Source organism: Oncorhynchus mykiss, chromosome 1 (genome assembly GCF_057628025.1).
Source record: "Oncorhynchus mykiss isolate SJ-2025 chromosome 1, ASM5762802v1, whole genome shotgun sequence".
NCBI lineage: Eukaryota > Metazoa > Chordata > Actinopteri > Salmoniformes > Salmonidae > Oncorhynchus > Oncorhynchus mykiss.
Window position 1 is genome coordinate 35,486,185 of NC_143022.1, and position 280,488 is coordinate 35,766,672.

The 280,488-nt window shown below is 44.3% G+C and overlaps 7 protein-coding genes and 2 pseudogenes across 16 annotated transcripts; 6 read left to right on the plus strand and 3 right to left on the minus strand.

The window, feature by feature from the left end:
- Positions 1-5,691: 5,691 nt before the first annotated feature.
- Positions 5,692-19,244, minus strand: LOC110521650 (zinc finger homeobox protein 3). The gene is made up of 6 exons (XM_021599348.3): positions 18,956-19,244; positions 15,922-16,475; positions 15,520-15,748; positions 11,794-12,044; positions 7,718-10,993; positions 5,692-7,615 (listed from the first exon to the last, which is right to left on the minus strand). Exons 2-6 carry the CDS (start codon positions 16,453-16,455, stop codon positions 7,370-7,372), a joined length of 4,536 nt encoding a protein of 1,511 aa, XP_021455023.3. The 5' UTR covers positions 16,456-16,475; positions 18,956-19,244; the 3' UTR covers positions 5,692-7,369.
- Positions 16,510-18,345, minus strand: LOC149985481 (uncharacterized; annotated as a pseudogene).
- Positions 19,245-23,733: 4,489 nt separating the features above from the next.
- Positions 23,734-35,493, plus strand: LOC110521655 (protein NLRC3). 9 transcript variants are annotated; one of them, XM_090229576.1, is made up of 14 exons: positions 23,998-24,217; positions 24,688-24,951; positions 25,068-25,166; positions 26,492-26,590; positions 29,309-29,389; positions 29,525-29,626; positions 29,762-31,555; positions 31,650-31,823; positions 31,941-32,114; positions 32,524-32,697; positions 32,951-33,124; positions 33,279-33,452; positions 33,604-33,777; positions 33,976-35,493. In XM_090229576.1, the coding sequence occupies exons 2-14, from the start codon at positions 24,773-24,775 to the stop codon at positions 34,154-34,156; spliced, it is 3,579 nt and encodes a 1,192-aa protein (XP_090085702.1). In that variant the 5' UTR covers positions 23,998-24,217; positions 24,688-24,772; the 3' UTR covers positions 34,157-35,493. The 9 variants fall into 9 exon arrangements, with proteins under 9 accessions (XP_090085717.1, XP_090085720.1, XP_090085702.1 ...); XM_090229571.1 differs by having other exon boundaries at positions 24,145-24,217; positions 24,708-24,951; XM_090229591.1 differs by lacking the exon at positions 24,688-24,951 and having other exon boundaries at positions 23,734-24,217.
- A 6,529-nt stretch (positions 35,494-42,022) lies between these two features.
- On the plus strand, positions 42,023-45,664 carry calub (calumenin b). Its single transcript, XM_021599564.3, has 7 exons — positions 42,023-42,078; positions 42,618-42,844; positions 42,939-43,132; positions 43,244-43,410; positions 43,495-43,555; positions 43,747-43,946; positions 44,046-45,664. The coding sequence occupies exons 2-7, from the start codon at positions 42,621-42,623 to the stop codon at positions 44,148-44,150; spliced, it is 951 nt and encodes a 316-aa protein (XP_021455239.3). The 5' UTR covers positions 42,023-42,078; positions 42,618-42,620; the 3' UTR covers positions 44,151-45,664.
- Positions 45,665-46,206: 542 nt separating this feature from the next.
- On the plus strand, positions 46,207-49,203 carry LOC118966672 (synaptotagmin-1-like; annotated as a pseudogene).
- Positions 49,204-51,228: 2,025 nt separating this feature from the next.
- LOC110532237 (otogelin-like protein) lies at positions 51,229-121,984 on the plus strand. Its single transcript, XM_090229993.1, has 55 exons — positions 51,229-51,394; positions 51,948-51,990; positions 52,246-52,291; positions 52,494-52,572; positions 60,468-60,560; positions 62,387-62,663; positions 63,393-63,598; positions 64,100-64,224; positions 64,367-64,473; positions 64,683-64,789; positions 67,949-68,074; positions 68,162-68,270; positions 68,346-68,392; positions 68,526-68,671; positions 68,805-68,937; positions 69,100-69,277; positions 69,394-69,518; positions 69,643-69,852; positions 73,093-73,261; positions 73,781-73,855; positions 73,992-74,035; positions 74,328-74,511; positions 75,311-75,418; positions 76,100-76,238; positions 82,425-82,556; positions 82,828-82,974; positions 83,331-83,450; positions 83,900-84,016; positions 106,790-106,946; positions 107,306-107,332; positions 107,521-107,700; positions 107,788-108,066; positions 108,166-108,283; positions 108,416-108,495; positions 108,577-109,430; positions 109,573-109,750; positions 109,877-110,019; positions 110,158-110,181; positions 110,273-110,365; positions 110,468-110,657; positions 111,029-111,388; positions 112,840-113,025; positions 113,302-113,514; positions 115,383-115,487; positions 115,582-115,689; positions 115,842-115,943; positions 116,059-116,163; positions 116,338-116,378; positions 116,488-116,551; positions 116,626-116,804; positions 117,763-117,867; positions 118,001-118,120; positions 118,211-118,256; positions 120,310-120,389; positions 120,465-121,984. The coding sequence occupies exons 1-55, from the start codon at positions 51,310-51,312 to the stop codon at positions 120,663-120,665; spliced, it is 7,815 nt and encodes a 2,604-aa protein (XP_090086119.1). The 5' UTR covers positions 51,229-51,309; the 3' UTR covers positions 120,666-121,984.
- Positions 121,985-123,627: 1,643 nt separating this feature from the next.
- LOC110521642 (phosphatidylinositol phosphatase PTPRQ) lies at positions 123,628-181,787 on the plus strand. Its single transcript, XM_090184325.1, is given in 51 exon segments — positions 123,628-123,672; positions 123,874-123,975; positions 124,092-124,236; positions 131,684-131,837; positions 132,402-132,501; positions 133,150-133,315; positions 133,634-133,775; positions 133,777-133,859; positions 134,172-134,332; positions 138,576-138,687; positions 139,782-139,890; positions 140,568-140,682; positions 145,270-145,339; positions 145,423-145,622; positions 146,113-146,341; positions 146,504-146,632; positions 146,750-146,896; positions 147,072-147,235; positions 152,019-152,550; positions 163,327-163,488; positions 163,578-163,757; positions 164,460-164,567; positions 164,681-164,962; positions 165,176-165,284; positions 165,370-165,542; positions 168,523-168,873; positions 168,964-169,239; positions 169,364-169,515; positions 169,638-169,779; positions 169,909-170,190; positions 170,269-170,486; positions 170,596-170,758; positions 172,113-172,231; positions 172,314-172,500; positions 172,619-172,860; positions 173,141-173,210; positions 173,372-173,530; positions 173,652-173,970; positions 174,078-174,151; positions 175,807-175,906; positions 177,280-177,408; positions 177,775-177,819; positions 178,342-178,368; positions 178,599-178,680; positions 178,767-178,857; positions 178,942-179,018; positions 179,167-179,301; positions 179,392-179,517; positions 180,504-180,785; positions 180,931-181,054; positions 181,145-181,787. Coding segments are annotated over 51 exon segments (7,929 nt in total). The 3' UTR covers positions 181,183-181,787.
- Positions 181,788-182,310: 523 nt separating this feature from the next.
- On the minus strand, positions 182,311-229,342 carry iqsec3b (IQ motif and Sec7 domain ArfGEF 3b). 2 transcript variants are annotated; one of them, XM_036976378.2, is made up of 15 exons: positions 228,414-229,342; positions 216,115-216,180; positions 213,665-213,794; positions 212,629-212,973; positions 211,760-212,508; positions 210,415-210,576; positions 207,300-207,422; positions 199,294-199,460; positions 196,356-196,495; positions 194,478-194,609; positions 187,905-188,004; positions 185,974-186,132; positions 185,499-185,594; positions 185,375-185,418; positions 182,311-184,603 (listed from the first exon to the last, which is right to left on the minus strand). In XM_036976378.2, exons 1-15 carry the CDS (start codon positions 228,944-228,946, stop codon positions 184,565-184,567), a joined length of 2,985 nt encoding a protein of 994 aa, XP_036832273.2. In that variant the 5' UTR covers positions 228,947-229,342; the 3' UTR covers positions 182,311-184,564. The 2 variants fall into 2 exon arrangements, with proteins under 2 accessions (XP_036832273.2, XP_036832264.2); XM_036976369.2 differs by having other exon boundaries at positions 182,311-184,620.
- Positions 229,343-249,519: 20,177 nt separating this feature from the next.
- Positions 249,520-279,067, plus strand: LOC110521723 (WASH complex subunit 1). The gene is made up of 11 exons (XM_021599530.3): positions 249,520-249,606; positions 260,840-260,980; positions 268,097-268,208; positions 268,308-268,454; positions 274,630-274,766; positions 274,858-274,993; positions 275,163-275,355; positions 275,471-275,629; positions 277,319-277,474; positions 278,135-278,203; positions 278,331-279,067. Exons 1-11 carry the CDS (start codon positions 249,524-249,526, stop codon positions 278,477-278,479), a joined length of 1,482 nt encoding a protein of 493 aa, XP_021455205.1. The 5' UTR covers positions 249,520-249,523; the 3' UTR covers positions 278,480-279,067.
- Positions 279,068-280,488: the final 1,421 nt, after the last annotated feature.

Sequence of the window (280,488 nt, forward strand, 5' to 3'; positions counted from 1 at the left end):
AAGTAAGTAAGCTATATACAGGGTCAGTTCCAGGGTCAGTGCCAATAACATATTTACAATGTGCAGGGATACTGGAGTGGTAGGGGTGTGTGTCTGTGTATGTGTGTGTGTAATCTGGGATTCCTTTCCTGGATTCCTGGTGCGTGTGTTAATTGTGTGATATGAGTTATGTATACCCCAGAGAAAGGGAACTAATCAAACTAACTTCAGGGCTTCAGCTGAACTCAACACACAGGGCGCTTTGGAGAGAGAGACAGAGAGTGAGAGAGTGAGAGATAGAGAGACGGAGACAGAGAGAGAGTAAGAGACACAGACAGAGAGAGATATATAGAGGGAGGGAGGGAGTGAGGGAGGGGGTGAGGGAGAAGGAAGGAGAGAGGAGAGGGGGAGAGAGAGGGAGAAGGAAGGAGAGAGGAGAGGGGGAGAGATAGGGAGGGAAAGAGATGGAGGAAAGAAGGCAGTGAAGAGAGGAGCTGTGAATGAGGTTGGCATGGTGCCATCCACTCAGAGCTAGTTCCCACACACTGGGATGGGGAGGGTGGTGGAGAGCGAGAGGGGGAAAGGAACAGGAACAGAGTCTTCCACACTGATACACCAGTGCCCACAGACAGACTAGATACTCAGATGCCAGGTCATTGCAAATAAGATTTATTTTTGCAATTGACTTATCTGGGAAAATAATAAATAAAAGAGGAGATGAAGAGAGAAGGAAGAGCCCTTAAGACCCCTGGAGGGGAGCCGAAACAGGACGACTAGATTTATGAGGATGAGGAGAGGATGGAGAAAAATAAGGGTGATGATGGAGGGATGAAAAGGAGGACAATGAAGAGCATGGGCGGTTTGAGAGGTACATCAATGGCAGCTGGCTTTCAGAAGACAGGCATCATACCAACAATGAAGGGTCCACTCCCTCCATCCTCCTCTCTTCCTCTGCTCCCATCTCTCCCTTCTCCCTTAGCCAGAAAGTGGACACCATGCCAGCCAGCTGCCGTGGCACACACACAAACAACAGAGCTAGCAGCAGAGAAACGCTTCGTTAAGAGATTAATTAGTGATGAATCTTCTCTAAACAATGTTGTTGTTTTTTTGGATTGTTTGGACAAGGGTAACGGTTGCCAGCGACTCCGCTTTCCAGCGATGGCATCTTTCAGAGGAGAGACAAACAGATAGTTGGCAGTAAACCAGGGGAGAGTTGGCACTGCACCAAACACAATATAACATAACGGTGCAAAACAAGCTGATGAAACAAGAAAGAGTTTACACATGCTTATGAGACCGATGCAGTTCAAACCTGGGTATCGAAAAGTATTAGCCCGTTAAGTCAATGCAACTCTTCAGACAGGATTGAAATGACAAGAGGAGCTGGATACAGTCTGCAATGGAGGGAGAGGTGGGGAAGGAAGAGTGGTTGTAAATCTGGTTACCATAAGTGTTTTATTTTACCTTTATTTAACTAGTCAAGTAAGTTAAGAACAAACTCTTATTTACAATGACGGCCTACTGGGGAACAGTGGGTTCACTGCCTTGTTCAGGGGCAGAACTACAGATTTCAGCTCAGGGATTTGTCTAAAAACAAATTCTGAGGTCTTGGCTGATTTCTTTTGATTTTCCCATAATGTCAAGCAAAGAGGTACTGAGTTTGAAGGTAGGCCTTGAAATACATCCACAGGTACACCTCCAATTGACTAGAATGATGTCAATTAGCCCAACAGAAGCTTCTAAAGCCATGGCATCATTTTCTGGAATTTTCCAAGCTGTTTAAAGGCACAGTCAACTTAGTGTATGTAAACGTCTGACCCACTGGAATTGTGATACAGTGAGATATAAGTGAAATAATATGTCTGTAAACAACTGTTGGAAAAATGACTTGTGTCATGCACAAAGTAGATATCCTAACCAACTTGCCAAAACCATAGTTTGTTAACAAGAAATTTGTGGAGTGGTTGAAAAACAAGTTTTAATGACTTCAACATAAGTGTATGTAAACTTCCGACTTCAACTGTAGGTAGGTAGATAGAATTACACATATGTATGTGAACTACGCCTTTAAGATGCTCCTGTAAAGCAGACATTTCTGGCACTCTTACAATATATAGCCTTCAGATGTTGTGAAGAGAAGAGGTTTTGTTTCAGAACATTCACATTGTAAATAGACTGTTACCAGGCAATCTCTCTCGCCTAGCGACCATTATGAAATCCTTCAGAAGATGGATATAGAGCACATCTTCTAATAAACACCACTCTATACCTGTTGAAGTTCTGAGCAAACTCTCCCTCAATGACATTCACTGTGTGTGTGTGTGTGTGTGTGTACTATTAATACTGTACACCATTAGGGAAATGGCTATTGCAGTGTAGTATTCCATCAATCAGCTCACCATCAGGACAGTGACTGTACTGGGATCCCTAGAGATGAATAAAAACCTGATACCTTGACAATGTGAAACACACATACAAAAACACACACACATACAGATAAATCATGAAAAATAATCTGCTAGTGCAGGGGTTGAGGCTGGAGTGGGGGTGTTATCAGTGAAAACAGAGTCCTGTGTCTTTAACTGGTGGCTGAGCCAAGAGACTCATGAATAAACATGAACTGGCTTTTCTCCTCTGCTCACACAGAACCAATTTAAATCTAAATGAGCCTACATACACAACAATACCAATGACATTATAACCCTTCTGGTCTCTCCCCCCCTCTCTATTCTCTCTCCCTGACCCCTCCCCCAGGATCGCTGATATTCCAGTGCATGACATTACATCCTACTATCCCCCCTCCTTAAACCTCCTTCCTGTAACCCCACAGCATCAAATATGCATACACAGGTAGGTAATAAACATTATATACACCCTACACACACACATATACCCTCCCCATACTTCAACCCCCCTCCACCATACCCATCCCAGCATTAGCAGCAGTTTAATTCATGCGAGGTCATTAATATTCATCATATAATTTATTCACAAAGGAAAGTCAACTGGCTGGATGTCACTGATGTACTTACACAGTTTGTTTTACTATCATTGTGGGGACCAAACAAAATGGATTCCCTTTCAAAGCCCTATTTTTTCCTAACCCCTAATTATAACCCTTAACCCCAATTTATAACTCTAATTCTAATCCTAAAATAGCCTTTTTCCTTGTGGGGACAGGCAAATGAAACACAAGCACGCTCCTCGCCCCAAACTGGGCTCGAACCAGGGATCCTCTGCACACATCAACAGTCACCCTCGAAGCATCGTTAACCATCGCTCCACAAAAGCCGCGGCCCTACTTCTAGGTCTCAGAGCGAGTGACGTCACCGACTGAAACACTATTAGCGCGCACCCACCGCTAACGAGCTAGCCATTTCACATCGGCCACACACGCACAAGGAAAATATGTACACCAAACCAGACTTTATTTACCTCAGTGGCTATTGAGTGGGGAGGGGGAGAAAACATCTGTAGGAGAACTGGGGAGAACGAACAAACAACCACTGGTGAAAGAGACTGGGACAGGTGCACAAAACAGGTATATTTTGGTTATCACTATGGCAACAGCCTCCGGGAACAATAAAAAACAATATTTACATCTTACAGTTAAATTATAAAATGAGGAAAAGGAACAAAACAACAATATGTACATAACTGCCATGTAGTACATTATTTGGAATTTCAGTACAGAAAAAGATCATTGGTATTGTGGTTGGTTTTAGAGCTAGAACTGGGTTAGTTAGCATTCTTTGGAAGATTAGCCTGGTTTCTGTGTCCAGTTCCGCTGCATGGCTACATTGTTACAATCTATGTGGCTACATGACTATGTGGCTACTCAGCTACATGGCTGCATGGATACGTGTCTATGTCACTACATGGCTACATTGTTGCCTGGCCTAAAGCAGAGACAAACATGGCTAGCTACATGACTAAACAAGCCAGTGACACAAGAGCAGAAACAGACTGGTACACAGACCTGTGGAAGGTTTAGGGCTAGATACAATCCAACCTGCAAAGCATAGCTATGCAGGATCTTTAGTATAGAAGTATTTTCTTTGTAGCTTTGTTTAGAAACCACTGTCACATAGTAATTCATTAATGAGTAAATACTGGAGCCCCAAGTATCTCTTTGATAACATCAGAATTAAAGGTCAGGTTATAAACTGCATCATGGATGTTATAACAGTTATTGCAATATTTCAAAATACGTTAGCAGCAAACTGGACGTCCTCGAAGACTGAGCAGCAAACTGGACGTCCTCAAAGACTGAGCAGCAAACTGGACGTCCTCGAAGACTGAGCAGCAAACTGGACGTCCTCGAAGACTGAGCAGCAAACTGGACGTCCTCGAAGACTGAGCAGCAAACTGGACGTCCTCGAAGACTGAGCAGCAAACTGGACGTCCTCAAAGACTGAGCAGCAAACTGGACGTCCTCGAAGACTGAGCAGCAAACTGGACGTCCTCAAAGACTGAGCAGCAAACTGGACGTCCTCGAAGACTGAGCAGCAAACTGGACGTCCTCAAAGACTGAGCAGCAAACTGGACGTCCTCGAAGACTGAGCAGCAAACTGGACGTCCTCGAAGACTGAGCAGCAAACTGGACGTCCTCAAAGACTGAGCAGCAAACTGGATGTCCTCAAAGACTTAGCAGCAAACTGGACGTCCTCAAAGACTGAGCAGCAAACTGGACGTCCTCAAAGACTGAGCTGAAACAATCTATCTGGTTGGTTACATCGAGGAGGAAAGAATTTCAACCACTCTACTGCAATGGCTCTGAAGTAGTTCCCTACTGATTACACTAGGAGCTGGGGTTTGGTTCCCTACTGAGTAGAGTACCTTTACTAAGTACACTAGGGACTGGGGTTTGGTTCCCTACTGAGTACTCTTCTACTAAGTACACTAGGGGCTGGGGTTTGGTTCCCTACTGAGTACTCTTCTACTAAGTACACTAGGGGCTGGGTTTGGTTCCCTACTGAGTACTATTCTACTAAGTACACTAGGGGCTGGGGTTTGGTTCCCTACTGAGTACTCTTCTACTAAGTACACTAGGAGCTGGGGTTTGGTTCCCTACTGAGTAGAGTACTTTTACTAAGTACACTAGGGGCTGGGGTTTGGTTCCCTACTGAGTAGAGTACTTTTACTAAGTACACTAGGGGCTGGGGTTTGGTTCCCTACTGAGTACTATTCTACTAAGTACACTAGGGTCTGGGGTTTGGTTCCCTACTGAGTACTCTTCTACTAAGTACACTAGGGGCTGGGTTTGGTTCCCTACTGAGTACTATTCTACTAAGTACACTAGGGGCTGGGGTTTGGTTCCCTACTGAGTACTCTTCTACTAAGTACACTAGGGGCTGGGGTTTGGTTCCCTACTGAGTACTCTTCTACTAAGTACACTAGGGGCTGGGGGTTGGTTCCTAACTGAGTACTCTTCTACCCAGTGCACTAGGGGCTGGGGGTTGGTTCCGTACTGAGTACTCTTCTACCCAGTGCACTAGGGGCTGGGGGTTGGTTCCGTACTGAGTACTCTTCTACCCAGTGCACTAGGGCCTGGGGAGTTTGGCTTTGAGAAGTGCTACTCCATCCTAGTACAGCAGTAGGTTGCATGGAGATTTCAGTATACAGTCACCAGTGGCCTGGTGAAGAGGCAGATACAGCAGTTCGTATACAGTCTCTCTTCTTTCCATCATTCAATGATACATTATCAAGTTGTTTTTGTGGGCTTTATGCACCAATGATTACAGTGCTATTATGTCTTTGGGTTGTGTTTTAAAGCATGATATATTAGCATAGTTATTACTGTTGTTATTATCATAATTACTACAGTAATATTAATGCAGAGAGAGTAAGAAGACGTCATACACAGAGAGAGAGATGGTTAGAGTGCGTGGTAACATCTTCCCTAAACTCCACATCATAACACCTACATTATGTTCTCATAAACCACAAAACAGCACTTGTCTTATCAAAGCATAACAACAACCGTCAATCCAGAATATTCATATTCATTAACATTTACTAAACAATGTTGTGTAGTGTTTGGTTGGAGTGGTTGTGACATATATTGGTTGGACATGATCAAAATAGCTTCTTATATGACGTCTCTCTTAAAGGACAAAGTGGACTTCTCTCAGTGCTATTTGGCCTATTATCCACCTACGGAACATGTACATGTGCAATAGAGTCACCATTGGCTTGAGAAGGTTGAGGTCTGCTTCGGCACCACATAGGCCAGTCAGTCTTTTGCCGCACACCTAGTACTACACCGGTCTCAGATCTACCCTTCACTGTATGGTCTGTACTGCAGTTCAGGAAATGAAAACCACCATGCTGACAACACAATCCAAGGACATGTAAGGTTTTGGTTACAAGCTTTGGAATCCAAGCCGGTCTTTGCAGAAGCTCTTTGTGAAGAATATTCTTTATTTTTGTTTTCCGTAGCGGCTTTTGTTTCTTTCTTTCTATACACCAAACGTCTTGGACTATCTTGATAGAATCTGTTCGTACTTGCAACAGAACTACAACACTAGTAAAGTCTTTAAACAGAAGTGGGAAGATTACATACCATTTCCTGATTCTCCAGATGATATGGTCTCGACAGGGACATCTGTTGGCATGGAGGGGTTAACTCCTGAGGTATCGGTTGGAAGAAAGGACAGGAGAGGAGAGAGGGAGGAACAGAGGAGTTGTGACTTAAAGCTCTAGGAGGTATGCCCTGTGATGTTTTGGGGCTGAGGAGGGGATGAGGTACACTGGTAGAATGCTCTTTGGCTTCTTGGGCATGTGGTTGGTTCATGGCTCTTTGTGAGGTTGGTTCATGGCTGTGTCTGTGGTTGGTTCATTGTTGTGACTGACGTGCACTTGGTTCATGGCTGTGTGTTCTCTCCCCTGTCCTCTGCAGTCTCTCTCTATCCTGTGGTTGGGTCGACTCTAAGGCTCCTGGCCCTCTTCTCTTTGGCCCGGTTATTCTGAAACCACACCTGCACTACCCTGCATGCCAGGCCCTCACACCGCAGGGGGCTGGATTGCTCCCTGTAGCAGACGGAGTTAGGCAACCTGCTGGTGGGTCATCTGGGTACGCGGCCTCTGCTGCTGTCTCGGTACATGCCTATCCACACTCAGACAGACTTGGACTGGTGTTCTGGTCACAGTCTTGAACATTGAAGCTCGCCATTCCATAATTGTATCCCAGAGACAACAGATTGCTACAGTTCAATTTGGGTTTGTTCAGGTCAAAAGACAAATCGGTTTTCCCAGAAATGTATTTTCTCTCAGTGGGGACGCCCCATGGGCTTGGGGAGGGATGGAGGGAGGGAGAGAGAGGAGGATGCTGGGAGAGAGAGGGAAAAGGCTGGATGGAGAGAGAGTGACCCTCTCTGTCTCTGTAGGATCAATGGTTGTGAGAGAAGCTGGAGTCATCTGCAGGACCCATCTGATTAAATGAGCCATAGGCAGCTCTGTCAGTCTGTGAACAGTGGTGGGCCCTGACATGGGCATCCAGGGCGTTCTGAGCATTGAAGAGAGCCCTGCAGAACGGACAGCGCCTGTTGTTCTCACCCAGACACAGACCTCCTCCTCTCCCCAGGGTCTGGAGCTGGCCCTTCCTCTGACGAGCCCTGGTGTTCTGGAACCATACCTGATGAAGTACAGACAAACACAGCAGTATTACATGTTATTACACAAAACATGATCACCATTACATAATTATAGAAATGTTACTATGAGAATGATAGAGTACCTGCACTACACGTTTCTTCAGGCCTGTGTCCCTGGTGATGCCCTCCAGTACAGAGCGGGTTGGGTTGGAGTTCAGACTGTAGCGCTGGTACAGAACCTCTAGCTGCTCCGAACTGATGGTGGTCCTCTGGCGCCTAGCCCTCCTCTGCTCATCACCCTCTCTAACTCCCTCTTCCTCTCTCTCACCGTCCATCACATCCCTCATAGGCGTTACCGCTGTCCCTTCCTCCAGCCTACGCTTCAGAAAGGGCAGGGATGGGCTAGGAGCACAGTGTGTGTTCGTGTATGAGGTTAGAGATGGACTAGGAGCACAGTGTGTGTTCGTGTATGAGGTTAGAGATGGACTAGGAGCACAGTGTGTGTTCGTGTATGAGGTTAGAGATGGACTAGGAGCACAGTGTGTGTTAGTGTATGAGGGTAGAGATGGACTAGGATCACAGTGTGTGTTAGTGTATGAGGGTAGAGATGGACTAGGATCACAGTGTGTGTTAGTGTATGAGGGTAGAGATGCTTTGTGGATGGAGTGAGCGTTGGTGAATAGGGATAGGGGTGGTTGGTGGCCAGATGATAACAGGGACTGGTACTGAAGCATAGACTGGAGTATTATGGGCTGCATTAGACCAAGGGGGAGGAGAGAGAGGTCTATGGGGAAGGGAAGAGTGGGGAGGCTTGGTAAATGAAGAGGGGGCAGGGGGAGTTGGGATAAGGGGAAATGCATGGAGAGATTGGACTGGGGTATGATAGTTGGAGAGGGGGCAGGGGTGGTTGTCGATGTCGTAGTGTCCTGCTGCTGCTCTGGAAGTGGTTGTGTTTGGGAAGAGGGTGGAGGAGAGGGTGTTGGTGAGGCTTGGGCTGGGCAGAAGGAATTAACTGGGGCTTGGTCTGTGGACAAGGTTACAGGTACAGATGCCGGTGTGGTGGGTACAGCTTGATCTGGAACTATGGAGGCTTGGGAGAGGGATTGGGCTTGGTCAAAGATTGAATCTGAGACTGGTGCTGGGGGTAAGGGTGCAAGTACAAGTGCTGTGGTTGGGGTTAGATGTGCAACAACAGTATTATCGTTGTCCCCCACTGGGAAGGGTGTGAGGGGGTAGAGGCAGTCATACTGTCTGGAGAACGTCTCCAACACTACCGGAGTGATCATTTGCTGGTGAACAAACTCCTGATGGCTCTTCAGGATCAGAGAGTCAGAGAACAGCTTCCCACATTCTCCACACTGCTTCTCCTCCTCCAGGCATCCCTCCATCTCTCTGTTCTGCTGTCTCTGTCTGCTCTGATTGGATTGCAGGGCCAGCTCCCAGCCATATCTCTCCAGCAGAACTCTGAGGGCCTTCTCTGCTCCATCCCTCTTCTCACTCTCCTGCATCTCTCCACCTCCCTCAGGAGATGAGGATGGATTTGACTCTTTCTCCATCTGGTGAAGGGGGGAGTCACTGTCAGCTGTCTCAGCCTGGGTCTCACATTTCGGGGGCTGGGCTGGAGACTGGATGCTAGTTGTCACCAGCTTTGGAGAGGGATGTTTAAGCCCATTTGTCTGAGAGGAGAGGGCAGCGATGGTCTGGAGGGAGAGGGCTGAGGTGATCCGACTAATGTTCATGTTAGGGTTGAGCTGCAGATCTCCAGAGAGGTAGAAGGACTGGAGCATCTGCTGCTGTAGAGAAAACAGGCTGTCTGGGGAGAACTGGAGTGGAGAGAGGAGGTTCCTCTGTTGGAGACTCTCTGCTGCTGAAGGGAGGAACTGCTTTAAGAGGTTCTGCTGCAGTAAGGGGAGGTGCGGGAGCAGTGTTGGACTAAAAAGCTGGGGCTGGAGGAGGACTGTGTGTTCCTGTATATGGGCCTGGGCTAACTTATGTTGCTGTTGTAGCATCTGGGCCTGGGCTAACTGCTGTTGGAGTAACGTTAGGTCCTGCTGTCCTCCAGATGCTGTCAGGTCCTCTACTCTCCGCCTCTTAGCCTGGTGGCCCTCAACCTTCCCAGAGACACCCACACTCAGCTGGGCTTCACTGAGGGAGGAACAGGGACTTGGGGAGGAAGGGGCTGATCTGGTGGCTGTTGGGGGGCTGCCCCTGGTAGATACCTCTCCTCCCCCTGGTGAACGGCTGGAGGCAGTGGTCTGAACCAAGGCTGGAACTAGGGTTTGGAGGGTGTGGGGTTTCAGTGATAGCTGGGTCCGAGCTCCACGGGCTCGTGTCTGGTGCAGTACAGAGCGGAGGTGAATGTCCAGGGCGGAACTCTGGCTGTAAGCCACCCGACACATTCTGCAGCGGTAGGAACTTGGGTCCGGGCTGCAGCGGGTGTCAGGGGAACTGGGGCTGGAGTCCTGCAGGACCCATCTGGCTCTGGCACGGTGGGACAGAGAGTTATAGAGGACCGGCAGGATGGATCTCTGAGTGAAGGACTCACAGCAGAAGGAACACTTGTAGGGCTGAGCCGGGTCCAAAAAACGCTCCAGAGTGGGGTTGGAGCCCTTGCTGAAGGGGTTGGGTTCTGACCCTGCCTCCTCCTCCTCCTGCTGCCTTGAACCCTGGTCACTGTCACCAACCCCTGAACTGGGCCTCTCCTCCTCCTCATCTGGGTCATCCTTTTCATCCTCTCCCTTTCCCCGCTCTCCCTCCCCCTCCTCATCATCTTCCTCTTTCTTACCTGTCTCTTCTTCACTCCTACTTTCCCCCTCCTCTTCCTCCCCCTCCAGGCTGATTGGTTGTTGGATGTGTGCTCCACTCTGGTCAGGGTATGTACCCTGTAGGTGTAGGCCCTGTAGGTGTGTGTTGAGCAGGTGTCTCTGCAGGGCCTCTTGGCTGCGGCACCGTCTGGGGCAGAGGTGGCACTCTGTCGCCGCCCTCATGGCGTGGTTCTGCCTTCGAACCGCTAGACTGCACCTGCCGCAGCGAAACCTGTAACCATGACAATCAGAAGGGGGAGGGGCATCACTGGGAGGAGACAGGGGTAAGGTGGATGAAGGGAGGATGCTGGGGGAGAGAGAGGAAAGAGTGGGTGGGGAAGGGGGAGAGCTGGGGGACTCAAGGAGGTGAGAGGTGTTGTCCTCTGCTGGGTGCTGGTCCTCACAGGGAGGAGTCAGAAGAGCAGGGACATCTTTGGCGGTGATTACTTTTTCTTTTTTTGTATGGTAGTCGTTTGTTTGAGACTCGTTTGTGAGGGATTCCTTCGTGTAAGAGCTGTTTGTGTTGCAATCGTTTGTTTGAGATTCCTTTATATTTGAGTGGGACTCCATCTGCAGTGTCTCTTTCTGCAGAATATCTGGCAGCTCCACTGCCACCTGGAAAAGAAACCAACAACAACGTCAGTCTGAATCTATCCAAATGACTGATTGCCTTTATAGTCAGTCAAAACAGTGTCTTTCCTGTTTGATAGTGCAGATGGAATAATAATTGTGATGCTCCTGTATTGTCTACATCACCTCACTCTCCCATTACACACTAATAATAGATGGAGGAAAACCAAATCAAGAGTGTTTTTAAAATCAACCACACACACACGCACACACACACACAATACATATATGCCCCAGTGAGAGAGTGAAGGTCAGGCTTAATCTAGACAGAGACATTGGAAAGCCCGGAACATAATGGCCATCATAATCCAAGTCTGAATTAATGAACCTATGCTATTATCAGAGAGAAAGGGGGGAGGGGGAATGGGGGGTGGGGTACAGAGAGAAAACAGGGGGGGCTGGGAAGGGGGAGACAGAGACAGAACAAGGGGTGGAGATATGGGAATAGAGAAAGAACAAGGGGTCGCAGAAAGAAAGAAGGAGAGATAGAGTGGAAAGAGAGGGATAGAGAAAGTGAGAGAAGATGGAGAGATAAGAAAAGGCAGTAAAGAAAAAGGGAGTAGGGAGAGGGTGAGAGAGATGAGAGAGGGGTGAGAGAGGGATGAAGGGGGGAATAGGAAGAGGGAGACAAAGAGCACTGATCATGCTGGGCAAAGTAATGGAGGTTGGTGATGTGGATAAAAATGAGCACTCTGTTTGCTGGAGACACTAAAAGCTCCATCAGCTTGACTGCCCTTCTGCTAAGAAAAGGTAGCTAGAACACACACAGAAACACACACACTTACCACACTCATGAGCTTGTCCACACAGTCCTGGACCACACTGTGTGTGAGTATGAGGTGGCGTCTCAGGTGTGTGTATTCCAGTGTGTCCTGGCACAGTGGGCACTTGCCAGTAGCCAGTTGGTGAGTAGAGCGCTGGTCTGTTCTGGGGCGTTTGGGAGAGAGGGGGCTCTGTGTCTCCTCCAACCCAGAGAACGATCGCTTGGCTGGAGAAAGGGAATCTCTCCTCTCCCCCTCCTCCTCAATGCATCCACCTAGAAAGGTAACACATACAGTACCAGTCAAAAGTTTGGACACACTTACTCATTCAAGGTTTTTTCTTTTTTTTTTCTCTACATTGTAGAATAATAGTGAAGACATCAAAACTATGAAATTACACATATGGAATCATGTAGTAACCAACAAAAAAAAAGTGTTAAACAAATCAAAATCTATTTTAGATTCTTCAAAGTAGCCACCCTTTGCCTTAATGACAGCTTTGCACATTCTTGGAATTCTCTCAAACAGCTTCACGAAGAGTGCTTTTCCAACTGTCTTGAACAACTTCCCACATATGCTGAGCAGCACTTGTTGGCTGCTTTTCCTTCACTCTGTGGTCCAACTTATTCCAAACCATCTCAATTGGGTTGAGGTCGGGTGATTGTGGAGGCCAGGTCATCTGATGAGGCACTTCATCTCTCTCCTTGGTCAAATAGCCCTTACACAGCCTGGAAGTGTGTTTTATGTCATTGTCCTATTGAAAAATAAAATGATAGTCCCACTAAGCGCAAACCAGATGGATTGGCGTATTGCTGGAGAATTCTGGGGTAGCCATGCTGGGTAAGTGTGCCTTGAATTCTAAATAAATCACAGATAGTGTCACCAGCAAAGCACCCCCACACCATCACATCTCCTCCTCCATGCTTCCCGGTGGGAGCCACACATGCAGAGATCATCCGTTCACCTTCTCTGCATCTCACAAAGACATGGCGGTTGGAACACAAAATCTCAAATTTGGATTCATCAGACCAAAGGACAGATTTCCACCTGTCTAATGCTTGTGTTTCTTGGATCAAAGAAAGTCTCTTCTTATTGGTGCCCTTTAGTAGTGGTTTCTTTGCAGCAATTCAACCATGAATGCCTGATTCACAGTCTCCTCTGAACAGTTGATGTTGAGATGTGTCTGTTACTTGAACTGTAATCTGAGGCTGGTAACTCTAATGAACTTATCCTCTGCAGCAGAGGTATCTCTTGGTATTCCTTTCCTGTGGCAGTCCTCATGAGAGCCAGTTTCATCATAACGCTTGATGGTTTTTGTGACTTTACTTGAAGAAAAGTTCAAAGTTCTTCAAATTTTCCGGAATGACTGACATTCATGTCTTAAAGTATTGATGGACTGTAGTTTCTCTTGCTTCATCAAATATCAAACACCTCCAATCCAAAGTTAAATCTAGAATTGGCTTCCTATTTCGCAACAAAGCATCCTTCACTCATGCTGCCAAACATACCCTCGTAAAACTGACCATCCTACCGATCCTCGACTTCGGCGATGTCATTTACAAAATAGCCTCCAATACCCTACTCAATAAATTGGATGCAGTCTATCACAGGGCCATCCCGAACTACAAAAATCTCTGAAACTGGAAACACTTATCTCCCTCAATAGCTTTAAGCACCAGCTGTCAGAGCAGCTCACAGATTACTGCACCTTTACATAGCCCATCTATAACTTAGCCCAAACAACTACCTCTTCCCCTACTGTATTTATTTATTTATTTTGCTCCTTTGCACCCAATTATTTATATTTCTACTTTGCACATTCTTCCACTGCAAATCCACCATTCCAGTGTTTTACTTGCGATATTGTATTTACTTCGCCACCATGGCCTTTTTTTGCCTTTACCTCCCTTATCTCACCTTATTTTCTCACATCGTATATAGACTTGTTTATACTGTATTATTGACTGTATGTTTGTTTTACTCCATGTGTAACTCTGTGTTGTTGTATGTGTCGAACTGCTTTGCTTTATCTTGGTCAGGTCGCAATTGTATATGAGAACGTGTTCTCAACTTGCCTACCTGGTTAAATAAAGGTGGAAAAAATATATATATAATTTGAGCTGTTCTTGCCATAATATGGACTTGGTCTTTTACCAAATAGGTCTATCTTCTGTATACCACCCCTACCTTGTCACAACACAACTGATTGGCTCAAAAGGCATTAAGAAGGAAATAAATTTCACAAATTAACTTTTAACAAGGCACACCTGTTAATTGAAATGCATTCCAGGTGACATCCTCATGAAGCTGGTTGAGAGAATGCCAAGAGTGTGCAAAGCTGTCATCAAGGCAAAGGGTGGCTACTTCGAAGAATCTCAAATATAAAATATATTTATTTAATACTTAGTTACTAGATGATTCCATATGTGTTATTTCATCGTTTTGAGGTCTTCACTACTATTCTACAATGTAGAAAATAGTACAAATAAAGCGTGTCCAAACTGGTACTGTATGTTAATACACAGCAACACACACACATACTGAATACGAATTGATCCAGTATACATTTTCTATTAGGAAACCTTCTGGGGTTCAGACCAGTTCATTCAGACTGAATACCTGGTATTGACTGTTTAATTAATAGAGTCGCAGACTGAGTTAGACCAGATTTAAATCCTGACAGTTAGACCAGATTTAATCCTGACAGTTAGACTACAGGAAATTAGAGTCATTAGAGTCATCAGAAAGGTACTCTCCCTCTATCTCTCTGTGTATCTCTCTCCATCTATCTCTGTCTTCCGCACCTGCTCTCTCCATCTATCTCTCTCTCTCTCTACTGCACCTGCTCTCTCTACCTCTGAATGCTTGGCTATGAAAAGAAACTGACATTTACTCCTGAGGTGCTGACCTGTTGCACACTCTATAACCACTGTTATTTGACCCCGCTGATCATCTATGAACGTTTGAACATCTTGAAGAACGATATGGCCTTAATGGCCATGTACTCTTATAATCTCCACAGGGCACAGCCAGAAGTGGAGTTGCCACCCCTCAGAGCCTGGTTCCTCTCTAGGTTTCTGTCTCTCTAGGGAGTTTTTCCTATCCACAGTGCGTAGACATCTGCATTGCTTGCTCTCTGGGGTTTTAGGCTGGGTTTCTGTATAAGCACTTTGTGACATCTGATGATGTAAAAAGGGCTTTATAAATGTATTTGATTGATACACTGAGGGAAGATTTCCCGGGTTCTGATTAAGCCTAGTGCTGCTAGACTAAAAAACATGCCGGAGAAGCTCTATTGACAGTGCTTTTTAGTCCAGGATTAGGCTCGGAGTCTGGGTAACTGACCCTTTAAATCTCCATTCTAGAACATTAAAGTTCAATAGCAGTGTCTCAGTGGTGATGTCTCAAATTAGCATTGTCAGGGGCAATATGGGATGTAACGAGCTTGTTTCGACAAACCAATTAACCCAATAGATCCCTGACCATAATCAATCATTCCTTCTCTCTCTATCACTCTCTCTTCACCCTGCTCCATCTCTCCAGGTTTCTTCTCTCCGTTGACATTATAGGCCTGCAGATCATTTTCTCCATTCTATTCGTCAACTTGTTCTGGACTGGTTCTCAAATATGGTTGAAACTCCCTCTTGCCAATGCCTTAATTAATCATAAACTTTTAAATTCATCAGGTGGACTGAACAAGTGCACACTTCAGATAGCTGGTCATTTCCAAATCCCTCCTAAGTCTCTTACCTGTCTCAGGACTGGGACACTTCCTAATGGTGAAAGTAGCCGCTAGCCCCTCCCCTTCCTCCAGGCTCCTCCCTCTCACTAACTGCAAGTAGTGAAGCTCCCTCTTCTGATGACCAGGGGAGTGGGTATGTCTCAATAGGTGGAGTTTAGAACAGGAAGAGTAGTTACACAGGACACAGTGGAACAACCAGGACCCTCCATCTACTGCACTGTCATACTGCTGTAAGAACTAGAGAGAGAGGGTGATAGGTTGGGGTTAGACTGTGACGGAGAGAAAGATGCACTAAATAAATCTGGTCCCTGTGCTTTATTTGCTGTCTATATGCCAGATATTTAGAAATAATCTTATAGTCCAAGTACAGCAATGACACAGGCCTCCAAATTGTGTGTGTGTGTACTGACCCTGTAGACTCTGAGGCTGGCCTGGTGTTGGGTGTTGATACTGTGTATTTTCAGTTTCTCCAAGCTGGTGGTCTGGAAGTCACACAAGTTACACTTCAGCTGAACTGGGTTGCCTGTAGCAACCAACTTCCCAAATTCCTCCCTGTCCCCGGCCTCCCCCTTCTCCCAGAGGTGGGAAGCCAGCTGGTACTGGGCCCTGTGTCTGTCTGTCTGGCAGTGCAGGGTGAAGTTAGCCCTGAGGGGGGTGCTGTAGCCACACAGCCTGCAGTAGCAGCCTCCAGCCACCAGAGAGCGCCACTCAGACTGGGGCAGGGAGCAGGGGGCACTCAGGTGAGACATAAGAGACTCCAGACTGTCAGAGGAGAAACTGGAACACACCAGGCACTGGAACACACCACAGGAAAGAGGAGAAGAGGGGGAGAGAGACAGTGGAGGAGGGGGAGAAGGGGATGGTGAGGAGGAGGGAGGATGAGAGGGGGAGGGGTTCAGGGTTGAATCCGGGGCGACTGGCTCCTCTGCTGATAGTTGATGCATATCCAAAGACTGTTCCCCACCTAGAATACACAGCACACAAACAGGCCGTGAGAAAACATACTGTACATATAAGCATGGATATAATCAACTATCAACCTAACTTGATGTGCCAGTGAACAGAGCCCAACAGAACAGTTATTGAGTATGTGTGTGTGGTCTCTCCCCTATGCTGTGTGTGAGTTGAGGAGGCAGACACCTGCAGTGGGCCAGGTAGTAGCTTCTCTGCAACACGTTGTGTGTTTGTTTCAGGCGCAGCACGTTAGGCATGTGTTTCTCGCTGGTGATGTGTATGCAAAGATTCCGGGCAATGCTGGTCTCATAATCACACACCTCACACCGCCACCTCTTACCCTGGGAAGGGGGCTGGCTGGGGTAGGGTGTGTTGTGTGTGCAGGGGGCTGTGTGACTGTGGGGTGTGTGCGTCCGTAGCCCTGTTCGCCTGCCGTGTCTCTGACAGTGTAGCCCCCATTGTGTGCGGAGTGTGTGTGTGTGTGCCGTGCGCAGGGTCCTGCTACCTGTACGTTGCTGAGGTGTTTGTCTGACTGCATGTGTATGCTGAGGTTTCCTTTAGAGGAGGTTGTGTAATCCCACACACCACAGAGGTAGGGCTTGTACTCACAGACATAACTCTCTCCCCGGGACAGACGAGGGTGGGCCTTCCCCGTGCTACAGTACACACACACACACACACCCCTTGACCCTCCACACACACACTTCTCCCCCGAGCCCCCCCACACACACACACAAGCCCCCAGATGCAGGGTGTTTTTCTCTGAGGTGGGCATGCAGTGTCTGCTGGGACTTGTAGTGCCAGTTACATTTGGGGCATTTGAGTATCTTGCAGGAGTTCCAGGAGTATATCAAGGCCATGTGACTGTTCAGTGAGCCAGGAGAGGACGGAGAGGGGTGGAGGTGATTAGAAACGGTCTTTAAGTTATCATCTCCCTCTCTATCATTATCTCCTTCTATCTCTCCATATCCCTCTCTTTTTCCATCTGTCTCTTTCGGGTTGTTGTTTGGTTTTGGAACTTTGGCGGTGTCTCCATTGGCAATAAGGGAAGTGTGAGTGGTGTCTGCCCTCCTATCATCTGTAACAGGTGTGCTGGTGGACTCAGGCAGGGCTGACTTCTGGGGTTTAATAAAGCTCAGAGGAAAACTAGGACTACTGCACTGCACTCTTCCTGTATCTCTCATCTCTGTCTCGCTCTGAGGAAGGAGACGAGGAAAAAAAGGTAGAGCATTTTGGAGAAGAGGAAGAAGTGATGAGGGTGTTATTGTTCAGAGTGCCACTGGCCATAACTGTGCAGGAGGCAGAGCTGTGCTGGCTCCGTTGAGGTAATAGACTGCATTTGGCTTTGGTTTGAGGTGGCCTCTTCCCTCTGTTTCTCCTCCTTTCCTCCTCTGTCTTTGCTACTAAAGGCTGGTGCAAGGTTCTCTCTCCCCACCGTTTCCTCTCTGTCATCCACCAGCAACAATCTTTCTTTCTCCTTTAGCTTCTCTTCCTCTTCCTCCAGTCTGCCTCCATGTGAGTGTCCAACCCTCTCCCCTCCCTCCCCTCCCGGGGTCTCCTCTCTGCCTGCGGTCCCCTCTGCACTGCTCTGTCTCTGTCTGGATCAGGGTGGGGGGCTCTTTGGCTGGGGTCAGGGCTAAGGTTTGAGAGGACAACCCCTCACAGGGAATCAATCACTTCCAGGGTCAGGGGTGGATGGGATAACAGTTTGGGGCTTTTCAGGTTCTCTCTCCTGTCCTCACCGCTGTTCATAACGGTGCTTACAAAAGCCACACATTGCTACCCCACCTGACAGAAGCAGATTGTTTTTTTGTTGTATTCACATAAATACTGTGAATAAATTAAGAAATGCATATACACTACCAAGAACGTTGTTACTGCAACACAATAACCAACAGACTTGTAGGCATTGGCAAGACTCTACTAACTTATAGCTGCTCCCCTGGCCCTAAAGGTTTTCATTTCCACACAGATAGAACAATAACCTAGGGCTATGTCCAAATAATGGCCCCCAAAAAATACTAAAAAACGTGGAACTACTGTATCTCTGACAGTAGCCTGCAACTGCTGCTGGTAACCAACATACACCGGCTGACACAGACATACATTATTTAACTGGAATGGTGACTTTGGCGATGTTAATTTTATTGTAGCCTACTTCTGTCTTCGTTTAGCCTACTCTAGAGAGAACAAGTACAAACAGCCCGCACCAGTTTACAAAGGCACAGCGCTCTTCTTTCCAGTCAACAACCACAGCCAAACAAAGGTGACACTCAAAACTCGCACTGACGAAACAAACACATTTGCGTTAAGATAAACAGTCCGCTGGTCTGTAGAATAATTATGTCTAGGTTAGGCTATAATAAAGTAATACAAATGTCGATATAACAGGCACCAGTAGCCGTCAACAACGAACCCATGCAGCTTTCATTACCTGGGTTACATGGGCTGTGCGAAATCCCCGACAGTTAGAAAAATACGCAGACTCACATCTGTACGGCAGTGTCTGTCGTCTGCGGACTCCTTGGAGCTGTAGTAATCCAGTCACATAGAGGGTCTACTGAACATCCACATATTACCTTTGAACCAGAGAGAGCAGCATAACAGTCTATGATCCTAAAATCTTCTTCTTAAAGTTATATATACTGTAAACATTGGGACGGAAGGGGAAAGGTACAGTTAGGTCTGATCATATAGGAGAGAAAAACACTTAGCTATTTATTATTCCTGCTAGTTGGTTTCCTGCAAATGGCTAAAACATCCCATTGCGCATGTGCGTAATTGCGCAGACAGCATCAATTGGATGCTGCGGAGCGGAGGAGAGGAAGGGGAAAGAGTGGGAGCAGTAGACTACGGAGGAGAGGATGAAGGATGGAGGGAGAAAATAGGGAAGTAATGGATTATCATTGTAATGATGATATTGGATGTTATAGAAAATAAGAAAGGGATGGAATAATTGATACATTTTGACACAAAAATTCTTAAGTGAAATGTAGGCCAAATACAGTTGATTTGTGGATATACAGTATATCGAACTCATACACCTTGTATCATCTGTACCATCAGACGCATGCTTGAAATAGAACACCAGGGTTGGGGAGTAATCAATGGATACAGTGGGGCAAAAAAGTATTTAGTCAGCCACCAATTGTGCAAGTTCTCCCACATAAAAAGATGAGAGGCCTGTAATTTTCATCATAGGTACACTTCAACTATGACAGACAAAATTAGAAAAAAAATCCAGAAAATCACATTGTAGGATTTTTAATGAATTTATTTGCAAATTATGGTGGAAAATAAGTATTTGGTCAATAACAAAAGTGTATCTCAATACTTTGTTATATACCCTTTGTTGCAATGACAGAGGTCAAACGTTTTCTGTAAGTCTTCACAAGGTTTTCACACACTGTTGCTGGTATTTTGACCCATTCCTCCATGCAGATCTCATCGAAAGCAGTGATGTTTTGGGGCTGTTGCTGGGCAACACAGACTTTCAACTCCCTCCAAAGATTTTCTATGGGGTTGAGATCTGGAGACTGGCTAGGCCACTCCAGGACTTTGAAATGCTTCTTACGAAGCCACTCCTTCGTTGCCCGGACAGTGTGTTTGGGATCATTGTCATTCTGAAAGACCCAGCCACGTTTCATCTTCAATGCCCTTGCTGGCTCCATTCTTTCTTTCCTTAACATGGATCAGTCGTCCTGGTCCCTTTGCAGAAAAACAGCCCCAAAGCATGATGTTTCCACCCCCATGCTTCACACTTTATGGTGTTCTTTGGATGCAACTCAGCATTCTTTGTCCTCCAAACACGACGAGTTGAGTTTTTACCAAAAAGTTATATTTTGGTTTCATCTGACCATATGACATTCTCCCAATCTTCTTCTGGATCATCCAAATGCTCTCTAGCAAACTTCAGACGGGCCAGGACATGTACTGGCTTAAGCAGGGGGACACGTCTGGCACTGCAGGATTTGAGTCTCTGGCGGCGTAGTGTGTTACTGATGGTAGGCTTTGTTACTTTGGTCCCAGCTCTCTGCAGGTCATTCACTAGGTCCCCCCGTGTGGTTCTGGGATTTTTGCTCACCGTTCTTGTGATCATTTTGAACCCACGGGGTGAGATCTTGCGTGGAGCCCCAGATCGAGGGAGATTATCAGTGGTCTTGTATGTCTTCCATTTCCTAATAATTGCTCCCACAGTTGATTTCTTCAAACCAAGCTGCTTACCTATTGCAGATTCAGTCTTCCCAGCCTGGTGCAGTTCTACAATTTTGTTTCTGGTGTCCTTTGACAGCTCTTTGGTCTTGGCCATAGTGGAGTTTGGAGTGTGACTGTTTGAGGTTGTGGACAGGTGTCTTTTATACTCTTAAAGAAGAAGTTACAGGTCTGTGAGAGCCAGAAATCTTGCTTGTAATGTAGGTGACCAAATACTTATTTTCCACCATAATTTGCAAATAAATAAATTAAAAATCCTACAATGTGATTTTCTGGATTTTTTTTTCTCATTTTGTCTGTCATAGTTGAAGTGTACCTATGATGAAAATTACAGGCCTCTCATCTTTTTAAGTGGGAGAACTTGCACAATTGGTGGCTGACTAAATACTTTTTTGCCCCACTGTATATGTAATGGATTACAAAAAACGGTAACTGTAATCCGTTATGTTACCTGCAAAAAAAATATTGTAATCAGATCACAGATACTTTTTAAAAAATTGAGTATTACTTAAATTCAGAAAGGATGACACTTCTCTGTTTTCTCAATGACTTTCAAATCAGAATTGAAAAAAAAGGCGCAGATTTAAATTTGTTCCACCAGAGCGAGTCTGACCACAAGTCAGAGACCACTATTATGACACACCAAATGTGTTTGATGGATCGAGGGAAACGAGCAGGAATAGGTTTTTGTGGGCTACAGTCCAAGCTGTCTTCCAATGGTGCAACTGCTGTCGGCATCAAAAGATTATCCAACTTGAATAAACGCTTAGAGGTACAGTAAGGAAGACAGCAGTGGTGTAGTCTACAGCGATACGGATAACACTTATTATTGATATCTACATAGCGCATTGATGTGAATCACACTGCTGCTCTCTCATTTACCTATTTACGCTTTACGGATTGTGGTTGTTGTGGATGGCTGTTCACAAATCTAAATGTGTATTTGAACCCAATAATGGTTGAATTCAAGAATTGAATCTGCCTATCAATCATTGTTTTTGAAACCAGTGGACAGCCAGTGAAAAATGCGCTCTTGCAACAGCTGCATAGAGCGGATCCCAGCCTATGGAATAAAAAAATCTAATTCGTGCTGGAAATAAAAACTTGCTCACTTTTGATAGACTTAAATTGGCAATCTGTAGTTGCTACATCCATTTTTCAACGTATAAATTATATATAAAAATATATATCCATTGATTCTTGAAGAATATAACATAAATGCTTCATGAGTTTAGCTCAACTGTCACACTCCATGAGAACCCAAAATATAAGCTTGTTTTTCTCCAATGTTTGTAAACAATGTAAATGTAAACAACCACTTTATAGTCTCATAACATGGTTAAAACAATCATTTTTATATCATGGGATGGTCAGTCCATAGCTCTGTCTATTAATCTGAGAGCGGTTACATGTCTCCAGGCCCAAGTACTTGGTGAACCAGATGAGGCAGTCATTTGAGAAACCAATGCTGTTGAGTCTGCCGATAAGAATTAGGTGATTGACAGAGTTGAAAGCCTTGGCCAGGTCGATGAATATGGCTACACAGTAATGTCTTTTATCGATGGCGGTTATGATATCATTTAGGACCTTGACCGTGGCTGAGGTGGACCCATGACCAGCTCTGAAACCAGATTGCATAGTGGAGAAGGTACGGTGGGATTCTAAATGGTCGGTAATCTGTTTGTTAACTTGGCTTTCGAAGACCTTCGAAAGGCAGGGTAGGATAGATATAGGTCTGTAGCAGTTTGGGTCTAGAGTATCTCCTTCTTTGAAGAGAGGGATGATCGCGGCAGCTTTCTTATCTTTGGGAATCTCAGACGATACGAAAGAGAAACAGGCTAGTAATAGGGGTTGCAACAATTTCAGCAGGTAATTTTAGACAGAGAGGGTCCAGATTGTCTAGCCCGGCTGATAAATCTCTACCCCATGGGAAGATTTGCAGAATTGCAGGAAATTAGCTTTAAAACTGCAAAAATGACTCTCTGCCCCATGGCAAAATGAGTAGATTAGCATGAAATGTGTTATAAAATTACTACATTTTCTCTCCGTCCAATGGCAAAATGTGTAAAATTGCACAGATCACTGGAAAGCCATTCTGGTCTTATTAAAGTCTACTGTAAATGTAATATTGTTCATGGAGGATAAATATTTTTTAAACAATGTACAATTGTGTTATTATATGTTCTTGTGACAGGAGCAGCACGTGGAGAGATCTCTCAGGGCAATATGTGCGTGTCAGAGGCATGCATAGGCTGTATATTTAGAGACAATCTAGTAAACAGCAACTAAACACACACATGTGACTGCGAAGAGAGAGAGAGAGAAAGAGCATGAGAGAGAGAGAGAGAGAGAGAAAGAAAGAAAGAGATTCATCTGTGTGGGAATCTTGGTGGGAATGCAGACTGGATCAATAAAACAAACATCATGCAACCAACCCAAATGTAATAAGACACACATACACCTGATGCCAGGCTCCCCTCCCACTGCCCCCAGGCGTGTGCCAGGAGGTGTTGCTATCACTGTAATACAGTTTGATCCACCACAGATTCACCCTGTTCCTGATAATGTGGCAATTAACCACTGATAACGAGACCCCTAACACCCCTAAACCCTTCCCAGAAACCCCAACCTCAACCCCCCACCCTCCCAGACCCTACATTTATATGTCTTTGGTTACAGTATGGTATCCGATGGTATCCCACCTAAATGAGCGATTGCTATGGTAACATCCATTCCAACCCCATTGAAGTCCAGCATTGTGGAGATGATGCACAGAGACAGAGAGAGTTGGAAAAATAGAGAGAGAGAAAGAGAGAGAGAAGGAGAGAAATAGATCAATATAAAAATAGAACCATAGAGATAAGTAAAAAGCTATATTGAAAAAGACAAACGTAGGGGAAGTAAAAGGTATATTGGCAGTATGATTTGGAAGAGAGGAGGAGCAGGTGACAAACCTCACCATTCATTAAACAACAGTGCTCTCTGGTGGAGAGGAACACTGTTACAGTGGGCGTAAAGTACCTACATTTATCAGCAAAGATATTTTCTTTCTCATCAAATGTACAACTGTTGGATCACAGTGGAGGCTTTGTTTGTTTGTACGCCACACCGAGTCACTTGTTTATCCACCTTTAATACATTTTTTTCCCAGGTTTTAAAACAGGCTGTTTCACAAGGTTTCATATGCAGACAGCTGGTGTAAATTACTTCCTGTTATTTTATTAAATCACTTCGGACAACTTTGGTGATGCACATTGCCCTTTACCCTATGTCAGTCTGAAGATAGTGGCTCAGAAGATTACTCTGTTTCCATGCACCACACAGCGTAAAAGCACCCATAAAGATCACAGAGAGAGGAAAGAGGCATAGCAACAACCTACCAAGCAAATGTAGCTCATCTAGCTACCAAATTCCCATAAGGCGGAAGTCAAATACTGTGCCTGCCCTGGCTTGCCCTCCCTACATTCTGCCCTTTAAGCAGTCAAACAAAGAAGCTACAGCCTACAGCAGCATTCTCAAACCGAGCAACCCATCTCAGTGGTAAGCATTACAGACTGTTTTTGTTTCTTGCTACAAGAAAATAGAAAGTTATTGAAAGAGAAGAGTAGAGCAGAGATGAGGAAAAGGGGAGATTAAAGGAGTAGCATATTTAATGTCTATTCAATTATTGATCCTGTTTGCGAACTGTGTAATCTAGCCAGCTAAATTCATAAAAAATACACTGTTTGCAGAAAGGACCACCTCATTCATTTAAATTCTACTAATCTTTGTCACTGCTATGGCTTGTACATGTGCCAGCTAGGTATACATGCTAGCAAAGTTGCTAACAAGTTAAAGTAGTCCAGTTGACTATAGTTGGCAAATGCGTAACAGTCGAAAGTGATACACTTCCTGGATAGCCAACACATGTTACAGAAATCAGCCACTTAAATTTGGTAGTGTGTGTAGTAGCTATTTGACAGCATTGTGTATGATTGATACTCTCTCTCTTCCTCTCTGTATGGGTGGAGGTGTGTGTGTGTGTTCACAGGGCTGATCTAGGTCAGAGGACAGTAGTATTTGTCTTCCCGTGAGAAGGGAATTACAACCTCTAAAATGAGTCTCTCTGCAGAGAGAGAGGAGGGGGACAGTTTTTCGAAAAATATTCTCTCAGGCGAGAAAGAGGAGCAGGAGAGACCAGTGTCTCCTGTACCCAGCTGTGTGTCCATGAAGAGTGACATGTCAATCGATCCTCCGTATAACTTCAGTAAAGAACCATTGTCCAGTGAACAGTGGTAATAAGACTTAGTTTTACCACACACCTACATAATCCTGATACGGATATCTGAGCGCCGTCAAAAACAATTTCTTCCCTAGTCAGACTAACAATAATTTCCATGGTTTTTGTCAGGGTCCATCAGGAGAGACCAGCATCTCCTGTAACCAGCTGTGTGTCTATGAAGAGTGACCAGTCTATGGGACCACCAATCAACTTTTCCAGTGAACAGGGGTAATGAGACTTATCGTTTTAACCACAAATATACGGTGCATTTGGAAAGTATTCAGACCCCTTGACTTTTTCCACATTTTGTTACATTACAGCCTTATTTCTAAAATTAATTCAATTATTTTCACCCCCCTCATCAATCTACACACAACACCCCATAATGACAAAGCAAAAAAGTTTATTCATTTTTGCAAATGTATAACAAAAACACTGAAATATTACATTTCCATAAGTATTCAGACCCTTTACTCAGTACTTTGTTGAAGCACCTTTGGCAGCGATTACAGCCACAAGTCTTCTTGGGAATGATGCTACAAGGTTGGCACACCTGTATTTGGGGAGTTTCTCCCATTCTTCTCTGCAGATCCTCTCAAGCTCTGTCAGGTTTTTTGTTTCTTTTATTTAACCTTTATTTAACTAGGCAAGTCAGTCAAAAACAAATTCTGATTTACAATGACTGCTTAACCTGGCCAAACCCTAACGACGCTGGGCCAATTGTGCGTTGCCCTATGGAACTCCCAATCACGGCCAGCAGTGATACAGCCTGGAATCAAACCAGGGTCTGTAGTGATGCCTCTAGCGCTGAGATGCAGTGCCTTAGACCGATGTGCCACTTGGGAGTCCAGGTTGGATGGGGAGCGTAGTTGCACAGCTATGTTCAGGTCTCTCCAGAGCTGTTAGATCAGGTTCAAGTCCGGGCTCTGGCTGGGCCATGCAAGGACATTCAGACACTTGTCCCAATGCCGCTCCTGCGTTGTCTTGGCTGTGTGCTTAGGGTCGTTGTCCTGTTGGAATGTGAACCTTTGCCAGAGTCGGAGGTCCTGAGCGCTCTGGAACAGGTTTTCATCAAGGATCTCTCTGTACTTTGCTCTGTTCATCTTTTCCTCAATCCTGCCACCACCATGCCTCACCGTTGGGATGGTGCTAGGTTTCCTCCAGACGTGACGCCTGGCATTCAGGCCAAAGAGTTCAGTCTTGGTTTCATCAGACCAGAGAATCTTGTTTCTCATGGTCTGAGAGTACTTTAGGTGCCTTTTGGCAAACTCCAAGTGGGCTGTCATGTGCCTTTAACTGAGGAGTGGCTTCCGTCTGGCCACTCTACCATAATGGTCTGATTGGTGGTGTGCTGCAGAGATGGTTGTCCTTCTGGAAGGTTCTCCCATTTCCACAGAATAACCCCGATTGCTCAGTTTGGCTGGGTGGGCAGTTCTAGGAAGAGTCTTAGTAGTTCCAAAGTTCTTCCATTTAAGAATGATTGCCATACAGATATCTGAGCACCCTCACCCTTCCCCATTCAGACTAAAACTAATCTCCATGGTTTTTGACAGGGTCCATCAGGAGAGACCAGTGTCTCCTGTAACCAGCTGTGTGTCTATGAAGAGTGACCAGTCTATGGGACCACCAATCAACTTTTCCAGTGAACAAGGGTTATAAGAATTATTGTTTTAACCACACACATATAGTACCAGTAAAACATTTGGACACACCTACACATTCAAGGGTTTTTCTTTATTTTTACTATTTTTGTAGAATAATAGTGAAGACATCAAAACTATGAAATAACACATATGTAATCACGTAGTAACAAAAAGTGTTCAACAAATCAAAATATATTTTAGACTTTAGATTCTTAAAAAGTAGCCACCCATTGCCTTGATGACAGCTTTGCACACTCTTGGCATTCTCTCAACCAGCTTAATGAGGAATGTTTTTCCAACAGTCTTGAAGGAGTTCCCACATATGCTGAGCACTTGTTGGTTGCTTTTCCCTAACTCTGCGATCCAACTTATCCCAAACCATCTCAACTGGGTTGAGGTCGGGTGATTGTGGAGGCCAGGTCATCTGATGCAGCACTCCATCTCTCCTCTCCACAACCTGGAGTTGTGTTTTGGGTCTTTGTAATGTTGAAAAATCTAATCAAATCAAATGCATTTATATAGCCCTTCTTACATCAGCTGATATATCAAAGTGCTGTACAGAAACCCAGCCCAAAACCCCAAACAGCAAGCAATGCAGGTGTAGAAGCACAGTGGCTAGGAAAAACTCCCTAGAAAGGCCAAAACGTAGGAAGAAACATAGAAAGGAACCAGGCTATGAGGGGTGGCCAGTCCTCTTCTGGCTGTGCCATGTGGAGATTATAACAGAACATGGCCAAGATGTTCAAATGTTCATAAATGACCAGCATGGTCAAATAGTAGTAATCACAGTGAACAGGTCAGGGTTCCATAGCCGCAGGCAGAACAGTTGAAATTGGAGCAGCAGAACGGCCAGATGGACTGGGGACAACAAGGAGTCATCATGCCAGGTAGTCCTGAGGCATGGTCCTAGGGCACAGGTCCTCCGAGAGAGATAAAGAAAGAAAGAGAGAAATAATTAGAGCGAGCATACTTAGATTCACACAGGACACCGGATAAGACAGGAGAAATACTCCAGATATAACAGACTGACCCTAGCCCCCCCACACATAAACTACTGCAGCATAAATACTGGAGGCTGAGACAGGAGGGGTCAGGAAAGTGTGCCTTAAATTCTAAAGAAATCACAGACAGTGTCACCAGCAAAGCACCCCCACATCATCACACTTCCTCCATGCTTCATGGTGGGCACCACACATTGCTGGTGTTTCTTGGCCCAAGCAAGTCACTTCTTGTTATTGTTGTCCTTTAGTAGTGGTTTCTTTGCAGAAATTCCACCATGAACGCCTGATTCATGCACTCTCCTCTGAACAGTTGATTTTGAGATGTGTTTGTTACTTGAACTCTGAAGCATTTATTTGGGCTGCAATCTTAGGTGCAGTTAACTCTAATGAACTTGTCCTCTGCAGCAGAAGTAACTCTGGGTCTTCCTTTCCTGTGGCGGTCCTCATGAGAGCCAGTTTCATCATAGCGCTTTATGGTTTTTGCGACTAAACTTTTGAAGTTCTTGAACTTTTCAGGATTGACTGACATTCATGTCTTAAAGTAATGACGGACTGTCGTTTCTCTTTGCTTATTTGAGCTGTTCTTGTCATAATATGGACTTGGTCTTTTACCAAATAGGGCTATCTTCAATATGCCACCCCTACCTTGTCACAACAACTGATTGGCTCAAATGCATTAAACTTCAGGGTTGGTGGGTCCCCTGTGAGACGTTTGAACTAACTTAGGCTAATGCGATCAGCATGAGGTTGTAAGTAACAAGAACATTTCCCAGGACATAGACATATCTGATAACGGCAGAAAGCTTAAATTCTTGTTAATCTAACTGCACTGTCCAATTAACAGTAGCTATGACAGTGAAATAATACCATGCTATTGTTTGAGGAGAGTGCACAATTTTGAACATGAAAAGTTATTTATAAACTAATTAAGCACATTTGGGCAGTCTTGATACAACATTTTGAACAGAAATGCAATTGTTCATTGGATCAGTCTAAGACTTTCACATACACTGTTGCCGTCTAGTGGCCAAATTTTAAATTGCACCTGGGCTGGAATAATACATTATGGCCTTTCTCTTGCATTTCAAGAGATGATGCTAACAGAACGGTTGGTTTTTTCTTCGTATTATCTTTTACCAGATCTAATGTGTTATATTCACCTACATTCCTTCACATTTCTACAAACTTCAAAGTGTTTCCTTTCAAATCGTACCAATAAAATGCATATCCTTGCTTCAGGGCCTTAGCTACAGGCCGTTAGATTTGGGTGTCATTTTAGGTTAAAACATTTTTTTAAAGGGGCCTATCCTTTTAAGAAGTAAATAAATTCCGCAAATTAACTTTTAATAAGGCACACCTGTTAATTGAAATGTATTCCAGGTGACTGACTACCTCATGAACCTGGTTGAGAGAATGCCAAGAGTGTGCAAAGCTGTCAAGGCAAAGGGTCATTACTTTGAAAAATCTCAAATATAAAATATATTTCGATTTGTTTAACACTGGTTTTTTTACTACATGATTCCATATGTGTTATTTCATAGTTTTGAGGTATTCAGTATTATTCTACAATGTAGAAAATAGTAAAAATAAAGAAAAACCCTGGAACGAGTACTCTTGGTGTGTCAAAACTTTTGACTGGTACTGTACATTATAATTACTCCTCAACAACAATTTTGACTATTTCTTCCTTAGCCCAACTAAATATAATTTCCTTGTTTTTTGTCAGGATCCAACAAGAGAGACCAGTGTCTCCTGTACCCAGCTGTTTGTCTATGAAGAGTGACAAGTCTATGGACCTGCCAAAGAGGTTCAGTAATGAACCACTTATGTCAAATAAAATGTTATTACAATATTTAGAGTTCATGGTTTCTTTAAAACAAAACTCAAACACGCACCCAGGACTTCTTGTTCTTTGTAAAGATGTAAAAGTTTGTTTTGACAGGGTCCCTCCACTCCCTCAGCAGAGACAGGACTGTCCTCCTTCCTGCACTGTGTCCATGGAGCCATATGAAGGAGCGAATGTCTTTCCCGTAGATCAGAAAATGTGAGTGTCTGCTGTTTCTACGACTTCATATCACTTGGAGACCACATTGTCTCAGGTCTTCATAACTGTTGATTCAGTTTCCATTTGTTCCTCATTTGATACAAAATGTTTAAACATTTTATGTAATTTTCCCAGGCACCAAAATGTCAGTGCTGAGGCAGAAATCCAAGAGAAGCTCAAATCAACTCTGAAGAAGAGATTTCAGTGTGTTTTTGAGGGACTAGCACAGCAAGGAAACCCTACACTTCTCAATGACATCTACACAGAGATTTTCATCACTGAAGGTGGAAGTGGAAAGGTCAATAATGACCATGAGATAAGACAGATTGAGGCAGCATCCAAGAGACCAGCAACACAAGATACACCAATCAAATGTAATGACATCTTTAAACCCTTACCTGGACAAGACAGGCGTATAAAAGCTGCGTTGACAAAGGGAGTCGCTGGCATTGGAAAGACCATTTCTGTGCAGAAGTTTATTCTGGACTGGGCCGAAGGAAAAGCCAATAAGGATATTCAGTTCATATTTCCACTTCCTTTTCGTGAGCTGAATTTGATGAGGACGAAGAGATGCAGTTTGATGGAACTTTTACAATATTTTTTCATGGAAATGAAAGAATCCAAAATGATTAACTATGATGAGTGCAAAGTCCTGTTTGTATTTGATGGTCTGGATGAGTGTCGACTCCCTCTTGACTTCCAGAACAATAAGACCTGTTTTGATGTCTCAGAGTCAACCTCAGTTGATGTGCTGCTGACAAACCTTATTAAAGGGAATCTGTTACCCTCTGCGCTTCTCTGGACAACCTCCCGACCTGCAGCAGCCAATCAGATCCCTCCTGAGTGTGTTGACCAGGTGACAGAGGTACGAGGGTTCAATGACCCACAGAAGGAGGAGTACTTCAGGAAGAGATTCAGTGATGAGAACCTGGCCAGCAGAATCATCTCACACATTAAATCCTCAAAGAGTCTCTACATCATGTGCCACATACCAGTTTTCTGTTGGGTTTCAGCCACTGTTCTAGAGAGAATGTTGGGTGAAGCAGAGAGTGGAGAGATCCCGAAGACTCTGACTCAAATGTGCACACACTTCCTGATCTTTCAGACCAAGCAGAGTAGTAAAAAGTATCTTGGAGAAGATTACATTGATCACCACTGGAATACAGTAATGATAATGAAACTGGGGAAACTGGCTTATCAACAGCTGGAAAAAGGTAATCTGATCTTCTACGAGGAAGACCTAAGAGAATGTGGCATTGATGTCACAGAAGCATCCGTGTACTCAGGAGTGTGCACACAGATCTTTAGAGAGGAGAAAGGGCTGTGCCAGGAGAAGTTATTCTGCTTTGTACATCTAAGCATTCAGGAGTTTTTAGCTGCTCTGTATGTGTTTCTCACATTCAAAAACAGCAATGTAAATCTTCTCTCTCAAGGTGTAAATATTAAGACAATGTCAGGAGAAACACCTGCATTGTTTCTACACAAAAGTGCAGTGGACAAGGCCTTACAAAGTATGAATGGACACCTGGACCTGTTCCTCCGTTTCCTTCTGGGCCTATCACTGGAGTCCAATCAAACTCTCTTACAAGGCTTACTGTCACAGACAGAAAGCAAGTCCCAAAGCAGTGAGGAAACAGCCAAGTACATAAAGATGAAGATCAAGAAGAATCCCTCTCCAGAGAGGTGCATCAACCTGTTCCACTGTCTGAATGAACTGAATGACATTTCTCTAGTGGAGGAGATCCAAAGCTATCTGAGCTCAGGAAGTCTCTCAAAAGCTGAACTGTCACCTGCACAGTGGTCTGCTCTGGTCTTTGTTTTGCTGACTTCAGTGGAGAAGCAGGATGTTTTCGAACTGAGAAAGTATTTCAGATCAGAGGAGGGTCTTCTTAGGCTGCTACCAGTGGTCAAAGCCACCAGAACAGCAATGTGAGTATTTATGGACACATTTTCATAATTTCCTCATGGTCTTTGTAGTCTTTACCCTGTTTGTGGACCAAATGTGTTTTATTATTTATTCCAGCCTGAAAGATTGTAACTTGACTGAAAGATGCTGTAAGTCTTTAGCTTCAGCTCTCAGATCGAACTCTTCTTCACTGAGAGAGCTGGACCTGAGTGACAATAAACTGCAGGATTCAGGAGTGAAGCTGCTCTCTGATGGATTGAAGAATCCAGGTTGTAAATTGAAGACACTGAGGTAAGGGCATCTCTCAGAGTGGGAATATATAATTACTTTAGTTTTTGGAAATGTGAAATGATTCAACTATTTTAAATGTCCAGTTGTGTATAGAGCGGAGTATTTTCCCCATTGCAGGCTGAAGAGCTGTGGTACCACAAAGATTGGCTGTGCTTCTCTGGCTTCAGCTCTAAGGTCAAACTCCTCCCACCTGAGAGAGCTGGATCTGAGCAGGAATATCCTTGGAGACTCTGGGCTAAAGCTGCTCTCTACTGTACTGGAGGATCCACACTGTAAACTGGACATACTGAGGTTAGTTTCATACAGATGTCGGATCCTAATTCGAGCCAGTTTGCTACAGCAGGAAAAGAATCCTGCAGCAACAGGAAATTTGAATTATTATGTGGATTATAATTCATGGACATTTTTTTTATGGGAAAATTGAAATTATATACTTCTGAAGCTTTTTAAAAACTCAAATATATTACAAGTTTTACATTTCCTGCATTGAGGAAAGTTATCCTGTAATAAGGTGATCAAATGAAGTTGGCTGTCTTCTTGGAAAGAAGATTGGGTCATTCATCTGTCATTCACTAAGCAATATGTGGATCTCTAATAGCTGTTTACATGAGGATAGTTATAATCTAACTCTTAAGTCGCTCTGGATAAGATTGTCTGCTAACTGGCTAAAATGTAAATGTAATACTCTCTCCCTCTGTAGCCTTTCTGGTTGTGGAGTCACAGAGGAGGGTTGTACTTCTCTGGCTTCAGCTCTGAGGTCAAACCCCTCACACCTGAGAGAACTCGACCTGAACAACAACCAACCAGGAGACTCAGGAGTGAAGCTGCTCTCTGCTGTCCTGGAAAATCCACAGTGTAAATTGCAAAAACTGAAGTGAGTACTAGAGCATCTCAAGAACGGTCTGTAATTTCAGGATTTAGGTCAAATGATTGTGATTTGTGATCTGATTTTGTTGAGGATATCTGGGCATGGGCATTTAATTCTGAGATCAGAAACCTAAGGGAGAATGAGGAAGTACAGCTCTCCAGTTGCTCTTAGAAACTCGAAGTTACTTCTCAATGAGTAATGAAGTGTACTACAATGCCGATGACAGTAGGACATTCAATTATGTTGAATCCCTCTGCAGGCTGTATAACTCTAAAACCACAGAGGAAGGATGTTATTATCTGGCTTCAGCTCTGATGACAAACCCCTCACACCTGAGAGAGCTTGACCTAGGTGGAAATAAGTTAAGAGACTCAGGAATTAACCATCTCTCTGCTGCACTGAAGGAACCACAATGTCAACTGGAAACACTGAGGTGATGTGTAATTAAAATACATGTTCTTTGTTTATTTCATTAATGTTCACAAAGGATAAAGGGAAACTAAATTGGGTAGTTATGTTTGAACATAAATAATGTCATCATGTCCTATGAAAATGCATATTATACAAACAAACCACTCTGTCTGCAGGATGGTAGGCTGTGGAGTCACAGAGGAGAGCTGTGCTTCTCTGGCTTCAGCTCTGAGGTCAAACCCCTCACATCTGAGAGAGCTGGACCTGACCAACAACCAACCAGGAGACTCAGGTGTGAAGATGCTCTCTGCTGTCCTGGAGGATCCACTCTGTAAACTGGAAAGACTTTCGTAAGTATTACAGCATATTCCATAATGTCAGAATAGGGGCGCTAGAACTGATCCACCTGGAGGCTTGCAGGCAGTGTGCAGGCAGCTTGCTGATGGACATTAACATTGTGACTGTGCAATCTATAAATATTACCTTCATATTTATTCCCAGGCTGAAATGCTGTAACCTCACTGAGAAATGCTGTGGGTCTCTGGCCTCAGCTCTCAGCTCAAACTCCTCTAGTCTGAGAGAGCTGCACCTGAGTCACAATAACCTACAGGATTCAGGAGTGAAGCTGCTCTCTGCTGGACTGGGGAATACACACTGTAAAGTGGAAAAACTGGGGTAAGGCCATCTTTCTTGGAGACCATGAAGTTGCATGAAAACAAATGATAAACTAAATGTAGTAATCAAAAATGGCATGTTTATACCTAAGTTGTTGCCACCCATCAGGCAAATAATGTGCTGTTCAGGAAAGCAATCAGAAATTGTTTTTCAGTGTGTCCAGAACTGACAGAATGACAGGTGTTTCTCTCTCTGCAGGCTGTTATATTGTTGGGTCACATGGGAAGGCTGTGCCTCTTTGGCTTCAGCTCTGAGGTCAAACCCCTCACACCTGAAAGAGCTAGATCTACAAATGAATAAACCAGGAGACTCAGGGGAGAAGATGCTCTCTGATGTCTTGGAGGATCCACTCTGTAAACTGGAGAAACTTACTGTATAATGTACTCTGTACAACGTTTTTGTCTGATAAAACTATTATGGTACATTTCCACCTTTTTTAATGCATTTTCATACATTTCAAGAAGAGTTTTCTGTGAAGAAACCTTTTCTGTCTGCAGACATTTTCACTGCATGCATGGGGAAATGTCACACAAACATTGTTATAACAAGAAACAAGGATGTTTGTTGCATCCTTGTGAATGCTGGGTTGTTAGCTAATAATTCAGAGACAGCGGGAAGATATAGTTTAAAAAATATACACTACCATTCAAAAGTTTGGGGTCACTTAGAAATGTCCTAACCGGAATAGAAAGAGTGGGAGGCCCCGGTGCACAACTGAGCAAGAGGACAAGTACATTAGTGTCTAGTTTAAGAAACAGACGCCTCACAAGTCCTCAACTGGCAGCTTCACTAAATAGTACCCGCAAAACACCAGTCTCAACGTCAACAGTGAAGAGGCAACTCCGGGATGTTGGCCTTCTAGGCAGAGTTCCTCTGTCCAGTGTCTGTGTTCTTTTGCCCATCTTAATATTTTATTTTAATTGGCCAGTCTGAGACATTCAACTCTGGTTTTGTTGGTTGCTTTTCCTTCACTCTGCAGTCCAACTCATCCCAAAACATCTCAATTGGGTTGAGGTTGGATGATTGTGGAGAACAGGTCATCTGATGCAGCACCCCATCGCTCTCCTTGGTCAAATAGCCCTTACACCGCCTGGAGGTGAGTTTTGGGGTCATTGTTCTGTTAAAAACAAATGATAGTCCCTCTAAGCTCAAACCAGATGGGATGGCATATAGCTGGAGAATGCTGTGATAGCCATGCTGGTTAAGTATACCTTGAATTCTTAATAAATTAACCAACACTGTCACCAGCAAAGCACCTCCACACCATCACACCTCCTCATCCATGCTTCATGGTGGGAACCACACATGCGGAGATTATCCGTTCAGCTACTCTGCGTCTCACAAAGACAGTGGTTGGAACCAAAAATCTCACATTTGGATTCATCAGACCAAAGGACAGATTTCCACCAGTCTAATGTTGTTACGCCATGACCTTAGAGATCCTTTTTATGTCTCTATTTGGTTTGGTCAGGGTGTGATTTGGGGTGGGTATTCTATGTTCAATTATTTGTATTTCTATGTTTTGGCCGGGTAGGTTTCTCAATCAGGGACTGCTGTCTATCGTTGTCTCCGATTGAGAACCATACTTAGGTAACCCTTTTCCCACCTGTCTTTGTGGGAAGTTGACTTTTGTTTATGGCACATAGCGTCACGGTTGTTTTCTCGTTTGTTGGCTTCATTTGTTATAATAAAAGAAAATGTACGCACACCACGCTACACCATGGTCCACTTCCTTCAACAGCCGTGACAAATGTCAATTTCTTGTGTTTCTTGGCCCAAGCAAGTCTCTTCTTCTTATTGGTGTCTTTTTGTAGTGGTTTCTTTGCAGCAATTTGACCAAGAAGGCCTGATTCAGGCAGTCTCCTCTAAACAGTTGATGTTGATGTGTCTGTTACTTGAACTCTGTGAAGCATTTATGTGGGCTGCAATCGGAGGTGAAGTTAACTCTAATGAACTTATCCTCTACAGCAGAAATAACTCTGGGTCTTCCGTTCCTGTGGCGGTCCTCATGAGAGCCAATTTCATCATAGAGCAAGATTGTTTTTCCGACTGCACAAAGTTCTTGACACTTTCAGGATCGACTGACTTTCATGTCTTAAAGTGATGATGGACTAATGTCTCTTTGCTTATTTGAGCTGTTCTTGCCATAATATGGACTTGGTGTTTTACCAAATAGGGCTATCTTCTGTATACCACCACTACCTTGTCACAACTGAACTGATTGGCTCAAACGCATTAAGGAAAGAAATTCCACAAATTAACTTAACAAGGCACACCTGTTAATTGAAATGCATTCCAGGTGACTATCTGCAAAGCTGACATTAAGGCAAATGGTATCTACTTTGAAGAATCTCAAATATAAAATATTTAGATTTGTTTAACACTTATTTGGTTACTACATGTTTCCATATGTGTTATGTCATAGTATCGATGTCTTCACTATGATTCTACAATGTAGAAAATAATACAAATTAAGAAAAACCCTTGAATGAGTGGATGTGTACAAACTTTTACTGGTACTATATATAGAGAGAGAGAGTGTACAAAACATTAATAAGACCTTCCTACTATTGAGTTGCACACCAGCCTTTCGCCCTCCAGAACAGCCTTAATTTGTCCGGGCATGGACTACAAGGTGCCGAAAGTCTTCCACAGGGATGCTGGCCCATGTTGACTCCGATGCTTCCAACAGTTGTGTCATGTTGGGTGGTGGACCATTCTTGATACACATGGGAAACTGTTAAGCATGAAAAACCCAACAGCGTTGCAGTTCTTGACACAAACCGGTGCACCTGGCACATACTACCCCTACCCTGCTTTTGTCTTGCTTATTCACCCTCTGAATGGCACTTATACATAGTCACAATCCTTATTTAACCTGTCTCCCCTTCATCTACACTGATTGAAGTGGATTTAAGTGATATCATTAAGGGATCATAGCTTTCACCTGGATTCATCTGGTCAGTCTGTCATGGAAAGAGCAGACGTCCATAATGTTTTGTACACTCAGTGTATATATCGGACACTGAAATTGCTTGTTCTGAATGTTAAAAAAAAAATCTCTCTCTCACACACTGCTGTGCTCTCTATCTTGGATCGATCGATAACTGCGGTAGGGTTGGACCTTTTCTTCTAGTGACTCCATTCAATGCCAAATGTACTGCACAGAGTTTTACCTTTTGTAGCCAAATACAAACATTGAGATGCTTTAATTCAGCTCAGTTTTTTATGCCATATCAATAAGCTAAAATTCAGCTGTTTCTGGTGTTTGTTGCTGTTTCTGTTGCAGGAGATTACAGTTTCGGCCACTGAGTGACTGAACGTTCCCAGCCAGACACGACTCTTACTTCATCCAGAACACAAAGAGGACCTCCAAAACAACAGGGGAGGGGGGAGCACACACAATGGGGTACAAGAATTAGCATTTTCCTCTTATTTGTATTTAAAGTTTTTTTTTGTGTGTCTTATTTACAGTACCGATTTTAGCATGTCAATCTTGGTGGGGCGAAAAGAAAAGTGGAATACATGCCAGCAAAGCCACTACACAACACTAAACAATACAGTAATTGCACTATAACGGTGCCCACAAACTGTTAGGGCCTACATAAAGCTGTCCCAACTGCAGTTCCGACATCTTACCACTACTCCAGCTGGCTATCAGCGGAACCTTGTCTGGCAGTGAAACAGTTAATTCAGCTTCATTTACTGCCTTTAAAAAAACATAGCTTATATGACTGATTTGCTTAAACAAATGTGGTTTCTAATGACAACTGAGATGTACAAACTATGGCATAAGGGGACGACATGCTGTCACACCCTGACCGTAGTTATCTTTGTTTTCTTATTTGGTTAGGTCAGGGTGACAAGGGTGGTGTGTTTAGTTGTTGTATTGTCTAGGGGTTTTGTATGTCTAGGGGTTTATATGTCTATGGTTGCCTAGATTGGTTCTCAATCAGAGGCAGCTGTTTATCGTTGTCTCTGATTGGGAACCATATTTAGGTAGCCATATTCCTTGGTTTATCTGTGGGTTATTGTCTATGTATTAGTTGCCTGTGTCAGCGCCAGTGTTTATAGTGGCACATTAGTTTGTGTAAGTGGTTCTTTAATAAAGAGGAATGTAATTCTCATCAAGCTGCGCCTTGGTCTCCTTGTGACACATGCAGATAAGAGGCAATCCGTAATTTCGATTAAGATATTAATGAGAGCGCTAGGACGGACGTAATTTTAGAGGCAAAATGAAGAGGAGCAAATAGACCAAATTATTAGGGTGAGACACATGGCCTACTAACATTTTACTACACAACATACACTTAGTATTACTTTCTTAGCTACAGTATACATATTTCCCTGGCATATTACAATTTATGCAGCAGCATACAATACATTTTTGGACTCACATTGTTCATGCTGTGCTCACTTGAACAGGAAGGTGGTGCCGCGGCCTCCCGAGTTAACAGTTGTTTTGAGCGCAGCACAAATCATGCTTAATTGACAGCATGGCCAATGTTGAATGTTTATCATTTTAAACTTGGAAGTGAGACCCTTAATCCCCGATATGGGACCACCACACAGCCACTGTCACTGATTCGTTCCACTCATTGTTGAATTTGAGATTTCCAACTTGTTGTGTAATGTTTATGTCCAATGGTCGATGAGTACCGATACGTTTTACCTATAATTTATCTTTATTTCTCTTCATATGACAAGGATTAAAAGGAATTTGCCAGTATATTGTCGACTTGATTCATGTGATGATTGCTAATTAAGATTGTGAAAGTATGATGTTGACATGATCAGTCCAATCAAAGCTACTGCACATATAACACGATTTTATCTGTGGCCAATGACCTTGAGCCTTCTTGGATGTGCACTTCTACCGCAGTAGCCAAAGGACAAACATTTTCACTGTCTGCGGTCCAAACACTTAGACTCACCCTCGTCCACTTTCCATTGCCTTATGCCCTTGGGGGAATCCCCGTTGCCATCTTGGTGGGCGGTCCAAATGATTAGCCAAGCAAGGGAAGTTTGCAACGCAAGCCCCTCAGCCCTCGTTTTTAGTCGGCTTTGCGAGTGTACAATTATGTTCACTCCTGGCCCCGAAACTCCCCATAATTCAATTTGCGACGATTGTACATCCGCTAACAAAAGTCTGCGAACACTTAAAAACAACCTTAATGGCGAAGTCAACATACAAGTGTAAGTAAAAACGAATGCAAATAAGTTAGAAATTGTGCAACTAATGCACATGACGGCACAAACACGTCTCGTAAAAAGTAAATATGTTTTTGTTTGGTTATCATTTGGAAATTGTAAAAATAAAACATTTTCCATTTTGGCAGGCTAACGTCAGTTAGCTAATTAATTTCCTTGCTATCATACAGTAGGCGTATATTAATTATTATGTATTTGATATTAGTAGACATGCACTCATAATTGACTGTAGCGCATATAAAGCACCCACAAGCTACCGGTGGCTGAAAATACAATCATCTCGGGATGAATTTCCGGCCAAGGGTGGTTCATTTAAAAATCATTCTTTCCACCCTTGCCCTGCAAGTATATACTCGTCAGACATCATGATACGTCATCAGAGTGTTTGAACCGCAACAAAGTATCCTCTTACACTTTGCAGTTACGTAAAGTCACCATGAGTGACAGAACACTGAGCCAATCACGGCGCAACGCTCCATATTTTCTGCTGGCTTTCCCCACCATCACAGAAAGCACTGAGCTAGGCTGAAACAGCTGCATTTTGGAGCTGCCTTACTCAAGAAAACAAAATATACCATGTTTGTATGAGGCTTTATTAACTTAATGTATATTATTTTTTACATTGTTTGCAAACTGATATACGACACGTATTAATGCCAAAATAACATGCAAAACAGGCATGCCCCATTTTTGCTATAAATATGGGGTTCAAACCTTGAATGAGGGATATGTCTTCCTAGACATGTTGTGCTTGATTACCGTATTCTAGTACTAATATTTCCTGATTAACCTGGAATTGAGAAGCCTGGCATTGCTTACATCTCTATCCTACAGTATATATTTTTATTATGGTGACCTCTGAAATGGGCTTCTTTAATTTCTGAACATCCCCACTCAGTCAAAATGTCAGTGATTGATGATGAGATGGGTATGCAGTTTGAGAGGGGATGCACTAATGTAGGACTTACTATTAAACTTGGTTGTGTGGTGCAGTTTTAAAAAACAAATTCACGTTTGTGTTGTGAAAATAAATACATAATACCTATAAATGTTGTGTTTGATAATTCATCGCTCACTGCCTGAAGTGCTGCTGATTTGCATGAATGGGGAAGGTGACGCTCATTGTGGAACGCGTTTGGGTCTTTGCGTGTCAAAATATACACTTCAAATAACACTATTTGACGCGTTAAATTAGCTTTTACTTTGACACGTAAAATAACACTTATATTATAGAATGTTGTGTTCTGAATTTGTACGTACAAGGCAAGCGCCACCACTACTATCAGTAGAACTGTCAAAGTTGTACAAAATGTCTGCAAATAAGCAAACGTAATAAGGCATTATTTGTTCGACCGCAACTTCTGGGGTACCAAGCACCAATACAATCAGCCTGAAAACAATGACCACTAGAAACTGCAGTCATTTTCATTATTCTTAGGAATGATTTAGGAATCCTTGTGAGTAAGTATTGCCACTTGTTCGACTATTGAAATTGAAGTAGATAGCCAGCTACTTAACCCTGTTGCCCAAAGCTAACCTTATAAGGTGATTTCACACAGTCACAGTCCCGCGATAAGATCTACAATGCTAATATTTGCGTAAACTCTTCACAGTTGTGTTCTGTCGGTGTCACTGAGTAGACTGGTACTTCATTCCATTGTTTCACATTCCAACCTTGTTTAACATTATCTAATCTAAATATGGCATGATTCCAGCCAATTGTAACCTTCAGCATCACTTTCAAAGAGGTACCTTTATTTTGAAGGCAAACCGCAAATTCCACTATTATGCCTAATCCATATTGTGGCTAGCTTCACAACCCATAACCAGGTCCGGTCGAGCGTCATTAGCCACGTGAAGCAAACCCCAGTCAGCCTAGTGTAGACATTCATATTGCACTGTACAGCTTTACCTAAGGATTGGGGATCAATGAAATGGGCTATCAGTCTACTCAAAACCCAATATATTTTTTCCCAATATCCTCTGAGTTATTAGACTCAAAAAAAAACAACCCAGTATTGTTTTTCCATTGGAATAGTGTTCAATACACATAGGTTGACAAAAAATGTGTCTCAATTCACAGTTGTTTCAGAGTCCCGCAATTAGAGCTTCGACGCTAATGTTCTCTGCGTGTCACTGAGTAGACTGATACCCCATGTCATTGATCCACAATCCATAGGTAAGGCTGTACAGTGAAATACGTATGCCCCCTATGCAATTCTAAAGTATAATACTCCAGTGTGATTTCAAACAGATTTTTGTCAAATTAGCAAATTATTGTCCTTTGTTTATTTTCTATAACATTCTAACCTCGTTTAGCATGATCTATTCAATTATGGCATAATTCTACTATTTGTATTCATTTGCATCACTGTCAATGACATACGTTTATTTTGAAGGCTAACCACAAAATACACGATTGTAGCTATTTCTTATTGTGGCTAGCGACCACCATTAAATAAATAAGAACTATCTTATAAATTAGGGTTATTTTAGATGATGACACCTAGCTATATAGTTAGCTAGCTAACTATATAGCTACTGAAACAGATGTCGTTTTCTATGTTTTGGGGAAGAACATTGTTTGCATCCATGAACTAGCTAGCTTTCTTTTAAATGACCAGCACCGTAGGAGCGCGAAACAACTTTACCAGTGTCATTAGCATACGTATTGATGAATTGTTGTGACATGAAATGTGAATGTGTAATCAATGTACAATATCTACGTAAAAAACAACATTTTAAAACATGTATGAAGGCGTTAAATTATTATGTGACGTGCAGTCATATTCGTGTCCTGATTGATTGGTCAACAATCTTATTTGACATGTCAAATAGTGTTATTTGACGTGTATCGTTTTTGACAGCAAAGACCCAAACCGCGTTCCATTGCTCATAGCTTGAGGACGTGGCGGTTATTGACCAATCACAAGGCCGAAGCTGTCCTGAAGTGGACCAATGGACAAGAGGCATGGCACAAACGCATATGTAACGCTGTTGGCTGGTTGAGTTTTTAGGACCGGAAACGATGGGTGTGTATCCGGAGTAGCTAGATATTCAAAATCGAAAGACTTTTCAGAAAGACCGGTGGTGAGTAAAGTATCTATTTCAGGCTTACGTAAATGCACAGTTCATCTATGTTTTTTCCCCCTGTTTAGTTATTGTAACATTAACGTTACACACACACTGAAGTAGGCAGTGCAAATGACATCTCGCATTTAGTACAACAACTGATGTCTGGTTAGCTTGCAAACTGCACCGGTACCAAGGGTGTATTCATTACGCCGATTCTGTTGCAAAACGCTTCTTAAACGGAAACAAACGGAACGGAACGAAACGTGGCGTGACGTACCTGAATTTGTTCCATAGAAATTCTCGTTTTACTCTGTTAGGTTCTTAAACGGTTTCCGTAATGAATACGTCCTAGCACTCACAAATTAGCTAGCTACCCTGTTTATTTTAGCCAAAAACGGTGAACCCACAGATGAGTAGGGGAAACCCCGAATTAGTTAAACTCAGGAAAGTCATGACGAATTCCTGTCAACTAAACGCACTGTCACAAACGATATTGTTGTGTAGTAAACCAAGTTAGTTAACTCTGCTCTCGCTCCTGTGTGTATGTGTGTCAGATTATGGAGCTGCGGCCGTTGGTCATGTGCTTTGCGCTGTGCGTGGTCTATGCCTTTAGTAAACCCACCATCGAGAAAAAGGACCGCGTCCACCATGACGACCCGCTTAGCAACCGCGACCATGAAGATGCAGAGAACTTTGATTACGACCACGAGGCGTTTCTAGGACAGGACGAGGCCAAGACCTTCGATCAGCTCACACCAGAGGAGAGCAAGGAGAGACTTGGGTAACACACTCTAGCAGCTACATTTGTATAGAAGTGAGAAATGGATTTGTATAGAAAAGATGGTTTAACAAGCCATCTCTCTCTCTCCCTACAGTATGTTGGTAGAGCATATAGATGAGGACAAGGATGGGTATGTGTCAGTAGAGGAGATGAAAAAGTGGATCAAACACAGTCAGAAGAGGTGGATCTATGACGATGTGGACCGCCAGTGGAAAGGTCATGACCATAATGGAGATGGACTTGTGTCCTGGGAGGAGTACAAGAATGCTACATATGGATACATACTGGGTATGGGGGACACTCTGAAAGGAGTATAAGAATGTAATCTATGACACCTGACCAGTGCCCTTTTTATTGGAAGGTCTGATTTTTCTAATTGGTGTGTGTGTGACCTTTTAGATGATCCAGACCCAGAGGATGGCTTCAGCTACAGACAGATGATTTCACGTGATGAGAGGAGATTCAAAATGTCTGACCTGGATGCTGACCTGAAGGCCAATAAAGAGGAGTTTACAGCTTTCCTCCATCCTGAGGAGTACGACCATATGAAGGATATAGTTGTACTGGTAGGTCATAGACAATAAATAAAACATTTAAGTTGTTTGAAGGTAGCCCGGCAGTAACATCTTTGTGCCATTACCCTCCTGTAGGAGACCATGGAGGACATTGATAAGAACGGAGATGGCTTTATAGACCTGGAGGAGTACATAGGTAAGTTATAACATCTGGAGAAGTACATGGGTTATTTAATGCCTGCTATAATTATTACATGGCGTTATTACACCTGGAGGAGGACATAGGTGCGATTTATAGCATCAGCAGAGCCCGAGTGGGTGAGAACAGAGAGCGGTTCATTAACATTTCTCTCTCTCCCTTCCTTTCCCTTCTCTCCCATCCTCAAGGTGACATGTATAACCAAGAGGGGGATCCGTCAGAGCCAGAGTGGGTGAGGACAGAGAGAGAACAGTTTACTGAGTTCAGAGACACAAACAAAGATGGCCGCATGGACAAGGAGGAGACCAAAGACTGGATCCTGCCTTCAGACTATGACCACGCAGAGGCAGAAGCCAAACACTTGGTCTACGAGTCAGATAATGACAAGGTACACACACATGTTGATGTTTGAGCTAGTTGCCTGCATTGTGTGTGTGTGCATTTAAGCAAATACTGAAAGACTTATTTATTTATTCTCCCTTTGTAGGATGGCAAACTGACTAAGGCAGAGATCGTTGAGAAGTATGACCTCTTCGTTGGTAGCCAGGCTACTGACTTTGGAGAAGCCTTGGCAAGACACGATGAATTCTAACCCTTCCACTTCCCATGCTGGGTTGGGCTCAATTCCAATTCAACTCAGTCATGGAATTTAAAATCCCAATTTAAAAGTAGCGCACTATATGGAGTGACATTTGAGATGGAGTTTTTCACTCTGATGCCAAGGACAATTTATTTGATTTCCTGGCCTATTATACACACTAGTGAATGCATTACTTTGTACTAAGTAGTACACAATCAGGACACCTTGTTCCAGCTCTGCCTCCACCACCCTCTCGGACAATGGAAAGGATATTTCCTTTGGCTTGTCTTTTTGTTTGCAGAGCAACTTTGTTATAAAAAAAAAAAAAGATTTATAGAAGACAGTAGTAAGTGTTTGTTCAAACAAGGTTACAAAAACACTATCGTGCATGCAATTATGTGCCGAACTGCGTGTTGGGGTCAATTCAGTGTTCAATTTAGGAAGTGAAATAAAATGTAATCGGAAACTAACTGAATTGATTTAAGCCCTGTTGTGTATAGGGGCGGCAGGGTAGCCTAATGGTTAGGCTACGCGTTGGACTTGTAACCGGAAGGTTACAAGTTCAAATCCCCGAGCTGGCAAGGTACAAATCTGTCGTTCTGCCCCTGAACAGGCAGTTAACCCACTGTTCCTAGGCCGTCATTGAAAATAAGAATTTGTTCTTAACTGACTTGCCTAGTTAAATAAAGGTAAAATAAAAATAGCTGTGTGTGTATTCTGCTATGCACTGGAAGGGGAGCTATAACACGGGGGCCACTCTATGGGCTACCACCACAAACTGCTCTTTGAGTTGATATGCAGACCAGCAATGTGGCCAATCGTAATCCAAGGAGTGTGCCTGAAAATCTTCATGCATCTGCCAATAGCGGTCCTGTGTGCAGGTCCCTTGGTGATGCTTAATTAGGGATCAGTGTTTCTCAACTTTAGTCCGAGAACCTCCTACATTTCTGATCTAGTCCCTGTATTAGCACAACATATTCATAGCCCTGTGCAGTACAGGGCTGGAACATCCTGTTTTATTTTGGAATCTGCTGAATTCTATGCTGTGCCACACTACACAAACATACTACACTAAGTTTGGAGGATTATTAAAGTCACATTTCCCCTCAGGCTTCTTTAGTTATCGTTGTCATAAATGTATAATGCCCCTCACTGTATGACCATCTATAACCACTGTTATTGGTCTGGTTCAACTTCACTTAAACCCTCTGTTATAAGGGCTATTTAACACTGCCATAACAATGTCATAAACAGTCATGACTGTTGGTGTAAAATCAGTTGTGATAAATTGACACAGTATGATTGTTTGTGACATGTTATGTAGCCCTTATGACAGAGGGTTCTAGTAAAGTGTTTGCGTTGTCTTATATAATGTATATGATATAGCTGTTTTTTTACACACAATGCAGTGCCATGCCTGTCACTGGTGACTGCCCTGTACATTGTCACCTGTTTGTCGACAGTGTGTGTGCTGTTACCAATCATATGGAGAAGTGTTTTTCTGATTAAAAGGATTTTGTGGAGTACCGATGTGTGGGGTTGCTTTAATAGAAATATAATGAACCATTGGGTGCTATGTCTTATATAGGGTGAAAAGTTTTAGACCAATCTAAATAAAATATCTGTTTCCACATATTTTAGAACCAACGGCTCAACCAAGACGTTATATTAAATTATTATTCAGTTTCTTCTAAAAATGAAACTGGAATAGAATGCTGTGGGTGTATCTAAATGAATGACCCTCTAATAGTGCCTCCAATCACAGAGTACATTTAAGCAATAAGGCACGAGGGTGTGTGGTATATGGCCAATATACCACAGCTAAGGGCTGTTCTTATGCACAATGCATCGCGGAGTGCCTGGACACAGCTCTTAGCCGTGGTATATTGGCCAAATATCACAAACTCCTGAGGTGCCTAATTGCTATTATAAACTGGTTAGCAACGTAATTAGAGCAGTAAAAAAAAAATGTTTTGCCATACCCGTGGTATACGGTCTGATAAACCACGGCTGTCAGCCAATCAGCATTCGGGGCTCAAACCACCCAGTTTATAATTCCCTATAAGACATGAATCAATACAACGTCCCTGTCCACCGAATCATCAGCAAGGTGAACAACAGAGTTGAAGTCACAATGCTCCACAGAGGTCTAAGCTCTATGTGTGTGTGTGTACAGTATGTGTGTGAATCTGCATCTCTATCTTTGGGTGGGGCTGGAACTTGATACCGGCGTTGCTGCAGAAACCGCATCCTACAGTTCTAATTCAGGCAGCAGCATCTATACATAGAGTCAATAGAGACAAAACGGTATCAACCACCGGAAACATAATGCATACCGGTTTTCAGTATATGCACGCACAATCACACATACAGTAATGCCGATGTCATAAATGCATGCGCAGTTACACAGGGACATGTATACATTAATACCAGTCATCCAGTTGGAATGTAGATGTCTCCTGCTGAAGTCTCAGTATGCTAACATAGGAGAAGAAGGGAAAGAACGGCTTGAACACGGACACTGAGCTGGAGAGAGACAACTCTGAGGTATACACACACACACACACACACACACACACACACACACACACACACACACACACACACACACACACACACACACACACACACACACACACACACACACACACACACATTGTGTAATATCAACTCTCTGTGGAGGGCTACACACAAACTTTTAATAAATAGTGTGGAGTAAAGCAACAACCTCTTGAGGATCACACCCTTTTTTTTTTTTTTTTCCTAAAATGACATACCCAAATCTAACTGCCAGTAGCTCAGGCCCTGAAGCAAGGATATGCATATTCTTGGTACCATTTGAAAGGAAACACTTTGAACTTTGTGGAAATGTGAAAGGAATGTAGGAGAATATAACACAATAGATCTGGTAAAAGATAATACAAAGAAAAAACCAACCGTTCTTTTGTATTTTTTTTCTACCATCGTCTTTGAAATGCAAGAGAAAGGGCATAATGTATTATTCCAGCCCAGGTGGAATTTAGATTTTGGCCACTAGATGACAGCAGTGTATGTACAAAGATTTAGACTGATTCAATGAACCATTGCATTTCTGTTCAAAATTGTGTATCAAGACTGCCCAAATGTGCCTAATTTGCTTATCAATAACTTTTCATGTTCAAAACTGTGCACTCTCCTCAAACAATAGCATGGTATTATTTCACTGTAATAGCTACTGTAAATTGGACACTGCAGCTAGATTAAGAAGAATTTAAGCTTTCTGCCAATATCAGATATGTCTATGTCCTGGGAAATGTTCTTGTTACTTACAACCTCATGCTAATCGCATTAGCCTACGTTAGGTCAACCGTCCCGTAGGGGTCCCACCGATCCTGAATACGATTTATTAACCTGTGTAGGTCTGCTGCTTGGTATGTATCAGGTTTTTCTGTGTGTTTGTGTGTGTGTCCTGTAGCCCCTAAAGGATGAGGGTGACACAGAGACTGGATTGACTGGCAGGGAGGAGGAGCCTACAGAGGAAGTGAAGTTGGGCAGACTGGAGTTCTCATTGGACTACAACTTCACAGAGAACACCGTGAGAACTCCTTGTTCGATCCCTGCTCTAACACATCTGATTCTGCTAACCAATGTCCTGCGGAGCAGGAACAAAGAGTTCTCACCGTGTTCACCGAGTACCAAATATTATTCCATCAGACACATGCTATAGCTGTGGGTCTTCTCCATACCCTCTGCCCCCCTTTCCCGTTTATAGATGGTAGTAGGTATCCTGCAGGCTTGTGATCTCCCAGCCATGGATGTGGGGGGAAGTTCAGACCCGTATGTTAAACTCTACCAGACAAGAAGAGGAAGTTTGAGACTAAAGTCCACAGGAAGACACACAGCCCAACCTTCAATAAGACTTTCACCTTCAATTCAACAACATTTGTGTGTGTGTGTGTGTCTGTGTGCATGCGTGAGTGTGTGTGTGTGTATATATTGTATGTGTATGTAGGTACTGTACAGTGAGCTGGGAGGCAGGACTCTGGTGATGACAGTGTATGACTTTGACTGTTTCTCTAAACATGACGCGATTGGAGCACTATAAGTACCAATGTGCAGCCTGGACTTCAGTCAGATGATACAGGAGTGGCGGGAGCTGAAGAAGGCAGAGAAAGAGGAGGTGAGAATGGAGAGACCAGGAGGATAGACAGAGTAAAAAAGAGAGAAGGAAGAAATATATAGGAAAGAAAGTCACAAAGCACTTACCTCTGGCACTCTCTCTCTCCAGTCAGAGCAGCTGGGTGATATCTGTCTGTCTCTGAGATATGTTCCTACAGCAGGGAAATTAAGCATCGTTGTCCTCGATGCAAAAAAGCAAAAGAAGATGGACGTAGGAGGACTGTCGGGTGAGCTGGGTGTGTGTGTGTGTGAGAGAGAAACAGAGAGAGAGAGAGAGAGAGAGAGAGAGAAAGAGACAGCGAGAGACAGAGAGAGACAGAAAGTGAGAGCGTTTTTGTGTTAGGTTGATCTCTGTCTCCTCTGTTAGACCCCTATGCAAAGATCCACCTACTGCAGAATGGAAAAAGACTGAAGAAGAAGAAAAACAGCATCAAAAAGAACACTCTCAACCCTTACTACAATGAGTCCTTCAGCTTTGAGGTGTCCTTCGAACAGATAAAGGTACACCCCCCCCCCACACACACACACACACACTCTCTCTCTCTCTCTCTCTCCCTCTCTCTCTCTCTCTCTCTCTCTCTCTCTCTCTCTCTCTCTCTCTCTCTCTCACTTATCCCTTACAATGAATTCCTTTATAATTGATCAACCCTTCGAGCAGAGGTCTGTGTTTCTCTGTGTGTAGAAGGTGCAGGTAGAAGTGACAGTGTTGGACTATGATAAGATTGGGAAGAATGATGCCATCGGGAAGGTGTTTCTGGGTGGAGCCAGCAGCGGCACCGAGCTTCGTCATTGGTCAGACATGCTGGCCAACCCCCGCAGGCCCATCGCCCAATGGCACGACCTCAAAACTGAGGATCAAGTCAACGCTGAACTGGCTGCCAGGAAGTGATGTCACATTACTAGGCAGCTCTCTGTAGCAGACTGACTTTGCCCTCCTACCCACCACAGGAGGTTGGTGGCACCCAATTGGGGAGGGTGGGCTCGTGCTAACGGCTAATGCGGAATCAGTGGAATGGTATCAAACGCATCAAACACATGGTTTCCAGGTGTTAGATGCCATTCCATTCGCTCCCTTCCGACCATTATTATGAGCTGTCCTCCCCTCAGCAGCCTCTACTGCTGCCCACTTACCCACTCCAAAATACCTGATACCCATCCACCACTCATGAACCCTCATCAGCAATCCCACTCCTTAACCCCCCAATACTTCACTGGTATGCAACCCTATCAAACCTTACTCAACCCCCATTAACTTGCTAACAATACCACCACTCGTGCCACCCCAAACCCCCTCCTCTACTGTTTAAAGAATTTAAGACGCATTATGTATCCAGGACATTAACATGTATATCATGATAATACTATTAAACATGTACATTATACTATGTTATTAAACATTCAGAGATTTTTGCTCATGTCCATTTTCACTCATATCAGATAGGCATACATCAATGGCCAGCAGAGGGAGTCCAAGTCTTACACACACACACACACACACACACACACACACACACACACACACACACACACACTTACACACACACACACACACACGCACGCACGCACGCACGCACACACACACACACACACACACACACATATACACATATACAATCTAATTTATAATTTTATTAAAGTTAAATTACTGTCTCTAAAGTAAGACTATATTTGTAATCATAAGTAGGCCCTACAGTCAATTAATTTGTTGCATTTGTGTCCTAAACTCAGAGAATCTCTCTAACTTGCAGGTAGCCCACTATTCTCCTGTCGATTCTGCAATCAGGGATCCTTGGAACATCCATACCCATACTCTAACCTTAACCCCTACCATACCCTTAACCTTAACCATAACCCTTACCTAACCATAACCCTTACCTATCCCTAACCTTACTTTAACCATTTTAAATGTCAACTTCAATGGGGTAGGGACAGTGGTTGAAAAAGTACCCAATTGTCATACTTGAGTTAAAGTAAAGTTACCTTCATAGAAAATGACTTAAAAGTCAGTCACCCAATGCAATACTACTTGAGCAAAAGTTTAAAAATATTTGGTTTTAAATATACAGTACCAGTCAAAAGTTTTGACACACCTACTCATTCCAGGGGTTTTCTTTATTTTTTAAAACTTTTTCTACATTGTTGAATAATAGTGAAGACGTCAAAACTATGAAATAACACATACGGAATCATGTAGTACCCCAAAAAAGTGTTAAACAAATCAAAATATATTTTATATTTGAGATTCTTCAAAGTAGTGACCCTTTACCTTGATGACAGCTTTGCACACTCTTGGCATTCTCTCAACCAGCTTCACCTGGCTTTTCCAACAATCTTGAAGGATGCAATGTTGTTCCCTATTAAAATAGATTTTGATTTGTTTAACACTTTTTTGGTTACTACATGATTCCATATGTGTTATTTCATAGTGTTGATGTCTTCACTATTATTCTTCAATGTAGAAAATAGTAAAAATAAATAAAAACCTTTGAATGAGTAGGTGTGTCCAAAGTTTTGACTGGTACTGTATATGTACTGTTGAGTGACTTAAGTATCAACAGTAGATGCAATTAAGAAAAATATACTTACCTATCAGAAGTAAAAGTATAGCAGATAGCCAGCGGCATACTCCAACACTCAGACATCATTTAGAAATGAAGTACTTGTGTTTAGTGAGTCTGCCAGGTCAGATGCAATAAGGATGACCATGGCAATACTTAAGCAATACTTTAAAGTATTTTTACTTAAGTACTTTACACCACTTTCAGTCGGTTTGATGTCACCAGTTTTACTTACACCACTTTCAGTCGGTTTGATGTCACCAGTTTTACACAACCCCCCCCCCCCCCCCCCCCCCTCACCTGCGCGAAGGTGAACTCGTGACCTCGTCATCCATCCGAGTTGCACGCTCAACTATGTGCGCGTGGACGTGAACCGCGGGAAGTCCGGTAACGAACAGAGACCCTCTTCTACTCTCCGGTCTGTCCTGTGAAATGTTCCGTTAACCTCCGGGTGGATGAGCTCTGAGATGAACGGTCCACGTAGAGTAATACTGGTCCTTCTTTCGTGGTGTTCAGTTCTCCAGCTGCTGACAGCACACGGTGAGTCTCCCAGCGACACACGCGCATCATATCAAAATGCATAACTTAGATGAGTACTATAACCTTTACTGTTTCAACATAAACGTTTGACGTTCTAAGAGTGATTCCAAAAATGTCAAAGAGAGAGCAGAAAACTAGCACCAGTGTTGTATGCGCGAGACATTTTTGAAAAGTTCATATTTTGCTGTTTTAACCTTAGGAAATATCGGATGATAGGCTAATTGTACTGTTCACGTTTGAAATGTGGGTTTCAGCCCCCCGCAGTGACATCGTTATGGCCTTAGGGAATTATGATTGACAAATGTTTTCCTTTGGATAGGAATACATTAGAGCTGATACTGTCTTTTAAATCATTCAGAGGTGTAGCCTAAATTGTTGCTGTTCAATAATGTGCTCCAGCGACCCTAAATTCGAACGTTTAAATTAATACATTTGATATGTTTTGTCGACTTGTGGTATATATGTGATGATATTTTATGTGTTGTGATAGTGCAATGAAGTAATACTTTTGATGGTGTGTGAGGTTTTACTGATGTTTTTTTGTTGTGTTCAGCAGCTCAGAGCCAACTGACAGAGACAGACAGTAGACTACAGAGGTAAGAGAGGAGAGGAAGCGAGAAACATTCATAATCTCAGGGGATTCATTAATTCAATGTCATGGCTAAACTGATGCATGTGTGTGTTTGGTTTGGATGTATTCAAGTGGTCAAAAGTGCACTTAACTTCAGTTTGCATGTTTCTCCTCATAATGAATGTATATCTCCCTGTGCTGTGTGTGTGTCTGTGTGTGTGTGTGTCTGTGTGTATGTGTGTGTGTGTCTGTGTGTGTGTGCATGTGTACGTGCGTGCAGGAGGGCTAATGCACTGCGGAGGAAACGGGATCTCCTAGGGGAGGAGGTAGGCACACTACACCTAAGAGAAGCAGATGAGGTCAGGGCATACACACACACACAACACCCTGACTAGCACAAAGACACCTTTGTAGGACGCACACACATACACATACATACACTGGTGCAACTACACACAGGGGTAGAGATACACATTTACTACACATGTTTGTGCATGTGTGTGATCATCAGTGTTCTCTTCTCACCAGACATTCAGTCCACTTCTCTCTGAAGCAACTCTCCCTCGCAGTGTTCTACACAATTACACCGCCCGCGATGCCTCCTCAGGTACACACACACACACACACACACACACACACACACACACTCACATACAAACACACACACACTCACTCACACACACACACACACACACACACACACACACACACACACATACACACAGGGCCTAAAGTGCCTTGCCTTCAGAAAGTATTCACACCCCTTGAATTTAAAATTGATAACATTTTTATTTTGTGTCACTTGCTAGACACAATACCTCATTATGACACCTCATAAGGTCGAAGTGTAATTACTGTATGCTTTTAAACATTTTTACAAATTAATTCAAAATTAAAAGCTGAAATGTCTTGAGTCAATAAGTATTCTATCCCTTTATTATGACAAGCTTAAATAAGTTCAGGAGTAAAAATGTGCTTATTTGGGATTGTTGAGCTAACGTATGCTAATGCTATTAGCATGAGGTTGTAAGTAACAAGGACATTTCCCAGGATGACCTAGACATATTTGATATTGGCAGAAATCTTAAATTCTTGTTAATTTAACTGCACTGTCCAATTTACAGTAGCTATTACAGTGAAAGAATACCATGCTATTGCTTGAGGAGAGTGCACCGTTTTGAACATGAAAAGTTGTTATTAATAAACAAATTAGGCACATTTGGGCAGTCTTGATATAACATTTTAAACAGAAAAGCAATGGTTCACTGGATCAGTCTAAATCTTTGCACATACACTGCTGTCATCTAGTGGCCAAAATCTAAATTGCACCTGGGCTGGAATAGTACATTATGGCCTTTCTCTTGCATTTCAAAGACAATGGTACAAAAAAATGCAAAAGAACGGTTGGTTCTTTCTTTGTATTATCTTTTACCAGATCTATTGTGTAATATTCTCCTACATTCCTTCACATTTGCACAATGTTCAAAGTGTTTCCTTTCAAATGGTACCAAGAATATGCATATCCTTGCATCAGGGCCTGAGCTACAGGCAATTAGATTAGGGTATGTCATATTAGGCGATTTAAAAAAAAAAAGTGCGGATATTTAAGAAGTTCAAGTCATATAATAATTTGCATGTATTGAAGGCTCCTCAAAGGAGGAAGGGGAGGACCATCCGCCTCAGTGAATTTCATAAAAATAAAAATAGTGAAACATAAAAAAGTTATCCTTTTTAGATAAAACCATGCTAAATATATTCACAGCACCAAATAATTTATTAAAACACACTGTTTTGGAATCAATGTCTACATTACCCTCAACATCACTCTCTGTGGTAGCGCCATGATGTAGCCGGAGGACAGTTCGTTTCCTTCCTCCTCTGGGTACATTGACTTTAATACAAAACCCAGGAGGCTCATGTTTTTCACCCCCTTCCATCGACTTGCACAGTAATTATGATATCTTCTGGAGGATGTCCTCCAACTTGCAGCATCAACTGACATGTTACCCACCCAATCAACGAATCATAGAATTAATCTAGTACTGAAATCATAAGCTATAGATAGCTAGCACTGCAGTGCATAACATGAGGTGAGTAGTTAACACAAATAGAGAGAAAGTCAATCGTTGAACAGTTTTGAGAGAGATATTTTTTTCACTTTCATTACTTAGCTATAACATGCAGCTAGCTAGTTTAGCCTACTCAAACACCCAGTGGTGGAAAAAAGTACCCAATTTTCATACTTAAGTAAAAGTAAAGTTACTGTGGTAAACCGTGGGTGTAAAAAAAGTACCCAGTGTAAAATATTACTTGAGTAAAATTCTGAAAGTATTTGGTTTTAAATATACTTCAGTATCAAAAGTAAATATAATTTCTAAAATTTACTTAAGTATCAAAAGTACAAGTATAATCCATATAATAAGCAAAGCAGAGCCAGAGGCACACTCCAACACTATAATTTACAAACAAAGCATGTGTTTAGTGATCCGCCAGATAAGAGGCAGTAGGATGACCAGGGATGTTCTCTTGATTAAGTGTGTGAATTAGACAATTTTCCTGTCCTGCTAAGCATTCAAAATGTAACAAATAGTTTTATGCGTCAGGGAAATATATGGAGTAAAAAGTACATACTTTTCTTTAGGAATGTAGTGATGTAAAAGTATAAAAAAATAGAAATAGTAAAGTAAAGTACGGATACCCCAAAAAACGGCTTAAGTAATACTTTAAAGTATTCAAACAGAGAGGGATGCTATGTTAGCTAGCTGGCTATAGTTATCCAACACTGGAACTCTTCCAAGTCAAGGTAAGCTTTTGGTTTTATTATTTTATTGCCACTGGGGCCCGGCGAGGTAACTGCTTAACTGCTTGCTGTACACTGTACTGCATGATTGTAGCGGGTTTACTAACACGTCAGGTCTAGAAGCTAGAAGCTATCTTGACTAGGCTGTGTGTAGCGGTTATCACTTATGGCATGAAGGTTTTGCTTGGAAAGTGTTTTTTACCTGGTCACAGACAGTTGTTGTGTTGTGCACTGAAGTCCACAAGCGAAGGGAAAAGATTATACAAAGATCAATGTTATCATGCTGTTTGTATGTGGCTGCTATGAAAGTGAACTATATTTGTGGGTGATCAGGGATGTGTTGATTCATTCTGCCGATTCTGTTGAAAAACTTTTCTTATACGGAAGCAAATAGAACAAAACAGGAATAAACATATCTGAATTTGTCCAAGAGAAACTCTATTTTGCAACTGCTTGGAGTTATGATTACACCCTAGATCAGCTAGATGCAGGCAAGAGTGGGCAAGGTGTTATTGAATGTGTTTGTCTGTCACCTAGATTACTATAATTTTTCTTTCGCCCTGTGTACCCTAATAATGGCGCCGGAGGGGATAGATGCCGTTTTACAGGCTCCTAACCAACTGTGGTCTTTATTTTTTTTTTTCACGTTGTTTGTAACTTATTTTGTACATGATGTTGCTGCTACCGTCTCTTATGAAAAGAGCTTCTGGACATCAGTACAGCGATTACTCACTTCGAACTGGACAAAGATTTTTTCTTTAATGAGTCCAACACAAAGGACATGCTGCTTTCTCGAGACCATGCCCAAATCCCCATCATTCACGTGAAAAAAAGACAGAGAAAAATGGGGCGGAGGTCATGGTGCCTGCCTTGTGAGAATTCGTAAGCGAGTGAGTAAACCTCTAGGGGCTACAAGAATGATCAGATTAATATTGCCATTGAGAAAATTCAAAACAAAATGAGACATGACCTTTTTCAAGGTCAGTCTCACAAATAATATTGCCATTGAGAAAATTCAAAACAAAACGAGACATGACCTTTTTCAAGGTCAGTCTCGCAAAAAGACGCATTCTTGTGTTCTAACTACCCTTGTGGTAAAAATTATGTAGGTAAAACAAAGCGCAAATTAAAAGTACGTATCTCGGGGCATTGTAGCACCATTAGGTGTAAAAACTTTACTTACCCAGTTGCGGCCCACTTCTTGGAGGCAGGCCACTCGATTTCGTCTCTGCGTTATATTGGCATCGAACATGTCACCCTCCCTAGGAGAGGGGGTGACCTTGATAATTTATTGTTAAAACAAGAGGCTGCCTGGATCTTTAACTTAAAGACCCGTGCGCCCTTCGGTCTCAACGTAGACTTTGATCTGAAGCCATTCTTGTGATTATTGTGACTTTACCATTGTAATTGTTTGTAAGCTTGGGTAGTCAAATGAATTTATGATCGTATGCTATCCATTTGTTGTTTGTATGCTGTTCTTTGTATGACATTTTAATATTTGATAATTAACCAATGATATTAGGCCACTCTTGGCCATGTTTACAGACACCTGTTTCTTTTGACACTACATAAACGAGTCATCCCGCAGTGTTTGTGATTATACCCTGATGAAGACAGCTTGGCTGTCGAAACATTGGTAATTACATTTTTACATCTGAGCTCCTAGAGTGTGCGGCTCTCTTTTTTTTCAAGTTTTCTACTCCGCTAGCCAGCACCTCGCCTAAATAGGTGTGCGTTTCTTTTTCTTCTAGATTGAGGAGTACACCACCTCAGTCACTGGCTTCATCAATAAGTGCATCAATGACGTCATCCCCACAGTGACTGGTCGTACATATCCCAACCAGAAGCCATGGATAACAGGCAACATCCGCAATGAGCTAAAGGGTAGAGCTGCCGCTTTTAAGGAGCGGAAGACTAGTCTGGACGCTTATAAGAAATCCTGCTACGCTCTCAGACAAACTATCAAACAGGCGTCAATACAGAACTAATATTGCATTTTACTACACTGGCTCTGATGCTTGTCGTATGAGGCAGGGCTTGCAAACTATTACGGACTACAAAGGGAAACCCAACCGCGAGCTGCCCAGTGACGCGAGCCTACCAGACGAGCTTAATGCCTTTTATGCTCGCTTCTAAACAAGCAACACTGAAGCATGCATGAGAACACCAGCTGTCCCGGACGACTGTGTGATCACGCTCTCCGTAGCCGATGTGAGCAAGACCTTTTAACAGGTCAACATTCACAAAGCCTCGGGGCCAGACGGATTACCAGGACCTGTACTCAAAGCACACGCGGACCAACTGGCAAGTGTCTTCACTGACATTTTCAACCTCTCCCTGACAGAGTCTGTAAAACCTACATGTTTCAAGCAGACCACCATAGTCCATGTGCCCAAGAAAGTGAAGGTAACCTGTCACAATAGTGGTCGGCCTGATCACCGACAACGATGAGACAGCCTATAGGGAGGAGGTCAGAGACCTGACAGTGTGATGCCAGGACAAAGACCTCTCCCTCAATGTGAGCAAGACAAAGGAGCTGATCGTGCACTACAGGAAAAGGTGGGCCTAACCGGCCCCCGTTAACATCAACAGGGCTGTAGTGGAGCGGATCAAGAGTTTCAAGTTCCTTGGTAACCACATCACCAACGAACTATCATGGTCCAAACACACCAAGACAGTCGTGAAGAGGGCACGACAACACCTTTTCCCTCTTCGGAGACTGAAAATATTTGACACGGGGTCCCCAGATCCTCAAAAAGATTTATACAGCTGCACCATCGAGAGCATCCTGACCGGTTGCATCACCACCTGGTGTGGCAACTGCTCGTGTGGCAACTGCTTGTCACCTTAAGGTGCTCCAGAGGGTAGTGTGCACGGCCCAGTACGTCACTGGGGCTAAGCTTCCTGCCATCCAGGACATATATACTAGGTGGTGTCAAAGGAAGGGACAAAAATTTGCCTAAGACTCCATCCACCCTAGTCATAGACTGTTCTCTCTGCTACCGCACGGAAAGCGGTACCGGAGCGCCAAGTCTAGGACCAAAATGCCCCTTAACAGCTTCTACCCCCAAGCCATAAGACTGCTGAACAATTAATCAAATGGCCACCTGGACTATTTACATTGACACCCCCTTATTTTTATACTGCTGCTACTCGCAGTTTATTATCTATGGATAGTCACTTTACCACTACCTACATGTACAAATGACCTCGACTAACCTGTACCCCCGCACATTGACTAGGTACTGGTACCCCCTGTTTGTAGCCTCGTTATTGTTATTTTATTGTGCTACTTTATTTGTTTGTTTTTTTTACTTTAGTTTATTTAGTTTTATATTTTCTGAACTTTATTTCTTGAACTGCGTTGTTCAGAATGGGAAATGTCAGAATAATAGTACAGAGAATTATTTATTTCAGCTTTTATTTATTTCATCACATTCCCAGTGGGTCAGACGTTTACATACACTCAATAAGTATTTGGTAGCATTGCCTTGAAATTGTTTAACTTGGGTCAAACGTTTGGTGTAGCCTTCCACAAGCTTCCCACAATAAGTTGGGTGAATTTTGGCCCATTCCTCCTGACAGAGCTGGTGTAACTGAGTCAGGTTTGTCGGCCTTCTTGCTCGTACACACTTTTTCAGTTGTGCCCACAAATGTTCTATAGGATTGAGGTCAAGGCTTTGTGATAGCCACTCCAATACCTTGACTTTGGTGTCCTTAAGTGATTTTGCCACAACTTTGGAAGTATGCTTGGGGTCATTGTCCATTTGGAAGACCAATTTGCAACCAAGCTTTAACTTCCTGACTGATGTCTTGAGATGTTGTTTCAATATATCCACATACTTTTCCTTACTCATGATGCCATCTATTTTGTGAAGTGCACCAGTCTGTCCTGCAGCAAAGCACCCCCACAACATGATGCTTCCACCCCCGTCCTTCACGGTTGGGATGGTGTTCTTTGGCCTGCAAGCCTCTTCCCTTTCCTGCAAACATAACGATGGTCATTATGGCCAAACAGTTCTATTTTTGTTTCATCAGACCAGAGAACATTTCTCCAAAAAGTACAATCTTGGTCCACATGTGCAGTTGCAAACCGTAGTCTGGCTTTTTTATGACGGTTTTGGAGCAGTGGCTTCTTCCTTGCTGAGTGGCCTTTCAGGTTAGGTTGATATAGGACTTGTTTTACTGTGGATATAGAAACATTTGTACCTGTTTCCTCCAGCATCTTCACAAGGTCCTTTGCTGTTGTTCTGGGATTGATTTGCACTTTTCGCACAAAAGTACGTTCATCTCTAAGAGACAGAACGCGTCTCCTTCCTGATCAGTATGATGGCTGCGTGGTCCAATGGTGTTTATACTTGCGTACTATTGTTTGTACAGATGAACGTGGTACCTTCAGGCGTTTGGAAATTGCTCCCAAGGATGAACCAGACTTGTGGAGGTCTATAATTTTTTTCCTGATGTCTTGGCTGATTTCTTTTGATTTTCCCATGATGTCAAGCAAAGAGGCACTGAGTTTGAAGGTAGACCTTGAAATACATCCACAGGTACGCCTCCAGTTGACTCAGTTGATGTCAATTAGCCTATCAGAAGTTTGTTAAGCCATGACATCATTTTCTGGAATTTTCCAAGCTGTTTAAAGGCACAGTCAACTTAGTGTATGTTAACTTCTGACCCACTGGAATTGTGATACAGTGAATTATAAGTGAAATAATCTGTCTGTAAACAATTGTTGGAAAAATGACTTGTGTCATGCACAAAGTAGATGTCCTAACCGAATTGCTAAAACTATAGTTTGTTAACAAGACATTTGTGGAGTTGTTGAAAAACGAGTTTTAATTACTCCAACCTAAGTGTTGTTGTAAACTTCCGACTTCAACTGTATAAATGTACTCATGACTCCATTCTATGAGCACCACAATTACTATCTGTTTCTCCTTGTGAAAGCCAAACACTGTAAGACCGTATTTTATAACTTAGCTAGTCATGTTGGCAATTTGAATAAGCTTTCAAATTATGCCTACCTGACCCATTTCATGGTTCATAATGGACCGTTTTTGGATTCCGTAAAAACAACAGTAATTGTGCGATGGGGGGATGCAGGGATGTGTTCCAAACAAAAAACAACACGTTTGCTTGCTTCAGTTCCTCAACAACACAGCTAAGAGAGCTCAAAAAAGCACCTAATACTTGAAGGCTCTTTCCTTGAGAATTGAAATTACTTAGGAACTGTGCACACTTTGGAGAGGTGTGTGGACCCTTGTCATTTTTAAAAATGTTGCACTGACCCCAAAACTTCCAGGAATATTCTTATTATGTTACTAAATATCCCGAGTATTTTCTGATTTCGATGTTGACAAATAATATGAAAAGTTCAGTTAATGTAAAATCAACAGTGTAATGTTTTGATTCAGTCTTGTGTCAGGTGAACTGTTTGGTCCTTATCTTTGGTCTGATCATTTCACCATAATCTCCAAAGTGTTCCCTTTCAATTGCTACCATGGTTATGCATATGCTACTCATATTTCTTCTGTTAGAAACATTTGAATCTGTCTCTATCCATATAGGCCAATTCTCACGAGTGTAAAGGGTTAAAGCAATTTCTCTCGTAAAGAATAAGTTATTCATCAATTGGTGAATCTCAAAGTATTTCCAGAGGAGTTCTAAGGAATTGAGGAAATATTGTGTCTGTGTTTCACCAGAGTACTGTGGCTGTCTGAATGGGGGCTGGTGTCAGGAGGGAGGTGTGTGTGACTGTGCACAGTTCCAGGCCCTCGGAGACCGCTGCCAGATCAGTGAGTAACACACACACATCTTGAACCTAGAACCACAATGTATGTTTCATTTTGGTGTGTGTGTGCCTGCATGAGAGTCAGACTGACACATCCATCAGCAACCATTAATAAGCTGTCCACACTGTCATAAATAACCACACACACACACACACACACACACACACACACACACACACACACACGCACACACGCACACACACACACCAGTCCATAGTGTGTATGATTAAGTCTGGAGGATTAGGGTTGAGTTTCTGTAGACTACACAGGGTCTCTATACATCAGAGATGCGTCTCTAGTAGAGCCTCTATAGCAGTGGTCACCAACCTTTTTTGAGTCAAGATCACTTTCGCAGTCAAAAAGCAAGTTGAGATCTACGCTCAGATTTTTTTTTTTACATTAATCTCACACAAACAGTTTTGTAGGAATGAGGTTTGGACAGTAGGCCTAATAGATTATCACAACATATTGGCTATATGATTGGCCTGCCAATATTGTTAAACAGACCATATTATATTTCAAAACTGAAGCTTCGATAACAAAATAGATCAGTTGGTTTAGCACTTTTTTATTTTTACTGGACTGATGGTACCTGCATCTGATGGTCAACGAGGTCAAATCATGACGTCAGTGGTCTTCAGGTCGAAAAATCGGAGCTCTAGAAAGATGCCTGAGTTTCCGACTTGGAATTCCCGAGTTGGATGACCTTTCAAAACTGCCTCTCACGGTCCCTGCTCTCTCTTTCCTTTCCTCCGGTGAGACTGACCAGAGAGTGGGGACATCGTCTTCCACCTGATGACGAAACTTGAGCGCACCGCATCTGCCTCATGCACAAATTAATGTTGTTCCTATGACCAGAGAAAGTTTAATATTATTTAATATTAAAATCGACACGATGAGCTGATAATAATAATAAAATGCAGGGCTATCGATACTTGGCTACTCATTCATTACAGCTGTACGGAATATGGAGAAGCGCGTTTTGTAATAGTGTTGAATAAAAACAGTGACAGTGCTGAATTTAAACTTAAACATAAACTCACTCATAAAAACAGCAGCTCTTTGCTGTATTCTTTGACAGTCTCTCTGTGGTCATGATTTTAAAAGTTATTTAATCTTACGTAGGCTAGTAGTAGCCTACTAGTAGCCTATTCAACTTGGCTGTGGCCAGGGTCCCGGAAGCTCTGCAGCCACGGCGATTTAAGCCATCCAATTGGGCAGCGCAGTAGGTGCACTCGATTTAGTCACAGATTTGCCGGTCCGCCGGGTAGGCAGAGTTTTTTCTCATGAATCAAGTGCACCTACCGGCAACAGCACAACATGATTTTAAAAAAGGAGTGCAAGCCTTCATCGTTCGTTGGCTTTTCTACAGAAATATTTGGTGATCGACTAGGAATCACGATCGACCGGTTGGCAACCATTGCTCTATAGTGATACCTTGCCTGAGACCTAAAGTAGTGTTTCCCTCACCCAACCACCATGGTTTTGTTGGCGCAATGGTAAGCACCCTAGCGTCAGGAATATGAAGTGTTGCTGTTCGTTTATCATGCTGGGTGTGGCAGATGAACTCTGATACACACTGTTCCTGTCAACCAAGTACCTACCTGGCTAAAGTACCACCAGAGCACCAACACTGTTAGACAGTGGGTGTAGTTGTCTGGGTATGGCACAGAGACGGGTTTTCCTGTAACTGAGCGGCTTTTAGTGAGCTAGCATTGTGGGCACACCTCCCCATGCCCCCCACACACAAACAAACACACCAGGGCACTATCATGCCAATTCAGAGTTGAGATAAGCGTGCACAACTCAGAGTTTGTGTGTGCATGTAGTTCCTAACCAGGGCCAAGACAGAGATGGGATCTGCAGGTCTTGGGGTCAGCACCACTATGAGACGTTCGATGGCAGCTACTTCTACTACCCTGGAACCTGCTCCTACATACTGGCCCAGGACTGCCGCTCAGCCACACCACAGTACACAGTGTGGGTCCATAACAGCCGTGTGTGTGAGGGCAGTGTGTACTCCTGTCCCAGGGCTCTCAGTCTCTTCTTCCCCAACGAGGAGGAGATCCACATCTCTGGATACCAAGTCCACCAGGGGGGCCGCAGGTTGGTGGGATATGGAGGAATGTGTATGTTTTCTGTTTGTGTGTGTGTGTGTGTGTGTGTGTGTGTGTGTGTGTGTGTGTTTGTGTGTGTTTGTGTGTGTGTGCCTGTGTGCGCCTGTGTGCACCTGTGTGCGTGTGTGCAGAGATGGGCAGTTTTTGAAATATATATTTTAATTACTTCTGAGTATTTTGTCATTTGAATTACACTCCAGTGCATTTTGTATTTTCAAAATACAAAATAATTCTATACCATTTCTTAAATAGAAGTTCATATTTTGTGTCCACCCTTTCACCCTGCACTGGTATCAGAAGTCTGATAGCACTATGGTGTGATAAAAGCGTGTGCTAAATCAACTAAATATAACTGTATATGTAAAAATGAACAATTGCAAAGCATGCTGAGTATTATTCCGGCCGAAACATTACACAGTGTGCTTTGCAGTTCTTTTTGATATGTTCATTTTCACATATAAATGTACATATTGGTCATTGAGCAGACACGTATCCAGAGTGACTTGCTCAACTAAGGTAGTTAAGCAACAACATAACACAGTCATAGCCAGTACAAATATATTGTTCCTGTTCGGCCGGCTAAATGCAAATGTATACATTTAAAAAAATAAAATTAAAAAAAAAACATGTATTTTGTTGTTTATTTTGATACATTGATCTTTATGGTATTTTGTAATTGTATTTTGAAATGTTTGCCTATCCCTGCATATGTGCATAGGCTGAGCCTGCCCCAAACAATAGGAGGTGTGTTTATAGAGCGTCTGGCTGACTACCTTCTGGTGAAGAGTGTGTTTGGCTTCTCTCTGGCGTGGGACGGAGAGAGCGGAGTATATCTGAAGATGTCTGAACAGCACCACGGCACCCCCTGTGGCCTCTGTGGGAACTATAACAACCTGCCCAACGATGACCTCACCACTGCCCGCGGTGAGACACACACACTCACTCACTCACACCTCATCAAAGCCCACTGTAAGACTGGACAGGTGGGTCCGACCAGCCTCTTATCCTCCTTCCTCCACCCATCTCTTATCCTCTGTCTCAGCACCCAATCATCCTTCCATCACAACCTTTCTCCTCTCAGCACCACAGGGAACCATTATAGTTATTATTACTGAGGTGGAGGCCGTAGTCCTGTAACATGACCTAGACAGGAGAGGAGAGTGGGAAACGAAGAGGAGAAGAGAGGAGAGAGGGAAAAGAGTACAAAGGGGACAGGAGTGCAGAGAGGAGAAGAGAGGGAGGAAGGGAGACGAGCGGAAAGCAGAGGAGAGGAGAAGAGAGGAACGTAGAGCAGAGGAGAGAAGTTATTTTAATATGCAGTCATTATACAGTTATTATATTATATTGGATTATTTTCAGGCATCTAGAGGAAGGATCCGTAACTGTGTGTGTGCGTGTTTCGTGTGTGTGTGTGTCTGTGTGTAGGTGTGCAGACAGAGGAGCCAGCCGTGTTTGCTAACAGCTGGTCAGTAGATCTGCCCCATGAGAGAGGTTGTCCTCTGGTGGACATTGACTTCACTGGACCCTGCCACTCTGAGTCTGATATGGACGTAAGAGTTGTCTGTCTGTGTCTGTCTGTCTGTTTGGAACATATTACTTGAACCTAGGTTGTCAGTGTGCCATTAAGACTGTACAATGATATTCTGTGTTTTGTTGTATTATGTTGATGTTTGTGTATGTGTGTGTGTGTAGGATGCCATAGAGAAGTGCAGTGCTCTCCTGTTCTTCCCCTTCCTGTCCTGTCATGATAACATTGATCCAAACCCCTACGTGGCCAGCTGTGTCGCTGACCTCTGTGTGTAAGTCACACACCAGTGTGTGTGTGCGTGCGTGCGTGAGTGAGTTGCCTGTCTGTCTTCTGGCTGACTATTGTCTTAAGTTTTGTCTCACTATTTTCTGAATGTTGTGTGTGTGTTGTCTGAGTTTTGTCTGAATGTTTTCTGACTGTTATCTGAGTGTTGTCTGACTGTTGTTTGAGTATTTCTGACTGTTGTCTTCTGTGATCCAGGTCTGATGATGAGGAAACGTTTTGTCGTGCGTTGGTGGAGTACACACGAGCCTGCAGCCATGTAGGATACCCTGTACGAGAGTGGCGAGACAGCTTCCCTTCCTGCAGTCAGTAACATTATACTAACCTAACTTAAACATGCAGTCCAGGATCTTAACGGGAAATTTAAAAAATGTTCTAGTTCATATTCATCTTCTCCAGCACCACCCCAACATCAACATATGTGAAAATGGTGAGTTTCTACACTGCCATTCAAAAGTTTGGTGTCACTTAGAAATGTCCTTGTTTTGAAAGAAAAGCACGTTTTGTCTATTAAAATAGCATCAAATTGACCAGAAATACATTGTAGACATTGTTAATGTTGTAAATGACTATTGTAGCTGGAAACGGCTGCTTTTTATGGAATATCTACATAGGCGTACAGAGGCCCATTATCAGCACCATCACTCTTGTGTTCCAATGGCACATTGTGTTAGCTAATCCAAGTTTATAATTTTAAAAGGCTAATTGATCACTAGAAAACCTTTTGCAATTATGAAAACTGTTGTTCTGATTAAAGAAGCAATAAAACTAGCCTTCTTTAGACTAGTTGAGTATCTGGAGCATCAGCATTTGTGGGTTCGATTACAGGCTCAAAATGCTAGAAGAAAATACTTTCTTCTGAAACTCGTCAGTCTATTATTGTTCTGAGAAATGAAGGCTATTCCATGCGAGAAATTACCAAGAAACTGAAGATCTGGTACAACGTTGTCTACTTTCTGTATGTTTTGTGGAAAAAAATATACAGTGCCTTGCGAAAGTATTCGGCCCCCTTGAACTTTGCGACCTTTTGCCACATTTCAGGCTTCAAACATAAAGATATAAAACTGTATTTTTTTGTGAAGAATCAACAACAAGTGGGACACAATCATGAAGTGGAACGACATTTATTGGATATTTAAAACTTTTTTAACAAATCAAAAACTGAAAAATTGGCCGTGCAAAATTATTCAGCCCCTTTACTTTCAGTGCAGCAAACTCTCTCCAGAAGTTCAGTGAGGATCTCTGAATGATCCAATGTTGACCTAAATGACTAATGATGATAAATACAATCCACCTGTGTGTAATCAAGTCGCCGTATAAATGCACCTGCACTGTGATAGTCTCAGAGGTCCGTTAAAAGCGCAGAGAGCATCATGAAGAACAAGGAACACACCAGGCAGGTCCGAGATACTATATTTTTTCGTGAAGAATCAACAACAAGTGGGACACAATCATGAAGTGGAACGACATTTATTGGATATTTTAAACTTTTTTAACAAATCAAAAACTGAAAAATTGGGCGTGCAAAATTATTCAGCCCCCTTAAGTTAATACTTTGTAGCGCCACCTTTTGCTGCGATTACAGCTGTAAGTCGCTTGGGGTATGTCTCTATCAGTTTTGCACATCGAGAGACAGACATTTTTTCCCATTCCTCCTTGCAAAACAGCTCGAGCTCAGTGAGGTTGGATGGAGAGCATTTGTGAACAGCAGTTTTCAGTTCTTTCCACAGATTCTCGATTGGATTCAGGTCTGGACTTTGACTTGGCCATTCTAACACCTGGATATGTTTATTTTTGAACCATTCCATTGTAGATTTTGCTTTATGTTTTGGATCATTGTCTTGTTGGAAGACAAATCTCCGTCCCAGTCTCAGGTCTTTTGCAGACTCCATCAGGTTTTCTTCTAGAATGGTCCTGTATTTGGCTCCATCCATCTTCCCATCAATTTTAACCATCTTCCCTGTCCCTGCTGAAGAAAAGCAGGCCCAAACCATGATGCTGCCACCACCATGTTTGACAGTGGGCATGGTGTGTTCAGGGTGATGAGCTGTGTTGCTTTTACGCCAAACATAACGTTTTGCATTGTTGCCAAAAAGTTCAATTTTGGTTTCATCTGACCAGAGCACCTTCTTCCACATGTTTGGTGTGTCTCCCAGGTGGCTTGTGGCAAACTTTAAACGATACTTTTTATGGATATCTTTAAGAAATGGCTTTCTTCTTGCCACTCTTCCATAAAGGCCAGATTTGTGCAATATACGACTGATTGTTGTCCTATGGACAGAGTCTCCCACCTCAGCTGTAGATCTCTGCAGTTCATCCAGAGTGATCATGGGCCTCTTGGCTGCATCTCTGATCAGTCTTCTCCTTGTATGAGCTGAAAGTTTAGAGGGATGGCCAGGTCTTGGTAGATTTGCATTGGTCTGATACTCCTTCCATTTCAATATTATCGCTTGCACAGTGCTCCTTGGGATGTTTAAAGCTTGGGAAATCTTTTTGTATCCAAATCCGGCTTTAAACTTCTTCACAACAGTATCTCGGACCTGCCTGGTGTGTTCCTTGTTCTTCATGATGCTCTCTGCGCTTTTAACGGACCTCTGAGACTATCACAGTGCAGGTGCATTTATACGGCGACTTGATTACACACAGGTGGATTGTATTTATCATCATTAGTCATTTAGGTCAACATTGGATCATTCAGAGATCCTCACTGAACTTCTGGAGAGAGTTTGCTGCACTGAAAGTAAAGGGGCTGAATAATTTTGCACGGCCAATTTTTCAGTTTTTGATTTGTTAAAAAAGTTTTAAATATCCAATAAATGTCGTTCCACTTCATGATTGTGTCCCACTTGTTGTTGATTCTTCACAAAAAAATACAGTTTTATATCTTTATGTTTGAAGCCTGAAATGTGGCAAAAGGTCGCAAAGTTCAAGGGGGCCGAATACTTTCGCAAGGCACTGTATATGAAGATACGTGTTTCCAATGACATCATCAGTGTGCATCATGTGATTTTAACCAATTATAAGTATGCTTTGCCTACTAATCGCCTACTAATTGCCTACTAATTGGTTGATGATGTCATTGAAAACACTTATCTTCCTCTATCTTTCTTATTACAAAACATGGATACGTGCAATTTTCACATATGTTGATGTTGCGGTGGTGCTGGGGATGACTATTAAGTAGAAAAAAATCATCTATTTCCCATTCCGCACAACTAATTCGCAACATATTGTACGAATTGGATTTGTTGCATATCATACAAATTGCCCCAAAAATGATGAGAATAATCTTTTGCATGACGAAACATATCATACGAAATGGATGAGGGAGTACACAACTGGATGATGTAAACGGGGACCCGTTTTGGCTGAAATGTTCTAAAAGTTCTGGAGCATAACATTAACCCCAACCTTTAATTGACAGTTAGCTAACTTATTAAGTTCTTCATTTGACTGTTCCGTAGATGATGGTTGTGAGGAGAGTTTTGTCCATAGAGACTGTATTAGCTGCTGCCCTCCCACCTGTACCTTTGACAAGGAATGTCTAGGAACCAACTTGCACTGTCTGGACGGATGCTACTGCCCTGATGGTACACACAAACACATTTATACACACACGTCGCATGCACACACGCACACACACACTCCATCTCACCCTCTGTGTCCGACTATTTTAGGGTTGATTCTACAGAATGGGACGTGTATAGCAGTGTCTCAGTGTCCTTGTGTCTATCACGGCACCTCATACACACAGGGACACACTCTGGAGCAGGGCTGCAGCGTCTGGTGAGTGTGTGTGTGTGACTTGTGTGTGTGTTCGTGGGTGTGTTTGTGAGTTGCTAACCTGTGGTGTATTTACAGTGTGTGTATGGGGGGAGTGTGGAACTGCACAGAGAACAACTGTACAGGTGAGCTAACTTCTCAAGTCATATGATCAGAAACTCAAATGTTGAATGATCCAATGTCACACCTTTCAATGCCTGCCGGCCTGCCTGCCTGCCTACCTTCTTCTTTCTTTCTCTCTCTATCTCTCTCTCTCAGCGGAGTGTTCAGTAGTCGGTGATGTGTTTGTGACGTCGTTCGATGGGAGGATGTTCCTGCAGCCGGGGGCGTGTCAGTACGTCTTGGTTAAGAGCCGGATTGGCAACAGATTCACTGTTACTGTTCAGTACACCACCTGCACAGAGGTAACACACACAAACACATATTGCAGTATACCACCTTCACATAGGTAACGCACACAATCTGAAACAATCGTGTGTGTGTGTGTGTGTGTGTGTGTGTGTGTGTGTGTGTGTGTGTGTGTGTGTGTGTGTACAGGCCCAGCAGCAGGCGTGTATCCAGTCGGTGACAGTGGTACTGGATGAAAATGTTAGTCACCAGGTGACTCTGACCCGAGAGGGGGAGGTGCTTATAGGGGTCAACCCCGCTCCCACCTTGCCCTACACCAATGGTACGATACAATCAACTTACAATTGATACTCCTTTCATTACTTCGTATAATATGCAGTATGATAAGGATAACATCAGGTATAGAGAGAACAGTAATGGTCCCAACACAGCCTTGTGGAACACCTTATTTAGCTTCAGATTTAATATGTGTTTATGTGAGTAGATGTAGTGGAGGTGCAGAGGCTAACGTCGGTGTTCGTCCAGCTGAGGACCTTGCTTGGACTGCGTCTGCAGTATGACGGCCGTGGTGGGCGCGTCTACCTACAACTGGACAGCCAATGGCGTGGGAACACGCTAGGCCTTTGTGGAACCTTCAACGGAAATCTTCGGGACGACTTCCTGTAAGGAAACTACTTCCTCTCATATTGACCCCTAAATGTTCTTTGGAGAAAAGGTTTAGGGCATTTCTATCTGAGGCAGTTGAGTAAAAATGACATTTTGGCCTGTGTGTGTATAGTTCTCCAGCAGGGATGATAGAGGGGACTCCCCAGCTCCATGCTAACTCCTGGAGGGTCTCATCTGCTTGCTCCGCCCCCATCAACCAGCCAATCATCGACCCCTGTGAGATGAACCAGCACAACGGTAACCTCTCACCCCTGACCTCAAAACTCTAACCCTGACCTCCATTGACTGCTTGATATATCTTCATGTTTTGCTGCAGCCATATCCTCTCAAAAGCTGAGAAGTGTGTGTGTGTGTGTTACAGTGTTCTATGCCTCTCTGTGTGAGGTTTTGATGGGGAGTGTGTTTTCTCCCTGCCATGGTTACGTCAGTCCCAGTGTGTACCAGCAACAGTGTCGCTACCAGGCATGTCGCTGTGGAAACACCTGTCTGTGTACGGCCCTGGCCCACTACACTTACCTCTGCTCCAAACACCATGTTGCAGTCAACTACAGGGCCCACGTCTCAGAGTGCGGTGAGTCTGGGCAGTGGAGAGCTGGAGAATGATATGTCTGTGTGTAGCGGTGGTGTGTCTACACTGTAAAAAGTAGGTTAAGAACACATTTATATTTACATATTACTGCCTATTACTGTAACACCTGACTACAGCAGTATTTGACCCCATATGCATAGCATACAATGACTACATCAAGCTTGTGACTACAAATTTGTTGGATGCATTTGCTGTTTGTTTTGGTTGTGTTTCAGATTATTTTGTGCCTAATAGAAATGAATGGCAAATAATGTATTGTGTCATTTTGAAGTCACTTTTATTGTAAATAAGAACAGAATGTTTCTTAACACTTCTACATTAATGTGAAGGAATCCTGAATAATGATGTGTGAGAAAGTTACAGAGGTATAAATATCATACCCCCCCAAAATGCTAACCTCCCCTGTTAATGTAATTGTAATGGTGAGAGGTTAACATGTCTTGGGGGTAGGATATTTGTGCGTCTGTAACTTTCTCACTCATCATTATTCTAGAGGCCTAAACAAAGACTTCCGAACTGGCCGTGATTACAGGGCAAAACAGACCAAAAGGACTTGGCAAAACACTTAACCTTTTAAGGTTTAAGACTTCCTGCCACTCTGATCTGTTCCATATCCACATGAAATTGTTAGAGCACTACTACCATGTATTGTATCAGTTCAATTGGTACAGCATTCTCACTAATTTACAAGGCACGCTTCAAAATACAGTGCCTTGCGAAAGTATTCGGCCCCCTTGAACTTTGCGACCTTTTGCCACATTTCAGGCTTCAAACATAAAGATATACAACTGTATTTTTTTGTGAAGAATCAACAACAAGTGGGACACAATCATGAAGTGGAACGACATTTATTGGATATTTAAAACTTTTTTAACAAATCAAAAACTGAAAAATTGGGCGTGCAAAATTATTCAGCCCCTTTACTTTCAGTGCAGCAAACTCTCTCCAGAAGTTCAGTGAGGATCTCTGAATGATCCAATGTTGACCTAAATGACTAATGATGATAAATACAATCCACCTGTGTGTAATCAAGTCTCCGTATAAATGCACCTGCACTGTGATAGTCTCAGAGGTCCGTTAAAAGAGCAGAGAGCATCATGAAGAACAAGGAACACACCAGGCAGGTCCGAGATACTGTTGTGAAGAAGTTTAAAGCCGGATTTGGATACAAAAAGATTTCCCAAGCTTTAAACATCCCAAGGAGCACTGTGCAAGCGATAATATTGAAATGGAAGGAGTATCAGACCAATGCAAATCTACCAAGACCTGGCCGTCCCTCTAAACTTTCAGCTCATACAAGGAGAAGACTGATCAGAGATGCAGCCAAGAGGCCCATGATCACTCTGGATGAACTGCAGAGATCTACAGCTGAGGTGGGAGACTCTGTCCATAGGACAACAATCAGTCGTATATTGCACAAATCTGGCCTTTATGGAAGAGTGGCAAGAAGAAAGCCATTTCTTAAAGATATCCATAAAAAGTGTAATTTAAAGTTTGCCACAAGCCACCTGGGAGACACACCAAACATGTGGAAGAAGGTGCTCTGGTCAGATGAAACCAAAATTGAACTTTTTGGCAACAATGCAAAACGTTATGTTTGGCGTAAAAGCAACACAGCTGAACACACCATCCCCACTGTCAAACATGGTGGTGGCAGCACCATGGTTTGGGCCTGCTTTTCTTCAGCAGGGACAGGGAAGATGGTTAAAATTGATGGGAAGATGGATGGAGCCAAATACAGGACCATTCTGGAAGAAAACCTGATGGAGTCTGCAAAAGACCTGAGACTGGGATGGAGATTTGTCTTCCAACAAGACAATGATCCAAAACATAAAGCAAAATCTACAATGGAATGGTTCAAAAATAAACATATCCAGGTGTTAGAATGGCCAAGTCAAAGTCCAGACCTGAATCCAATCGAGAATCTGTGGAAAGAACTGAAAACTGCTGTTCACAAATGGTCTCCATCCAACCTCACTGAGCTCGAGCTGTTTTGCAAGGAGGAATGGGAAAAAATGTCAGTCTCTCGATGTGCAAAACTGATAGAGACATACCCCAAGCGACTTACAGCTGTAATCGCAGCAAAAGGTGGCGCTACAAAGTATTAACTTAAGGGGGCTGAATAATTTTGCACGCCCAATTTTTCAGTTTTTGCTTTGTTAAAAAAGTTTGAAATATCCAATAAATGTCGTTCCACTTCATGATTGTGTCCCACTTGTTGTTGATTCTTCACAAAAAAATACAGTTTTATATCTTTATGTTTGAAGCCTGAAATGTGGCAAAAGGTTGCAAAGTTCAAGGGGGCCGAACACTTTCGCAAGGCACTGTATGTTAATAATCCAGCAACTTTTTCCCCTCCCATAATGCAACATAATTTCCAGAATGATGCACTACATATACAACAAAACCGCAATAAAATCCTTTATTGTTAAATTGTATTGTAATAAAATTGAATATGTAATTATATTTTACAGCAGCATACCAATGAATATTTGGTGTTTTATATCACTTTCACTTGTAATGCCCTTAACAAAGGCGTCTAAACTGGCAATGACTGGCACGCCATGACCTTAGAGAGCCGTTTTATTTTTCTATTTGGTTAGGTCAGGGTGTGATGTGGGGTGGGCATTCTACGTTTTCTGTTTCTATGTTTTGGCCGGGTATGGTTCTCAATCAGGGACAGCTGTCTATCGTTGTTAGGAAACTACTGCCACATTTCAGTTAAATTGGTACAGCACTGACAGGTGCAACAAATATAGCCTCTTACAAGGCATGCCTCAAAATATTTTAATGAGCCAGAAACAACAATACCATGCATCCACTACTGTTCAAAAGGTTTTTGGCGGCACAAAAATACGGTATGGTTCTGTGTTCTGTGTTGTACAGCTTTCTCACTTACGAGTGCAACAAATATAGCTTCTTACAAGGCACACCTCCAAATATGTTAATGAGCCAGACATTCTTTCTCCGTCCACAACATTTTCCCACAATGCACCATCATTTACAGTATGCTACTGTAAATATACAGCAAAATATACAGCACAATTTTACAGCAGTGTAGCGAAATGACATTGAGCCCCCATAATGCATTGCTCTTTACAGTACTGCACTGTAATATAGAATTACAGTAGCTAACTGTATATTTTTGGCTGTAAAGTTACAGCAATTTGTTACAGTGTAGGTGGTGTGACGGAGGTGTTTAACTCAGGTGTGTGTGTGTAGGTGTGGTGTGTATGGGTGGGATGCTGTTCCATTCCTGTGTGTCGTCCTGTGGCCGCTCGTGCCGCTCCCTCTCCAGTGGAGAGACCTGTAACCATGATGACTGTGCTGAGGGGTGTGGCTGCTCAGAGGGCAGTTACTACGATGACGTACGACAACGCTGTGTTCAGCTGTAAGACTCCGCCCCCTTACACATTATCATCTAACATGCATCTTGCCTGGCTACCCAAACCTCTTGCTTCGGTAAAACGCTACGACACGTCCATGGACGTTAGTTTCTTGTCCGCAATGAGTCTGGATCTTAGTATCTCCACGACGATTTCTGGAACGCAAACCCATTCTAACTGTTCTGATAGGTCCCAGAAACTTATGGGTGGGGCTAGAGCCAGAACCCCCGTTTGTAAAGCAGCATTTAGAAAATTCATCATAGGCTTTGATACCCGATTGCTTAGAAATGATTAAATCGCTGTTGACTTTGTTTTGTACAACAACCCAAATTTCGACATCACCACAAACGATTTCAGTGATGGCAGTCTCAGACTGAAGTATGTAGCAAACATAGAGCAGCGGAAGAATTCTGAGTAGTCAGGCAAGTATGCACCATAATCTTGATCAAAAGCACATTATCATCATCATCATCAAACACATAGGACTTGACCCTCCCATCATCCTCTCCTCTTTTCTCTCTCAGGTCTCAGTGTCATTGCTACTCTATTGGCGGAGTGTCCCAGCCAGGGGAGGTGTCCTTCAGCGCCGCCGGCCCTTGGTAAGCAGCCACACATACACTAGCCATGGTACATAGAGAGGTTATAGAGAGTTCACTTCACAGACATAACGCCCTTCAAACAATCTCCCTGATTGAAATGTTTATTCTCTTCTCCCGCTCTGTCTCCCATCAACAGCCTTTGCAGGAATGGAAGGATGGAGTGTGTACCAGAAGAAAGAGGTAAACCCACCATCCCTCTCTTATTCAGGGTGGCAGGTAGCCTAGTGGTTAGAGCAGTGGGCCAGTAACTGAAATGTTGCTAGATCAAATCCCCGAGCTGACAAGTTAAAAATCTGTCATTCTGCCCATGAACAAGGCAGTTGACCCACTGGTCCTAGGCCATCATTTGTTCTTAACTGACTTGCCTAGTTAAATAAAGTTTTTTTATTTTCCTCTCCATCCATCCATCCATCCATCCATCCATCCATCAACAAAGCTCTGTTTCTGAATGACTTCTGTCTTTGTGTTTTAGAGCCGGAGCGAGGCCAGTGTCCGGAGGGAAAGGTGTTCCACGGCTGTTCTGAGCCCCAGGGGGTCCAGGGGGTGGTGGCTTGGCGAGGAGGTGTGGCCTGTGAGCTCACCTGTCGGAACCTGATGTTGAACCTCACCTGTCCTCCCACCACACCCTGCATACCTGGCTGTGTCTGCCCACCTGGGTAGGGTGTGTGTCTGTGTGTTAGTTTAACTATTTAAAAAACCCTGGAGTCGATTGGCACACCCTTGCGTCAAAGTAATTAACATGATAAAAAAAATCCCCATCAAAATCCATCTGTTAGAAATATCAGTTTTTTCGTATGGGCTGCGTCTCAATCCAACACATCCTCCAATGTTGGCCTTCCGCATCTGCTGTGGAAAGTGGCAGAGCTACAGTGCTGTTTGTCAGACCTGGAGACATCCTGAAAATCGGTCTTCTCATGAAAAAACATCTGTAGCGTCCGAATGGTTTGGCCTACAAACTATGGAAAGATAAGGCTCACGAAGATGATGGTGTTCTCCGTTTTGTAACATCCAAACCGTTTAGGGTACAAACTAATATCAGGGGAGGGGAGACTCATTCTATGACCCCCACAAGTGTCACAGGACTCGTCCAAAGGTAACCCAGTACCGGTTGAAAAAGTAGTTTTGGAAGTAGTATGGAAGTAGTTTTGTGCCGCAAGGAATGTGCTATTCAATGCATTTTCTATGAGCTATGGCAGTAAAGGCCAAATTCAATATTTTATCAAATAATGTTTTTAGATACTTTTTTTTATACCTGCAGGGGTCCTAAAATTCCAAATCAAATAGTTAAATGATCCATGGTATGACCATCTTAAAACAATTCCGTATGTTAGCTTAATATTACCCCCCCAGGCTTAGATTTTCAACACAGAAAAAAGTACTTTATTAGCACACACATGCTTGAGCCCTGATTGTTGTAATGGTTCTACCTGACTGTGTGTATGTGTGTGTGTGTAGGCTGGTTCTGCACCGTGGGGAGTGTTACTACCCAGAGAACTGTCCCTGTGCCTGGCTGGGCCTGGAGTATCTGCCAGGAGAGACCGTCGACACCCCCTGTTACAGATGGTAAGACCCTCCCATCCCTTAAAGGAAAACTCTACCCAAAAACAATAGTTTGGTATTTGTTTCATTAGTCCATTATTGATGAAGTCCAAAATGTTTTGCATGTCAGAAATAACGTTTTCAAGATATAACTTTCATAATACAGAAATACAGCCGGTATGATGCACATTGATTCAGTACTGGTACTCCTTCTACATTATATAGCCTCGTTATTGTTATTTTATTGTGTTACTATTTCCTTTTTTATTTAGAAAATATTTGTCATACTTTTTAACTCTGTATTGTTGGGAATGGGCTCGTAAGTAAGCATTTCACTGTAAAATCTTCACATGTTGTATTCGGTGTATGGGACCAATAAAATTTGATTTAATTTGATGCCGGCTGTATTTCTGTATTTTGAAAGATATATCTTGAAAACTTGATTGCTGACACGCAAAACATTTAGGGACTATATCAACAATGGACTAATGAAACAAATACCAAAATATTGTTTGTTGGTGTTTTTCCATTAAGGATTGTTAAATGCTGTTAACATGAAAAAAATAGAGCGCTAGTATCCTAAATATTGTTCAAATGCTCAATTGTGTTTCATTTACTGTCTTCTCTTTGTCTTTATTTTTGTCTGTATGTTTTCCTCCCCCTCTGTCTATCTATCTATCTCTCCCTGTCTCTGTCTCTCTCCAGTGTGTGTCACCGGGGGTATTTTAACTGTAATTACTCTCCGTGTCCGGCAGTATGTACGGTCTACAGCGACAGACACTACCACACCTTCGACGGCCTGGAGTATGACTATCACTCGGACTGTCAGGTCTACTTACTCAAGGTGTGTGTGTGTGTGTTTTTTTATGAACCTTTATTGAACCAGGGAAACCCACTGAGCCCAGAGTTTCATTTCCAATGGTGCCCTGAGAACAGCAGTTCAAGCAATGTGAGCATGATCACAAAACAATTACAGTTGCATAATTTCAAATCAATTACGTTACATTCAAAGGGGCAGTAAGTAGAAACAAATACATACAATCAATCAAAACAAGTGCACTTTTCATAATACATTTTTTTTTCTCCCTAAATTCACCTTTTGGGACCAAAGAATAAAGTTTTAGAGTGACCTGTAGGTCATTCCAGGACGGCGGGGCATAGTAACTGAAAGCAGCCTTCCCTAACTCAGAGGAGACCTGTGGAACCTCTTGTACCAACCAGTCTAGAAACGGAGTCTATTTGCTTACTAGATTTCCAATTTAGAAGTGAGGTGAAGTAGTATGGGAGTTTCTGGAGAAATGCTTTATACACTGCTCAAAAAAATAAAGGGAACACTAAAATAACACATCCTAGATCTGAATGAATGAAATATTCTTATTCAATACTTTTTTCTTTACATAGTTGAATGTGCTGACAACAAAATCACACAAAATGTATCAATGGAAATCAAGGAGGTCGGGATTTGGAGTGGAAAACCACACTACAGGCTGATCCAACTTTGATGTAATGTCCTTAAAACAAGTCAAAATGAGGCTCAGTAGTGTGTGTGGCCTCCACGTGCCTGTATGACCTCCCTACAATGCCTGGGCATGCTCCTGATGAGGTGGCGGATGGTCTCCTGAGGGATCTCCTCCCAGACATGGACTAAAGCATCCAATTGGATTCAGGTCTGGGGAACGGGCACGCCAGTCCATAGCATCAATGCCTTCCTCTTGCAGGAACTGCTGACACACTCCAACCACATGAGGTCTAGCATTGTCTTGCATTAGGAGGAACCCAGGGCCAACCGCACCAGCATATGGTCTCACAAGGGGTCTGAGGATCTCATCTCGGTACCTAATGGCAGTCAGGCTACCTCTGGCGAGCACATGGAGGGCAGTGTGGCCCTCCAAAGAAATGCCACCCCACACCATGACTGACCCACCGCCAAACCGGTCATGCTGGAGGATGTTGCAGGCAGCAGAACGTTCTCCACGGTGTCTCCAGACTCTGTCACGTCTGTCACATGTGCTCAGTGTGAACCTGCTTTCATCTGTGAAGAGCACAGCGAGCTAGTGGCGAATTTGCCAATCTTGGTGTTCTCTGGCAAATGCCAAACGTCCTGCACGGTGTTGGGCTGTAAGCACAACCCCCACCTGTGGACGTCGGGCCCTCATACCACCCTCATGGAGTCTGTTTCTGACCGTTTGAGCAGACACATGCACATTTGTGGCCTGCTGGAGGTCATTTTGCAGGGCTCTGGCAGTGCTCCTCCTGCTCCTCCTTGCACAAAGGCGGAGGTAGCGGTCCTGCTGCTGGGTTGTTGCCCTCCTACGGCCTCCTCCACGTCTCCTGATGTACTGGCCTGTCTCCTGGTAGCGCCACCATGCTCTGGACACTACATTGACAGACACAGCCAACCTTCTTGCCACAGCTCGCATTGATGTGCCATCCTGGATGAGCTGCACTACCTGAGCCACTTGTGTGGGTTGTAGACTCCGTCTCATGCTACCACTAGAGTGAAAGCACCGCCAGCATTCAAAAGTGACCAAAACATCAGCCAGGAAGCATAGAAACTGAGAAGTGGTCTGTGGTCACCACCTGCAGAACCACTCCTTTATTGGGGGTGTCTTGCTAATTGCCTATAATTTCCACCTGTTGTCTATTCCATTTGCACAACAGCATGTGACATTTATTGTCAATCAGTGTTGCTTCCTAAGTGGACAGTTTGATTTCACAGAAGTGTGATTGACCTGGAGTTACATTGTGTTGTTTAAGTGTTCCCTTTATTTTTTTGAGCAGTGTATATGAATAATAGCTAATGTTGGGCCCTTCTGGTAGTCAAAGCCTCCCAGCCAACAGAACTATAAGAAACAATGATGTGTACAGAAATTATCACCAGTGGTGAAACGTAAAGCTGAGTGATAGACTGAATCTAGAGGTTTTAACACAGTGTTGCTTGATCAATTTTCCTCCTATTTTCAAAAGTGAGACAAGATTTATTTATTTACATGAAACCAATCTTTACTCACAACTTTTTGTCAGCTTATCAATGTGTGTTTTAATGTACAACTTATCCAAATACCTACATACTTATAATGCAGGTCTAGCTCAATTTGGGCTCCTGTCAAAGTACAGATACAGGTCTTTAGGATCAATTTGACAAGAGCTGGAGACATAAACTTGGTTTTATCAACATTTAACACTAATTTAAGATCGGTGAGCGATTCTTGAATTGAATTAAAGCTATGCAGAAGGTGGTGAATGGCTTGCTGCACTGAGGGGGCACGGGAATAAATATATGTGTCATCCACATAGAGATGTAAGCCCCAGTTAGGGCAGCGCAGTGCTGTTTCCTACCCTGTGCATTAACTATGTCATGTATGACTAGAGAAGCAGCCAAGATGGTGCTGTGTCCTGGCCTAAAGCCTGACTGATGAGTATTCAGGATACATTTTCTATTTGAAATGGACTGCAGCTTACCAAGAGTTCAAATATTTTCACTAGACATGAAAGTTTTGAAATTGGGAAATAATTATTAAGATTGCAGGGATCACCTCCTTTATGAAGCGGGAGAACAAGGGCTGCCTTCCACGCCTTAGTAATAGTAACCAAGAGAATGGATATATAAAAAATATATGTCAAGAGCTCCATAATCAGAGGTGCAGTAAACTGTTGAAGACATGGGTCAAGCATGTCTGCCCCAGTGTAGTTTTTTAACATCAATAGCTAAGAGAGTGTCCAGAACATCCCTACTAGTGACTTGCCGAAGAGAGAACAGTGGGTCACCATTTACAGTAGCAGGCAAGTCTGATTAAACAGGGTTGCATCAGAGATTAGCTTGTATTATGTTCATGAACAGTATTTTCAGAGTTGTCCTTATTGCTGCTATTTCCCCTTTCAAAAAAATGTCCTGCTGCAATAAAATGTTGGTTAACTCATCAGTTATTTCAGTTTTGTCTGCTATAATATTGGGAGTTCAAATCAAATCAAATCTTATTTGTCACATACACATGGTTAGCAGATGTTAATGCGAGTGTAGCGAACCTTATTGGGCTGAAAGGTGTGGCTGCTTATTTTTATTGATTTAATAGCCTTCCAAAACTTAGCTGGATTGCCACGAGGGTCAGATATGGAATTCATTAAATAGTTAGATTTAGCCCTTTTTACAGAAGAAGTAAATATATTTCTAAGTTATCTGAAGGTGAGCCAGTCAGCAGAGCTACCATTGTGTCTGGCTTCAGACCAAGCTTGGTTCCTTAGCTGAATTAACTCATCAAGTTCACGCGTGAACCGTGGATTGGCTCTATCTTTCATTCTTAATCTCTTCATAGGAGCATGTTTATCAGATGAAGAGATAAACATACTAAAGAATTGTTCAAGGTCAAGTTCTGCTTCCGGAGTGTAATTAACACTAAGTAAGACTCAATGGTTAAGGTCATGTCAGAACCCTACTCATGGAAGTGTTTAAAGTTTCTCTTAGCAGTAAGGCGTGGTTGAGTTTTAGGCAACTTTGTGTTTCTGACACGGACTTTGGGACAGTGGTCACTGAGGTCCCATAGCAAAGACACCGCTAGTTAAGTATTTAGGAGGGTTATTTGTAAGTATGAAATCAATCAGAGTTGATTTAGCAGGATTCTCTACATTCAAACAAATGGGCTCTGAAATCAGTTGGACTAAGTTCGGATCAGTACATGCTGATTTAAGACAATCAGACGAGGGAGTAAGCTAATCGAGATTCAGACCTCCCGATATCACTATTTCAGAGGCTATTAATGGAGCTAGTTTCTGCCGCTGTGGTGTAGGGAGGTCGATAGATCCCAGCAACATAGAAATTAATATTCTGAGAAATAACATTTATAACTAGTAGCTCAACTAGTAGGTCACCTTAAAGTTGTTTTTCATATACATTTCGACACCACCACCCTTCTTTGTCCTATCACATCTGTAAACTTTTTAATCATGAAGTGCAATGGAATTATCATCAACAGAGCTTTTTAACCATGTTTCAGAGCACACTAAAATGTTGGGATTTGTATCCCGGACCCAAATGTCCAACATGTCCATCTTGGAGATAATACTTTGTACATTAATTTGCATTAGCCAAAGCCTCGTTTTAAAGTCTGCTGGAGAGTGTACAGTTGGAGACTAGCAGAGCTAACAGTACTAATGGGGGGAAATAGCTCAACAAGATTACTGATTTTAGCAGCCCTAGAACTGAGAGAATTTCTAACAGACCGTACACGGGACTGAATAGTAATAATGGGAATTATCTAGGGGCTTGGGCTGTCAGAGAGTCACTGGGTTAGCGACTGTGCAATGTTTGAAGAGAGCCGCTCTGCTCCTCGGCCGTTTGTGTGTGTGTGTGCGTGTGCGTGTGTGTGTGTAGGCAGATTGGGATCAGGGAAAGGGGATCCAAGGAGTTTCTTTAATCTGGGAACGATTTTTAATTAGAGCGACTGAGGTAAGCAAAGCTGTAGCAACACACACACACACACACACCTGAGTAACACAAAGAGAGGCCTGTTCGCGGCAGACTCCCAGGGATATACAATTAGAATGAGCAGGACGTTGGGACATTCCAGTTCTAATCAAGGTTCTGTGGTGGCTGGACTGGCAGCCATATTAGGTGTTCCATCTAATGCTGATCACATCACATTTCCCTGTTCTGTTGTCTATTATTTTACTCAGGGCTATGAGCTGGGGTAAGCATTAAGTCACCCGATCCTTCCGGAAACAGATATGCCTTTTAACTGACAGGTACACTAAGATACACTACATGGCCAAAAGCTTGTCGAACATCTCATTCCAAAATCATGGGCATTAATATGGAGTTGGTCCCCCCTTTTCTGCTACAACAGCCTCCACTTTTCTGGGAAAGCTTTCCACTAGATGGTAGAACATTGCTGCGGAGGCTTGCTTCCATTCAGCCACAAGAGCATTAGTGAAGTTGGACACTGATGTTGGGCGATTAGGCCTGGCTCGCAGTCGGCGTTCCAATTCATCCCAAAGGTGTTCGATGGGGTTGAAGTACTTCCACACCGATCTCGACAAAACATTTCTGTATGGACCTCGCTTTGTGCACGGTGGCATTATCATGCTGAAACAGGAAAGAGCCTTTGCCACAAAGATGGAAGCACAGAATTGTCTAGAATGTCATTGTATCCTGTAGCATTAAGATTTACCTTCACTAGAGTTAAGGGGCCTATCCATGAACGCAGGTAGCGTTCTCCTGGCATCTGCCAAACCCAGATTCTTCAGTCGGACTGCCAGATGGTGAAGCGTGATTCAGATAACTTGTTTCAACTGCTCCAGAGTCCAATGACGGCGAGCTTTACACCACTCCAGCCGATGCTTGGCATTGCACATGGTGATCGTAGGTTTGTGTGCTGATGTTGCTTCCAGAGGCAGTTTGGAACTCAGTAGTCAGTGTTGCAACTGAGGACAGACGATTACGCACTTCAGCACTCTGTCATCCCGTTCTGTGAGCTTGTGTGGCTTACCACTTCGCGGCTGAGTCGTTCTTGTTCCGAGACGTTTCCACTTCACAATAACAGTACTTGACCGGGGCAGCTCTATGATGGTGCCATGTTGAAAGTCACTGAGCTCTTCAGTACATGCCATTCTACTACCAATGTTTGTCTATGGAGATTGCATGGCGGTGTGCTCGATTTTATACACCTGTCAGCAATGGGTATGGCTTAAATAGCTGAATCCACTCATTTGAAGGGGTGTCCGCATACTTTTGTAATTATATAGTGTATGTCAGCTCTTTTCATGACTTTGCTATCTGCATCGTTCAGTACGTTCCCTACCCTGAATGTGATGTTGCTACTGTAAATGTCAGAGTCCCCCAGAGGAGGAACAGTGAGCGCCAGGAATCCACTCTATCAGCCCTGGGGACAGACCTGCACACCACAAACAGTACTCTTTCCCCAGAGTATAGATGAAGTGGAGTCCATAGTAGCTCGGGATAAGGACTGCTCTCTCTGTTGCTCGCTCTCTCTCTCTCTCTCTCTCTCTCTCTCTCTATCTCTCTCTCTCTCTCCAGAGTATAGATGGTGAGGTGTCCATCGTGGCCCAGAATAAGGATTGTTATCAGAGTGGGATCGTCTGTATGAAGATGCTGGTCATCCATGTTGGATTCACCAAGATTTACTTCAACGACAACTCAGGCCAGCCTGTGCGCATCACACACATACACGCACACCAACCTTTCCCTTCTCACTCTAAAACCTCAAAGTCCATGAGCGCTCCCTGGTGGGCAGCACTAACCCTCATTTAGGACTAGCTAGAATCTCTTACTGATCTGATAGCCGCTATAACAAACATATTATTTGAGTTTATGTGTTTGGTATGTGTGACACTCCTGATGTGTTCTAACCAAGGTCTGGTCCGGTGTGTGTGTGTGTGTGTGTGTGTGTGTGTGTGTGTGATCTCTTCTCTTCTTCCAGAGCCCCTCCAGTGTGGTAGGTAAGGGGTCAGAGTTTGAGCTGTGGTCAGCAGGCTACTACACAGCCATCCACTTCCCCAAACAGGACCTGACCGTTCTCTGGGACCGCAAGACAACCGTGCACATCAGAGCTGGACCACAGTGGAAGGTCAGGATACTTTTACCGCTCACACACTCTCACTCTCTCTCTCTCTCTCTCTCTCTCTCTCTCCCCCCCTCTCTCTCTCTCTCTCTCTCTCTCTCTCTCTCTCTCTCGCTCTCTCTCACTCACTCTCTCTCTGTCTCTCTCTCTCTCTCTCCCCCTCTCTCTCTCTCTCTCTCTCTCTCTCTCTCTCTCTCTCGCTCTCTCTCACTCACTCTCTCTCTCTCTCTCTCTCTCTCTCTCTCTCTCTCTCTCTCACCAGAACTGAGTTGGAACACTCACACACACACACACCCACCCCCACCCCTATTCCGTCTTTTTCTTTCTCGCATCTCCCTCTTTCTCCCCCTGTCTGTCTCTAGGGTCTCCTGAGTGGTCTGTGTGGGAACTTTGACAGTGTGACGGTGAATGACATGACCACGTCCAGTCACATGGAGGTCAGCAATGCTCAGGGCTTTGGAGACAGCTGGGCTCTGGGACAGGTACACACACACACGCAAAGTGGAATTGTAAACTCCGAACCATCTGCTCTAACTCCCACTTGGAACGATAACAACTGAACTAAACAGATTCACAGCGATTTTTTGATTTCTTTCTAATGATACAAATGATGCCTAGAGTAATGAATACCAGCTGGCTAAAAGGGGGAACATTTCCATTTCATGTTCTTGGTCTTTAGTTGGGAAAGTGAAAGAGGTCTATTACCCCGCCCCTACCCTTATTCCACCCCCCCCCCCGCTTCCACCCTTCAACCCAGTCTCCTGCGTCTCTAGGGCCTACCTGTGATATTTAAGAGAAATCAGACACCCACTCACTCTGTGCATGTGTGTGTGTGTGTGTGTGTGTGTGTGTGTGTGTGTGTGTGTGTGTGTGTGTGCGTGTGTGTGTGTGTCTGCGTGCGTGCGTGTGTGTGTGTGCGTGCGTGTGTCAGTGTGAGAGTGACTATGTGGTGAAGAGAGCGTGTGAAGGAGACCTGGGTAGACAGCCGTACGCCAAGAGAGAGTGTGCACTACTCTACAGTGACATCTTTATCCCCTGTCACAACGTGGTGAGTACACACACACCCACACTGGGGAGTGGGTTATGGGAACGATTCTTATCTGCTCTCAGTAAACATGCTCTACTCTCAGGAGATATACACTAATGGACACACACATACAGGGTTCAGGTTAAATGTGGGCGGCAGGTAGCCTACAGTCTTAGAAAAAAGGGTTCCAAAAGCGTTCTTCGGCTGTACACATAGGATAACTCTTTTTGGTTCCAGGGTTCTAGGGATTCTACCTGGAACCAAATGGGTTCTACCTGCAACCAAAAAAGGTTCTTCAAAGGGTTTTCCTATGGGGACAGCCAAAGAACCCTTTAAGGTTCTAGATAGCACCTTTTTTTCTAAGTGTAGCCGTTAGAGCATTAGGCCAGTAACCAAAAGGTTGCTGGTTGGAATCTCCAAACCGACAAGGTGAAAACTCTGTCGATGTGCCCTTGAGCAAGGCACTTAACCCTTATTGCTCCAGTGTCACCAATATAATGGCAGACCCTGGCCATGGCCCCACTCTCCAAGGGTGTCTCAGGGGGAGTTGGGATATGCAAAAAAACAAATATAAGCACCCACCAAATTATTATTAAATGTGTGCGGGAGGTGGATATTGGAGGTTGTGTGCTCTTATTCTCTAAGCGGCCAACAGATGGTGCTGAATGACACCATCTGCTTACAAATTGAATAATAAAACAATAACAAGAGTGACCCTTATTAAGCTGACAGTTTTAGTAAGATAATGTATGTGAAGGTTTATTTAAAAAAATATTATTGTTTATTGGGTGTAATTTGTTGTCATGACAAAGACTGCACACATGCATACCATGCATCTCTAATGTCTAATCTGTGTAGGGCCATAAGCAAACAAGAAAATGCACATGCAGAGGCAACGCTACTCATTGCCGGTGATTTTAATGCAGGGAACATGGAATCTGTTTTACCTAATTTTTACCAGAATGTCACCTGTGCAACTAGAGGCGACAAAACTCCTCACCTTTACTCCACACAAAGAAATGCATACAAGGCTTTCCCTCGCCCTCCCTGGCAAATCTGACCATAACTCTATCCTCCATATTCCTGCTTACAAGCCAAAATTCAAACAAGAAGTACAAGAGACACACTTAATACGGAAGTGGCCCAATGAATCAGATGCTAAGCTACATCACTGTTTCACTAGCAAAGACTGGAATATGTTCCAGGATTCATCCAATAACATTGAGGAGTTTACCACATCAGGCACCGGCTTCATTAGTAAGTGGATCGACGACGACGTGCCCACATTGACTGTACATAAAGTACAAATCCCAACCAGAAGCCATGGATTACAGGCAACATCCTTACTGAGCTAAAGGCTAGAACTGTTGCTTTCAAGGTGCAGGACACTAATACGGACACTTATAAGAAATCCTGCTATGACCTCTGACGACCCATCAAACAGGCAAAGCATCAATACAGGACTAAGATTGAATCCTACTAGGCCAGCTCTGACAATCGTTGGATGTGGCAGGACTTGCAAACAATCACGGATTACAAAGGGAAACCCAACCGCGAGCAGCTCGGTGACATAAGCCTACCAGATGAGCTAAATGCCTTCTATGCTCGCTTTGATGCAAGCAACACTGAATCAAGCATGAGAGCACCAGCTGTTCCGGACAACTGTGATCTCGCTCTCCGTGGCCAATGTGGATAAGACCTTTAACCCTTTGACGCGTACAAACACACAGGTGTGATCATTCTACAGTGGTCCCTGCAGCATACGCTCAAACCGGTGTGATTAGAACACTTGATTAGAACATCTAGCATTTGAGCTGGCCATACCGTTTTTTCACATAATTTTTTTTCACAAACACAGTCTTTATAACTGTCACGTTCTGACCATAGTTCTGTTATTTTATCTTTGTTTTAGTATGGTCAGGGCGTGAGTTAGGTGGGCAGTCTATGTTTGTTTTTCTATGTTGGTTTTTGAGTTCGGCCTAGTATGGTTCTCAATCAGAGGCAGCTGTCAATTGTTGTCCCTGATTGAGAATCATACTTAGGTAGCCTGGGTTTCAGTTTTGGGTTGTGGGTGTTTGTCTTCCGTGTCAGTGTTTGTCGCCACACGGGACTGTTTCGTTCATTTCACGTTTATTGTTTTGTATTTCGTAGTGTTCAGTTTATGTTTTAAAATAAACATTATGGACACTTACCACGCTGCGTTTTGGTCCTCCGATCCTTCTCGCTTCTCCTCCTCAGAAGAGGAGGACGAGATCCCTTACAGAAACACCCACCAACCAAGGACCAAGTAGCGTGGTAACGGGCAGCAGCAGCGGCTAAAAACACAGGACTCCTGGACATGGGAGGAGATTCTGGACGGCAAGGGACCATGGGCACAGCCAGGGGAATATCGCCACCCCAAAGCAGAGCTGGAGGCAGCGAAAGCAGAGAGGCACCGGTATGAGGAGGCAGCCCCAAAAATTTCTCGGGGGAGGCACACGGGGAGTGTGGCGAAGTCAGGTAGGAGACCTGCGCCAACTTCCCGTGCTTACCGGAGAGAGAGAGGGACCAGGCAGGCACCGTGTTATGCAGTGGAGCGCACGGTGTCCCCTGTGCGGGTGCATAGCTCGGTGCGGTACATTGCAGCACCTCGTATCGGCCAGGCTAGAGTGAGCATCGAGCCAGGTGCCATGAAGCCGGCTCAGCGCATCTGGTCTCCAGTGCGTCTCCTCGGGCCGGTGTACATGGCACCAGCCTTACGCATGGTGTCCCCGGTTCGCCAGCACAGCCCAGTGCGGGCTATTCCACCTCGCCTCACTGGCCTGGCTACGGGGAGCATTCAACCAGGTAAGGTTAGGCAGGCTCGGTGCTCAAGAGCTCCAGTGCGCCTTCACGGTCCGGTCTGTCCGGTGCCACCTCCACGTACCAGCCCTCCGGTGGCAGCCCCCCGCACCAGGCTGTCTCTCTGTCTTCTCCCTACAGGTGCTACCGCCTGTCCAGCGCTGCCAGAGCCTTCCTCCTCTCCAGCGCTGCCAGAGTCTCCCGTCTGTCCTGAGCTGCCAGAGACGCCAGTCTGTCCTGAGCTGCCAGAGCCTGCAGTCTGTCCTGAGCTGCCAGAGCCGCCAGTCTGTTCCGAGCTGCCAGAGCCGTCAGTCTGTCCTGAGCCGTCAGTCAGCCAGGAGCTGCCAGAGCCGTCAGTCAGCCAGGAGCTGCAAGAGCCGTCAGTCAGCCAGGAGCTGCCAGAGCCGTCAGTCAGCCAGGAGCTGCCAGAGCCGTCAGTCAGCCAGGACCTGCCAGAGCCGTCAGTCAGCCAGGAGCTGCCAGAGCCGTCAGTCAGCCAGGAACTGCCAGAGCTGCCTGTCACGCCGGCGATGCCAGAATCGCCCTTCACTCTAGCGCTGCTCCCGTCCATTCGGGACCCGTGGCGTGGGTCCCCAGTCCAAGGTCGGCGGCGAGGGTCACCGCTCTAAACAGGCCACGGAGGCGGGCTAAGAGGCACAAAAAAACTATGGTGAAGTGGGGTCCACGTCCCGCGCCAGAGCCGCCACCGCTGACAGACGCTCACCCAGACCCTCCCCTATAGGTTCAGGTTTTGCGGCCGGAGTCCGCACCTTTGGGGGGGGGGGGGTACTGTCACTCTCACGTTCTGACCATAGTTCTGTTATTTTATCTTTGTTTTAGTATGGTCAGGGCGTGAGTTGGGTGGGCAGTCTGTTTGTTTTTTTATGTTGGTTTTTGAGTTCGGCCTAGTATGGTTCTCAATCAGAGGCAGCTGTCAATTGTTGTCCCTGATTGAGAATCATACTTAGGTAGCCTGGGTTTCAGTTTTGGGTTGTGGGTGTTTGTCTTCCGTGTCAGTGTTTGTCGCCACACGGGACTGTTTCGTTCATTTCACGTTTATTGTTTTGTATTTCGTAGTGTTCAGTTTATGTTTTAAAATAAACATTATGGACACTTTCCACGCTGCGTTTTGGTCCTCTGATCCTTCTCGCTTCTGAGGAGGACGAGATCCTTTACAATAACGCTATGTCCTCAATGTGAGCAGTTTATTTTTGCATGCAATGTGCACAGAAGTAGCAACAGTGTACCACAATTCTCATTCATATCAGAGAAATGTAGGCTACGTTAGTCCTAGTGCTAACTGAATAAAGAGGGAGCTAACGCAAACTGTCATATTTAGCTAACTCTCAGCTGATAGAAACCATAATATGAATTAGCTAATAGCAGTTACTATTTACAATTAATCAAATCACGGATGAGCTCACCAGTGATTGAAGTAATTGAGTAAAACACTTTCTAAAATACTAATGTAATCCGACGGTGGGCAGAGTTTGTGCGCACCGCCATGTTTGTTTTTCTGTGTCAACCAAAGATAAGAAGAGATGACAAGATGAGTTGGGTCTGTTTGCGGTATGCATTTCGAAGGCGAAAGGGGCTGTGTCATCTACCATCATTTACTTCCCATCATTCTCTTCCTGAAGTTTACTCGAAAGACGAGTGAACCATCCCTTCACCTCATTTTCTATAATATCTTTGGTTTGACAGACATTTACGTGACAACCAGAATGTATTGAATGATGTCAACAAACATTGCTCCACACATAGCCGGCAAATAGCTTAGCATTAGCTCATCATACTCAGTACAGCCTTCAAAAAAGAATTTTACACACATCATACGTGTCCATTAAAATCTATGCAAGAATCAGAATGCATGATTTGTCACCATTACTTGAAAACATATGAATTAAACAACAAATAAAGAAATGATTACCACACAAACCATTTTCTGATAGTGATTTATGGATACAAGTGGCTCTTGCCGGTGTAATGATACTGATCGCCACAGGTAGTTTGTTTTATGTTTCTACTGTTGTGGCTAGATGGAGTAGCTAGGCCTTCAACAGCTCTATCTGGTCGTTGTGTCAGGTGCGTGAATGAGGACCCAAAAGCGAATTAACAAACAGAGTTTCTTTAATGATGAACACACGTGGGCTCAGATGGACAGGTAGATTCCGACAGGACAGGACAAGGTTGCAGCAAACACGATGATAGTCTGGTTCAGGCATGAGACACACAAACAAGAATCCGACAAGGACAGGAACAAAAACAGAGAGAGATATAGAGGACTAATCAGAGGGAAAAAGGGAACAGGTGGGAAAAGGGGTGACGAGGTAGTTAGGAGGAGACAAGGAACAGCTGGGGGAAAGCGGGGGAGAAAAGGTAACCTAATACGACCAGCAGAGGGAGACAGGGTGAAGAGAAAGAACAGGAACAGGACACAACATGACAATACATGACAGTACCCCCCCACTCACCGAGCGCCTCCTGGCGCACTCGAGGAGGAAACCTGGCGGCAACGGAGGAAATCCTCGATCAGCGCACGGTCCAGCACGTCCCGAGAGGGAACCCAACTCCTCTCCTCAGGACCGTACCCCTCCCAATCTACGAGGTACTGGTGACCACGGCCCCGAGGACGCATGTCCAAAATCCTACGGACCCTGTAGATGGGTGCGCCCTCGACAAGGATGGGGGGGGGGGGGGAAGACGAGCGGGGGCGCGAAGAACGGGCTTGATACAGGAGACATGGAAGACCGGATGGACGCGACGAAGGTATCGCGGAAGAAGAAGTCGAACTGCGACAGGATTAATGACCCGAGAAATACGGAACGGACCAATGAACCGCGGGGTCAACTTGCGAGAAGCCGTCTTAAGGGGAAGGTTCTGAGTGGAGAGCCAAACTCTCTGACCGCGACAATATCTAGGACTCTTAGTTCTACGCTTATTAGCAGCCCTCACAGTCTGCGTCCTATAACGGCAAAGTGCAGACCTGACCCTCTTCCAGGTGAGCTCGCAACGTTGGACAAAAGCCTGAGCGGAGGGGACGCTGGACTCGGCGAACTGAGATGAGAACAGCGGAGGCTGGTACCCGAGGCTACTCTGAAAAGGAGATAGCCCGGTCGCAGACGAAGGAAGCGAGTTGTGGGCGTATTCTGCCCAGGGGAGCTGTTCTGACCAAGACGCAGGGTTGCGAAAAGAAAGACTGCGTAAGATGCGACCAATAGTCTGATTGGCCCGTTCTGCTTGACCGTTAGACTGGGGGGTGAAAGCCGGAAGAGAGACTGACGGAAGCCCCAATCAAACGGCAAAACTCCCTCCAAAATTGAGACGTGAATTGCGGGCCTCTGTCCGAGACGACGTCTGACGGAAGGCCATGAATTCTGAAAACATTCTCGATGATGATTTGTGCCGTCTCTTTAGCAGAAGGAAGCTTAGCAAGGGGAATGAAATGAGCCGCCTTAGAGAACCTATCGACAACCGTAAGAATAACAGTCTTCCCCGCTGACGAAGGCAGTCCGGTGACAAAATCTAAGGCGATGTGAGACCACGGTCGAGAGGGAATGGGAAGCGGCCTGAGACGACCGGCAGGAGGGGAGTTACCGGACTTAGTCTGCGCGCAGACCGAACAAGCAGCCACGAAACGACGCGTGTCATGCTCCCGGGTGGGCCACCAAAAACGCTGGCGAATGGAAGCAAGCGTACCCCGAACGCCAGGGTGGCCGGCTAACTTGGCAGAGTGAGCCCACTGAAGAACGGCCAGACGAGTAGGAACGGGAACGAAAAGAAGGTTCCTAGGACAAGCGCGCGGCGACGGAGTGTGAGTGAGCGCTTGCTTTACCTGCCTCTCAATTCCCCAGACAGTCAACCCGACAACACGCCCCTCAGGGAGAATCCCCTCGGGGTCAGTGGAGGCTACTGAAGAACTGAAGAGACGAGATAAAGCATCAGGCTTGGTGTTCTTAGAGCCCGGGCGATAAGAAATCACGAACTCGAAACGAGCGAAAAACAGCGCCCAACGCGCCTGACGCGCATTAAGTCGTTTGGCAGAACGGATGTACTCAAGGTTCCTATGGTCAGTCCAAACGACAAAAGGAACGGTCGCCCCCTCCAACCACTGTCGCCATTCGCCTAGGGCTAACCGGATGGCGAGCAGTTCGCGGTTTCCCACATCATAGTTACGTTCCGACGGCGACAGGCGATGAGAAAAATACGCGCATGGGTGGACCTTGTCGTCAGAGAGGGAGCGCTGAGAAAGAATGGCTCCCACGCCCACCTCTGACGCGTCAACCTCGACAACGAACTGTCTAGAGACGTCAGGTGTAACAAGGATAGGAGCGGATGTAAAACGATTCTTGAGGAGATCAAAAGCTCCCTGGGCGGAAACGGACCACTTAAAGCACGTCTTGACAGAAGTAAGGGCTGTGAGAGGAGCTGCCACCTGACCGAAATTACGGATGAAACGACGATAGAAGTTCGCGAAGCCGAGAAAGCGCTGCAGCTCGACGCGTGACTTAGGGACGGGCCAATCAATGACAGCTTGGACCTTAGCGGGATCCATCTTAATGCCTTCAGCGGAAATAACAGAACCGAGAAATGTGACGGAGGAGGCATGAAAAGTGCACTTCTCAGCCTTCACAAAAAGACAATTCTCTAAAAGGCGCTGGAGGACACGTCGAACGTGCTGAACATGAATCTGGAGTGACGGTGAAAAAATCAGGATATCGTCAAGGTAAACGAAAACAAAGATGTTCAGCATGTCTCTCAGGACATCATTGACTAATGCCTGAAAGACAGCGGGAGCGTTAGCGAGGCCGAAAGGAAGAACCCGGTATTCAAAGTGCCCTAACGGAGTGTTAAACGCCGTCTTCCACTCGTCCCCCTCCCTGATGCGCACGAGATGGTAAGCGTTACGAAGGTCCAACTTAGTGAAAAACCTGGCTCCCTGCAGGATCTCGAAGGCTGAAGACATAAGAGGAAGCGGATAACGATTCTTCACTGTTATGTCATTCAGCCCTCGATAATCTATGCAGGGGCGCAGAGACCCGTCCTTCTTCTTGACAAAAAAAAACCCCGCTCCGGCGGGAGAGGAGGAGGGGACTATGGTACCGGCGTCAAGAGCTACAGACAAATAATCTTCGAGAGCCTTACGTTCGGGAGCCGACAGAGAGTATAGTCTACCCCGGGGAGGAGTGGTTCCCGGAAGGAGATCAATACTACAATCATACGACCGGTGTGGAGGAAGAGAGGTGGCCCTGGACCGACTGAACACCGTGCGCAGATCGTGATATTCCTCCGGCACCCCTGTCAAATCACCAGGCTCCTCCTGTGAAGAAGAGACAGAGGAAACAGGAGGGATAGCAGACATTAAACATTTCACATGACAAGAGACGTTCCAGGAGAGGATAGAATTACTAGACCAATTAATGGAAGGATTATGACAAACTAGCCAGGGATGGCCCAAAACAACAGGTGTAAAAGGTGAACGAAAAATTAAAAAAGAAATGGTTTCGCTATGATTACCAGAAACAGTGAGGGTTAAAGGTAGCGTCTCACGCTGAATCCTGGGGAGAGGACTACCATCCAGGGCGAACAAGGCCGTGGGCTCCCTTAACTGTCTGAGAGGAATGTCATGTTCCCGAGCCCAGGTCTCGTCCATAAAACAGCCCTCCGCCCCAGAGTCTATTAAGGCACTGCAGGAAGCTGACGAACCGGTCCAGCGTAGATGGACCGACAAGGTAGTGCAGGATCTTGAAGGAGAGACAGGAGTAGTAGCGCTCACCAGTAGCCCTCCGCTTACTGATGAGCTCTGGCTTTTACTGGACATGAAGTGACAAAATGACCAGCAGAACCGCAATAGAGACAGAGGCGGTTGGTGATTCTCCGTTCCCTCTCCTTAGTCGAGATGCGGATACCTCCCAGCTGCATAGGCTCAGCTCCCGAGCCGGCAGAGGAAGATGGTAGTGATGCGGAGAGGGGGGCAACGGAGAACGCGAGCTCCTTTCCACGAGCTCGGTGACGAAGATCAACCCGTCGCTCAATGCGAATGGCGAGTTCAATCAAGGAATCCACGCTGGAAGGAACCTCCCGGGAGAGAATCTCATCCTTTACCTCTGCGCGGAGACCCTCCAGAAAACAAGCGAGCAAAGCCGGCTCGTTCCAGCCACTGGAGGCAGCAAGAGTGCGAAACTCAATAGAGTAGTCTGTTATGGATCGATTACCTTGACATAGGGAAGACAGGGCCCTGGAAGCCTCCTCCCCAAAAACAGATCGATCAAAAACCCGTATCATCTCCTCCTTAAAGTCCTGATACTGGTTAGTACACTCAGCCCTTGCCTCCCAGATTGCCGTGCCCCACTCACGAGCCCGTCCAGTAAGGAGAGATATGACGTAGGCGACACGAGCAGTGCTCCTGGCGTAAGTGTTGGGCTGGAGAGAAAACACAATATCACACTGGGTGAGGAACGAGCGGCATTCAGTGGGCTCCCCAGAGTAACACGGCGGGTTATTGATTCTGGGCTCCGGAGATTCGAAAGCCCTGGAAGTGGCCGGTGGATCGAGGCGGAGATGGTGAACCTGTTCTGTGAGGTTGGAGACTTGGGTGGCCAGGGTCTCAACGGCATGTCGAGCAGCAGACAATTCCTGCTCGTGTCTGCCTAGCATCGCTCCCTGGATCTCGACGGCTGAGTGGAGAGGATCCGAAGTCGCTGGGTCCATTCTTGGTCGGATTCTTCTGTCAGGTGCGTGAATGAGGACCCAAAAGCGAATTAACAAACAGAGTTTCTTTAATGATGAACACACGTGGGCTCAGATGGACAGGTAGATTCCGACAGGACAGGACAAGGTTGCAGCAAACACGATGATAGTCTGGTTCAGGCATGAGACACACAAACAAGAATCCGACAAGGACAGGAACAAAAACAGAGAGAGATATAGAGGACTAATCAGAGGGAAAAAGGGAACAGGTGGGAAAAGGGGTGACGAGGTAGTTAGGAGGAGACAAGGAACAGCTGGGGGAAAGCGGGGGAGAAAAGGTAACCTAATACGACCAGCAGAGGGAGACAGGGTGAAGAGAAAGAACAGGAACAGGACACAACATGACAATACATGACACGTTGTGTCAGGGGCAATAATAGCTAATTATAAGCCTACGTTAATTCACCTAACCTGCTGTGTTAGTTCTCCTAACCTAATATAAACAAACCATCTGTGGAGACTAATCATCAGTATCAACACAACGGCAGCCAATCACATCTCCCCTGACACTCACTTGGAGCCAATTAGTGTTGTTGTTTATGTATGTAGCTAGTGGGCTAAGCTGTAGCATTAGCAATGTCTTTCAAAATGAGACAACTCACAAATGAGGAAATTCTGGAGATATTTGTAAATTCTGACAATGATTCTGAGTATGACAGTGAGGAATCAGATTCTGACAGTGACACTGAGGAGCTGCCCCCAGCCTTGTGGCCATTGAGAACTCAGAATCTGAGGAACCCTTTCCAACCGACAAAGTCCCAGGTCCCTCTGAAGATGCTGGTGGTGATGGAGGCAGACCAACAGTGGGTGAAGTACGAAGGGTCTGCGGTAGCTGGAAGGCCGCCATCCATTTCACCCCGTTTGGCCCTGCTGTTTGCTTTGACGAGTTCCAGTCTGGAGTGCAAAGTCCCTTGCCATCTCCCTCTGAGGCAGAGTGCTTCAAGCTATTTCTGAAAGAGGAAGTGGTGGAGATATAGTGGAGGAGACCAATCGCTATGCCTTGGACCTACAGGAGAAGAGAGCCACAGGGAACCTGATGGGAGAGAGAAAGATCAAACCAGACTGTGTGCTTGACTATAATCGCAAAATGGGGGCAGTGGATATGGCGGACATGATGAACAGCTTTGTGGCATGCACTAGGAAAACCACCAATTGGTATATATTTTTCCATCTGATCGGTACTGCTGTCCTCAATGGCTAACAAACTAAATGATTACTGAACAAGATTTTTGTAATTGGACATACAGTTCACATACAAATCAAATACAGTTCCATTATGCAATTAAATTGACAATATCTCACCCACCTCCCCACTCCCTCATCCTCCCTACTCCATGTCCAAACAACTTGTTGCGAGCATACAAAAGCTGTCCTCAAACTTCGGCAAGAAAGATGTCCAGTTCAAGTTATGATTTTGGCATGTTATGTTTAATACTGTGTGTGTGGTTTCTGAAAGTACAGAATGAAGAGGAATTATTGGTAATTATAATAAATTATCAGGATATAGCAATAGATCCTTGTTACAATTAAGTAACTTAATAACTGAAGAGCTCCACAAGGGCTCCACTAGGGAGCAGGGTAAGGCAGAGCTATGCAGGCAAAATGAATACACAGGCCAATGCAATGGTCATGATAAGGCCAGGGCAGCTTTAAAGGTTTAAAACTTATTTGACTCCATTAGCGTTAGCATTGTTTTACATAACTAATAGAAAAGGTAACTAAACTCAGCAAAAAAAAGAAACTTTATAAACTTTAACGTTTATTTTCAGCAAACTTAACGTGTAAATATTTGTATGAACATAACAAGATTCAACAACTGAGACATAAACTGAACAAGTTCCACAGACATGTGACTAACAGAAATTGAATAATGTGTCCCTGAACAAAGGGGGGGGTCAAAATCAAAAGTAACAGTCTGTATCTAGTGTGGCCATCAGCTGCATTAAGTACTGCAGTGCATCTCCTCCTAATGGACTGTACCAGATTTTGCTGTGAGATGTCACCCCACTCTTCCACCAAGGCACCTGCGGGTTCCCGGACATTTCTGGGGTGAATGGCCCAAGCCCTCATCCTCCGATCCAACAGGTCCCAGATGTGCTCAATGGGATTGAGATCCGGGCTCTTCGCTGGCCATGGCAGAACACTGACATTCCTGTCTTGCAGGAAATCACGCACAGTATGAGCAGTATGGCTGGTGGCATTGTCCTGCTGGAGGGTCATGTCAGGATGAGCCTGCAGGAAGGGTACCACATGAGGGAGGAAGATGTGTTCCCTGTAGCGCACAGCGTTGAGATTGCCTGCAATGAAAACAAGCTCAGTCCGATGATGCTGTGACACACCGTCCCAGACCATGACGGACCCTCCACCTCCAAATCGATCCCTCTCCAGAGTACAGGCCTCGGTGTAACGGTCATTCCTTCAACGATAAACACAAATCCGACCATCACTCCTGGTGAGACAAACCTGTGACTCGTCAGTGAAGAGCACCTTTTGCCAGTCCTGTCTGGTCCAGTGACGGTGGGTTTGTGCCCATAGGCGATGTTGTTGCCGGTGATGTCTGGTGAGGACATGCCTTACAACCGGCCTACAAGCCCTCAGTCCAGCCTCTCTCAGCCTACTGCAGACAGTCTGAGCACTGATGGAGGGATTGTGCGTTCCTGGTGTAACTCGGGCAGATGTTGTTGCCATCCTGTACCTGTCCCGCAGGTGTGATGTTTGGATGTACCGATCCTGTGCAGGTGTTGTTACACGTGGTCTGACATGGTGAGGACGATCCGCTCTCCGTCTTGTCTCCCTGTAGCGCTGTCTTAGGTGTCTCACAGTACGGACATTGCAGTTTATTGCCCTGGCCATATCTGCAGTCCTCATGGCTCCTTGCAGCATGCCTGCGGCACGTTCACGCAGATGAGCAGGGACCCTGGGCATCTTTCTTTTGGTGTTTTTCAGAGTCAGTAGAAAGGCCTCTTTAGTGTCCTAAGTCTTCATATCTGTGACCTTAATTGCCTACCGTCTGTAAGCTGTTAGTGTTTTAACGACCGTTCCAGAGGTGCATGTTCATTAATTGTTGGGAAAGCATGGGAAACAGTGTCTGTGATCTGTGAAGTTATTTGCATTTTTATGAAATATCTTTGAAAGACAAGGTTCTAAAAAAGGGATGTTTCTTTTTTTTCTGAGTTTACATAAGCACAATTCTCCTATAACACCATAAAGTTTATGAAATCAGTACCTCAAGGGTGCACGGTAAAGGAATACACACAGAATACATTATACTCCATACATAAATAAGGTGTGCTACAGTAGAAATTACATAACACAATACACAGAAACTGTATTATGATGAGGTAATAAGGAATGTACTTTGATTTTTTTTTTAAAAATTTTTATTTCACCTTTATTTAACCAGGTAGGCTAGTTGAGAACAAGTTCTCATTTGCAACTGCGACCTGGCCAAGATAAGGCATAGCAGTGTGAACAGACAACACAGAGTTACACATGGAGTAAACAATTAACAAGTCAATAACACAGTAGAAAAAAGGGGAGTCTATATATACATTGTGTGCAAAAGGCATGAGAAGGTAGGCAAATAATTACAATTATGCAGATTAACACTAGAGTGATAAATGATCAGATGGTTATGTAAAGGTAGAGATATTGGTGTGCAAAAGAGCAGAAAAATAAATAAATAAAAACAGTATGGGGATGAGGTAGGTGAAAATGGGTGGGCTATTTACCAATAGACTATGTACAGCTGCAGCGATTGGTTAGCTGCTCAGATAGCAGATGTTTGAAGTTGGTGAGGGAGATAAAAGTCTCCAACTTCAGCGATTTTTGCAATTCGTTCCAATCACAGGCAGCAGAGAACTGGAACGAAAGGCGGCCAAATGAGGTGTTGGCTTTAGGGATGATCAGTGAGATACACCTGCTGGAGCGCGTGCTACGGATGGGTGTTGCCATCGTAACCAGTGAACTGAGATAAGGCGGAGCTTTACCTAGCATGGACTTGTAGATGACCTGGAGCCAGTGGGTCTGGCGACGAATATGTAGCGAGGGCCAGCCGACTAGAGCATACAAGTCGCAGTGGTGGGTGGTATAAGGTGCTTTAGTGACAAAACGGATGGCACTGTGATAAACTGCATCCAGTTTGCTGAGTAGAGTGTTGGAAGCAATTTTGTAGATGACATCGCCGAAGTCGAGGATCGGTAGGATAGTCAGTTTTACTAGGGTAAGTTTGGCGGCGTGAGTGAAGGAGGCTTTGTTGAGGAATAGAAAGCCGACTCTTGATTTGATTTTCGATTGGAGATGTTTGATATGGGTCTGGAAGGAGAGTTTAGAGTCTAGCCAGACACCTAGGTACTTATAGATGTCCACATATTCAAGGTCGGAACCATCCAGGGTGGTGATGCTGGTCAGGCGTGCGGGTGCAGGCAGCGAACGGTTGAAAAGCATGCATTTGGTTTTACTAGCGTTTAAGAGCAGTTGGAGGCCACGGAAGGAGTGCTGTATGGCATTGAAGCTCATTTGGAGGTTAGATAGCACAGTGTCCAAGGACGGGCCGGAAGTATATAGAATGGTGTCGTCTGCGTAGAGGTGGATCAGGGAATCGCCCGCAGCATGAGAAACATCATTGATATATACAGAGAAAAGAGTCGGCCCGAGAATTGAACCCTGTGGCACCCCCATAGAGACTGCCAGAGGACCGGACAGCATGCCCTCCGATTTGACACACTGAACTCTGTCTGCAAAGTAATTGGTGAACCAGGCAAGGCAGTCATCCGAAAAACCGAGGCTACTGAGTCTGCCAATAAGAATACGGTGATTGACAGAGTCGAAAGCCTTGGCAAGGTCTATGAAGACGGCTGCACAGTACTGTCTTTTATCGATGGCGGTTATGATATCGTTTAGTACCTTGAGCGTGGCTGAGGTACACCCGTGACCGGCTCGGAAACCAGATTGCACAGCGGAGAAGGTACGGTGGGATTCAAGATGGTCAGTGATCTGTTTGTTGACTTGGCTTTCGAAGACCTTAGGTAGGCAGGGCAGGATGGATATTGGTCTGTAACAGTTTGGGTCCAGGGTGTCGCCCCCTTTGAAGAGGGGGATGACTGCGGCAGCTTTCCAATCCTTGGGGATCTCAGACGATATGAAAGAGAGGTTGAACAGGCTGGTAATAGGGGTTGCGACAATGGCGGCGGATAGTTTCAGGAATAGAGGGTCCAGATTGTCAAGCCCAGCTGATTTGTACGGGTCCAGGTTTTGCAGCTCTTTCAGAACATCTGCTATCTGGATTTGGGTAAAGGAGAACCTGGAGAGGCTTGGGCGAGTAGCTGCGGGTGGGGGGGGGGAGCTGTTGGACGAGGTTGGAGTAGCCAGGCGGAAGGCATGGCCAGCCGTTGAGAAATGCTTGTTGAAGTTTTCGATAATCATGGATTTATCGGTGGTGACCGTGTTACCTAGCCTCAGTGCAGTGGGCAGCTGGGAGGAGGTGCTCTTGTTCTCCATGGACTTCACAGTGTCCCAGAACTTTTTGGAGTTGGAGCTACAGGATGCAAACTTCTGCCTGAAGAAGTTGGCTTTAGCTTTCCTGACTGACTGTGTGTATTGGTTCCTGACTTCCCTGAACAGTTGCATATCGCGGGGACTGTTCGATGTTAGTGCAGTCCGCCACAGGATGTTTTTGTGCTGGTCGAGGGCAGTCAGGTCTGGAGTGAACCAGGGGCTATATCTGTTCTTAGTTCTGCATTTTTTGAACGGAGCATGCTTATCTAAAATGGTGAGGAAGTTACTTTTAAAGAAAGACCAGGCATCCTCAACTGACGGGATGAGGTCAATGTCCTTCCAGGATACCCGGGCCAGGTCGATTAGAAAGGCCTGCTCACAGAAGTGTTTTAGGGAGCGTTTGACAGTGATGAGGGGTGGTCGTTTGACTGCGGCTCCGTAGCGGATACAGGCAATGAGGCAGTGATCGCTGAGATCCTGGTTGAAGACAGCGGAGGTGTATTTGGAGGGCCAGTTGGTCAGGATGACGTCAATGAGGGTGCCCTTGTTTACAGAGTTAGGGTTGTACCTGGTGGGTTCCTTGATGATTTGAGTGAGATTGAGGGCATCTAGCTTAGATTGTAGGACTGCCGGGGTGTTAAGCATATCCCAGTTTAGGTCACCTAACAGAACAAACTCTGAAGCTAGATGGGGGGCGATCAATTCACAAATGGTGTCCAGGGCACAGCTGGGAGCTGAGGGGGGTCGGTAGCAGGCGGCAACAGTGAGAGACTTATTTCTGGAGAGAGTAATTTTCAAAATTAGTAGTTCGAACTGTTTGGGTATGGACCTGGAAAGTATGACATTACTTTGCAGGCTATCTCTGCAGTAGACTGCAACTCCTCCTCCTTTGGCAGTTCTATCTTGACGGAAGATGTTATAGTTGGGTATGGAAATCTCAGAATTTTTGGTGGCCTTCCTGAGCCAGGATTCAGACACGGCAAGGACATCAGGGTTAGCAGAGTGTGCTAGAGCAGTGAGTAAGACAAACTTAGGGAGGAGGCTTCTGATGTTGACATGCATGAAACCAAGGCTTTTTCGATCACAGAAGTCAACAAATGAGGGTGCCTGGGGACATGCAGGGCCTGGGTTTACCTCCACATCACCCGCGGAACAGAGAAGGAGTAGTATGAGGGTGCGGCTGAAGGCTATCAAAACTGGTCGCCTAGGGCGTTGGGGACAGAGAATAAGAGGAGCAGGTTTCTGGGCATGGTAGAATATATTCAGGGCATAATGCGCAAACAGGGGTATGGTGGGGTGCGGGTACAGCGGAGGTAAGCCCAGGCACTGGGTGATGATGAGAGAGGTTGTATCTCTGGACATGCTGGTTGTAATGGGTGAGGTCACCGCATGTGTGGGGGGTGGGACAAAGGAGGTAACAGGGGTATAAAGAGTGGAACTAGGGGCTCCATTGTAAACTAAAACAATGATAACTAACCTGCACAACAGTATACAAGGCATATTGACATTTGAGAGAGACATACAGCGAGGCATACAGTAATCACAGGTGTTGAATTGGGAGAGCTAGCTAAAACAGTGGGTGAGACAACAGCTAATCAGCTAGCACAACAACAGCAGGTAGAATGGCGATTGATTAGGCAGAGAGGGTCGGATTAACTACACACAGAGCCTAAGTGCGGCTGGGGCCGACAGATAAAACATAAACAAGCAGAATGGATTACCGTGATTAATGGACAGTCCAGCATGCATCAGCTATGTAGCCAAGTGATCAGTGTCCAAGGGGCAGCGGTGGATGGGGCAGGGAAGCTGGACTGGCGAGTGTTATCCAGGTTAGAAAACTAACAATGACCAAATAGCTTGTAGCCAGTTAGCTGGTTAGCTTCTGGAGGTTCTTGAGTGTGTTCTAAAAATGTAAAGATAATAGCGGTTCCATATCACATTGGGTGAGGCAGGTTACCGGAAGGTATAAACAAATTAAAAATCGAGAAGGGATAGAAAGTAAATATGGGTTCAGTGAGTGTTTGGGACGCGGCGATTCAGACGGTTAGCAGGCCTGTGCTAACAAGCTAACAGTTAGTAGACGGTGCTAAACACGGTAGCAGTTAGCGGACCGGGCTAAACAAGCTAGCAGTTAGCAGGCCGAATTTGCAAGCAAGGAGATAGCAAGGGCTAGAGAGTTAGCTTTTGGGGACGTCGCGATGGGGGTATCTGTTTATTCCTCTTCATGCAGTGACATCGATGGACCGGTCGTGGGTCTGGATATTGTAGCCCAGGAGCTCAAAATGTTCCGTTTGCGATGGGAATCCGGGGATGAAAAATAAAATAAAATAATAAATAGGTCCGTTATGCTCTGGTTAGAGTCGCGTTGTTCGAACTGGCGAGAGCTTTCCGAGCTAAAGGTTAGCTGATGACCGGTTAGCTGAAGACCGCTAGCAATGTTTTGCTGAAGCTGGTAGTTCGTTGGCTAGCTTCAGTTGAGGGGTTCCAGGTCCGAAGTAAATATAAATACTTTAGGAAAAATAGCTACGTTGGGTGAGGCGGGTTGCAGGAGAGTATTTAGAAGAAGTTGAGGTTCAGCAAAAAGTTTTAAAGATATGTGAAGAAAAAAAACGAAAAACGAAAACAAACGATATATACAAGGGACACGACACGACAATACGTCCTACTGCTACGCCATCTTGGATATAAGCACATAGTAATTATTAGTAAGGAAAACAACGATAAAGGCAATGCGGGCGCCAGCCGGAAAATGCACCAGGGGGAAAAAGTTTGGGCAGGTTCTGTTCTGACTGGAGATGCACAAATATCTGTATATGACCTGAGACAACTTTAGGGGAGTGCTTGGGCTCTCATTTAATAGAAAAATGTATCCGGCTCATCTAGCTAATCCTCGCCTTAGATTAGCATAGCATGCCTCAAATGTAAATTGTCTGACACGGTGAAATGGGCTACTTCTATATGAATTAACAAGGAGGCGGAACGCACATCATTTCAAACTTTTTGAAAATCATGTAAAATGTACAACTTGAAACATATCCTATAATTAGCAGGCAGTGAGCCTTGATTTGAGGGCAGCAAGAGTTAACTGTCCTGTTGCATAACAATTACATTTTGGAACTAATTCTGGCATCACACACATAAGACAACTCATGCTAGGGGGACCGAGATATTTGGAACTCACATGAAAAGGTTAAACAAGTTAACATTCACATTGCCCCGCATCCGGGGCCAGACTACTCAGAGCTTCTACTGACCAGCTGGCAAGTGCCTTCACGGACATTTTCAAACGTTCCCTGACCCAGTCTGTACTACCTACAGTACATGTTTCAAGCAGACCCTGTGCCCAAGAACACCAAGTTAACCTGTGTAAATGACTATCGCCCCGTAGCACTCACATCTGTACACTCTTTGAAAAAGGGTTCCAAAAGGGTTCTTTGGCTGTCCCCATAGGAAAACCTTTTTTTGGTTCCAGGTAGAACCTTTTGGGGTTCCATGTAGAACCTTCTGTGACCCACAGTGTTTGCCATTATACCCTGATGATGACAGCTTGTCTGTTGAAACGTTGGTTATTAGGTTATTCAATTATTGCATCTGAGCTCCTAGAGTGTGCGCCTGTCCTTTTCTTTTCTAAGTGTTCTACTCCGCTAGCCAGCACTTTGTCTAAACAGGTATGCGTTTCTTTCGCATCCACCCAAAATGGTTCTACCTGGAACAAAAAAGTGTTCCTCAAAGGGTTCTCCTGTGGGGACTACTGAAGAACCCTTTTAGGAACCCTTTTAGTTTTTTTTCTAGGAGTGTAGCCATGAAATGCTTTGAAAGGCTGGTCATGTTTTACATCAACATCATCATTCCAGACCCTCTCGACCCACTCCAATTCGCATACCACCCAACAGTTCCACAGATGACACAATCTCAATTGCCCTCCACACTGCCCTCTCCCACCTGGACAAGAGGAACACCTATGTGAGAATGTTGTTCATTGACTACAGCTCAGCGTTCAACACAATAGTGCCCTCCAAGCTCATTACTATGCTCAGCATGGCGTCCCATGGATGCCAAGGGAAGCCAGGCTTCCCCCCCAAAAATGACCAAGAAAAAAACATACAAATAATTTAGCTTTTGTCTTTCTGTGTTTCATAAATTTCCTTTAATTCGCAAGAGGTTAAATGTCTCACTGGAGAAAGCATCCAATTGAAAGAAACACCACCCCTCTGTCTCTGTATATGTAGCCCATCTATGGTGTCTGGTCAAAAAGCGTATGACATTGTTGCCTCCCGTAGCTTTGAATGCAAGGGAAGCCAGCGAGCATTTGGCGTCCCTTGATAAAAACATTGTAAAATAATAGCCAATCAGCATTGAGCTAAACTGAGTAAGCTCAGCTTGGTCCTGGCTCACCAAAGAAAACTGTCTCACTGGATTGGTTTCAGATCAATCACATCAGAAGACAAACGTCATTGACAGAAAACTTGAATTGTTGCATATTTAAAATCGTCCCTTTCCTTATTAGGCATGGATGGAGATAGGGATTTGGACTTGTGGTTTTACTTTATTCTCCGTACTGGCCAAGTATTATAATTGGGATTCTGATCCAAGCATACAATGCATTCGGAAAGTATTCAGACCACTTCACTTTTTCCACATTTTGTTACGTTATAACCTTATTCTAAAATTAACACAAAAAAAATGTCCTCATCAATCTACACACAATACCCCATAATGACAAAGCGAAAACAGGTTTTGGAAATGTTTGCAAATGTATAAAACATTTAAATCCGAAATACCTTATTTACATAAGTTTTCAGACCCTTCACTATGAGACTCGAAATTGAGCTCAGGCACATCCTGTTTCCATTGGTCATCCTTAAGATGTTTCAACAACTTGTTTGGAGTCCACCTATGGTTAATTCAATTGATTGGACATGATTTGGAAAGGCACACACCTGTCTATATAAGGTCGCACAGTTGACAGTGCATGTCAGAGCAAAAACCAAGCCATGAGTTCGAAGGAATTGTACGTAGAGCTCTGAGACAAGATTGTGTCATGGCACAGATCTGGGGAAGGGTACCAAAACATTTCTGCAGCATTGATGGTCCACAAGAACACAGTGGCTTCCATCATTCTTAAATGGAAGAATTGTGGAACCACCAAGACTCTTCCAAGAGCTAGCTGCCCGGCCAAACTGAGCAATCGGGGGAGAAGGGCCTTGGTCAGGGAGGTGGCCAAGAACCTGATGGTCTCCCTGACAGAGCTCCAGAGTTCCTCTGGAGAGACCTGAAAATAGATGTGCAGCGACTGTCCCCATCCAACCTGACAGAGCTTGAGAGGATCTGCAGAGAAGAATGGGAGAAACTCCCCAAATACAAGTGTGCCAAGCATGTAGCATCATACCCAAGAAGACTTGAGGCTGCAATTGGTGCCAAAGCTGCTTCAACAGAGTACTGATTAAAGTGTCTGAATACTTGTGTAAATATGTACATTTGCAAACATTGCTAAAAACCTGTTTTAGCTTTGTCCTTATGGGGTATTGTGTGTAGATTGATGAGGGGGAAAACCCCATTTAATCAATTTTATAACAAAGCTTTAACGTAACAAAATGTGGAAAAAGTCAAGAGGTCTGAATACTTTCTGAATGCACTGTAATGTAGGCTAATGTTAACTAGCTGGCCTGGCGCATCGTTGCCCGTGAAAGGAAGTTAGGGAAGCGAGCAAGCATTTTATCCAGGTAGCCAAGGACCACAAAAATAAAAGAGTGTATGACAGAGTCATACACCGTTTAGGCAACAGGAAATAGGAGAATGGCATTGGCGTTTCTCTACGAGTAAGGTGAGTTAACATGTTTTTTCTACTTGCACGTATACACACACACAGAAACACACACACACACACAAATCAGTACCATGGACAGCCACACCATATTTAGCTTACGTTGATTGGACTAAATAGTTTTTGGTACATTTTAGTTGTCACTATATTAGATGTTGAAATGGTGCTGGAATAGTGGAGGCAACGCCTGTTTTCTTTGCGACTTGCGGTAACTCTCCATGGTTCTAAATCAATAGTTGTTTAGTAGTCCGAAAATGTGGGAAACATTAATTTGCTTGGCCATGCTGTAGGTCATGTAAGGGTTTGTGACATGCCATATGTGTTGTGGACTTCATCGGACAGATGAAACAAAGATGTGGTTGAATTTATTCTGACACTGTGTCTTATTGTCTCAGCTGTAGACCTATAAATCACGGTGTCAAGGCATATGAACTAACAGGTTATAGAACAAACAATGCAATTATGACAACACATAGGTTGTAATATGGCTTTTTTTCCTGGCATTCCTTCCCCGTTGATTTTACCCACTCACCACTACTGAAGCTCATGACCCTAGGACTGAACACCTCCCTCTGCAATTGGATCCTGGACTTCCTGACAGGCCACCCCCATATGGTGAGGGTAGGCAACAACACATTCGCCATGCTGACCTTCAATATGGGGGCTTTCAGGGGTGTGTGTGTGTTTGTCCCGTACTGTACTCCCTGTTCAACCATGATTGCATCTCAACCTACGACTCCAAAACCATCAAAAGTTTTGCTGACGACACGATGATTGTAGGCCTGATCACCAACGACAATGAGACAGCCTATAGGGAGGAGGTCAGTGACAACCTCAACGGCAGCAAGACAAAGAAGCTGATCGTGGGCTACAGAAAACGGAGGGCCGTGCATGCCCACATCAACGGGTCGAGAGCTTCAAGCTCTTCGCTGTTCACGTCAGTAAAGAATTAATATGGTCCACACACACCAACACAGTCGTGAAGAAAGCACAAGATGGCCTCTTACCCCTCAGGAGACTGAAAAGATTTGGCATGGGCCCTGAGCTATACCATCGAGAGCATCTTGACCGGCTGATTCACTTCTTCATATGGTAAGTGCTTGGCATCTGACCACAAGGTGCTACAGAGTGCAGTGCATATGGCCTAGTACATTACTGGGGTCGAGCACCCTGCCATCCTGGACCTCTATACCAGGTGGTGTCAGAGGAAGGCCCTAAAAACTGTCAATGACTCCAGCCACCCATAGACTGTTCTCTCTGCTACCGCACGGCAAGTCTGGAACCAACAGGACCTTGAACAGCTTCTACCCCCAAGCCATAAGTATGCTAAATAAACACAGACCATCTCCATTGACCCTTTATGAACTAACTCTTTGACTCATCACATATGCTGCTGCAACTGTTTATTATCTATTCTGTTGCCTAGTCACTTTACTGCTACCTATGTGTACATATCTACCTCAATTACATTGTTCCCCTGCACATCAACTCAGTACTGGTACCCCGTGTATATAACGTTCCTCATTGTGTATTTCTTCCTCTTGTTATTATTTTTCTATTATTTTTCTATTTTGTCTCTGCATAGTTGGGAAGAGCCCATAAGTAAGCATTTCACTGTTAGTCTACACCTGTTTACGAAGCATGTGACAAATAAAATGTGATTTGATCCCTGTGTTCCAGAGTTTAACCCATATCTCATTGTTCTGATGTCCCATCACTCCTATTCACTCCCCTTCAACACACACAAACATGTCACTCAATCCTACCTACATTATTCACACACACTCCTAACCCACATCTAACCCCAATGACCTGTCTCCCACTCTAAACCCTCACTCACCCCCCAGGTAGATATGACCTGTGTGTGTGTGTTTTCATGTGTGTGTGTTTTTGTGTGTGTGTAGGTGGATGTATCATGGTTCTATAGGAACTGCTTGACAGACACGTGTAACTGTAACCGAGGCGGAGACTGTGAGTGTCTGTGTACGTCCATTGCTGCCTATGCACACACCTGCTGTCAAAACGGTGTCACTGTGGTCTGGAGAAACCCCTCTGTCTGCCGTGAGTACAGACACATATACACACGCAATGTGTGTCTGTTCCTCTGACTTTCTCTCTGTCTGTCAGCATAGGTGCTGGGTCAGTCAATGCTCCTACACGCCCGCATGCACACTCACACACATGCCAGTACACAGAACTATAGAGTACCCCCTCTGACCCTAAAATATTTATATCTGTTATCAAATGACCACAGATACACGTGCACACACACACACACACACACACACAATACCATGGTCTCTCTATCCCTGTTTGATCTACACAGTATGTCTTGGCTATGAATGGACACAGTACAATCACATACTGTACATATGTGATGTTGTATGTTTCTAAATGTTTGTACTTGTTTTTTCTTTCAGCCTATGATTGTGAATACTACAACCAAGGTCTGTTTGAACGCTAACCAAAATGACTGACAAAGGAACACCATTCAATCACACAAAAATACAAATACACATATACAAACTGAGCTACCTAATATAGTCACTCAACATTGAGAATATCCTCCACCCCTATCTCTCTCTCTCTCTCTCTCTCTCTCTCTCTCTCTCTCTCTCTCTTGCTCCCTCTGTAGAGTTAGGTGAAGGACCGTTTTCGGTGGTCAGTGCTGTATATAACGCTACAGTCTTCGGTGTGAACAGAACCAGTGGGTCAGTGTTTCCTCTAGTTAGGGAGTTCGTAGGCGGGCTGCCTCCCCCTGGGCTACTCTTCAACTTCATGATCACAGCAGGACTACAGAAGGACCGCACATCACGTGAGTCTCACACACACCTACACAGACAAAACACACACAAACTCAACTCACATGAGCTTCACCCATATGTTAAACTCTGTATTACAGGTCTCCCGGTGGTCTCTCTGGAGTCAGCAGAGCGTCCTAACTACTTCCTGGTTGTGTCTGAGCGTACTGGGCTGCGGTTGGAGCAGTGGACCCGAGGGGAGGAGTTTGGCCACAGGGCTTCCTTCCTGCAGCACCAGGGGGTGTTCCTGCCTGGCCACACCTCTTTTGAGCTGATTGGCCAGCCAGGAGTGTTCCTGACTCTGACACGCACGTCTGCACGAGCTCAGAAATATGACAACTCTGACAACTTCAAGACCAGCAGCTCCTTTACCCTGGAAGGTTAGATAGAAATACAAATTCATAATACGCAGCACACACACAGTTTCTTTTACTGTAGTTCTTATGTGTATGTTCACAATGTGTATGTTTGTATTACAGAGAGCAGTTTTGTGATCCCGTACCGCATGATGTGTGAGTGGCGCTACCATGCATGTGCCAGTCCGTGTGTCCGTACATGCAGCGACCCCGCTGCCACACGCTGCCACTTCCTGCCCCCGTAAGAACACGCCTAACACACAGTTAGAAATGCACACTTACAAACACACACTTACAACATGGTTATACACTGTAAGGGCATGATTAATGCGTGCTTTGAACATTTGTCCATGTCTATATGTGTGTCTGGCAGGGTGGAGGGCTGTTTCCCTCGCTGCCCCAAAAACATGGTTCTTGATGAAGTCACCAGGAGATGTGTCTACACAGAGGACTGTGAGTAGAGTGTGCATCACACCAGGATCTGTAAAGTTACATCGTTTTTAGAGTAATGTATGTCTGTGTGTCTTTCCTCAGGTGTGTCCCTACCTCCCACTCCTACACCCTACGCCTTCGTAAACCGAACGACCACCACCCCAACTACTACTACTGTTAGGTCTACTAGTACTATTACTACATCTAGGACCACGACTACTAGTACCAGAACTACAACCAGTGCTGCCTCTACAACTGTTACTGCCACCAGAGCCCCCACTACGCCCAGTACAGCCCACCTAACAGAGAGTTTCACTCCCACCCTCACCCCTCCTCACTCCCCCTCTCCTCCTCCCCCTTCTCTGCCTGCATCCTCCACCCCCACTGTGACTGAGGACACCCCTTTACCTGCAGTCTCTCCCTCCATCTCCCCCTCTCCCTCCCCCACCATTACTAGCAGCACCACTGGGGTCACGACCCCGACCTTGACCCCTGCAGTGGTCACTAGAGTAACTATGGAAATGCCATCCCCTACTTCCCCCAGCCTGGTAGTGACCGAATCCACCACTCCTCTTCTCTCTCCTGATTCTCCCTCTCGCACTCCCCCTCCTCCCCCTCCTGCTACCCCTCCCCAGCCTTCCACCCAGCCTTCCAGCTCCCCCTCAGCTCCCCCTATCTCCTCCCCCACTTCCTTTTCCCTTCCTCCCCCTCTCTCCTCCTCCACCCCCACCCTGACCACCACAGAAACACACCGTCCTGTTGCTACGCCCACGGAGACTACCTCTGTATTCCCAGTCATTTATGACACCTCCATTACCATGTCAACATCACCCCCCGAGACGACGGAGTCCATAACAACGGAAACAGCCACTAGCCCAGACTCCTCTCATACACCTGAGGCAGTCAGCATGCCGACAGTGCTGTCCCCCTTCCTCCTGCCCACCACCCCCTGCACAGTAAGAGCCTATCAGTGAGAGACAGTTTGTATGGACATGATAAGAGGGCCAAGCATGCAGCCCTGGAGAACTCCCTTTGCCAGGAGCTGAAATGTTGATCTCTCTGGTCTCCCTCTCTCTCGTCTGTCTCTGTTCTCTCCAGCCCCCGTATTCCTACCGTGTTGATGAATGTGCAGAGCTGATCTGTTTTAACGGGGAGCTGCTCCTCCATAACTCCTCCCTCCACTGTCGGTACAACACCACTCCTCCTCGCTGCTCTCTGCTGGGCATGGCTGTCCTCACCAACACCGACCCCTGCTGCCCGCTCTGGCAGTGCCCCTGTAAGAACACACACTACTGTACATACACACACACACACTACATACATACCAACACACACACACATTTTACAAACATACTGTGCTTGTGTGTGTTTGCCTATCCGTGCATGTGTGTGTATGTGTTAGGTCGCTGCTCTGTGATGTCAGACCTGCGTGTGATAACGTTTGACGGTAACAACGTAGCGCTGTATGATAACGGCTCCTACATCCTGGTCTACCTGCCCACAGAGAACATCATAGGAACAGTGAACAAATGCCCTACCAGCCAGGTACACACACACACACACACAAGCTAAAACACACACACAAACGCTCTCTGTTTTAAATACACTCGCTATTACAAACTGTCATAGGATGCTATAAGCACCTGATTCTGATTGGTTTACTTTTTCTTGTTTCATATTTAGAGCGTCAACTCCATCAGACGACCTGTGAGTTTCCTTTTAACATCTAATCATGATCATTATCATAGTAATTGTATGGTCATTATCACATTGTGTTACTTGGACATCTTTCTCTCAGAGCCCTAGTGGTGGAACGTCAGGTCTGTGTTTCAAGAACTTGAACATCACCACTCCCTCCTACAGGATCATCATCAACCGTCTTGACCGCAAGGTGACCATCACTGACCGCAACCGACTGACCACTGAACCATTACTGATCGCATACACTGTAGAACACAGCTCATGCTATATCTGTGTGTGTGTGGGTATACAGGTGTCAGTGAACCACATCAAGGCGCGGCTGCCTTTCTCCCGCCAGGCTCTGTCAGTAGAGGACACAGGCAGTATGTACCTGATCACCACTCCTGGAGGAGTCAACATACAGTGGTACCACAGCACTGGCATCATGGTGCTGCAATACACCGCCCTCTCCAACACATCTGCTCCTACTAGAGGCCTCTGTGGTAAGACATCCATGAGCTAGATTTGGCATTTACTCTAACGCTTCCATACTTCATTGTCAGATCAGGGATGTGGGTTTGTTTTGAAGACATGATTTAATGAACCTGGAGAAGAGAGAACGTTTCTCTCAGACCTTGCCCTATTTCTGGCCTATTTCTTCAGGGTGTGCACGTGTGGGCGTGCATTTGTTCATCCGTGCATGTGATGAATATAAAAGTGTATCCGTAACAGTTTTGTAAATAAAGTATCAAGTTGTTTTTAAATTGTGATCGAGAGTTGCGCCTCTTCCTTCTCAATGCTCATACTATTATTTGGTTGCACCTTGTCTCACGTTGGTTAAGCACCTTTTACTCCCTGCTGGTGTGTCTCCCAGGGTGTTGTGACGGGAACCCGGCTGATGACCTGAAGCTGCCTAACGGTACGGTAGTGAGGGAGGTGGCAGACCTGGGTCTGTTCCTGCAGGCCTGGAGGGTCCACACCTCAGAGGACACGGAACACACACGACGCATCGGAGACAACTGTACCACTGGAGACTGCTCCACCTGTCTCTCCATGCTCAGACAGAGACCTTTCACTCCCTGCCACAGCAAGGTGTCTCCAGAGCAGTTCTGTGATGTGATGTGGGCAGGGGACCTCCACTATAAGGCCCACCAGTGTGACTTCCTGGCAGCCTACGTAGCTGTCTGCTACACTTACCAAGTCTGCATCAACTGGAGACGACACAACTTCTGCCGTAAGGACCTCGTACACACACGCACCAATACACACTAATACACACACACATCAGGTCAAATCAAATCAAAATCAAATAAAATTTTATTTGTCACATACACATGGTTAGCAGATGTTAATGCGAGTGTAGCGAAATGCTTGTGCTTCTAGTTCCGACAATGCAGTAATAACCAACAAGTAATCTAGCTAACAATTCCAAAACTACTACCTTATAGACACAAGTGTAAGGGGATAAAGAATATGTACATAAAGATACAGTGCCTTGCGAAAGTATTCGGCCCCCTTGAACTTTGCGACATTTTGCCACATTTCAGGCTTCAAACATAAAGATATAAAACTGTATTTTTTTGTGAAGAATCAACAACAAGTGGGACACAATCATGAAGTGGAACGACATTTATTGGATATTTCAAACTTTTTTCAAACTTTTTTAACAAGCAAGACATCCTGGTCCGTGACGGGGCTGGTTTTCTTTTTGTAATCCGTGATTGACTGTAGACCCTGCCACATACCTCTTGTGTCTGAGCCGTTGAATTGAGATTCTACTTTGTCTCTATACTGACGCTTAGCTTGTTTGATTGCCTTGCGGAGGGAATAGTTACACTGTTTGTATTCGGTCATGTTTCCGGTCACCTTGCCCTGATTAAAAGCAGTGGTTCGGGCTTTAAGTTTCACGCGAATGCTGCCATCAATCCACGGTTTCTGGTTTGGGAATGATTTAATCGTTGCTATGGGAACGACATCTTCAACGCACGTTCTAATGAACTCGCTCACCGAATCAGCGTATTCGTCAATGTTGTTGTCTGACGCAATACGAAACATATCCCAGTCCACGTGATGGAAGCAGTCTTGGAGTGTGGAATCAGATCGGTCGGACCAGCGTTGAACAGACCTCAGCGCGGGAGCTTCTTGTTTTAGTTTCTGTCTGTAGGCAGGGATCAACAAAATGGAGTCGTGGTCAGCTTTTCCGAAAGGAGGGCGGGGCATGGCCTTATATGCGTTGCGGAAGTTAGAATAGCAGTGATCCAAGGTTTTTCCAGCCCTGGTTGCGCAATCGATATGCTGATAAAATTTAGGGAGTCTTGTTTTCAGATTAGCCTTGTTAAAATCCCCAGCTACAATGAATGCAGCCTCCGGATAAATGGATTCCAGTTTGCAAAGAATCAAATAAAGTTCGTTCAGAGCCATCGATGTGTCTGCTTGGGGGAGAATATATACGGCTGTGATTATAATCGAAGAGAATTCCCTTGGTAGATAATGTGGTCGACATTTGATTGTGAGGAATTCTAAATCAGGTGAACAGTGTCTGTATTAGCTGGTGACGTCACAACAACAGCAGTGTGTCTGTGTGTGTGTGTGTGTTTGCGTGTCTGTGCATGCTTGTGCGTACGTGTGTGTGTGTGTTTGCGTGTCTGTGCATGCTTGTGCGTACGTGTGTGTGTGTGTGTGTAGCGTTGAGGTGTCCTTCAGGTAGGGAGTACCAGGCGTGTGTGTCGACCTGTACCACCCGGACCTGTCAGAACAGAGAGTTCTATGAGGAGACCACCTGCTCCCACATCAGAGAGGAGTGTGTGTGTCGCTCTGGAACCATCCTGCACCGAGCAGACTCCACTTACTGCGTCACAGAGGAGCAGTGTGGTGAGTATGTCAGCTCTATGTCAGCTGTATGTCAGCTCTATGTCAGCTGTATGTCAGCTCTATGTCAGCTGTATGCCAGCTCTATGTCAGCTGTATGTCATCTCTATGTCAGCTGAATACCAGCTCTATGTCAGCTGTATGTCATCTCTATGTCAGTGTACGTCTTCTCTAGTATGTCAGCTCTATGAGCTTGTGCTCTGTATGACTCTTGTTATGTTTCTGCTTCTGTGTTTTTTTAGAGTGTACTGATACGTGTGTCTGTGTGTGTGTTTGTAGTGTGTACGGATAACGAGGGGTCTCCGCGGGCCCCTGGGGAGGTGTGGAACGGGTCATTGCGTGGCTGCTGTCTGTTCCGCTGCCTGGAGAACGGTTCTGTGGTGGCAGTAGAACCTGACTGCAGCTTTAGTCCCACTCCGCTGTGTGAGAGGGAGGGAGAGTACGTACTGGATGTCCTGGAAGAGGGGGCTTGCTGTCCCAAGAAGATCTGTGGTGAGGACACACACATGCATGCTTAGACACCTACATATACCATCGACTCTCTCTCTCTCTCAATTCAATTCAAGAGGCTTTATTGGCATGGGAAACATATGTTTACATTGCCAAAGCAAGTGAAATGGATTAACAAAAGTTAAATAAACAATAAAAAGTGAACAATATTACACTCACACAGGTTCCCAAAGAATGAAGACATCATATTATGATCTATATACAGTGTTATTATGTCTATATACAGTGTTGTAACGTTGTGCAAAAAGCTCAAATAAATACACTTAAATAGAGGTTGTATTTACAATGGTGTTTGTTCTTCACTGGTTGCCCTTTTCTTGTGGCAACAGGTCACACATCTTGCTACTGTGATTGCACACTGTGGTATTTCACCCAATAGATATGGGAGTTTATCAAAATTGAATTTGTTTTCAAATTCTCTGTGGGTCTGTGTAATCTGAGTGAAATATGTCTCTAATATGGTTATACATTTGGCAGGAGGTTAGGAAGTGCAGCACAGTTTCCACCTCAATTTGTGGGCAGTGTGCACATAGCCTGTCTTCTCTTGGGAGCCAGGTCTGCCTACGGCGACCTTTCTCAATAGCAAGGCTATGCTCACTGAGTCTGTACATAGTCAAAGCTTTCCTTCATTTTGGGTCAGTCACAATGGTCAGGTATTCGCCACTGTGTACTCTCTGTTTAGGGCCAAATAGCATTCTAGTTTGCTCTGTTTTTTTGTTAATTCTTTCCAATGTGTCAAGTAATTATCTTTTTGTTTTCTCATGATTTGGTTGGGTCTAAATGTGTTGCTGTCCTGGGGCTCTGTGGGGTCTGTTTGTGAACAGAGCCCCAGGACCAGCATGCTTAGGGGACTCTTCTCCAGGTTTATTTCTCTGTAGGTGATGGTTTTGTTATGGAAGGTTTGGCAATTGCTTCCTTTTAGGTGGTTGTAGAATTTAACAGCTCTTTTCTGGATTTTGATAATTAGTGGGTATCGGCCTAATTCTGCTCTGCATGCATTATTTGGTGTTTTACGTTGTACACGGAGGATATTTTTGGTATTTGTCCCATGTTGTGAATTCTTGGTTGGTGAGTGGACCCCAGAACCATAAGGGGCAATGGTTTCCATAACTGATTCAAGTATTTTTAGACAGATCCTAATTGGTATGTCAAATGTTATGTTCCTTTTGATGGCATAGAAGGCTCTTCTTTTTTTATTGAACCTTTATTTAACTAGGCAAGTCAGTTAAGAATAAATTATTATTTACAATGACGACCTACACCGGCCAAACCCGGACGATGCTGGCCAATTATGCGCCGCCCTATGGGACTCCCAATCACGGCCAGTTGTGATACAGCCTGGATTCAAACCAGGGTGTCTGTAGTGACGCCTCTAGCGCTGATATGCAGTGCCTTAGACCGCTGCGCCACTCGGGATCCCCTTGCCTTGTCTCTTAGATCATTCACAGCTTTGTGGAAGTTACCTGCGGCGCTAATGTTTAGGCAAAGGTGTGTATAGTTTTTTGTGTGCTCTCGGGCAACTGTGTCAAGATGGAATTTGTATTTGTGGTCCTGGCAACTTAACCTTTTTTGGAACACCATTATTTTTGTCTTACTGAGATTTACTGTCAGGCCCAGGTCTGACAGAATCTATGCATAAGATCTAGGTGCTGCTGTAGGCCCTTCTTGGTTGGGGACAGAAGCACCAGATCATCAGCAAACAGTAGACATTTTACTTCAGATTCTAGTAGGGTGAGGCCGGGTACTGTAGACTGTTCTAATGCCCTCGCCAATTTGTTGATATGTATGTTGAAGAGGGTGGGGCTTAAGCTGCATCTCTCTCTCTCTCTCTCTCTCTCTCTCTCTCTCAGAGTGTAATCTGACCATCTGTGAGAGTGAGGCTCCGCCCTGTGAAAATGGGAACCGGCTGGTGATTGGTTACAGTGCCTTGTCCTGCTGCCCAGAGTACCGTTGTGGTAGGTACTGAACCAAAAGATAATAGCTTTAATCATTCACTGGTATTGATAGGTGTGGTTTAATAACTGAGTCCTTGTTATTGGTCTGTCTCAGAGTGCGACCCCCATGCCTGTCCCCCCGTCACCGCCCCTGAGTGCAGAGAAGATCAGTTCCTCGTGGAGGTCCGTGAGGACAACTCCTGCTGTTACTCCTTCCTGTGTGGTAAGGTCAGACCTTCTACTGCTTCCTGGGTCGACCGTCTCCGTCCAACATTACTGTAGCTGAACTTTGGGTAGATGTTGCCCTTAAGTAGAGGACCGACGATCGGCCAAAAACAGTCAGTGACCAACGGTGTGTGTTTCTTCTCTCTGCAGTGTGTGAGTCATGTATCGAGCCCGTCCCAGCCTGTTCCGATGGCGAGATATTAGCTGTGAATCTAAACACCACTAACAGCTGCTGCCCTCAATACCACTGTGGTAACACACACACATTCTACTCTACACACTATACAAGCTGTACAGACAACACACATTCATGTACACACACACACACACAGGGTTGATGTTTACAGCAGTGTTCTCCTGTGTGCAGTGTGTGATGTGAACCTGTGTCCTGAGTCGTCTCTGACCTGCTCTCCTGGCCTGTCTTTGGTCCAAACCACCCACCCTGGACACTGCTGCCCCGACCACCGCTGTGGTACACACACACAAACACACATTTTTTCATACGCAATAGTTGCACACACACATCTAAATGCACACACATACCATCATGCCCAGAACTGTTTCTTTGAAAAATCTTGTAGTCCTAACAGAGCATGGTTCTAGGCCTCCAGTTCTGTAGTAAACAAAGTCTCTCTTCTTCTCTCAGAATGCCAGTGTGAGGACAGCTCTCTCCCAGTCTGTCAGGTGGTGAGTCAGTCAACTTCAGGAATATTCCTGTTTGTGTGTGCAATGTGCATGCGTGCATGTGTGTGTGTGTGTGTTTGTGTGTGTCATAGTAACGTCTCTGGTCTCTCAGGGGGAGGTACAGGTGGAGGTTCCAGACAGCAGAAGCATCTGTGGCTGCCCCCGCTACACCTGCAGTAAGTACACACACATACACACACACTATGCACAAACACACCCTAGGCTACTAACCCCTGACCTCTGTGTGTAGAGAAGGCAGAGGTGTGTGTGTTCCAGGGAGTCACGGTGCTGGGGCCAGGGCAGAGCCTGATTCAGTACTATGAAGGAGAGCTGTGTTACACCGTACACTGTCTGACACACCGTGACACACACACCGGATACTACGCCATGGACGTGTCCGCTGTCAACTGCTCTCAGAAGTGTGGCCCGGTATGTCTCTCTCTCTCTCACACACACTCCAAACTTCCATCCTGATCAGAGTTACGTAAACCCTTCAGACCCCTTTCTGACTCCTCTCCCCCTTCTGACTCCCCCCTTCTGACCCCCCCTTCTGACTCCCCCTCCTTCTGACTTCTCCCCTCTTTCTGACCTCTCCCCTCTTTCTGACTTCTCCCCCTTTTTCCGACTTGTCCCCTCCTCTGACTTCTCCCCCTCTTTCTGACTTGTCCCCTCTTCTGACTTCTCCCCCTCCTTCTGACTTCTCCCCTTTCTGACTTCTCCCCCTCTTTCTGACTTGTCTCCTCCTCTGACTTCTCCCTCTCCTTCTGACTTCTTCCCTCTGACTTCTCCTCCCTTCTGACTTCAACCCCTCCTCTGACTTCAACCCCTCCTTCTGACTTCAACCCCTCCTCTGACTTCAACCCCTCCTTCTGACTTCTCCCCTCTCTTCTGACTTCTCCCCCCCTTTCTGACTCCTCTCCCCCTTTTAACTCCCCCTTCTGACTCCCCTCCTTCTGACTTCTACCCTCTTTCTGACTTCTCCCCCTCTTTCTGACTTGTCCCCTCTCTTCTGATCCCCCCCTATGACTTCTCCCCCTCCTTCTGACTTCTCCCCTCCTCTGACTTCTCCCCCCTTCTGATTTCTCCCCCCCTTCTGACTTCTCCCCCCTTCTGATTTCTCCCCCTCTTCTGACTTCTCCCCCTCTTTCTGACTTCTCCCCCCTTCTGATTTCTCCCCCTCTTCTGACTTCTCCCCCTCTTTCTGACTTCTCCCCCCTTCTGATCTCCCTCCCCCCTTCTGATCTCCCCCCCTGCTGACTTCAACCCCTCCTTCTGACTTATTCCCTCCTCTGATTTCTCCCCTCCTCTGACTTCTCCCCCTCCTTCTGATTTCTCCCCCCCTCCTTCTGATTTCTCCCCCCCTTCTGACCTCCCTCCCACCTCTCAGCACCAGCTTTACGCAGCATCGTCAGATCCTCAGGTGTGCTGTGGCTCCTGTAAGAACGTCTCCTGTTCCTTCAACATCCACAACAGAACCACTGAGGTCTTCACTGTGAGAACACCCCCACACACACACACACACACACACACACACACAACCTAATACTGCCAAACAGACACAAATAATCTACCTAACACACAGGACAATCCTGGATGGATAACTTTGACGGTGTGTGTGTGAACAGGCGGGGAGCTCCTGGGTAGATAACTGTACACGGTACGACTGTGTGGAGACGGCAGGGGGAACCGTGGTGCTGGCCTCAGGGGTGGTCTGCCCCCCCTTCAACGACACAGAGTGCACTCAGGTAAACACACACACACACACACACACACACACACACACTAACATTCACACACAATGAGGTCTGTCTGTAACTTTTTTTCAATCATTGCAGAATGGGGGCGTGGTCCAGAGCTATGTGGACGGCTGTTGCAGAACGTGTAAGTGACCGATCACATTTGCTTCTCATATGCTTTCAGCTGTCAATCACAGGGGTGGGCAGGGCATTGCCTGGCAACGGTTGGGCTTATTGGCTGACTGGTTGGGGGGTGTGGCCTGTAGCAGCCTAAAGCAGAGTAAAAGCTTGTGGTTGGCTGGCAACAACCAGCATGAATCACTACACTACCCAGCAGCCTCTGCTGTAGGGGTGGTCCTAGATCTGCCTGATGGTCCTGATACACTGTCATGATAATATTGACGAAGGATTTTACTGTTGATTGGAAAATACTTTATTTGGTGGATAAATTATCATAACTCACAGTTATCTGGAGATTAACAGCATGCAAACAGTGGTCCGTCCTACCACTCCAATTTTCTTTTAAACTCAATGATGCTAATGATAAACTGTAGCTAAACAGACTCTGTAAATCCATAAAATACTTAGATGTCCATAAGAGGAAGGCAGTTTGTATTTTAAGTGAACTGCAGTGTTGGAAAAAGTATCCATTTGTCATACTTGAGTAAAATTATAGATACCTTAATAGAAAGTTACTCAAGTAAAAGTAAAAGTCACTCGAGTAAAAGTTTCGAGTAAAAGTTTAAAAGTATTTGGTTCTAAATATACTTAAATATCAAAAGTAAATGTAATTGCTCAAATATACTTAAGTATCAGAAGTATAAATCATTTCCAATTCCTTCTTTTAAGCAAAGCATATGGCACCATTTTCTTGTTTTTAAAGTGTATGGATAGCCAGAGGCATACTCCAACACTGAGACATCATTTATAAAAGATGCATTTGTGTTTAGTGAGTCTGCCAGATCAGAGGCAGAAGGGATGACCATGTGTTGTCTTGATAAGTGCTTGAATTGGACCATTTTCCTGTGAAGTACTTTTGGATGTCAGGTAAAATGTATGGAATAAAACTACATTATTACTACTTAAGTAGTACTTTAAAATATTTTTACTTAAGTACTTTACACCACTGGTGAACTGTCCCATTAAACACAAATTGTGCATGTAAAGGTGAAGAACACAGACCCAGTCTGCTCTCCCAGTAATACAGCAGCTCTGCCTCCTTGTCCGCTTGCCTGCTTTACCAGTTTGGCCAATGGGAATGCTTGTTTTTGTTACATTTTGGCCAATGGTGATGCTTGGTGTTTAGTTTGGTCAATGAGAATGAGCCTTGGTGCATCAGCGTGTAGTAATCCTGAGTGTTTGGCCATCTGGCTATCTTCCCCAGTCTCAGAGAACATTGTCTGGCTCCCATGGCTGTGCATGCCACTGCGCTGATTCCTCTGTGTGTTTTCAATGTGTTCTAAACCAACGTTAACCTGTGTGTTCTCCTATCGTTCTCCTGACGTTGTTGTTCCTGCCGCTGCTCCCAGGTTCTGGAGTCGGTGTTATACCGTTTACCGTTAACCCCGTAACCCCCACTGGTAGTACTAACTGTGACAAAGGTACCACGACCTCTCACCTTTCATCTTTAACCTCTCACCCCATAAACCTCACTGGTAGTACTAATTGTGACACAGGTACCACAACCTCTCATCCTTCACCTATCACAGTGTGTGTTTGTCTAGTCCTAACCCTACCACACCATACATATAAACTACAGGTCAAGGTTCACCTAACATTCCTCAGGACAAAACCCCATTCCAATGTGTCAACATGTTATTGCTGTGCTGAATCCTCTATGTGAGTAAGAATCATCCCCATTCCTTCACATATACAGAGAGTTTGGCCAAGTGTAGAGCTGGACGCCATGTTGCTACCTCTCAACATTCCATCATCCCCCACCCCTCTGCCCCCTGTGTCTTATCCCCGATTGGCTAGAGTGAGTTTAAGTTCAGGCCAGTGGCCAATGGGAGCTGGGTCTCTGGCATGAGAACTGCCCCCCAGTCAGCTGGCTGTCAATTAAACTGAGCCCCCGCTGCTAGGCAAAAGAGTCCTGCTCAATAGGCCTTTTACTGTGTGAATGACAGGACTCTGGGGCTGAAAGCTGTGTGTGTGCTTGCGTGTATCTCAGCGTTTCCTCTGTGTGCATGTGTGTTTAGGTAAGGAGGACGGTAAGATGTGTAAGCGTGTAGCAATCCGAACCACCATCAGGAAAGACGACTGCAGGAGCAACGCGCCGGTAAGAGAGAGACAGTATCAATAAGATGTTTTTTTTATGGAGTATAAAATCTTACCACCCCTCTCTCTCTCTCAGTTGACAGTGTATTCGTGTGATGGGAAGTGTCCGTCTGCCACCATCTTTAACTTCAACATCAACAGCCACGCCCGCTTCTGTAAGTGCTGCAGAGAGAGTGGACTACAATCCCGCTCCGTCACCCTCTACTGTTCACGCAATGCTACCCTGGTGGACTACAGCTTCCAGGAACCTCTAGACTGCTCCTGCCTATGGAACTAAAGAGATCTACTGTAATCCAGGGGTAGGCAACTAGATTCAGGAGGATGGTCGGGGGCATGGAAAATAATTACTGAAGAAGGCTGTAAAGACGAAACATCTGTGTACGCTATCCCTGATGCAGTAGAAAAATGTAACATATTGAATAATGAAGTAAGCTTTATGCAACATATTTTGTGAACCCATTACACCTCTTTGTTTGTCTGAATTCACAGGTTTTATGCACCAGACAAGCTTCTGGGAGAGCGTGATAGTTCTCTTTTGATTAGTTACACTGCAAATTGACCACAACTAAGCCAAAAAATAAATGCTATTTGAAAATAACAATCATTTCATACATTGAGACACGTCTTTTTTTTGTGGGAATACTTGGGAACATTTCCTAAACTAAAGTAATTTTTAGCTGAATTCCTGGTGATTTTACAGTCTTTTTTAACGTAAAACTAAAGTCTATCTACCCTGATCTAGTCAATGTGAGCTCCAGTATGGTAAACAGTAGGTTGGACGGAGGATGGAAGGTTAGAGGTCAGACAGGTGACGCGTCCAGGTAGGCGAGTTCTTTAGTCTTCCTTCAGTCTGTTGTTGAAGGGTGTATGCTGGCCTGTTGTAGTGACCCTGTCATTACAGATGTGTAGGGCTGTAACCAGTTCCTCCTGTACTATGATAACACTAGTCTTATCTGTACTGCTGTAGCCTGCTCCTCCTCGTGTGTAACACTAGCTAGTCCTCTCTGGCTTTATAATGTTCAGATCAGTTGGTCCCAGCTGACAGGCTACTGCTGATTTAGTATATCAGTGATCTAGTTCTCTCCTGATGACTGACATGTTGCTAATATGCCGCTAATATTTGTCTTAGAACAAAAAAGATTCATTACAAATGTAAAGCTTTTATACAAAATTATTTGGATTTAAATCAATTAATTATTAATCCACCTAAGCATCTGGAAGTAGATGATCTGTAATTCTACAGAAGGCTGTATCTGCTGTGTTGTTTATTGTGAAGCATTGTGCCAGTAATCATACAGTATCTGCTGTGTTGTTTATTGTGAAGCATTGTGCCAGTAATCATACAGTATGTGCTGTGTTGTTTATTATGAAGCATTGTGCCAGTAATCATACAGTATGTGCTGTGTTGTTTATTATGAAGCATTGTGCCAGTAATCATACAGTATCTGCTGTGTTGTTTATTGTGAAGCATTGTGCCAGTAATCATACAGTATCTGCTGTATTGTTTATTGTGAAGCATTGTGCCAGTAATCATACAGTATCTGCTGTTGCCATCACACAGATGTTACCACTCAGAATAGAACAATAAAATACTCAACAGTGTCTGACTGGTTGGTGTTTTTTTGCATGAATGAAAAACTTTCCATCCTCCTCCACACACACACTCCCCTGCTGACTCAGTGTGTTCAGTGCTGATGTGTGTTTGTGTTTCTCTGGCCTGGTAGTGTGTAATTATTGTGTGGGGGTCTGTGTAACAATGTGTGTGTATATACACTGACTGTACAAAACATTAGAAACACCTTCCTAATATTTTGCCCTCAAGAACAGCCTCAATTCATGGACTTTACAAGGTGTTGAAAGTGTTCCACAGGGATGCTGGCCCATGTTGACTCCAATGCTTCCCACAGTTTTGTCAAGTTGGCTGGATGTCCCTTGGGTGGTAGACCATTGTTGATACACACAGGAAACTGTTGATTGTGAAAAACCCAGCAGTGTTGCAGTTCTTGACACACTCAAACTACCTGGCACCTAATGCCATACCCCGTTCAAAGGCACTTAAATCTTTGTCTTGCCCATTCACCCTCTGAATGGCACACATACACAATCCATGTCTCAATAGTGTCAAGGCTTAAAAATCATTCTTTAAACTGTCTCCTACCCTTCATCTACACTTATTGAAGTGGACATAAATAAAGGATCATAGTTTTCACCTGGATTCACCTGGTCTATGTCATGGAAAGAGCAGGTGTTCCTAATGTTTTGTACACTCAGTGTATAATTACCATCTAAATAAACCATGTTAATGACACTTCGTCATCAGTAAAATACCAGTGACCTCCACCAGGAAGAAGTGAAGTATTGAAGAGGCAGGAAACCACATTGATCCGTCATTGATTACTGATTGATCGGTAAATTATTCATTTTTTTATCATTCACACAGACCACTAGCTCACATTCAACTACTCGCTGTTCAGCTCTCAGCTCTCTCTACACCCACTCTCTCTCATACACACACCGACTGTTTTGATCTGCCGTGTGGAACACACAGCAGTGGAGTTGGTTAGCAAATCACTCCATCAGTACAGCCCAGAAATGAATCGACTGAACAGTGGGTGTGTGTGTCTGTGTGAGAAAGAGAGAGTGGTCATAGATGCCCTAGAGAATAAATCTGCAAAGAGGCTGAGGTGTATGGAATGTTGTCTATCTGGTCTACTTTAAGTTCTTTACTTTCTTTCTCCCTATCCTTCTCTCTCCCTCTCTTTCTTTCTCCCTCTCTCCCCAGGAGTTGCTCTCTGTGTGGCTGCAAGCCTGGTTGTCATAGTAACCGGCTCTTATCCCAACAAAGAGGAAAGGGCGGCAGGGCAGAAAAAATTGGGCTGAACGACACACAGACTGATTGAATTGGACTGTGCGTGTCTTCACACGAGGCTCTGCTTCTCGGTATGCTGCTGCGGAGCGCTAAATTCAAAGTTGTGTTGCGTCACTGGGGAGGACTCCTCGGTACAGTTCAGCTGTGATTACACTCCTCCTCCTCTTACACAGAACTCTGACAACCTCAGTACTCACTGAAGCCACTGGACATTACCTCGCTCTTCGGTACATAGATGAGATATCCAAACAGACAGGTTTTCTGATTCCAAAGCCATATTGATATTGGATGTATGCATGTTGTGGTACTATCTTTAGAGGATGGTGCATGTCACTCCTGTTGTGCACTGATGAGAGGACCAGGCTTCCCAATGGATGGAATGGTGCGTGTGTGGCTGCTGATAGGGTTCATCCAGGTAAGACACACACACACAGTTTCTAGCTATTAGTTTTAGGTGAAACAGTTATCCATCACAACTCTCGTTTAACAGTCTGTGTAAAAGTTTCAAATGTGACACCTATAGTCTGAGCGATTTATAGAATGTCTATGTATAGAACGTTTCTCTTTCCCCTCTCACTCTCCCTCTCTTTCCAGGTGGTCAGTTTCTCGTGTCCAGTGCGCCGAGTTGGCGGTCGTGGTTGTTGAGGTTATGTTTGGCCGCTTCCCCTCTGGTCCAGACTGCTACACTATCTCCTACAGAACGGCACACAACCTCACGGTCAGAACCCACCCACCATACAACCATCACCCAACCTCACGGTCTTACCACACAACCACTGGACAACCACAAACATATCGCAACCACTAAACCACTCTCTGTCCTCGCCCCTTCAGGTGTGGCTTGATCCTATTGGCCGCTCTGAGTGTTCACCTGACTGCAGGCTGCTGCTGCAATTGGCTGAGGAGCCAGTAGGAAGTGACATCACATTGAACGCTATAAAAAAAAACGCCACACTGGAGACTAAGACCTTTCATATTGGTGAGCCTAACCTTGACCCCTGACCTCTATGGTCCTGTTATACAACATAATTTAACAGATAATGGATGAAAAGGAATGGTTTACTGTTTCACAATTAGACTTGTGCAGTTGTAACAGGTTCGTGTGCGTGTGTATGTGTGTGTGCGTGCATTTGTGTTTGTTTATGTGTGCACTGTGTAGCTCCTGTCCCCCTCTCCTCTCTCCGTGTCGAGGTGACCACCACCAGTGCTTTGCTGTCCTGCACCCTACAGAACCAACAGACTCTCACTGCCCTCACTCTTCACTATCATGCACACCAAACACACACACACTGAACACACACACACTGACCACACACACAACTCCTCGTACGCAGTGAGAGGTCTGCAGCCTGGAGCACACTACAGCATCACAGCAGAGTTGACCACGCCCTTCACACACCTCAACATCAGCCTCACCCAGAGACTACACACCACCATGGAGACAGGTATATTTTTACATTTTTTCCCTTTATTGAGACCAGGACTCTTTCATAAGGGAGCCCTGTATATACAATGTCATGAGACAAAATCACAAATCTAATACAATATAAAACAAGTAAAATACAACATTCAAGAAAAACAATGGCATTCCTCAATAAGAAGGTTCCCAATCAGTATTTGAAATTGCTCGAGCAACACCAGAACATCCAGTTGTAATGTATTTTGTAGTTGGTGCCAGCAATGAGGTGCTTTAAAACTAAAAGCGGATTTACCTAGTTCGGTGGAGACCCGAGGAACCTCAAGAGTTAACCAACCTTGTTAACGGGTTTGGTATCTCATATTTTAATAGTGAAGTTAGGTGAGTTGGAATGTTGTGTAGTAGAGCTTTGTAAACAAAATGGGAATAATGAAGTGATCTACGGGACTTTAATGAGGACCAGACAACCAGATTCAAATTCACATCAACTGTATTATCCCACCAGGGGGAAACTCATTTGGTCATGTGCTTGAAAAGACAGTAGATAAAACATGACAACACAAAAACGACACAATAGAATTTAGTCCGAGTGCTATAGCTGCACATTAAAAATGAAAGTGTACACGAAGGACCAACAGACTATCTATTATACAGCTGTCGGAATAAACCAGTCCCCATATTTATCTGTTTTGATTTTATTTTGAAGAAGTCTCTTTCCCCTTGTCCGGCTGCTGCTGAACTGAATTTTAAGTGAAGGGGATGAGTACTGCAGGTCGTGTCCCAGTGTCCCTGTTGTCCAGAGGGCTGAAGGTGCCAGGTCTGTCCCCAGGGAAGATCTACTCTCTGTCCCTCAGAGCCTCTCACCTCGCTGGGGCCGCTTGAAGCCTTGGGAACACGCACATCACTCACACACGGCCCCTTACCCCTCGGAACATCACCATTTGCAATGTGACAGCCAGTCAGATCACAGTAAGCTGGACGACCCCAGACTCCCAGCATGCTGTGCAGTGGGGCTTCCTGGTTTGCTGGGGGGATGTAGCTTCAGGCCAGGAGAGGAGAAGGGGCGTGGCCAGCAGTTCCAGGTCGACTGTGATTGGAGGACTGGAGGGGTTCAAGAAGTACAGGGTCAGAGTTAACTCTGTCACAGAACTTGATGTGGCAAGTAGTGGAGGAACTGACCATACACACTGGTATGAAACTCTGTGTTCGTGTAATTCTTTAGGTGTGCTTCTGCGTGGTTGTGTGTGTTATAAATATATTGAGTGTGTGTTTATGTGGTTCTGTACAGTATATTGACTGTGTGTGTGTGTGTGTGTGTGTGTGTGTAGCGCTGAGCCCCCCAGGTGGTGTGTATGTTTCTAGCAGAGGGGAGAATCTGACAACGTGTTGGCCGACCCTGTCAGGTGTGTGTGTGTACTTCTGCCGTCACCCAGCAGTGTGAGAGAGGGCTCAGTAACAGAGTCGTCAGTAGAGATGCTTTGGGATCCAGCCCCTGGACATGGACACACCTATGAAGTAATCTGTCTCGACTGTCATCACACGCTTATGGTACTTCTGTAGAGTGTGTGTGTGTGTTTATAAAGTGTGTGTGCATGTATACTGTGTGTATGTGGTCGAGTATCTGTATAATGTGTGTGTATGTGGTCGATTATCAAATCAAGTGCCATGTAGACTAAGAGTGAAATGCTTACTTAAGCAGCATTTTTTGGGCCCTTCCTAACATTGCAAAGAGAAAACAAGAGAAATTATAGAAAAATAATAACACCAGGAATAAATATCCAATGGGTAACGATAACTTGGCTATTTACACGGGGTCAGATGATTGCAGAAGAACGGCGTAAGGACTTCAGGAAACAGCAGAGGGAACACCCCCCTATCCACATCGATGGAACAGTAGTGGAGAGGGTAGTACGTTTTTAGTTCCTCGGCGTACACATCACAGACAAACTGAATTGATCCACCCACACAGACAGCATCGTGAAGAAGGCGCAGCAGCGCAGGACCTCAGGAGGCTGAAGAAAAACAGCTTCTATCTCAAGGCCATCAGACTGTTAAACAGCCACCACTAACATTGAGTGGCTGCTGCCAACACTCTGACTCAACTCCAGCCACTTTAATAATGGGAATCGATGGGAAATGATGTAAAATATATCACAAGCCACTTTAAACAATGCTACCTAATATAATGTTTACATACCCTACATTATTCATCTCATATGCATACGTATATACTGTACTCTATATCATCTACTGCATCTTTATGTAATACATGTATCACTAGCCACTTTAACTATGCCACTTTGTTTACATACTCATCTCATATGTATATACTGTACTCAATACCATCTACTGTATCTTGCCTATGCCGCTCTGTACCATCACTCATTCATATATCTTTATGTACATATTCTTTATCCCCTTACACTTGTGTCTATAAGGTAGTAGTTTTGGAATTGTTAGCTAGATTACTTGTTGGTTATTACTGCATTGTCGGAACTAGATGCACAAGCATTTCGCTACACTCGCATTAACATATGCTAACCATGTGTATGTGACAAATAAAATTTGATTTGATTTGAGTCAATGTGCAGGGGTACGAGTTGTTTGAGGTAGATACAGTTGAAGTCAGAAGTTTACATACACTTAGGTTGGAGTCATTAAAACTTGTTTTTCAACCACTTCACAAATTTCTTGTTAATGAACTATAGTTTTGGCAAGTCGGTTAGGACATCTACTTTGTGCATGACACAAGTCATTTTTCCAACAATTGTTTACAGACAGATTATTTCACTTATAATTCACTGTATCACAATTCCAGTGGGTCAGAAGTTAACATACACTAAGTTGACTGTGCCTTTAAACAGCTTGGAAAATTCCAGAAAATTATGTCATGGCTTTAGAAGCTTCTGATAGGCTAATTTACATCAATTGAGTCAATTGGAGGTGTACCTGTGGATGTATTTCAAGGCCTACCATCAAACTCAGTGCCTCTTTGCTTGACATCATGGGAAAATAAAAAGAAATCAGCCAAGACATCAGGAAAAAAATTGTAGACCTCCACAAGTCTGGTTCATCCCTGGGAGCAATTTCCAAACGCCTGAAGGTACCACGTTCATCTGTACAAACAATTGTGCGCAAGTATAAACACCATGGGACCACGCAGCCGTCATACCGATCAGGAAGGAGACGCATTCTGTCTCCTAGAGATGAACGTACTTTGGTGCGAAAAGTGCAAATCAATCCCAGAACAACAGCAAAGGACCTTGTGAAGATGCTGGAGGAAACAGGTACAAAAGTATCTATTTCCATCGTAAAACGAGTCCTATATCGACATAACCTGAAAGGCCGCTCAACAAGGAAGAAGCCACTGCTCCAAAACCGCCATAAAAAAGCCAGACTACAGTTTGCAACTGCACATGGGGGCAAAGATTGTACTTTTTGGAGGAATGTCCTCTGGTCTGATGAAACAAAAATAGAACTGTTTGGCCATAATGACCATCGATATGTTTGGAGGAAAAAGGGGGAGGCTTGCAAACCGAAGTACACCATCCCAACCGTGAAGCAATGGGGTGGCAGCATCATGTTGTGGGGGCGTTTTGATGCAGGAGGAACTGGTGCACTTCACAAAATAGATGGCATCATGAGGCGGGAAAATTATCTGGATATATTGAAGCAACATCTCAAGACATCAGTTAAAGCTTAAAGCTTGGTCGCAAATGGGTCTTCCAAATGGACAATGACCCCAAGCATACTTCCAAAGTTGTGGCAAAATGGCTTAAGGACAACAAAGTCAAGGTATTGGAGTGGCCATCACAAAACCCTGACCTCAATCCTATAGAAAATTTGTGGGCAGACCTGAAAAGGCGTATGCGAGCAAGGAGGCCTACAAATCTGACTCAGTTACACCAGCTCTGTCAGGAGGAATGGGCCAAAATTCACCCAACTTCTTGTGGAAGGCTACCCCAAACATTTGACCCAAGTTAAACAATTTCAAGGCAATGCTACCGAATACTAATTGAGTGTTTGTAAACTTCTGACCCACTGTGAATGTGATGAAAGAAATAAAAGCTGAAATAATTCATTCTCTCTACTATTATTCTGACATTTCACATTCTTAAAATGAAGTGGTGATCCTACCTGACCTAAGACAGGGAATTTTACTAGGATTAATGTCAGGAATTGTGAAAAACTGAGTTTAAATGTATTTGGCTAAGGTGTATGTAAACTTCTGACTTCATCTGTAGGTAGGGTGAATAAAGTGAATAGTCAACAGGATAGATAATAAACAGTAGCAGCAGCATATGTGATGAGTCAAAATAGTTAGTGCAAAAAGGTTCAATGCAGATAGTAAAATAGTTAACAAATAGCTACCCGGACTAACTATTTAGCAGTCTTATGGCTTGGTGTAGAAGCTGTTCAGAGTCCTGTTGGTTCCAGACTTGCTGTATCGGTACCGCCTAGTATAGAGGTCCAGGATAGCAAGGGAGCTCGGCCCCAGTGATGTACTGGGCCGTATGTACTACCCTCTGTAGCACCCTTAGATTGGATGCCAAGCAGTTGCCATATCAAGTGGTGATACAGCCAGTCAAGATGCTCTCTATGGTGCAGCTGTAGAACTTTTTGAGGATCTGAGGGCCTATGTCCAATGTTTTCAGCCTCCTGAGGGGGAAGAAACATTGCTGTGCCTTCTTCATGACTGTGTTGGTGTGTGTGGAGTTGGCCATGATAATTGCCAGGTCATCGTCGTTGGTGATCAGGCCAACCACCGTTGTGTCTTCAGCACAGTCATGGGTAAGGAGGGACGTAAGCAGTTCAGGAGGGACGTAAGCACACACCCCCATTTTGAAGGTCAGCGTAGCGGATATGTTGCTGCCGACCCTCACCACCTGGGGGCGCCCCGTCAGGAAGTCCAGGATCCAGTTCAGTCTCAGCGTCCTGAGCTTAGTGATGAGCTTGGAGTCCATTATGGTGTTGAGCGCTGAGCTATAGTCAATGAACAACATTCTCACATAGGTGTTCCTCTTGTCCAGGTGGGAGAGGGTGGTGTGGAGTACAATAGAGATTGCGTCATCTATGGATCCGTTGGTGCGGTATGCAAATCGGAATGGGTCCAGGGTGTCTGGGATGATGGTGTGATCCAGGAGCAGTCTTTCAAAGCATTTCATGTCTACAGATGTGAGTACTACGGGGTGATAGTCATTTAGACATGTTACCTTGGCGTTCCTGGGCACAGGGACTATGGTGGTCTTCTTGAAACATGTAGGTATTACAAACTGTGTCAGGGAGAGTTTAAAAATGTCAGTGAAGACACTTGCCAGCTGGTGAGTGCATGCTCTGAATACGTGTCCTGGTAATTCGTCTGGCCCTGCGACCTTGTGAATGCTAAACTGTTTAAAATTCTTACTTACATTGGGTACATAGAGTGAGATCACACAGTCATCCGGAACAGCTGGTGCTCTCATGCATGGTTCAGTGTTGCTTGCCTCTAAGCAAGCATAGAAGGAATTTAGCTTGTCTGGTAGGCTTGCGTCACTGGGCAGCTCGTGGCTGGGTTTCCCTTTGTAATCTACGATTGTTTTCAAGCCCTGCCACATCCAACGGGCATCAGAGGATTCAATCTACCTTTATTGAAGTTTTGACTGTTTGATGGCTCATCAGAGTTCATAGCGGGATTTCTTATAAGTGTCTGGATTAGTGTCCTTGATAGCAGCAGCTCTAGACTTTAGCTCAGTGTGGATGTTGCCTGTAATCCATGGCTTCTGGTTGGAATATATAAGTACTGTTACTGTGGGAACGATGTCGTTGATGCAGTTATTGGCGGCCTGCATACTCACAAGCCATGTCACTCATTGAGCCTGTTTGGGATGCTCTGGATCGACGTGTTCAACAGCGTGTTCCAGTTCCCGCCAATATACAGCATCTTCGCACAGCCATTGAAGAGGAGTGGGACAACATTCCACAGGCCACAATCAACAGCCTGATTAACTCTATGCGAAGGAGATGTGTTGCGCTGCATGAGTCAAATGGTGGTCACACCAGATACTGACTGGTTTTCTGGTGTTTTTCATGCCCCTATAATTTTTTAAAGGTATCTGTGACCAACAGATGCATATCTGTATTCCCAGTCATGTGAAATCCATAGATTAAGGCCTAATGAATTTATTTAAATTGACTGATTTCCTTATATTATCTGTAACTCAGTCAAATCTTTGAATTGTTGCATGTTGCGTTTCTATTTCTGTTCAGTCTATGTCCTTGTTCAGCCATGAATCCGGGAAACATAATATATAACAGTTCTTCAGGTCCCGTTGATAGTATAGTCTCGAACGGAGCTCGTCCAGTTTGTTCTCTAGTTATTACATGTTCCTGAGGGTAGAGGTGGTTTATTTACTCAACCGTTGTAGTCTCATCAGGGAGAATCTCCGGGACTTGAAAGAGATTAGGGCCTGGTTTGGGATGAGCAGTACATCCACAGCTGCTGCCTCGTTGAAAAATATGTGTTCATCTAAATCGAGGTTAGTGATTGGTTAGTGAGTCACACAAAATTATGGTGGAAATATTATGTACCAAAAAAAGTCAAGATCAGCGTAAAAAAACACACACACAAAACAGAATTGGTCAGGCGTAAGACGGCAGCTATCCATCTCTGCAGCGCCATCTCATGTGAGTTGCGCACACATTATATAGATACTTGGCCGCATATCTATAGAATATGTTAATATGTGTGTGTTAGGTCCAGAAGGTATGTGTTCAGAGGGCAGTGTTCTCTGGTTTGCTACCAGGCAGGCTGTACCACTTCTTTCTGAGGACGGAGAAAGAGTCCTTCACAGACAGCCCCCCTGCACACACACACAGACACACACACACACACGCACACGCACACACACACACACACACACACACACACACACACACACACACACACACACACACACACACACACACACACACACACCTGTCTCCCTGACTCTGCTTAATCGGTGTGTGTGTGCATGTGCGTGTATGTTAGCTCCCAGTCCAGTGGAGTTTTTTATCCTCAGTAAGACCACCTCGTCTGTGACAGTTGGCTGGGGCCAAGCCAGCGGCGATGTGAAAGGCTTCATCCTGTCAATTACAAACCAAACCTCCAATCAGCAGCTGAACCTCTCTGCCCAGGAGACATGGTGAGTCCTGCCCTCCTGGCACACTGTCCTTATTGGCTGATCTAGCTGCCCCTTGCTGTCTGGGTAACACTGGTTGTGTTTGTGTGTGTTCGCATGTTTGTGTGTGTGTGTGTGTGCGCGTGCGTGCGAGCGTGTGTGCGAGCGTGTGTGTGTAGGTCCTACAGGTTTGAGTGCCTCTCCCCAGGAAGCCATTACACAGTAGATGTTATCAGCAGCAATGGAGAGAGGAGGAGTACAAATGCTTCTGTACACATCAACACCAGTGAGTAATGGAGACACACAAACTTTGACAAAATTTGACTGGCAGCAACTGTGAGTTATCTTGGGAGGTTCCAGCAGGAAGTGAGGAATTCAGAGTTTATCTCCAGTTTATGTTCCAGGTCAAGTTCAACTGCTTTTTTTCTACATGCACACACACACACACACATGCACATATCTACACACACTACATATTAACCACATACAACGAACCCAGTACGATTAATTAAGATTGGTTGAGAGCGACGAGGGGAATGTTGATTGACTGATATGACAAAAGATGTTCTGATTGGTGTTTCTCTCAAGTCAAAGGAGCCCCACAGGAAGTGCTGCTGGTGGAAGAGGATGTGACCTCATCAGTGTTTGTGAGCTGGGGAGCTGCCGCAGGGGGATGGAGGGGTACAAGGTAGTACACCGTCCTGTCCTCTCCCTTACTCTCTCCTTTCTCTCTCTCTCTCTCCTATTTTCTTCTCCTCTCCTTTCCTTTCATTTCCTCTTTTCTCCATAATGTATCATTTACATCCCCTGACAAATCATTAACAATGGCAAATCATTAGCAACAACAGTCTAGGTTTACCCATTCATAATAAGCCCTTTACATACACAAATGCTCAAACACACAGTCATCACTCGCTCGCTCTCTCTCACACACTAACACACACACACACACATAGAATGAGTTCTTCGTCAGAGGAAGCAGGACAGATGGGTCAAGTAACACTCAAGAGAACGCACTCACCTGGTGGTTGCCTAGTGATCGTCGTCAGCACAGATTGGCTCTGGTTACCGGCCATTTAAAGATGTATGACCCCCCCCCCACAGCCACTGCCAGGGAGAATGACCAAGCACAATACACACACGCACGTACACACACAAACACACACACAGACAGACTTACTGCTTTATTCTGTCCAGATAAACAGAAATGCTGTTCGCTCTATGTCATTGATTTGGGGTTTGTCACTGCCAAAACAACATTTGATTTTGCCCAAACAACATCCCACATTTGATTTGGTCCTCTAATGTTTTGTCTGATTGTGTGTGTTCTTCTTAGCTACTGTTGTGTCCATCAGGGGACAAGTCGTCATGTCGTGAGATGGTGGTCCATAGCAACAGTCTCCAAGTTGGAGGTTTGACCCCAGGATCAGATTATGACATTACCATCCTTAGCCTGCTGGGATCAGACACCAGGCAACCTGTCATTACACAGTTCTCCATACGTAAGACACAAACACACTCACACAAATCAACCTCTTTGTGGCAACTCTAAATGTAACTGGCCATATGAGGGCCGTATCAGAGTTCCTAGTTGTAACCTTTGAACCTCAGATATGTGGAGAGACTGAGACAGAGCTGAGTGTGAGATAAGCCAGATGAGACATTATACTAGTGTGTGTGTGTGTGTGTGTGTGTGTGTGTGTGTGTGTGTGTGTGTGTGTGTGTGTGTGTGTGTGTGTGTGTGTGTGTGTGTGTGTGTGTGTGTGTGTGTGTGTGTGTGTGTGTGTGTGTGTATGTGTGTGTGTGTGTGTGTGCTGCAGGTCCGGCTGGTGTGTGTTCCCTCGCTCTCCTCCATGTTAACTCTTCCTGTGCCCTGGTGAAGTGGGATGCTGCCATTGGCCAGTTTGACTTCCACAGGGTAACTGTGGGAAATGGCTTGCATTCACACACGCTAGTGGTTGAGGCACGGCTGTAGCTACAACATGAGTGTGGGGTGCATCAGACAAGAAGTGGCAGGGACAGCAGCCTCCCTGACCATAACGACAGGTACCTGAGTGCAACACAACAAAATATAAATGCAACATGCAACAATTTCAATGATTTTAATGAGTACAGTTCATATAACGGAATCAGTCAATTGACACAAATAAATTAGGCCCTAATCTAAGAATTTCACATGACTGGGCAGAGGCGCAGCCATTGGTGGGTCTGGGAGGGCATAGCCCCACCCACTTGGCAGCCAGGTCCACCGACTGGGGATCCAGGCCCAGCCAGTCAGAATTAGTTTTTCTCCACAAAAATACATATATCTCTATCTGTCCCTCCCTTCATCTCTCTCCCTCCCTCTTTCTTTCTCAGTACCGGGCCGTGTGAGGGGTGTGTGTATGGTGAGTGTGTCTGCTCAGAACTTCTCTCTGCATTGGGAGCAGTCAGAGGGGTGTGTGGACCAGTACCTTGTCAGCCTGCTGCCCATCCAAGGAACTGTCTCTGTCTACCACACACGCAATGGACACGTACAGGTACACACACACACACACACACACACACACACACACACACACACACACACACACACACAAGGAAGCGATTACACAGTAGATGTTGTCAGCAGCAATGGAGACGAGAAGTTAACCTGCTTCTGTTAACATCAACACAAGTGAGTTATGGAGAAACACACACACACGAACATACTAGCACATACAGTGGCTTGCGAAAGTATTTACCCCCCTTGGCATTTTTCATATTTTGTTGCCTTACAACCTGGAATTAAAATCGATTTTTTGTGGGGTTTGTATCATTTTATTTACACAACATGCCTACCACTTTGAAGATTCAAAATATGTTTTATTGTGAAACAAACAATAAATAACACAAAAAAAACAGAAAACTTGAGTGTGCATAACTATTCACCCCCCCCCAAAGTCAAAACTTTGTAGAGCCACCTTCTGCAGCAATTACAGCTGCACGTCTCTTGGGGTATGTCTCTATAAGCTTGGCACATCTAGCCACTGGGACTTTTGCCCATTCTTCATGGCAAAACTGCTCAATGTCCTTCAAGTTGAATGGGTTCTGCTGGTGTACAACAATCTTTAAGTCATACCACATATTCTCAATTGGATTGAGTTCTGGGCTTTGGCTAGGCCATTCCAAGACATTTAAATGTTTCCCCTTAAACCACTCAAGTGTTGCTTTAGCAGTATCCTTAGGGTCATTGTCCTGCTGGAAGGTGAACCTCTGTCTCAGTCTCAAATCTCTGGAAGACTGAAACAGGTTTCCCTCAAGACTTTTCCTGTATTTAGCAGCATCCATCATTCCTTCAATTATTTTTTTTAGATTTTTTTGTTGTTGTTGAATTTTACCCCCTTTTCTCCCCAATTTCGTGGTATCCAATTGTTAGTAGTTACTATCTTGTCTCATCGCTACAACTCCCGTACGGGCTCGGGAGAGACAAAGGTCGATGCGTCCTCCGAAACACAACCCAACCAATCCGCACTGCTTCTTAACACAGCGCGCATCCAACCTGGAAGCCAGCCGCACCAATGTGTCGGAGGAAACACTGTGCGCCTGGCGACCTGGTTAGCGTGCACTGCGCCCGGCCCGCCACAGGAGTCGCTAGTGCGCGATGAGACAAGGATATCCCTACCGGCCAAATCCTCCCTAACCCGGACGACGCTAGGCCAATTGTGCGTCGCCCCATGGACCTCCCGGTCGCGGCCGGCTGCGACAGAGCCATCATTCCTTCAATTCTGACCAGTTTCCCAGTCCCTGCCGATGAAAAACATCCCCACAGCTTGATGCTGCCACCACCATGCTTCACTGTGGGGATGGTGTCTCAGGGTGATGACAGGTGTTGGATTTACACCAGATATAGTTTTTTCCTTGATGGCCAAAAAGCTCAAATTTAGTCTCATTTGGCCAGAGTACCTTCTTCCGTATGTTTGGGGAGTCTCCCACATGCCTTTTGGTGAACACCAAACGTGTTTGCTTATTTTTTCTATAAGCAATGGCTTTTTTATGGCCACTCTTCTATAAAGCCCAGCTCTGTGGAGTGTACAGCTTAAAGTGGTCCTATGGACAGATTCTCCAATCTCCACTGTGGAGCTTTGAAGCTCCTTCAGGGTTATCTTTGGTCTCTTTGTTGCCTCCCTGATTAATGCCCTCCTTGCCTGGTCTGTGAGTTTTGGTGGGCAGCCCTCTCTTGGCAGGATTGTTCTGGTGCCATATTCTTTTAATTTTTTAATAATGAATTTAATCGTGCTCCATGGGATATTCAAAGTTTCTGGTATTTTTTTATAACCCAACCCTGATCTGTACTTTTCCAAAACTTTGTCCCTAACCTGTTTGGAGAGCTCTTTGGTCTTTATGTTGCCACTTGCTTGGTGGTGCCACTTCCTTGGTGGTGCCCCTTGCTTAGTGGTGTTGCAGACTCTGGGGCCTTTCAGAACAGGTATATACTGGGATCATGTGACAGATTATGTTACACTTAGAATGCACACAGATGGACTTTATTTAACTAATTATGTGACTTCTGAAGGTAATTGGTTGCACCAGATCTTATTTAGGGGCTTCGTAGCAAAGGGGGTGAATACACTGCTCAAAAAAATAAAGGGAACACTTAAACAACACAATGTCAATCACACTTCTGTGAAATCAAACTGTCCACTTAGGAAGCAACACTGATTGACAATAAATTTCACATGCTGTTGTGCAAATGGAATAGACAACAGGTGGAAATTATAGGCAATTAGCAAGACACCCCCAATAAAGGAGTGGTTCTGCAGGTGGTGACTACAGACCACTGGCTGATGTTTTGGTCACTTTTGAATGCTGGCGGTGCTTTCACTCTAGTGGTAGCATGAGACGGAGTCTACAACCCACACAAGTGGCTCAGGTAGTGCAGCTCATCCATGATGGCACATCAATGCGAGCTGTGGCAAGAAGGTTTGCTGTGTCTGTCAGTGTAGTGTCCAGAGCATGGAGGCGCTACCAGGAGACAGGCCAGTACATCAGGAGACGTGCTCACCAGAGGTACCGAGATGAGATCCTCAGACCCCTTGTGAGACCATATGCTGGTGCGGTTGGCCCTGGGTTCCTTCTAATGCAAGACAATGCTAGACCTCATGTGGCTGGAGTGTGTCACCAGTTCCTGCAAGAGGAAGGCATTGATGCTATGGACAGGCCGGCCCGTTCCCCAGACCTGAATCCAAGTGAGCACATCTGGGACATCATGTCTCGCTCTATCCACCAACGCCACGTTGCATCACAGACTGTCCAGGAGTTGGCGGATGCTTTAGTCCAGGTCTGGGCGGAGATCCCTCAGGAGACCATCCGCCACCTCATCAGGAGCATGCCCAGGCGTTGTAGGGAGGTCATACAGGCACGTGGAGGCCACACACACTACTGAGCCTCATTTTGACTTGTTTTAAGGACATTACATCAAAGTTGGATCAGCCTGTAATGTGGTTTTCCACTTTAATTTTGAGTGTGACTCCAAATCCAGGCCTCCATGGGTTGATAAATTTGATTTCCATTGATCATTTTTGTGTGATTTTGTTGTCGGCACATTCAACTATGTAAAGAAAAAAGTATTTAATAAGAATATTTGATTCATTCAGATCTAGGATGTGTTATTTTAGTGTTCTCTTTATTTTTTTGAGCAGTGTACATATGTACGCACCACTTTTACATTTTTTATTATTATTTTTTAAACAAGTTATTTTTTAATTTCACTTCACAAAATTTTGACTATTTTGTGTATGTCCATTACATGAAATACAAGTTGTAATGCAACAAAATAGGAAAAACACCAAGGGGGATGAATACTTTTGCAAGGCACTGAAGCTCCCCCAGACCCAAACCATTCCCAGCCCTGCTCAGCAGCCAGGTGTCAGATAACCCCCAATGTAACCTAACACACACACACACACACACACAGGTTGAGTAATAGAGCTCATTATTTATTAGGTAGACCTCCTGAGCTAAACCCTGAATCATTTATTCAGTGAAGCTGCTCTCCCCAGAAAGAGAGAGATAGAGAGAGAGAGTGCCGCATGGAGTTATGGTGGACACAATGTCCTGACTCTCTCTGACCCTAACTTGCTGACCACTGGACGACTGGGTTACTTCCAGAGCTGGACTATAACTACTACTGTTGCTACCCTGGACTAGTACTACTACTGTAACTTACCTGCTCTAACTGTTTCTACTTTACGGTGGTATGCACCGCCCTGAAACTCTTCAACTCTAACCGACTAACCGTGGCTAACTGTTCTTAACTGTGGACTGGGTTACTACTTTAGGCCTGGACTACTGCACTAAGAACTAAGCTGCTGTAACCTGCTGTAACACTGACCTGCTGTAGCTAAACTGTTGACAACACTGGACTGAAGAACTGCCAACTAGAACTTCACGCTAACTGCTAACTCTGGACTAAGCCCTCCAATCTAGAATCTTTCGATAATGGCTAGCTCTAGACGCTAACACGGCCTCTTCCTCTCTAACCTGCTGCCTCTGACCAGCTAACTGTGCTAACTCCATCATGGGCCTCACTCTCCTCCTGCTCATCACCTACCTGGGATACACACACTCACAGGTTAGACTGGCGAACACACACACACACACACACACACACACACACACATACACATACACATACACACACACACACACACACACACACACACACACACACACACACACACACACGTCTGCAACCGCATAGTTGTGTTGTGGTCATGTTCTGACCATGCGGTCTCTCATCAGGCTGATGTATCCAGTATGAGTTCTCGAACAGCGTTTACAGTCATGGTGACTGCCGCGTCCTCCTCCAACCTCAGCCCTCCGGTCAGCCGCATTATCAACACCAACGAAACCGGTGAGTCACAAACACACACACCTGCACACGCATACACAAACACTTTAATGTGTGAAAGCCAAACTGATAGTGCTCTGAGGAATCGTTGGGTCTGTTCTGCTGCTGCCCTCTGCTTTATTATCTCCCACACAGTGTGTGTGTGTGTGTGTGTGTGTGTGTGTGTGTGTGTGTGTGTGTGTGTGTGTGTGTGTGTGTGTGTGTGTGTGTGTGTGTGTGTGTGTGTGTGTGGTAACTGTAGTCGTGCTAAGCAGGATGAATGATGCTGTAGTGAATGTCAGTGAAATGCCAGAGCTCTCACCAGAATAGAGCAAGCTGGTCACACACACCCACACCCAGTTGGTTGACCCAATACCAAACAACATCAGTATCTGCAGTATCTGCAACAAGAGTAGGGGAGACCGGGGCTGGTTCTCTCACGGGTTAGTTGTCATAGTTTTAATTATTCCCAATCTAAATGGACCTGTGTAATATTTTTAAGGTTAAAATGCATGATTTAAAAAAAAAAAAGAAATCATCCAACTGGTCAACTCACACTCATGACAAACAATTGAGGTGTGTGAATCTATGTTTTTCATAGGTGAAAGTTGTAAAAAATAATCTTGGAATTTTCTTTGGAAATGTTTGAATTATGTGAGTATCCATGAACAATTATGGTTTGTAGAAAAGAGAAACAGGGGAGATATATTTCAAGCCTATCCATTTTCTGTCACACATTTTCTGTCAAACACACACATACTGTAAATACTGTACACTCACATTTACACAAAGTGTCATATATTATTCTTACAGCATAAAATGCTGAATTTTGCTAGGAATATTGTTTGATCAAAGAAAGGCTTTGCTATTTCTAAGACTGTATGGTATAGTGCTTAATTTCCTGTTACAAAAGGAATAAGCTACTAGCAAACATAGTGGCAACCAACCCCGGTCACCTCCATCTTTCACAACATCCTCCCAATTTGTTGAATGGATTTACTTGTTAAGGACCTTTATGTATGGATTGGATGCTTTATGATGACATATTTAATAGAATTTCAGGAGATTTTGGTGAATATGGCTTGAACTACTTCTTCTTCCTCCTCCTCCTCCTCTAGCCCCAACATCCCCACCTACCAATCTAGAGGGAGAGAGGGTAGGCTCCAATGGGATCCTTCTGTCTTGGACCATGCCCTCTGACTCTCCCATCGACGGTTATGTGATCAGGTAAAGAGACATACTGTATGATGTAACCCCAGATTAAGGTGGACTAAGCCGTGCGTCCTCTAAAACACAACCTAGCTACTGCTTCTTGACACAACGCCCACTTAGCCCGGATGCCAGCCGCACCAATAAGTCAGAGGAAACACCATAGACCTGGCGATCATGTCAGCATGCATTTCACCTGGCCCACCACAGGAATCGCTAATGCACGATGGGACAATAACATCCCTACCGGCCAAACCCTCCCCTAAACCCAGATGACGCTGGGCCAATTGTGCGCCACCACACATGACACACACACTTACCCCACCAGGACCTCTATATCAGGAGTTGTGAAAAGAAGGCCCGGAAAGTCGTCAAAGACCCCAACCACCCAAGCCATAGACTATTTTCTCTACTGCCGCACAGCAAGAGGTACCGGTGCATCAAGTCTGACACCAACAGGCTTTTGAAGGGCTTCTTGGTCTCCCAAGTGGCGCAGCATTCTAAGGCACTGTATCACAGTGCTAGAGGCGTCTCTACAGACCCTGATTCAATTCCAAGCTGTATCACAACCGGCTGTGATTGGGAGTCCCATAAGGTGGCCGGGTTTGGCCAGTGTAGGCCGTCATTGTAAATAATAATCTGTTCTTAACTGACTTGCCTAGTTAAAAATAAAAATAAATGTGTATCTATTTCAGGTACAAGGAGATGTGTCCATATCCAGATACCACCTTCAAAGAGGTGACCAAGCACCTAGATGTCCCTGAGACCCTCCTCAACCTCTTTTTACCAGGATCTACCTATAACATTAAGGTAACACTCAATCAGTACACATAAGTACACTGTAAATTCCAATGTGTTGTCATTACTCAAAACTCTTGAGGAAACCTGTTGCACTTCAAATATCTGAGTACAGTTACTCTAAGTGATTTTGTAGTCATTACTCAAACCAATAGATTCACTGTGACCCTGTAGGGCAGTAGTCACCAACCGGTCGATCGCGATCTCCAAGCCTTTTGTAGTCGATTACCAAACATTTCTATATAAAATCCAACGATAAAGCTTTGCGTTCCTATTTTTATTTCTTGTTTCGCGCTGTTGACAGTAGGTGCAGTGGTGATTTTAGCATGTAATTCTTGGTGGGGCAAACCCCCAAAAATGTGGGCAGATGCATGCCAGCAAAGGCACTACACAACACAACACAAAACAATACATTAGTTGCCCTGTAATGGTGACAAACGGTGCCCACAAACTGTTAGGACAGCAGTCCCAACACCTTACCACTACGACACTTGGTTATCAACGGAGCCTTGTCTGGCAGCGAAACAGTTAATTCAGCCTCATTTACTGACTTTAGAAAACATAGGTGATATGGCTTACTTGCTTAAACAAATGTGGTTTCTACTGACAATTGAGATGTACAAACTATGCCATAAGGGGACGACAAGCGGATAAGAGGCAATCTGTAATTTCGATTAAGACATTAATAAGCAAGCCACGACGGACGTAGTCAATATAACTATTTGTTCAGCACTTTGGAAATGTACAGCGACAGAATTCTGAACATGAGCCGTTCTTACAGTGTTCTCCCTGTACACCAAATCAGAACCGTAGGATAAATAAAGGAGGCATATAAGCAGACGATGAAAGCTTTTACAATATTCAATGATTACATTTCTCTAAAACATGTTATAGGCTACATGTTCACCACCAAGTCAGAACAGTAGATGAAATGAAGAAGGGAAAATATACCAAATTATAAGGATGAGGCACATGGGCTATGAACAGCTTATTACACAGCATACACTTAGTATTACTTTCTTAGCTACAGTATACATATCTCTGTGGCATATTGCTTAATTTATGCAGCACCATACAAGACATTTTTGGAGTCACATGCTGACCAGACTGGACGCATTGCGTACGGGAGCGTTGCAAAATACAGTATATTTACACATACATGTTATTCTATCATTGCACCAACACTGCTTGTGCGCGTCAGCGAGCGTCTGCGTAGCCAGGCGCTAAAATAGAACCTGGTTCTATTTGTGATACTCAACGTGCTGCAAGTCCTGCCTCTCCCATCTCCTCAACGGTTTTTAGGAGCATATACCCACTTAGGTGATTGAAAGATGAACGGAGGTACCCACTCCAGTCCAGTTGGTAGTGGTAATGCACCTTAAAGTTTGTTAACAACCGCCATATAAAGTCCAAAGAAGAAGAAGCCTGAAGGAGGAGAGATTACTAGAAATGAACTCAGTTGACCATTTTATCTGTGGATTAATTGTCGGAGTAGAGAACCTTGTGCATTTCAGGTAAAATAACAACCCAATGTTTATGTCCAAGGACAAATGAGCTAACATTTGCCATAAATGTTGAATGCTTTTCAACCTATCCCCAAATTAATATAATTGGTTCAGAGTTTGTTTTGATATTTCAACCTACGTGTCCTGATCGCGTCTGGTGTGGGTAGACAAAATCAACTTACATGCAATGGCGCACGCAGACAAATGCGCGGTCTGGTCAGTATGTCACCTTGTTGTGCTGTGCTCACTTGAACAGGAATGTGGCGCGGCGGTCCTTCGTGGGTAAATTTTGTGATTGAACTTTGTCATCAAAGTCTGGCATTCTCTGGATTTATGGCGCTTTCAAAACAACTGGGAACTCTGAAGAAAAAAAAATCAAATCATGATGACGTCTGTGATCTTCAGGTCGTAGCTCTAGAAAGAGGCCCGAGTTGGATAACCTTTCAAAACGTATTTTCCCAGTCGGAGCTCGTTTTTTCCCCCAGTTCCCAGTTGTCTTGAACTCACTGAAATCAGATTTCCCAGTTCCGAGTTAACAGTTGTTTTGAGCTCGGCAGAAATCATACTGGATTGACAGCATGGCCAATGTTGAATGTTTATAATTTTAAGCTTAGAAAAGAGACCATTAAACCCAGAATTGGGACCACACAACCACTGCACTGAATTTCTCTTCATTATTTATCTTCATATGACAAGGATTGAAAAACATTTGCCAGTAGATCGTTGACTTGATTCATGATGATAACTGCTAGCTTGCTAGATAAGTTACTGTAGATATAACGTGATTTTACTTAATTTTATCTGTGGCCAATGACCTTGGGCCTTCTTGGATGGGCACTTCTAATGAAACTCGATGGCAAAACCCAAAGGGCTACAATTTTTTAGGTCTAACCCTTAGACTTGGCGGTGACGTAGTGTCCCCATGAGTGACAAAACACTGAGCCAAACACGGTGCAACGCTCCGTATTTTCTGCTGGCTTGCCCCACCACCACAGAAAGCACTGAGCTAGGCTGAAACTGCCTTAGTCAAGAAAACAAAAAAGAGACAATGTTTGTATGCCACCTTATTAACTCAATGATATATATATTTTTTACATTGTTTGCAAACTGATATGTGACACGTATTAATGCCAAAATAACATGCAAAACAGTCAAGCTAAAAATAATTATAAACTGGGTGTTTTCGAGCCCTGAATGCTGATTGGCTGACAGCCGTGGTATATCAGACCGTATACCACGGGTATGACAAAACATTTATTTTAACTGCTCTAATTACATTGACAACCAGGTTATAATAGCAATAAGGCACCTGGGGGGTTTGTGATATATGGCCAAAATACCACTCCGCGTTGCGTCGTGCATAAGAACAACCATTAGCCGTGGTATAATGGCCATATACCACACCTCCTCTGGCCTTATTGCTTAATTAAATCTTTATGGCAATACATTACATATCTCATGAGGCCTTGTTTTGAGGCCTAGCTTTACCCTAATGGCTGTGTGTGTGTGTGTGTGTGTGTGCATGCCTGTGTGTTCTAGGCAGATGCCTCTAGCGGGGAAACTATTCTCTTGGTCTGGTTGAATAATTCATTGCGATTAAATTATTGATCGTATAAACAGATCTATGGATCAGCCATGCTGTTCTTTTTCCACATAATTTTATGTCAACATATTGTATGTGGTCATGGTTAATAGTTTTCAGAATGCATTAATCCTTAATTACCTGTGTGTGTGTGTGTGTGTGTGTGTGTGTGTGTGTGTGTGTGTGTGTGTGTGTGTGTGTGTGTGTGTGTCACATTACCAGACTGGGTGTACTGTATAAGCACACCCAGCAGTACTGAGCGAGCTATGTGCTGCTTTGTCCTGCTCCTCATTCAATAATCTCTATCCGTTGTTTCCTTTTCTCTTCCTTCTATTAATATTCTCTGTTCTATTTTCAAAGCTATGTAGCCATTTCATTATCTTATTAGAGTCAGAACCTCGTTTTAACATCTCATCTAAAGGGTACTCTCTACAGCAGGGTTGGGCAAACTATGGCCCGCGAGCCCATTCAATCCACTGTGCAGGAGGTTTGCGTAAAACCCCTTATGTCATTTCTTTTTAAGGGGGAAATTATTTTTTGGGGTTTAAAAAAACACTCCAGGCCACTCATGAATGTCTAAAACTAGATAGAGAGGATGTAGAAATTATAATGGATTCATATATTTTAAAATACCTGCCCTTTTTCTGGCCCGTGAAATAGATTTTGACAAAAGAATTGGTACAAAAATAATCTGTGTGGCCATCCGTTGAATTTTGAAATCCCAATGTGGCCCTACTGCTGTACAAGGTAGTTACCCATTATATGATGCAAAACTTGTCATACTGGCTGTATTTTTATTTAACTAGGCAAGTCAGTTAAGAACAAATTCTTCTTTACAATGACGGCCTACCCTGGCCAAACCTTAACAACGCTGGGCCAATTGTGCGCCGTCCTTTCGGACTCCCAGTCATGGGTGGTTGTGATATAGCCTGGAATTGAACAAGGTTCTGTAGTGACACCTCTATCACTGAGATGCAGTGTCTTAGACAGCTGCGCCACCTGGACGCCCCCTAAATGTATGCCTGATTGAACGGGGAATACTTCAGATGCACATGAAATGACCCCGGGAATCGCTCAGAGATGCACACAAATTATATACATTAAAAATGGGTGAATATTTCCTTTAAGACTAATATTTCCTTTAATATTGACCCCATCTGGCCTCCCCAACACCACAGCCAGCATCATCTGTGTCTCCCTTCCAGGGATGATTAGTGCTATCTGGGATCCTTGGGATGTCCCTACATTAACCCATACCTTTACCATTTTACATTTCTACTTCAATGGGGTAGGGACTTCCAAAGGATCCCGGATAGCATGGACCATCCAGGGATTGACCAGGCCCAACTTGCTTAGCTTCAAAGACAAACTAGCAGTGGGATGCTATGGCTATGTGTGTGTGTACCTGCCTGCCTGGTGTTGTGTGGCTGTTGCATCAGTAAAAGTTCTGAATCTTGAATTAGTAATAATGACTCTCTCTCTCTCTCTCTCTCTCTCTCTCTCTCAATCTAGGTTGCAGCAGAAAACTCTGCTGGTATTGGTCCCTATAGCAAGTCTATGTACATCAAAACTGCTGAGGCCCGTAGGTATCCAATAATAACATACAAACACAGACACACTTATACACACAGACAATGACATCAGCTTGTCTATCCCTTTCTCAAGCCCCCGGCCTGGTGACTAATCTGACAGCATTTGCTCAGAACCACACGTTCGTAGTGGTCACGTGGTTCCTGCCGCTCCGCATCAACGGTCTGATCAACAAGTTTGCGGTCAAAGCCAAACACGCTCGTACCGGTCAGACTGTCCGCATGCTGGAGCTGGATGCTGAGGAAATCATGACCGTAGCGCTACCACACTGCAACGTACGTGTGTCTGTCTTTGTCTTTCTCATTCTTTCTCTGTCTGTCTAGAGATACTCTGACTATATCGGTAACAGAAGACTATCTAGTTTTAACTTTGGTCCTCTGTGACAGATGTGAGATGAGCTTTTTCAACTGGTTTTTCAACTGTCAGAAAATATATTGCAGTCCAAACAGAGCAATGCTACAGGCCTCCAGTTTTTTTTTCTCCCTCTCTTTCTTTCACTCTCTCTCTCTCTCTCTCTATTCAGCTAAATTCAAAGTGGATTTATTGGCATGGAAAAAAACATGTGTTTACAGTGCCAAAGCAAGTGAAAAAACAAAACAACATCGACAAAAACCAACAAAGCAAATTAAACAAAATGAAGACAAAAACAATCAGACATTAACAGTAAACATTAGACAGCTTTTAAAATCTGATATTATTAGCAGTTAAAAAATGTAAGCTCTGTCTTTGTGTACTTAAATACACAGTGTGTGTCTGTGTTTGTAGGATGCAGTAGAAATCCTGTCTCGTGGGACCGCAAGTCCATCAGAGGTGACAGCGTCCTCTCCTCCTGTCACCCTGTCAGCCGTCCCACCTGCCGCCACATGGGCTGTACCAATATCCGTAGGGGTGGACCAGCTGCGACCCTACACAGCATACGTCTTCGAAGTGTCCGCTTTCACCTCCGACGGAGAGGGACAGGTAGCCTCCACCATGGTCCGCATGCCTGAGTCAGGTACACATACACACACTCCACCTCTCTACATCTACATATCTCTGCCCATCTCTCCATATCTCTTTCTATAACCATCTACATCTCAATCCCTCCGTGTCTCACTATCTATTCCTCGCTTCATCTCGCTCTCTCACCATGTGAATATGTATTTGTGTGCTGCAGCCCCAGAGGACCCTCCCTACAACCTGTCGGTATGGAATGTGACGTCTAAGTCAGTCTCTGTCTCCTGGGATCCGCCAACCATTGTTACCGGACGCTTCAGCTACGTCACCCATCTCTACGGCCCCACAGGTACACACACACACACACATGCAGACACACACATATACAGTACATTTCAAATACTTGCTGAAGTAAAAACACTGAAGGTGGCAGATCTAACCCTAACACTGTGTGTGTGTGTGTCAGGGTTTATCTATGAGAACAGCACAGGGGACCTGAAGTTTGCGTACTCTGGTCTGACTCCCTACACACACTACAGAGTAGAGGTCCGGGCCAAGTCTGCTGGCTTGCTGGGGCCTGAGGCCTTTTCTGCAGTACTGACACATGCTGAGGGTAAGAACAGACACATGTCTTGAGTGATCTACCAGTGCAGTAGTTTTCCTTTCCCTATTGGTCAACGAGGTGAGTGCAGAAGTATTTTCCTACCTTGAATATCTAAACATTCTGCCTGGTTCTCTAACATTGTCTCTAAGACTGTCTGGTTCTCTGTGTGTGTGTGTGTGTGTAGCTCCCAGTGCGGTGCAGGCTCTGCAGGCAGTAGCACTAGACTCTGTGTCGGTGGGTGTGAGTTGGAGAAGCCCTGCCCAACCCAATGGTCTGATCACACAGTACAGACTCCTGGTTCTGTCTGACAACACACTGCTGCAGGACATCACTCTCATCGGAACACAGGTACCACTCTGTGGATCTGGTTTTACTATCCTTGTGAGGACCAGAAATCCTCACAAGGATACCAAAACAAGTAAAATTCAGACAAGTGGAGAACAAAATGTATACAGTACCAGTTAAAGGTTTGGACACACCTACTCATTCCAGGGTTTTTCTTTATTTTTACTATTTTCTACATTGTTGAATAGTAGTGAAGACATCAAAACTATGAAATAACACATGGAATCATGTAGTAACCAAAAAAGTGCTAACAAATCAAAATATATTTATGTTTGAGATTCTTCGAAGTAGCCACCCTTTGCCTTGATGACAGCTTTGCACACTCTTGGCATTCTCTCAACCAGCTTCATGAGGTAGTTACCTGGAATGCATTTCAATTAACAGGTGTGCCTTGTTAATATTTAATTTCTGCAATTTCTTTCCTTCTTAATGCGTTTGAGCCAATCAGATGTGTTGTGACAAGGTAGGGTGGTTTACAGAAGATAGCCCTATTTGGTAAAATACCAAGTCCATATTATGGCAAGAACAGCTCAAATAAGCAAAGAAAATGACAGTCCACCATTACTTTAAGACATGAAGGTCAGTCAATATGGAAGATTTCAAGAACTTTCTTCAAGGGCAATCTTAAAAACCATTAAGCGCTATGATGAAACTGGCTCTCATGAGGACTGCCACAGGAAAGGAAGACCTGGAGTTACCTCTGCTGCAGAGGGTGGACCATTTCAGATCGTCAGTGATATGTATGCCGAGGAACTTGAAGCTTTCCACCTGCTCCACTTCGATCCCATCGATGTGGATAGGGGCGTGCTCCCTCTACGGTTTCCTGAAGTCCACGATCAGCTCTTTTGTTTTGTCGACATTGAGTGAGAGGTTATTTTCCTGGCACCACACTCCCAGGGCCCTCACCTCCTCTCTGTAGGCTGTCTCGTAATTGTTGGTAATCAGGCCTACTACTGTTGTGTCATCTGAAAACTTGATGATTGAGTTGGAGGTGTGCGTGAAATCAAATCAAACTTTATTTGCCACATGCGCCATACACACAACATGTGTAGACTTTACCGTGAAATGCTTACTTACAAGCCCTTAACCAACAGTGCAGTTTAAGAAGAAGAAAGTATTTACCAAGTAGGTTAATAATAAAAAGTAACACAATAAGAAAAACAATAACGAGGCTATATACAGGGGGCACCGGTACCGAGTCAGTGAAGAGGTACAGGCTAGTTGATGTAATCTGTACATGTAGGTGGGGGCAAAGTGGCTATGCATAGGTAACAAACAAACAGTGAGTAGCAGCAGTGTACAAAAGGGAGGGGGGGGGGGGGTTAGTCAAAGTAAATTGTCCGGTGGGGATTTTTATGAATTCTTCAGCAGTCTAATGGCTTGGGGGTAGAAGCTGTTGAGCAGCCTTTTGGTCCTAGACTTGGCGTTCCGGTACTGGATGCCATGCAGTAGCAGAGAAAACAGTCTATAACTTGGGTGACGCGAGTCTCTGACAATTTTATGGGCTTCCCTCTGACACCACCTGTTATATTGGTCCTGGATGGCAGGACGCTTGGCCCCAGTGATGTACTGGGCCGTTCGCACTACCCTCTGTAGCGCCTTACGGTCAGATGCCAAGCATTTGCCATACCAGGCGGTGATGCAACACGTCAGGATGCTCTAAGATGGTGCAGCTGTAGAAACTTTTGAGGGTCTGGGGACCCATGCCAAATCTTTTCAGTCTCCTGAGGGGGAGAAGGTTTTGTCGTGCCCTCTTCACGACTGTCTTGGTATGTTTGGACTATGATAGTTTGTTGGTGATGTGGACACCAAGGAACTTGAAGGTCTCGCCCCGCTCCACTACAGCCCCGTTGATGTTAATGGGGCCTGTTCGGGCCGCCTTTTCCTGTAGTCCACGATCAGCTCCTTTATCTTGCTCACATTGAGGGAGAGGTTGTTGTCCTGGCACCACACTGCCAGATCTCTGACCTCCTCCCTATAGGCCATCTCATCGTTGTCGATGATCAGGCCTACCACTGTTGTGTCATCAGCAAACTTCATGATGGTGTTGGAGCTGTGTTTGGCTACGCAGTCGTGGATGAACAGGGAGTACAGGAGGGGGGTTGAGCACGCAGCCTTGTGGGGCCCCTGTGTTGAGGATCAGTGAAGTGGAGTTGTTGTTTCCTGCCTTCACCACCTTGGGGTCGGCCCGTCAACAAGTCCAGGACCCAGTTGCACAGGGCGAGGTTCAGACCCAGGGCTCCAAGCTTAATGATGAGCTTGGATGGTACTATAGTGTTGAATGTTGATATATAGTAAATTAACAGCATTCTTATATAGGTATTCCTCTTGTCCAGATGGGATAGGGCAGTGTGCAGTGCGATGACGATTGCATCGTCTGTGGATCTATTGCGGCGGTAAGCAAATTGAGGTGGGTCTAGGGAGTCCGGTAAGGTACGGGTGATACGGTCCTTAACTATCCTCTCAAAGCATTTCATGATGACAGAAGTGAGTGCTATAGTCATTTAGTTCAGTTACCTTTGCTTTCTTGGGTACAGGAACAGTGGCGGACATCTTGAAGCAAGTGGGGACAGCAGACTGGGATAGGAACAGATTGAATATGTCCTAAACACTCCATCCAGATGGTCTGTGTATGCTCTGAGGACTTGGCTAGGGATGCCATCTGGGCCGGAAGGCGTCAGTGTCCGCGACGTGGCTGGTTGTCACTTTCTAGTCTGTGATTGTCCTTAGACCTTGCCACATGCGTCTCGTGTCTGAGCCGTTGAATTGCGTCTCCACTTTGTCTCTATACTGACGTTTTGCCTGTTTGATTGCCTTACAGAGGGAATAACTACACTGTTTGTATTCGGCCATATTCCCAGTCACCTTGCCATGGTTAAATGTGGTGGTTCGCGCTTTCAGTTTTGCGCAAATGCTACCATCGAGCCACGGTTTCTGGTTATGGCAGGTTTTAATAGTCACAGTGGGCACAACATCTACTATACACTTCTTGATCAACTCAGTCACCATATCCGTGTATTTGTCAATGTTATTCTCAGAGGCTACCCGGAACATATCCCAGTCCGCATGATCAAAACAATCTTGAAGCGTGGATTCCGATTGGTCGGACCAGCGTTGAATAGTCCATAGCACGGCTACTTCCTGTTTGAGTTTCTGCCTATTTGGATTTGCCAAAGGGAGGGCGGGGGAGGGCCTTGCAGGCATCCTGGTCGTTGGAGTAGCAGTGGTTGAGTGTTTTAGCAGCGCGAGTAGTACAGTCAATGTGTTGATAGAACTTCTGTAGCTTTTTCCTCAAATTTGCTTTGTTAAAATCCCCAGTTACAATAAATGCAGCCTCAGGATATGTGGTTTCCAGTTTGCATAAATCCAGTGAAGTTCTTTGAGGGCTATCGTGGTATCGGCTTGAGGGGGAATATACACGGCTGTGACTATAACCGAAGAGAATTCTCTTGGGAGATAATACAGTCTGCATTTCATTGTGAGGTATTGTAGGTCGGGTGAACAAAATGACTTGAGTTTCTGTATGTTATCACAACCACACCATGAGTGGTTAATCATGAAACTTACACCTCTGCCTTTCTTCTTCCCGGAGAGTTCTTTATTCATGTCTGCACAATATACTGAGACCTCAGCTGGCTGTATGGACAAAGACAGTATATCCCGAGAGAGCCATGTTTCCGTGTAACAGAGTATGTTACAATCTCTTATGTCTCTCCGGAAGGAGATTCTCGCCCTGAGCTCGTCTATTTTATTATCCAGAGTCTGAACATTAGCGAGTAATATACTCGGAAGTGGTGGATGCGTGCCTCCTGAGTCGGACTAGAAGTCCACTCCGAATACCTCTGCTCCGCCAGCGGTGTTTTGGATAAGCCTCTGGAATCAGTTAAATTGCCCTGGCAGGTACGAACAAAGGATCCAATTCTGAAAAGTCATATTCCCTGTCGTAATGCTAGTGAGTTACCACCGCTCTGATATCCAAAAGTTGTTTCCGGCTGTATGTAATAACACAAAACATTTCCTGGGCTAATAATGTAAGAAATAACACGCAAAAAAATTAAATACTACAAAATTGCTTAGGAGCTAGAAGCAGAGCTGCCCTATCTGCCGGCAACCGTAAGAGCTATTTTACCAAGAAGGAGAATGATGGAGTGCTCCATCAGATGACCTGGCCTCCACAATCACCCAACCTCAACCCAAGTGAGATGGTTTGGGATGAGTAGGACCACAGAGTGAAGGAAAAGCAGTGCTCAGCATATGTTGGAACTCTTTCAAGACTGTTAGAAAAGCATTCCAGGTGAAGCTGGTTGAGAGAATGCCAAGAGTGTGCAAAGCTGTCATCAAGGCAAATGGTGGCTACTTTGATGAATCTGAAATATAAAATATATTTTGATTTGTTTAACAGTTTTTTGGTTCCTACATGATTCCATATGCGTTATTTCATAGTTTTGATGTCTTCGATGTCTTCACTATTATTCTACAATGTAGAAAATAGTAAAAATAAAGAAAAATCCTTGAGTGAGAAGGTGTGTCCAAACTTTTGACCAGTACTGTATATACATTTTTTAAATTTAGGAACTCAGACCCCCGAGCAACTGCGGCCCCTCATGATGGGTTCAAAGTTGCCCATACCTGGTTTAGGGTTAAGGTTAGAATTAGGGTTAGGGGTTAGGAGCTAGGTGTTAGGGTTAGGGTTTAAGGTAATGCTTAGGGGTAGGTTTTGAAGCAAAACAAACGATTGTAAAACAAACGATTGTGTGTGTGCCTGATGTTTTCCTCTTATCTTCAGAACCTAAATGACACTGATCTCCATGGTGATGGAACGTTAGTGCCAGGTATCCCTGGTGACTCTCTGCGGCGTAAGAGATCAGCTGACCTCAGCCTGACCACCTCTCCGCTTGCATTCACGGTCACCCTGTCCGACCACACAGTCGTCACTGGCATGACCATGACCACAACCAGCCGCACACACAGCGCTTCAACCCCCCCTGACCTTAATCCTAACCTTGACCACAACAATTACACTGTCCCCACAGTCACTGAGAGCCCCAGTCTGACCAGTATGGGCCCTGGGACTGACCAGACCTCTGACTTTCCAGACTCCTCCCCTATGACCTTTGATGCTGTAACTTCAGGGACTTCTGTCCTCTCCATGACCTCTTCAACCCCGGCCACACCCCTCCCCTGGCTCACTGCCAACTCACATCCCGGCCAGCTCACCTCTGGCCAGCCACGCCTCTCCACCCGTTCTGCACCTGCAGTCACTGGACACCTCCAGACACTCCCCTCCACCAGGGCTGCAGCCTCCAGCACCCCGGGAGGTACTGCACTCACCTCTAACCTATAACCATTTCACCTTTTAACCTCTAAACCCTTTTAAAGGTGCAATATGCAGAAATGGCTCTGCCCTTTCCTGGTTGCTAAAATTCTAATATTTCTCCTAATTTCAGTTTACATGACCAAACAAGCATTCAAAGTGTAGAGAATCATTGTACAATCTATACCACTGTAAAATATATTTGAAATAACCAGAAATCTAGTATTTACAGTTGTTTGAAGCTGGTGTACAAAACCGAACGTAAGACGCAAACGCGAAACTTAAGAACGGGAAGCATAGAAATATTGCGCATAGAACAGATCCAACGCGTCTTAGACTTGCTTTCAATACCAATGACAGATCTATAACTAACATTACTATGTGAATTTGGTTGGGTCGCCGGAAAAGTTACATATTGCAGCTTTAACACTATACATATCTACCTCCATCACTCCAGTATCCCTGCACATTGTAAATATGGTACTGGAACTGACTAACCCTATATATAAATCAAAGTGTATTTGTCATGTGCGGCGAATACAACAGGTGTAGGTAGACCTTACAGCGGAATGCTTACTTACAGGCTCTAACCAATAGTGCAAAAAAGGTATTAGAGGAACAATAGGTAAGTAAAGAAATAAAACAACAGTAAAAAGACAGGCCAAATACAGTAGCAAGGCTATAAAATTAGTGAGGCTACATACAGACACCGGTTAGTCAGGCTGATTGAGGTAGTATGTACATGTAGATATGGTTAAAGTGACTATGCATATTGGATGAACAGAGAGTAGCAGTAGGGTAAAAGAGGGGTTGGCGGGTGATGGGGCACAATACAGATAGCCCGGTTAGCCAATGTGCGCGAGCAATGGTTGGTCGGCCCAATTGAGGTACTATGTACATCAATGTATAGTTAAAGTGACTATACATACAGTGCCTTGCAAAAGTATTCGGCCCCCTTGAACTTTGCGACCTTTTGCCACATTTCAGGCTTCAAACATAAAGCTGTATTTTTTGTGAAGAATCAACAACAAGTGGGACACAATCATGAAGTGGAACGACATTTATTGGATATTTCAAACTTTTCTAACAAATCAAAAACTGAAAAATTGGGCGTGCAAAATTATTCAGCCCCTTTACTTTCAGTGCAGCAAACTCTCTCCAGAAGTTCAGTGAGGATCTCTGAATGATCCAATGTTGACCTAAATGACTAATGATGATAAATGCAATCCACCTGTGTGTAATCAAGTCTCCGTATAAATGCACCTGCACTGTGATAGTCTCAGAGGTCCGTCAAAAGCGCAGAGAGCATCATGAAGAACAAGGAACACACCAGGCAGGTCCGAGATACTGTTGTGAAGAAGTTTAAAGCCGGATTTGGATACAAAAAGATTTCCCAAGCTTTAAACATCCCAAGGAGCACTGTGCAAGCGATAATATTGAAATGGAAGGAGTATCAGACCACTGCAAATCTACCAAGACCTGGCCGTCCCTCTAAACTTTCAGGAGAAGACTGATCAGAGATGCAGCCAAGAGGCCTGAACTGCAGAGATCTACAGCTGAGGTGGGAGACTCTGTCCATAGGACAACAATCAGTCGTATATTGCACAAATCTGGCCTTTATGGAAGAGTGGCAAGAAGAAAGCCATTTCTTAAAGATATCCATAAAAAGTGTCGTTTAAAGTTTGCCACAAGCCACCTGGGAGACACACCAAACATGTGGAAGAAGGTGCTCTGGTCAGATGAAACCAAAATTGAACTTTTTGGCAACAATGCAAAACGTTATGTTTGGCGTAAAAGCAACACAGCTGAACACACCATCCCCACTGTCAAACATGGTGGTGTCAGCATCATGGTTTGGGCCTGCTTTTCTTCAGCAGGGACAGGGAAGATGGTTAAAATTGATGGGAAGATGGATGGAGCCAAATACAGGACCATTCTGGAAGAAAACCTGATGGTGTTACGGTGAGTGAATGAGGACCCAAAAGCGAACTAACTTAAACAGAGCTTCTTTAATAACCAAACATAGGTAGGCTCAGATAGACCGGCAGATTCCGACAGGACAGGACAAGGTTACAGCAAACATGACGATAGTCTGGCTCAGGCATGAAACACAACAAACAAGAATCCGACAAGGACAGGAACAAAAACAGAGAGAGATATAGGGGACTAATCAGAGGGAAAAGGGGAACAGGTGGGAGAAGGGGTGACGAGGTAGTCAAGAGGAGACAAGGAACAGCTGGGGGAAAGCGGGGGAGAAAAGGTAACCTAATACGACCAGCAGAGGGAGACAGGGTGAAAGGAAAGGACAGAAAGACACAACATGACAATACATGACAGTACCCCCCCACTCACCGAGCGCCTCCTGGCGCACTCGAGGAGGAAACCTGGCGGCAACGGAGGAAATCCTCGATCAGCGCACGGTCCAGCACGTCCCGAGAGGGAACCCAACTCCTCTCCTCAGGACCGTACCCCTCCCAATCAACGAGGTACTGGTGACCACGGCCCCGAGGACGCATGTCCAAAATCCTGCGGACCCTGTAGATGGGTGCGCCCTCGACAAGGATGGGGGGGGGGGGGAAGACGAGCGGGGGCGCGAAGAACGGGCTTGATACAGGAGACATGGAAGACCGGGTGGACGCGACGAAGGTATCGCGGAAGAAGAAGTCGAACTGCGACAGGATTAATGACCCGAGAAATACGGAACGGACCAATGAACCGCGGGGTCAACTTGCGAGAAGCCGTCTTAAGGGGAAGGTTCTGAGTGGAGAGCCAAACTCTCTGACCGCGACAATATCTAGGACTCTTAGTTCTACACTTATTAGCAGCCCTCACAGTCTGCGTCCTATAACGGCAAAGTGCAGACCTGACCCTCTTCCAGGTGCGCTCGCAACGTTGGACAAAAGCCTGAGCGGAGGGGACGCTGGACTCGGCGAACTGAGATGAGAACAGCGGAGGCTGGTACCCGAGGCTACTCTGAAAAGGAGATAGCCCGGTCGCAGACGAAGGAAGCGAGTTGTGGGCGTATTCTGCCCAGGGGAGCTGTTCTGACCAAGACGCAGGGTTGCGAAAAGAAAGACTGCGTAAGATGCGACCAATAGTCTGATTGGCCCGTTCTGCTTGACCGTTAGACTGGGGGTGAAAGCCGGAAGAGAGACTGACGGAAGCCCCAATCAAACGGCAAAACTCCCTCCAAAATTGAGACGTGAATTGCGGACCTCTGTCCGAAACGACGTCTGACGGAAGGCCATGAATTCTGAAAACATTCTCGATGATGATTTGTGCCGTCTCTTTAGCAGAAGGAAGCTTAGCAAGGGGAATGAAATGAGCCGCCTTAGAGAACCTATCGACAACCGTAAGAATAACAGTCTTCCCCGCTGACGAAGGCAGTCCGGTGACAAAATCTAAGGCGATGTGAGACCACGGTCGAGAGGGAATGGGAAGCGGCCTGAGACGGCCGGCAGGAGGGGAGTTACCGGACTTAGTCTGCGCGCAGACCGAACAAGCAGCCACGAAACGACGCGTGTCATGCTCCCGGGTGGGCCACCAAAAACGCTGGCGAATGGAAGCAAGCGTACCCCGAACGCCAGGGTGGCCGGCTAACTTGGCAGAGTGAGCCCACTGAAGAACGGCCAGACGAGTAGGAACGGGAACGAAAAGAAGGTTCCTAGGACAAGCGCGCGGCGACGGAGTGTGAGTGAGCGCTTGCTTTACCTGCCTCTCAATTCCCCAGACAGTCAACCCGACAACACGCCCCTCAGGGAGAATCCCCTCGGGGTCAGTGGAGGCTACTGAAGAACTGAAGAGACGAGATAAAGCATCAGGCTTGGTGTTCTTAGAGCCCGGACGATAAGAAATCACGAACTCGAAACGAGCGAAAAACAGCGCCCAACGCGCCTGACGCGCATTAAGTCGTTTGGCAGAACGGATGTACTCAAGGTTCCTATGGTCAGTCCAAACGACAAAAGGAACGGTCGCCCCCTCCAACCACTGTCGCCATTCGCCTAGGGCTAACCGGATGGCGAGCAGTTCGCGGTTTCCCACATCATAGTTACGTTCCGACGGCGACAGGCGATGAGAAAAATACGCGCATGGGTGGACCTTGTCGTCAGAGGGAGCGCTGAGAAAGAATGGCTCCCACGCCCACCTCTGACGCGTCAACCTCGACAACGAACTGTCTAGAGACGTCAGGTGTAACAAGGATAGGAGCGGATGTAAAACGATTCTTGAGGAGATCAAAAGCTCCCTGGGCGGAAACGGACCACTTAAAGCACGTCTTGACAGAAGTAAGGGCTGTGAGAGGAGCTGCCACCTGACCGAAATTACGGATGAAACGACGATAGAAGTTCGCGAAGCCGAGAAAGCGCTGCAGCTCGATGCGTGACTTAGGGGCGGGCCAATCAATGACAGCTTGGACCTTAGCGGGGTCCATCTTAATGCCTTCAGCGGAAATAACAGAACCGAGAAATGTGACGGAGGAGGCATGAAAAGTGCACTTCTCAGCCTTCACAAAAAGACAATTCTCTAAAAGGCGCTGGAGAACACGTCGAACGTGCTGAACATGAATCTGGAGTGACGGTGAAAAAATCAGGATATCGTCAAGGTAAACGAAAACAAAGATGTTCAGCATGTCTCTCAGGACATCATTGACTAATGCCTGAAAGACAGCTGGAGCGTTAGCGAGGCCGAAAGGAAGAACCCGGTATTCAAAGTGCCCTAACGGAGTGTTAAACGCCGTCTTCCACTCGTCCCCCTCCCTGATGCGCACGAGATGGTAAGCGTTACGAAGGTCCAACTTAGTGAAAAACCTGGCTCCCTGCAGGATCTCGAAGGCTGAAGACATAAGAGGAAGCGGATAACGATTCTTCACTGTTATGTCATTCAGCCCTCGATAATCTATGCAGGGACGCAGAGACCCGTCCTTCTTCTTGACAAAAAAAAACCCCGCTCCGGCGGGAGAGGAGGAGGGGACTATGGTACCGGCGTCAAGAGCTACAGACAAATAATCCTCGAGAGCCTTACGTTCGGGAGCCGACAGAGAGTATAGTCTACCCCGGGGGGGAGTGGTTCCCGGAAGGAGATCAATACTACAATCATACGACCGGTGTGGAGGAAGAGAGGTGGCCCTGGACCGACTGAACACCGTGCGCAGATCGTGATATTCCTCCGGCACCTCTGTCAAATCACCAGGCTCCTCCTGTGAAGAAGAGACAGAGGAAACAGGAGGGATAGCAGACATTAAACATTTCACATGACAAGAGACGTTCCAGGAGAGGATAGAATTACTAGACCAATTAATGGAAGGATTATGACAAACTAGCCAGGGATGGCCCAAAACAACAGGTGTAAAAGGTGAACGAAAAATTAAAAAAGAAATGGTTTCGCTATGATTACCAGAAACAGTGAGGGTTAAAGGTAGCGTCTCACGCTGAATCCTGGGGAGAGGACTACCATCCAGGGCGAACAAGGCCGTGGACTCCCTTAACTGTCTGAGAGGAATGTCATGTTCCCGAGCCCAGGTCTCGTCCATAAAACAGCCCTCCGCCCCAGAGTCTATTAAGGCACTGCAGGAAGCTGACGAACCGGTCCAGCGTAGATGGACCGACAAGGTAGTGCAGGATCTTGAAGGAGAGACAGGAGTAGTAGCGCTCACCAGTAGCCCTCCGCTTACTGATGAGCTCTGGCTTTTACTGGACATGAAGTGACAAAATGACCAGCAGAACCGCAATAGAGACAGAGGCGGTTGGTGATTCTCCGTTCCCTCTCCTTAGTCGAGATGCGGATACCTCCCAGCTGCATAGGTTCAGCTCCCGAGCCGGCAGAGGAAGATGGTAGTGATGCGGAGAGGGGGGCAACGGAGAACGCGAGCTCCTTTCCACGAGCTCGGTGACGAAGATCAACCCGTCGCTCAATGCGAATAGCGAGTTCAATCAGGGAATCCACGCTGGAAGGGACCTCCCGGGAGAGAATCTCATCCTTTACCTCTGCGCGGAGACCCTCCAGAAAACGAGCGAGCAAAGCCGGCTCGTTCCAGCCACTGGAGGCAGCAAGAGTGCGAAACTCAATAGAGTAGTCTGTTATGGATCGATTACCTTGACATAGGGAAGACAGGACCCTGGAAGCCTCCTCCCCAAAAACAGATCGATCAAAAACCCGTATCATCTCCTCCTTAAAGTCCTGATACTGGTTAGTACACTCAGCCCTTGCCTCCCAGATTGCCGTGCCCCACTCACGAGCCCGTCCAATAAGGAGAGATATGACGTAGGCGACACGAGCAGTGCTCCTGGAGTAAGTGTTGGGCTGGAGAGAAAACACAATATCACACTGGGTGAGGAACGAGCGGCATTCAGTGGGCTCCCCAGAGTAACACGGCGGGTTATTGATTCTGGGCTCCGGAGATTCGAAAGCCCTGGAAGTGGCCGGTGGATCGAGGCGGAGATGGTGAACCTGTTCTGTGAGGTTGGAGACTTGGGTGGCCAGGGTCTCAACGGCATGTCGAGCAGCAGACAATTCCTGCTCGTGTCTGCCTAGCATCGCTCCCTGGATCTCGACGGCTGAGTGGAGAGGATCCGAAGTCGCTGGGTCCATTCTTGGTCGGATTCTTCTGTTACGGTGAGTGAATGAGGACCCAAAAGCGAACTAACTTAAACAGAGCTTCTTTAATAACCAAACATAGGTAGGCTCAGATAGACCGGCAGATTCCGACAGGACAGGACAAGGTTACAGCAAACATGACGATAGTCTGGCTCAGGCATGAAACACAACAAACAAGAATCCGACAAGGACAGGAACAAAAACAGAGAGAGATATAGGGGACTAATCAGAGGGAAAAGGGGAACAGGTGGGAGAAGGGGTGACGAGGTAGTCAAGAGGAGACAAGGAACAGCTGGGGGAAAGCGGGGGAGAAAAGGTAACCTAATACGACCAGCAGAGGGAGACAGGGTGAAAGGAAAGGACAGAAAGACACAACATGACAATACATGACAGATGGAGTCTGCAAAAGACCTGAGACTGGGACGGAGATTTGTCTTCCAACAAGACAATGATCCAAAACATAAAGCAAAATCTACAATGGAATGGTTCAAAAATAAACATATCCAGGTGTTAGAATGGCCAAGTCAAAGTCCAGACCTGAATCCAATCGAGAATCTGTGGAAAGAACTGAAAACTGCTGTTCACAAATGCTCTCCATCCAACCTCACTGAGCTCGAGCTGTTTTGCAAGGAGGAATGGGAAAAAAATTCAGTCTCTCGATGTGCAAAACTGATAGAGACATACCCCAAGCGACTTACAGCTGTAATCGCAGCAAAAGGTGGCGCTACAAAGTATTAACTTAAGGGGGCTGAATAATTTTGCACGCCCAATTTTTCCGTTTTTGATTTGTTAAAAAGGTTTGAAATATCCAATAAATGGCGTTCCACTTCATGATTGTGTCCCACTTGTTGTTGATTCTTCACAAAAAAATACAGTTTTATATCTTTATGTTTGAAGCCTGAAATGTGGCAAAAGGTCGCAAAGTTTAAGGGGGCCGAATACTTTCGCAAGGCACTGTATATGATAAACAGAGAGTAGCAACAGCATAAAAGAGGGGTTGGGGGGTCACACAATGCAAATAGTCCAGGTAGCCATTTGATTACCTGTTCAGGAGTCTTATGGCTTGGGGGTCAAATCTGTTGAGAAGCCTTTTGTCCTAGACTTGGCACTCCGGTACCGTTTGTCATGCGGTAGTAGAGAGAACAGTCTTTGACTGAGGTGGCTGGGGTCTTTGACTATTTTTAGGGCCTTCCTCTGACACCGCCTGGTGTAGAGGTCCTGGATGGCAGGCAGCTTAACCCCAGTGAAGTACTGGGCCTTACGCACTACCGTCTGTAGTGCCTTGCGGTCAGAGGCCGAGCAATTGCTGTACCAGGCAGTGATGCTCTCGATGTTGCAGCTGTAGAACCTTTTGAGGATCTCAGCACCCATGCCATTTTTTTGTTTTGTTTCCTGAGGTGGAATAGGCTTTGTCGTGCCCTCTTCACAACTGTCTTGGTGTGTTTGGACCATTCTAATTTGTTGTTGATGTGGACACCGAGGAACTTGAAGATCTCCACCTGCTCCACTACAGCCCCGTCGATGAGAATGGGGGCGTGCTCGGCCCTCTTTTTCCTGTAGTCCACAATCATCTCCTTAGTCTTGGTTACGCTGAGGGATAGGTTGTTATTCTGGCACCACCCAGCCAGGTCTCTGACCTCCTCCCTATAGGCTGTCTCGTCATTGTCGGTGATCAGGCCTACCACTGTTGTGTCGTCTGCAAACTTAATGATGGTGTTGGAGTTGTGCCTGGCCATGCAGTCGTGGTGAACAGGGGGTACAAGAGGGGACTGAGCACGTACCCCTGGGGAGCTCCAGTTTTGAGAATCATCGTGGCAGATGTGTTGCTATCTACCCTCACCACCTGGGGGCGGCCCGTCAGGAAGTCCAGGATCCAGTTGCAGAGGGAGGTGTTTAGTCCCAGGATCCTTAGCTTAGTGATAAGCTTTGTGCTCAGTTAGTGCTCAGTCCCCTCCTGTACTCCCTGTTCACCCACAACGCTGTTAAACGCTGAGCTGTAGTCAATGAATAGCATTCTCACATAAGTGTTCCTTTTGTCCAGGTGGGAAAGGGCAGTGTGGAGTGCAATAGAGATTGCATCATCTATAGATCTGTTTGAGCGGTATGCAAATTGGAGTGGGTCTAGGGTTTCTGGGATAATGGTGTTAATGTGAGCCATTACCAACCTTTCAAAGCACTTCATGGCTACGGACGTGAGTGCTAACGGTCAGTAGTAATTTAGGCAGGTTGCCTTTGTGTTCTTGGACACAGGGACTATGGTGGTCTGCTTGAAACATGTTGGTATTACAGACTCAATCAGGGACATGTTGAAAATGTCAGTGAAGACACCTGCCAGTTGGTAAGCACATGCCCGGAGCACACGTCATGGTTATCCGTCTGGCCTCGCAGCCTTGAGTATGTTGACCTGTTTAAAGGTCCTACTCACGTCGGCTACGGAACAGCTGATGCTGTCTCAGTGTTGCTTGCCTCGAAGCGAGCATAGAAGTGATTTAGCTCGTCGGGTAGGCTCGTGTCACTGGGCAGCTCGCGGATGTGCTTCCCTTTGTAGTCTGCAATAGTTTGCAAGCCCTGCTACATAAGACAAGCATCAAAGCCGGTGTAGTATGATTCAATCTTAGCTCTGTATTGACACTTTGCCTGTTTGATGGTTTGTCGCAGGGCATAGCAGGATTTCTTGTAAGCTTCCGGGTTAGAGTCCCGCACCTTGAAAGCGGCAGCTCTACCCTTTAGCTCAGTGCGAATGTTGCCTGTAATCCATTGCTTCTGGTTGGGGTATGTACATACGGTCACTGTGGGGACATCGTCCTCGATGCACTTATTGATGAAGCCAGTGACTGATGTGGTGTACTCCTCAATGCCATCGGAAGAATCCCGGAACATGTTCAAGTCTGTGATAGCAAAACAGTCCTGTAGTTTAGCATCTGCTTCATCTGACCACTTTTTTAATAGACCGAGTCACTGGTGCTTCCTGCTTTAATTTTAGCTTGTAAGCAGGAATCAGGAGGATAAGTTGTGGTCGGATTTACCAAATGGAAGGCAAGGGAGAGCTTTTTACGCGTCTCTGTGAGTGGAGTACAGGTGATCTAGAATAATTTTCCTTCTGGTTGCACATTTAACACGTTGATAGAAATGTGTTAGAACTGATTTAAGTTTCCCTGCATTAATGTCTCCGGCCACTAGGACCGCCACCTCTGGGTGAGTGGTTTCCTGTTTGCTTATTTCCTTATACAGCTGACTGAGTGCGGTCTTAGTGCCAGCATCTGTCTGTGGTGGTAAATAAACAGCCATGAAAAGTATAGCTGAAAACTCTCTAGGCAGGTGGTGTGGACTGCAATTTATCACAATATACTCTACTTCAGGCGAGCAAAATCTAGAGACTTCCTTAGATTTCGTGCACCAGCTGTTATTTACAAATATGCACAGACCCCCCCCCCCCCCCATCATGTTCTATCTTGCCGGTGCAGCATATATCCCGCTAGCTGAATATCCATGTCGTCATTCAGCCACGATTCCGTGAAACATAAGATGTTACAGTTTTTGATGTCCCGTTGGTAGGATATTCATGATCGTACCTCGTCTAATTTATTGTCCAATGATTGCATGTTGGCGAGAAGTATTGACGGTAACGGCAGCTTTCCCACTCGCCTTCGCTGGGTCCTGACCATGCATCCGGCTCTTTGTCCTCTGTACCTGCGTCGCTTCCTCTTGCAAATAACGGGGATGTCGGCCCTGTGGGGTGTTTGGAGAATGTCTTGTGCGTCCGCCTTGTCGAAAAAATATTTGTCTAATCCGAGGTGAGTGGTCGCTGTCCTGATTTCCAGAAGCTCTTTTTTGCCGTAAGATACGGTTGCAGAAACATTATGTACAAAATAATTTACAATTAATTAATTTACAATTGGTTGGGGGCCTGTAAAATTGCTGCCATTTTTTGTAACTTTTTGTATGCTTGCTTACTTACTTGTTTTCTCTTATTTTTATTTCTCGTATTTTCTTTGTTCTACCTTATGATACTTTTAGTATTACATTACTATTGATTCCTGCATTGTTGGGTTTAGAGCAAGAAATGCATTTCACTGTACCTTTGCATGTGACATTACAACTAGAAACTTGATTGAAGACTATAGAGTTGATGAGTAGAGTGTGTTACCATGCACTACAGTCTGTCCTCTATACTGTGTGTGTGTTCCAGGACTGTATGTGAGAGAGGAGGTGATAGACATGAAGTCTGAGGAGCTGTCTTACCTTGTCTCTGGTCTTAGTCCCTTCACTGAATACACCTTCACTGTTACCGCTGCTACTGCTATTGGAGAGGGTCCTGCCTCACACGTCTCTGAGAAGACCCGCGAGCAGGGTACACATAGATACTGTATATACATTGTTTTTTCATATGTCATTGTTGTTTATTATTGTTCTTATTGTTGTGTGTTGTTGTTGTCATAGTTCCTAGCTCAGTGGTGGCTGTGTCCTATCAGAACGTTAGCTCCACTTCCATCCTGGTCAGCTGGACTCCGCCCCTCTACCCCAACGGACGAATCACACATTACACCGTTTACGGACTCAACCTGCACAGCAACCAGGCCCTGCAGAGAGTTACAAACAACACCAGCATACTGCTCACAGGTAACTCACACACATGCTGTATGTACACATATACACACATGGTACAGGCCTGGTTCAAGCCTGTGAAGATGTATTGGTGTTAAGTTGCTTGCTGTGTGTTTCAGGGCTGGAGAAGTATACAGGTTATAAACTGCTTGCTGTGTGTTTCAGGGCTGGGGAAGTATACAGGTTATAAGCTGCTTGCTGTGTGTTTCAGGGCTGGGGAAGTATACAGGTTATAGGCTGCTTGCTGTGTGTTTCAGGGCTGGAGAAGTATACAGGTTATAAACTGCTTGCTGTGTGTTTCAGGGCTGGAGAAGTATACAGGTTATAAGCTGCTTGCTGTGTGTTTCAGGGCTCGAGAAGTATACAGATTATAAACTGCTTGCTGTGTGTTTCAGGGCTGGAGAAGTATACAGGTTATAAGCTGCTTGCTGTGTGTTTCAGGGCTGGAGAAGTATACAGGTTATAAACTGCTTGCTGTGTGTTTCAGGGCTGGAGAAGTATACAGATTATAAACTGCTTGCTGTGTGTTTCAGGGCTGGAGAAGTATACAGGTTATAAGCTGCTTGCTGTGTGTTTCAGGGCTGGGGAAGTATACAGGTTATAAGCTGCTTGCTGTGTGTTTCAGGGCTGGAGAAGTATACAGGTTATAAGCTGCTTGCTGTGTGTTTCAGGGCTGGAGAAGTATACAGGTTATAAACTGCTTGCTGTGTGTTTCAGGGCTGGAGAAGTATACCGGTTATAAGCTGCGAGTGGCTGCATCTACTGCTGTAGGAGAGAGCTCTCTGTCTGACCGAGACGATATCTTCGCTGTCACACCCGAGGATGGTACCTGGCACACACACACACACATATATACACACACACACCCCCACCTCTCTCATTATGTGGGTTTCATGATAGAGAGTCCAATGTTATCCCTATCTCTCTCTCCCTCTCAGAACCTGACTCCCCACCCATAGGATTAACAGTGGTAGACACCTCTCCTTCCACCACCACCCTCTCTTGGTCACCCCCGGAGAGAGCCAATGGAGTGATCCAACAGTATGAGGTCCTGTACAAGAACCAATCATATGTGGCAGTGTTGAACAGCTCTGTCCCCAGAGTGACTTTGACAGGGCTGATGCCGTTCTCCTACTATAACGTGTCTGTCAGAGCATACACACGCCTCGGACACGGGAACCACACCTCAGACACACTCACTATGCTGTCTGGGGAGGACGGTGAGTCTACACACACACACACAAACATACACACACATACAGTACATACAAACACACACACACACACCACTCTCCGAGTGGTTACCCACTTGTACATGCAGTGAAACAGGACAAATATAAGCACCCCTTATTTGACCTTTTATTTCACACACACACAAACTAGGCACATGCACACACTAACGCCACATGTTGAAGTGTGTGTGTACCCTCTAGTACCGGGAAGTCCTCCCTACGGCCTGTCCTATGAGTCCGTCAGTCCCAATGAGGTGAATGTGACCTGGGAACCCCCCCTAGTGCCTAATGGAGTTATCACGCACTACAGGTACATTTATGCATGGATTCTGGATTTGTACTGTCTCATGATGAAAAGGCTATTTAAATTACGTTTGTTTTGATTTGATTTACAGCCTTGAGCTGCGAAACTCTTCCCACTTCCTCAACCTGACCACACCCATTAGCCACGTCCAGATCACTCACCTAAGGAAGTTTGCGCAATACACTCTGGTGGTGAAGGGACACACACGAATGGGCCCTGGAAACCACAGCAGTGACCCACTCAACATCACCACACTGGAGGATGGTGAGAGCCTCTCTAACACACAAACACACCCCAGAACCACCGCAGTAAACCACTATACATCACCCCAATGGAGTGAGGGATCTGGGGTAAGAGGGGGGAGGTAGAGGGAGGCCATGGTTAGGGTCATTGTGTTTCAGGTGGCCGCGTAGTGGACTATGGCGTTAACAAGACCAGAGACCCTGGACCACAGAATGTTCATCATCACCTCCTCTCACTTCCTCTCTGTCTCAAGTCTTCCTGATCCTCTGACAATACAAGTCAGAGGTCAGGGGCTACCACAGTGTTATTTAACAACATCAACACCATCACTTCTAACCAACCAGCTTTACTTCACAGGGCTGTGCTTACAGATGAGCCAGCATGCAGGCGCTATTTCCAATGATCAAGGAGCGTTTAGCTAACATTCTCTCCTCCTTCCAGTCCATTTCCCCTAGGGACCTGGTTGGTCTTAAATAATAGGAAGTGTGTTTCAGACCCAGACACTCCCCCTCAGTTCCTGTTAGCCAGGAAGTTGTCAGACTACGAGGTAGAATTGTCATGGGAACCGCCGAAAGAGGCCAACTCTGAGATCCTCTACTACATAGTCAGAGTCTGGTGAGTTTGATTTCAATATTGATCGTTAGTTTGAAACCTACTGCTGATGTGATGTTGAAAAAGGAGATGTTGAGGGATGAGTCATTCTGATTGAAGCATGAATTACAGCTGCAACATGGCCAGCTCCAACACAGCTCCAACATGGCCTCCAACATGGCCTCTTCTTCTTCCTCCTTCCTTCTCTCTCCTGTAGGAATGAGTCATCTGAGGTGTGGCAGAATGTAACAGGTACAGCGGTGGTGATCAGCGTTGACTCAGAAAGTCGCTTCAACGCCTCTGTCTCCAGCTGGACGCGCCTGGGGGACGGGGGAGTCCTCATATACATCAGCTTCAGTATTATTGACGCAGGTACACACACACATCTACGTATGGCAAGCACGCATGCACTCACACTCACACACACAACCCTTTGAGAAAATCTTGTAGTCCCAACTGAACATGCCTCCAGTTCATTTTTAGTAAACACAAGTGACATGCAACTTGCACCAATTCATCCTGCAATTCTCTTCCAGTGCCATTTGACCCACCCCAGAATGTGTCGTTGGTGAACCTGACCTTTTCTTCAGTGACCGTCCTCTGGCAACCCCCCACTCAGCCAAATGGAATCCTCCTTCACTATACTCTGTACTACTCAGACAATACCACTGTCACAGAGCAGGTGAGTTATACAGCATCACACTCTATACTACACAGACAATAACACTGTTATAAAGCAGGTGAGTAACACACACACACTGTATGCTCGTGTGTAAAAGTGAGTTATTTTCTAATGTAAAGGCATCGTTTCTCTCTCTCCTCTCCATCAGCGTATCCCAGTGTCAGAGCTGGACCCTGTCTCTCTGGGGGAGGACCTGTCCTACTGTCTGTCTGGCCTGAGAGGAGGACAGAACTATAGCCTCTGGCTGACCTCCAGCACCATGCAGGGGGACGGAGGGGTCCGTACTGATCCTTTAGACCTACTCACCCCAGATGGCGGTCAGTTTCACACACACACACACACACACACACACACACACACACACACACACACAGAGAGAGTCTGCACTGTTTTTTCCAACCTCCTGAACTTGCTAAAATCACGTAAAAATTCTGCGATTGAAGTGTAACTTTCAGCTGGCTGGTAAAAGGAGGTAAGTCTGTCAGTCTGACAAACTGGCCCTTTTTGTCCCTCCGAGGCCTCCGTACCTCAGACAACCAGTTTGTATCTCCTTTTACTGAACCCTGTGGAAGCTTACTCTTTGACCTGTTGGATATCTGATAATGTCTTATATTCCCAACAGAGCAATGATACAGGCATCCAGTTCTTTTGTAAACACATTGGCTATCAACAATGTCACAATGCTATCAACATACATCCAGTAGAGATGTTTCATCATGTAGTTTTGTGAGTAGGTCATTATCGTATTAGTGTTAGTAGTTTAGTCTGTAGCTTAAGATGCAGATGAATCATTTTCAAATGGCAGTATCTGGATGATCACAAGAAGTAGCAATGTTCCTGTCAAATAAATTATGTAGATAAAAATAGTAGCTTTTGTGTTATTCAAAAGAAATGTAGTTATTGTTCCTATTTGACGATGATCTCTTTGTTTTTATGTGATTTTGGGAAAAATTGTGTAGACAGACTGCTGCCTCCATCTGACGTATAATAGTGACTGCCTCTTGTTTCGGTCTGAAGATATCTCTAATACTGACTGTGTGTCTCTGCCTCTGTGCTCCAGCCACGGGACCTCCAGCTCACCCTGCCTCTCCTGCCCTGCCAAGCCCAGCAGGGCTCACTGCCCTGGGCTCAGACACCCACACACCGCCCTCTCTCCTCCACCCATCCATCCACTTCACCAGCCTCTCAATCTGCCTTCACTGAGGTCTCCCCTCCCTCCTTATATCTTCCATCTCTGCGTCTCTCCTTCTTTCCATCCCTGTTTCCCCTGGTGCACATGCTCAGTTTGCTCTCTCCATATGGTCAGACTCAGTGACCGGAACTTAGAGGATGGACACCGGAAGTGGGTGTGGCCAGGATGAGTATCTGCTATTCAAAATGTCTCTGTTTTTTTGTTTCTCGATTTGAAGTATCTCTGGTCAAAGTGTTCTTGTTTTATTCCACACTGAGGTTATTCTCTCCATATGACTCATGGGGTGATGATGATGTTAATGATGACGATGTTGTTAATGATGATGATGACAAAGTGCTGTTTTATGTTTGTTGGTGTGTTTCTCTCCCTGGGGTGGTGCCAGTGTTTGATTGGTTGATGTTGCTGGTTTGGGTGTAGATGTACTATTATGTGTATATACAGCATAAATAACCTGTAGTGTTCTTCTAGTGCTAGGACTGAGTCTGAAGAATTATCTAGTTCAGTCAGTGATACTAATTCCTCCTCTCTCTCCACAGTGCCCAGTGATCCGGTCCACAATCTCAGTGCTCAGATCTTCAGTTCTACAGCCATCATAGTAAGCTGGGACCCCCCTATGGAACCCAATGGACGCCCCTTCTACTTGCTCACCCTGCAGGAAGCAGGACACCCCCAACCCCCTAAACCTCTGAACCCCTCTTACCCTAACACCAACCCCCCCGGACCCCCCGCTGTCAACAATACCATCACCAAGACAACCAACGATAACGTCTTCCTGTTTACCAAACTCAGGAAGTACTATCCCTACGTCTTCACCGTTACCCCGGCAACCAGCGCCGGCCCGGCCCACAACCACACCAGCCTGCTGCACGTGAGGACTGATGATGATAGTGAGTCTACAGACACACACACACACACACACACACAAATGCACACATGTGCATACACATACATAATATTAACCCACTCTCTCCCTCCAGTTCCCAGTTCAGCTCCAGTGCTGGTGTCCTGTAGGAACCTGTCATCCTCCTCTGTGTCTGTGGTGTGGCAGCGCCCAGTGGAGGCCAATGGAGAGATAACAGAGTATTCCCTCACCATGTTCGGCCCTGGCGGCTCCAACACCACACACACCCCCAACACCATCCTCACACTCACACAGCTTCTGCCCTACACAGCCTACAACCTCTCCATCACCGCAGCCACCCGCAAGGGCTCCGGACCCCCGCTCCTACTGATGCTGCACACAGATGAAGCAGGTCATCTTTAACCTCTCACCTTTAACCCCTACTAACCTCTAACCTCTACCCTACCATAACCGCTCCAACTGCTGCTGCATACAGACGAAGGCCAGTAATGTACTCTAACATTGTGTTCCACCAGGTCCGATGTCTCCTCCCCGGAACCTGTCTCTGTATAACCACACAGCCTTTTCTGTGTGGCTGACCTGGGAACCCTCTCTGGAACCCAATGGTGTGGTCACAAACTACGGCTTCAGGATCTGGGAGATTAACACAAACACAATCAGATATCAGGTACTGCACACACACAAACACAAACAGTCACAAAGAAACATTAACATTTTTAAACTGGAGTGCTGCAACTTTGCTATGTTCTAACTAGAAGATTTCCAAATTCTTCTCTCTCTCACTCTCAGAACTCTACAGGTCCGTGGACAGAAGGACAGCTGAGTGGGTTCAGGCCTCACAGCTCCTATGAGATCAGTGTGCTTAGCTACACCAGAGTGGGTCATGGAGACCAGTATAGCACTCCTGTGTCCTTCACAACCAATGAGTCCGGTATGTATGTGGGTGTAGGTGGTATGTGTGTGTGGGTATGTATGGTTGTGGAACTAGAAATCAAGTGCCATATGCGTGTGGAATTGGCTATTAATCCTTTTGCATAACCCCTGTGTCTCCTGGCTCCAGTGTCTGAAGTTGTGGGTAACCTGTCCTGCTCTGGTCTGGGCTGGGACTCTGTGTTTCTACACTGGGAGCCTCCAGCCAACCCCAATGGACTCATCCTGTACTACCAGGTCCAGGTGGACAGACACTCAGACTCACAGTCATACATACACCAGGCTGACACAAACCAGTATACGGTCAGCGGGCTGGCACCGGATGCAGAATTCACACTCACCGTAACAGCTGTCAACTCTGCTGGCCCAGGAGACCAGGTCAACTGTACTGCCTACACACACCCCGAGTCAGGTACACACACACACGTACACTACACCAGGAGACCAGATGAACTGTACCCACTCAACCCACTCTTATATCCTCCTGCAGTTCCTGGTGTCCCTCGATTCCTGAGTGTGTCAGAGGCCACGTCCACCAGCGTGACGCTCCAATGGGCTGCTCCCCTCTCTGCTCTGGGCATGCTCACTGAGTACCACATCACTGTGCAGCTGCTGTCACCTGACTGCCTGTCCAACACACCCCTTTCTGAAGCCACACCCCTCCCAGAGCCGAGCCCTTCCCTGGCTCCAGGCTGCGTGGATCAGGAGGTACGTTTACCTGGATATCTGTCGTCATCTTTCTACATGTATATCTGCAGAATACATTTCCTAACATTGAACTCAACATCATATTCATGTTCATGATCTTCCTGGTCAGGTGTTGGTGTCAGTGAATGGTTCTGATGGTGGGGAGGGCAATAGGAGCATCACTCTCCAGTCTCTGGTCAAGTACCGCCTCTACCGCTTCAGAATCACAGCCCTTACTAATGCTGGGCCAGGAGAACACACACCCTGGAGATACACACACACATTGGCTGGGAGTAAGTACACACACCCACCCACGCACGCACATACACATACAGTCACATCCAAAAGGATTGGAACCCTTGACAAATATGAGCAAAAAAGACTGTTTAAAATAAATAATACAAATACCGAGCTATATTGTATGTTCCAAAAAATGAGAAAAATCTATTATTTTATACTAATACAATGGTGAATGTGCATAAAGATTACATAATTCAGATATGACATAATTGTTTTAGACTACAGTGCGCGACCTGGTTCATTGAGCCAATAAATCAGCACAATCTACATTGTTGTTTTTTTCTAATTGCCGGAGTCTTGGAGCTAGAATTAGGATAATGAATATTGTGCTAATGACGATACAAAAAATTATTAAATGTTGAGACCAGTTGAGCCCTGTATAGCACCACAATACACATCAAAATACAATAAACACATTAAACTACACATTAAAACACATCATTATACACAACAATACACAAAAAGCTAAACATAAATCAGTAGTGGAGCGGTTCTAGAGTTTCAAGTTCCTTGGTGTCCACATCACCAACAAAATATCTGTCACGCTTGTCGAAATGATTGAACCAAGGCGCAGCGTGCGTGGAGTTCCACATAATTGTAATTCATAGAAACTAACCAAAATAAACAAGCAAAAATTAAACATGCCGCTACTGGTGTGCACACAGGCAACTATCTGTAGACTAGATCCCACAAAGCACAATGAGGAAATGGCTTCCTAAATATGATCCCCAATCAGAGACAACGATAAACAGCTGTCTCTGATTGGGAACCATACCAGGCCAACATAAACCATTAGTAACCTAGATGACCCACCCTAGTCACTATCACACCCCAACCAACATAGAGAATAAACAGCTCTCTATGGTCAGGGCGTGACACTATCATGGTCCAAACATACCAAAACAGTCGTGAAGAGGGCACAACAAAACCTTTTCCCCCTCAGGAGTCAGTTGAGAACAAATTCTTATTTACAATGATGGCCTAGGAATAGTGGGTTAACTGCCTTGTTCAGGGGCAGAACAACAGATGTTTTCCTTGTCAGCTCAGGGATTCGATCTAGCAACCTTTTGGTTACTGGCCCAACGCTCTAACCACTAGGCTACCCGCTGCCTAAATTTATTCTACAATGTAGAAAATAGTACAAATAAAGAAAAACCCTTGAATGAGTGTTCAAACGTTTGACTGGTACTGTGTATATATATTTTTTAATTAGCATACAATATAGCTTATACAGTCTTTTTTAAATCATCTTTATCAAGGGTAGCAATAATTCTGGATGTGACTGGAAATACAAGTACCTACACACCCAGGCAGTATGCGTATATTCATACCTGTCTCTCCCCTCAGACCCTGATGCCCCTCCCAGCAACCTCTCAATGACCATGTCCTCCAATGGCCTCCGTATCGAATGGCAACTCCCAGATGTGATTACCGGCCCCACTTCCTACCTCATAGACGTAATCTCTGTGAGTACACATGCACACACACACTCAAAGAATAATGAGAAAAAAGGAGTTTCTTGCATCTGTATGTTGTGTTGTTGTTCAGCTGGATAGCGAGGGGTTAAACCAGTCTATAGTTCGCGGCCCAGAGGAGCTGAGGACCGTAGTTGTGTCAAACCTGACTGCGTTCACTCGCTACTCTGTGACCGTGACCGCCTTCACTGGACGACTGGAGAACGCACGGCGGGACGGACAGGCCACTGAGCCCACTGTCATCAGAACAATGGAGGAGGGTGAGGAACCCACACATACAGTAATACAGTAGCTACTTTATTCAACTGCTAGAAGGTAGTTAAGCACTCTCTCTCTCCTCCTCATCCTCCCTCCATCCCTCTCCCCTGCTCCCTCCAGAGCCCAGGGATCCCCCTAAGAACGTGACCCTCCAGGTAATTCCAGAGGAAGTGACCCGTGTGTTTGTGACCTTTGCCCCCCCGGAGGAGCCTAATGGGAACATCAGTTCCTATACGGTGCTGGTCTACCGCCAAGGCCAGCTAGAGATGACCATCGACCGCCTCACCGTAGTCCAAAACGAGAACCGCACCCTGACCGCAGTCATCGACGGGCTGAAGGGAGGCTACAACTATAGTATACGGGTGAGGATCTCACACACAGGCACAACTACACAAACACATGGTTCACAACTATAATATACGGGTGAGGAACACACACACAGGCACAACTACACAAACACATGGTTCACAACTATAATATACGGGTGAGGAACACACACACAGGCACAACTACACAAACACATGGTTCACAACTATAATATACGGGTGAGGAACACACACAGTGTCGCATAACAATTGTGCTTTCTGAAAAATTATTCTCACCATTTGAAACACTCCGACCAACTCTCTCTCTCACACACAGATTGCAGCGGTAAACGGAGCAGGTTTAAGCCCCCCCAGCTCAGAGGTTCAGATCACTACAGGGATCAAAGGTACAGTGCTACATAAACACTACATAACCCATTCATAATCCCTACATAACCCCTTTATAACCCCAACATCCTTAGAAACTTAGTTGTAGGGGGTGTCATATTGTGAATATATGTGTGTGCACTACGAACACTTCATGATACAGAAATGTGTGTGTGGGTAGCTCCTGCCAAGCCCACCCAGAGACCCCAGGTGATGTTGGACCGAGGAGGAGTTGCCATGGTAACCTCCAGAAGCATCATTGTTCGCATGCCAGCCTGTTTCTACAGCAATGACAACGGACCAATCAGCAGCATCCAGGTCATCATGTCCGAATCTGGGGGTACGACATCACACACACACATAAACACACATCTATCACACAGAAAATATATCCTGAACTAAAGTATGTAGGAGCCACTGCTATAGGTCTGGTCTGACATCTGTCTGTCTCTCTGTCTCAGTGATGGACAGCATGAACCTGACCAACTGGAAGACAGCATTTCTCTCTCGTCCCGCCCCCTACCTAACAGACAATGGCTTCCCCAACCCTCTCTGCGTGAGGGACCGTATGAGCAGGGACACACAAACCAGCAGACTCACTTTCTCACGCATTAGACACAGTATTGTGAGGGACAGGGTTCTGGGACATAGAGACTCAGGGGGGGAGCGCATAGACCACCAGGATGATCACTATGTCATCGGAGAGAAGGACAACTGTCTGACTGAAGAGTACAGTAACACACTCTGTAACGGACCCCTCAAACCAAACACTGTCTATGTGTGAGTATACACAACACAAACATGTAAACACATACACGTGCACATAGATATAAACACACACATACGTACAAAGTTTAATACAGTGCATGTCTTTGTCTGTGTGGCAGGTTTAAGTTCCGAGCCACCAACATCCGGGGCCAGTACACAGACTCCGACTACTCTGAGCATATCAGAACAGCAGGTAAGCACTCCTCTTCTCTCCACAAACATCTTTCCTCTCTGATGCAAACTGATTAAACAACACCACTCTCAGTCCTTCATTTGAATTTTTTACATTTGAGTCATTTAGCAGAGGCTCTTATCCAGAGCAACTTACTGTTAGTGCATTCATCTTAAGATTACTAGGCGGGTCAACCACATCTCTCAGTCATAGTAAGTACATTTTCCCTAAATAAAGTAGCTATCTGCAAACTCAGAGCTAGTAAGTTTCAAGTTAATGTCACATGCACAAGCACATGAAACGCCTTTCTTGCTCTAAACCCAACAATGCAGGCATCAATAGTAATGTAATACTAAAAGTATCATAAGGTAGAACAAAAACACACAAGAAAAAAAATAAGAAGAAGAACACGTGAAAATTAGAATCTAAATACAGGGCCAGTTTCAATATAATATTATTTTCAATGTGCAGAGATACTGGACTCATGGAGGTAGATATGTATAGTGAGTGCTTGACTTTGACTGAAATAGGTTCCAGTGTAGTGCAGAAAATCTCCCCCCTGCCAGAATCCCCCCCTTTCTAATTTCCTTAATTTTGTGACTAGATCAAATACTTTCTGTGACACACATCAGAGTCAAATACTTTCTATAGAACAAACTTCATGTCAGAATAGGCAACCGAAATGAATAATTAATGTATGTATGTTAAATTAAACATACAGGAGGGAGTCAAATGTCAAACATTTCAGAACAACTATGGCTGAATTATTATCCTTACACTTTGAAACATACTAATCGAATAAGACATGGGAGAGATGACGAATTTTGTCAAAGACATTTATTTATAGACTAATACAAATTCAGTAGGGGATTTAGGTACGGGCGACATGGCCAGCCGCCCAGGGCTGCATCTTGCCGGCCCCGGGTGCAGGCGTGGAAGAGGGGTTTGTCCAGGGCGCCATACAAGCTAGAACCGCCACATACACTTGAAACATATAGCCAAACCGAAAACTGCAGACGAAAATGTTTTCTTCTACTATGTCAGTGAAATGTAGGCTAAACTGACAACGGAGTGAAGAGCAGAAATCTTAACTAGCAAGCAAGTCGCAGCAATGAAGAACGCGAAGAGGGGGAGAATTCTGGCATGGGAGAGATTTTCGGTACAACACCTGTTCTCATTTTGGGTGACGGTACTGTTTGTTTATATTTAGGTGCAGGAGCTCCACAATACTTTTGAGCTAATATGCTAGAAGAGGAACAGGAGCTCAAGCAGAGTAAATGATGATTGTATGTGAGTGTGTGGACGTGTGTGTACGGTAACGTTAGTATAAATATGTGTGCATGACATGCGTGTGTTGGAGTGTCAGTGTGCGTGAGTGTGTCCTGTGAGTATGCATATACACAGTGCAAAAATAAAAACAAAATGCAAGGGTCAACTCACATAGTCCGTGTAGCCATTCTGTTAGCTATGTCTTGTGGTTTAGGAATAGAAGCTCTTCAGGCACCATCTTTACGACTGTGCGTGGTTGAGTGGACCATTTTAAGTCCATAGTGATTTGGACACGGAAGAACTTGAAGCTCTCGACCCGATCCATTGCAGCCCGTCGATGTAAGTGCAAGTGTTAGTTCACGAAAGGCTTATTTTTTATCCTTCCCTCAACCCCTCCTGTCTGTCAGTGGATGGGTTGTTGACCAGAGATGAACAGATCATTCTGGGAGTTCTCCTCTCCTTCTTCCTGGCCCTGCTGCTCATCCTCATCATCTACGCCTCTGTCAGGTAAACTGGTTACAGCTGATGCCTCTAGTTTTGTAGTTTTTTATTTTATTTTTCTATATATATATATTTTTAAATTATTATTAACAAATATCAACAAACAAAAGAGAAATAGTCACATACAAACAAGCATACATACAAACGATTTACATTGCCAGGAATCCTAAACAAACAAATCATATTCATTAATAATACAAGTTTTAATTGCCTTTTTGTTTTCAATTTTAGTTAAAGTAGTGCCATATTGTTTAAATTAATTTATAAAGTGAAAAAAGTTAGGTTTTGAATTAGACCATTTGCATTTGTGAATATGAAATTTACCTAGTATTATTAGCAGTTGAATTAAATATACTACATCTTTATCTATGTCAGAATTTCTGAAATAAATCATTATATCAAAACCATTCAATAGTACAACCGGTCCTATTTTTTTGTAACAAAATTCTGTATGTCAATCCAAAACATTCTACGATAAATACAGACAAAAAACAAATGCAAAATGGTCTCCTTCTCCATTCCACAGAAATCACATTTATAGTCAATATTCAGCTTGAATCTTTTCAAAACATGTTTCACAGGATAGATTCTATGTAACATTTTAAATGAAACTCCCTTTACCTTGTTACTGATACAATATTTGTTAGCAATTTTCCATGCTTTCCCCTATTGTATATCACCATAGACATTTGACCAAAATAATCTTGCTGAGGGAATTGTAGTGTCACAAACCATATTCCTAATCTGTTTATTACTACATTTATCTTTGATGTTAATATTGCCAATTCATATATTTTCATGTAAATCTATGTTACTTACATCAACCACAGAGGAATTTAAAAGAGATACAACCCCCATTGGAATTGAAATCAAAAACAATTGCATATTCTTTCAGTGTTATTGGAATTTTAAATGTATCAAGAAATTCCCCAAATGAGAGTAGATATCCATCCTCATTCAGTAACTGACCAACCAAAATAATTGTATTCTCAAACCAGTAACGAAAAAAAAGAGACTTATTTTTAAATTGTTTATCTTTGTTGTTCCATGGAAAGTATCTGTGAGGGGAAAACTTGTGTTTATACACTAACATCCAAGCTAAAATTGCCTGCTTATGGAATTTGGCCAACTTTACTGGGATTTTATCAACATCAAAATTACATCAAAGCAGACATTCTAAACCACCAACAGAGTCAAATAAATACTTAGGGAAGACATTCTAAATACTGTTCTGGTTCTTAACATACTTCAGAATCCAATTTATTTTAAAAGTATTAATTAGAGTTTTGAAATCTATAACCTCAAGTTTTCTAGTTTAAACCCAGCCAGCCATAGTCAGTTGTGTCAGAGTGATTGACATGTTCCTCATCCAATGACAGGATCCGTCAGCGGCAGAAGGAGGGCGGGACCTACTCTCCCCGGGAGGCGGAGATTATAGAGACCAAGTTTAAACTGGATCAACTGATTGCTGTGGCTGACCTGGAGCTGAAGGAAGAGAAACTACACCGGTCAGTGTGTGTATGCCTGTGTGTGTCTTTTTCTCACACATACACACCCCCTCTCTCTCATTCGCACACAACTTCACAAAGGTTTACCCACTGTAACATTATGCTCACTCTGCCTCTACTACTCTACCTGCATGCCTACAGAATGTGCATGGCTGCTGCTAACACACACGCACGCACACTACAGTACACACATAAACACACACACAATCACACAAAGGCTGTCTGTGCTCTCCACTCTCACTCTAACCCAGGGTTTTACAAACTCGGTGCCCGTTTTGAGTTTTGCCCCAGCACTACACAGCTGATTCAAATGATCAACTAATCATCCAGCTTTGCTCCAACTCCTCTCTCAAACTCTCTCTCCAGGTATTCCTCCTTCTTCTTTAGACGGAAGGAGATATTTGTCATCCAGTAAGTTGTAGCACTCAGTGTGTGTAGTCCTTGTTAAATAGCACTCCATGTGTGTGTGTTGCTGTGTTGCATTGCTACAGTTGGAAGTGTGTATTGTTGTCTCATGGCTTTAGTCTACTGAAGTGCTGTTCAGTCAGCCAGTCTGTCTGTAACTGTACAGTAATGGAAAGTAAAGTCTGCTCTACTCACAGTGTACTGGTGTGAGTGGAAAGTAAAGTCTGCTGTACTCACAGTGTACTGGTGTGAGTGGAAAATAAAGTCTGCTGTACTCACAGTGTACTGGTTGGTGTGAGTGGAAAATAAAGTCTGCTGTACTCACAGTGTACTGGTGTGAGTGGAAAGTAAAGTCTGCTGTACTCACAGTGTACTGGTGTGAGTGGAAAATAAAGTCTGCTGTACTCACAGTGTACTGGTGTGAGTGGAAAATAAAGTCTGCTGTACTCAGTGTACTGATGTGACTGGAAAGTAAAGCACTCACAGTGTATTGGTGTGACTCATATTGTTCTGTCAACTCTGTTTCAGACTTCTCAGCTACAGAAAGTCTCTCAAGTAAGTCACCTAATGAGTGTGTATGTTGTTCTATGTCTACATTATGTGAGTTTGTTGGGCAATAATAGTTGGATTTGGATTGCTGCCCTGTGAAGGATTTCTCTTATCCCCACCTCCTGTTTGTTTGATTTTTGATATTCATATATGGTTTATGCATTCATGTGTGAGCTGTGCCAAGATTTTGCTCTTGTAGGACAAAAAACGTGATTCTGATTATCTCTGTCTCTCAGGCCCGTCAATAAGAAGTCTTTCCTGCAGCATGTAGAGGATCTGTGTGCCAACGAGAACACCAAGTTCCAGGAAGAGTTTGCAGTATGTAACTCTAACCTCTGACCCCATGTGATAACCTGTGTGTGTGTGTGTACGTGGATTGACAGCGTTAACCCTGTCTTCTCTAGGAGTTGCCCAAACTGCTGCAGGATCTGGCTACTTCAGACGCTGACCTTCCCTGGAACAGATCCAAGAACCGCTTCACTAACATCAAACCCTGTATGTACACACACACACACACACACACACACACACAGTGAGCGTAACACACACACACAACCTAACACATTCTCTCCTCTACAGACAACAACAACCGTGTGAAGCTCTTGTCTGAACCTGGCATGCCTGGATCTGACTACATTAACGCTAGCTTCATCTCAGTGAGACACACACACACACACACACAGAAGAGAACTCTCATGCTTTCAGAGAAGCTCACATTTCTAAACACCCCAACGTTTGTGTTACAAAACTGGAGACCTGTGACCTACTCTGTTCTGACTGTAACATTCTTCCTCTCCCGCTTAGGGTTACCTGTGTCCTAGTGAGTTCATCGCGACCCAGGGTCCTCTCCCCGGCACTGTGGCTGACTTTTGGAGGATGATCTGGGAGACTCGCACACGAACCATCGCTATGCTCACACAGTGCTATGAGAAAGGAAGGGTAAGGACCGGATCAAGGTTTTAATAGTGTCAGGTTCGTATGTCTGTTCAGATCCGGTCACCAATTTTGTGTGTGTGTGGGTGTGTTTAGATCCGGTGTCACCAGTACTGGCCAGAGGACAATAAGCCAGTGACAGTGTTTGGGGACATCATCATCACCAAGCTGACAGAGGACGTTTATCCTGACTGGACCGTCAGAGCTCTCAAAGTGGAGCGGGTAACACACACACACACATATATATATATCTATATACATATACAGTGCATTCGGAAAGTATTCAGGCCTCTTTACTTTTTTTCACCTTTTGTTAAGTTACAGCGTTATTCTAAAATGGATTAAATTGTATATTTTCCTCATCAATCTACACACAATACCCCATAATGACAAAGCAAAGAGATTTTTAGAATTTAAATAAGATATATATATATATATATATATATTTATTTTTTTTTTTTTCTCTATAAATTAGCAAAAATGTCAACTGTTTTGGCTTTGTCATTATGGGGTATTGTGTGTAGATTGATGAGGGGAAAAAAACAAGTTTATCCATTTTAGAATAAGGCTGTAACGTAACAAAATTTGGAAAAAGTCAAGGGGTCTGAATACTCATCGGGACATGGACTCTACAAGGTGTCAAAAGCATTCCAGAGGGACGATGGCCCATATTGACTCCAATGCTTCCCACAGTTGTGTCAAGTTGGCTGGATGTTCTTTGGGTTGTGGACCATTGTTGGTTGATACACTCAGGAAACTATTGAGTGTGAAATCTAGCAGCACTACAGTTCTTGACACAATCAAACCGGTGCACCTGGCAATTCAATATTTTGTCTTGCCGATACAGCCTCTGAATAGCACACATACACAATCCATGTCTCAATTGTCTCAAGGCTTAAAAATCCTACTTTCAGTTGTCTCCTCCCCTTCAACTGCACTGATTGAAATGGATTTAACAAGTTACATCATTAAAGGATCATAGCTTTCACCTGGATTCACCCGGTCAGTCTGTAATGGAAAGAGCAGGTGTTCCTAATGTTTTGTACAATCAGTGTATATTTGAGTACCCCAGAGTAAACAAGTTCAGTTATCCTCTTGACAATAAAATCATTATTCTCTCTCTCCTTCTAACTCCCTCGCTCTCTCTCCCTCTGTCACTCCTTCTCTCCCCACCCTCTCTCTCTGTCTGTCTCCCTTTCTCCCCCTAGCATGGGGACTACATGGTGGTTCACCACTTCAACTACACCTCCTGGCCAGAGCATGGTGTACCAGATTCCAGCACCACACTCATACAGTTTGTTCGAGCCATCAGAGCCAACAGGCATGAGAACACTACTATAGTGGTGCACTGCAGTGCTGGCGTGGGCAGGACAGGAGTGTTTATAACGCTGGATCACCTGATCCAACACGTCAGTGATCACGACTTTGTGGACATCTACGGTCTGGTGGCTGAACTACGCAGTGAGAGGATGTGTATGGTGCAGAACCTGGTGAGAAATATGCATTTATACAACATGTATCATAATATAATATTCTTACTGTGATATGGATATGATACTTCATAGTATAATCTAGTTTTCCTGGTGCATTCAAACCTGCCAGACAGAATCTTAGTCTGTTCACGCATATCCCCAGGCCCAGTATATGTTCCTACACCAGAGTACTCTGGACCTGCTGAACAGTAAAGGAAACAGCCAGTCCATCTGGTTCATCAACTACTCTGCTCTGGAGAAGATGGACTCACTGGAAGCTATGGAGGGTGAGCACACACATATACAAGAACACACACTAGCATACACATACGTCATCAACGCACATTTCACATATCTACTTTTTTGTGCTCTTGCAGGTGATGTCGAGCTGGAATGGGAGGAGACTACGATGTAAAGGCTGAGAACTTATCAGTCAGCTTCACACCTGATGAACACACATCTATCCCTGGGTCATGGGGCCAAATCCTGGACACACTGACTGTTTGTCAGATGGATTGCTCCACCAGAGATGGAGGGAGAGAGAATTGTGTAGTCCAGAGTCATGTTTCCTCTAGCTTCTTTGGGAACACAAGTTGTCCTTTTCTGGCAGGAGGGTCAAAACAACAACAGAAACTTAGTTGTTTACCTGGCCTGAATCATCACACAATTATAGTCCTCGTGGAGTCCTGCATCTTTTGTAAAAGTTCACAGGCAGAAAAGATAGGGATATATATCACACATGGAGGTTTACAGGTATCTTGCAATAGTCATTCCACTGTGTATTTCATTGGATTCTTGTATCATGTTTTTGTATATTAGGTTTTTCGGCCAAATAGTGTTGTCACGGTGTTCATATGTTTCCTTCGCTGTGTTACTACGTTTATATCACGTGTTGCTATGTTTGTCATTGTAATTGGGAGGTTTGAGGTATAATATATTTGTGGGGTGTTCTTGTGTATTTTATGTATTTTGTTCCACATCTGTGTTTTGGACCAGAAGTAAAATCAACTACTCACCTACTGTCTGTCTGTCTGTCTCAGTGAGCTGTTTAGAGTATAAAAATGACACCCCAAAAGAGTGAAGCATGAAATACACTGAGAATCTCACTGACTGCTGATACTGTAGGTACTTATCACAGTGGGAGGCCGTTCCTTCTCTTGCTAGAACAAAAGCGGTACCTGTTGCGTGCCGACCCGGTAGCGACGAACCTACGCAATGCTTGTCAGTGGCCAACAGCTTGACTTGGAGCCAATCAGAAACACAAACCTCCATGTGGGGGAGCCAACAAAAAAAATGAAAAATATAGGGGCTTTCTACAAAATAGAATCGTGACCATAAGCAATACGCATGGATATGCATTGCCAAACAACGCTACTGCCCCCTTCTGGTTTGGAGTATTGTAACAAGGCTGAGTGGCTGACGACTTCCAAAGTCTTTGCTGTGTGAACACAAAAGAGTGACTGCCAACACTGTTCAGAGGTGCTAAGTACTGTCGGCAGGCAAACCTTTCACATACACAAACGGATAGACAGGACCCAGGACTCAAGGCAGAGTACAAACTACTTTATTATGTAATTCTCTTCAAACATAAATCTTTAGAAATATTCCATTAGTAAACACTGTAATTGTTATAAACATGATATCTTAGTAAATACTTAATGTGACGGTGCACAGGTGCTCTCTTCAACAGTGTAAGACATCTCCAAGATGGATGCAGGACAGGCGAGCCAGACTCAGTGTTAAGGTGATTTGTTAGGGCTTTAGAACATGCTAAAATGTCTACTATGACTCCTGCTTGTTTTCCACTAAACCATCTAGTTAATGCTAACGCTAGTGTGATCACAGCTACAGTATAGCCCTTTACACAGAGCTCTAATTATGATAATGTGTCATCTGTGTGTGTGTCTCTTGTGGTAACAGTGGGTAACACTGTTGCCCTCATAATCTGAAAAACAAATAGATTTCCACCTCTGTACAAATACATAAATACACACATCGGCAGTCCGTCCATTCCTTTTACATTATATATATATACCACCTATATACTGTGCACATGTTCAGTATTCCGATATACTCTAATAATATGGTGCAACACGAAGAAGATCAGCCTCAGTGGGTCACCACGTGTCACAGCCCTCAGAGAGAGGGAAAGGGAAAGAAGAGATGTAACAACACTATTATAATAATAATGAAACATATTCAATATTCTGATAAATAAACATACTTAAGTAATTCTGTGGTTTAATGCTCTGTGTGTGCATGTGTGTGTACTGTGTGTGTATATACATTCCTACATGCATTCCAGTGGAGAACAGGTTAATCATGTGAGAATGGGTAATAGTTAACCCTTTAGGGATTCAGAAAGTGAGATTGAATATTCAAAAGTACAAATTAGATAGAACGTTAGAACATGACTGGTCAATAACATACAATGTTCATGTTATTACTGATCAAACAATAAGTTAGAATGTTGAACAGTTTGTCGTCAGTACTGGTATCTTCCTGAGTGTGAGGCTTGGACCAGTGTAGCAAAACCTCAGAGAATAGAACAATGGTATTCGCACACACATGCAACAAGCACACACAGACACACCCTTTCACACGCACATACACTGGCAGACCCTTATACTCTCAAACACACATGCACACGCAGATATGTTAATCAGGGTAGAAGTCTGACATTACGAATAGAAATACAGATTGTAATCATCTGTAAGCCAGGAGTCAGGAGAAACAGTCTTCCCTCCCGGCAAATCTGACATACTCACTTCTTCACGATCAAAAGTATTATTAGCATCTGATTATCATATTTTACCACACATCACCAAAACACAGTGTGCTAAAGAGGAGGGCTAAAACCCTAGATGATGTTGATGATGTCATTGAGGTGACATGTCTCCATGTCCAGACAGCTCAACACATGGAGGAGATCTGTGTGTTCCATCAGCTGTGTGACATCAGGGCAGGGTTAGAGTCGGGGATCAGGTGGTGAGAGGTTGTATCCTAAATTGTTCTTTCTAAAGTCAGGAACAGATATAGATATGTACAGATGACACTGTGTCACAAGAGCTGTACGATTAGAAAATCTCTGTTTAGAAATGTTGTCAAAATGACATCCTATTCAAAAATACACATGAAATAATTAGATGACTTTGATTTTATATTGATTTGAATCCTCTCTATTATCTCCCACTCGCTTTATCGGCTTATTCCCTTTCTCTCAGACGACTTCCTTCCCGCCCTCTTCCTCCCTTCCTCGTCTCACCTTTTCTCTATCTTTGTCTATGAGTGTTTGTGTTGTGTGTGTTTCACCAATACAGTACATGACCGTTTAACAAAAGGTCAGAGGGCGCATGATAAGGTGTGGTAGGGTCAGGGGTGAGGGGGTCATATGTCAGACGAGGCTGCGGGAGCCACTAGAGTTGCGTCTGCGGAGGGGGTGAGGCAGGGTGTGTGAGAGAGGGCAGGGGGAGTCGGGGGGACAGTACTGGTGGGGGTGGTTGTAGGGGGGAGGAGGGGGAGGCAGGGGGGGTTCAGATCCCTCTCTGACCCGTACTGGCGTGGACATCGCTGATTGGATGAGGCGGTGGTGGGAGGCGGGGCTTCCTTGGTTGAGGAAAGCTTCCATTCTCCCGCGGCCGCTCTGGTCCATGACGATCACCTTGACGATCTGCTGGCATTGAATGAGGGTGTCTGGGCGGAACTCTCCGGGGTGGGTGGCACTTAGCATGGCTGGTGCTGCCAGAGCCAGTTGGGTGGAGTCAGGACTGGTCACATGGTAGGTCTGGAGCAGCCTATCAGGGCTGGGCTGGGTCATGTGGTAGGTCTGCAGCAGCCTATTGTGAATTGACACCTAGTTTAGAAACAGCCAGAGAATGGCATGAGGAGTTACCAGCCTGAATGCAGCCTACAGCAGCCCTCTGGTGGGTTAGATACACTGGCAGCATGCAGGCATGCAGGGAGTGAACGCATGCTAACACACACACCAGCCCAGAGACACACCTGTGTTTGGGTGGAAGGGCGTTTCAGGGTCAACATTTGGGCTCCAGTGGGTGGGTGTGAGTTTGCGTGCGTGTGTGGAGGAGGAGGAGTGTGTGTGGAGAGGGATGAGTGTGTGGGGGGAGATGACACCGAGGGCATGGTGTCTCATCCAACACAGAGATTTACATTGCTAAAGGACTGACTAAGAGTTAGGGGTTGGGGCTGCCAGGGCTTGAGTCATACATGTGCATGCATACACAGACACACACATACATTAACTCTGAGTCTTGCCATGGAGATGGTTTTCTAGCAAGCCAGCAGGGCTTAGAAAAGCTTATGACGGCTGGGAGGCAGATGTTGTGTTAGCAGGAGGCTGATAGCTAACTCCCTACTAGCAGGAGGCTAATAGCTAATAGATAACCGTGCATTGGCAGGTGGCTAATAGCTAATTACTGGTCTCTGTTAGCAGAAGGCTGATGGCTAAAGCTATCCCTCCAGTTGCAGCTGTGTTGCTATGAGGCACACAGAGCTGGAGGGAGCTGAGGAGGGTCTCCCTACTCCTCGCCTGTGTGCATCTTTGCTAACACACATACACTTACCTGAGGCAGAGTGTGTATGTGACTCACCTCCACAGTGTTGTTGCCAGTCTTGTCATACAGGTCTTGCTGGGCTGAGAGCAGAAACACACAAGTGACACTCAGATACACAGCATGATGTGTGGATGCTAGTCGCTAACTTTGTGTTTGTTACCAGTGGGTGATCCTGTGTGTCGACTGAGTGTGTCCATCTGTCCTCCATTGGTGTGGGGAGTGTGAGTCTGCACCCCCTGTTCTCTCTCCAGCTCCCCTACAGACAGCGAGATATGACCATATAATTACATAAAGAGCCTGCTTGTGTGTGCATGTGGTGTGCGTGCGAATGCGTGTGTGTGCGTGTGGTGTGCGTGCGTATGCGTGTGTGTGTGGTGTGCGTGCGTATACGTGTGTGTGTGGTGTGTGTGCGAATGCGTGTGTGGGCGTGTGGTGTGCGTGCGTATGCGTGTGTGTGTGGTGTGCGTACGAATGCGTGTGTGGTGTGCGTGCGTGCGTATGCGTGTGTGTGTGTGTGTGTTGTGCGTGTGTTGTGCGTGCGTATGCGTGTGTGTGCGTGCGTATGTGTGTGGTGTGTGTGCGTGCGTGCGTGCGTATGTGTGTGCGTGCGTACGTGCGTATGTGTGTGTGCTCACATTGGATGTGTATCTGCTCCATCTCGTTGACCTCAGTGATGGACTCACGTAGCTCCTCTGTGAAATTCCTGAGCTCCTCTCCGCTGGGGGAGCAGAAACTCACCAGCTGCTTCTTCTCTGAAGAGAACGGACTCAACATGGTGATGCCATGAGCATAGTCTGAACACACACACACACACAAAAACAGTTAGCTATGTAACCAGAATGGCGATGCCATGGGCATAGTAGGACTCTGGACAGATAATGTCACCGCTCATAGTTAGCTATGTATGGGGCAGTACAGTGTAATAGCATAGTATAGCAGTAGTAGTAGTAGTAGTAGTAGTAGTAGTAGTGTAGTAGTAGTAGTGTAGTAGTAGTAGAGTAGTAGTAGTAGTGTAGTAGTAGCGTTACTTTTAAAGTAGTAGTAGTAATAATAATAGTAGAGCTGTAGTAGTAGCAGAGTAGTAGTAGAGTAGTAGTAGTAGTAATAATAATAGTTGAGTAGTAGTAGTAGTAGTAATAGTATAGTAGTAGTACTAGTAGTAGTAATAATAGTAATAGCAGTAGTAGAGTAGTAGTAATAATAATAGTAGAGTAGTAGTAGTAGTAGTAATAGTAGTAGCAGAGTAGTAGTAGAGTAGTAGTAGTAATATTAGTAGCAGAGTAGTAGTAGTAGTAGTAGTAGTAGTAGTAGTAGAGTAGTAGTAGAGTAGTAGTAGTAATATTAGTAGCAGAGTAGTAGTAGTAGTAGTAATAATAGTAGAGTAGTAGTAGTAGAGTAGTAGTAGTAGCAATAGTAGTAGCAGTAGTAATAGTAGTAGCAGAGTAGTAGTAGTAGAGTAGTAGTAGTAGCAATAGTAGTGGCAGTAGTAGTAGTAGTAGTAGCAATAGTAGTAGCAGTAGTAGAGTAGTAATAGTAGTAGAGTAGTAGTAGGTGTAGTAGAGTAGTAATAGTAGTAGTGTAGAAGTAGTAGTAGCAGAGTAGTGGTAGTAGTAGTAGTAGTAGTAATAATAATAATAATAGCAGAGTAGTAGTAGTAGTAGTAGTAGTAGTAGTAGTAGTAATAATAGAGTAGAATAGTAGTAGTAGTAGTAGTAGTGTAGTAGTAGTAGTAGTAATACTAATAGCAGTAGAGTAGTGGTAGTAGTAGTAGTGTAGTAGTAGTAGTAGTAGAGCAGTAGTAGTAGTAGTAGATGTGTAGTTGTAGTAGTAGTAGTAATAATAAGTGTAGTAGCATATTAGTGGTAGTAGTAGAGTAGTAGTAGTGATACTAATAGTAGAGTAGTAGTAATAGTGATAGTAGAAGCAGTAGTAGTAATAGTGGTAAAGTAGTCTTAGTAGTAATAATAATAGTAGAGTAGAAGTAGTAGAGTAGTAGTAGTAGTAGTAGTAGTAGTAATAGTAGTGGCAGAGTAGTGGTGGTAGTAGAGTAGTTGTAGTGATAATACTAGTAGAGTAGCAGTAGTAGTTGTAGTAATATTAGTAGTAGTAGTAAAGTAGTAGTAGTAGTATAGTAGTAATAATAGTAGAGTAGAAGTAGTTGAGTAGCAGATTAGTAGTAGTAATAATAATAATAGAGTAGTGATAGTAATAGTATTTATTAACCTTTATTTAACTAGGCAAGTCAGTTAAGAACAAATTCTTACAATTGTACAATGACGGCCTATCCCAGCCAAACCCTACCCTAGCCCGGACAACGCTGAGCCAATTGTGCACCGCCCTATCAGACTCCCAATCACGGCCGGTTGTGATTCAGCCCAGGATTGAACCAGGATCTGTAGTGACACCTATAGCACTGAGATGCAGTGCCTTAAACCGTTGCGCCATTCGGGAGCTACTAGTAGTAGTAGTGTAGTAGTAGTTGTAGTAGTAGTAGCAATAGTAGAGTAGTAGTAGTAGTAGAGTAGTTATAGTAGTAGTAGCAAGTTGTAGTAGTTGTAGTAGTTACATTCATTGCTGAAGAGGTGAAACTGCATGCCCAGTAGACCCATGGCTTTACAGAAGGTGTAGGAAGCAGAAGTCTTCTTCTTTGGACACAGCTTCAGGATCTGTGTGAGGAGACAACAGAATGGACATAAGCCATACAGTGAGCACACACGCATACGTGCACATACACATACGCACACACTTATACAACAGGTGGGTCTAATCCTGAATGCTGATTGGTTAAAAGCGCATTCCAGCCGGTGTCTATTCCACAAATTACCACCGGCTAAATCTATGACCGTTCGATTTGACTGCGCCATCCAGTGTCTCATCAGCCCAGCCAGACAATTAAATGAACTTGATCTCCATTTAGACGTCATCTCACATTTCTTTTAGACTAACATTTAGTTTTCAACAGCGAAAATGTGTATAAACCTTACTGTCTGTCTCTCCGACATTTGCAAAGTTTTTTCAATATTCAAATTCGATATCCAACTGTCCCATGGAAATGAACGTGTTGGAATCGGGAGTTGGGACGAGAGAGAGGCAGGCAGCGTTTTCAGCCAGTCGAAGTCATGAATCAGCTGGCATCATTTTTATGGATATATATAAAGAAATGTCAATTGAAAAAGGTACAACGAAACGAAGTGCAGCTAGTTTGCAGTATTTTCATCTTCAGTTTGAAGGTATTGTGTTAATTGTGCTTATTTAACCGTTAAAAACAGACCGCAAAGTGAAATATTTTACTTGGCAAGAAAGAACGGGCAGCACAGCCTACCGGTTGACGTCTCAATCGCGTTGTGCTTGTTTTGTCCAGCAGAGGGGGCTGCTCGCTATACAGCTTCATTCACTCTTCTTCTTCTACTAACTACTTGCTCGCGATAGTTTTAGAGAAAACTGCTGTGGAAAACTCGGCCAGAAGCTAGCAAGTGTCAAGTGAACCCACAACATCACCAGAAACGTCTTTTCAAGCCAGGTAAGTTAAAATCGTTTGAGATAATAGCTAGTGATGTTATGTAACAATGTATTATATAGATAGATGTTCTGCTCTATAAGGTTTTAAATAGGTTATGCTAGCTAACGTTAGCTATGTAGACTAACGTTAAGTTAGCTAGCTACTGTTATGGTAGCTAGGTTAAAAAACGTTCACATGTAAACATGCAGTGGACGGGATATTTTGAAAATATGATTATATTAAATGAATGCACAATTAATTCTGAGAATATTTTTGTAGATTACAATTTTAATGGTTTGGAATTAGAATAAGTAGTGTGAAAATATTGTAATGAAACAGCAGGGAGTAGGTTTCGAACCCTCGACCTTCTAGCCCGAGGTCCGGCGCGCTATCGACGGTGCCGCAAAAGCATGCTCAAACGGCAGAGTCGATTTCCATGCTTATAAACCCAGGGTCGTTACACTACTCCCTCCTTTCAAAGAGCGCGTCCTCGCGGCTCTACGTCTTCCAGGAACGCTCTCAGCGGCCAAGCACACGCACTGTCGTGGATACGAGGTACGATCACTTCTGACACCAATGTAATGAAACAGCAGGGAGTAGGTCTTGAACCCTCGACCTCGAGGTCCGGCGCGCTACCGACTGTGCCGCAAAAGCATGCTCAAACGGCAGGGTCGATTTCCGCGCTTATAAACCCAGGGTCGTTACAATATATTTAGAAATGTTCATGGATAACATTAGTAGTGGAGAGGAAGGAGAGGAGGAAGAAGAGTGAAGGAGACAGAGGAGGAAAGGTAAAGCTATGGTTACAGAGCCTGCCAATTTATTATTCCAAACAATGTTTTTGAGATAAATACAAAAATGAGGCAAGCAATGGGAATCTGTTAACCAAAGTATTTTATCTAATATTATGTTGTTTATTAATACAGATTGGAGAGAAAGGAGAAGGAAAAATTAAGGGAGTTAAAAAGAGTGAAGGAAGGAGAGTGTAGAAGAGTGAGGTGGAAAGGTGAAGAGAAGGAAAGGAAGACGAGTGAAGAAAAGAGGAGAAGAAAAAGTTGAGCGTAAGAAGAGTGACACAAGAACAGACAGAGGAGATACAATGACACTTTCCAAGAAACGGAAATGCACTTTTTATGAAAAACATGAGAGAATTTCCATTTATACGCTCAGGTCAAGACGATAGAATTGTTCACTGCACCCTTTGTAATTCCTCTCTTTCAATTGTCAGCCGGAGAAGAACGGCAGTGGTAGAAAATCAGCAGCCGAAAAAGCATAAAGCCTCTCTGATTGGCCGTGTTGGTATGCCCTCTGTCACCACATTCTTCAAGAAGGTAGAGCCTTCCCAAGAACAATATGGTTTAGCTGTGCAGGAGGGTGTCTTTGCATACCACACTATGTGACACAATCATAGTTACAGATCTATGGACTGCACAGCACAACTGACACGGAAGCTTTGTGAGCCAAAGTGTACATGTGCTAGGACAAAATGTGACGCCATAGTGAGTGTGACGCCAACGTGTTAGCAACATGGGCAACTACTTTGCTAACACAGGACCTAGACCAGGTTGAATTTGTGTCCCTGTCCATTGATACGTCCAATCATGGACATTTAAAGCTGCTGCCAATAGTAGTCAGATATGTAAGATATATGATGGCAGCACATCTATGGAAACAAAACTGCTTGATTTTGTTGAATTGAATGGAGAAACAGCAGAGGAAATTGCAGCCGAGGTCCTGGTGGTCATCCAAAAATGTAACCTGGAAAACATTCTCTGCCGACAACAAATACCAACTTTGGAGGGCTGAATAGGCTGGGGAGGGTCAATGTCCATACCAAAGTTAAAAATTCTCTGCAGCGGGAGGTTGGCTTCGGTTGTCCTGCCCACATCACTTATAACACAGCCAGAACAGCTTTGGATATGATGTTGAGTACCTGCTCACAAAGATATTTGGATATGTTCATATTTTCACCGTCAGAGTAGAAAGACTGAAGGGCTTTTGTGAGTTTGTTGGCCAGGAGTACCATAACATTTTAGGACACAGCTATGTTTGCTGGCTGTCCATGCTCCCTGCTCTAGGAAGAGTGCTGAAAATGTATGTGCCATTGAAATCCTTTTTTATTTCTGAAGACAAATGCCCTGTTGTTCTGTGAACAATGTTCAAAGGTCCACTGACTGAACTTTGGCTGGCCTTTGTCCATGGAAACTTGACCGTATTCAGTGACACGATCAAGATGCTTGGAGGCCAGGACCACTGTGCTGTGGAGTCAGCTGCAATTCTGAGAAACGTTGAGGCAAAATTCTCTGCAAGAGATGATGACAACTTCATTACAGTTTTGGTCAGAGGACTTCTGAAAGAGCTAGAGGAAAATGGAGCCATGTCTAAAGAGAGCTTTCTCAAAACATCCCAACCATTCTTCACTACGGCTGTGAACTACTTGCAAGCATGGGGAAAGCACACAGATAATCTAAAAGATTTACATGGTCTCCTTTTAAAAAGGCAACCTCAGCGTGAAGAGATCCAGAAGGCAGCAGGCACACTGCAGGAAAAATACCCCAATGTGACCATCAATGAGGATGCATTGTGTGACGAGGTTACTGGCCTGCAAGAGTTCCTAAAGGGGGATCGCTTGAAGAATGGAAAACATCTGAGATACCACTTAGTCAGAGATGGAACACAGTGGTTACCCACTTCAAAGAGAATGACATCCCACACACTAACCTAGCTAGATTAGCGTCTGTTGTCATGTGCTTACCTGGAAGTAATGCACCAGTCGAGAGAGTGTTCTCCCAAATTAATGATCTATGGACAGCAGCAAGAAATAGGTTTACTGTTACTACCATCAAGGCCATGCTTATTGTGAAGATAAACTTCAACCTCCCCTGCCAGGAGTTCATGGAGAAGCTGGCCAAAGACAGAGCAATCCTGATGAAGATACATTCTTCGGAGAAATATACATATTAGGTTGGTATAAGTATATTATGTAGTTACCAATCTCGTCAGCATCTTATTTCTTTATGTTAAGTATTTCACATTTACTATTGTCAATTTTTTCAATTTTGCTCATGTTCTCTTCTGCTCTTATTGTAGCAGGACCACTGAATGGCTGTTCAGATCGGACAGTTCTGTCTTGTCTGTAGTGTTTCTGTAATATAGTTGTTTTCTGTCTATCACAGTGGGCCTGTTAAGACTAAATACATGAAACCGGAATTGTCCCCCTTTTTTATTTCATAGATAATATAACATTGGCTATTTTAATTATATATTGACCACCGAACTGGAAATGTCCCCGGTTTTCATTTCAGACATCTGGTCACCTTACCTAACAGAGAGTACATTTTCTATGCCAGGTGAAATCGTGCCTCATTAGCTCATTATTATGGAATTATCCAAATAAATATCACTAGAAAACAGCTTAAACAAATGCAGCTACTGTTGTTTCTGTTTGCACTGTTTGACGTGACTAAGTTAGCCGTAGTTGGCTAGCTAGCAAGCAAGCCATAAGAACGTTGCCAGCCAGTATGGCAATGGAACATTTAGAACAGTGGTCACCAACCAGTCGACTTGTCGATCTCCAAGGCATTTCTAGTCGATCGCCAAACATTTCTGTAATAAACTGTAATGGTTGTCGTCAGGAGATAGAGAGGACCAAAGCGCAGCGTGGTTAGTGTTCATCTTTTTAATGGAAAACTGAACACTTCAAAAACACAAAACAACAAAGTGACAACCGAAACAGTTCTGTCTGGTGCAGTCACACAAAGACTGAAAACAACCACCCACAAACCCCAACAGAAAACAGGCTACCTAAATATGGTTCCCAATCAGAGACAATGACTAACACCTGCCTCTGATTGAGAACCATATCAGGCCAAACAAGAAACCCAACCTAGAAACACAAATCATAGAATACCCATCCAACTCACGTCCTGACCAACTAAAACAAAGAAATAACACAAGAATTAGGGTCAGAACGTGACATAAACCCAAAGATAAAGCCTTTGTGTTCCTAATTTGTTTTATTAGTCTCAGGCTGTTGGTGGTAGGTGCAGCCCTGGGCGCCGGGTAGGAAAACTGTTACCATTTCATTTGTCTGAAGGTACAAACTCTGCCTTCCCGGTGGGCCTGGAGAGGAAATCAAGTACACTATGCGTACCGCTGGCCAATCAGATTGCTCAGATGACCAAATCTGCAGTAACGTAGGAGGCGTAAAAGAAAGCTACGGCAAAATTGATACTGTGAGATTTCAAAACATTTAAAACCTTAACTAGAGAGAGACTGTCAACGAATACAGCAAAGAGCTGCTGTTTTTATGAGAGTTCATATTTAAGTTCATACTCAGAGCTGTCAACACTTTGTATTCAACACTTTTATAACCCATAAAATGCGCGTTCTTCCTATTTCCACTCAGCGCTACAACAAGCAGTGCAGCAGTAATGAATGAATAGGAAAGTGCATATATAGGCTTGCGTTGTTGTTATTATTAGCGGCTTGGATAATTTTTAATATCAAGGAATATTTAACTTTCTCTGTTCATAGGAGTAACAACATGAATTTGTCCATGAGGCAGAAATAATGCAGTGCGACTCGAGTTTCGCCATCAGCTGGAAGACAGTGTCCCTTTTTGGTCAGTGGAGGAAAGGGAGAGCGGAGGGATGTTGAGAGACAGAGCCTCAGTCTGCTGCTCTCTCCCTGAGACTGACCATCAGATGCAACCACCATCAGCCCAGTAAAATAAAAAGCTAATTATTTAAATGTATTTTCACTCAGCTGTGGCTCACAAGTAATAGAACAATGGATCTATTACCGGTGTGATCATATAGCCTACCTCAAGATTTGAAATATATATATTTTTTAAATGTCCTGAACAACAATGCATTGGCAGGTAAATTCAAGCAAAGCCAGTATGTGGTGATAATGTATTGGGCCTATAGCTTACTGCACCAACCTCATTGCTACAGTACTGTTTTTAATTGGTTAATGTTGCATAGGCTTACATTTTTTAAGTCATGTTAATAAAAAAAATCAGAGCGGTAGATCTCAGCATTTTGACTCAGAAAGTGATCTTGACTCAGAAACGGTTGATGACCACTGATTTAGAACGAAAGACTGGGTCGTGTCCATAGATACAGAACAAAAAGACTGAACAACTGGGTCGCGTCCATAGAAACAGAACAAAAAGACTGAACGACTGGGTCGCGTCCATAGATACAGAACAAAAAGACTGAACAACTGGGTCGCGTCCATAGAAACAGAACAAAAAGACTGAACAACTGGGTCGCATCTCTGGCAACCGAACCAATAGAACGAATGACCGGCCGGCTTGGGTAGCAACCCTAGATTTGTTTTGGGACTATATCTTGTGAAAGGAAGAATAAATTCATCAGAATAATGTTTTTAATGAAAATCATTATTTGATTATGTTGGTACCATTGCATAAAAGTGATAATGCCTGAGAAGCCGGTGTTTGGAGGATATATTGGCACGGTTTTCCAGGTCTAACAACACCATTGCCAATATATCCTCCAAACACCAGCTTCTCGGGCATTATCACTTAAATAAACACTGGTCATGCTTTAACGTGTGGGTGTGTGTGTGCATGTGTCCATGAGTGCGTGTGTGTGTGCTTGTGTGTGTTCTCACCAGTATGAGGTCGTTGAAAAGGAACACCTCTCTTTGGGTGTTCGCCAGTTTCTGTTTCAGAGGTTTGTTGAAGTCTGCCACCTCAAACAAACGACAGCAGCAGACCAGCCTACGGTGGGGCACAGACAGGATCTACAGAAAAACACACACACACACACATACAGTTGAAGTCGGAAGTTTACATACACTTATTTTTCAACCACTCCACAAATGTCTTGTTAACAAACTAGTTTTGTCAAGTCGGTTAGGACACCTACTTTGTGCATGACACAAGTATTTTTTCCAACAATTGTTTACAGACAGATTATTTCATTTATAATTCACTGTATCACAATTCCAGTGGGTCAGACGTTTACATACACTAAGTTGACTGTGCCTTTAATCAGCTTGGAAAATTCCAGAAAATAATGTCATGGCTTTAGAAGCTTCTGATAGGCTAATTGACATAATTTGAGTCAATTGGAGGTGTACCTGTGGATGTATTTCAAGGCCTACCTTCAAACTCAGTGCCTCTTTGCTTGACATCATATGGAAATCAAAAGAAATCAACCAAGACCTCAGAGAAACATTTTTAGACCTCCACAAGTCTGGTTCTTCCTTGGGAGCAATTTCCAATCACCTGAAGGTACCACGTTCACCTGTACAAACAATAGTACGCAAGTATAAACACCATGGGACCACGCAGCCGTCATACCACTCAGGAAGGAGATGCGTTCTGTCTCCTAGAGATGAACGTACTTTGGTGCAAAACGTGCAAATCAATCCAAGAACAACAGCAAAGAAACTTGTGAAGATGCTGGAGGAAACAGGTACAAAAGTATCTATATTCACAGTAAAACGAGTCCTTTATCGACATAACCTGAAAGACCGCTCAGCAAGGAAGAAGCAAGTGCTCCAAAACCGCCAAAAAAACTACGGTTTGCAACTGCACATGGGGACAAATATTGTACTTTTTGAAGAAATGTCCTCTGGTCTGATGAAACAAAAATAGAAAATGTTTGGCCATAATGACCATCGTTATGTTTGGAGGAAAAAGGGGGAGGCTTGCAAGCCAAAGAACACAATCCCAACCGTGAAGCATGGGGGTGGCAGCATCATGTTGTGGGGGTGCTTTGCTGCAGGAGAGATTGGTGCACTTCACAAAATAGATGGCATCATGAGGCGGAAAAATTATGTGGATATATTGAAGCAACATCTCAAGACATCAGTCAGGAAGTTAAAGCTTGGTCGCAAATGAGTCTTCCAAATGGACAATGATCCCAAGTATACTTCCAAAGTTGTGGCAAAATGGATTAAGGACAACAAAGTAAAGGTATTGGAGTGGCCATCACAAAGCCTTGACCTCAATCCTATAGAACATTTGTGGGCAGAACTAAAAAAAGTGCATGCGAGCAAGGAGGCCTACACACCTGACTCAGTTACACCAGCTCTGTCAGGAGGAATTGGCCAAAATTCACACAAATTATTGTGGGAAGCTTGTGGAAGGCTACCTGAAACGTTTCACCCAAGTTAAACAATTTGAAGGCAATGCTACCAAATACTAATTTAATGGATGTAAACTTCTGACCCACTGGGAATGTGATGGAAGAAGTAAAAGTTTAAATAAACCATTCTCTCTACTATTATCCTGACATTTCACATTCTTAAAATAAAGTGGTGATCCTAACTGACCTAAGACAGGGATTCTTTACTAGGATTAAATGTTAGGAATTGTGAAAAACTGAGTTTAAATGTATTTGGTTAAGGTGTATGTACATTTCCGACTTCAACTGTAAACCATGGGGTAAACACACACACAGACTCCACTCTCTCTCTCACACACACACACATACACCAATCTCTCTTTCAGGCTCTCCCTCAGTCACACAACACACTCACCGTCTTCATGCCCAGTATGGACTGTTCCACACGGCTGACGTAGGTGACGTGGTCTTCGTTGGAGCGTAGCTCTCTCTGCTGGGTCCTCTCATAGATCCCTGTCACCATCTCCCTGGGGATGTCTGCCCCGTCATCCACTCCTGAGGGAACAGGGACACACAAGGAACTAGAGAGGGAATTCCCGAAAATGAATTGCAAACTGAATTAACTCCACCCCTGGTTCAGGCTCGTTGCAGCACAAGGCAGGAGTGGCTGATGTTAGGATCATCAGGGACCTCAGCCATTCGAGCCACGGCCTGTTCTCCCCACTTCCATCACTCAGATGCGGGCAGTACAGGAGCATCATGGCTAAAACAAACAGACTGGCCAATAGCTTCTACCCCCAGACCATCGGGCTGCTGAATAGCCACCACTAGTCAGCCCCCCCCACCCACCCTTTTCTGCTTCCCCACTGGACATCTACCCTGCCCCCAGCCCGATGGACATTTATCATACTGAATAGCCACCACTATTCCTACCATATCATTATTATTAATATTATTGATTCATTCACACAAGTATTTCACTGTACACTGCAACTTCATCTGCGACCCTGTGCATGTGACAAAATAAAAATTAAATCTATCCCCCTGCTGTGGCTGTATCTCACCACTAGAGGGAGATCTTGTGCTGTGTTTCAGTCAAGAGAGACTCAACAGAAGCCTCATCCCCAGTAGAACATTTTCCTGAGTTATTTATTTTATTTAACTAGGCAAGTCAGTTAAGAACAAATTCTTATTTACAATGACAGCCTACACCGGCCAAACCCGGACGACGCTGGGCCAATTGTCCACCGCCCTATGGGACTCCCAGTCACAGCCAGTTGTGATACAGCCTGGAATCAAACCAGGGTCTGTAGTGATGCCTCTAGCACTGAGATGCAGTGCCTTAGACTGCTGCACCACTCGGGAGCGGGCAGGAGTTAATGATGTTCAACTCCCAGTCCATCCTCTCTCACCCCCCAATTTGGTGTGTTCTCTAGATTCACCATCCCTGATCCCCCACAATTCAATCTGTCTCCTTCAACCAGCTGTCAATCATTCCATATGAAATTGGTCCTGTGTTGTATTAAAATATATGCTGAGTATACAAAACATGACATAGACTGACCAGGTGAATCCAAGTGAGAGCTATGACCCCTTATTGATGTCACTTGTTAAATCCACTTCAATCAGTGTAGATTAAGGGGAGGAGACAGGTTAGATAAGGATTTTTTAACCTTGAGACAATTGAGACATGGATTGTGTATGTGTGCCATTCAGACTGTAAAGGGGCAAGACAAAATATTTAAGTGCCTTTGAACAGGGCATGGTGGTATGTGCCCGGCCCACCGGTTTGTGTCAAGAACTGCAACACTTCTGTTTTTTTCACGCTCCAGTTTCCCGTGTGTTTCCCGTGTGTAACTTGAGTCAACATGGGCCAGCATCCCTGTGGAACGCTTTTGACACCTTGAAGAGTCCATGCCCCGACAAATAGAGGCTGTTCTGAGGGCGAAAGGGGGTGCAACTCAATATTAGGAAGGTGTTCCTAATGTTTGGTATACTAAGTGTACAAAGCATTGTCTGTGCACCTGTTCTATAAATAACCGCTCCAGTGTCTCTAGTCTCTAACACCAGGCTCAGAAACACTGTCATAAATGTTGCAAGACTTCTGCAGCTTATTATACTGAGTCAAACACACACAGGCACACACTGTCCATAAATTACCACCGTGGACTTCAGATTATTTTTATTCTTTCTTCTATCAGTAGGCTCAAAAGAAAAGCAAAAAAGGCAAAAACAAAGACGCAACCCCACTAACAAGCTAGGTACCGTTTAATAAGCTAGGTACCGTTTAATAAGCTAGGTACCGTTTAATAAGCTAGGTACCGTTTAATAAGCTAGGTACCGTTTAATAAGCTAGGTACCGTTTAATAAGCTAGGTACCGTTTAATAAGCTAGGTACCGTTTAACAAGCTAGGTACCGTTTAATAAGCTAGGTACCGTTTAACAAGCTAGGTACCGTTTAATAAGCTAGGTACCGTTTAACAAGCTAGGTACCGTTTAATAAGCTAGGTACCGTTTAACAAGCTAGGTACCGTTTAATAAGCTAGGTACCGTTTAACAAGCTAGGTACCGTTTAATAAGCTAGGTACCGTTTAACAAGCTAGGTACCGTTTAATAAGCTAGGTACCGTTTAACAAGCTAGGTACCGTTTAATAAGCTAGGTACCGTTTAACAAGCTAGGTACCGTTTAATAAGCTAGGTACCGTTTAATAAGCTAGGTACCGTTTAACAAGCTAGGTACCGTTTAATAAGCTAGGTACCGTTTAACAAGCTAGGTACCGTTTAATAAGCTAGGTACCGTTTAATAAGCTAGGTACCGTTTAACAAGCTAGGTACCGTTTAATAAGCTAGGTACCGTTTAACAAGCTAGGTACCGTTTAACAAGCTAGGTACCGTTTAATAAGCTAGGTACCGTTTAACAAGCTAGGTACCGTTTAATAAGCTAGGTACCGTTTAACAAGCTAGGTACCGTTTAATAAGCTAGGTACCGTTTAATAAGCTAGGTACCGTTTAATAAGCTAGGTACCGTTTAATAAGCTAGGTACCGTTTAATAAGCTAGGTACCGTTTAATAAGCTAGGTACCGTTTAACAAGCTAGGTACCGTTTAATAAGCTAGGTACCGTTTAATAAGCTAGGTACCGTTTAACAAGCTAGGTACCGTTTAATAAGCTAGGTACCGTTTAACAAGCTAGGTACCGTTTAATAAGCTAGGTACCGTTTAATAAGCTAGGTACCGTTTAACAAGCTAGGTACCGTTTAACAAGCTAGGTACCGTTTATAGATTTGTGTTTCACACACAAACAACACACAGACAGACAAACACAGACACACATATACAAAGACAGCCAGTCACCTCGTAGGTTACGTATGAAGTCGTCAAGGCCCATCTTGCGTTGAGGTTTGATGTTAGGGGAATACATATCAGTGTTGAGGAGGACCACAGCAAAGGCCAGGATGAAAATGGTGTCTGGGTTATGGAACTGCTGCACCACCTCGGGATTACACATACAATACCTCTGACTGGAGAGATGGAGAGAGAGAGATGTAAAGAGAGTTGTTGTTACAAATACAGTACCTCTAACAGGGGGGTAGAGGGAGATATTGAAAAAGAGACAGAGAATGAGATAGTCAAAGAGAGAGACAGTGAAAGGGACACAAAGACAAAGTGAAATAATAACAATAATAATTTGGTGGATGCATAAATGTGTTCTATTTCTGTGCACTGGACATGAATTGGATGTGTTTTTTGCATATACCAACTCCCCCTGAGAGTGAGAGTTCTTAACAGCAACCCTGACTTAATTAGGGTTAAGTGCCTTGCTCAAAGGCACATCAACAGATTTTCCACTTTGTCTCTGGCCCAATACTAAATGCTAGGCTATCTGCCGAGACAGAAAGCTATTCTGTTGTAATGGCCTCAGAGACAAACTGCTTGTCCATTCGTGTCATTAGTTAGTAACTATTTAATTTTTCTTTCTTAACTTCAGACATTATGTAATACTGTTTATTTGTGGGTTCTTACATCCTGAGAAGAGATACACACATACAAGCTTCCTGAGTTTTCAGTTTCTTGAGAGTCCTGCTGCACATCAAATACTCTTGACACTGGGAAGGAGCAGTGTTTGTGTGAGTTCAGAAGCTGATATCCAGGTCACTGCTAACATATTCACAAAAGCATACAGCAGGATGGGTCTAACACTCAACCCCAGAAAAACAAAGAACTACTTCCAGCAACCATGGGAAGCAACCTGCCATCCCCCAAGGTCACTGCCAACAATACAATACTTGAAAACATTCCCAGTTTCACATACCTAGGTAGCCACCTCTCCACCAATTTCCTAATGGATAATATCCTAAGACCGCACTCAATGAGATGTATGAGGCCATAAGCAAATAGGAAAACGCTCATCCAGCGGCGGCGCTCCTAGTGGCCGGGGGCTTTAATGCAGGAAACTTAAATCTGTTTTACCTCATTTCTACCAGCATGTTAAATGTGCAACCAGAGGGGGAAAAAACTCTAGAGCAACTTTACACACAGAGACTCGTACAAAGCTCTCCCTCGCACTCCATTTGGCAAATCTGACCATAATTCTATCCTCCTGATTACTGCTTACAAGCAAAAACTAAAGCAGGAAGCACCAGTGACTCACTCAATAAAGAAGTGGTCAGACGACGCAGATGCTAAGTTACAGGACTGTTTTGCTAGCACTGACTAGAATATGTTCCGGGATTCTTCCGATGGCATTGAGGAGTACACCACATCAGTCACTGGCTTCATCAATAAGTGCATCAACAACGCTGTCCCCACAGTGACCGTATGTACATACCCCAACCAGAAGTCATGGTTTACAGGCAACATCCGCACTGAGCTAAAGGGTAGAGCTGCCACTTTCAAGGAGCGGGACTCTAACCTGGAAGCTTATAAGAAATTGCGCTATGCCCTCCAACGAACCATCAAACGGGCAAAGCATCAATATAAGACTTAAGATTGAAATGTACTACACCAGCTCCAACGCTCATCTTATGTGGCAGGGCTTGCAAACTATTACAGACTACAAAGGGAAGCACTGCCGTGAGCTGCCAGTGACAAGAGCCTACCAGACGAGCTAAATTACTTCTATGCTCGCTTCGAGGCAAGCAACACGGAAGCATGCTGGCCAACTGGCAAGCGTCTTCACTGACATTTTCAACCTGTCCCTGACTGAGTCTGTAATACCAACATGTTTCAAGCAGACCACCATAGTTCCTGTGCCCAAGAACACTAAGTTAACCTGCCTAAATGACTACCGACCCATAGCATTCATGTCCGTAGCCATGAAGTGCTTTGAAAGGCTGGTCATGGCTCACAGCAACACCATTATCCCAGAAACGCTAGACCCACTCCAATTTGCATACCGCCCAAAAAGATCCACAGATGATGCAATCTCTATTGCAGTCCACACTGCCCTTTCCCACCTGGACAAAAGGAACACATACGTGAGAATGCTATTTATTGACTAAAGCTCAGCACCATAGAGCCCTCAAAGCTCATCACTCAGCTAAGAACGCTGGGACTAAGCACCTCCCAATGCAACTGGATCCTGGACTTCCTGGCGGGCCGCCCCCAGGTGGGAAGGGTAGGTAACAACACATCTGCCACACTGATCCTCAACACGGGGGCCATTAGGGGGTGTGTGCTCAGTCCCCTCCTGCACTCCCTGTTCACCCATGACTGCATGGCCAAGCACGACTTCAACACCATCATTAAGTTTGCAGACGACACAACAGTGGTAGGCCTGATCACCAATAACAATGAGACAGCTTATTAGAACCTTATTAGAACCTCTCTCTCAACGTGATGAAGACAAAGGAGATGATTGTGGACTACAGGAAAAGGAAGACCGAGCACACCCCCATTCTCATTGACGGGGCTGTAGTGGAGCAGGTTGAGAGCTTCAAGTTCCTTGGTGTCCACATCACCAACAAACTATCCAAACACACCAAGACAGTCGTGAAGAGGGTATGACAAAACCTATTCTCCCTCAGGGAACTGAAAATATTTGGCATGGGTCCTCAGATCCTCAAAAGGTTCTACAGCTGCACCATCGAGAACATCCTGACTGGTTCCCTCACTGCCTGGTAGGGCAACTGCTCGGCCTCTGACCACAAGGCACTACAGAGGGTAGTGCGTACGGCCCAGTATATCACTGAGGCCAAGCATCCTGCCATCCAGGACCTCTATACCAGGCAGTGTCAGAGGAAGCCCCTAAAAATTGTCAAAGACTCCATCAACCCTAGTCATAGACTGTTGTCTCTGCTACCCCACGGCAAGCGATACTGGAACGCCAAGTCTAGGTCCAAAAGGTTTCTTAACAGCTTCTAACCCCAAGCCATAAGACTCCTGAACAGCTAATCTAATGGCTACCCAGACTATTTGCATGAATTTTATCCACATTTTCTCCCCAATTTTGTGGTTTCCAATTGTTAGTAGCTACTATCTTGTCTCATCGCTACAACTCCCGTACAGGCCCGGGAGAGACGAATGTTGAAAGTCATGCGTCCTCCGATACACAACCCAACCAAGCCGCACTGCTTTTTAACACAGCGTGCATCCAACCCGGAAGCCAGCCGCACCACAGGAGTCGCTGGTGCACGGTGAGACAAGGATATCCCTACCAGCCAAACCCTCCCTAACCCGGACGATGCTAGGCCAATTGTACGTTGCCCCACAGACCTCCCGGTCGCGGCCGGGTACGAGAGAGCCTGGGCGCGAAACCAGAGTCTCTGGTGGCACAGCTGGCGCTGCAGTACAGCGCCCTTAACTACTGCGCCACACGGGAGGCCCAACACTAATTTTTCTTAAAACTGCATTGTTGGTTAAGGGCTTGTATGTAAGCATTTCCCTGTTAGGTCTACACCTGTTGTATTCGGCACATGTGACAAATAACATTTTATTTGATGATGAAATCCAACATCGGATTGCTCGAACAAGTGCTGCCTTTGGTAAACTCAAAAACAGGGTCTTCAAGGATTGCAACACTACCACCAGGAACAAAGTGGACGTGTACAAGCTGTGATCACCCCGACCCTGCTATACGGTGCGGAAACCTGGACCGCATTTTGAAAACACATCAAACCCCTTGAAAGATTCCACCACGCTGCCTCAGGAAAATACTTAACATCAGCTGGGAAGACAGACAAACAAACATCAGTCACCTGGGGTGAACCAACTCCTCCAATATAGAAGCCATCGTAATGAGACCAACTCCGATGGGCAGGTCACCTCATGAGGATGAGCGACTCAAGGCTTCCTAAACAGATCTTCTACTCACAGCTAGAGAAAATACTTGTATTTTGTCATTTATTTGAAAATACCAACTTTTCAAATACTTGAGGTAGTCGAATATAGAGATTCAACTAAAGGCATCTTATTGGCATCTATTTCCTCTGATATTCAAATACAGGTCTCAGAAAAACAAAAAATATTTGAAGGTATTTGAATATATGCAAATTATTTGACTGCCAAAGAAGTGTTTAACAGACATTTTTCAGAATTGCTTTTCATCCTGCATTTCATTACTCTTTACATCACTGTCATAGCCTATGATTCTTTAACGGTCATTTTAGCTCTTGGTTAATCATTTAAGATGGAAATTGCATTTGATGAACATCAAGGTCTCAAACTTAAGCCGCTCTGAGGGCAAAAGGGGGGCGGGTTCAACTCAATATTAGGAAGGTGTTCCTAATGTTTGGTAAACTCAGTGTTTTTGGTTCGACACAAATGGCCTAGGACATGGACATATGATAGACACATTTTTATGTACAAAAATATATAATTAATAATAATAATGAACACTGAGAGTGGTAAATCTGTCACTGAAAGTGTGAGGTCTGTGGACCCATATAGACACTGGAAAAGTGTTCAATTTACACACTGCTTAGTGTAAATACTTATTCAAATATTTTCAGTGTTAATTATATACATTTATTATATATTATTATATATGTTATATACACACTGCTCAAAAAAATAAAGGCAACACTTAAACAACACAATGTAACTCCAAGTCAATCACACTTCTGTGAAATCAAACTGTCCACTTAGGAAGCAACACTGATTGACAATACATTTCACATGCTGTTGTGCAAATGGAATAGACAACAGGTGGAAATTATAGGCAATTAGCAAGACACCCCCAATAAAGGAGTGGTTCTGCAGGTGGTGACCACAGACCACTTCTCAGTTCCTATGCTTCCTGGCTGTTGTTTTGGTCACTTTTGAATGCTGGCGGTGCTTTCACTCTAGTGGTAGCATGAGACGGAGTCTACAACCCACACAAGTGGCTCAGGTAGTGCAGCTCATCCAGGATGGCACAACAAAAATAAAGCAGCTCTCTGGGACACTTGACATTAAGACCTAGATTCAATCAGATCAAGCATAAACACGTGACTGCCGACACCTTTTTTGGCGGTGTTGGAGTTGTAACTGCATTAGACCTGTCAAATCGGTGAGCAGCTGCCTGTGTAATCATTGTCACGAAGCCACACCAGTCCTACTCACATTCGTATTTCAGAACGAGAAAGTGTAGGCTACTCTATATAGAAATAATGACACTCAAATTTAAAATCAAAATAGTGAGGATTTCTATCAGCCTAATTGAGGTGTAGATTACATATCATATCCCGGTGTTCCAACTAATAAACATGCAAGTCCTGGTATAATTCCAGGAGCCACTTGTGGATTTGACAGCTCTAATGCAGTTCCACTGTCACGGATCCCTCCAGAACATTTATTACGCACACCTGTACCCTGTTCCCAATTATTAGTACTTGTATAAGTGTGCCCTTTGGTTTCCAGTGGGCTGTCGTTTTTTGTTACAATGGCTTTCGTGCCATTGTGGATTGCGCAGCTGATTATGGGTCTCGTCCTGTGGGTTAATCATTGTGCGCATGTATTATTTATTCAAGGTACTCCTCGCTCTTTTGTTTTGGGTTTCTACCCTGTGTTTTGTTACTTGTTTGTTTGGTCTTCATCCCCGTGCCTTGACACGGCACGCCGTAATTTGGGCTTAATAAAAAAAACTATTACGCATTCTTGCGTCTGTCTCCTGATCCTTCATGCCAACGTGACATCCACCACCAAAACAACCGCTATGCAGGTGTTTGTTAGTGCAGATCTGATAGGGCTAGATTCTAAGTGTGCATAAAAATAACTGAGCTAATATGGCTTACTTGCTTGAAAAAATGTGGTTTCTGCTGACAATTGAGATGTACAAACTGTCATAAGGGGATGACAAGCGGATAAGAGGCAATCTGTTATTTCGATTGAGACTTTAATGAGCGAACTATGACGGACGTGGTCAATATAACTATTTGTTTAGCACTTTTGAAATGTACAGTGACAGAATACAGAACATGGGCCGGTCTTACAGTATTCTCCCAAGTCAGAACCGTGGATAAATAAAGGGGGCATATAAATAAGCATACAATGAAAGCTCTTTCAATATTTGAAGATGACATTTCTCTAAAACAGGCTATAGGCTACATGTGCACCACCAACAGCTAAACAGCTTACTACACAACATACAGCTAGTATTACTTTCTTAGCTACAGTATACATATATCCCTGGCATATTACATCATTTATGCAGCAGCATACAAGACATTTTTGGACTCACCTTTTAGTGCTGTGCCCACTTGAACAGGCGGTCCTTCGTGGGCAAATTTTGTCATCAAACTTTATCGTTGAAGGCTGTCATTCTCAGGATTTATGGTGCTTTCAAGACAACTGGGAACACTTAAAAAACAAGGTTGCATCATGATGACATCAGTGATCTTCAGGTTGGAGCTCTAGAAATGCAATTGCAATTCCAAGTTGGGTGACCATTCAAAACTTATTTTCCCAGTCGGAGCTCGTTTTTTTCCAAGTTCCCAATTGTCTTGAATGCACTGAAGTCAGATTTCCCAGTTCCGAGTTTCCAGTTGTTTTGAGCACGGCAGAAGTCATGCTGGATTGACAGCATTGTCAATGTTGAATGTTAATCCTTTTAAGCTTGGAAAAGACACCCTTAAACCCAGATTTGGGACCACACACCCACTCCACTGAATAGCAGGCTAGCGATTGCTTTGCAATGCTTGCAGTTAGACACTGATTCCTTCCAAACAGCTCATTGTTGAATTTGCGATTTCCAACTTGTTGTGTAATGTTTATGTCCAATGGCCGATGAGCACCGATACATTTTATCTATAATTTCTCTTCATTATGTATCTTCATATGACAAGGATTGAAAAGGATTTGCCAGTAGATTGTCGACTTCATTCATGTTGATGAATGCTAGCTTGCCATCAAAGCTACTGTATATATGTAATTTGACTCAATTTTATCTGTGGCCAATGACCTTGAGCCTTCTTGGATGGGCACTTCTAATGTAACTCTTTGGCAGCACCTAAGGGATTCGAATTCTTGAGCTCTACCCTTAGATTTTTCAAGGCGTAGTTTCCCCACGAGTGAAAGAACATTGAACCAATCATGGCGCAACTAGAAAACATTACCAACCCCTACGTTCCGTATTTTCCGCTGGCTGCCCCACAACCACAGAATGCACTGAGCTAGGCTGAAACACCTGCATTTGGAGATGCCTTACAAAATGTGGCTTTATTAATCAATGATAACTTTTGTTATTTTTTTTACCTTGTTTGCAAACTGATATGTGACATGTATTAATGCCAAAATAACGGGTGCCACTGCTTCACATGTTGACACATATTGCTTCACATGGTTGTCACATGTTATCACATTAACTTCACATTAAATGAGATCTCACAAGATCACATGCTCACATGATCACTTGCGAAATTAATGTGTTTATCCGTAAAGGAATAACTCCGTTAAAATGACTTCTTATATCACCCTTATGACAGATGACATAACATCCGTTACCTAACAGACCTGTAATAGCATGTCTACCCTACTACCCCCTCCCAGTTCTGTATTATGTCATCCTTGAGCTGTTCTTGTCTAATGATGTTCTGTATTATGTCATTCTGTATTATGTTTCATGTTTTGTGTGGACCCCAGGAAGAGTAGCTGCTGAATGGGGATCCTAGTAAAATACCAATACCAAATACCAAAGACCCTAATCCAGGATGTAGGACACTTCTTGTTTTAGACCTAAGAGAACACTCGGTAGGTAGAATTGAGCTCATCTCTGATATTGATAGATTATCTCAGCTGCTGAGGTTATTAGTAGTTAGGTCAAATGTGGTGCTACGTTGGAACCTGCTGTTCATGGCACTCCAGAACTAGAGTGCCTAACCCTGGAGTAACCCTGATTGACTGATCAGTTTAAGGGTGTGATGTGATTGGTTGATGGGTCTGACCTGAAAGCTTCAATGAGTCTCTCCACCTTCTGGGCCTCTCCCTGGACTCTGATGTGAGACTGGAACTTCCTCAGAGCCTCATCCAGCTCCATCCCAGAGAAGTCCATCTCATCCACCACACAGCTAGAGAGACAGAGGGGGAGGAGAGGTTAGTTGCGTATGTCTCGCTCATGTCACTGTTGACGTCATTGGTGTGTGTGTGTGTGTGTACGAGGGTGAGTGTACAACTGCTCTTGGTGTTTTTTTTCTTCCTTTTTTAGTCATAGTTTCATTACAGAACCACTGACCTGGAACACATATACACACACACACACACAAATATGCTTACACACTTGACAAATGCAAATATACAGTACATATTCCGTCCAATGGATAAGGGCAAAGAAAGCTGTGTGAGACGGAGAGAGAGATAGAGGGGGAGTAGAGAGAAAAGGGCGAGAGATGTAGAGAAAAACATTGTGCTGAGTGCTGTGACCTATTTTTTCTCAAAGCAAAACACACTCTCTCCTGGTTCTCTCTCTCTCTGCAGTATGAGAGCATGCATCCATGTGTGTATGTGTGCGCATTTACAGTGGGGTCTGGAATTATTGGATCCCTTGATAAAGATCAGCAAAAAGACTGTATAAAATAAATAATACAAATACTATGCTATATTGTATGCTCAAACTACATATATTGTACTAAAGGAATAACCCCAAGCACACATCAAAATGGCCGTGCACACCAGCAGTGGGTTTGGCCTTCGAAAGAACAATGCATATGCAGAAAATACCACATCCCTACTGTAAAATCTGGTGATTTTAAGTTTAGCATACAATATTTTTGGAGCATACAATCAGTGGTGTAAAATACTTAAGTAAAATTACTTCAAAGTACTACAGTCGTGGCCAAAAGTTTTGAGAATGACACAAATATTAATTTCCACAAAGTTTGCTGCTTCAGTGTCTTTAGATATTTTTGTCAGATGTTACTATGGAATACTGAAGTATAATTACAAGTATTTCATAAGTGTCAAATGATTTTATTGACAATTACATGAAGTTGATGCAAAGAGTCAATATTTGCAGTGTTGACCTTTCTTTCTCCAGACTCCTGCAATCCACCCTGGCATGCTGTCAATTAACTTCTGGGCCACATCCTGACTGATGGCAGCCCATTCTTGCATAATCAATGCTTGGAGTTTGTCAGAATTTGTGGGGTTTTGGTTGTCCACCCTCCTCTTGAGGATGGACCACAAGTTCTCAATGGGATTAAGGTCTGGGGAGTTTCCTGGCCATGGAACCAAAATATCGATGTTTGGTTCCCCGAGCCACTTAGTTATCACTTTTGCCTTATGGCAAGGTGCTCCATCATGCTGGAAAAGGCATTGTTCGTCACCAAACTGTTCCTGGATGGTTGGGAGAAGTTGCTCTCGGAGGATGTGTTGGTACCATTCTTTATTCATGGCTGTGTTCTTAGGCAAAATTGTGAGTGAGCTCACTCCCTTGGCTGAGAAGCAACCCCACACATGAATGGTCTCAGGATGCTTTACTGTTGGCATGACACAGGACTGATGGTAGCGCTCACCTTGTCTTCTCCGGACACGCTTTTTTCCGGATGCCCCAAACAATCGGAAAGGGGATTCATCAGAGAAAATGACTTTACCCCAGTCCTCAGCAGTCCAATCCCTATACCTTTTGCAGAATATCAGTCTGTCCCTGATGTTTTTCCTGGAGAGAAGTGGCTTCTTTGCTGCACTTCTTGACACCAGGCCATCCTTCAAAAGTCTTCGCCTCACTGTGCGTGCAGATGAACTCACACCTGCCTGCTGCCATTCCTTAGCAAGTTCTGTACTGGTGGTGCCCCGATCCCGCAGCTAAATCAACTTAAGGAGACGGTCCTGGAGCTTGCTGGACTTTCTTGGGTGCCCTGAAGCCTTCTTCACAACAATTGAACTGCTCTCCTTGAAGTTCTTGATGATCCGATAAATTTTTGATTTAGGTGCAATCTTACTGGCAGCAATATCCTTGCCTGTGAAGCCTTTTTTGTGCAAAGCAATGATGACGGCACGTGTTTCTTTGCAGTTAACCATGATTGACAGAGGAAAAACAATGATTCCAAACACCACCCTCCTTTTGAAGCTTCCAGTCTGTTATTCTAACTCAATCAGCATGACAGAGTGATCTCCAGCCTTGTCCTCGTCAACACTCACACCTGTGTTAACGAGAGAATCACTGACATGATGTCAGCTGGTCCTTTTGTGGCTTTCAGTTCATTTGCATGGCAAAGAGGAACTTTGCAATTAATTGCATTTCATCTGATCACTCTTCATAACATTCTGGAGTATATACAAATTGCCATCATACAAACTGAGGCAGCAGACTTTGTGAAAATTAATATTTGTGTAATTCTCTAAACTTTTGGCCACGACTGAAGTTAAGTTGTTTTTTTGGGTATCTGTAATTTTGACTACTTTTACTTTTACTTCACTACATTCCAAAAGAAAATAATGTACTTTTTACTCCATACATTTTCCCTGACACCCAAAAGTACTCTTTACATTTTGAATTCTTAACAGGACAGGAAAATTGTCAAATTCACGCACTTATCAAGAGAACCTCCCTGGTCAACCCTTGTGCCTCTGATCTGGCGGACTCATAGCACACATGCTTTGTTTGTTAATTATGTCTGAGTGTTGGAGTGTGCCCCTGGCTATCCATAAATAAATAAATCAATAAAACAAGAAAATGGCGCTGTCTGGTTTGCTTAATATAAGGAATTTTAAATGATTCATACTTTTACTTTGATACTTAAGTATATTTAAAATCAAATACTTTTAGACTTTTAGTCAAGTAGAATTTTACTGGGTGACTTTCAATTATTACTTTTTCATTTTCTATTAAGTTATCTTTACTTATACTCAAGTATGACAATTGGGTACTTTTTCCACCACAGCATACAATGTACAGTAGCTCAGTATTTGTACAGTCTTTTATGATCATCTTTATTAAGGGATCCAATCATTCCGGACCCTACTGTATGTGTAAAACATATTGTATATGCCGTATGCATGCATTCAAGTGTGTATGTGTGGTTGTCTGTGCATGTGTGTGCTATATTTTGTGTGTGGACTCACTCCAGGACATCTCTGTTGAAGAGTAGCTTACTGTTCCCCAAGAACTCTCCAATCATCTGTCGGCTCAGGCCCTTCCTCTGTAGCAGGAAGTGGGCCACGCCCATGGGCGTGTCTGGGACAAAACCACGGGTGATCAGGAAGTGGATGCCTCGCTCTGGGTTCCTACAGAAGAGATAGACAGCACAATATCGGTGTATGCATGTGTGTGGGGGTGGATGTGGATAGGACCGTAAAGTAACAGGCAAATCAGTGAAGCACTTTAGCTAATTTACATTAACTACAGGCTGCAGGCCAACAGTATGTACCACTATATATAGAGAACACCTCTCTCTCTCTCCCATTTCCCTCTACCCCTCTCTAGACCAGATACCTGTTCTGTGAATAATTCTGTGAGTAGCTAAAGGACAATTTGACCCTGTGTGTGTCAGGGAATTGAATTGAGGATGCCTCATAAATTCCAATTCAATTATTGAATTTCAATTGAAGTAGTAAACAGGATGCAGAATTGCAATTTTTATTTTAATTAAAGGAAATAGAATTGAATTCAGTGAAATGAAATACAATGCAAATGCCTCTTCTATTTTAGGTATAGTCTATACAAATATGCATCTTGTACATAAAACATCAAACATGTCGTTATATACATGCATATAAAATATTGTTGAAGCAATTGATTTTCAGGACTAACTCTTAAAAAGAATGATCAAGGAAAACAAACCCAGTGGGCACAGACGTCAATTCAACGTCTACTCCACGTTGGTTCAACGTAATTTCATTCAATGACGTGGAAACAACGTTGATTCAACCATTGTGTGCCCATGGGAACCCTGTATGCAAATATGATAGGTTATCATATTTCATTAATCCCTTACATTTGTTTTAATATGGGGGAAATAGTACTTTTCCCAGAATGCATTAGTTTGACCATCAAGTTGACCCTTAATAAAACAAGCCAAACAAATGAAATTGTTGGTTGAAATATAATTGGCTATTCTAAGCACTAAGGTTAAAGAGTACATGAACAAGAGTACATTGGTTCCAGAGAATTACATATTCTTTGGAATCTGGAAGTTTGACCTTTCAGATTAAATGAAACTCTCATGTTCTATGACTGAAAGGAATTTCTTTGAATTGTACTGAATTAAATTCTACTTCCTGTCACTCAAATTCAAATTCTACATCCTGTGGGTTGTGGCCAATTCAATTAAAATTTCAAATCATGAGTTGAATGGGAGTCAATTCCAAAATTCGTAATTGAGCACAACCCTGGTATTAGGTATATAAAGTATTTGCGTATTTGTATTTGCGTGCATATGTGTGTGTGTGTGTGTGTGTGTGCACTCACACGTTGAAGAGGTTCAGTCCAATGCGATAGAGTCGTTTGCGATGCGTATCAGTGGAGAGTGTGGGGGATCGGCAGGAGGTAGGGTCCTGGCAGCGGTCTCTAGGCAGAGAGAGGACCAGGGCCTGGAGAGCCTCAGAGGTGGGGTCCCTGGTTGACTGGGACCCTGGCTGGGACTGGGGGTGATGAGCCTTGGGGTATGTGGAGTACTGGGGGTACTGGGAATAGGAGGACTGAGTGGTATACTGGTTAGACTGGGCTGAGGCAGAGGTGGAGGTGGAACTGAGTCTCTCTGAGCCACTCTGCCTCCCCATCTCTCCCCCCTGCCCTGTCACAGTTGACCCCCTTCTCGACCCTCCTCCCTCCAACAACTCACTGGGAGGGGGGGCAGGAAACTCCGCCTCACCCCTTAGCTGGGAGGTTGTTGATTGAGTCCTCACCCCTCCTCCCCTCTCTCCCCCATCCACTGAGACTTGCATGCTCCCTCCCGCTCCTGCCCCTGTGTTGCCGTGGGTAGCAGTGGTTGTGGAGGTGGTAGTCGTGGAGACAGTGTAGTTGTTGGTGTCGATGTGAACGGTGACGTCTCTGAAGGCCATGAGCAGGGAGCTGGCACTGCGAGGCATGCAGGCACTCTGTGCAGCCATCCGAAATGCCCCGGGGTCCATCAGCAGCCCCCCTGTCCCCCCCTCAACCCCCTCTGACAGGCTCCACCCACGCAGGGCCTCGTCTATCGAATGGGCCAGTGAGCGTACCTGGAATAAGAATCATAATACGAGTCATTGGAACACCTGTAAGTTTTATGATGCTACGCTAGGCTTACTGTTTACTGATGCTAGACTACGCTAGGCTAAAATGCTACATATAAAGCCCACCTGCTCTGAGAAGCAGTCCTCCAGCTGTGTGAGCGAGGGCCCGGGGCCCGTGGCGGGGGAGGGGGGCAGGGAGGTGGAGCGTGAAGGGGGTGGTGGGGGTGTTTTGGGGCGCAGGGGGGGTCTCCCGGTCTCTAACAGGAAGCTGTGTCGCTGGGTGGATTTTTGGTTCCGGCTGGGGTTGGGCCGGCGCAGGGAGATGCGGCGTGGCAACTTGCTCTCTGACAGAGAGTTACAGATCTTCTGGAAGTTCTTACTGAGCTGGTACTGACGGAACGCCATCTGAATACAACACGCAGCGCGCCGCGACACCAGGTGGCCACCGTACCTCTGTTCCAACTCCTCTATCTACAAACAGAGAGGGAGAGAGAGGAAAGAGAAGAACAGAGAAAAATATTGTTAGTAAGGTTTTGGGGGGAGGGATATTGTAGTCACAGAGCAATGCTACAAGCCTCCATTTGTTAAACTGGATATTTCTCCAAAATAAAACGATAGCAGGACAAGCTCTCCTCTCCTAAAACAGTACAACAGACTCCAATCCCTCTTCATCACAGACACCAATCACTACATCACTGTGTTTCAGGGAAACAGAAGTCAAAAATAAAGCTATTTTATTAAGACATTCTTCTGTTTCACATACAGATGTAGGATCTTAATTTGATCACCCTGTTGCAGGACAACAGGAGATTTAAAAGGTTTTAAAAGGCTTTTTAAGTTTGCCATTTCCACTTAAAATTTTCAGACTAGATTTTCCCGTACGAAAAATGGATCCACCCCTAAAAAAGGCGCAATAATTACAATCCACATAATACTTCACATTTTCTGTGGATACAGGAGTATTTTCCAGCTGTAGCAAACTGGCACAAATTAAGATCCAACATCTCTATTCAGCAAGCAATCCCCTTTTACTTCCTCTGAGACTCAGAGAGAGGGGGAGTGGGAAGGAGATGCAGAGAAGGGGGAGAGATAGAGAGAAAGAAACACAAACAGGCAGCAGCATGGTCCGTTTCTGCCCGCCTGTATCCCGCTGCACACACACCTGTTTGGTCTTGTTCTCCAGGGCAAGTTCATAGTCGCTGGGTCCTTCTCTCCGAGCCACACCCCCCGACCCCTCTCTTTCCTGTCCGCTGGAGGAATTCCCGCCCTCCAGACTCAGCAGCTGCCCATCACTATGGAAACAACAACACTCACCTTCAACCCCTGGGAAAACGTGTGTATGTACACTACCGTTCAAAAGTTTGGGGTCACTGCATTTCGCTACACTCGCATTAACATCTGCTAACCATGTGTATGTGACAAATACAATTTGATTTGAGGAGTGATGGTTGCTGATAATGGGCCTCTGTACGCCTATGTAGATATTCCATAAAAAAAACAGTCATTTACAACATGAACAATGTCTACACTGTATTTCTGATCAATTTGATGTTATTTTAATGGACCAAAAAAATTGCTTTTCTTTCAAAAACAAGGACATTTCTAAGTGACCCCAAACTTTTGAACGTATGTACAGTATGTATGTATGTGTGTGTATGTGTGTGTCCTTTACTTATCTTTCTTAGTCTTTCAGTTGTTATATAAGCCAGCTCTAACACCGCAGCTACTGTATAAAAGCAAAGACTGCTCATGCTTAAATAATGACTACATCAATAATGTTCTTCTCTGGTTCTGCTATTCAGCTAACACAGCCTGACACACTGTGTGTGTGTGTGTGTGTGTGTGTGTGTGTGTGTGTGTGTGTGTGTGTGTGTGTGTGTGTGTGTGTGTGTTTGGCGCATGCTGGAGGCTGCATTTTTATTAAGACTCTATTAAAAACACCATCATGCCTCAGCACTGCATCAGAATACAACAAAGTACATTCAAATGTATTTAAGGCTTTAACAGACAAGTAGATATGGACAGTAATGGCTATTTAATAGTACTCCTGCTTCACACACACACACACACACTGGTTTTTCCGCCTCCTCCTCTGTCACAGTGAAAGAGAAATTAACATCTGTCATCTCACATCACTCAAGAGCCGCACAGAGACCTACAGCCAGAGGACACACAAACACACCTGCACATACACAAACAGACACGCACAATTCTATCTAAAATACGATGGAGCGATGACCCCAATCTTATTTTAGATAGATAATATGCAACAGTATTGTAGTAGGCTGTCTCGAGTCCGGTCTTGAGACCACATATTCAGTGTCTCGGTCTTGTCTCGGTGTCGGGTATATTTTTACTCGGCCTTGACTCAGTCTCGGACAATGAGGGCTCGTAATTTCTTCCTGAGACTAGCCGAGACCATAACTATCAGCTCACATTCAGTCAGAGCATAAAGCCAACAAGCTCTCACAGTCTCACTGCATAAATAAAAGTTAATACACATTCCCCAAACGTCAAATTTTGATGTTCCTCCTGCTGCTCTGCATCGTTCCTCCTGCTGCTCTGTATCGTTCTTCCTACTGCTCTGTATAGTTCCTCCTGCTTCTCTACATCGCTCCTCCTGCTTCTCTATATCGTTCCTCCTGCTTCTCTATATCGTTCCTCCTGCTGCTCGATATCGTTCCTCCTGCTGCTTTGTATCGTTCCTCTTGCTCTGTATCGTTCCTCCTGCTTCTCTATATTGTTCCTCCTGCTGCTCTGTATCGTTCCTCCTGCTTCTCTATATCGTTCCTCCTGCTGCTCTGTATCGTTCCTCCTGCTGCTCTGTATTGTTCCTCCTGCTGCTCTGTATCGTTCCTCCTGCTGCTCTGTGTCGTTCCTCCTGCTGCACTGTATTGTTCCATTTATCCAAACATCAAATTTCGAAGTTAAGTTTATGCACTCGTTCCGAATGGTTAAGGTAATGGTTAAGGTTTGGGATAGGGTTAAAACATTAAGGTTAGGCACTCATCAACACCCTATCAAAACCCAAGTCTACTTGATGGTAATAGCGATCACTGTTACCCTTAGTGGCTGGTTTTGAAGACATTTCCCAACCTCCTCAGGACATGGATAAACGTCCAGTTTCGACGTCAATCTTGAACGATCTCCCTGCATTAAACTTGACTTCTCTACTCCCAGTTCATATACATAAAATGTAATGACAACATTGCTCTGCTCTCTCCAACCTCTTCGGGGCTAGAGAGGTTGAATCAGTCACTACTACGCAACCACACACAGACAGAGAAGGAGTCTGATGGCATTTGTGTAGTGTGTGGACATGGCTTGAGCGGCACACACAGACACATACAGACAAACTAAAGGGAGCTAGCTCCACAGGGGCACAATCACAGAGCTATTAGATAGCCCCTCTGAGAGAATCAGTAATGGCACTGCAGGATAGACTGGAGAGAGGGAAGATGAAATGAGAAAGAAAGAAAGAGAGAGAGAGAGAGAAAGGTGGGCAGAAAAAAAAAAAGAAGAACAGCTAATAAACTGAGAAAGTCACAGAGGAAGAGGCAGAGAAAAAGAGATCGCGATGGAGTGATTTCAGAGTTCAGATTTCAACCTTACCTGGAGGAGCCAGTGGGAGCAGCCTCTGGGGCAGGACAGCAGAACTGATGTAGTATTGTCTGACTCCTGTAGAGGAAGAGAGGGGGAGGAGAGGAGAGGGGGCAGAGGAGATAGGAGTGTGGTGAGAAGGGGAGAGGTGGGTGGGACAAGAGGGGGCAAAGAGTTGGAAAGAGTTATTTTACTCTTATGGTATTAGAGCAGAGTTTAATCAGAACCAAACTCTCAACACACACAAACCTTATTAACTACATCAAAATAATTCAGACATCAGACATATCTGTTGTTTTAGTAAGATTTAAGTACAGATGGTTACTCAGATGGCTACTCTCTCTCTCTCTTTATCTCTCTCGCTCCCTCTTTCACACACAAACACACACACATTCATATGCACACATGTGCAGTGACAAGTACAAAACACTGATACACTGATAGACCAGGACAGACACACAATAAACAATTATACGATATACAGTACAAACAATACAACTAAAAATTATATTTTTTATTTTTAAGTATCACATGCTTCGTAGACGACAGGTGTAGAACAACAGTGAAATGCTTACTTAAGGGTCCTTTTCCAACAATGCAGACTTAATGATATTTTTATGTTTAGGGTTACAATTAGAGTTACAATTAAGGTTAGGGTTAGGGGTTACGATTAGGTTTAGAGTTAGGAGTTAAGGTTAGGTTTAGTTTTAGGCTTAGGGTTAGGGATTTGGGCTTAAGTTTAGGCTAAGGGTTAAGGTAAGGGTTTTGATTAGGTTAAGGGTTAAGGTTAGGGTGTGTGTGCATATGTAGTGTGTGTGTGTTGGGGTGTCGGTGTAAGTATGTGTGAATGTTAGGGTAAAGCCCAGTGTCTGTGCAAAGAGTCCGTACAAGAGAGTTTAGGCAACCAATTGGTCGGAGGCCAACCAATTGCCATACTAAGTGGTGATGCAGCCAGTCAAGATGCTCTCGCTGGTGCAGCTGTATAACTTTTTGAGGATCTGGGGGAAGAGGCGTTGTCATGACGTGTTAGAGTGTGTCTGTGTGTGTGCTTGTTTGTGTGTGTGGCTCCGCAGTTCATGGAACAGAGGGGGGAAAAAAACAAAAAATAATAATAAAATAAAGAAAGTGGGTACAAAACTCGTCGCACACCAAAACATACAAAGCACCAATACATGCAACGAACAATCACCGACAAGGACATGAGGGTTAAATACACAACATGTAATTGATGGGATTGGAACCAGGTGTGATATATGACAAGACAAAACCAATGGAAAATGGATCAGTGATGGCTAGAAGATCGGTGACGTCGACCGCCGAACACCGCTCGAACGACCGCCGAACACCGCTCGAACAAGGAGAGAGGCCGACTTCAGTGGAAGCCAGGACAGTGAACGCCCTCCAGACCCTCGACGTGAACTGGGACCCCAATCAGACACTATATCCTCAGGCACCCTGTAGTGCCGGAAGACGTGAGTAAACAGGGCCTCCGCAGTTTGTAAGGCCATAGGGAGACCGGTCAAAGGGAGGAGACGACAGGACTTAGAAAAATGATCCACTACGACCAGGATAGTGGTGTTACCCTGTGAAGCTGGACACTGGGGGGGAGCGGGCTCTGCACGTGACGCCCGCTCAATGTCCGCGTCCAGCTCCCAAACAAGAGGTGGGAAGTGGGATCCATGGGCCGCTCCTCTGTGTCATACAGCCGGGACAATGCGACTGCCTTAAAGTTCTGGGAGCCTGGTCTGTAAGAAAGGGTAAACACAAAACGCGTGTGAAAACATGGCCCACCTTGCCTGGCGAGGGTTCAGTCTCCTCGCCGCCCGGATGTGCTACAGATTGCGGTGGTCAGTCCAGATGAGAAAAGGGTGTTTAGCCCCCTCAAGCCAATGTCGCCACGCCTTCAAGGCCTTGACGACAGCTAACAACTCCTTGTCCCCCACGTCATAGTTTCGCTCCGCCAGCCCAGCCTCAGATGCGTCCACCTCCACTATGGACGCCAAAGAGGGATCCGGATGGGCCAGCATGGGAGCCGAGGTAAACAAAGCCCTCAGGTGACTGTCCGCCTCAGCTGTCCACTGCAAGTGCACTGGACCCCCCTTCAGCAGTGAAGTAATGGGAGCAACTACCTGACCAAAACCCTGGATAAACCTCCGGTAGTAGTTGGCAAACCCTATGATTTGCTGCACCTCCTTTACCGTGGTAGGAGTCGGACAATTACGCACGGCTGCAATGCAGTCACACTCCATCTCCACCCCTGATGTGGAAATGCGATACCCTAGAAAGGAGACGGACTGTTGGAAGAACAGGCAATTCTCGGACTTGACGTACAGGTCATGCTCCAACAGGTAACCAAGCACTCTGCGCACCAGGAATACCTGTTTGGCGCGTGTAGCGGAGTATATCAGAATGTCATCAATATACACCACTACACCCTGCCCGTGCAGGTCCCTCTACAAAAGCTTGGAAGACTGATGGCGCATTCATCAACCCGTACAGCATGACGAGGTACTCATAGTGCCCAAAGGTAGTACTGAAAGCCGTCTTCCACTTGTCTCCCTCTCTGATACGCACCAGGTTGTAAGCGCTCCTGAGATCTAGTTTGGTGAAGAAGCGCGCCCCGTGCATGGACTCAATCGCTGTGGCTATGAGTGGTAGCGGGTAACTATACCTCACCGTGATCTGATTTAGACCCCGGTAGTCAATACACGGACGCAGACCTCCATCCTTCTTCTTCACAAAAAAAAAACTTGAGGAGACTGGTGAAGTGTAGGATCGAATGTACCCCTGACGCAGGGATTCAGAGACATATGTTTCCATAGCCTCCGTCTCTTCCTGTGAGAGGGGATACACGTGACTCCTGGGAAGTGCAGCGTCTACCAGGAGATCTATCGCACAATCGCCCCGTCGATGAGGTGGTAATTGAGTCGCCTTTTTAGAGAAGGCGACAGCCAAATCGGCATATTCAGGGGGAATGCGCACGGTGGAGACCTGGTCTGGACTTTCCACCGTAGTAGCACAACCCGGAAACCCCTAAACACCTACCTGAGCACTCTCGCAACCACTCCGTGATTGCCCTCTGTGGCCAAGAAACAGCAGGGTTGTGACAAGCTAACCAGGGTAGGCCCAGCACCACGGGAAACGCAGGATAGTCAGTAAGGAAAATACTAATTATTTCCGTGTGACCCCCCTGCGTCACCATGCCCAAAGGAGCGGTGACCTCCCTAATCAACCCTGACCCTAATGGTCGACTATCTAAGGCATGAATGGGGAAAGGCACATCAACGGGAAAAATGGGGATCCCCAAAACTATGGACTAAAGCTTTATCAATGAAATTCCCAGCCGCGCCTGAATCGACGAGCGCCTTATGCTGGGAATGCGGGAAAAACTCAGGAAAAGTGACAGACATAAACATATGTGCAACAGAGGACTCTGGGTGAGGATGGTGCCAGCTCACCTGGGGTGACGCCAGGGCGCCCTGCCTGCTGCCTCGATTCCCAGAGGAACCCACCAGGCACAACAGATAGTGCACGAGCGGGAACCCCCTCCGGTCTCCCTGCCGGTTGGTGGGGATTGGAGACTGGGTGCGGGAGGATGGAACCACCAGACCCTGATCTGAACGTCTGCGAGTAGCCAGCAGGTTATCCAGCCGGATGGAAAGGTCCACCAGCTGGTCAAACGAGAGGGTGGTGTCTCTGCAGGCCAGCTCCCGATGGACGTCCTCGCGTAGACTGCAGCGGTAATGATCGATCAGGGCCCTGTTGTTCCAACCCGTGCCGGCAGCCAGGGTCCTAAACTCCAGGGCGAAAACATGGGTGCTCCTTGTCTCCTGCCTCAGATGGTAGAGGTGCTCACCCACCGCTCTACCCTCGGGTGGGTGGTCAAAGACTGCCCGGAAACGGCGGGTGAACTCCTCAAACTGGTCCAACGCCGCATCTCCTTCTCTCCATACGGTGTTGGCCCACTCCAGGGCTTTCCCGGTGAGGCTCGAGATGAGGGCGGACACCCTCTCACGGTCCGATGGAGCTGGATGGACCGTGGCCAGATAGAGGTTTAATTGAAGGAGGAAACCCTGGCAGTTGGCAGCACTCCCGTTGTACTCCTGTGGCAAGGAGAGACGGATCCCACTGGGTTCAGGCGGGAAAGGGGCGCTCAGGGGAGACCCCGGTTGTGCTGGTGGAGGCGCTGGAAGAACTCCCTGTCTCTCCCAGAGGTCCATTGTCTGGACAATGCGGTCCATGGCGGCACCAAGATGGTAAAGTATTACTGCATGCTCCTGGTCGCGCTCCTCTACCTCTATGGCCTTACCTTCTCCTGCTGACTCCATAGAAGGGTCAGTGATTCTGTAATGGGGTGTGTGCTGGTGGCAGGGAAGTCAGGCGCAGGAGAAGGAACTTGGTATAAACAGAGTATTTTAATAAATGCTCACAAACTCTGAAAACCAACATATATAAAATAAAGAAAGTGGGTACAAAACCCATCGCACACCATAACATACAAAGCACCAATACATACAACGAAAAATCACCAACAAGGTGCAGTTAAGGACAATGTGTGCTGCTCTGTTTTGAGCCAGCTGCAGCTTTGCTAGGTCTTTCTTTGCTGCACTTGACCATATTACAGTAATCAAGATGGGACAAGACCAGAGCCTGAACAACTAGTACAGATGATTTTTGTGATACTGAATATAACTCCTTATTTAGAATTTCAGTGAGCTTTGGGTACTGACATGTAGAGTGTGGAATCATCCGCATACAAAGTCATTCTAGCTTTTATAAGACCAGTGGCAAATCATGTTTGTTGTCATGCCAAATATTGTCAAAACAACGTCAAGGTAGGAACTCCGTTACAGGAAGAATTCAAACCCAGCTGGTTAAAAACACTCATAGGACCAACCCAGAGCTTTATCTCAGGTAACAGTGGAGTTCTCTTTCTGTCTGTGTTGGCCATAGCAAGGTCACCTCTCTGTCTGTACAACACACACAAATGCTGTAACATCTCTAACACAGAGAGCAGGTTAATATTTTAACACTACACATCTCCCTCTTCTCTCTCTCCTTCTCTCTGCTCTCTCACTCAGTCTCTCTCTCCCCTAGCCCTAGCCTAGACACTCTAACATGTTATAAATTATCCAGGAGCGGACAGTTACTCTCTCTCTTTCCCTCTCTCATCTCTATTTCTCTCTCTGTCCTGAGAGTAACTGATTACAGTTTGCTCTAAGGGCTAAGCGAGCCAGATACATGTGGACCAGCTGGAAGGAGGCGGGGGGAGAAATAAGCAGACCCACGTACTCACACACACACACACACACACTATTTTAGTGTGTACTGTATGTTATATAGTGTGCCTCTTCCACGTCATCCCCCCACATTTGCAGTTTGTGCACTGGGTAATGTGAGAGCATTGTCAATCATATGGAGAGACGTAGCGGTTGAAGGGAGAGAAAATGAGAGAAGGAGTAGGAGAGAGCTCTGAACACTAACCCCTAGACATGGTTGTCATCATCGGGGGGAAACGGTTGTAAAATGTATTTTAAAACTACCCCCGATTTTAACCCAATCTTAACCTCAAATTAAGACTTAAAAGCTAATATTCTTGTTCTTGAATATTCACGGTATAGCAAATGTTGATAGAACAAAAATAAGTTGATGCTGGATAATGAACAATCACAAAAAAGCCTTTGTGCAAAAAACTTCCAGAAATAATGAATGTAGTGGAAACATTTTAAAGCCTTTATTTTCTATGGTTTATGTATTGCAAGAATAAAAATGTTTGACTTAACCTAATAGGATATTTTCTACTGTAGTTCCTGTATATCCCGTGTGCCAATTCCTCAATGCTTCCAAAGTCTAAATATCAGTAACAGTCCACAGGTCCAACAGCCTCATGGAACCCTGGTTCTTCCTCACAGTTAAACATCATCAATCTCCCCTCCTCTCTTCCCTCTTTATCTCTTCTACTCTGTTCTTGTCCTCAGTGGGAGAGGAGTCCCAGAGAGCATAATCAGCAGTCCTGTTGGGATTTCACTCCTAATCAGATCACACACACACACACACACACACACACACACACACACACACACACACACACACACACACACACACACACACACACACACACACACACACAGGGTTTAATTCAAATGGATTCAGAACCATGGACATGGCCACTAAAGCTATAACATTAGAGCTGAGCTGCAGCTAAACCAACTACAGTAGGTCTACAACAGCTGTAACAGTAACCTACACAGCTACAACAGTAGAGTTGTATTCTATCCAACAACAGTCTGACATTTAAACCTCACCCCTCAACCAGGTTTTAAAGCAGTGTTTCTTTGCCAAGGGTGTAGCATGCATTTGAGCAATATCCCTCCAAACAAACACATACACAGACCCAAACAGACACACACACACACAGCTGTGTGTTATATAATCTCCTATGTTTTGGTCTCTCTATGCAAATAATCCGCTACTTTAAATTATCCACGTCACACTCATGATGATCCTACCATTGTACCAGCCAAAATCATCAGGAAAGCAGGCAGGCCTACATCTTACAACCTGGTACCCTATGGGTCTACTCGAGTTGAAATTGAAGTTGGCACACACACACGCACTGTAAAACATAATCTGGTGTTTTCAACTAATTATTATTAAGTAACTGATTCCACTGCCTTTTTTTTAGTTTACTCAACTCTTTGGTCCAAGTGTTGCAAAAAAAAACTAAACGTTTGACCAAAAACAGCTTCTGGACGTCAGAACAGCAATCACGAACCTCAATTTGGATGAAGATTTCTACTTCAACGAGTCAGCAGCTGTAGATGTACTGCTCATTCCAGACCAGGCACAAATCCCTGTGACTCGAAAGAGGAAGAGACGGTGCAAAAGAGAAAAAAAGAGTGGTCTCCCTGATGAGACTACGACAGCGAGTAAATAAACTGCCTCTACCCTCCGTTCTATTGGCGAACGTATAATAACTAGAGAACAAACTGGACGAGCACCGTTCGAGACTATCCTACCAATGGGACTTGAAGAACTGTTATGTCCTATGTTTCTCGAAGTGGTGGCTGAACAAGGTCCTGCCGACTAGGCACACACTGTTTGAATCAACGTTGTTTCCACGTCATTTCAAGAAAATTACATTGAACCAATGTGGAATAGATGTTGAATTGACATCTGCGTCCAGTGGTTGGATAATACATTGCCTATAAAAGTATTCACACCCTTTGACTTCTTCCACATTTTGTTGTGTTACAGACTGAATTTAAAATGGATTACATTGAGATGTTGTGTCACTGGCCTACACACAATACCCCATAATGTCAGTGGAATTATGTTTTTGACATTTTTACAAATAAAAAAAAATGTAAAGCTGAAATGTCTTGAGTCAATAGTGTTCAACCCCTTTGTTATGGCAAGCTTAAATAAGTTTTGAAGTAAAGTTTTCCTTAACAAGTCACATAATATGTTGCATGGCCTCACTCTGTGTGCAATAATAGTGTTTAACATTCAACTAAAAAGACCAGGGAGGTTTTCCAATGCCTCGCAAAGAAGAGCAACTATTGGTAGATGGGTAAAAAAAAAAAAGCAAACATTGAATATCTCTTTGAGCATGGTGAAGTTATTAATTACACTTTGGATGGTGTATCAATTCACCCAGTCACTACAAAGATACAGGCGTCTTTCCTAACTCAGTTGACGGAGAGGAAGGAAACCGCTCAGGGATTTCACCATGAGGCCCATGATGACTTTAAAAAGGGGTTTAACGGCTGTGGTAGGACAAAACTGAGGATGGATTAACAACATTGTAGTTACTCCACAATACTAATGACAGAGTGAAAAGAAGAAAGCTTGTACGGAATAAAAAAATATTCCAAAACATGCATCCTGTTCACATGGCACTAAAGTAAAACTGTAAAAAATTGGCAAAGAAATTAACTTTAGGTCCTAAACCGTTATGATTGGGGCAAATCCAACAACACATATCCAACTTTTCATATCATGTTATGGGTATGCTTATCTTCGGCAAGGACTATGGAGTTTTTTTATGATAAAAATTAACAGAATAGATCTAAGCACTGGCAAAATCCTAGAAGAAAACCTGGTTCAGTCGATTTGAATCACACTTTGTAACACAACAAAATGTGGAAAAAGTGAAGGGGTGTGAATAGTTTCTGAAGGCACTTAATAGCCAAGTTATCATTAATCATTATGTATTTATTCCTCGTGTGTCAGGCCCTGAATTTAGAGAGCCTTTTTATTCCCTATTTTGGTTAGGTCAGGGTGTGACTAGGGTGGGTACTCTAGTTTTTTTGTTATGTTGGCCTGGTATGGTTGCCAATCAGAGGCAGCTTTCTATCGTTGTCTCTGATTGGGGATCATATTTAGGCAGCCTTTTCCCACTGGGTTTTTGTGGGACCTTGTTTATGTATTATTGCTTGTGAGCACTGCATAGGTTCACATTTCGTTTTGCGCTTTATTGTTTTCTGTGAGTTTCATTTAAATAAACGTGGAACTCTACGGACGCTGCGCCTTGGTCCAGTTATTCCAACGACCGTTACATCGTGTTATTATTTTTTAGATTATTTGTCTTTTTTCTCTCTCTGCATTGTTGGGAAGGGCCCAGAAGTAAGCATTTCACTGTAAGTCTACACATGTTGTTTACAAAGCATGTGACACAAATGTTATTATTGGATTTGACATACTGTAGGCAAAAATTCAGTCAACTTAAAATGATGTGGTTGCTCAAATTGTCTCATATGTTCATTCAACTAGAAATCATTATTTGGAAATCATTACTTACCTTAAAGGCTGTGGAACTATTTACACACACAGAGTGCTTTTAACATACAATGTTTTCAATTTACATATTTGACACACGATTACATTGTGCATGTTCATTTATACAGTAATTAATAGTGATGTTACGTTTGATACCAGAGCTCCATATGTCACAAATCGCTAAGCAGCTAGCTCTGAAGCAGTGTGCCGATGCGTGTATCACAAGTAAATCATCAATGATGTCCGAAGCTTCGTTTGATCACATGCTTTTTCAAACCATGTGTTCCAAAATATGAGATCCCACAGATTTTCACCATGGTTCCAGTGCTTTCTTCAATTCCAAGCTACTTTCAAACACTGACCTCTACTGGACACCGTACTTACAAATATACTCAACATTTCTTCACCTTGGACTTGAACTCACAACCTCTTGGGTTACAGTATTCCAGTCTTCCTGCTAAGCCACCATGTCTGTGTCAATAACTGATTTCACCCGTATTGCTACACTTTGTATTTCAAAGTATATCTCAACTCTGTTAAAAGAGAAACACGATTGCATTTATCATAGTGATTAAGGAGAAACATTAAATATGCACCACAAACATTAGACAACTATACATTAAAACCTACAATTGCTGAAATAAGTAAATCAAATCAATGATGAGAGAATAGTCAGATTAACTGAAAATTGAAACAGACACGGTGGAGTAGCAGGGCTCAGAATGCCATGAAACAAGAGGTTCAAATCAGGGGAGAAACAATGCCCACTCTCATTGAAGCCATGGAAATTCCTGCAGAACCGCGGTCGGCCTTCAACTGCCTTGGCTTCAATCTGAGGGGTCGGTCGTTCTCCCCTGTTGTAACTAGTTCCACGGCTTTTTTTTATAGGTAAGATGGCCAAATAATAATTTCAAGTTGAATAAATATGAAAAAATTTCAAGTTTGAGCTATATTTGGACTAACTCATTTATTTTAAAACTTCAATTAATACCGTGCCGTTTATTTTATGAACTTTTCTAGGGCAGGCGTTCCGCTAGCGGAACCCCTCGACAACATTCCGCTGAAAAGGCAGAGAGCGAAATTCAAAAATATTTTTGGGAAATATGTAACTCTCACACATTAACAAGTCCAATACAGCAAATGAAAGAAACTTCTTGTTAATCTACCCATCCTGTCCGATTTCAAAAATGCTTTACAGTGAAAATACAACATATGATTATGTTAGGTCACCACCAAGTCAAAAATACACACAGCCATTTTTCCAGCCAAAGATAGGAGTCACAAAAAGCAGAAATATAGATAAAATGAATCACTAACCTTTGATGATCTTCATCAGATGACACACATAGGACATCATGTTACACAATACATGTATGTTTTGTTCGATAAAGTGCATATTTATATCCAACAATCTCAGTTCGTGCAGTAATGTTTTGATTCCAAAACATCTGGTGATTTTGCAGAAATACTCATAATAAACATTGATAAAAGATACAAGTGTTATTCACAGAATTAAAGATAGACTTCTCCTTAATGCAACCACTCTGTCAGATTTCTTAAAAACTTTACGGAAAAAGCATAATCTCAGAACGGCGCTCAGAGCCCAATCCAGCCAAAGAAATATCTGCCATGTTGGAGTCAACAGAAGTTAGAAATAACACTATAAATATTCACTTACCTTTGATGATCTTCATCAGAAGGCACTCCCAGGAATCCCAGTTCGACAATAAATGACTGATTTGTTCTATAAAGTCCATCATTTATGTCCAAATAGCCACTTGTTATTAGCGTGTTCAGCCCAGTAATCCATCTTCATGAGGCGCGAGCACTTTGTCCAAACAAAAACTCGAAAAGTTCCGTTACAGGTTGTAGAAACATGTCAAACGATGTATGGAATCAATCTTTAGGATGTTTTTAACATAAATCATCAATAAGGTTCCAACCGGAGAATTTCATTGTCTGAAGAAAAACACTGGAACGAGAGCTAACTCTGTCGGGAGCACACGTCACTAGCCTGAGACACTCTGCCAGACCCATGACTCATTCAGCTCCGATTCCCCCCTCCTTTATAGCAGAAGCCTGAAACATGTTTCTAAAGACGGTTGACATCTAGTGGAAGCCATAGGAAGTGCAACTTGACTCCATAGACACTGTGTACTCGGCAGACCAAGCTTTGAAAAACTACAAACTTCAGATTTCCCACTTCCTGGTTGGATTTTTCTCAGGTTTATGCCTGCCATATGAGTTATGTTATACTCACAGACATCATTCAAGCAGTTTTAGAAACTTCAGAGTGTATTCTATCCAAAACGAATAATAATATGCATATATTAGCATCTGGAACAGAGTAGGAGGCAGTTCACTCTGGGCACGCTATTCATCCAAAAGTGAAAATGCTGCACCCTATCCCAAAAAGGTTAAATCACTGAACAAAACAGGCGCCTATTAGACAGAATAATTATTCTCCTCTTTGACTATGCATTTTTTGCTGTTTTTACTTTCGCCACTAGAAGGCGATCGGCCGATTTCTGGGGGTCTGTACTCAACAAGTTGTTGATTGTTCTTGTGCTTGCCAGTTAGCTAGGAGTTCTAAGCAGAAGGAAGTGACAAGAATAAGGGCTGTCCAGAATGTCTCCTTTCCATAGACGTTGAGAAACGTGGAAGAAAGGAGTGAAGTTGAAGAAGTAATGGTAGTAGGAGTTGAGACACAAGATGATGTTCCTTGTCAACAGAGGAATCCTGACATGTTCCATATTAAGAAGGTGGACATTGTAGCGTTTATTACTTTGGTTATCAACTGCACAGCGCAAACAGAGAGGAAATCAAAGAAAATAGGTATCATTGTGAGTGCGGCTGAGCGTTTTTTGGGACTAAGAGATTTTTCTGCAGAGGGATTACAAGGAATTATGTTGATGAATGCTCCGTCCTCCCAGGCACCTGAGCCTATGTAGAGAGGTGACTGAAGGAGTGGGATGGTTGTTTGATTTATTTTTGTAATACAGTATTTCGGGTCCCCCCCTTTTTCCCCAAATGTAATCTTTTTTTGTTTCAATACCCTGTATAGTAGGTGGCGGCAATACACCAACAGGTGTAATCTGCCATAATGTAAAGAAAAATATAAAAAATAAGCAGTTTTCAGCTGTTAGCAGATGGCTAGCAGTTTCTTGCTGACAATAAAAACGGATGATTGCCATCATTTTTTCGAGTCATTACTGAAATGTTTTATGTAACAAGTCAAACATTAAACCTAAAACAATTCATGGTAACCTCCTAAATCATTCATTTAGACCCCGCGTTTATTTGAAAGGGTGTTTATTTGCTGTAATGTGTAATATTGCCTGGCTATTAAAAGGGACAGGTGGCTATTTGAGACTCAGTGTTTAATTGAAGTTTTACGTAAACAAAACAAAAGTCTGTGGAACCAGTTACTTAATAGTAGTTAGTTGAAACAACTCGTTTTTGCTTTGTTTTTTACAGTACACACACACGTTATCACATTCGCGTTGATAAAAGATAGTAAATGGACTCACTCTGATTGATTGGCAAGACCCACCGAGCGGCAGAGAGTGGTAGGAGTGAGGGGAGCTAGGGGAACCAGGGGATTCAGTGTGCGGCAGCCCGGGCTGGTCCTGCCGTCCTCCCCCTTGCCCGGGCCGGCCTCGCTTGGCGGAGGGCTCGTTGACTGCGGCTGGGCCGGTACCAACTGCATGTCCTCCGGATTAGCGGGTTGTGGAGGCGGCTTTTCTTGGTCCGGGTGGATCTCAGGCGGAGGCTGGGCAGGCAGAGACCCGGTGTCATGAGGTTGTGTGTCTGGATGTTGGTGCTGAGGATGATGAAGGTTCCTGTTGGAGTCCGGGTGATGATGATAATGATGTTGTACTCTTGCCTCGCGCAGATTCCTGTTCTCCCCGAGCAGCTCGTCCACGCGCCGGTCCAGTTCATCAATACGCAGGCGCTGTGTCTGGATGAGGCTCTGCTGGTTCTGAACTATTGTGGTCAGTTCTCTAAGGTACAGAATTGCCTGGACCGGGTTCTCTAGCAGGCTGGTCCCCTGCAACGCCATGACCAGAGAGAGATAGCGCAAAGGAGAGCGATATTGAGATTATCGAGTGTAGTCTAGGGGAGAGGTAAATTTCTCCTCTCTTCTCCTTTGCTTTTTATGCCTCCATTAGTCCCTCCCTTCGTTGTAACGTTACTCTTCTCTTCTGTTTTTAAACCTATTCTGTTTCTGTGAGAGATGATCAGGTGTAAGAGAAGATAATATTCCGTTCAAACGGAAAAAAGCAAGAGAGAGACAGGAAAAAAAGAGATATGATGATCAGATGTAGAGGTACACCTTCCCGTCTTCCCGTGATGAGATTCTCCTCTTCTCCCTTGCGGCCACTGATACGGCTGTGCTGCTGATTGCTGCTGCTGATGACAGTTTTCAGATCCAGATGCGACGCAAAGCGAGTTGGGCGGGGGAGTGTGGCGTCATCACACATGAATGCGCACGCGCACACACTCGTGTTTAACACGCCTCTCTGTATCTATGAGTTATTTACTGTATTTCAGAATTATGCAACACATGCTCTGTCTGTGCACTATAGCCCTTCACACACGCAAGCACTCACGCACCCCCCCTCCACACACACACACACACACACACACATACACACAGAGAGAGAACCCATATTTATGTTTAATTATTTTCCCTTTTGTACTTTAACTATTTGCACATCATTATAACACTGTACATAGCCTTAATATGACATTTCAAATGTGTCTATTCCTGTGAAACTTGTACGTGTAATGTTTACTATTCATTCTTCATTGTTTATTTCACTTTTGTTTATTATCTATTTCACTTGATTTGGCAATGTAAACATATTTCTCCCATGCCAATAAAGCCCTTTGAATTGAATTGAATTGAATTGAGAGAGAGCGAGAGAGCGAAAGATCTGTATGTGGTTGTTTGTAGTTGTGTCTGTCTCTAGGTCATCATTGGAAGGCCTAATGGTTCAAATAGGTCACCTGGACAAAGTTGAATGAAATCAAGCTGGTGTTTGTAATCCAGTGCTATGTTGTTGCTATGGTAGCCAAGAACTGACTGTTGCCATGGTTACCCCCTACTGACTGCGCTGTTGCCATGCGGCTGCTTGATTACAGTCATGTATGTGTGTGTTTGGCCTGTCTCCTATCCGTTTGCTCATGATAATAATATTTCAGGTATGTGTGTGATGGGGAGTTGCGAGAGCGAAATAAAATCCTGTATCCCTGATAGTTTCCATGGTGCAGCAGCAGACAAGATGAAAGATGAAAGGAGCACTTCTCTGTGATATAACACACACTTACCCACGTGCCCATTCCCTTGCCAATCTGCCCTGCAATAATTAGCTGTGACCCAGTCACTATCAACCCACACACATCCCATTTCTGGCACCAATGTAGTACACTAACAAATTGCTGTAAATTTACAGCAAACCTTGAACAGTTAGCTACTGTAATTCTATATTACAGTACAGTACTGTAAAGAGCAACGCTTTATAGGAACTCAATGGCATTCTGCTAAATTGTATTGTAATAAAAATACAGCAATTGCTAACAGTGAATAAGTAATTATGTATTACAGCATACCAATTAGTATTTTGTATTTTATATCAATTGCATTTGTAGAGGCCTTAACAAAGGCTACTAAACTGGCAGTGACCACAGGACAAAACAAATCAAAAGGACATGGCTAAACACTCAACCACTATATACTATCATGTTTCAGGTATGACCCAGGTGCAGACAGTGTTGAAAAACTAAAGTTTATTCTTTAAACAAGGCAGGCAGTGGTCATTAATCCAGAGAGGATGTAAAGCACCGGAACAGCAGGCGGGCTCAGGGTCAGATCAAGCAGAGGTCGGTAATCCAGAGAAGAGGCAAAGGTACAGGACGGCAGGCAGGGTCAGGGCAGGCAGGAATGGTCTAAACTGCGAAACTAGAAAACAGGGACTATAGCAAAGACAGGAGCAAGGGAAATGCTGGTAGGTTTGAATGAACAAAATGAACTGGCCCAGACAGACAGAAAACACAGGTATAAGCACACGGGGAAGATGGATGATACGTGGAGGGGGTTGAGACAAACACAAGGAGAGTGTGGTGGTTCATTTCTTTACTATCAAATGAGGAGAGATAAACTTATCACACAAGTCAGAGTCATACTTAAACTAAATATTTTATAATAAGAGCTTTGCAATAGCAATGACTTGTCAACGATTCACCATTTCTAATGATCCGTTGAGAGTGTCAAGACAAAGTACAAAGGTATTTTATAGCCAAGATACACCCCTTTCAACCTACATGACGAACAACAGATACATAGAATGTGTCACAAGGTTAAGACTCCAAACTAGAACCATCTCTCCCTGGTACGGTATATAGCAGAAACATTAACCCATGTTCTCTGGAATGCACTTTAGGTTTTATCACCCAAAGACATCGTAAATCTCCTCTGTCAGTTATGGCCGATCAATGGCTGATTAGGGCCGATTTCAAGTTTTCATAACATTCGGTAATCGGTATTTTTGGATGCCGATATTGCCCATTTTTATTTTATTTATTTATTTATTTTTACAACTGTATTTAACGAGGCTAGTCAGTAAAGAACACATTCTTATTTTCAATGACGGCTTCGGAACGGTGGGTTAACTGTCTTGTTCAGGGGCAGAACAACAGATTTTTACCTTGTCAGCTCAGGGACTCCACCTTGCAACCTTACGGTTAACTAGTCCAGCGCTCTAACCACCTGCCTCACGAGGAGCCTGGCTGTTACGCAAATGCAGTAAGAAGCCAAGTAAGTTGCTAGCTAGCATTAAACTTATCTTATAAAAAGCAATCAATCATAATCACTAGTTATAACTACACATGGTTGATGACATTACTAGTTTATCTAGCGTGTCCTGCATTGAATATAATCGATGCGGTGCGCTTTCGCGAAAAAGGACTGTTGTTGCTCCAACGTGTACCTAACCATAAACATCAATGCCTTTCTTAAAATCAATACACAGAAGTATATATTTTTAAACCTACATATTTAGGTAAAAGAAAGGTTAGCAGGCAATATTAACCAGGTGAAATTGTGTCACTTCTCTTGCGTTCATTGCACGCAGAGTCAGGGTACATGCAACAGTTTGGGCCAACTGGCTAATTGCAAACTAATTTGCCAGAATTTTACATAATTATGACATAACATTGACGGTTGTGCAATGTAACAGCAATATTTAGACTTATGGATGCCATCCATTAGATGAAATACGGAACGGTCCCGTATTTCACTGAAAGAATAAACGTTTTGTTTTCGAAATTATAGTTTCCGGATTCGACCATATTAATGACCTAAGGCTCGTATTTATGTGTGTTATTATGTTATAATTAAGTCTATGATTTGATAGAGCAGTCTGACTGAGCGATGGTAGGCACCAGGAGGCTCGTAAGCATTCATTCAAACAGCACTTTCGTGCGTTTTGCCAGCTGTTTATGACTTCAAGCCTATCAACTCCCGAGATTAGGCTTGTTTAACCGATGTGAAATGGCTAGCTAATTAGCGGGGTGCGCGCTAATAGCGTTTCAAACGTCACTCGCTCTGAGATTTGGAGTAGTTGTTTCCCTTGCTCTGCATGGGTAACGCTGCTTCGAGTGTCACGCCCTGGCCTTAGTTATCTTTGTTTTCTTTATTATTTTGGTTAGGCCAGGGTGTGACATGGGTGATGTATGGTTTTTGTCTCATCTAGGGTGTTTGTACTATCTAGGGGTTTTTGTAGATTTATGGGGTTGTGTTCATTCTAGGTGTTTAGGCAGCCATGTTCTTTGGGTATTTTGTGGGTGATTGTTTCCTGTCTTTGTGTTCTCTGCACCATATAGGACTGTTTCGGTTTTGCCACGTTTGTTATTTTGTATTTTGTAAAGTGTGTTCAGTTTTTTCCCTATTAAAAACATGGACACCTACCACGCTGCGTATTGGTCCGATCCTTGCTACACCTCTTCAGAAGAAGAGGAGGAAATCAGCCATGACAGAATCCCCCACCAGTACAGGACCAAGCAGCGTGGTAACAGGCAGCGGCAGGAGGAGCAGCGCAATCAGGACTTCTGGACTTAGGAAGGGGATCCTAGACGGGAAAGGACCCTGGGCACAGCCAGGAGAATATCGCCGCCCCAAAGAAGAGCTGGAGGCAGCGAAGGCGGAGAGGCGCTGTTATGAGGAGGCAGCACGGCGGATAGAAGCCCGAGAGTCAGCCCCCAAAATATTATTGGGGGGGTACACAGGAAGTATGGTGAAGCCAGGTAGGAGACCTGCGCCAACTTCCTGTGCTTACCGGAGAGCGAGAGAGACCAGGCAGTCACCGTGTTATGCTGTGGAGCGCACGGTGTTCCCAGTGCGGGTGCATAGCCCGGTGCGGTACATACCAGCTCCTCGTAGCGGCCGGGCTAGAGTGGGCATCGAGCCAGGTGCCATGAAGCCGGCTCTACGCATCTGGTCTCCAGTGCGTCTCCTTGGGCCGGCGTACATGGCACCAGCCTTACGCATGGTGTCCCCGGTTCGCCTGCACAGCCCAGTGCGGGCTATTCCACCTCGCCGCACTGGCAGGGCGACCAGGAGCATTCAACCAGGTAAGGTTGGGCAGGCTCGGTGCTCAAGAGCTCCAGTGCGCCTGCACAGTCTGGTTTATTCAGTGCGACCTACACGCACCAGCCCTCCGGTGGCAGCCCCCCGCACCAGGCTTCCTGTGCATGTCCAGAGCCCAGTACTCCCTGTTCCTCCTCCCCGCACTCGCCCTGAAGTGCGTGTCCTTGGCCCAGTACCACCAGCGTCGGCACCACGCACCAGGCTTACAGTGCGCCTCACCTGTCCAGCGCTGCTAGAGCCTTCCTCCTCTCCAGAGCCACTAGAGTCTCCCGCCTGTCCAGAGCCACTAGAGTCTCCCGCCTGTCCAGAGTCGCTAGAGTTTACCGTCTGTCCAGAGCTGCTAGAGTCTCCCGCCTGTCCAGAGATGCTAGAGCCACCATAGCCGCCAGTCTGCAAGGAGCCGCCAGTCTGCAAGGAGCCGCCAGTCTGCAAGGAGGCGCCAGAGCCGCCAGTCTGCAAGGAGCCGCCAGAGCCGCCAGTATGCAAGGAGCCGCCGGTCTGCAAGGAGCCGCCGGTCTGCAAGGAGCCGCCAGAGCCGCCGGTCTGCCAGGATCCTCCAGAGCCGCCGGTCAGCCAGGATCCTCCAGAGCCGCCGGTCAGCCAGGATCCTCCAGAGCCGCCGGTCAGCCAGGATCCTCCAGATCCGCCGGTCAGCCAGGATCCTCCAGAGCCGCCAGAGCCGCCAGTCAGCCAGGATCCGCCAGAACCGCCAGTCAGCCAGGATCCGCCAGTCAGCCAGGATCTGCCAGAGCCGCCAGTCAGCCAGGATCTGCCAGAGCCGCCAGTCAGCCAGGATCTGCCAGAGCCGCCAGTCAGCCAGGATCTGCCAGAGTCGTCAGCCAGTCCGGAGCTGCCCTTCAGTCCGGAGCTGCCCTTCAGTCCGGAGCTGCCCTTCAGTCCTGAGCTGCCCTTCAGTCCTGAGCTGCCCCTCAGTCCGGAGCTGCCCCTCAGTCCAGTGGGGCCATTTAGTAGGGTTGCCAATTCTAGGTCGGCGGCGAGGGTTGCCGTTCCTAGGATGCCACAAAAGCGGACTAAGACTATGGTGGAGTGGGGTCCACGTCCCGCGCCAGAGCCGCCACCGTGGAAAGACGCCCACCCAGACCCTCCCCTAGGGGTTTAGGTGTGTAGCCGGGAGTCCGCACCTTTGGGGGGGATACTGTCATACCCTGGCCTTAGTTATCTTTGTTTTCTTTATTATTTTGGTTAGGCCAGGGTGTGACATGGGTGATGTATGGTTTTTGTCTCATCTAGGGTGTTTGTACTGTCTAGGGGTTTTTGTAGATTTATGGGGTTGTGTTCATTCTAGGTGTTTATGTAAGTCTATGGTTGCCTAGATTGGTTCTCAATCAGAGGCAGGTGTTTATCGTTGTCTCTAATTGGGAACCATATTTAGGCAGCCATGTTCTTTGGGTATTTTGTGGGTGATTGTTTCCTGTCTTTGTGTTCTCTGCACCAGATAGGACTGCTCCAGTTTCAATTGTTCTGCCTTATTATTGTTCGACCATTTCTCGGAGGACCTGAGCCCTAGGACCATGCCCAAGGACTACCTGACATGATGACTCCTTGCTGTCCCCAGTCCACCTGACCGTGCTGCTGCTCCAGTTTCAACTGTTCTGCCTTATTATTATTCGACCATGCTGGTCATTTATGAACATTTGAACATCTTGGCCATGTTCTGTTATAATCTCCACCCGGCACAGCCAGAAGAGGACTGGCCACCCACATAGCCTGGTTCCTCTCTAGGTTTATTCCTAGGTTTTGGCCTTTCTAGGGAGTTTTTCCTAGCCACCGTGCTTCTACACCTGCATTGCTTGCTGTTTGGGGTTTTAGGCTGGGTTTCTGTACAGCACTTTGAGATATCAGCTGATGTACGAAGGGCTATATGAATAAATTTGATTTGATTTCGGTTTTGCCACGTTTGTTATTTTGTAAAGTGTGTTCAGTTTTTTCCCTATTAAAAACATGGACACCTACCACGCTGCGTATTGGTCCAATCCTTGATACACATCTTCAGAGGAAGAGGAGGAAATCAGCCATGACATCGAGGGTGGCTGTTGTCAATGTGTTCCTGGTTCGAACCCAGGTAGCGGCGAGGAGAGGGATGGAAGCTATACTGTTACACTGGCAATACTAAAGCGCCTATAAGAACATCCAATAGTCAAAGGTATATGAAATACAAATCGTATGGAGAGAAATAGTTATATAATTCCTATAATAACTACAACCTAAATCTTCTTACCTGGGAATATTGCCGAATCATGTTAAAAGGAACCACCAGCTTTCATATGTTCTCATGTTCTGAGCAAGGAACTTAAACGTTAGCTTTCTTACATGGCACATATTGCACTTGTACTTTCTTCTCCAACACTTTGTTTTTGCATTATTTAAACCAAATTGAACAGGTTTCATTATTTATTTGAGGCTAAATTGATTTTATTGATGTATTATATTAAGTTAATATAAGTGTTCATTCAGTATTGTTGTAACTGACATTATTAGAAATACATTTAAAAAATTGGCAGATTAATCGGTATCGGCTTTTTTTGATCCTCCAATTATCGGTATCTGTATCGGTGTTGAAAAATCATTGGTCGACCTCTAGTGACAATATACTGTTTATTTGTTAAATATATTTGTTACATCCATGAGTGAGAATGCTGTACCCCACAGAATACAGTACATACCATATTTTGTTTATATTTGTTCTGTAAATCTACAGTAATTTACTGGCTCCCAGTAATTTATTGTAAATCATTACCATCCCACAGAATACAGTACCACATTCTATTTTTGGAATCTAAAAACCTTTTCCTGGAAATCAACAGTAATTTACTGGCTACTGTGCTGCAAGTTATTGACTGTAATTACCACCCCCACAGAATACAATACCATACTGTAATTTTGGAGCATAAAAAACATTTTGTGGGTGCATGGTATTGTTGTGGCTTATGAACAAATTTAGAGGCGTGCCTTGTAAGAGGCTATACTTGCTGCACCTGTTAATGAGAGTGCTGGACCAATTTAAGTGACATGTGGTAGTAGTTCCCTAATAATTACATGTATATAAGGGACAGATAAGAGTGTCAGCAAGTCTCTAACCTTTAATGGTTGAGCATTTAGCCATATTTGCAAATTTATAATAATCTTCTGAAGCTCTTTCAGGTTGAATGGGGAGCGTCACTGCACAATTATTTTCAGTTCTCTTCAGAGATTTTTGATCGGGTTCAATTTCGGGCTCTGGCTGGGCCACTCAAGGACATTCAGAGACTTGTCCCAAAGCCACTCCTGCGTTGTCTTGGCTGTGTGCTTAGGGTCATTGTCCTGTTGGAAGGTGAACCTTTGCACCAGTCTGAGGTCCTCAGCGCTCTGAAGTTGGTTTTCATCAAGGACCTCTCTGTACTTTGCTCCATTAATCTTTCCCTCGTTCCTGACTAGTCTCCCAGTCCCTGCCACTGAAAAACATCCCCACAGCATGATGCTGCCAGCACCATGCTCCACCATAGGGATGGTGCCAGGCTTCCTCCAGATGTGACGCTTGGCATTCAGGCCGAAGAGTTCAGTCTTGGTTTTATCAGACCAGATAATCTGGTTTCTCATTGTCTGAGAGTCCTTTTGGCTAATTCTAAGCGGGCTGTCATGTTCCATTTACTGAGGAGTGGCTTTCGTCTGGCCGCTCTTCCATAAAAGCCTGATTAGTGGAGTGCTGCAGAGATGATCCCATCTTCACAGAGGAACTCTGGAAATCTGTCAGAGTGACCATCGGGTTCTTGGTCACCCTCCCCTGACCAAGGCCGTTCTCCCCCAATTGCTCCGTTTGGCAGGGCAGTCAGCTCTAGGAAGAGTCATGGTGGGTCCAAACTTCTTCCATTTAAGAATTTTATTTATTTTATTTTTATTTTACCTTTATTTAACCAGGTAGGCAAGTTGAGAACAAGTTCTCATTTACAATTGCGACCTGGCCAAGATAAAGCAAAGCAGTTCGACAGATACAACAACACAGAGTTACACATGGAGTAAAACAAACATACAGTCAATAATAAAGTATAAACAAGTCTATATACAATGTGAGCAAATGAGGTGAGAAGGGAGGTAAAGGCAAAAAAAGGCCTTGGTGGCAAGGTAAATACAATATAGCAAGTAAAACACTGGAATGGTAGTTTTGCAATGGAAGAATGTGCAAAGTAGAAATAAAAATAATGGGGTGCAAAGGAGCAAAATAAATAAATAAATTAAATACAGATGGGAAAGAGGTAGTTGATAGGGCTAAATTATATGTGGGCTATGTACAGGTGCAGTAATCTGTGAGCTGCTCTGACAGTTGGTGCTTAAAGCTAGTGAGGGAGATAAGTGTTTCCAGTTTCAGAGATTTTTGTAGTTCGTTCCAGTCATTGGCAGCAGAGAACTGGAAAGAGAGGCGGCCAAAGAAAGAATTGGTTTTGGGGGTGACTAGAGAGATATACCTGCTGGAGCGTGTGCTACAGGTGGGAGATGCTATGGTGACCAGCGAGCTGAGATAAGGGGGGACTTTACCTAGCAGGGTCTTGTAGATGACATGGAGCCAGTGGGTTTGGCGACGAGTATGAAGCGAGGGCCAGCCAACGAGAGCGTACAGGTCGCAATGGTGGGTAGTGTATGGGGCTTTGGTGACAAAACGGATTGCACTGTGATAGACTGCATCCAGTTTGTTGAGTAGGGTATTGGAGGCTATTTTGTAAATTACATCGCCAAAGTCGAGGATTGGTAGGATGGTCAGTTTTACAAGGGTATGTTTGGCAGCATGAGTGAAGGATGCTTTGTTGCGAAATAGGAAGCCAATTCTAGATTTAACTTTGGATTGGAGATGTTTGATATGGGTCTGGAAGGAGAGTTTACAGTCTAACCAGACACCTAAGTATTTGTAGTTGTCCACGTATTCTAAGTCAGAGCCGTCCAGAGTAGTGATGTTGGACAGGCGGGTAGGTGCAGGTAGTGATCGGTTGAAGAGCATGCATTTAGTTTTACTTGTATTTAAGAGCAGTTGGAGGCCACGGAAGGAGAGTTGTATGGCATTGAAGCTTGCCTGGAGGGTTGTTAACACAGTGTCCAAAGAAGGGCCGGAAGTATACAGAATGGTGTCGTCTGCGTAGAGGTGGATCAGAGACTCACCAGCAGCAAGAGCGACCTCATTGATGTATACAGAGAAGAGAGTCGGTCCAAGAATTGAACCCTGTGGCACCCCCATAGAGACTGCCAGAGGTCCGGACAACAGACCCTCAGATTTGACACACTGAACTCTATCAGAGAAGTAGTTGGTGAACCAGGCGAGGCAATCATTTGAGAAACCAAGGCTGTTGAGTCTGCCGATGAGGATGTGGTGATTGACAGAGTCGAAAGCCTTGGCCAGATCAATGAATACGGCTGCACAGTAATGTTTCTTATCGATGGCGGTTAAGATATCGTTTAGGACCTTGAGCGTGGCTGAGGTGCACCCATGACCAGCTCTGAAACCAGATTGCATAGCAGAGAAGGTATGGTGAGATTCAAAATGGTCGGTAATCTGTTTGTTGACTTGGCTTTCGAAGACCTTAGAAAGGCATGGTAGGATAGATATAGGTCTGTAGCAGTTTGGGTCAAGAGTGTCCCCCCCTTTGAAGAGGGGGATGACCGCAGCTGCTTTCCAATCTTTGGGAATCTCAGACGACACGAAAGAGAGGTTGAACAGGCTAGTAATAGGGGTGGCAACAATTTCGGCAGATAATTTTAGAAAGAAAGGGTCCAGATTGTCTAGCCCGGCTGATTTGTAGGGGTCCAGATTTTGCAGCTCTTTCAGAACATCAGCTGAATGGATTTGGGAGAAGGAGAAATGGGGAAGGCTTGGGCGAGTTGCTGTTGGGGGTGCAGTGCTGTTGACAGGGGTAGGAGTAGCCAGGTGGAAAGCATGGCCAGCAGTAGAAAAATGCTTATTGAAATTTTCAATTATGGTGGATTTATCAGTGGTGACAGTGTTTCCTATCTTCAGTGCAGTGGGCAGCTGGGAGGAGGTGTTCTTATTCTCCATGGACTTTACAGTGTCCCAGAACTTTTTTGAGTTAGTGTTGCAAGAAGCAAATTTCTGCTTGAAAAAGCTAGCCTTGGCTTTTCTAACTGCCTGTGTATAATGGTTTCTAGCTTCCCTGAACAGCTGCATATCACGGGGGCTGTTCGATGCTAATGCAGAACGCCATAGGACGTTTTTGTGTTGATTAAGGGCAGTCAGGTCTGGGGAGAACCAAGGGCTATATCTGTTCCTGGTTCTAAATTTCTTGAATGGGGCATGTTTATTTAAGATGGTTAGGAAGGCATTTTTAAAAAATATCCAGGCATCCTCTACTGACGGGATGAGGTCAATATCCTTCCAGGATACCCCGGCCAGGTCGATTAGAAAGGCCTGCTCGCTGAAGTGTTTCAGGGAGCGTTTTACAGTGATGAGAGGAGGTCGTTTGACCGCTGACCCATTACGGATGCAGGCAATGAGGCAGTGATCGCTGAGATCTTGGTTGAAGACAGCAGAGGTGTATTTAGAGGGGAAGTTGGTTAGGATGATATCTATGAGGGTGCCCGTGTTTAAGGCTTTGGGGAGGTACCTGGTAGGTTCATTGATAATTTGTGTGAGATTGAGGGCATCAAGTTTAGATTGTAGGATGGCTGGGGTGTTAAGCATGTTCCAGTTTAGGTCGCCTAGCAGCACGAGCTCTGAAGATAGATGGGGGGCAATCAGTTCACATATGGTGTCCAGAGCACAGCTGGGGGCAGAGGGTGGTCTATAGCAGGCGGCAACGGTGAGAGACTTGTTTTTAGAAAGGTGGATTTTTAAAAGTAGAAGTTCAAATTGTTTGGGTACAGACCTGGATAGTAGGACAGAACTCTGCAGGCTATCTTTGCAGTAAATTGCAACACCGCCCCCTTTGGCAGTTCTATCTTGTCTGAAAATGTTGTAGTTTGGAATTAAAATGTCTGAATTTTTGGTGGTCTTCCTAAGCCAGGATTCAGACACAGCTAGAACATCAGGGTTGGCAGAGTGTGCTAAAGCAGTGAATAGAACAAACTTAGGGAGGAGGCTTCTAATGTTAACATGCATGAAACCAAGGCTATTACGGTTACAGAAGTCGTCAAAAGAGAGCGCCTGGGGAATAGGAGTGGAGCTAGGCACTGCAGGGCCTGGATTCACCTCTACATCGCCAGAGGAACATAGGAGGAGTAGGATAAGGGTGCGACTAAAAGCAATAAGAATTGGTCGTCTAGAACGTCTGGAACAGAGAGTAAAAGGAGGTTTCTGGGGGCGATAAAATAGCATCAAGGTATAATGTACAGACAAAGGTAAGGTAGGATGTGAATACAGTGGAGGTAAACCTAGGTATTGAGTGATGAAGAGAGAGATATTGTCTCTAGAAACATCATTGAAACCAGGAGATGTCATTGCATGTGTGGGTGGTGGAACTAATAGGTTGGATAAGGTATAGTGAGCAGGACTAGAGGCTCTACAGTGAAATAAGCCAATAAACACTAACCAGAACAGCAATGGACAAGACATATTGACATTAAGGAGAGGCATGCTTAGTCGAGTGATCAAAAGGGTCCAGTGAGTGGAGAGGTTGGTTTAGGGTCACGGCGATTTAGACAGCTAGCCAAGCCAACCGGTAGCAAGCTAGCATAGGATGGAGTCTGTTGTTAGCCACCTCTTGCGTTCGGTCAGTAGATTAGTGGGGTTCCGTGTGGTAGAGGGGATTAATCCAAATCACACAACAACAAAAATAAGAACAATAGATATAGTTATAGAGGCCCGAGAAGAAAACATAATAATTCAAATAAATAAATTGTCCGATTGTCTATTCAGATAGCAGCCGGAAAGACAGCTAACGGATAGCGGGCCGCAGATGGGCGTTCCGGTAACGTCGCGACAGAGGAGCCAGCCGGATCTCCTTCAGGTAGATAACGTCGGCAGTCCGGTTGTGAAGGCCCGGTGGGGCTCCGCGTAGGCAGTGAAACGGGTCCGGATAGGTGACTGCAGCCCAGGAGTGAATGATGGGACTCAGGCGTGATTGACGGAGCTGGCTAGCACCGGAACAATCGATGTTTGCTCCGGAATCGACGAAAGCCGACTGTCACACGGATAGCAGCTAGCTAGCTGTGAGATCCGGGTATGAATGTCCAGAGAGCAGTTGAAATCCAGGGACATGGAGAGAAAAATTGGTCCGGTATGTTCCGTTCCGAGCCGCGCTGCGCCGTACAAAACTGGCGATAGATTTTCGATAGATTTTCGAACTAAAGGACAGCCGATGACCACAAACCGTGGTTAGCTTCTGATTAGCTTCTGGGCTAGCTCCTGGCTAGCTTCTGGCTAGTTTCTGGCCAGCCTCCTGGAGTTTCTGGCTAGCTTCCTGAAGGATTGCAGATCTGAGGTAAATAATACTTTTTTATAAATATAAATTGGTGAGGCTGGTTGCAGGAGAGTGTTTAGAAGATGAGTTGATAGAAAATAAAAATAAAATGTATGTGAAAAAAGTTGTAAATATATATATATACAGGACACGACAAGACGAGGACAAAAGACGTCTGAACTGCTATGCGATCTTGGAAAGGACCATGATGGAGGCCAATTCTGCATAATTTTTTGGTACCCTTCCCCAGATCTGTGCCTCAACACAATCCTGTCTCGGAGCTCAAAGCACAATTCCTTCGACCTCATGGTTTGGTTTTTGCTCTGACATGCACTTTCAACTGTGAGACCTTAAATAGACAGATGTGCGCCTTTCCGAATCATGTCCAATAAAATTGAATTTACCACAGGTGGACTCAAATCAAGTTGTAGAAACATCTCAAGGATGATCAACAGAAACAGGATGCACTTGAGCTCATTTTCGAGTCTCATAGCAAAAGGCCTGAACTTGAATTTTTTATACATTTGCAAAAGTTTCTAAAAACCTCTTTTCGATTTGTCATTATGAGGATTGTGTGTAGATTGATGAGGGGGGGGGGGGGGGGGGGAATGACCTTAATCCATTTTAGAAAAAGGCTGTAAAGTATCAAAATGTGGAAAATGGGAAGGGATCTGAGTACATTCCGAATGTACTCTAAAACACAAAATATTAATTGGTATGCTATAATGTATAATTACGTAATCACTATTACCAATTACAATACAATTTAACAGGTATGTGCTGTTTTGTTGTATATTAACTGCAGAATTCTGTAAATTATGGGGCATTGTGGACACATTTTGTGGGAGTGAAAATAATCGCTGGCTCATTAACATATTTTGCTTTGTAAGTGGTTATATGTGGTTTGATTTGATTAACTGAATTTACCTCAACCGGAGGGGGAAAAATTGCCAGATTTAAAGGGAATACATTGCAAAGGATGAAGTAGCAATATCCTGTTTTTCCTAAATCGCTGATTCCTGGTCTGGTTCATTCTCTGCTCGTAGGTTCAACTCTTCCACTTCACATATCCCAAGCAGCATCCCCATACTTGTCGGACATAGAGAACTGATACTGTATACTGGTTGTTCGGGTGGGATTGGCGTGGGATGTGGGGGTCCATGGGTGGCTTTTGGTCATTTTATTGGATTCCTCATGTCTTACTCATTGTTAAGAAGAATTATGGTACAAATTGGATTTTAGGTACTATATTTATTGAAAATTATATGAATCCTATAAATTAAAATAGCCATTTTGGGGGTAGTCAATTATCTTAATTTCTCAGAGATCACATTATATTTCAAAAAAATAATATTTACTGTATGCTAATCTTGTCTTTAAAAAAATAAAAAATAACAATTTCACCTTTATTTAACCAGGTAGGCTAGTTGAGAGCAAGTTCTCGTTTACAACTGCGACCTGGCCAAGATAAGGCAAAGCAGTTCGACACATACAATGACACAGAGTTACATATGGAACAAACAACCAGTCAATAATACAGTAGAATAAGTCGATATACAGTGTGTGCAAATGAGGTAAGATAAGGAAGGTAAGCCACTAAATAGGCCATGGTGGCGAAGTAATTGCAATATACCAACTAAACACTGGAATGATAGATGTGCAGAAGATGAGTGTGCAAGTAGAGATACTGGGGTGCAAAGGAGCAAGATAAATAAATAAATACTCTATGGGAATGAGGTAGTTGAATGGGCTATTTACAGATGGGCTATGAACAGGTGCAGTGATCTGTGAGCTGCTCTGACAGTTGGTGCTTAAAACTAGTGAGGGAGATATGAGTCTCCAGCTTCAGTGATTTTTGCAGTTTGTTCCAGTCATTGGCAGCAGAGAACTGGAAGGAAAGGCAGCCAAAGGAGGAATTGGCTTTAGGGGTGATATATTCTAAGTCAAAACCGTCCAGATTAGTGATGCTGGACGGGTGGGCAGGTGTGGGCAGCGATCGGTTGAAGAGCATGCATTTAGTTTTACTTGCATTTAAGAGCAGTTGGAGGCCACGGAAGGAGAGTTGTATGGCATTGATGCTCGTCTGAAGATTAGTTAAGAATGTGTCCAAAGAGGGGCCAGAAGTATACAGAATTGTGTCATCTGCGTTGAGGTGGATCAGAGAATCACCAGCAGCAAGAGCGACATCATTGATGTATACAGAGAAGAGAGTCGTCCCGAGAATTGAACCCTATGGCACCGCCATAGAGGCTGCCAGACGTACGGACAACAGGCCCTCCAATTTGACACACTGAACTCTATCTGAGAAGTAGTTGGTGAACCAGGTGAGGCAGTCATTTGAGAAACTAATGCTGTTGAGTCTGCTAATAAGAATGTGGTGATTGACAGAGTTGAAAGCCTTGGCCAGGTCGATGAATACAGCTGCACAGTAATGTCTCTTATCGATGGCGGTTATGATATCGTTTAGGACCTTGAGCGTGGCTGAGGTGCACCTATGACCAGCTCTGAAACCAGATTGCATAGGGGATAAGGTACGGTGGGATTCGAAATGGTCGGTAATCTGTTTGTTAACTTGGATTTCGAAGACCTTAGAAAGGCAGGGTAGAATAGATATAGGTCTGTAACAGTTTGTGTCTAGAGTGTCTCCCCCTTTGAAGAGGGGGATGATCATGGCAGAGATCGCTTATCTCAGATGATACGAAAGAGAGGTTGAACAGGCTAGTAATAGGGGTTGCAACAATTTCGGCAGATAATTTTAGAAAGAGAGGGTCTAGATTGTCTAGCCCGGCTGATTTGTAGGGGTCCAGATTTTGCAGCATTTTCAGAACATCAGCTATCTGGATTTGGGTGAAGGAGAAATGGGGAGGCTTGGGTGAGTTGCTGTGGGGGGTGCAGGGCAGTTGACAGGGGTATGGGTAGCCAGGTGGAAAGCATGGCCAGCCGTAGAGAAATGCTTATTGAAATTCTCAATTATAGTGGATTTATCGGTGGTAACAATGTTTCCTAGACTCAGTGCAGTGGGCAACTGGGATGAGGTGCTCTTATTCTCCATGGACTTTACAGTGTCCCAGAACATTTTGGAGTTTATGCTACAGGACACAAATTTCTGTTTGAAAAAGCTAGCCATAGCTTTCCTAACTGCCTGTGTATATTGGTTCCTAACTTCCCTGAAAAGTTGCATATCGCGGGAGCTATTCGATGCTAATGCAGTACGCCACAGGATGTTTTTGTGCTGGTCAAGGGCAGTCAGGTCTGGAGTGAACCAAGGGCTATATCTGTTCCTGGTTCAACATTTTTTTAATTGGGACGTGCTTATTTAAAATGGCGAGGAAGGCACTTTTAAAGAATAACCAGGCATCCTCTACTGACGGGATGAGGTCAATATCCTTCCAGGATACCCGGGCCAGGTCGATTAGAAAGGCCTGCTCGCTGAAGTGTTCAAATGAGTGTTTGACAGTGATGAGGGGTACCTGGTAGGTTCATTGATAATTTGTGTGAGATTGAGGGCATCAAGCTTAGATTGTTGGATGGCTGGGGTGTTAAGCATGTCCCAGTTAAGGTCACCTAGCAGCGCAAGCTCTGAAGATATATGGGGGGCAATCAATTCACATAGGGTGTTCAGGGCACAGCTGGGGTCAGAGGGTGGTCTATAGCAAGTGGCAACGTTGAGAGACTTGTTTCTGGAGAGGTGGATTTTTAAAAGTAGAAGCTCAAATTGTTTGGGTACAGACGTTGATAGTAAGACAGAACTCTGCAGGCTATCTCTGCAGTAGATTGTAACTCCGCCCCCTTTGGCAGTTCTATCTTCTCTTAAAATGTTATAGTTAGGGATGGAAATTTCAGGGGTTTTGGTGGTTTTCCTAAGCCAGGATTCAGACACGGCTAGGACATCCGGGTGTGCTAAGGCAGTGAATAAAACAAACTTAGGGAGGAGGCTTCTAATGTTAACATGCATGAAACCAAGGCTTTTACGGTTACAGAAGCCAACAAATGAGAGCACCTGGGGAATAGGAGTGGAGCTAGGCACTGCATGGCCTGGATTAGCCTCTACATCACCTGAGGAACAGAGGAGGTGTAGGATAAGGGTACGGCTAAAGCCTATAAGAACTGGTCGTCTAGTTTGTTCGGAACAGAGAGTAAAAGGAGCAGGTTTCTGGGCACGGTAGAATAGATTCAAGGCATAATGTACAGGCAAAGCTACGGTAGGATGTGAATACATTGGAGGTAAATACAGAATACATCTGTTTGTAAATACAGAAACGATTTCATACCAATCTGAGATGGTGGGTGTCAAAATCCTCCTTCTTGTGCTTTTTGAGGTGGAATGACTCTAACGTTAAAATCCATGGCTTTCTGTCACTTTAAGTATCAGAACCTATCACGCGGTAGGACTATGCGGATGTAGACAGACCCCTGTGAGAAACTAGCCAGAATAAGGATTATCCACAATATTGGAATTTGCGGTATGCCTTCAAAATACAAGTCCCCCATTGAAACTGATCCAAAGGGACACAAATAGTGGAATAATGCCATATTTGGTCTAGATAGTGCTAAACAAGTTTGGAATGTTGTTATATAACTTCAAAATAAATGTAATTAAATTAAATTAAAATCAAATTATAAATACATAAAATAAAATAAAATAATTCATTAATTAGGCAATAAAATGTTTGTTTTTTAAGTTTCAAATCTAAGACTGCATAATTGCATTGGGGGCATACATACACTGAGTGTACAAAACGTTAAAAACACCTTCCTAATATTGAGTTGCACCCACAGGAAACTGCTGAGCATTAAAAATCAAGCAGCGGTGCAGTTCTTCACACAAACTGGTGATCCTAGGCTCCTAAGTGGCGTGGTGGTCTAAAGCACAGCATCTCAGTGCAAGAGGTGTCACTTCAGTCTCTGGTTCAAATCCAGTTATAATCACATCCAGCTGTAAAAAATAATTTGTTCTGAACTGATTTGCCTAGTTAAATACAAGTCAGAACTATGGGCCTTATATCTATCTTTTATATCTTTTGTCTCAAGGCTTAAAAATCCTTCTTTAACCTGTCTCATCCCCTTCATCTACACTGATTAAAGTGGATGTAACAAGTGACATCTAAACAGCTAAAAAAGAAACGTCCCCTTTTCAGGACCCTGTCTTTCAAAGATAATTAGTAAAAATCCAAATAACTTCACAGATCTTTATTGTAAAGGGTTTAAACACTGTTTCCCATGCTTGTTCAATAAACAATAAACAATTAATGAACATGCACCTGTGGGAAGGTCGCTAAGACACTAACAGCTTACAGAAGGTAGGCAATTAAGGTCACAGTTAGGAAAACTTAGGACACCAAAGAGGCCTTTCTACTGACTCTGAAAAACACCAAAAGAAAACTGCCCAGGGTCCCTGCTCATCTGCATGAACATGCCTTAGGCATGCTGCAAGGAGGCATGAGGACTGCAGATGTGGCCAGGGCAATAAATTGCCATTAACGTACTGTGAGACACCTAAGACAGCGCTACAGGGAGACAGGACGGACAGCTGATCATCCTTACAGTGGCAGACCACGTGTAACAACACCTGCATAGAATCAGTACATCCAAACATCACACCTGCGGGACTGGTACAGGATGGCAACAACAACTGCCCAAGTTACACCAGGAATGCACTATCCCTCCATCAGTGCTCAGACTGTCCGCAATAGGGGCGGCAGGGTAGCCTAATGGTTAGAGCGTTGGACTAGTAACCGAAAGGTTGCAAGATCAAATCCCCGAGCTGACAGTTAACCCACTATTCCTAGGCCGTCATTGAAAATAAGAATTTGTTCTTAACTGACTTGCCTAGTAAAATATAGGTAAAAATAATATATATATATTTTTAAATAGGCTGAGAGAGGCTGGACTGAGGGCTTGTAGGCCTGTTGTAAGGCAGTTCCTCACCAGACATCACCGGCAACAACGTCGCCTATGGTCCATCGCTGGACCAGACAGGACTGGCAAAAAGTGCTCTTCACTGACGAGTTGTGGTGTTGTCTCACCAGGGGTGATGGTCGGACTTGCGTTTATTTTAGAAGGAATGAGTGTTACACAGAGGCCTGTACTCTGGAGCGGGATCAATTTGGAGGTGGAGGGTCAGTCATGGTCTGGGCGGTGTGTCACAGCATCATCGGACTGAGCTTGTTGTCATTGCAGGCAATCTCAATGCTGTGTGTTACAGGGAAGACATCCTCCTCCCTCATGTACCCTTCCTGACATGACCCTCCAGCATGACAATGCAATCAGCCATACTGCTCGTTCTGTGCGTGATTTCCTGCAAGACAGGAATGTCAGTGTTCTGCCATGGCCAGAAAAGAGCCCGGATCTCAATCCCATTGAGCACATCTGGAACCTGTTGGATTTGAGGGTGAGGGCTAGGGCCATTCCTCTCAGAAATGTCTGGGAACTTGCAGGTGCCTTGGTGGAAGAGTGGGGTAACATCTCACAGCAAGAACGGGTAAATCTGGTGCAGTCCATGAGGACGAGATGCACTGCAGTACTTAATGCAGCTGCTGGCCACACCAGATACTGATTATTGCTTTTGATTTTGACCCCCCCCCCCCCCCCCCCCCTTTGTTCAGGGACACATTATTCCGTTACTGTTAGTCACATGTCTGTGGAACTTGTTCAGTTTATGTCTCAGTTGTTGAATCGTGTTATGTTCATACAAATATTTACACATGTTAAGTTTACTGAAGATACACGCAGTTGACAGTGAGAGGATGTTTATTTTTTTGCTGAGTTTATAAGATTTCATAGCTTTCACCTGAATTGTCTATGTCATGGAAAGAGCAGGTGTTCTTAATGTTTTGTCCACAGTGTATAAGCGGTGTACAGCCTTACCCATGTGGTATCAGCCTACTCAGTGACACCCACAAATATTAGCGTCATAGCTCTTATTGCAGAACTTGACTGGGGGAATCACCTCCCCACTCAGTCTATTGTGGGTATTGAATATTAATATTGGACTGTAAAGCCTAACCTACAGAACATTCCAACCTAGTTTAACAAGATCTAGTCTAAATACGGCATTAATCATCTTTGTATCCTAATGAATAAGTTTCAACGGGTGACATGTATTTTGAAGATGACCCGCAAATTCCACTATTATGGCTTATCGTTATTGTGGCTGTAGTTTCATGCTGAGACACAGAGGGTCGTTGTGTTTTAGAGGAGAATAATAAATAAGCAACTATCAGATAGACCAACAAGTGATATATGTTTCAGTAAGATTGGATTTTTAGTATTTATAGCAATGGTTATCAACTGGCCTGCAAGGATGGAACTTATTGAGGTTGTGGTGGCAGATGCAGAGTGATATTTGGGTGTGCGAGACTTGACATCAGAAGAGTTACTGTTTAGTGGTGGTGTTCCATCCTTTCAGGTTGTTGGCATGAGGCAGGGCTAAATATTTTTTAAATAGTGGAGTATGATGGTGTTATTTTTATTTTGAATTTTTGCGAGTGTAGTATTAGATGGTAGGTTATTTGTTTATATATTTATTTTTTTCAAGCAAAGTATAAGTGAGTTGTACTCCAGTCTAGTAGGTGGCGGTAATGTAACATATTGGATGCCAACCGACGTTAAGCCTCATCGAAGAAGAAGAAAGAACTCTCAGCGGCCGTGTACACACTATATGCTGTCAGTGGTCAGGTAAGACCAATGAAACATACATTAACTTAATTATATTATCGATCATAAGAAAGCTTAGTGATTATTTTAATAATTTGTGAGTGGCAGTGCCGAGATATGGGTCCACGGCCCTGGGGATGTAGCCGGGTAGCGTCTCTGCCGAGAGCGGGCATGATATGAGAAGCTCTCTGGTGTTAAGTATTATCGTAGTGGAGAAATTCATGTAGACAGGATTTACATGGTCTCGCTGCACATTACTAATTAGTTAACTGGACAATGCTAACGTGACCTAGCTAGCTTGCTAAGAATGCTAACGTTGTCATATAATATGAGACATCAACATAAAGATGAGCTGTCAAGGCTGTTGCTTCACTCCCGAGTTAGTTATCTGTGTATATATATATATATATATATATATATACACACACACACACACAGTTATTGATTATCTGTGAAGGACAGCTGACAGAACATGCCTTCCTGGATCTGAGGGTGGGAAGTGGTAAACCCCGTCACATGACAGTCAGCCGAGACCGACACAGATGCCGCGTTCATGGACAGGTCGGAACTAGGAACCTCGGAAATGTTAGACTTGCTAACTGGTTGAGTTGCAACGCAGGTTTAGTATGACTCTCGAGGAGGCTGAAATTATATTTCGGCTTGGAAACGTTATATATTTTCAGGAGTCGGGTAATTGATTAAGGAAGGAGGATTGGAGGCAAAGAGAGAGGATTTTGAAAAGACTGAGGGATGCAGAGGATAGGTTTGAATCTGTTGAAGGTATCAATAACAATAACCCTCTGTATGTCGAGGATGATTGGTGTCAAGTTCAGAGTGAGTCGGACGCCAGTTTGAGTTTTGGAGGTGAAATGGAAGGGGTAGAAGGTGTTGTGAGGAGCTCGAAGCCCGAGCCCTGCATTGATGGACATGGTTATGGTAAAGATACATTTGGTCCAGTGGGAGTGAGATTTTTTACGAGGTTGGAACCGGTCCCTTTGTCCTGTATTAGCGGACTGATATAGATAGATGTCTTCAGCGCAGGCTATACATCTTTTCTGCATCCCCCTCCTCCCCGTCAGCAAAATAATCGCAGCACCCCCACCCCCAAACTATTTCCCGCGGCTGTGTGTAAAGGTGGAACAATTTTAAGTTGAAGATTCCTGGTGTTTGTGCGATGGGGAGCTTGATGAAACAGAGGTGACAGTCTGTTCTTTTGAGATTTGATTCGGAGTCTTTATCTGACCAGTAATGTTAGGATATATGAGTTATACTGTTAAAGCTTTTATGCCGAATACACTGCAGAGTTACAGGTGTTGCGTTAATGGGCATGTTGCAGAAGTGTGTAGGAGGGAGATTCCAAGATGTGGGAAGTGTGCAGGAGGACATGGGACAGAAGAATGTGTAGTTTCGGCGGGAAAGTTGTGTAGGGGTGCCCATGTTGCAGGGGATCAACGGTGTCCTGTGTGAACGAGGCAGGTTGAGGTGGCCAGGGTCAGACTAGTGCAGAAGATGTCCTATTTTGAGGCAGTGAAGAAGGTAGAGGAGAGTGGATCAAGGGTGAGGAATTCTGATAGGATCCTTGTGAATAGTACATCTGGTCCAGAATAGAGGGATAGGCCAATGAGTGATATATGTTTCAGCGAGGTTGGCTTCTTAGCGTTCATAGCAATGATTATCAACAGAAAATAGATGTTGTGGTGGCAGCTGCAGAGAAGTACTTGGGGGTACAAGATTTGACTTCAGAAGAGTTAGAGGGTGTGTTGAGTGGTAGTGTCCCGTCCTTTGTCGTTGGCCTGGGATAGGATCAGATAGTAGGTAGTGGAATAAGGTGGTGGGTATTAATGAATGTAGGGTTAGTTGGTATGGTAATAAAACATTATATTAGTATTTTTTTGTAAAATGTTCTCCCATTTCCCCTTTTCCCATTTTGTATCACAAAGTGTAATGGATTAATACTATAGTTCATCTGGAGGCGGTAATGCAACATATTGGATGCCAACCGTCGTTAAACTCCACAAAGAAGAAAGCTCAGAAGCAGCTATGACGTTAGCTACCCATCTTTGCTGACAGATGGTGAAAAGACAGAACGGGTAAAGCGGTTCGTTTCTGCATTCTGCTGTCAGAGAGAGAGAGAGTTCCATTAGCAATATCCCTTTGTCCCTGCGCCATCTGTCTCTCACAATTTAATTCAAAGAGCTTTATTGGTATGGGAGTCATATATTTACGTTGCCAAAGCAAGTGAAATGGATAATAAACAAAAGTGAAATAACCAATCATAAATGAACAGTAAACATTACACTCACAAGTTTCAAAAGAATAGACACATTTCAAATGTTATATTATGGCTATATACTCTCTCTTTTTTAACCTGTATTTAACAAGGTAGGTTAGTTGAGAACAAGTTCTCATTTACAACTGCGACCTGGCCAAGATAAAGCAAAGCAGTGCGACACAAACAACAACACAGAGTTACACATGGAGTAAACAAACATACAGTCAATAATTCAATAGAAAAAGTCTATATACAATGTGTGCAAATGAGGTAGGATAAGGGAGGTAAGGCAATAAATAGGCCATGGTGGAGAAATAATTACAAATATAGCAATTAAGTGAGTGATTGATGTGCAGAAGATGAGTGTGCAAGTAGAGATACTGGGGTGTAAAGGAGCAAAATAAATAACAGTATGGGAAGGAGGTAGTTGGATGGGCTATTTACAGATGAGCTATGTACAGGTGCAGTGGTCTGTAAGCTGCTCTGACAGCTGGTGCTTAAAACTAGTGAGGGAAATATGAGTCTCCAGCTTCAGTGATTCATGCAGTTCGTTCCAGTCATTGGCAGCAGAGAACTGGAAGGAAAGGCGGCCGAACGAGGAATTGGCTTTGGGGGTGACCAGTGAGAAATACCTGCTGGAGCGCGTGCTACGGGTGGGTGCTGCTATGGTGACCAGTGAGCTGAGATAAGGCAGGGCTTTACCTAGCAAAGACTTATAGATGACCTGGAGCCAGTGGGTTTGGCAACGAATATGATGCGAGGGCCAGCCAACGAGAGCATACAGGTCGCAGTGGTGGGTAGTGTATATGGAGCTTTGGTGACAAAACGGATGGCACTGTGATAGACTGCATCCAATTTGTTGAGTAGAGTGTTGGAGGCTATTTTGAAAATGACATCGCCGAAGTCGAGGATCGGTAGGATAGTTAGTTTTACGAGGGTATGTTTGGCAGCATGAGTGAAGGATGCTTTGTTACGAAATAGGAAGCTGATTCTAGATTTGACTTTGGATTGGAGATGCTTAATGTGAATCTGGAAGGAGAGTTTACAGTCTAACCAGACACCTAGGTATTAGAGGTTGGCCGATTAATCGGAATGGCCGATTAATTGGGGCCGATTTTAAGAAATCAGCATTTTTGGGTGCCGATTTGCAGATTTTTAAAAATGTATTTTATTATTATTATTATTATTTTATATCTTTATTTAACTAGGAAAGACAGTTAAGAACACATTCTTATTTTCAATGACGGCCTAGGAACGGTGGGTTAACTGCTTTGTTCGGGCAGAATGACAGATTTTCACCTTGTCAACTCGGGGGATCCAATCTTACAACTTTACAGTTAACTAGTCCAAAGCAATAACAACCTGCCTCTTTCTCCTTGCACTCCACAAGGAGACTGTCTGTTACGCGAATGCAGTAAGCCAAGGTATGTTGCTAGCTAGCATTAAACTTATCTTATAAAAAACAATCAATCATAATCACTAGTTAACTACACATGGTTGATGATATTACTAGATATTATCTAGCGTGTCCTGCGTTGCATATAATCTGACTGAGCATACAAGCATACAAGTATCTAAGTATCTGACTGAGCGGTGGTAGGCAGAAGCAGGCGTGTAAACATTCATTCAAACAGCACTTTCGTGCGTTTTGCCATGGTATAGAGGGAAATAGTCCTATAATTCCTATAATAACTACAACCTAAAACTTCTTACCTGGGAATATTGAAGACTCATGTTAAAAGGAACCACCAGCTTTCATATGTTCTCATGTTCTGAGCAAGGAACTGAAACGTTAGCTTTCTTACATAGCACATATTGCGCTTTTACTTTCTTCTCCAACACTTTGTTTTTGCATTATTTAAACCAAATTGAACATGTTTCATTATTTACTTGAGGCTAAATTGATTTTATTGATGTATTATATTAAGTTAAAATAAGTGTTCATTCAGAATTGTTGTAATTGTCATTATTACAAATAAATGTTTTAAAAAAATCGTCCAATTAATCGGTATCGGCCTTTTTGGTCCTCCAATAATCGGTATCAGCGTTGAAAAATCATAATCGGTCGACCTCTACTAGGTATTTGTAGTTGTCCGCATATTCTAAGTCAGAACCGTCCAGAGTAGTGATGCTGGAGAAGTTGGTGTAGTTAGTGAATCGGGTGAGGCTGTCATTTGAGAAACCAAGGCTGTTGAGTCTGCCGATAAGAATGTGGTGATTGACAGAGTTGAAAGCCTTGGCCAGGTCGATGAATACAGCTGCACAGAAATGTCTCTTATCAATGGCGGTTATGATATCGTTTAAAACCTTGAGCGTGGCTGAGGTGCACCCATGACCAGCTCTGAAACCAGATTGCACAGCAGAGAAGGTACGGTGGGATTCGAAATGGTTGGTGATCTGTTTGTTAACTTGGCTTTCGAAGACCTTAGAAAGGTTTTGGGCAACTGGGAGGAGGTGCTCTTATTCTCCATGGACTTTACAGTGTCCCAGTGCTTTTTTGAGTTTGTGCTACAGGATGCAAATTTCTGTTTGAAAAAGCTAGCCTTAGCTTTCCTGTGTATATTGGTTCCTAACTTCCCTGAAAAGTTGTATATCGCAGGGGCTATTCAATGCTAATGCAGTACGCCACAGGATGTTTTTGTGCTGGTAAAGGGCAGTCTGTTCCTGGTTCAACATTTTTTGAATGTGGCATGCTTATTTCAGATGGTGAGGAAAGCACCTTTAAAGAATGACCAGGTATCTTCTACTGACGGAATTAGGTCAATATCCTTCCAGGATACCTGGGCCAGGTTGATTAGAAAGGCCTGCTCGCTGAAGTGATTAAGGGAGCGTTTGACAGTGATGAGGGGTGGTAATTTGACTGCAGACCCATTACGGACACAGGCAATGAGGCAGTGTTCGCTGAGATCCTGGTTGAAGACAGCAGAGGTGTATTTGGAGGGCAGGTTGGTTAGGGTGATATCAAATTTAATTTGTCACATACACATGGTTAGCAGATGTTAATGCGAGTGTAGCGAAATGCTTGTGCTTCTAGTTCCGACAATGCAGTAATAACCAACGAGTAATCTAGCTAACAATTCCAAAACTACTACCTTATACACACAAGTGTAAAGGGATAAAGAATATGTACATGAAGATATATGAATGAGTGATGGTACAGAGCGGCATAGGCAAAATGCAGTAGATGGTATCGAGTACAGTATATACATATGAGATGAGTATGTAAACAAAGTGGCATAGTTTAGTGGCTAGTGATACATGTATTACATAAAGATGCAGTAGATGATATAGAGTACAGTATATGCTTATACATATGAGATAAATAGTGTAGGGTATGTAAACATTATATTAAGTAGCATTGTTTAAAGTGGCTAGTGATATATTTTACATCAATTCCCATCAATTCCCATTATTAAAGTGGCTGGAGTTGAGTCAGTGTGTTGGCACTACCCTCTGGAGAGCCTTACGGTTGTGGGCGGAGCAGTTGCCGTACCAGGCGGTGGGTGATACAGCCCGACAGGATGCTCTCGATTGTGCATCTGTAGAAGTTTGTGAGTGCTTTTGGTGACAAGCCGAATTTCTTCAGCCTCCTGAGGTTGAAGAGGCGCTGCTGCGCCTTCTTCACGATGCTGTCTGTGTGGGTGGACCAATTCAGTTTGTCTGTGATGTGTACGCCGAGGAACTTAAAACTTACTACCCTCTCCACTACTGTTCCATCGATGTGGATAGGGGGGTGTTCCCTCTGCTGTTTCCTGAAGTCCACAATCATCTCCTTAGTTTTGTTAACGTTGAGTGTGAGGTTATTTTCCTGACACCACACTCCGAGGGCCCTCACCTCCCCCCTGTAGGCCGTCTCGTCGTTGTTGGTAATCAAGCCTACCACTGTTGTGTCGTTCGCAAACTTGATGATTGAGTTGGAGGCGTGCGTGGCCACGCAGTCGTGGGTGAACAGGGAGTACAGGAGAGGGCTCAGAACGCACCCTTGTGGGGCCCCGGTGTTGAGGATCAGCGGGGTGGAGATGTTGTTACCTACCCTCACCACCTGGGGGCGGCCCGTCAGGAAGTCCAGTACCCAGTTGCACAGGGCGGGGTCGAGACCCAGGGTCTCGAGCTTGATGACGAGCTTGGAGGGCACTATGGTGTTAAATGCCGAGCTGTAGTTGATGAACAGCATTCTCACATAGGTATTCCTCTTGTCCAGATGGGTTAGGGCAGTGTGCAGTGTGGTTGAGATTGCATCGTCTGTGGACCTATTTGGGCGGTAAGCAAATTGGAGTGGGTCTAGGGTGTCTAAGTGAGTGCTACGGGGCAGTAGTCGTTTAGCTCAGTTACCTTAGCTTTCTTGGGAACAGGAACAATGGTGGCCCTCTTGAAGCATGTGGGAACAGCAGACTGGGATAGGGATCGATTGAATATGTCCGTAAACACACCAGCCAGCTGGTCTGCGCATGCTCTGAGGGCGCGGCTGGGGATGCCGTCTGGGCCTGCAGCCTTGCGAGGGTTAACACGTTTAAATGTTTTACTCACCTCGGCTGCAGTGAAGGAGAGTCCGCATGTTTTGGTTGCGGGCCGTGTCAGTGGCACTGTATTGTCCTCAAAGTGGACAAAAAAGTTATTTAGTCTTCCTGGGAGCAAGGCATCCTGGTCCGTGACTGGGCTGGTTTTCTTTTTGTAATCCGTGATTGACTGTAGACCCTGCCACATACCTCTTGTGTCTGAGCCGTTGAATTGCGATTCTACTTTGTCTCTATACTGACGCTTAGCTTGTTTGATTGCCTTGCGGAGGGAATAGCTACACTGTTTGTATTCGGTCATGTTTTCGGTCACCTTGCCCTGATTAAAAGCAGTGGTTCGCGCTTTCAGTTTCACGCGAATGCTGCCATCAATCCACGGTTTCTGGTTTGGGAATGTTTTAATCGTTGCTATGGGAACGACATCTTCAACGCACGTTCTAATGAACTCGCTGACCGAATCAGCGTATTCGTAAATGTTGTTGTCTGACGCAATACAAAACATATCCCAGTCCACGTGATGGAAGCAGTCTTGGAGCGTGGAATCAGATTGGTCGGACCAGCGTTGACCAGATCTCAGCATGAGGGTGCCCGTTTTTACAGATTTGGGGTTGTACCTGGTAGGTTCATTGATAATTTGTGTGCGATTGAGGGCATCAAGCTTAGATTGTAGGATGGCTGGGGTGTTAAGCATGTCCCAGTTTAGGTCACCTAACAGCACAAGCTCTGAAGATAGATGGGGGGCAATCAATTCACATATGGTGTCCAGGGCACAGCTGGGGGCATAGCTGGTCTATAGCAAGCGGCAACGTTGAGAAACTTGTTTCTGGAAAGGTGGATTTTTAGAAGTAGAAGCTCAAATTGTTTGGGCACAGACCTGGATAGTAAGACAGAACTCTGCAGGCTATCTCTGCAGTAGATTGCAACTCCGCCCCCTTTGGCAGTTCTATCTTCTCTGAAAATGTTATAGTTAGGGATGGAAATTTCAGGATTTTTGGTGGTCTTCCTAAACCAGGATTCAGACACGACTAGGACATCCGGGTAGGCAGAGTGTGCTAAGCCAGTGAATAAAACAATTTAGGGAGGAGGCTTCTAATGTTAACATGCATGAAACCATGGCTTTTACGGTTACAGAAGTCAACAAATGAGAGTGCATGGGGAGTGGGAGTTGAACTAGGCACTGCAGGGACTGGATTAACCTCTACATCACCAGAGGAACAGAGTCGGAATCGGTTACTGCTAAAGGCTATAAGACCTGGTCGTCTAGTACGTTCGGAACCGAGAGTGAAGGGAGCAGCTTTCTGGGCACGGTAGAGTAGATTTGATGCATAATGTACAGACGAAGGTATGGTAGGATGTGAACACAGTTGAGGTAAACCTATGCATTGAGTGACAATGAGAGAGCTATCGTCTCTAGAAACGTCATTTAAACCAGGTGAGGTCACCGCATGTGTGGGAGGTGGAACTAAAGGGTTATCTAAGGAGGGCTAGGGGCTCTGTAGTGAAATAAGGCAATAATTACTAACCAAAAGAGCAATGGACAAGGCATATTGACATTAGGGAGATTACAAGACGAGGACAAGATGTCTGACTGCTACGCCATCTTGGATCAGGATGATCTCTCTCTATTCAATTTAATGCAAAAAACTTTATTGGCATGGGGAACATGTGTTTACATTGCCAAAGCAAATGGAATAGGCAATTAACAAAAGGGAAATAAACAATCAGAAATTAAAAGTACACATTACACTCACAAAAGTTAAAGAATATAGACATGTCAACTGTTGTAACAGTCCGCAATTAGTTGAAGTATGAAAGGGAAAACAAAGATCACAGATAAATATACATTATATTTACAATGTTGTTTGTTCTCCACTAGTTGCCCTTTTTTTGTGACAACAGATCATATCTTGCTACTGTGGTGTCACTTCACCTAATAGATATGGGAGTTTATCAAGATTGGATTTGTTTTAAAATTCTTTGTGGGTCTGTGTAATCTGAGGAAATTATGTATCTCTACTATGGTCACGCAATTGGCAGAAGGTGCAGCTCGGTTCCCACCTCATTTTTTGGGCAGTGGGCACAGACTGTCTTCCATTGAGAGCCAGGTCTGCCGATGGTCAGTCACAGTAGTCAGGTATTCTGCTACTGTGTACTCTCTGTTTAGGGAAAAATAACATTGTAGTTTGCTCTGTTTTGTAGTTGATTCTTTCCAATGTGTTAAGTAATTATCTCTTTGTTTTCTTTTGATGTGCATTGTTGTCCTGGAGCTCTGTTGAGTTTGTGAACAGAGTTCCCGTACCTGCAGGATGAGGGGACTTTATTCCAGGTTCATCTCTCTGTAGGTGAGGGCTTTGTTATAGGAGGTTTGAGAATCACTACTTTTTAGGTAGTTGTAGAATTTAATGCTCTTTTCTGGATTTTGATAATTAGCGGGAATCATCATAATTCTGCTCCACATTCATTATTTGGTGTTTTACACAGAGGATGTTTTTGCAGAATTCTGCATGCAGTCTCAATTTGGTGTTTGTCCCATTTTTATTAATTCTTGGTTGGTTAGTGGACCCCAGACCTCACAACCATATTGGGCAATGTGTTATAATAACTGATTCCACTCAGATCCTAATTGGTATGTTTTACATTTTTGTCATTTAGCAGACACTCTTATTTAGATTGATTTACAGTAGTGAATGCATATATTTTTGTTACTGGTTACTGGGATTCGAACCCACAACTCTGGCGTTACAAGTGCCAGGCTCTACCAACTGAGTCACACAGGTGTGTCAAATTTGATCTTTCTTTTGATGGTGTTGAAGGCCCTTCTTGCCTTGTCTCTCAGATTGTTCACATCTTTGTGGAAGTTAAATGTGGTGCTGGTCCTGGCAACTGGACCTTTTTTGGAACACCGTTATTGACTGTCAGAGCCCAAGTCTGAGAGAATCTATTCAGAAGATCTAGGTGCTGCGATAAGCCCTTCTAGTTTGGGGACAGAAGCACCAGATCATCTGCAAATAGTAAACATTTGACTACGGAGTCTAGTAGGGTGAGGCCAGGTGCTGCAGACTGTTCTAGTGCCCTCGCCAATTCGTTGATATACGCTGAACAAAAATATAAACACAATGTAAAGTGTTGTTCTCATGTTTCATGAGCTGAAATAAAAGATCCCAGAAATGTTCCATATGCACAAAAAGCTTATTTCTCTAAAATGTTGTCCACAAATTTGTTTACATCCCTGTTAGGGAGAATTTCTCCTTTGGGAAGATAATCCATCCTCCTGATGTGTGGCATATCAAGAAGCTGATTTAAACAGCATGGTCATTACACAATAAAAGGCCACTCTAAAATCTGCAGTTTTTTCAAACAACACAATGCCACCTCAAGTTTTGAGGGAGCATGCAAGTTGCATGCAGGAATGTCCACCAGAGCTGTTGCCAGAGAATTGAATGTTAATTTAAGCTGTTGCCATAGAATTTAATGTTAATTTAAGCCACCTGTTCCAGCATTTTCGCACAGCAATTGAAGAGGAGTGGGACAACATTCCACAGACCACAATCAACAGCCTGATCAACTCTATGCAAAGGAGATGTTTTGCGCTGCATGAGGCAAATTATTGCCACACCAGATACTGACTTTTTGTTGTTGAATTTTACCCCCTTTTCTCCACAATTTCATGGTATCCAATTGTTGGTAGTTATCTTGTCTCATCGCTACAACTCCTGTACGGGCTCGGGAGAGACGAAGGTCAAAAGCATGCGTCCTCCCCAATTTCGTGGTATCTCTCCCAAGCCCGTACGGGAGTTGCAGCTACCAATGCAATGCAGTGCCCTAGACCACTGCGCCACCCTACTGACTGGTTTTCTGATCCACGCCTCAAACTTTTTTTAAGGTATCTGTGACCAACATATGTATAGCTGTATTCCCAGTCATTTGAAATCTATAGATTAGGACCTAATTAATTTATTTAAATTGACTGATTTCCTTATAAGAACTGTAACTCAGTAAAGTCTTTGAAATTGTTGTCTGTTGCGTTTTATATTTTTGTTCACTATATATGTTGAAGAGGGTGGGGCTCAAGCTGCATCCCTGTCTCACCCCCCGGCCCGAGGAAAGAAATGTTTGTGTTTTTTTTGCCAATTTTAACCTCACATTTGTTGTGTTTATGGATTTGATAATGTTGGATGTTTTCCCCCCCAACACCGCTTTCCATCAATTTATAATGCAGACCCTCATGCTAAATTGAGTCAAGCTGTTTTGAAATCAACAAAGCATGAAAAGGCTTTTGTTTTGTTTGTTTGTCAATAAGGGTGTGCAGGGTGAATACGTGGTCTGTCATACAGTAATTTGGTAAGAAGCCAATTTGACATTTGAGGAAATGTAGGAGTCTGCTGTCAATGATAATGCAGAGGATTTTCTCTCTCTCTCATTCATTCATTCATCACTCACTCATTGTTTTGTGTGTGTGTGTTTGTAGGATGAGTGTGAAGCAGTGTCTCGAGGGTCAGGTGTACTCTGTGCCTCTGATCCAGTCAGACCTGAGGAGGGAGGAGGCTGTTCACCAGATAGCAGATGCCCTGCTCTACCTAGAGACCATCTCTACTGACATCTTTACCAGGTACACACACACACTTGAGATCGAGGAGTATAAGTCGTCCAATAAGAGCATGTGCTATATGTGTTGTTTGGTAGCAAAGATCCTCCTGATTTATTCCATGCCAGCGGGAGTGGAAAATATTTTGGTATCTCAGATTGTTCAGGGAATTCTTACACAGAGACTTAATTGGCAGGAAGGATGTTCAACATGATTTTTACATTTGTATCACAAATCATTTTTGAGAAAATCATGATGAAAGTGGCCGTTTTAGGCTGTGAACTGTACACGATAAAGACAATATATTGGTGTCATTATACAATGCGCTTTCAAATATGAACTATGTCTAGATTCTGAAATATGTTTTCTTACATTGAGTTATTCAACATAAAAAATATTAATAGGAATATCTCAACCCTTTTTGATTTAGCTTATTTTTAGACATATTGCTTGAAACAATATACTCTTCAAACACATCAAATTTCCATAGTGGGCCTCTCTGGTACTTATAATCATATGACCCATCTTATACATAGAAATTAACAGTGGTTCCTCCTTTAAAAGTTGCGTCATACTGCAGCACATCTTGCGGGCTGCCACAGAGTTCAATGGCATGTTATTTAATTGTCAGCCAGTGTTACCATTAATGCTAGTTAGTGCTAGTTTGACCACCAGAGGGCATCTTTGAGAAGCATTTGATAGCCTTCAATAGTGGCTGTACTAGAGAATTTTAAAGCTTTTTTGTAAGAACGTCATATATGGGATTGATTTAAAACATTTTTAGCTTAATTAATTTGATTAATATTATGGTGTTTCTATTTCCAAGTAAAACAAAACCCTCAGGGTTTCCGTTAGGATTGAATGGAAAATATGGCGCTGTCCAACGTGACGGTCGGGAGTAGGCTACAGTAGCAAGAGCATAGCATTCTAACTTCAATATACTTTTTAAATAAATAAGATCTACACCACTTTTAACAGCACATTACTCAACACTAGTGAGAGTCATGTCGCCTACGGTAGGCCTACAGTATATTGACAAATATTTTTTTAAATGACGTGACTCTCCGCCAATAATTACATTTAGAGGATTCTAAATTAATATCTAAGGGGCATTTTTCATTACGACAAATCTGATCTGTGAGAATATCTGAGGGGCTTTTATAAAATTCTAAATTAATTAATAGTAATAATAATAATCCACAAAGTTTTTAATGCTGATCAATTGCCTTGCACAAAGTATCAAATTACAGAGAGGTGTTGGTAAGCATACATTGTCCTGCTAATAACCTGTAATGGGCTATTATAATACAGTACATGATGTCCAGGTCAGGATAACCAAAACATTTCTTTATTAAAGACTAAGAATGTTGGTACTTATTTATTTTGATCCAAAGCCATGAATGAGTGAGTCACTCAGCTTTATGTAAGTGTCGAGGCTATATGACTGTACCTTCAAATTGATTATTTAGCAGACATGCCTTGCTTATATTCAGTCAACACATATATCTTAAGAATATCATGGAATATAATTTAACATTTTAGTTTCTCCATGCTAGTTTCAGAGCAGTGCCGAAATTATGCTGAAATTGTTGACCACAGCTGGTAGACTATATGAACTCAGCAAAAAAAGAAACGTCCTATCACTGTCAACTGCGTTTATTTTCAGCAAACTTCACATGTGTAAATATTTGTAAGAACATAACAAGATTCAACAACTGAGACATAAACTGAACAAGTTCCACAGACGTGACTAACAGAAATGGAATAATGGGTCCCTGAACAAAGGGGGGGGGGGGGGGGGTCAAAATGTAAAAGTAACAGCCAGTATCTGGTGTGGCCACCAGCTGCATTAAGTAACGCATTGCATATCCTCCTCATGGACTGCACCAGATTTGCCAGTTCTTGCTGTGAGATGTTACCCCACTCTTCCACCAAGACACCTGCAAGTTCCTGGACATTTCTGGGGGGGAATGGCCCAAGTCCTCACCCTCCGATCCAACAGGTTCCAGACATGCTCAATGGGATTGAGATCCGGGCTCTTCGCTGGCCATGGCAGAACACTGACATTCCTGTCTTGCAGGAAATCACGCACAGAACGAGCAGTATGGCTGGTGGCTTTGTCATGCTGGAGGGTCATGTCAGGATGAGCCTGCAAGAAGGGTACCACATGAAGGAGGAGGATGTTTTCCCTGTAACATACAGTGTTGAGATTGCCTGCAATGACAACAAGCTCAGTCCGATGATGCTATGACACACCGCCCCAGACCATGACGGACCCTCCACCTCCAAATTGATCCCGCTCCAGAGTACAGGACTCGGTGTAACGCTCATTCCTTCGACAATAAATGCAAATCCGAGACAAAACTGCGACTCGTCAGTGAAGGGCGCTTTTTGCCAGTCCTGTCTGGTCCAGCGATGGTGGGTTTGTGCCCATAGGCGACGTTGTTGTTGTACAACAGGCCTACAAGCCCTCAGTCCAGCCTCTCTCAGCCTATTGCAGACAGTCTGAGCACTGATGGAGGGATTGTGCGTTCCTGGTGTAACTCGCCCGAGGATGGCAACAAGTTGTAGGTGTGATGTTCAGATGTACTGCCCTGGCCACATCTGCAGTCCTCATGCCTCCTTGCACTATGCCTAAGGCACATTCACGCATATGAGCAGGGACCCTGGGCAGTTTACTTTTGGTGTTTTTCAGAGTCAGTAGTAAGGCCTCTTTAGTGTCCTAAGTTTTCTTAACTGTGACCTTAATTGCCTATCGTCTGTAAGCTGTTAGTGTCTTAATGACCGTTCCACAGGTGCATGTTCATTAATTGTTTATGGTTCATTGAGCAAGCATGGGAAACGGTGTTTAAACCCTATTCAATGAAGATCTGTGAAGACAGATTTACAGGGTCCTGAAAAGGGGATGTTTCTTTTTTAGCTGAGTTTATATTGTCCTGCTAATAGCCCATTCTAGAAACGTTTGCAGAATTCACAGCCTGCTACGCTTGTGAAAAACAGGGTTTAATAATAATTATTACTTTTTCCCCCTTCCACATGTTCAAAGATCCAATTGATAAAGTTTTTATCAATTAGTATATTTGAGTTTGACCACAATATTTGTTGTATTATTTGTTCCGTCTTTTCTGGTGGATTGAATTGAAATTGCAACCATTCACGGCCGGTTGTGATACAGCCAACCTAACTAAGAAAGTAATTTTACGATACAATACATAATTGGAGCTTTTCAACGTGACCTTGTGTGTTTGAAAGAGTATTTTTATCATTATTTTATTAATGAAAGCATATAGATACTGATGAAGAAATACAGTACTTTACACTGTATGCTTTATCTGACATTTTGCGGTTGCATGAGGATACCCACACGCACTTTAAACATTTGTATAATAAAGCATTTAAAACATTTTGAAGATAGAAGCCACCTGCATTTGTTTTGGGCTACTGTGAAGTCTGACAAGTAAACCGCCTACAGTACATACTGTAGTAAACATGTTAAAGTGCCTAATTCCTTACATAAGGGAGAGCAGGCCATGTCCAGACTTTCTCGGTGACCTCAAGTTTGCTTGAGACGTTGTTAGTAATTTGTGAGACATTGGTGAGACATTGTTACTAATTTGTAAATAAAGCCAGTTTGTTATTTAGAATTATTTATTTCTGTTTTTAGAGGGAGAGAAACCAAAAGCCTACAGTCGCCTCATGGGTCTCCCTGTTGCGGCCGGCACGGGTATTGAACCAGCATCTGTAGCAACGCAGTTTTCACTGCGATGCAATGTCTTAGACCGCTGTGCCACTCGGGTGCTGTACAATGTGACCGGGCGGGAGTAGGCTACAGTACCACAGTAAGAGCAAAATAGTCCTAACATTTCAACACCCTAATTGTAGTCTAAGTCTCTCTTAGAATAAAAACCTTAATGTAACAACAGTTTTAGTAAGTAATACTGAAGTCGTGCACAATTATCAGTTTCTATTTTGGCTTATAGACACAGTAGCGCCTTGGGACCCAATAGCAAAATCCATGCTCTAACTCACCCTTGCGCTGGTCTGAAGCAATGAAGTAGTGACGCAGGGTACTGTACTAAACCACAAATAACCTCGTAAGTCCCGCAGCATAATCGCAAAACTTTTCGTTGAGCAACCACTGTACATTATAGGTCATTAACCAATCACAGCCCTCGTTTAGGATTGCACATTCAGTAAATCACCAGCAGGGGGAGTTCACTTTGAATCCATTTACCATTCAAATGTTATTGGTGCTCATGAAATTGATCAGAACATCAGAATTAGCAGAGAGCCCACTCTGGAAATAGTATGTACTTGAAGAGTATATTGTTCAAAACAATGTCTTAAAATGAACAACAAAATGAACATCAAAAATGTCATTTTTATATGTAGATAAATGAATGTTAAAATGTGTTTTTTAGAATTAAGATACTCTATTTTAGAACTCACTATAAGGAGTATAATGACAGATGTTGTCTGTAGTATTTACAGTTCACAGATGATAGGGTCTAACAGAAGGCATGTATCAATCTAAAAAGGGCCAGAATGGCCACTTTCATGATTTTCTCAAAAATAGTTTGTCATATAAAGTATCAAAAACATCCTTCCTTCTAATTTAAGTTTCTATGTGACAACAGACAAGTGCCTTCACTGACATTTTCAACTTCTCCCTGACCAATTACTCAAAGGTAACCTGCCTAAATGACTACCGCCCCGTAGCACTCACATCTGTAGCCATTAATTGCTTTGAAAGGCTGGTCATAGCTCACATCAATACCATCATTCCAGAAACGCTGGACCCACTTCAATTTGCATACCGCCCCAACAGATCCACAGATGATGCAATCTCAATTGCACTCAACAGTGCCCTTTCCCACCTGGACAAAAGGAACACGTGAGAATGATGTTCATTGACTACAGCTCAGCGTTCAACACCATAGTGCCCTCAACGCTCCTAACTAAGCTAAGAACCCTGGGACTGAACACCTCCCTCTGCAACTGGATCCTGGACTTACTGACTGGCCACCCTCAAGTGGTAAAGGTAGGCAATAACACATCTGATCCTCAAACGGGAGCCCCTCAGAGGTGCGTGTTTAGTCCCCTCCTGTACTTGTTCACTCACCACTGCGTGGCCAAGCACAACTCCAACACCATCACTAAAATTGCTGATGACACAACGGTGGTAGGCCTGATCACGGACAATGATGAGACAGACTATCGGGAGGAGGTCAGAGACCTGGCAGGTATGGTGCCAGGACAACAACCTCTTCCCTCAACGTGCGCAAGACAAAGAAGCTGATCGGGGACTACAGGAAAAGAAGGGAAGAACACACCCCCATTCACATCGACAGGGTTATAGTAGAGCGGGTCGAGACCTTCAAGTTCCTTGGTGTCCATATCACTAACAAACTAGAATGGTCCAAACACACCAAGACAGTTGTGAAGAGGGGACGACAACGCCTATTCCCAATTGGGGAAACTGAAAAGATTTGGCATGGGTAGCCAGATCCTCAAAAGCTTCTACAGCTGCACCATCGAGAGCATCCTGACCGATTGCATCACCGCCTGGTATGGCAACTGCTCGGCATTCGACCGTAAGGCGATACAGAGGGTAGTGCGTATGGCCCAGTATATCACTGGGGGCAAGCTTCCTGCCATCCAGGACCCCTATACCAGGCGGTGTCAAAGGAAGGCCCAAAAAATTGTCAAAGACTCTAGCCACCCTAGTCATAGACTGTTCTCTCTGCTACTGCATGTCAAGCGGTACCAGAATGTCTAATCTAGGTCCAAAAGGCTCCATAACAGATTCTACCCCCAATCCATAAGAATGCTGAACAATTAATAAAACAATTATACCTGGACTATTTGCATTTTTTTTTACACACTGATGTTACTTGCTGTTTATTAGCTATCTATGTATAGTCACTTTACCCCTACCTACATGTACATGTTACCTCAATTACCTTGACTAACCTGTACCCCTGCACAATGACTCTGTTCCGGTACCCCCTGAAGATAGGCTCGTTATTGTGTTCCTTTTTCACTTTAGTTTATTTCTTAATATTTTCTTAACTGGTTAAGGGCTTGAAAGTAAGAATTTCACGGTAAGGTTGTTGTTGTATTCGGCACATGTGACAAGTACATTCAAGTTGATTTTGATTGGATTGACAGTCTCTCTCTCACACACACACATACTTCATCAGCAATGTTTCCTGTACATTGTGCCCTCTTAATGAACCTGGTACCTTTATACACATGGTTTGGGAATGCTCTCTGGTGTCTGTATTCTGGGATGAAGTAGCTTCGAACTTATCCACTCTGTTGTCAGAAAATATTCCTGCATCTCCTTTTGTTTGACTTTGATATGATTTCTCTGTACTTCATTTATCTCTTTGTCAGAAGCGCAGTCTTCTTGCTGGCCAAACTGCTGCAAAAAATATTGCAGTACGATGGAAGCCTCCAAACACTTTCTATCCGTCAATGTCAATGGATCCTCACTTTCTTGGATGTAATTGATTTGGAGCATTTTACTGCTTTCATTCATAGAGCTAAAAAATACACTTTGAACCAATGTCTTAATGCCACTGAAACACTGATGTGTTGCTTTGATTTTTTTAAAATTTGATTTGTTAATTTGAACCATCTATTTTTATTTAATTTTGCCCCTAAGGTCCTCGACTGGGGTGGGATTGTGATGGGGGAGGGGGGTGTCACTTCATTTTGTATGTACAGTACCAGTCAAAAGTTTGGACACACCTACTCATTCCAGGTGACAACCTCGTAAAGTTGGTTGAGAGAATGCCAAGAGTTTGCAAAGCTGTCATCAAGGCAAAGGGGGGCTACTTTGAAGAATCTACAATCTAAAATATATTTTGATTTGTTTAGCACTTTTTTGGTTACTACATGATTCCATATGTGTTATGTCATAGTTTTGATGTCTTCACTATTATTCTGCAATGTAGAAAATAGTAAAAATAAAGAAAAACCCTTTAATGAAATAGGTGTGTCCAAACTTTTGACTGGTACTGTATTTATTCTTGTTTGCTGAATAAACATTTGATCACAAAAAAAAATCAGCAGAACATACACACACACACACCCACGCATTTACACTTTGAGTTTCCCCTGGTGTGTGTGTAGGGTGTCTGAGAGTGTAGAGCGGAATCGCTCTCAGCTGCAGAGTGTGACAGATCGGATCAGGCTGGCCCAGGCCCGCGTCGACAAGATCAAAGGCAGCAAGAAGGCCACCAAGGTAACACGCTTCACACACAGAGTTGCAGATATCTGCAAAACAGATTACTTACAATACTTTCGAGTACTACGAGATTTTGATGTGTGTGACAATGTGTAGGTGTTCTCCAGTGCTAAGTATCCAGCTCCAGATCGTCTCCAGGATTACTCCTCCATCTTCAGTGGAGCCACAGACCCCGCCTCCCAAACACGCCCCAGATACCACATACAGGCCAAACTACGACCCCTTGACGACAAGGCCCTGCAGGTAACACAGACAAACACACAAATATAATACTTTATTTGATCATCTGCAAAACATTGCAGTACAAAGAGGTCAAATCAAACTTTGTTTGTCACATGCGCTCCGAATACAGCAAGTGTAGACCTTACTGTGAAATGCTTACTTACAAGCCCTTAACCAAGCCCTATTGACCAAATAAACTCTAGCTGAAAATAATAAAAAGTAACACAATAAAATAACAATAATGAGGCTATATACAGGGGGTACCGATATTGAGTGACTATGCTTAGGTAATAAACAGCGAGTAGCAACAGTGTACAAAACAAATGGAGGGGGGGGTCAATGTAAATAGTCTGATGGCCATGTGATTAATTGTTCAGCAGTCTTATGGCTTGGGGGTAGAAGCTGTTAAGGAGCCTTTTGGTCCTAGACTTGGTGCTCCGGTACCGCTTGCCTTGCGGTAGCAGAGAATACAGTCTATGACTAGGGTGGCTGGAGTCTCTGATAATTTTATTGGCTTTCCTTTGACACCACTTAGTATATAAGTCCTGGACGGCAGGAATCTTGGCCCCAGTAATGTACTGGGCCGTATGCACGACCCTCTGTATCACCTTACGGTCAGATGCCGAGCAGTTGGTTGCCATACCAGGTGGTGATGCAACCGGTAAGGATGCTCTCGATGGTGCAGCTGTAGGACTTTTTGAGGATCTGGGGACTCACGCCAAATCTTCTCAGTCTCCTGAGGGGGAATAGTTGTCGTCGTGCCCTCTTCACAACTGCCTTGGTGTCTTTGGACCATGATAGTTTGTTGGTGATGTGGACACCAAGGAACATAACTCTCGACCTGCTCCACTACAGCCCCGTCGATGTTAATGGGGGCTTGTTCGGCCCGACTTTTCCTGTAGTCCACAATGATGGTGTTAGAATTGTGTTTGGCCACGCAGTCGTGGGTGAACAGGGAGTACAGGAGGGGACTAAGTACACACCCCTGAGGGCCCCAATGTTGAGAATCAGCGTGGCAGACGTGTTGTTGCCTACCCTTACCACCTGGGGGCAGTCCGTCAGGAAGGCCAGGATCCAGTTGCAGAGGGAGGTGTTTTATCCCAGGATCCTTAGCTTAGTGATGAGCTTTGCGGGCACTATGGTGTTGAACGCTGAGCTGTAGTCAATGAACAGCATTCTCACATATGTGTTCCTTTTGTCCAGGCGGGATAGGGCAGTGTGGAGTGCGATTGAGTCATCTGTGAATCTGTTGGTGCGGTATGCGAATTAGAGTGGGTTTAGGGCAGTGGTTCCCAAACTTTTTATAGTCCAGTACCCCTTCAAACATTTAGCCTCCAGCTAGATACCCCCTCTAGCACCAGGGTCAGCGCGCTCTCAAATGTTGATTTTTGCCATCGTTATAAGCCTGCCACACACACTATATGATACATTTATTAAACTTAAGAATAAGTGAGTTTTTGTCACAACACGGGTCGTGGGAAGTGACAAAGAGCACTTATAGGACCAGGGCACAAATAATAATATAATGATAATAAATAATTTTGCTCTTTTTTTAACCATCTTACATATAAAACCTTTTGTTCGTTGAAAATTGTGAATAACTCATCACAGGTTAATGAGAAGGGTATGCTTGAACTCTGCAATGTTGGGTTGTATTGGAGAGAGTCTGCCTTTAATCATTTTCCACACACAGTCTGTGCCTCTTTAGTTTTCTTGCTAGTGAGGGCCGAGAATCCACTCTCACATAGGTACGTGGTTGCAAAGGACAACAGTGTCTTAACAGCGCGATTTGCCAAGGCAGGATACTCTGAGCGCAACCCAATCCAGAAGTCTGGCAGTGGCTTCTGATTAAATTCAATTTTCACAGAACCGCTTGTTGCAATTTCGATGAGGCTCTCTTGTTCAGATATCGGTAAGTGGACTGGAGGCAGGGCCTGAAAGGGATAACGAATCCAGTTGTTTGTGTCATCCATTTCGGGAAAGTACCTGCGTAATTGCGCACCCAACTCACTCAGGTGCTTCGCTATATCACATATGACATTGTCCGTAAGCTTGAGTTCATTTGCACACACACAATCATACAATGATGGAAAGACCTGTGTGATGTCCTTGTTAATGCAGACAGAGAAGAGCTCCAACTTCTTAATCATAGCCTCAATTTTGTCCCGCACATTGAATATAGTTGCGGAGAGTCCCTGTAATCCTAGATTCAGATAATTCAGTTGAGGAAAAACATCACCCAGATGGCTAGTCGTGTGAGAAACTTGTCATCATGCATGGGGTCAGACAAGTGAATATTATGGTCAGTAAAGAACTTGAAGCTCATTTCTCAATTAAAAAAAAAAACGTGTCAAGACTTTGCCCCTTGATAACCCCCTTGTAAAAGCGTTACATGATCGCTGCCCGTATCATTGCATAGTGCAGAAAATACATGGGAGTTCAGGGGCCTTGCTTTAACAAAGTTAAACATTTTCACTATAGTGTCCAAAAGGTCTTTCAATCTGTCAGGCGTTCCCTTGGCAGCAAGAGCCTCTCGGTGGATGCTGCAGGGTACCCAAGTAGCAATGGGAGCAACTGCTTGCATGTGCGTTACCACTCCACTATGTCTCTCTGTCATGGCTTTTGTGCCATCAGTACAGATACCAACATGAGCAGCAGCTACGTTTAGCTACATACGGATCGTTAGTGGAATTCCCAGGACAGAGAAACGGTTAATGTGATTGGATGTTAATTATTTGACTAGGCTACCTGTATTTGACATTGTGTTGTTATTTTGCTCAACACTAAATGGTTTAATTAGATTTTTGGCAGTGAAACTCGGCTACTCAGGACTGTTTGAAAGTGTGAAGATAGATGTCCCCTCCTACCTGCCAGGCATTAAAAAAAAATGTGAATCACATTGGCACCCAGTTTGGAAATAACTGGTCTTGGGTATCCTGGAGGATGCTGTTGATGTGAGCCTTGACCAGCCTTTCAAAGCACTTCATGGCTACCGATGTGAGTGTTACGGGGCAGGAATAATTTAGGCAGGTTACCTTCGCTTCCTTGGGCACATGGATTATGGTGGTCTGCTTGAAACATATAGGTATTACAGACTCGGTCAGGGAAAGGTTGAAAATGTCAGTGAAGACACTTGCCAGTTGGTCCGCACATGCTTTTAGTACATGCCCTGGTAATCTGTCTGGCCCCGCGGCTTTGTGAATGTTAACCTGTTTAAAGGTCTTGCTCACATCGGCTACCGAGAGCATTATCAAACAGTCATCTAGAACAGCTGGTGCTCTCATGCATGCTTCAATGTTGCTTGCCTCGAAGTGAGCATAAAAGGCATTTAGCTAGTCTGGTAGGCTCACATCACTGGGCAGCTCGCGTCTTGGTTTCCCTTTGTAGTCCATAATAGTTTTCATGCCCTGCCAAATCCGACGAGCGTCAGAGCCGGTGTAGTAGTCAATCTTAATCCTGTATTGACGCTTTTCTTGTTTGATGGTTCGTCTGAGGGCATAGCGGGATTTCTTATAAGCATACAGATTGCTGGATTTTGGACACAGAAAGCACTGTCTCCTCTGCAGCTAAAGCTGCCCATTACAGCTGATATATGTATAGTTTAAATGCACAGCTTTATATACAGTATAGTCCTAGCTGTTTAGATAAAGCCAAAAAGGCATGGTCATATTTCATTTAACTCAAGATACACGACTGTTCAAAAGTTTGGGGTCACTTAGAAATGTCCTTGTTTTTGAAAGAAAAGCATTTTTTTGTCCATTAAAATAACATTAAATTGATCAGAAATGCAGTGTAGACATTGTTTGTGTTGTAAATAACTGTTATAGCTGGATATTTTTTTTATGGATAACTACATAAGTGTACAGAGGCCCATTATCTAGGCAGAGTTGCAAAGAAAAAGCCATATCTCAGACTGACAAATTAAAGATTAAGATGGGCAAAAGAACACAGACACTGGACAGAGGAACTCTGCCTTAGAAGGCCAGCATCCCGGAGTCGCATATTCACTGTTGACGTTGAGACTGGTGTTTTGCGTGTACTATTTCATGAAGCTGCCAGTTGAGGACTTGTGAGGTGTCTGTTTCTCAAACTAGACACTAATGTACCTGTCCTCTTGCTCAGTTGTGCACCGGGGTCTCCCACTCCTCTTTCTATTCTGGTTAGGGACAGTTTGTGCTGTTCTATGAAGGGAGTAGTACACAGTGTTGTACGAGATCTTCAATTTCTTGGCAATTTCTCGCATGGAATAGCCTTAATTTCTCAGAACAAGAATAGACTGATGAGTTTCAGAAGAAAGTTATTTGTTTCTAGCCAATTTGAGCCTGTAATCGAACCCACAAATGCTGATCCTCCAGATACTCAACTAGTCTAAAGAAGGCCAGTTTTATTGCTTCTTTAATCAGCACTACAGTTTTCAGCTGTGCTAACATAATTGCAAAAGGGTTTTCTAATGATCAAGTAGCCTTTTAAAATGATAAACCTGGATTAGCCTACACAATTTGCCATTGGAACACAAGTGATGGTTGCTGATAATGGGCCTCTGTACGCCACTGTAGATATTCCATACAAAATCAGCCGTTTCCAGCTACAATAGTCATTTACAACATTAACAATGTCTACACTGTATTTCTGATCAATCTGATGTTATTTTAATGGACTTATAATGTGCTTTCATTTTTAAAAAAACAGGTGACCCCAAGCTTTTGAACGGTAGTGTACATTCTGCTCCACTCAACCGTACAGCTGAGTCCACAGGTATTTAACAGCTGCATAGACAAACTTGGGGACTGAGGTGATGGGTTTTGACCTGGCTGGGAGACAGCTACCGCTAGATTAGGCTCTGACCTGACTTGACCTGCCTGAGGACAGACCTGTTCTCACCTGGGGACATGACATGAGAAGCCCTGACTAAAACTACCCTCAGGAAACTACTGTGTGCGTGTAGTGGTGGAAAAAGTACTCAATTGTCATACTTGAGTAAAAGTAAAGATACCTTTAGTAGAAAATAACTCAAGTGAAAGTCACCCAGTAAAATACTTCTTGAGTAAAAGTTTGAAAGTATCTTGTTTTAAATACTTAAGTAAAGTGGTGGAAAAAGTACTCAATTGTCATACTTAAGTAAAAATAAATTCTACACATGAAATTCCTTTATATTAGGCAAACCAGAAGGCACAATGTCCTTGTTTTTGTATTTACAGACAGCCAGGGGTCCCACTAAAACACTCAGACATAATTTACAAATGCAGTATTTGTGTTTAGTGAGTTTCCACCAGATCAGAGGCAGTAGGGATGACAACATGTTATATTGACAGGTATATGAATTGGACCGTATTACTCTCCTGCCTGAGCATTTGAAATATATTGAGTACTTTTGGGTGTCAGGGTATTTTTACTTAGTTACTTTACACCACAGTTGTGTGTGTGTGTGTGTGTGTGTGCACCTTAGCTCAGCAGTGAAGTTGTGTGTTTATTGATAGTGAACACCCATGAGATCTCCCTCCCTGCCGGAATCGAAAACTTCCAGGAACAGTAGTATTTTGTGCTGTTTGAGAGAGAGGGGGAGAAAGATGTGGAAAACAATATTTCCTGTGTGCTTCCCTGGCTCAGAGATGTATTATTTATGAAGCCTCATGCGCTGCGGAGAGAGGGAGCGATTGAGGGAGAGAGAAATAGACAGAGGCTGATGACGAAAAGGGAAAGAGTGGGAGTTATTCATGTGGTTTGGAGTCTGGTTGTGTGCAGACACCAAACCACAGGGTATTTGAATCAGTCTTTGAATCTGCATCTCTCTCTTTTGCCTGCAAGGCTGTCTCTATCAAAAGCTACTACTCTAACTATTTTTTTATTTTTTTGATTAATATTATTGTATTTAGATTGTTTTCTATTGTGTTGTTGAATGTATGTTTGTTTATTCCATGTGTAACTCTGTGTTGTTGTTTGTGTCGCACTGCTTTGCTTTATCTTGGCCAGGTCACAGTTGTAAATGAGAACTTGTTCTCAACTAATCTACCTGGTTAAATAAAGTTGAAATAAAAAAACTCTTTCTTTGTTCAAAACAGAGGTGGAAAGCAATGCTAATGCATGTTTATGTCTGGTGGCCATTTTGTGTTTTTTAAAGAAAAGTAGGTTCTTACCAGACTCATTTAATATCGGTCTTCTCTTGTTTTACACCCCCTGTCTCTACATCCCCCTCTAGGAGAAGTTGTGTTATTACCCGGTGTGTGTGAGCAGTAAGAAGCGTTCAGAGGATGAGACCGAGGAGGGGCTGGGCGGTCTGCCTCGAAACATCTCCTCTGTCAGCTCCCTGCTGCTGTTTAATACTACAGAGAACCTGTTAGTACACACACACACACACACACACACACACACACACACACACACACACTCAACACACACTCCTCTAACTGTTTGTGTATGTGTTTAGGTATAAGAAGTATGTGTTCCTGGACCCCCTGGCGGGGGCGGTGACTAAAACACACACCACCCTGGAGACAGAGAAGGAAGAGAAACCATTTGACGCTCCGCTATCCATAACCAAGAGAGAACAGCTGGAGAGACAGGTACACACACATCGTACACACACACTCCGTTACATGTGTTCACTAAAGAACTGGAGGCCTGAAAGATTATTTCAAAGGGCCTTGCAAACAGGTTAAAGTGTACCTTTTGAATTAGGACACTTTCTCTCTCCCTTCTTCTCTCATTCCCTCTCCATCTGTCCCCCTGTAGACAGCAGAGAGCTACTTCTATGTTCCAGACCTGGGTCAGGTCCCAGAGATAGACGTCCCCTCCTACCTACCAGACTTGCCAGGCATTGCTGACGACTTGTCCTACAGCCAAGACCTGGGGCCAGGCATCGCACCCTCTGGACCAACACACACCTTCCCTGAACTACCGACCTTCACTGGGGAGGACATGTCTGGTACACACGCTGTTTCTATTGTGTGGATTATATAGAAGTTTTCCTGGAAATCGGTCATGTCAACTTACGGAACTGTTTCTATTGGTTGATGTTTTGTTGTTTGTTTGTGTTACAGGTTCTCAGTTCCAAGTTGCAGTCCCGCCTCCTCCCCCTCCTCCCCCACCAGAGCCCACACACACCCCCGCCCCTCCCCCTGGTCTCCCCCCTCCTCCACCTCCTCCCCCACCTCCACCTGCAGAGAGCCCTGCTGAACCCAACCGCACTCGGAGCACAGGTACCACACACACACACGCACACACTACATACAGTGCATTCGGAAAGTATTCAGACCCCTTCACTTTCCACATTTTGTTACGTTACAGCCTTATTTGAACATGTATAAAAAATATATATATTCTTCATCAATCTACACGCAATACCCTATAATGACAAAGTAAAAACAGGTTTTTAGACATTTTTGCAAATTTATTTTTTTTTTAAACGGAAATATTACATTTACACAAGTATTCAGACCCTTTACTCAGTACTTTGTTGAAGCACCTTTGGCAGTGATTACAGCCTCAAGTATTCTTGGGTATGACACTACAAGCTTGGCTCACCTGTATTTGGGGAGTTTCTCCCATTCTTCTCTGCAGATCCTTTCAAGCTCTGTCAGGTTGAAAGGGGAGCGTCGCTGCACAGCTATATTCAGGTCTCTCCAGAGATGTTCGATCAGGTTCAAGTCTGGGCTCTGGCTGGGCCACTCAAGGACATTCAGAGACTTGTCCCCAAGCCACTCCTGCGTTGTCTTGGCTGTGTACTTAGTATCGTTGTCCTGTTGGAAGGTAAACCTTTGCCCAAATCTGGGGTCCTGAGCACTCTGGAGCAGGTTTTCATCAAGGGTCTGTCTTTACTTTGCTCCGTTCATCTTTCCCTCGATCCTGAATTGTCTCCCAGTCCCTGCCACTAAAAAACATCCCCACAGCATGATGCTGCCACCACCATGCTTCACCGTAGGGATGGTGACAGGTTTCCTCCAGACATGACGCTTGGCATTCAGGCCAAAGAGTTTAACTTGGTTTCATCAGACCAGATAATCTTGTTTCTCATTGTCTGAGAGTCCTTTGGGGGCCTTTTTGCAAACTCCAAGGGGCTGTCATGTGCCTTTTACTGAGGAGTAGCTTCTGTCTGGCCACTCTATCATAAAGGCCTGATTGGTGGAGTGCTGCAGAGATGGTTGTGCTTCTGGAAGGATTTCCCATCTCCACAGGAACTCTGGAGCTCTGTCAGAGTGACCATTGGGTTCTTGGTCACCTCTCTGACCAAGGCCCTTCTCTCCCGATTGCTCAGTTTGGCCGGGCGGCCAGCTCTAGGAAGACTCTTGATGGTTCCAAACTTCTTCCATTTAAGAATTATGGATGCAAGTGTGTTCTTGGGGACCTTCAATGCTGCAGAAATGTTTGTTTTTTTACCCTTCCCCAGATCTGTGCCTCGACACAATCCTGTCTCGGACATCTACAGACAATTCCTTTGACCTCATGGCATGGTTTTTGCTCTGACATGCACTGTTAACTGTGGGACCTTGTATAGACAGGTTTGTGCCTTTCCAAATCATGTCCAATGAATTGAATTTACCACAGGTGGACTCCAATCAAGTTGTAGAAACATCTCAAGGATGATCAATGGAAACAGGATGCACCTGATCTCTATTTCGAGTCTCAAAGCAAAGGGTCTGAATACTTATTTCTGTTTTTAATCAATTTGCTAAAATTTCTAAAAACCTGTTTCAGCTTTCTCATTATGGGGTATTGTGTGTAGATTGATGAGGGGGAAAAAATAATTTAATACATTTTAAAATAAGTCTGTAACGTAACAAGATGTGGAAAAAGGGAAGGGGTCTGAATACTTTCCGAATGCACTGTATGTAAGTATACACACACACACACACACACACACTCCTCTCCAACTGTGTGTTTACGTCCAGCTCCTGTAGCGGGGGCTCCCGGCGAGGTGGTTGAATCAAACAGCCGGGCCAGTCTACTAGAGTCCATCCGCAACGCTGGAGGCATCGGCAAGGCCAAACTACGCAACATCAAAGAACGCAAGATGGAAAAGAAGAAACAGAAGGAACAGGAACAAGGTAAGAGAAAAAGAGGAGGAGTGAGAGGGGAGAGGTGGTGGGGAGAGAGAGGAAGAAGAAGAATAGAGGGAGAGAGAAATAAACAGATTGCCGCTGGTTGAGTGTCTTGGTTCTCCACTTGAATAACAAGCGAGAAATCAGTCTTGAATCTGGTGACTCTTTGAGAGCATGTAGCACCAACAGAGCAATGCTACCTGCCTCCAGTTCTTTAACTTACAGAGCATATTTGGGACATAGGTAACCCTGTGGTGTGTCTTTACACACACTAACACTAACTAGTCATAGAGAACAGCTCAGAGCTGCATGACCTTTAGATGTATAAACATCACCTTCATTAAGCACTGATTTAACTACATGCTTTTTTTATCTCTATGACATTTGCTGTGAGCGCGTGTGAGGGAGCGAGAAAATGTGTGAGAGTAAGTCCCGTCATCATTGCTGGTTCAGTTGCTGCCGGGCCACCAACATTTAACAGTTGGGTTCATTTGAGCAAGTCATGAAAACTACTACAGTTGTTCACCAGCTATACTATTTATGTAGTATGTAGCTACAGTAATGTAACTTCTCTGGTCTCTCTCCACTGTACTAAAAGGACATAGAAATGGAATCCATCATCTCTGCTTCACTGCTTTCTTACTGTGTTCTCCCTCCCTCTCTCAGTGGTAGCAGCAGCCAGTGGAGGAGACTTCATGTCAGATCTCTTCAATAAGTTGGCGATGCGAAGGAAAGGTGAGCACATCCCTCTCCCTGCCGGTCCTTCCCTCCTTTGCTCATCTCCCCTGGGTTATTGTCGTAAAGGCTCTGATAATGGTGCATAAGTATTTCTGTGTCGGTGATCGTGGTGTGTGTTTCCTAGGTATCTCTGGTAAGGGTCCTGGAGGCGGGGACTCTGGGGAGGGCCCAGCTGGTTCTGGCAGCGCATTCGCTAGGATGTCCGATGTAATCCCGCCTCTTCCTGCCCCCCATCAGCCAACCGCTGAAGACGAGGACGACTGGGAGGCCTAACAACTGAGACTTGCCAATCAGAACCAATGGAACTCTGAGCACATATAGCTCTAAGCCAATCAGAGAACAGAATACTGAGGCGATTCTGAGGGATGAAGCTAACGCTTGTTGAGGAGAGGTAATGCTGTGTTGTCAGTGGGTTGAGTTTCTTCCAGATGATAGACAATGGTGGCATTCCAGGTCGTAGCATAACTTCAATAAAGACCGGGAATGCCACTGGTTTCTTTGCAGATTATATGGTTGTTTGACGATAGTGACATGGTCCCTACGTATGCAATCAGCCGCAATTCCAGTGCCTGCCATGTATTTGACCCAGGTGTGTTATATAGTTCAGTGACTCCCTCTGTTGGTTTTCTGTAGTTTTGATCAACACACAGGAACCATCACGGACTGATCTTTACTGAGAAAAGGAAAGGACAAACAACTACAGGAGAAAAGTCAGACCTCATCTCAGCATTGTAAAGATGTTTAATAAAGTAACATGTAAATATTACATCATGTGTAACACCACACTAAAGTAGCAGAACATTTCAATCAAAATGTTAACAAATTTCCTTCAATAAATGGCTTTTTGCATTTAAAATAAAACTGTCAGTGGAGAGTTGACTGATCTGTACTGCTGGAGAGGTGTGTGTGAGACAGACAGAGCCTAAACCTGCAGTGCCTTCAGAAAATATTCACATCCCTTGACTTTCCCCACCTGTTGTTACAAAGTGGGATTAAAATGGATTTAATTGTCATTTTGTTGTCAATGATCTACACAAAATACGAAAAATAAAACATCTTAAATATTTAAGTATTTAACCCCCTAAGTCAATACATGTTAGAATCACCTTTGGCAGCGATTACAGCTGTGAGTCTTTCTGGGTACGTCTTAAGAGCTTTGCACACCTGGATTGTACAATATTCGCACATTATTATTTTAAAAATTCTTCAAGCTCTGGTTGTTGACCATTGCTAGACAGTCATGTACAGTAAGTATTTTCAAACCATTTTAAATCATAACTCGGCCACTCCGGAACATTCAATGTCATCTTGGTAAGCAACTCCGGTGTATATTTGGCCTTGTGTTTTAGGTAATTGTCCTGCTGAAAGGTGAATTTGTCTCCCAAGTGTCTGGTGGAAAGCAGACTGAACAAGGTTTTCCTCTAGGATTTTACCTGTGCTGAGCTCTCTCCCGTTTCTTTTTATCCTAAACTCCCTTGTCCTTGCTGATGACAAGCATACCCATAACATGATGCAGCTACCACCATGCTTGAAAATGTGAATAGTGATGTTGGATTTGTAGAAAAGTTTGTGGTCATATGCACATCCTTAAAACCATAGGTGCTGTGCTTACAAAGAATACTAGTACAGAACAAGGCCTGCACTCTGTTGAAGCTCCCAATTCAGTTTTATTGACAACGATATGATCTAAAACGGAGCTTCTTGGTCTTTACTTGTTTGATTTGCCCCAAACATAACGCTTTGTATTCTGGACAAAAAGTTATTTTGTTTTGCCAAATGTATTGCAGTTTTACTTTTGTGCCTTATTGCAAGCAGAATGCATGTTTTGGAATAGTTTTATTAAAATGAAATCAAATATTTATATAGCCCTTCTTACATCAGCTTATATCTCAAAGGTGCTGTACAGAAACACAGCCTAAAGCCCCAAACAGCAAGCAATGCAGGTGTAGAAGCATGGTGGCTAGGAAAAACTCCCTAGAAAGGCCAAAACATAGGAAGAAACCTGGAGAGGATCCAGGCTATGAAGGGTGGCCAGTCCTCTTCTGGCTGTGCCGGGTAGAGATTATAACAGAACATGGCCAAGATGTTCAAATGTTCATAAATGACCAGCATGGTCAAATAATAATAATCACAGTAGTTGTCGAGGGTGCAACAAGTCAGCACCTCAGGAGTAAATGTCAGTTGGCTTTTCATAGCAGATCATTCAAAGTATCTATACCGCTCCTGCTGTGTCTAGAGAGTTGAAAACAGCAGGTCTGGGACAGGTAGCACGTCCGGTGAAC

Excerpts from the sequence above, each read along its gene's own strand:
- LOC110521650 (XM_021599348.3), bottom strand. The coding sequence starts at position 16,455 with ATGCATCAACTATCAGCAGAGGAGCCAGTCGCCCCGGATTCAACCCTG. Across the intron at positions 12,045-15,519 it reads GTGTCCCAGTCCTGAGACAG|GTGGATGCATTGAGGAGGAG; the intron begins GTAAGAGACTTA and ends TTACCTTTCTAG. Across the intron at positions 7,616-7,717 it reads TGAAGAAACGTGTAGTGCAG|GTATGGTTCCAGAACACCAG; the intron begins GTACTCTATCAT and ends GTACTTCATCAG.
- LOC110521655 (XM_090229566.1), top strand. The coding sequence starts at position 24,773 with ATGAGTCTCTCTGCAGAGAGAGAGGAGGGGGACAGTTTTTCGAAAAAT. Across the intron at positions 25,167-26,491 it reads AACTTTTCCAGTGAACAGGG|GGTCCATCAGGAGAGACCAG; the intron begins GTAATGAGACTT and ends GGTTTTTGACAG. Across the intron at positions 32,698-32,950 it reads TGTAAATTGCAAAAACTGAA|GCTGTATAACTCTAAAACCA; the intron begins GTGAGTACTAGA and ends ATCCCTCTGCAG.
- calub (XM_021599564.3), top strand. The coding sequence starts at position 42,621 with ATGGAGCTGCGGCCGTTGGTCATGTGCTTTGCGCTGTGCGTGGTCTAT. Across the intron at positions 42,845-42,938 it reads GAGAGCAAGGAGAGACTTGG|TATGTTGGTAGAGCATATAG; the intron begins GTAACACACTCT and ends CTCTCCCTACAG. Across the intron at positions 43,411-43,494 it reads TGAAGGATATAGTTGTACTG|GAGACCATGGAGGACATTGA; the intron begins GTAGGTCATAGA and ends ACCCTCCTGTAG.
- LOC110532237 (XM_090229993.1), top strand. The coding sequence starts at position 51,310 with ATGAGCTCTGAGATGAACGGTCCACGTAGAGTAATACTGGTCCTTCTT. Across the intron at positions 110,182-110,272 it reads TCAACTCCATCAGACGACCT|AGCCCTAGTGGTGGAACGTC; the intron begins GTGAGTTTCCTT and ends TCTTTCTCTCAG. Across the intron at positions 120,390-120,464 it reads ACTGCAGGAGCAACGCGCCG|TTGACAGTGTATTCGTGTGA; the intron begins GTAAGAGAGAGA and ends TCTCTCTCTCAG.
- iqsec3b (XM_036976369.2), bottom strand. The coding sequence starts at position 228,946 with ATGGCGTTGCAGGGGACCAGCCTGCTAGAGAACCCGGTCCAGGCAATT. Across the intron at positions 213,795-216,114 it reads GCTCCCACTGGCTCCTCCAG|TGATGGGCAGCTGCTGAGTC; the intron begins GTAAGGTTGAAA and ends TTGTTTCCATAG. Across the intron at positions 188,005-194,477 it reads TTTTCAACGACCTCATACTG|ATCCTGAAGCTGTGTCCAAA; the intron begins GTGAGAACACAC and ends CTCCTCACACAG.
- LOC110521723 (XM_021599530.3), top strand. The coding sequence starts at position 249,524 with ATGCCAACCGACGTTAAGCCTCATCGAAGAAGAAGAAAGAACTCTCAG. Across the intron at positions 268,455-274,629 it reads TTGACGACAAGGCCCTGCAG|GAGAAGTTGTGTTATTACCC; the intron begins GTAACACAGACA and ends ATCCCCCTCTAG. Across the intron at positions 275,630-277,318 it reads CAACCGCACTCGGAGCACAG|CTCCTGTAGCGGGGGCTCCC; the intron begins GTACCACACACA and ends GTTTACGTCCAG.